This window comes from Prosopis cineraria, unplaced genomic scaffold (genome assembly GCF_029017545.1).
Source record: "Prosopis cineraria cultivar Desert tree isolate PC_DT_omini unplaced genomic scaffold, ASM2901754v1 PC8, whole genome shotgun sequence".
NCBI lineage: Eukaryota > Viridiplantae > Streptophyta > Magnoliopsida > Fabales > Fabaceae > Prosopis > Prosopis cineraria.
This window is the reverse complement of record NW_026555339.1, coordinates 7778153-8066510: the sequence shown is the minus strand read 5'-3', so window position 1 is coordinate 8066510 and position 288358 is coordinate 7778153. Positions and strand designations below refer to the sequence as shown.

Below are 288358 nucleotides of genomic sequence, written 5' to 3'. Positions count from 1 at the left end.
GGTCACCAAATAAGGTAGGATCTGGTCATTATATTAGAGAACTAATCTCTCCGGAGTTGCACATAAAAATACAATTAGAAAACTCATAAAACAGATATGGTTCTTTGATCAAGTCCATTCTTAATGATGAGCATAGTTGATTAGAGAATATACAATAAGTCTTATCCCACTAAATGGAATCGGCAACATTAATAATGATTTGGCACAATATAATCATCAGCTCTAATTGGAAATGACTAGTAGTTATGCTAATAAATTAACCCCAAAGGAAAAGGAAAGATTTGAAATGATTATATACATTGAATCAATGGTGTGACTTCTACAAAAGAGAATTTTTTTAAGGAATCAATTAAAGTGATTTTAACATGACTAGATGATATTTAACCTTATGAAATGATATAGAGTGAGGCTAAAAAAACATTTTAGAAAGTTAAATCAAATGGAATCTAGCAAGATAATATCTTTTGAAAGTAATAATAGAGTCCAACGGTATTATGCGATTCACATATATCAGGTTTCATTTAGTGATGCTTTTCCTTTTATAACTCTGCTTTGTCATCTTAATTAGTTAATTGTGATAACATTTTTTATGATAAGGACATAATGTCCATAACAATAATGTTCTTATGAAAATTAGCTTAACCTTTCTTGTTATTATTTGTCATATTCTTATGTGACATATATATGATTAGACCTTTCTCCTTCATATAATAATTAACCATTAGTCAGTATAAATAGACAAGCAGCTAGGAAGTACTATTATTAGTTATAACTGATGAATCATGAAGACACTTCAACTTAACCAAGAAATTCTATCTGTCTTGCACATCACTTGATGAATATATCTATCTATATATATATATATATATATATGTATGTATGTATGTATATGTATATGAAATAATAGAATTTGGGATCTAATTACCAGAAAAGTGAAGGTGGAGAGAAGTCCAGTCCTGAGATTGGTGTATTGGGAGTGAGGAACAGATTTATGAAGCATGCAAGTGAGAGATTGCCATTGATTCAAACTCAGAGAGTCTCCCACAAACATTACACTCTTCCCTCTCATTCTCTTTAAGAAATCTTCACCACTGAACCTGCTCATCCAAACACAACATTATTAATTCAAAACTTCAATTATTTGTTGACAAACTTTCGGTGGTGTAATTGAATGCGCAATCCAAACACGCCCATACACTATGATGTGCTAAATATTAATCAAATTATATATGTACAAATTTCCATGAGAAACTTCTCGATTTTGGCCTTTAATTAAGTTTTTAATGGATTTGAATCATTGCAATTTGGAAAAAAAATAACTATAATAAAATTTAATTTATTCCACAACAAAGTAGTATCAATATTTTTTTTTCTCTTTTATATTGTAAAAATATGAAAAATGTTACTGTATATTATCTATTGAGATTTGTATATATTATTATAATACTCCTTTCGGACCACAATAAGTCATTTTCTAGAAGCTTTATTTAATTAGTAGGTGCTATATTTTTCCTTTCTATTTACACACTTGCTTTATTAAATAATTAATGAGGGCATGATTGAAAAAATGTGAAAATTTTTAGAAAATTAAGATTTTAGTCAACTTTTTTTGAGAAACTTAAATTAGTTAACAAAAATTGATATTGTGGTCTGGAAGAGTATATTATTTATTGAGCTGTTGATATTTAAAAAATATTTTGTACTTTTTTTATTTCTATTATAAGGCACCTTCGCCAACTACCTATTCATTAATCATTATTAAGATAATATTATATATATATATATATATATATATTATAAGCTTTTCAAATCAATAAAATGGGGTAGGTCTCTTTTTCAGTTTTTCTTCTCTTCTAACTTCTTTTAAAAAAAAAATTACACGAGATTAATACAGCTCAATTGGGTTAGCTCTCGATCTCCTCATTTAACATTTTTCATTCCTATAAAGTTCAAAATCTCAGCCTTGCTTAAAAAAGTGTCTTTTTTTCGACCCAACTATTCGTTAATAATATAATTATAATTTTTAAGAGGATAATTTTTGTTTTATACATGAAAATTTTCCCCAATATTAAAAAAAAAAAAAGCGGAATATATATGTACGTACCTTGGTAATTTGCAGGCTGAGGGATGCCAAGAATACTTCGGATAGAACTTATCAGGACGACCATTCTTAGCACAGTCAAACTGCTTCTCTATGAAATCACAGTCCGATGATTCATACAGCGGATACGATTCATCGTACTCCCAAATCCCATGAAACAAATCACACTGCTTCATCATCTTCCCACAAGATGATTCTGCGTCGTCCTTCGTCCTCTGATCTCCATGAACAGTTGTTAGAGAAGAAGAGAGAGAAAATAACAGAGAAACAAATACCATCACAGATATGGCAAAATCCGCCATTAACATTTCTCAACCAAAAGGGAACACAGTATTCGCCAATATGGATTCTGATAAATAATGGGTTGGCGATGAGAGCTAGTGCGAAGCTCATAAAAATATATATCTGAATGAGAGTGAGGGAGGTGGGAGAGAATATATCTCTCTATTCTTTCATTGTTATAAGATGTTTCGAATATTTTCATGAAAACTTTAAAAAATTGTTAATAGATTTATTTGTCCAAAAAAATTGAGTATTCCAATTGTAGACATCGCTTCATCTTAATTCCCTTCTTCGTGAAAGAGAAAATAAAACTTTGGTTTAATTAGTCACATAAATTATTAAAATTCTAAGGGTGAAAAGGGAAAATTATTTAATATTTTGACACAATATCTTATAAATTGGAACCTTAGCTTTTTTTAAAAAAAAAAAAAAGCATCTTATTCTTCCAGATTTGGTCTTTACTATAAGCTACTTTCTAAAAAAGATAAATATTATATTGGGTATTATGTTTTTTTTTTAATATTGCTCTTATTTAAAGTCATTAAATATGAGAGAGGACATAACGCAAATTCAAAAAATTCTCATTTAAATATAGATAAAATAAAAAATTTATTTCATTTTTAGAAAAGTTAATAACTTAACACATCTTTTTAATTATGGTGAGATTATTTTATGCTTCCTTCGAACCACAATATATGGCATCTTTTAAAAACCTTGACTGATCCAAAATATAAGGTATTTGATAACTTTTATATTTATTTTTTCAACTATACTTTTACTATTAGGGTATTTAATGAGGATATAAATATAAAGATGTGAACATTTTTAAAGATTTAATATTTTAATTAACATTATTTATAAATCATAAATTAATTAGTTATCACTTATATTGTGGCTTGGAGGAAGTAACGAAGACCAGCATTGAAAGGAATATATATTTTTTTCTATTTGTGTTTCGGATGCTATATATTGGTGAAGTTAATGCTATAGATTTTGCCAAAAAAAAAAAATTGATGCTATAAATGAGTGAAAGGGGTATTATGTATAGTAAATGGTAGCTTTCTAAACGGTGAAGGAAGAAGGGAATAAATGTTGCGAAGACAAATTATGAGAGAGAATTAAGAAAATGATGAAGAACGAGATACACAGAAAAAGAGGCTAAACCTCTCAAGATGGTGAATGAAGTTCATATGGGTGAGACTCATGTGTCAATATATATAGGAGTCTCACCTCCATTATGTCTTCCCCCCCCCCCCCCCAAAAAAAATTACCAACTCTGATATTTTTTAAAAAAAATTAATGATAAGAAAATATCACTCATTCTAAAAAGATGTTATTGCCTATTACTTTTAACTTCGATAATGATTTTTTTTTCATACCTAATCTGATTGAATCTGTATTCTAAAAAAAATAGTTATGATCCTGAGTGTTTATAAAATTCAATTATTATACTTAAACCATTCATTGAGAGTGAGTGGATTGAGATCACTCATCGAATTTAAATTTCTCATCATTTCTGTGAACTATATCAGTTGAAGAATAATTTTGAAAAAGTTGTAAATGTTCTCATAAAAATAGTTAGTATGGCGTTATAAAAAAGAGCTAGAAAGAGTATTTCTATTGTCAATATTTTAGTATTTATTTTTTAAATTTTCTATCAGGTTAATTACTGGATCAATCCTGCTCTTGCATTTTTGGAGTTCGTTTTCTTTGACAGGACCATATGTAATTTTCTTATAAGTAGTCCAATTTATCATTTCAGGTGACAAGTCGATTAAGATTAGGTGGGCAAGCAACATTAGGCTAAACTAACACTCTCTCTCTCTCAACCCCCACCCGCAAAACACCCCCCCAAAAAACAAAACAAAACAAAAAAGCATACACACACTGTATATTAATTTAATACAATCTTTTTTTTTTTTCTTTTGGGGTTGGGAAATGCTAGCTATCTTTTTAGTTGCAACCCATTCTGGTTATTTTGGGCATCACAATGTTTCCGTTGTTTAAGCCCATATAGAAGCCCACCATCATCATGGGCCGAGTTCATGAAACCGATCACACTTGTTCATCATCTTCACAGAAGATTTTTTCTTTTTTTTTTTTTTTTTTTTTGACTGTCCAATGTAACCCCACAATCAACAATGGTGAGAGTAATTCCCTAAAGAATCTAAATATTATATAAAAAGTTGTCATCTTTTAAATAATATTTTTTAATACATACTTCTAAGAATCAAACCTTAAAATGATGTTTAAGGGGCTCAGATTGCTATCATCTGTAACACATCTACTTGGTTTTTCACAAAAGATGATTTTGAGTCCTTCCTCTAATATCAATGAACTATTTGAGAAGAGAGAGAAAACAACAAAGAAACAAATGCCATCACAAATATGGCCAAATCTGCCATTACATTTTGTACTAAAAAAATATGAATTTCTAATAAATAATGGGTTGATGAAGAGAGCTAGTGAAGCTCACAATATATGTATATTTACATTTCTTGGAGTTGGAGAAGACTCTTCACTCACATTTGCACATTACACTTTTTTTTATGCGACTATCAAGTCAAATTAGATTCGAGTATTATCAAATTCAACAAAAAATAACCCCCCTAAAATGCAAGTTAGCCCCTATAGTTTGTTTTATTATCAAGCTGAATAAAGATCTTGATTTATTTTCTCTCATTCATTATTTTTTCTAAGCTTTACCGATTGATATTCTCTCAACAATAATAAAATACAGTAAAAATTCAAACGCAACCCTAAATTTTGGGGAATCGGGACTCATTTTGTTTACAATTAACTAATTTGACTAACTTTCTTAATCAATGCAAATTAGTTAAGCAACTCCCACATTTAGCACCGGAACGAGCAATATATTTTTCAACGTAAATTGCATTGCTAGTTTTTCAACTGAATAATTCTATCTATTAAGTCTATTAATATTTGTTTCTTCTCATACCAAAATGCCCACTTCGGCCCAAAAAAAAAAAAACATGACCACACGCCACTATTATTTCTCTTACAACTACAAACAAAACATGGCATATTTGTGACTCTTAAGTCTTAACTGCTAGTTTCATTCAGCTTGGGAAAATCGATGTTTGGTCCCTACATTTTACACTCATTGTCAAGTTTGTCCCTATAGTTTGTTTTTTTTGCAATTGAATCCTCAAACAATAACATCCGTTGCTACGCGGGTCGCTACACTTTGCAAACACGTTTTTATTCATCACCAGAAGACAATTTCTGCTTCTTCCATTTGTAGGCAGCTTCCAATATCTTGAGATTCGTAGTCTGGGCTTCATCCGGGAAAATGTAGTCGATGTATTCTTCGAAACTGCCAAATAAAATTTGTTCAACAAAATGAATTAGAAGAATAAATAAAAGCCTGAACAACCGAGAACAAACTTTAAAAAAATCAACAGCATTTTACAATCAGTGAACTTTTCCAAAACAAAAAAAAACAAAAAAAACAAAACAAAAATAAAAGTAGTGGACTTTGCCAGCTAATTTTTGTTATCCATTGGGATACCACTAAACAGTGTCGCACAAACAATTGGAAACATTAACATACTCAAAGATCAGGAGCTTCACACTTTTTAAATCATGAATCCGATCAGTGTGCTCTGCTGGGTGCTCCACCCATCAAACTCAATTCACCAGCTAGATATTAACAAACCAAATACCCTCACAAAGCGCTAGTTGCAACAGTTATAACTGATATGGGCATCTACCACAACATGGCTTAATACCCAACGCTAGCTAATCTCTTACAAATAAAAGAAGAGGTTTAGTTACATACCCAGCAGGACCATCCTCAGTTACTATTGGCCTTCTCTTCTTCAGCTTCTTGGGCAATTTAGACTGGACTAGGCTAACGTCACCTAGCTCACCAAAAGAACCTTCCATATTGAGCCACTCGTCTAATAGCATCGCCCTTTCTTCTTTCAATTCTGGGGCTGATGATCTGAAGTAGGTGAGAGCTTTCTCAAACACTCCTAAATCAGATGCAAAACAAAAGGAGATTAGACAGAATTAAAATATATTGGTTTCATCCCAAAAAAGGAGTTCAAACACAACTTCATGAGGTGAGTGGGATCACATACTTCTAACATGCTGAATGCATTGCTTCTTTTGCTCACGTTTATAAGATTGGACATCATCATCTGCCAAGTCAGGAATCTGGCCATCCTCACCCATAGCCGATGCCTCAAACTTTGCATAGCTTATCCATACCTTTAAATGCTTTGTTCGATCAAGAAGTCTTTCATAAAGTGCTCTAGTTCTCTCGAATTCACCCTCAGCAATCTCAAAGTCAATGTACGCCTGTTTTGCATGCAAAAATATCTAGTTATATGATGGCCGCTAAAAAGAATGACCAACATAGAGAGAGGAATAGAAAAAGATATTGGAAAGAGAAATGGGGGGGAAACCTAAAACCATGAAAGGTTAACCACAGGTCAGTGATGAAGTGGTGAATCAGTGCGCAAGCAAAAAAATTTAGCAGAAAATATTCGAGTGAAGCATTAGTTACAACATAAAGTTGCCATGTTGCCAACCTTTGCTCTGATTTAGATGTAGAAGAATGAGTTAATGAGAAAAATAATTAACCAAGATCTACAATGAAATGATTAAATATTTAAATGCAACACCTGACATTGACTCGGGAGAAATATATTAATATATACCTTCCATAATAGCTCAGGCATATCCAACGCTGGTTGGGCAATCGCAAGCTCAAAGATTGCTCTAGCCCTATCAGTCTCACATAAGGATCTTTCTAATTCTGCATACTTGCTCCAAGCATAGCAGTTTTCCGGTGACCATTCCAGATACTTCTCGTACAATTTTCTACACCGATCTATATTACCGAGCTGCAGTTCTATCTCTATATACTTCTTAAAAATCTGTTGTCAAACCAACAAAACTGTAAAAAAATGACAAATGATAAATTCTAATTAAAATATATGATTATATTTGCTTCCATCTAAATATTACCTTATCTTTTGGAGCAACACCAATAGCATTTCCCAATATTTTCCGAGCAGCTGAGAGATTCAGCTGACGTATTTCAAACTGGGTTGCTAGAAGCCAAACTTTTGCAAATGAGAATTTTTGGTGAGGAATGAGTTTGAGACACTCCCTATAAAAAAATGAAATCATATGAGATATCAATAGCAGCAATAGGATAAATTTTAAAGCAAATACAATTCATTAGTCAGGGAAAAGAACAACAAAGTAATTCTAAAATCATCAATATACTCTTGGCTGTCCAATTACTCAGCAGATCCCCACTTTAATTCCCAGATGAATCTAAGAATTAATTGAATAAACAAGAACCATTTGTTTATGAGTCAAATCCCACCAGTGTTTAGCATATGCCCTTTCACGGTTACGTTATTACTACTCAAGTTGTAAGGTACAGCTAAAATCCAATGGTTCTATTAATTCCAACACTACATGCTAAAACATACCTGTATACATCTCTTGTTCGCTCCATATCTCCAGCATCAAGCTCTTCATAAAGTGCATAATTAATCCTATGTTACAAATAGATAAATAACAATTATTAGGGAGCAAAGTAAAACAATAAAGAACACATTGGAAAAGGGCATTCAAATCTAACATACCACAAATAGATATATCGTTGCCAGTACCGCTTCTCCTCAGCTGGAGGAATATTGGCGATGGCCCTCTCATATACTTCCCTTATTCTTTCTTTATTCCCCACACTTTCTTCCAATCTTATATAGTCAAACCAGCAATCATAGTTTAAGGGATTTTTTCTCACTTCATCCTCATACTGAAACCTTCTCTTCCCAACAATGGCATCCTCAATCCCTTCCCTGTCCCCATACTGCTTTTCAAAGGCCACAAACTTCTTGTACAAATCTTCAGCCCTTCCCTTGGGAATATGATCAAGGGCAAATTTATAGATACACCTTGCACGCTCTGTTTCTTTACATCTTTCCTCAAACTCAGCAAATGCAACAAAAAGCTGCTCTGCTTCGTCATCATCAGCCAGCTTCTCCACTGCCCTCTCATAAACATTTCTTGCTTTTGCTACCTCTCCATTCTTCATTTCAAACTTGGCAAATCGTATCCAAGCACTAACCTTTGGGTGGCACTGTACAAATCGTTCAAATATCCCTCTAGCCCGCTCAATTTCATTATATCTGAGCTCGAACTTGATGTAGGAGAGCCATCCCTGCTGGTCAGGCATCCAACTCATCCACCTCTCAAAAATCTGCCTTGCACCTGCCACATTGCCAAGCATCTCCTCCATGTGAATATATTTGTACCACAATTGATCAACTCTTGGCAAAAGAGTAACTGCCCGGTCCCAAACATTCCTGGCATGGTTTATGAACTTGTTCTTCATCTCCACCTCGGCATATTTGAGCCATAGTGTGTGGTTCTTGTAATCCACCTCTAGGGCTCTTTCCCAAACAGAACGAGCACGATTGAAGTCCTTTTGTGATTCTTCCCATTGAGCATACTTGATCCAAACACTTATGTTCCATCGAACACGTCTAATTAAGTCCTCAAACTCTTTTCGCTTTCGTAGACGATACTCAGCAAGCTCGGTGTGATCAGTGATCTTTTGCTTAGGAGGACGGATCTCAGCCTCCTGCCGCTCTCGAGCCTCACGAAGAATCTGCTCTGCTGTGATTTGTACAGGAGCTGGGGTTTTGTTCTTAACTCTGGTAGGACGAGGAAGCTTTACCTCAGTGTCTTTCCGAGTCAAGTACCCCAGGGTTGGGTCAGCATCTTTGGCTGAAGACATGGTCACAAGAAAGAACAGATCCTGTTTGGAGAAGAAAATTTTTAGGAAGTGTGAAAGAGAACAACTATAATCACATCATTGAAAGGTTGGGAGATTTATGTTTGTCTTGTATGGAACCCAAGCCTTGAATGCAAGATTCCACCCTCAAATGAAATCTAACCCAACCTGTTTACTATAGCCTTTGTCACTGCTACCTCCCTTGGCACTGGTTCACTCTGTCAAGACTCAAGTCTCAGCTGACAGCAGCATAGCTGCACTGAACTCCCTCACCCGGGCTTTCCCTAGTCGTTCTTGCCCAAAAATTGGCCTTGTCCACCGATTTCCTCCCCTGTGGCAATGATTCCTTCTTCTCTGTTAATTCTCTAACCAACCTAATTCATCTTGTAAAATTAGAGATGATCAGTCCCTCTAAGATATGATAGTGAAAACCAAATGCAGCAGATATGGGTTATTCACTGTTCATATTCCAGAATCATAAGTTTGTGTGGAAAACATATATTGCATATTCGATGCTTCTAGTTGAACGAACACACCTAGAATAATCATAGATTTACCAAAAGAATGAATGGCAGGAACTAGAAGTTTGAAGCAGAAAATGAACGAACAACCTTATTCTGTTGTCCAGTAAATTTTAATTTGCCCCGGAATCAAGTCTTATGTATATATCAGTCAACACCATAGGCGGACCTATACTACACGCCGTGGAGGCTGAAATCTTTGAAATATGCATAGTTGATATAATGTCCTTTTAATTTTTGTCCCAGATACATTGACACAACTCGAGCCAAGTCATTTACAAGATCATACATCACAAGTACCTTGAGAATTTCCAAATTTGATGATACTATAAAAGATTAATAAACAGAATGCCAAAACACAACAAATCCATCATTGCAAAAAAAATAAAAACAGCATACAAAGTCGCTAGTAATCAAAATGAAGAGGGAAGAAGTATAATAGCCAATTACACATCAATCGAGCAAAAACTAGTACGAAAAATAAACTCGATATGTAAATATTCCCAAATCCAAAGGTGTCAATAGTCAACGGTTACACGACCAGATTCAAAGCCAAGTAAAAATGAAAAGTTTAAAACAAGGCAAGAACAGCGGGAACAGATGAAGCGGGGAAATTTCGAATCTAGATTCAAAACACCAGATTGAACAAATCAATCTCACCGGATATTGGGAGTAGAAAAAGCCCCAAGGTTCGAAACTTCTTCACTGCTTGCCCGAGAACAACCACGCACGGCTGACAACGGTGACGTTCGTCGACTAAGAGAACGGGATCCGCTACCCCCGAGCAAGGGTTTTATCATCTTTTATGGGTATCGGGGTTTACAATTAATTTTATGAAGAATTTGGCATACGCCCAAAATTATTAAAATAGCAAAATAAATTAATCTAAATAATAAATTTTAACTGCCTTCTTATTTTGCTTTCATTATAGGGATTTTTTTTCTATCTTAAAAATATATAATTAATCCAATTCACTAACTCTTTTAAAAAAATTTAAAAAAAAATAAAAAATTTACTTTTAAATTAAAATTTATATTACAGAAAATTTAATTTACTAATTTAAACCTCCCACTTAATAAATTCTAAAATATATTGTTTTAACAGTTACATAGTTTCATTGTAAAAAATATGTTTATAAATTTTAAATTTTAAATTTAAATCATTTATATAATTTTTTGAACTTATATATTTTATGTTATGTAATAAATAAAAAATATATTTTTAGCAACTTTTAAAAAATAAATAAATAAGTTTTAATATATTTGATAGAAATTTAAATAATAAAATATTATAATATGATAAAAATCAATAAATTTTAGTGTAATATAAAAAAATTGAAAAATGCATTTATTACAATTTTGTTTAATTGTATGCAACAAATATATTTTAGGCAAATATATATTTTTAGAAATTTCTTATGATAAGAGAGGAATTTTAGTCAAATTAAATGTTTAAAAGTCTAACTTAATGATTAATTAATATTTTTTTATCAAATAATTAATTAATAATTGAATGGATGAAAATAGAATCTTAAATATATAAGTGAGGTTTATGTTACATATATTTTAATTTTAAAAGAAATTTATATATGCTTTCAAAATAAAGAGAATATCTGTATAATTAAGTTATAATAGAAGGATAGTCAATGTATTTTACTTTAAAATTTATTTTATAAATTTATACCTAACTCTTCTATATTAAATAGTATTAAACTTTTGGTAACACTAAATATACTTTTAATTTTTTTGAAATGATTAAAAAGAATCTTAACTTTGTACCATGTTGAATAGAATTAAGGAGATAAATGAAATTGATTAAAAAAATTAAGTTGATAAAAACCATATATTAACGCATAATCTTACCTTGTATTAACATAAACACACCTGAATAGTGAAGATAATAATTAAAAAAATAAAAAAATGAAATGATAAAATAAATATTATTTTACAAATTTTTATATCATATATAAATATATTAAATATTTATTAGTAATAAAATTCAAATCTTGAGTAAAAAACAGTTTATTTTTTATAAATACACAAACATAATAATTATAAAAAATAAAAAAATATTAAAATTTTACACTTTACACTAATATTTATTAAATTATATTAAATTAATTTTAGACTAAATTAAAAATTATTAACTTAAATAAAATGAAATTTAAAAATAAAATAAGGAAATACTAATTGTTATAAATTTAAAAGATTTAAAAAGATTACTTGTTAATTACTAAGAATGCCGCTGGTAACATTTAAAACATACATACATACATATATATATTCATAAATAATACAATTATATTTAAACTTTTATTTAAACTCCTTCTCCATTTTTAATATAATGGGAATGGGAATGTTCATATTTACAAATTTATATATTATTAACTTTTTTAAAAGAATTTTACTGAAAAAATTATCTCCACTGATTTAATAGTCTGAATTAAACCATATCAACACCTAATTAAATATATAAATATAGTTGTCAAATCAACTGAGCAAGGCTAATCAAATTATAAAAAATTTATCAAGTCAATGTATTATAGACAATAGCGGTCTAAACCCCTTAAATATTATTTTAAAATTTGATTTTTAAATATGTGTATAAAAAAATATTACTTTGAAAAGAACAACCTCTTAAATGAGACTTAAATTTCTCAAAGGTTAATCTCACAACTGACGGCTGTGAGAATACCTTGAGTGGAAAAAAAATATTTCTCTGATTATATTTATAAGTCATTTCTATTAATTTTATTAATATCAATATAACAAAAGTATAAGAAATAAAAGTAAATGAAAATTTAAATATAACCCTAAAAAAAAGTAAACAAATAATATAATATTATTTTTTATCTTTCTTTCTCTTACTTGTCAATGATAGTTTAAAAATCTTAATTTAAAATAAAATAATTTAATTAATTAATGACTTATGAAATAAATCAAATTATACTTTTAATGACTAACATACGGCACAAGAGGAAACACACCCCCCCCCCCCCGGGTGGGGGTGGCGCCAACCAGAACGAAGAAGGAGACGCTGAGATATAAAACCGAGAAGGATAAGACGAGCTTTACTATGAGAGGGAGCGTGAAGGGTACAGAGATGACAGTGATAAAAGAAACTTTGCGAGCTTCACTTGAAGGAGAAGACAAGAGAGGCAGAGACGAGAAACCACAGCGAAGATGGAGGAAGGAAGTGTCGAGAACCCAAATGGAAGAGAAATCAAGCAATCAAAGCACGTTTAAGCAAATTAGGGATTGATTTCAGCAGTATGCATGCCGTAAAGTTGGAAATAAAGACAGGGTAAAAAGACTATATTTAAATAAAAGTTTGAATTTTAAAAATTAATTTTTAAAAAAATAATTGATTTTAAGAGCTTGACTTTAATAAATCTTATGAAAAAGGGTTCGGATCCAAACAGTCCTGATAAACCCAATTATTTTATATATATATATATATATATACACATACATATGTATATTTGATTGATAATGATACAATTTGATTAATATTTATTATAAATAATGAAGAAAAAGTTACATAGATAATTGGCATTGAATTTCCATTTACATTTTCAACAAGTGGACCTACATTTGAGGTATTTACTATTTTATTTTTAGATGATGATGAAGAGGATTTAGATTTATATTGATGAAGATTTTAATCTTAATCTTAAATTTAAAATTTTAAATCTTTGTTAAATTTTATGTAAGACTTTGATTTGTTTTATGTTAAATTTTAAAATACTCTGTTTAAATTAAAATGTTGATTTTTTTTTTTTGAGAAAGAGGATTTACGGGCCAACGCTAAGCCCTTTAAATAAGGGCTGAATATAGTTGGGAATACAGATAGGCCTGGCCCTTAAGGCCTAGGCCCTTGAGTCCAGTTCTTCATTTTTAGCCCCTTTTCTGAAGCGCAACTCTTATATAAAGAGCTCAAAGCCAAGCCCAAAAGCCCTATTCTAAAAAATTACAAAAATTAAAATAAAATTAAACATTATAAATTAATTAAAATATTTTGAAATAAAAAAATTAAAATCATCACAATATTTTAAAAATTAAACAGCATATTTAGAAATCTAAACAATACACATTCATCAATCAAAACCCAAATTCACCTTATTCTCATCATCCATAAATAAAATATTAAATCCCTCGAATGTAAGTGCACTTATTAAATATGGAGGTGAAAATTCAATGTCAATTACCTTTACAACTTTTTTTATCACCTACAATAAATATTAATCAAATTGCATTGTGTGTATGAGATAAGCAAGCTTATCAGGGCTTAGAGGATCGCTCAAGCCCGAGCTCTTTTTCACAAGGTTTATCAAGGCCAGATCCTCAAACCAGGTTTTTTTAAAAAAATAATTTTTAAAATTTAAAATTTTATTTAAATAGAGCCTCTAAACCCGACTCTTATTCTCAACTCTAGGGCTGAGCCTTAAAATTAAATTAAATTTAAAATATTAAATTTTAAAGTCTGAACTCTTAAAACTCGAGCTAATTCTCACCTCAAAGTGTGCTAGCGTCCTTGTCGGTTTGCCACTTTCCGTTTAATTTTACAATTTTGCTCTTTTTTAAAATCCAAAACAATGTCGTCAAATGACATGGAGAGATAACATGATAATAAAATAATATAAATATAAAATCAACTCAATCAGCACATTGCATAGAAGTGACTGGCTCATCAATCCGATCCTGTCTTCAATTTCATGGCGAAAAATGGAAAGTCGACAAAAATAAAGATAACATCCATTATCCAATTATTTTTATAATTTTAACGGTTTTCAACTTCAAAGTAAATATATCAATTGATTATTATTTATTATTGTCAATCATCTTTTCGCAAATCAAACCAGCCATGTGTTGGGAAAAAAATCAAACCAACAACAAGAAATTCATATAAAAATTAATTAATACACGTATTTAGGTCAAGATAAAAGGTCAATATTACCAATGTTAAATTTCAAATATATCACTTTTAAATATGAATATTTTATTTTTTGTTAAATAAATATATATTTTAGAGAAAATGAAAATATATACTTTATTTTTACTCTCTTTAATAAATCATTTTCTCAAAATAATATTAATTACTGTTGATAAGGATACTATCAGGAAAAAAAATTACTACTCAACACATATACGTATCAAAATTAAATTTTAGGTGGACCACCGTAATGAAGATAATTGCCTTTTAGATTGAGAAGAAATTAATTTTAAAGCTTTAACTAGTTTTTTGAATTTCAATATCTCATTTAAACAATTATAATTTAAATATTTTGTACATCTCAAATCGGAGGAGATATTATCTAGCGGGATGTAGTCCTTATACTTACAAAAACAAATATTTAAATAAATAATAATTATTAGTTTCATTAATGAGAATTTAGCACATAACTAAGGAGAGTTAGATTTAGGAGAAGGGATTAATCTCTCACAACATGATAAATTAAGTTTCGAATATTCCTTAAGATAAGTGCTCACATTTAGTGCAATCGTATCTTGATCATGACTATCTCCAATAGAAAGATATCTATGAACAATCATTTATAACCATTTTGTATGAGAATAGAACGATCTATAATTCATAAATATAAGAAACTGCATTTTTTATTTTTTTATCAATGCATTTTTCGAGTATTACTTGTTATAAATTTAAATCATCTCTTACATGGCATTTGAACAAAATTATTACATATAGCCTTTGAGAGGGATGCGTCGACCCAGTAGTGTATAGCATTTTTGGGATATGTCATTGTTATATAGCATTTTTTTTACAATTAATATTATATGTATTTGTAAATTCTAACAAGATATATGAATTTGACAATAAGGGTGACTGAGAACAGAAATCATTAAGGGATGCAATCTCTAAAATTAATGAAATTAAACTAAATGTTTGATGCAATTTAGCACAAAAAGCTATATAGTCACAAACAGCATATCCAAACGAGATGCCACATGATATATCTAGGTGAAAAATTATCTTTTGAAACTTTCTAGTCTATCACTTACTTTGTTTGGGTGTGTTTCTCTCCTCTATTTTTTTTTTCAACTATCTCTCAACTGCAAATTTGAACATTTTAAATTAAATTTTTATTTTTAAAAATTATCAAACTTAAATCACTAAATTCAATTTAATAGTTCAGATTTATAGTAATTTTTTCTCTATTCTCCTCTAAAAAGGAGGAAAGTCGATTCCACTTTGCTCACAATGGTAAAAAAAAGTTACTCAATTTTCTATCTCTCCGCATGAATAAATACAGAAGAGAGGATTGAATTCAGAATACATGTTAGATGCAAAATGATCTATAAACTGGAGAGTAAAAACTGAGAAAAGATGGGTGAGATGATGGCCAAAATTAATCTGAGACGTCACCGTTTCTTTGCATATATGGACTTAAAAGGCTTAATTTCAATGGCAACAAGCTTGCTCTTTTCATCTTATAATTTTTTGAGATTGGGAGACATGACCATAGACTGTTACGTATGGGCTTAGAGGGCTCATTGCAAATGGAGATATGCTTCCTCTGTCTATCTTGTAAGTGAGATCAAAATTCAAGACTCGACCATATTTTTTGGAGCATGTATTGAAACTGAAAGGACTCATCGCATAAGGTGACATATTCCCATTTGTCATCTTCAAATTGGAATGTCTTAATTTTTTTGTGCTCGCCATCAATGGTTATTTGTTCCCTTTCTTCATCTTCAAACTTTGTCTTATAATCTAAGACTGATTACTTCTTGTCAATGGTGATTCAAACCCTTTCTTTATCTATAAGCTGCTCTTCAAATCAGGCACATGCTCACATCTTGTTAACGGCAACTCATTACCAATTTTTGTCTTTGACATGCTCTTAGCACTAACGATTTGCCCATGTCTGTTTCTTCTAATCAAACTCAAAGATTTTGTCAATGATGTTGGTGTTGGAATATTTATTTATTTATGGATTAACATTAATTAATAAGCTCAAATAGATTGGTTTTTATGATCTTGTGTGGACCGTGATAGGACAACCACACAAGTGAGCCCAATGGGCAGAGGCCCAACTCACAACCCAGTAGCCGTCAGTTATTCTCTATCTCTTAACTGACTGAGTCAGAGATAATAAAATATATAATTATTTATTATTTAATAAAGTGATTACCGATCTGATCTATATAAGACGATTAGTCGATAATTGCATACACATAACTCATTTCTTCTGCTCTATTATCTCTGAACTCTCTGAAGGCTCTGGGAACTTATAGGTTGTGTACCTGTCTACACTTGAGATAATTGAGATTTTTTAAGCACTCATGAATTCTTCAGGTACGCATACATTACTTCATTCCATCATATTCAATTATATATGAATTAAGATATTTAAAGATAATCTGGCTATCATAAAATTTATGACTTTGTGAATTATTAATGATGCTTAGGATCTTGTAGCATTGATAATGGACATACCCTATAGGTGTGACATCATTAATGTGATTTTGATGGTTGGTTTTGAGGATAGGCTAATAGCACTCATTTAATGTGTTAGATATTTGTTATACCCTATAGGTATGGAAATATTTAATACATTATTTTGTATGGACTTTTGTATGAGCTATATCTTTATGGTATGTAAGCCTTCTTGGTGTATGATTATAGTTGCATAATTGATAATCGCTTGTTGGAAATTCTGTTTTATAATTATGTTGTGCACGCATAATTAATATTTCCCATTTTTTGTTTTGCGATTTTAGTTTCTACTTTTATGCAACTATCCTTTGTGAAGGCTCTCAATGGGACTAACTATGATAACTGAAAAGAGTTTCTGAATATGTATTTGACCATTTCTAAGAAAGATTTAGCTCTGAGAGAGCCCAAGCTTGCAGATCTCTCTTTCGAGTCCAGTGCTTCTAAAATGGCCTTCCATAAATAATGGAGTGAGTTCAATCGAATCTGTCTAGCTATCATTAAGTACACAATTGAAAAGGAAATTAGGGATAGCATTCTTGAAAAGGATACTGCAGTGGAGTACTTGAAAGCTATTAGTAACAAATACAAAAAGCTTGACAAGACTCAAAAGAACTATTATCTGTCACTTCTTGACAATACTCGATATGACAGAGTTTCTGGTGTCAGAGAGCACATTCTGAAGCTTGTTCATTACTATAACAAGCTCAAGTCATATGGGATTGATTTGGGTGAAAGTACCTTGGTTTACCGTGTTCTTCAATCACTGCCATCAGAGTACGCATTCTTGAGGACTTCATACAATTCACAAGAAGCTGAATGGTTTGTTGACCAAATGATATCGATAGTCACTCAAGAAGAGAAAGCTATAAAGAAGAATTTCTCTCACTCAATAAACTATGTTTTTCATGGCTTTAGCAGCAAATTTGGAGGGTCATATAAGAAAAAAGGGGAAGAAGCATTATGCTTTAAAGCCTAATAATCTAACCTTTAAGAAGGATGGTGATAAGAGTGAGAAGTCGAGGAAGAAACCCTTTAAGGGATTATGTAATTATTGCAAGAAACCGGGTCACATTAAAGCTAATTGCTTCAAACTGAAGAATAAATAAGAAAATAAAGGTACAATTCTTCAAATTGTCCCTCTAACTCTAGTTTGTTTTGAATCTAACACTATTAAAACTTCCTTTGACTCATGGTGGTTGGATTCTGGTGCCACTATACATATTATGAATTCTCTACAGGGGCTAAGAAACCAGAAGGTTTCAAGTGAGGCACAGGAGTCAGTCTTTGGCATAGCAAGGAGTAGGGCATCAGTTGAATGCATTGGAACTATTTCTTTGTATTTAAATTCTAGTCATATTTTACATTTGACCAATGTTGTTTATGTACCTTCTGCGAAGAGGAATTTAATTTCAAATTCTGCATTGGATATTTGTGACAATTCATTCTTCCAAGGAAATGAGAAAATTGACATTTGTTTTGATTCCATTAATGTTGGTTTCGCTTCCTTGATATATGGTTTATATCGATTGAATGATTGGTCACTTGAACTTCCTAATCTCCATATCAATGCTACTATTGGGCATAAACGTCAAAGGCCCAACAATAATTCCTATATGTTATGGCATCGTCGGTTGGGTCATATCTCTAGAGAGATATTGGAGCGCATGGCCAAGCAAGGTATCTTACATGACCTTGATTTTTCAAATTTTGAGACTGGCGTTGATTGCATAAAAGGAAAATTCCCTGTTAAAGCTAGAACCAAAGGGACAAAAAGGTTTGAAAACAGTTTAGACCTAATCCACACTGATATCTATGGACCTATCACACCTCCGACTATGGGTAGTTTCAAATATTTTATCACCTTTACAGATGATTACTCTCATCATGGATGGATTGAACTCTTGCAAGAAAAGGGCGAATCTCTTAATGCATTCAAGACCTTTAAAGCAGCAGTCGAATTGAAATCTGGCAAGTTGATCAAATGTATGAGATCTGATAGAGGAGGAGAATTTTATGAGAGATATATTGAGACTGGCAGGAACTCTGGGCCATTTGCTTTATACCTTCAAGAGCATGGCATTGAAGCTCAGTATACTATGTCTGGCACCTCGCAGCACAATGAGGTTGCAGAAAGGCAAAATCATACTCTCATGAATATGGTTAGAAGCATGATCAGTCACTCTTTATTGCCGAAATTCTTGTAGGGTGATGCACTTAAAACCATTGTTTATATTTTGAATCAAGTTCCTAGCAAGTTATTCCAAAAACTCCATACGATTTGTATTTTGAAAGGACTCCTATGCTGAAGCATATGCAAGTTTGAGGTTGTAAAGCACAGGTAAAATCTTACAATCCATAACAAATAAAGCTTAATGCTAAAACTGTTGATGGTTTCTTTATTAGCTATTACATCGGATCTCGTGGGTATAAATTCTATTGTCCAAATCACACTATTAAGGTAATTGAATGTGACCGAGCTTATTTCTTCGAAGATGTCTTAGACAGTGGGAGCTCTGTGCCTAGGCATATTACTTTGCATGACGAAAGTAGCATTTTGCCTATGCCTATCTTGACAACCCCTCATGTTGACAGAAATAATGCCATGGATCAGGATGAAGCTCAAGATGAACCACCTTTAGAGGGTGATAGGGATCTGGTTGTTAAACCAAGACGGTCCTAAAGGGTTCGCAAGTCTGCTATTCCAGATGATTACACGGTGTATTTGCAGGAATTTGATTCAGATGCTATTGATAGTTTAAACCCAATATCTTACTAAAAGGTTATTTCTAGCTCGCATTCTTCTAAATAGTTGGAGGCTATGAGTGAAGAAATTGCCTCTATGTATGGCAATCACGTATGAGAGCTTGTAGAGCTATCAAAGGGTTTTAAACCAGTGGGTTGCAAGTGGGTCTTTAAAACAAAATGAGGAGCTAGAGGTGAAATTGATAGATATAAAGCCAAACTTGTAGCTAAGGGCTACAACTAGAAAGAAGGTATTGATTATATAGAAACTTTCTTTCTGGTATCCATCAAATATGCTTTTAGAGTAGTAATAGCTTTAGTTGCACAACTTGATCTTAATCTTCACCAAATAGATGTCAAGACTGCGTTCTTGAATAACGATTTGTATGAAGAAGTCTACATAACACAACCTGATGGTTTTGTTGAATCTGATAAAGAACATCTAGTGTGTAGATTGAAGAGATCCATCTATAGGCTAAAATAAGCCTCTAGGCAATGGTATCTGAAATTTGATAAAGTTATCACCTCGCTCAGTTTTATTAAAAATGTCTCAGATCAGTGCATCTATTAGAAGTTTGATGGAAACAATTTTACCATTCTTATTTTCTATGTTGATGATATCTTATTAGCCAACAATTCAATAAATTTCCTCAATGAGATAAAGCACCTATTGTCTTGCCATTTTGACATGAAGGATATGGGTGAAACCTTCTTCGTTCTTGGGATACAGATTCATCGTGATAGATCTTGTGGTATTCTTGATTTATCATAGACTACTTATATTGAGCTGGTACTTAAGAGATTCAAAATGGATTCATGTTCTCCCTCGCCTGCTCATGTATAGAAAGGTGAGCTGTTGTCAGAGTTATAGTATTCTAAAGATGATAAGAAGAGGGCTGAAATGAGAAAGATACCATACGCATTCGCTGTCGATAGCCTTATATATGTTCAAGTGTGTACTCAACCAGATATAGCCTTTGCCATTGGAGTGCTGGGTCGATACTTAAATGATCCAGGTTCGGATCATTAAAAGGCTACTAAGAAAGTTATGAGGTATCTTCAAGGTATAAAGAATTATATGTTGACTTACAGAAGGTCAAACTTTCTTGAGGTTGTTGGGTATTATGATTATAACTTTAAGGGATTAGAAGATCTTGAAATTGTTGGCTTTTCAGATTTAGATTTTGCCTCATGTCTGGATGATCGTAAATCCATGATCGGCTATATTTTCATGTTGTCTGGAGGAGCTGTCTCTTGAAAAAATGTGAAACAGACACTTACAGTGTTTCATCTATGAAAACTAAGTATATTGCTTTCTTTGAGACTACACGTCACGCTATATGGCTGAGGAAGTTGATATTTAGCATGCGCCTAGTTGAGTCAATATCACGTCCTCTAACCATTTACTGTGATAACAAATCTGCAGTATACTATGCTAACAACCACATAAATTCCAGTCATACAAAGCATTTTGATATCAAACTTATGTTTGTGAAAGAGAAAATTGCTGAGTCTCAAACCCGTGTGGTGCACGTTCCTGGCACGCAAATGCTTGCAGATCCGCTGACCAAGGGCTTACTCGTAAAATTTTTTCAAAATCATGTAATTTGTATGGGTATTGTGAATTCTTTTGATGCCTTAGTTTAGTGGGAGTTTGAGAACCTTTTATGTTACAATTTCTCTTTAGGCTTTATTTTCTTCTGTGTGTTATGTTCAATTGAGTTAGATGCGTTTATATCATTTGTATCTCCATAGGATTCAATGATTCTGTTGTGGTACGCTATGCATGTCACTTGTTTCCCTATAGGAATCAGTGATTTATGTTGTTATCTTATTAAGCTGTGTTTGGAATAAAATTTTTTTTATTTTATTTAGATTATGAGACATTATATCACTTGTTTTCCTATAGGATCCAGTGATTTTGTGGAATTTCATTTTTTGAATCTTGTTTGTGGCTTGTTTACACAACTTGCTTAATTAATGCAATTCAAGTGGGAGATTGTTGGAATATTTATTTATTTATAGATTAACATTAATTAATAAGCCTAAACAGATTGGTTTTTATGATTGGAAGCACACCAACACCATGCTAAAACTGTAGACAACTACTTTCTCAGAGTACTTGTTGGAATTACACACATTAGTGTTGTGTTCTAGCTCAGTTAGAACTTCAGGGGCATAATACCAAATGAAAGGATAAATCTCCTCTTGAAGGGGATTTTGGCAAGGTAAGGCTTGATTATGGGTAATATTATTATTGATCTTCATGGATGAACCAAAGTCTGTTACTTTTACTTGAAAATAGCCTTCTTGGGAATTCCTAGATTGATCAAGATATTGCAAAGGTCAATATCTCCATGATATAGTTTTTTTAGAGCAAAGGTACTCCATGCCTCTTGCTATTTGAAGCATGATATCTATCATTGTAGATATTCATATTATAAGTCACTTTTTATAAAAGATATTCATCTGATCCTATTTATAGGGTATAGAGAGAAGAAAAAATTTAATTCTATTTATAGGGCACTTGTTAATTTCCAATGCCCCTCTTTACATTTTTGTCCTTATTAAATGCTTTAAATAAAAATATTTGAGATTTAAAAATATCTGTTAGGAGTAAAGGTAAAAATTTAATAAATTTTAAGACAAAGTTAATAAGGTTTAAAGTTTTTCTTGATTTCGATGAAACATGCTGGAGGTAATTTATAAATAAGACTAAAGGAAGTAAGTATTATGAGTCATCTGATGGGTTGTTATTAATTACATTTTTTTAAATATTATTCTTATTTAAAGTCCATATAAGAGATTATATAATGCATATTTAACAATTTTCTCATTTAAATAGAGGTTAAATTGAAAATGATTCTAGTTTTAGATAAAATTAATGATTTAATTATCTTTCTTCAATTATGGTGAGGTGGTTAAATGTGTCTTGTAATAGTGATTGGGATTGAAGGGAATATTTTTCTCATTGTGTTTCGAATGCCATTGATGAATGTAATGCCATAAATTTTGCCCCAAAAAAAATTAATGCTATAAATGATTGAACCGTGTATTATTTATAGTAAATGGTAGCTTTCTAAAATGGAAGGGAATACATGTTGCCAAGTCAAATTACGAGAGACAATTCAAAAAATGAAGAATAGGAGACACAGAAAAAGAGGCTGAACCTCTCAAGATGGTGAATGAAATTCAAATGGGTGAGGCTTGTGTCAATATGCAGGAGTCTCACCTCAATCAATGTATTTTCTATTTTCCTCCTTCTTGTTTTTTTATTATCAATTCTGATATTTAAAAAAAAATCAATGACAGAAAATATCACTCGTTAAAAAATTGTTATTGCCTCTTTTACTTTTGGATAATGGTGTTTTCATCTCTCTCCTAATTGAGTTTGAATACAGTGAGTAGTGCAAATTTGCTTACCTAATGAGTACCCTAATTGGGGCGATAAAAATTATCTATTTAATTGAAACAAATCAAAAAGAGCAACAAGACCTCAAAAGAGGGAGAAATCAAAGATTAGAGAAGAGGAGGATAAGAAAACATAGACCAGATTGAAAGGAGAAAAAAGACATGCCGTTTTAAATTTTTGAAGGGGATAATGTATGTGAAAGGTGTTATAAATCTGATTAACAGTGTTCATCCTTGTCCTCATCCGCATTAACCTCATTACGTTCGATTATGTTGAAATGGGTCTATACTGGTTCAAAAAAAAAAATGATTTGCACAACTAGACAAAAATTTATTTGGGACAGAATGAGACTTAAGATTATTATCGGAACGTCCAACCTGTCCTAAATATATATTATTAATTTTTTTTCTTTTATTAGTAATTAATATTTTAGTTATTCAGATAGAGTATATTTTTTGTTTTCTTCTTAGTTATATGACCATTTGCTTTCAATTGTCATTTGCACCGCACCATAGGCTTTCTCGACTCTTAACTCTCAACCTCCTCTCAATCATTTGTTGGGATTGTGTTCTTTTATTTTAATTTGAAGTTGTTATAACTTGATGATTGAATTTATATTTTGTCAAAAAAAGAAAATGATTGAATTTATGTATTTTATTGTTTTGGTTTATACTTAATTAACAAGTTATGTAATTTAATAAAAATGATTATTCAGGTTTTTCTTTCTCGTATTGTTTGTTTTACAAGAACATCCTAATAAGGTTCTATTACATCTTAATCTCAAACAAGATGAGATATGATATGAAATAAAAATTTAATCTTGTTTATATTTTTGGACAGGAGACGAGATAGGCTGTCACAATCTGTCCTATGAATATCCCTAATTTTAATAGTGAGCTTTGATGAAATCTAATTATTATAATTATGACACTTATTGGATAAGTGAATTTGGACCATCTATGGGTTCCAAATCTCTTAAGATTCCAGGAAACTATATCAAATGGAGAATAATTTTGAAAAACCTGTAAAAAATTTTAACGTTTATTTTACCAAAAAAAAAATTATAACATTTAACTAACTTTCTAGTTCTCATAAAAGTAGTCAACATGGCCTTATGAAAAGAGCTGGAGCGAGTATTTTTATTGTCAATATTTTAGTATTTATTTTTAAGATTTTCTTTTAGGTTAATTACCGGATCAATCCTACTCTTGCATTTTTGGAGTTCGTTTTATTTGACACGACCACAGATTATTTTCTTATAAAAAGTCCAAAACTATTTTTATCATTTCAGGTGACGTATTGTTTGACATTGGGTGAAAAGTATATTCCGTTAAAGCAAGCAACATTGGTTAAAAACACGCACACACACTATAGAGTATATTTAATAAAATAATATATTAATTTAATACAACTTTTCTTTATTTCTTTTTTATGCGTTGGAGAATACCAGCACACTTTTTTGCTGTAACCCATTCTGCTATTTTTTGGGCATCATATTGTTTCCGTCGTTTAAGTCCATATAGAAGCCCACTTGGCACTAGCCATCATCATGGGCCGAGCACAACATGTTAAATGATGCTTTATTATTTATTATTTAAATTCCATTTCTATCCTATATTAACTAGGATTAAAATAAGAGACACGTTGATAAATAAACACAGTAAACAAAGAGACATGATTAGAAACTAAAAAGGGAACTTGATGAGAAAATATGATTTTTTTTTTTTGGCCAAGATGAGAAAATATGATTGAGACATGTGACTTGCAGACAGAGAGCATTGCTGAAGCAAATCAAATAAAATAAATATATAAATGATGGTTCAAACCATAAATAGCTATGAAGCAAGGGGGGAAATCCACCCCTAACACAATGTGAACGGTGTTACTGTTCATTAAAGTTTATAATTTTGATTGAAAAAAAAATAAGTAATTTATGAACTGGCACTAGTTTTAGTGGAAGTGATTATAATCACTTAAGTATAAAATCTTGAATTTGAATTTATTTGAATGGAGAATATACTTTTAAAAAAGCTATTCTTAATTAGATCCATGAATGTTCAAACTTGAATCTGTCAAATAATCATATAAAAAAAATTGTAAGAGATTTTTTTTAAGCCGAAGGAAGAAATAAAAGAGTTAAGTACAGGCCTTACAACAAAGCTTCAAACTTTGAGCATAATACTTCTCAAATGTATCTTATAAGAGGAAAAAAAGATGCAAAAATGCATCTTAGGATTCTTAATTTGATTTGATATATCATTTTAGACCCTTAACTTCACTTAATTTTAATCAAATCTCTCAACTATATCTTATGTTTCATTGTGTCTTTTAATTTTATTTTATTCAAATATGATCCCTAAACTTCATTATGAGCGTCACTTGGCTTAAAAAATTGTGCCATCAATTTCATCTAATGCATTAGTTTTCATCTTCAATTTTATTTTGTTTTCATCTATTCGTTTTTAAATAATAATAATAATATATTCATTTTTAATAGTCTTAAATTAAAATGTTTAACATAAAAATTTTTACATGGCTCATCATTAGTGAAGTAAGATGAATATCAAAATCATTGGTTGAATTAGAATAATTTGGATGACAATAAAATTCAAGAAACAAAAATTTTGTGTTAAAATTAAAGAACTGAGCTATAACTGATAGTTGAATATGGGAATGAAAAGAGTTGTAGTTGAATTAAATTAAGGGTCAAAAATAATATCAAGGGTAAAGATACAAGAGATTACATTAAAATTAAACCAACTTATGCAAGTGTTAAGAAACAAATGAGGAGCTATATTAAATTAAAAAAACGATAACAATGAAACCAACGATAAAATTAACGGGATAAAAGTATATTTTAGACTTAGGAAAAAATATTATCCATGAAGTTAGATTTTTAAAAAAATTATTTTAAAATAAATGAATTATAATTTCTCTCTAAGAAAAAATTATTATTACGCTTTAAATTTCCAAATTTAGAAAATAACTAAAAAAATTATAATTTCAATTGAATTTGATAATAATTTTCCTAGGTTATAGTAATTCTCCTAAGTTACAATAATTTTTCGTTGGCATTTTATATTTTATAATAAGTATAAAAAAATCGACCCCGTGTTATCCTTAAAAAATTTTGCTTATAAGTTTTTTTTAAAGATATTCTAACTGTTCTTTTGAATTTGGGGGCCATGACCAAAATTTGAAGCGTTGAAAAAAAAAAAAAAAATCACGAGGCAGAGAGAAAACCATTCGCTTAAAATAGAAGAAACAATGATTTGGAACATCGAAGGCACACTGATAGATATTCGTTGAGGAAGGTACAGCAGGAGCGGCATCAGCAATATCAGACGATTAAGTCTAATCTAATACCGCTTCTGACTGTATGCTTGCTCACCTAAACTTCGATCCAAAGACACTCCCTTCAGATCTCCCTCCCTCTCTCTCTCTCTCGCCCCCTACTTCACATTTCATTCTCCTTTGCTTCTGTCACACACTCTGTTTCTTAATCATTCTCAGGTGAGTTGTCCTGTGCTTTGACTGTTTGGTATGGTTCATGCTCTGATTTACCTCTATGTGTTGTTGATTGTTCATCGGAAAGATGGTTGGTTCATGCTGGGTCATTTACTTTTGCTTTGGATTGGGGTTTATTTATTATTAAAAAAAAAAGATTCTTTTAATCTTAAGGTTTGAATTTTATTGTGTGTGTTTTCAGATTATGATTTGAATATAAAGATGTACTAATCCGCTGGTTTCTCAGCTAGATATTCTTGTCTATAGACTATAATTGAATATAAACCGAGCTGATTTAGCCATCCCTGTATGAATTCTTCTATTGTACAGGTGAAGTTGCCGTTTCCAGTTTTAATCTGAGCTACTATAGCAGAGTGGCTATCTAGAAGCTTAGGAGAAGATGCTTCTGTTGGTTTAAAAAACGAGTATATAACTGCCTGTTTTGTGTGAGCGTGAAGACGACTATATCTACTAATTTTTTGTTTATTCTGTTGTAATTGGACAACTTTGATTATGGAGAAAGGTCCCTTGCCTGAACTGTGGTTAAGGTGCTAGCTGTGTTATGCACCTTACTGAACTTGTGTTGTCTAGTTTGGCATCTACTGGTGAATCAATTGGTCACCAGCTGGCTCGATTTGCCTAAGAGCACATAAATGGCTATAACTCACTATACAGATCAAAATGGTGCAAGGCAGCTTGGATTCAGAGAAGGTTGATTTGAAGGATTCTGACAACATCGACAATAAAGTCCTAGACTTTGGTATAAATAGAGATCTTTCTTTTTCTGGCTGGTTTGGTGAAGATTCAACGGTCCATTTGGATCAACAATCAGGTAATGCAGATGCTAGCCAAGAGGAAGCCAGAGATTCGGATTTTGAATTACATTTCATTGAAACAGATCAGCTACAAATAAGTTATCAGCACAAGGGTATGCAAATGAATGGTGCTGGCACCATGGGTGATGATTCGGTTTATCTGAATGGTAGTGGATCTGAGAAGTATGTTCCTTTAGACATTGAAAATGGAGATGCAAGGCAAAAAGTTGTTGACTCCACTGTTTCTCTAGCCAGTCATGGATCATTGGGAGAAAGCTCAACAAATCTTGTTTCTGTCGCAGTTATTTTGAAGACATTGTTTTTCATACTTTTATGGTACACTTTCAGCCTGTTTTTGACCTTGTAAGTTCAATCTGTAAGCAAATGATTATTGCATGCACAAATTCATCATTTGATTTTTTTTCTTTCCTATAATTTTCTTATGCTGAACTTGTAAACAGGTACAATAAAAGTCTGTTAGGTGACACTATGGGAAAATTTCCAGCTCCTTTCCTGATGAATACTATCCACTTTGCAATGCAAGCAGTGGTGTCAAACTTTATCACTTGGTTTTGGCCTCATAGATTCCAAACTAGTGTTTCTATGTCTTGGAGGGATTACTTATGGCGAGGTAAATATGTAATTCTGTTATATTTTATTTTATTTTTATTTATTTTCCTCTTTTGCCTTCTTTCTCAAGCATAAATATACGTGATCCAATACTTGGAATATTATTGTCTTAATATGATGACAAGCGTGCTAATTGGAATTGATAACTTGTAGATTTTGAGTGAACGGTAATATTTCTGGTAGAATAAAGTTAACAAACTCTAGTCGAACAACTTTGTATTGGGCATTGACTGGTTCTTTGACACAGCAGACAAAGATTTTCTGTTCAACCCCAATGCCTTGTTTAACCACTACCAAAGAATTGACTGAAATTGGCACATAAATCCTTAATTATCTTCTATCTACTTCTGGACCTATGTTTGATAGTTGATCTCCATGTTTTTGTACTTTCAAAGCTTTGTTGGCTTTACAAAAGTCATTATATTTTTATTGAAAACAACCGGACTAATTATGAATTACAATCCACTGATGTCATTCTTACAGCCCCTACAAGAAGTTTTCAGCCATTCTATGTCATTGCGTTTAATCTTATTCTATTGAGTGTGTCCTATTTTAAATAGAAGTTTTTGTGAAGTTTCTTTTTTATTTTTTATATTGACAACTATTTTCTACAACAATCTTATCTCTATTACAACGCATTTCTGCACTTCTTTGCTAATATCCCAATCATTGGTATGGTATCCTAATCTTATCGCTTTATATATGTGTGTGTTACACACACATATGAATGGATGCTTGTAATTGTTTGATCTTTTGGATTGTCATCCTCTTCATTGAACGCACATGTTTGCTTGTGATATGAAATGATCCAATAATATTTGTTATGGACAATGGTACTGCGTTTTTCTATTTCCCCCCTTCTCCTCATGACAGTACTTGTATTACAAATTTATAACTGCTTACTATATTGACGTTTCTATCAACTAATGCCACAGATGGAATTTGCCTTTCACAGTTGTACCAACTGCTCTCGGGACAGCATTGGATATCAACTTAAGCAATGCGTCTCTTGTTTTCATCTCTGTCACTTTTGCTACAATGGTTGGTGATGTTTCTCTTCTTTTTATACATCATGAGATAAATATCAAATATCTATTTTCTTTTGTATTGTTACTGAAGACTGAATTTCTTTCTTTCTTTCTTTCTTTCTTTTTTGTTCCTGCGGAAGTAACTATCCTTATTCTCTATATTTACCTCTATTTTGTTTTCTTTCTTGCAGTGTAAATCTGCTGCTCCAGTTTTTCTCCTTCTGTTCGCTTTTGCATTTAGGTGAATTTATAGGTTTTTGATCTTTGTAATTGTTCTTTCTGATTTTGTGGCTTCTGTGAGTGCTGGAGATCAAAATTGAACGCTCGGTCATAAGGAATTACGGGTATGTTTGGATTACCCTCTAACTGAGGTTTGGGGAGACTCTGACCTTAGTGGGGGATAAAGAAGCTCATTAGAGGCTTTCTACTCTTGTTTGGATACAAAATTTTTGAAAAGAGCTTTTAAGAGGAACGTGCGTTAAAACTTAAGCTAGGAAAAGGAGGTTATGAAGCAATGCTCATTAGAAAAAGTGAAGTCTGCACTTAGTGTTTTTAAATTTTATGAGGTTTTTCTCTCTCTCATCCTCACCCACTCCGATTAGGCTTGTGACTGGCGTGAAACTTCCCTGATCTCTCATCTCTCATCATAAAATATTCATAATAAAAACACTAATAAATTAATGTGTTAATATCAATAAAATCAATACATTAATATTAATGCATGATAAAAAATAATCATAAATCATAATTTTTATAAGTTAGCAGCAATGTAATTTATTTTTTAAAATCTGGGCAACACATTTATAAAATTTAAGTTTTTTTATTTTAGCAAATTATTTTAAATTTTTTAATTCTACTAAAATAAAATTCTTAAACTACAACTTTGTGTGCAAACTATCAATTATGTAGTACCTAAATGGTTATTGACTCTATAAGCAAGGTAGATTTCTGTTGTGTGGCAGAAGCTGGTAAAATAGATCAAAGATAAGGTAAAATGAGGTGTTTGCAGAGTTTAATGCCTTTCAGAAAGTGTGATAGTGATGAAAACTTTGGTTTTCTAGGATGTCTGTGTTCCAAATTGTAGAGTATGAGATGCTTTAAGGAGTACTTAAATGGGTTAGTTCTCCCACCTTCATGGATTTCCTGTTTCAATTGGGTGCCCTCCCTCGCTCCCTCTCCTCCCTTCCAACCAAACAGGCCCTAAGTGGAAGATGCTTTATGAGACACTTAAATGTGTTGCTTCTATTGCTTCAATAATTAGCTTTTGTGGTGATGTTTCCCACCTCACTTGGGTGCCAATCAAATAACTGGGTTTTTAGTATCCCCTGGAGACTTCAAATTGTAGAAAGCTTCCTTCTGCTGAATTCTTAGTTCTAAAGTAAATTTAAACTTCTGCGTATGCCTATATAGTTTCCAACTGTAAAGTTCCATGAATAAGTGGTTTTCATTCAGGGCTTCAAATTCTAAATTGTTTATCTGGAAAAATACTAGAATCATGTGACGGTGGATGGGGATGATGCTTTGCAGTTTAATTAATTTATTCTGGATCCATCTAAAGTTGAATGGAGGCATAGGTTTCTTAAACTGTCTAGGATTACAGACTGAGTTTTGATAAGTGATTTAAGATGTTTAATGCCCCTAATATTCATAAGTCACATCCTGTAGCTACTTTTGTCAACCACAATGCTGTCAGTCCAACTGTCCAAGCCGTTTTCCTTCAGGGGAGAAAAGGAAACGTTTATGCTGATTCCACAAAAATTAGGCTGGTCTCCTTTAATCTTTTGTTACATGCACTAATACCTGTTTGCAAATTTTGGTTGGAAGGTTGGAGACACCGAGCTTTAAACTGTCAGGCATCATCTTAGTTATCTCCCTTGGTATATTACTAACAGGTATAGATGGCACCTCTAGCTTTCATGCCTTCTGTTTAAGATTTTGATATGCATTACTTGTTATAAAGAAAGCAGAATATAAATGCAACTCTGGCAGTGTACAACCTCAGTAATTATGGAAAAAATAGTGAGAGTGAGATTTTATTCCTTTGAGAGGACTAATGGGTGGGTGGTGTACTAATTTATGATATCTCCAATTTAGTATGCTATTGGATTTCATTTAAAAGATTGTAACAATTACAAACTAGTGGAATCTGAACATAATCACATAACTAATAGTTCATGATATTTAATTTAAAGCAGCCAATCAGTTATTGTTGTTGATATTATTATTATACAGAAAATGAAATTTTATATAAGAAAATAATAGAAATGAAAACGAGGAGGATAAAATGCCCTTAAATGATGTAAAGGAAAAGAAGAAAGCATGAAAAGAAAATGGTAGAGTGAAGCATTCTGATCTCTGCATATCCAGCGACAGAGAAACCCACTTGAAGAAAACCTGAAGGAATACCTAAGGGAGCTAATATAAATTCTGCCCTATCCCTCATGATTGGTAAGCAATGAAACATCCTTGAAAATGTGCGCATTTTGGTCTCAACAAAATACACCACAATACTCCTAAGACCGTACATTGCATGAGTTTTGGCCTGCTTATATTTACCAAACTCTTTATAACCTGTCAAAAGAAAATGCGCAACAAAATACACTACAATACTCCTAAGACCGTACATTGCATGAGTTTTGGCCTGCTTATATTTACCAAACTCTTTATAACCTGTCAAAAGAAACCGTTCCAAGGTTAGGGTGTTCTTGGTCACCTCAACTTGGTTATAAATGTTTTTCGTACGCTGTGAATACTTGGGCAAGTGGTCAAATATGGACAGTGAACTATTTGAAATTCATATGAGGAATGCTTCTATTTTATTCCATCCATCACAAAAGTTATTATTATTTTATACACTTGCACAATGACACAGCTCTTTTTTTTTCCTTCCAGTTACCTATTACATTTTTCAAGCCTTAAGAACTTGTATATTGAGAAATTTCTATGTCCATCTGAAACACGATTCCCTTGAAATGCAGTTGCAAAAGAGACAGAATTTGAATTTTGGGGATTTATACTTGTTATGCTTGCTGCTGTTATGTCTGGGTTTCGTTGGTGCATGACTCAGATTCTTCTGCAGGTTCATATCTTCATTTTGATTTCTCCTTTAATATCTAATTTTCTTATATTTCGCACACATTTTTTCTGCCCTCAAGAATTATTCTTACTCCACTTTGCTGGGCTGACTTGGTTTATGTTCTCTTCATGCAATTTGACACCAAACCAATGCTAAAGAAAGAAGCCTATGGTAAGTGTCCTGAATAGCTCCAAAGTAATTGTTTTTATGGATAACATTTTTGTACATTCATGTGATATTTTTTGATGAGAACTGAGAAGTGTACTTGATCAGAACTATTTTTAACCCATTCAATGAGATATGTTCGGCATTCACATAGACTTGACTTGAATATGCGCCAGTTCAAGTAGTCATTTTTTATATATCAAGGAGTACATAGCAAGAGGATCATTGATTCTCCTAGAGGAGCTAAGAGAAAAAGAAAGTAAAATACAAGAAAAAACAGATCAGCTTAAAAAGTGAAAATCTATCATTTTGTGTATTTTACATAGAAATGCCTGTAAATGCCCTTTAGCTAAAACCCCCCAAGGAACCAGGGAAGCAAAAACCCTGTTGTAATATAAAGATGTGAGGGGAGAAATTTTACGCTAGAAAAGCTTATGCAATTATGCTCCACTGCTCACATCAGATGCCAAGAAAAATAATAAATGACAATTATCCCAAAGCACCTTACTGTCCCTTCGAAGGTGGGCAGACAGGTCCATTGCTCTCTAAATTAGGTAACAATTTTCTTTTTAAATAGGTTTGCAGAAGAATCTGTCTGCCTTTTCTGGAAAAGAAATGATTTTTTTTTTTTTGCATGACTAGATAATGATGTAAAATTGTGGAAACAGAATTTGGCAGAGATGTACCCTAGAATTTGTTAGGATATCAACAATTTCTGAAAATTAATGACCAACATATCTCTTTGTAAACTTGTGGAACCATATGTTGCTCCTTTTATTAGTTATTCCTTGATTACCTTATCTAAATGCTCCCTCTTCTAAATTGAAGTAAATTTTGGTATTCTTAAGTCAAGTTTACTTGGAAAGCCTTATCTTCAATCAGAAATATTGTTTTGGAAGATTGACGTCACTTACAAATCTTGGACTTCTTAAACCAGCCATGGGCTTAAAAAAACTAGATAAACCTTAATTGATTAGAGCCTTAAATCTGAACCTGGTCTTGCAATGGGAAATGATGGGAAGAGGACCAATAAAAAGGTGTAATTTGTTAGTGGAATCCTACAATTTGAGCACAGGGTACTTGAATTGTTAATTGTTGAGGATTATGGATACATTATTATATTTGGGTATGAATTTTTAAATACCCAGCAAGTTATTGATTGAGGTGGCCATGACGTTTTAGAAACATGATTTAGTTGCAGGTTTCTACATTAATGCTCTTGTGATTGAGTCTCAGATTGTTTAATGATGTGAAATATATAATGAGTTTTCTTCAGATAAGCATGAAAGATCAAGCTTCACATATATCAAGTCCTGTAAGCAGACAAGACTGGCTATTCTGGTTTTATTATTTTCCTAATTTTCTTGGAAGATGATGTGGGAACATTGCATGCCTCCATTACCATCTGGGAGGCCTATGCCCCATGGAAACTGTCTATTTGGGACTGCCTCTTAGCTCATAGGTTTTGGCACTAGGTTAGCATTCTAGTTCTTCTAGAGTGGTATGTCATTGATGACTCAAGCCTCATCGGAAGGAGGCCTTTGCCCTCCGCCTAAGTTGTGCTGAAAAGGCCCCAAAGCCACTCCTAGGTAATAGTGAATCTTCATAGGGTCTTTTTGTCTAGGTGCAAATAGTTTGCACCTTTACTAACATGTCTAATTTACTGAGCCTCTCTCTAAGTGCCTAGACCTTACACTTTCCATGTAGGTTGGAATTTACTTGACAAGGAATTTTGCTCCCTTAGGACTGTCATAGTTATGGCTCTCATTCACCGAGGCTTCAGTCACGATATGGATCATCATCCCAAGCAAGTAATAATCAAGAGATTTCTTATAATTACAACAGGCATAAAAAAATATTTGTTCTTGTTGAATGATATTCCCATCAAGAGAAGTTGTTGAATTAGTTGGAAGATTTTTTGATGATAAATTCTCTGATACAACAAGAAGTCTTATTCTACTAGATGGGGTTGGTTACATGAATCAGACTATGTCAATTTGTTTTATCAACAGCCTAGATTTTCAACTTTACCATCTTTTATAACATTGCACCAGTAGGCTTCAATTCCCTATAAAAGTCCAATTTACCATTTTTTTTATCGTTTCTCTATTTTCATCTTCTTTGGATAATGTTTCTTTATTCATGTTTTTCCTTCATCCATGTTCACTTTGCAGTGAGAAATTTAAAAGATATATACTTCTTTCATGAAATATTGATGATAAGTTTTCTAATAATGTTAGGGATGAAAAATCCGCTTACCTTGATGAGCTATGTAACTCCAGTTATGGCGGGGGCAACTGCTCTTCTCTCTCTTGCATTGGATCCATGGGATGAATTCAGACAAAACAAATATTTTAACAGTCCATGGCATATTACTCAGAGTTGTTTACTGATGCTTTTTGGTGGCGCACTTGCATTTCTTATGGTGAGAGTAAATGTTCCCTTTCCAAGGACATTACATTACAATATTTATTGTCCAACTTTCTGCTTCTTTGACAGTCTAGCTTACAATTCTTTCCTCCTGTCAAATCAGTTTTCAAAGGTGGATCTCCTTTTTGCAGGTATTAACAGAGTATGTTCTTGTCTCAGTAACTAGTGCAGTCACAGTTACAATTGCTGGGGTTGTTAAGGAGGCTGTCACCATATTGGTATCCTTTTGTTTCATTTTCTTTGGTTGACATGAACAGGTTTTACTAGACATGTCTTCTCTTAAATATATACAATGCTTTCCAACCACCGTAGGTTTAGATTCTATTCAATATAAAAGAGAGTCAATCAGTGTTTTAGCGTGCACCCTCACAATCTGCGTTGAAAATTTTGATAATTGCATTTGTCTTCAAGGGGTAAACAGATTTTGTTTTACCGTTCAGTAATTAGTAATAGTAATGTTGATGATAATTTGATGGGGATGATGAGGATGCGAGAAACGAACGTTTGATGCTGTTATATGTTGTTCTACTCATTTAAGTGCATTATATATGTAATTAAATTTAACTTTTAAATTTTTTGTTAAATTTAGTCGCTTATATATACATATTGTTAATTTTCATGTTGTCTGTGTAGGTTGCTGTTTTGTACTTTCATGATAAATTTACTTGGTTGAAAGGACTTGGTCTCCTCACTATCATTGTTGGTGTTTGTTTATTCAATTGGTACAAGTAAGTCATAAGCTAATGCACTTCTAAGCGATATATTTTAGTATTTATTTGCTCATGCCTTTCCTCTCTCTTCATTTAGAGCTTCGAACTTAAAGGATGGATTAGGAGCAATCCCTACAGTTAGTAACAGAGAATTGGTATGCAAATAATATGAATAACTTAGAACTCAACCTTGTTTTTTGATTACAGATATTGGAAGCTTCAGAAGGGTGAAGCAGGTGAAGAGGGTGTAGGTGGGATCCTCAAAACAGATTCGGCTACAAAGTATGTTATCCTTGATGAGATGGATGAGCAAGAAGAGAATATCTGATTTCTGAAGTCATTATAAAAAAACACGATTCAACTTCAAAGTAAGTCACGTGATGATTTATTTATATGTTAATGATTGAAATTGCAAACTTTTCTAGCCAACGTTGGTGTCTTCAAAGTAGAACCTGTGCATCATGGAATTCTCAACAAATATAGAGTACTTCATAGTGTCTTGGCATTTGACATTCTGGTATATCAAACAACTCACAACTACGACCAACACTTATTTTTATTAGGAGGGTTTGAATCTTTGTATATATTTTGCACTCTATCCCGCTCTTATCATATGAGCTAAGCTAGGTAGTAGCTAAAAGTTTATTACTTTATTTTTTAAAAAATTAGCTAAAAAGTTAAATATCCAACGGCTGCACTTAATTAAATGTTTCTCATATATTAATTTGATGGAGTATTGTAATTCAAACAAAAGTCGTCATTTGAAATTATCAATTAGGTATACACATTAGGGAACACACCTTTTTACGACATGTGATGAGATGATTGGCGAGCTTAAGTACTCTGTCAAAATTGCTCAACACACTTTCTCTATTTGCAGTGCCTTGTGTGTTGTGCTGTCATGTTCTGAAGCTGATGGCGTGGAGAGAGAGAATACAAATTTCCCACATATAATAATATTGCTACCAACCATATGTATATGTCTTGTATTTCTTTCATTCATTTGACATTCTTTCTTTGGGTTAATTCCATGGAGGGTGTTGTATACTACAAAACAACAGGCTATTTGTGTTAGATCATTTGTCTTAAATTTTGGTTTCATTATGTTGTGCACGAATTGTTTTGCATGTAGAAAATAATGAATCCAACAACTTTTAAATGTCCAACGAATATTTTTCCTCTTCATTAAGTACATATTGTTATTGGCTATTGATTTTTTAATCATGTTTGCGGTAACTACAAATTCTATAAAAAAGTGGTTCAAATCTAACATAATAGTTTACTGTTTTCTTGATTGTTAATTTATTCTTTCACATGCTAATTATAATATGTGAATTGATAATATCTGGTGAATAATTGCCAGAAATGTAATAACGCATGCACACTATTATTTATAATGAAGTTATTTTTCATTTTTTTTCCCATTGTTTTCTGATAAAAATGAGTATGGGTACTATTGGTTTTTTTTTTCCTTGTAGGTAAATAAGATAATCACATATATTGCCAGTTGCCACAATGAAGTAAAGTACAATATAAGAAATCACTGATTAATACAATGTCAAAAAAATTAAAATACATTACAAGTGTTGCAAATATAATAGGAAGTCCACGCAAGCCACACAATTATTATATGTTTAGACAACTCCAACACATCAAGTAAAAAATACATGTAATTTTTACATGCATCTTTTTAGTTTTTCTATAATCTTCAACACGAACCCAAATCCAACGTCTCCACGCCCCAGTTAATAAAATTACTGCAGATTAGATCTAAAGCTCATCATCACTCCTTTATTTTCTAATTTTCTAATTTGATGATCTCCAAGTCTGAAAAAAAAAAACCAATGAATTAGTATCTTAGCTATCACATAAAAATGTTACATAGACAAAATAAAGATTAACGGCCTTGTTTATTCTACTCATGTTTCAATTGTCAGTAAGATAATGCAGAATAATGATTTATGATGATCGGAATGATGTGTTAAAAATGTGTAAATGGAGAAACTTGATTACTTTGGGTTATATAGTTATTGAACGACTAATATTATTGCATCACCAAAACTTTTGGGGACGATTCAAGTTTTTGTAAAAAAAAAAAAAGTGGTGCGTGTGTGTCTGTGTACCAAACTAGAAATTTTTCACGAAAAAAGGACGTTTTATTAGGGGGAGGGTGGGACAATTATTTTAAACAAGCTCCTTTTTTTTTTTGTGGTTCCCAGACTTAAACAAGTAATTTTAAATAGCCATTTTGCTCAATAATAACTACTATGACAAAAAAGGTAATATAGAAATTATGTGTTTGGCAAGACTACAAGATAAAAATGAAATGTGGTATTTGACATAGTGAAAGAAATTGCGATGCACAAAATTATTTTATTGATTAAAAATAATGAAAAATAATTTTAAAGGAAGAGTGCAAATAATATATTTGGGTTGCATATTTAGAAAGAGGGTAGATAACTAAGTACCTGATGAGGAATTGTCTAATGGGATGTTGCATATGCTTGGACAATCCTGTATGCTCATGGTTCCTGATAATTGAGTGAATTCATAACCTTCATAAATCTCTCTCAACTTTGGCAACCCTATGAGATTTAATTTATTCAGTTGAGGGAACAGCTTTTGATGATGATGACCTGTAACTTGCTCACCTTCGTAACCTTGAACAACCCCCTCAGTTTGAGAGCAATCATGTATAGTTATTTTCTTCAATGAAGGACAATGAGATGCTAGAGAATAAGAGAACAACCTTTTAACCTTTGAACAATCAAATATTTCAATTGTCTCAAGTGTTGGGAAGCAAACAGTGGAATTAGCATAAATGTTTTGAAGTGATTTTTCAAAAAATATTCCCTCCCATTCCTTGCAACCTGTCACTTCAATTCTTTTCAACTTTGGAAGACTTGTGACTGTAGCAAGAGTAAAAATACTTCTTAATCTTAGACATTGCTGCAGTGTAACATATTCAAGCCTATGGAGGCTTATAATTTGTGTGGGGCCCTTCCAAATACATTCCAACTCTCCTAGATCTTCTAACCATAATTTCTCCAACTCTGAAATTGAAATAAACACCATCAAATATGTAATAATTAAAATAAAGTTCGAAAAGCCTTTTTTATTCTACACATTTTTCAATTGTCATAAGATAATGTAGATTACATCAGATTTATGATGATGAGAATATAATGTGCTAAAAATGTGTAAATGGGGAAACTTAATTACTTCGGGTTGTATAGTTATTGAATGACTAATATCATATATATTCCAAAGTGCTTCCCGTGGTAGTGTTCATCCAAAACAGTACCATATATATATTTTTCTTTTTTTAATTTAAATTTTGTGTATTAACAGTTTATACAGAACCATAACAAAAATTAAAAAAAAAAGGTGTGGGATCCATAATAAAAAATACTTATAAATATGAGACTCATAAAAAAAATATGTATGAGATTTAACATTTTTTTATAAATGTGAGAGATTTATTATTTGTTGCTTGTATTTTGTATATGTATAAGATAATTAATTTTTTAAATAATAAATTATAAAATAAAATATTTTATTATTTAAATCAATCAACTTATTCATGTTCCCTTTTCTATATAAGAAAATTTTAATCAATTCACATAGTTTAAAAAATTAATTATTTCTAATAATTATGTCTAAAGTTGAAAAGTTTGGATTAAGATGTACATATGATCAATATTTTATTCTTCTCTAATTTAATGGTACTATCATTTAATAAAGAGTAATTAAGAAATTATTTCATAAATACTTTTTGAAAATTATTGTTTTGCATATAAAAAATGACAGCAAACCATAAAAAATTTTGCTTATATTTAAAAATGGAGAAAATTTATAGTAAAATTTTTCAATGGATTAAGGTAGAACTATAATGATTTTGTGAGATACATTATATTTGGATTTAATGATTGAAATAAATTCTATCACTTAATAAACGTCACATGCAATACAATAATAATCTTTTAATTTACTTGAATTGTTATAAGACATTTTGTCAAAAAATACTGTCTACTTTGTTATTGTAAATGTGGTTATAAATGGAAAATGTCAAATGCGTAATAAAAATGGGAAACTTATAGTAAAATAATAAATTAATTGTCACAAATTATAAAATTTTAGGTTTACATCCATTGAAATTTAGATCTACATGCACAAGGTAATACATTATCAAATAAATTTTTTTTATAAAATAAACATCTTATTTTTATGCATGAGACATATTTTTAATTTGTTACTAGACTAGTACAATAAATTTTATAACTAGAATAAGTTGGTGTTCATATGTTTAATATCCATGGGGTAATGAATTTTAGAATAATGAACATTGTTTATTTTTAAAGGGATAAAAATTTTCTTAATTATTGATTTATTTTTTCAAGTTTAATTTTTATCAATTTAATTCCTTACTTTTTTTCTTTGTCACTTTAATCTTTTTTAATTATATAGTTAATTTTTATTATTATAATTATTTATCTATAACCACATATACAATTTTATTTCACACTTTCTATAAACTATTATTTTTATAAAATTATAAAATTATCAAGTTAGTATTTACTCATAACTTAACTTCTATTAACTTTTATAATTTGTTTGGTTAAAAAAAATGGTTGGGAAGTGGGATTTTAAATTTTAGTGACTTCAATTTTAGAAAAATAGAGAATATTGGCTAGAAAGTTTTTAATTGATTTTTTTCTCTTACATCTCTCAGATAAAATTTTATAACATATTGATCCTTTTTTTCTTAAAATAAACTCATTAAAATCTAGTTATTGCAACACCAAAACTTTTGGGATGATTCAAATTTCTGTCAAAAAAAAAAAGGGTGGTGCATGTGTGTGTGTTTACTAAACTAGAAAATTTTCACATAAAAAAAGACGTTTTATTAAGGGGAGGGTGGGACAATTATCTTAAACAAGCTATTTTTTTTGTTGTTGCCAGACTTAAACAAGCAATTTTAAATAGCCATTTTGCTCAATAATAGCTGCTGGTGACAAAAAAGGTAATATAGAAATTCTATGTTTGGCAAGACCACAAGATAAAAATGAAGTATGGTATTTGACATAGTGAAAGAAATTGCGATGCATAGAATTATTTTATTGATTAAAAATAATGAAAAATAATTTCAAAGGAAGAGTGTGCAAATAATATATTTGGGTTGCATATTTAGAAAGAGGGTAGATAATTAAGTACCTGATGAGGAATTGTCTAATGGGATGTTGCATATGCTTGGACAATCCTGTATGCTCATGGTTCCTGATAATTGAATGAATTCATAACCTTCATAAATCTCTCTCAACTTTGGCAACGCTCTGAGATTTAATTTATTCAGTTGAGGGAACAGCTTTTGATGATCATGACCACCGACTTGTTCACCTTTGTAGCCTTGAACAACCCCCTCAATTTGAGAGCAGTAATATATAGTTATTTTCTTCAATGAAGGACAATGAGATGCTAGAGAATAAGAGAACAACCTTTTCACCTTGGGACAATGAGTTACTGTAATTGTCTCAAGTGTTGGGAAGCAAATAGTGGAATCTGCAACATAAATGTTTTGAAGTAATTCTTCACAAAATATTCCCTCCCATTGATCGCATGTTCTTACTTCAAATTCCTTCAACTTTGGAAGACTTGTGACTGTAGCAAGAGTGAAGATACTTCTTAATTTTGGACATTGCCACACTTCAACACGTTCAAGCCTATGGAGGCTTATAATTTGTGTGGGGCCCTTCCAAATACATTCCAATTCTGGTAGACTCTGCAACTCTAAATAACACAATTTTGAAACCACCCTTGCTCTTTCATTCTCATTTTTCTGTAAAGTATAGTATTTAATGATTATATAACAGCCTAAGAGATGCCCAATATATGAATCATATCAAATTGAATGGTACTATAACATTACAAATTAAACCCCATTAATTTCACATATTTTAAAATTGTAACAACATAATATTACTTAGATGAATTTTATTCAATTAGACCTTCAAATATTATCAAGCGCACAACATGAATATATATATATATATATACATATAATTATTTCAAATAAAAACAGTCATGGAAAGTATTATCCACAATAAAGAGTTGGTGCCAAAAACAATAAAAAAATATTTTGTTCACATCTAACCATTATTACTAATACATATGAAAGACATTAAATTTGACCCAAGCCATGCATCAGTGGGAGCGACATTAAATTGATTTTCTTTCCGAATAAGAAGACCGCTTTATAGATGCAAAAACATTAAATAAAAATTGAAATAATTATTGCCTGCAATTGAGGATATATTTTTATTACTAACATATATCATTTGATAGTAAACGAGAATTTTTCAGATAAATTTAAAAAAGTGAACATGCCAATTTTTAACAAGAAAAAAAAGGCAGAGTGAAAAAAAGAAAAAACCTCTTAAAAAATATCCAAACAACAATTTCACCTCCATGACACTCACTAAAAAATAAACCCAATCAATTTCACATATTTTTTATATTGTAATATAACTACTTCATAATTAAATCAATAATAATGTGGGGGGGGGGGAATGTGTAACTAGCAAATATTCTATCTTTTTAGTTGCATGTATGATTATTCAATGTCTCCTATTAACTATATGTCATGAAGTTATTGTGATATATGATTTCATGAAACACATTAATTGTTGCGTATATGGATACTTTATATTTCATGGTAGATATATATATAGCGTGAATAGAAAGCTTTGAAATTTCATAATAAAAGGATTGTTATGTATTCAGGAAACTTGAAATGAAAAAGAAATACTGCATTGATTTTACAAAAGACTTACATGTGTATCATGGGGGTATTTCAACTGGTACTCAAATTCTCCTCCAAAAATGTTTCTCAATTTCGGCAAACTTATTAGAGTTAAATCCTTCATTTTGAGGAGCGATAGTCGATCCCCATGTGCTGCTTCTTCACCAGAGTCTCTATCAACAAGCTTCTCAATTTCAGAGCAATCCTCAATATATAATCTCTCAAGTGAAGGACAATGAGAAGCCAGAGAATATGAGAATAGCCTTTTCACTTTGTTGCAAGCCCTTATGATAATCTCCCAAAGTTTGGGGAAGCAAACATCAGAAGAAAAAGATGAAAGGTTCTTAAGTGATTCTTCACAAAATATTCCCTCCCATTTCTCACAGTAATATACCATAAGTTGCCTCAACTCTGGGAGGCTTGTAAGGATGGTAAGAGAGAAGATACTTTGTAATTTTGGACAATCCCGCAAATCAACTCTTTCAAGTCTATGGAGGTTCATAGTTTGTGTGGGGCCCTTCCAAATATATTCCAGTTCTGCTATTTCGTACAATCTTAACGTACACAACTCAAAATGAGCTTCAAATTAGGATCTTGGGCTTCTACTGTTCCTCTTGTGTGCACTTCAAATATACCTTTCATTCTTTTACAATCTTCAATAAATAGAAATTTCAGACTTTGGAAAGGATGGTGGGCTTTTGATTTTGCAACTGCTTCAAGCTTTTTGAGGTAACCCCTACATTTGCCCTCTCATTCTCATTCCCCTGTTAATGTATTCAAATTCAATTAATTGTGAAACGGATGCTGACAAAATCAATAATACAAAAATTATTTCCTCCATCCCAAAAATACAACATCAAATTAAATATATCAACCTTTGTTTATAAAATAAGAATTACATAATTGAAAAAAATTAAAATATAAATAAAAAAGTAAAAAAATATATGCATTAATTATTTAAGTAATTTGCATGATTTTCAGATAATATTTATATTTAAATAGATGTATTTTAATCTAATACATGTGACTTAATGATCAACTAATAGTTGAGCAGATGAAAATAAAATGATAAAATCTTAAAAATAGAAATAATGTTTGTTTTGTAAGTATTCATACTATGAGATGTCAGTCTAGGTTTCAGAAATAAAAGAAAGATATCTGAAATTAAAGAAAAATAAAATGAAGATAAGAGTATTTTACTTAATTAATTATTTGATAAAAAATAAAATTTCCATCATAAAATTAAGAATTGTGGAAAGAAATAACAAATGCAAATAATATTTTTATATTACAAAAAGAAAATGAAATTTAAGTAGCTTAATCTTTAGTACTTAGTGTAAATACTAAATACAAAGATTTAAAAATAATTGAATAAAAAATGAAATAAATATGGCCTATTGTAGAGAATATTTTTCTTAATACTTATAGTATATATATATATATATATATTTGAAGGCAAACATGAATTTTTAAAACAAAATTAAAATGAACAAGCCAATTTTTTGATGGCATGTCAACGAAAGAAAAAAATTTGTCATAACAATTTAAAATTTTAGTTAACCCATTTGTCAACACTAGTTCCAAATATACTAACCTTTATAAACTTACAACTTTTCACTACAGCAAAAAAAGGAGGCACAGTGAAAAAAGGTGTTTTTATTTTAAATTTAAATAAAAGCATAAAAAATACATTAAAAAAAATTTCACTTCAGGTAATTTATAAATAATACATCAATAAAATTTTTTTTAAAATAAAACGACCTTTAATAACTACTTCGTTTCTTTCAAATATATGACATGTTTTGAGCAGTCTTATATTTCACTCTAGATACCTTTTGAATTTTAAAGAAAATTGATATCTTTTTTCTCTCTCTAAAATATCCTTAAAGATATATTAAAATACCTTACCTCCGTTAGGGAAAAGCTTACAAATATAAAAACAAAAGAAGGAAAAAATTTAAAAACAAATTAATATATTAAAAATTTGATTGATTAGTTCTTTTGATAGATGTACATTGGGTAGATATAAGAAAAACTTATATTTGAAATAAAGTGAGTACTGGGGTGGCAAGGTGAGCATCGATTTATGTGATGGTTTCGGTGTGAAATTTGCCAAAATTGATCTGAATTGAACCAAACTGTATTTATAAATGGAATCACGATCGAATCAAAATAAGATGGTTCGATTTGGTTTCCTAAATTGGTTGTTGCTAAATGTAGATAGAGTGACGGGACACTGGCAAAACAAAGTGAAAATGGAATTGAAAAATGTAAGCAAAATAAGAAAATGGAAGATAAGAGAAGAGGAGAGGAAAAGAAGCAATGATGAGCATCAGACCGGCAAAATTATTACTATTACAGCAAGTGAGAATCAACGCTGCGACAAAAAGTTTGAGCACAAGGGAAAGAGAAGAATTGACACAACATAGGAGAGGGAAAGTGTAGTGACAGCTGTAGAAAATTGAGAAAGTGTGAGGGAGTGCTTGACTGACTGATGGTTAAAGGAGAGAATGGCAATGTGAGGAAGAGAGGTTTGATCGCTTGAGCATACAAGCTGGAGGTTGAGGCATGAGATAGAAGTTGAGAGTCCTTCTCATATCTGAGGCTTAGGGCTAAGTAGATGATTTGGGCTTATGGCTTCTTTTGGGCTTCTAGTTAAGTAGTGTTGAACATTTTAGCTTATGGACTTAAGGTCCTCAATTCATTTAAATATAAATTTAAAACTAAAAATAATATTTATAAAATACAAAAAATAAATATTATTTCTTTAAAAAACAAACATTATTTATTTCAGTTTGTTCGGTCTATATGATTTCTTCCTCTTCAAACAGAACTAAACCATTTAAGTTGAACTTTTTTAAAGAAAAAAATCAAAATGAAGAGTTAAACCCATTAAAACCGAAACAAATAAATCAAACTTAATTTGGTTCGGTTCAGTTTTGCTCACCTTGACTATGATAAAATTTTTAAGTCAGAAAATACATCAAAAAGTCATCTCCTTGACCAAAAATATGAAATAAAACATATCACATGTTTGCATTAAAATGTAATTAAATGAAAAAAATAGTAAGAAACTTAGAAAGCTCAAAAGAAGCTCAAGAAGCAATAATATTTTGCATGAAAATTATTATTTAATATTCTAGTCTATATAAGTACTTTTCACAATGTATTGGGTTAGAAATTGTAACGCACATTTCTTTGACAGGGAAAAAAAAAGTTTAAATAACTAACTAGGGAGAAAAGGAAGAAGGATTGATTATTTGATTTCAGTTCAAAATATGAGAAAAGGACATAAATGTCATGTATCAAAGGAAAAGCAACAAATTCAATTTACAAATAATATTTCCTTCCTTGAAAATTAAATTAAAAGGTAATTTTTTTAGTCGATGCATTAACATGGATTATTATTTCTAATAAGTAATATTATTTAGGTATTTCATATTCAAGAGGGAATTTGTAGATAACACTTACATATAGAGAACCTTGCATATCATAAAGGGTCTCTCCTTGGTATTGTGGTTGATCCTCATGGGATAAGTCTTCATGATTACCCTCTCCACCAATGAGCCTCTCAAGTTTAGAGCAACTCCTTATGATCAATTTCTCTAATGAAGGATAATGGCAAGCAATAGAATAAGGGAATAGCCATTTCACTTTGCCGCAATCACATATCTTAAGTTTCCTCAACTTTGGTAGGCTTGTAATAGTGGCATGGGTGAATACTTGTTCAAGACTACTCATTCCCTTCAAAAATAAAGTAATTAGGCAAGAGAATGCTTGTTTTTTTTGGAGATTGTTGGCATCAAAGTTATCAATGATGAACCTTTTCTCTGGACAGTTTAAAACCACTAAGTGCTTTATCTCTAAATTTAGATCTTTATGATCCCACATACAATTCTCCAACCAAAGGCAATTTGCTCTAAGAATGAGATCTTTCATTGATGAACCAAGAGCATGGATTTTGAAGCCTTGTATACATAAAGCTCTTAAGGCTTCAATACAACCATCAAAATATTCTAGAAAAGGACGTTCAAGTTCATTTAAACTGCATGTGGAGTCATACATAACATACCTCTTCAATCTTGATTGAGGAAAATTTTTTGGAATGGCAGATTTCTTATCCCAAAAGTATAATTCTTCAAGTTTTACATCTTCCAATTACTTCCATAGGACTTTCCACAATTTTACAACCAAACATGTCCAAAGTTTTAACTTTTTCATTTCTATAATTCCAGCAGGTAATTCATTAAATTTAGAACTACGCAAGTCCAAAATCTCCAATCCTTTAAGTTCACCCAAGAAAGAGATGTCACCCAATTTTTTTCCTCTAAAGGATAATGTGTGAAGATTTGTTAATGACACAATTGATTGTGAAATTGAACATTTAGTTATTCTATCCCAAGAATACCTAGGCTTCCATTCAAAGCTAAATGTTATGAGGGCCAAGACTTTTAGTGCTTCTGTCCCTCCAAGATGATCAATGAACCCTTTAGGATGAAGTAGCAGAATCTCAAGTGTTGGAGCATGCAATTGATTATAGAGCTTGAAATTCTCATCCAAATTCCACAATGATAGTACCTTTGTATCTTTCAAACTTTGATGTTTATCCAACATGCTTGAAACAACATCTTTATCGACCAAAACTGCTTGAGAAGTTTTCTTTGCAATCCACAAGGCTACATCTCGGAACCACATCGTGCAATTTTACACAAGCTTTCTTATTGGCAGGCATTAACAAACAATAATCTAACAACCTCTCAATAGCAACTAAAATCTCTTTCCGTGTATCCTCCATTGTATAAACACCGTCATCCAGCTCAAGAGTCCCCTTCCCAAAACGAATTAAATCCTCTACATGGATGTCATGATCCTCAGGAAACATAGAGCACAATAAGAAGAGGGACTTGGCTAGTTTAGTTGGCAAATTGTCATAACTTATTTCAAGCACTGCGTAAAGCCCCTTCTCCAAATCCTTTTCAATATCCGACGATGTGGGATTTCGTAGCCTTCGTAGAGTTGACTCCCACACTTGAAGACTCTTTCCTTTTAACATGCTTCCTAAAGTCACAATTGCTATAGGCAGACCCTTGCACTCTTCAGCAATCTTCTTTCCAATGCCATCAAACTCATCATTCGTCGAGACATTAGCTATATTCGCATGCCTCTTGAACAAATCCCATGCCTCTTCCTCTTTTAAGATAGACAGTTCAATTATACTCTCACAATCCATGGAGTCACATACATCTCGACGGCGAGTAGTTAACAAGACACGACAACCTTCATTCAGTGGAATGCCAATTTCTTCAAGGTTTAGTTTGATCCACACATCATCTAAAATTATAAGAATTTTCATACTTTTCAATCCCATTAATAGCCTCTGTGCAACGGCAGATTGGGTTTCCTCCTTGATTTCCAAACCTGCCAATTCTTTTATCTCCTTTTGGATTTTTGAACATCTAGAGATTGAGAGATAACCACTTTGATCACCTTGTCAAAACGCTTCAATTGTTTAACTGTGTCACCCACCTTGGTTGCCAAGGTGGTTTTACCAGAGCCACCGCTGCCAAACAGTCCAATCTTGTTCTTCCCAACTTCAATGGCCTCTAAAAGATCATTGTATGCTGATTTCCTTGAGTTGAATTCTACAAAGTCCTTGGAAGAGTCAAGCATGCCTGGAAGTTGGATCGGCAGGGAAAATGGCTCCAAGTTATTGGAATCTTGTTTCAGCTCTTTCATCCGGTTAGCCTTATCATCCATTTTTTTGGCTAAAGGATACCTGCGTCGCACGTTAAAACATTTCTTTGCTGCTCCTTCTTCAACCTCATGTTGCAGCTCTTGCACATCCTCAAGGATAGCTTGAACGTCACGCAACCACTCCTTCACGGATGGTATTATTGCTTCAAATTTTCGATCAGCTTCTTCCTTACGCTGTTTAATGTCTCCTAGTTTCACCTCCAGCTCTTTTTTTGAGTTCTCGACATCCCCAATGAATTGGTTGAAGCACAGCAAATAACGAACATGGCGTGAAATTGGAGCAACAAGATATTCAGCAACCTTTGCCCCAATAGCGATCACAATCTCTGTCATCTGATGCAGTAAAACGCAATCACATGGATTTTAGTGGTAATAATCCCCATAATAAATCAATGGTCAACGCTATGATACACACACGCACCATATTTTAAATTCTTTTTTTTTCCTTGGGAAGCTATCTTATATATATTGTTGGATCGTAAACACTAAGTTTTCAAATAAAATGAAAAAGTAAACAAGCTGCATGCCAAATTTCAATTAAAAATGCAAAGGAAAATAGTATATATATATATATATGAATTATGACCTCACACATGAGCGTGCGTAACTTAAGTAAGTCCAGAAGCATGCTTATATATGTGTATAATGGCATTCAAAAGGAGATTTGACTGAAACTTTCTGATTATGAGAGGGTGAGACTACATAGAAATAACGGTGGAAGAAAATTTTACAAAACATATATAATTTAATTTAATATTCTTTGAAGTTTACAAAAAATTTAATTTAATACTTTTCACTAAAATTGGAAAAAATTGTTTTACTAATTTTTTATGAAAATTCTAGATGTATAAAAAAAATTTAGAAGACAAACTAGCTATACAAATTTTTCATTATAGAAATTATGTAATTAATTCTAAAGTCATATAATCATTGAATAAAAATATGAAATTTTTTTAACATTGTTTTTTGAAAGAAAAAATTTAAGGATTTTAACCTTCAAGGATTAAAAAATTTAATTGATCAAACTATAAGAGTTTAGTTAAAACAAAATAAATTATAGGATCTAATTCAAAATTAAATGAAATTGTAAGACCTACAGATATATTTTTCCTAATTATAAATACGTGTCTGAATAAAGCATATTGCCTATGTATGTATATAACATGCATAAATAAATCATATTCTCATACCTGGCCTGTAATTTGAATTGATGATAACTCCCCCCCCCCGCCCCGAGTCACGGAAGAAGTAAACAAATTGTGTGATATAGTCCTGTAAGAAAGAATGAAGTAAACAATGATTCACTAAATTAGGACAATGATATTAAAAGTCAATCATATTTAATAAATAAATATACTTTAAACCCATGCATGAAAAATAAATACGTAACTTAATATTATATTATTAATTAATTACCTAGAATATGAATTAATGATAACTTTAGCGACATTTTTTGAGTCATAGAAGAAAGGATAAAGCTGCAAGAAAAAAAATTAAATAATTAACTGCAAAATAAGTTTCTTTTTTTCCCAATCAAAAAAAAAAAGCGTTGCAGCATTAAAATATTCCTAATTACCACAAGTGCTATGATACATCAACCAATGCAAAGAGATGATAAATTATGAGCATACAAGAAAAAGTAGGAATTATAAAGAAAGAAATAAACAGTGATTCATTAAACTATTAAGGCAATAATATTATGGGTATATATTTATCACAAAAAATATTATGGGTATATATTTTTTAAGGAATTTCAATTTCTATGAAATCATTAATTACTACAAAGTATAAACTTGTTGTAGTGAAAAAAACGCACATTTAGTCTTTTAATTTTATACAGTATTTAATTAAATTTTCTGAATTTTATAATTTTTTTTTTCAATCCATTGATCCTAGCACTATTAATTTTATTAACAAGAAAAATACCAATATTAATTTTTTAATTTTTAAAAGTCGATAAAACATTCTCAAATATTAATATATTAAATTTAATTTTTTATAATAATAATAATTGACACAAAATATCAGCTTTTGAGACTAAAATTAGATCAAAATAAAATCTTGCATAAAATTAGAAGATCAAAGGTGCACTTTTTTCTAGAATTAATTAAGAAAAAACTTAGATGTTTAACTTTATATACTTAAACTACTTGTGTTTAATAAATTAGCATAAATGGATTTAAAAAATAAAAATGAAATTATTAATTACAAAAGTTAGTTTTAATTTAAACAATTAAGTAAGACATAACGTTTACCATAAGATTCATTTAACAATACTATATTAAATTAAGGGTATAATAAAAAGAAAGTCTTTAATATGTATGATAGAGGGTTAAAATTTGACTAGTAAATATTAAAATATTAATATTTTAAGAGGTCAACTTGTTAATTTAAAGGGATGAAAGTATAGGAATTTCACTTCTAAATGAAATTTGAGTTATAATATTCGAGTATTTTTATTTAATAAAATAAAAAATTATTTTCACAAGCCAACATCGATGGTCAACTTCAATAAAAAAAGGGTAGGTTGAAGAGCATTTATTTCACAGTGGAAATTAATTACAATCAAGCCTCAAGGGATCTCAAAGTATTAGTGAATTCAAGAGACTTATTTAAATTTTTTATTGGAGATTTATATGTAATTTTTTCAAATAATGGCAACATTATTTTTTTTATCAGCATTTGAAACAACATATAGGAAGATGATCAAATTGCATGATGATAACTAAGATGAACAAACTGTCAGGCATCATCATCTTAGGTGTCAACTTAAATGATTTTTGGATAACTTAAAAAGTACTCAAAAATTAGACAGGAAAAGAATTCGCCGAAGCGAACCTAGAATCAAATTGCATGATGAACATCTTCCAAAAAAAAAAAAAAACAAACAAACAATGAATCACTGAATTAGGACTATAATATTATGGATTTTAAATTTTCAAGAGTTCAATTTCTACGAATTCATTAATTTGAAATTGAAGTTAATACGAAAGAGCTGGTAAAAAAAATCAAAATAAAAAAATTTTAAATTATTTTAGAGTAAAATATACTAGCCTTCCTTCTATTTTGCTAAAATTACAAAGACCTTCCTCATGCTTTAAAATCTACACTTTAATCTAATTTTGAATGCCACTAAAACTATTTTGTTAAAGATTCTACAAATACTTAATTTTTTTATTTGTAATTATGTTGAAAATTTTAAAATTGTTGATTTTTCCTTAAAATCTAATTTTTCTATTGTCTCCCCCAATTTAAGGAACTTTAAATAATTAAGTATGATAATATTTAAATAAAAAATTTAAAATATCATATTAAAATTATAAAATTTATTGAAAATGAAAATAAATTATATCAAATAATTTATCTCTTATTATATTAAATTCCTATTTTATTAAGTTCTTTTTACATACATGTTTGAAATATTATTAACTAAAAAATTTAAAATATGAATAAACAAGGTACACATATATACTTCAAATTTTTTGGGCTAACTTAAATAATTTTTAGATAATATTAATATTTAAATATGTATATCTTGATCAATTATATGTGATTTAATGGTTAACTAATGGTTGGGTTGATAAAAATAAAATCTTAAAATTAGAAGAGAAGTTTATGTTTAGTGACTACTAATTTTAAGGGAGGATTTTATAGGTTTTAAAAATATAGGAGAATTATATTTATGTTTAGCAACTATTAATTTTAAAGGAAGATTATATAGGTTTTAAAAATAAAAAAGTATATGTATTTAAGATAAAACAGAAGGAGGTCATATTTTATTTTATTTTTTATGGCTCTCTTTCACCAAACTTCAAAATTAAAAAGTTAGAATTAAATTAATTCCTAGAGAGTAAAATTTTCCCCATAGAATTATAACCAGAGTATTATTTATATACTGATTGAATTATGGAAGTCATGAAAATGGAAAAATCATTTATTATTTTTTTTAAAAAATAATGCATTAAAATTTTAATTATTATTAATAAAGCACTTATATAGTGTATTTAATTAGGCTAAAATTGATAAGATGTAAATATTTTTAAAAAATTAAGCTTTCAATTAATATTTTTTATAACTGTAGATTAATTATTAACGTCCTATATTTTGATCCGAGAGAGTAATCATTACTTTCCTCAAATATTGTAATGAAATTAGACGAATAACTCAGAAATGTCCACAACAGTTACTCTCGAATCGAATTGATTTCCAGGTTGCTACGTGAAAATAGTAAACAAAAATTCACCCAATTAATACAAACATATAATGCATATTTATTAGTCTGCATAGAGTTTGAAGTCTTGAAATCCATTATTGTATAATTATTGAGGAATTCGAAAAAAGGGGAAAAATAAAGCTCATGCATGCTTATTTTAATTATTTTTTTGTATTACTTTAATCAAAGTGGATATGAACACTTAAAGAAAAAAAATATTTTAAAAAAAGTCTTATACTAAGAGCCATAACGAAGGTCCTTGTGATAAGAGATCAAGGAGTAACATAGTTTTGTCCAAAATGATCTTTATTCCTGTACAGATAGATGAATATAATTAATCTGATGTCTCATGAACCAATTTTTTGTTACCCCATTTTTTTACCTTAAAGTTTGTAATATGGCAAGAATAGTCATGAAATGAAACATAGCATAAACAAATAAGGAAAAATTTATGTACTTACTTTTATATAGTTAAAGTATGTAGGGTGTTTAATATAAGTAAATATGAAAAGATAGGGTTAGTTAAAAAATAGATAATTATTTTATTAAGAGGTGAGATTTAGTTAAAAATACTTTATATTTTTTAAGGGAGGGAGTATATATTATACCAAAGAGATCGGATCCAATATTTGAACTCTAGAAGTGAAACAGAGATGAATAAATTGTTCAGAGAAAATAAAGTTAAAAGTAATGTGCTTGAAAAATTTTAAAAAAAAGAAGATGAAAATAGTTTTAAGTTGTTTCCAATCTTTTTTTAAAGGCAAAAAATGAGAAGTTTTGAAAATAATAAATTCAAAACATTTATCCAAACATTATTTTTATTTTTATTTTTAAAAACAGAAAACACTTTTTAAATACAGAAACCAATCAAGCTCTTAATTTGATGATTCATGGATCAATTTTTTCTTTCCGGTTTTTCCCTCTTAAAGTCTGTAATATAAAAGAATAGTCATGAGATGAAACGAAACAAAACATGAGCAAATAACACAGAAAAGAAAAGACTGACCTTTATACATACGCAGATGACAGACTATATATTATACCAAAGTCGGACCAACCCATCGAATCCAATATTTGAACTCTGCAAGCGAAACAGAGATGAATAAATTGTTCACCAGTGAAAATAAAGTCAAAGAGCTTCAAAATCCAAAAAATTATAATAAGCCAATATAATCGAAGTCAATGAGAAGAGCTAAACGCATGAAAATTGGACAAACCAAGTGATGGAAGAAGAGCGTTTGGAGAAAAGAAAGAGGGAGAGGAGGAATATATATCAGAGCCAAGTTCTGCTGTAAGGGTAACTCTTATTTTATTTATTTTATTTTTTATTTGAACTTTGGTGTGACCAATAATTAGGATTGAATTATTGAAGGTTGTGAGGTTGAATTTTGTCGGCCACTAAAGCTTAATTTGCATTCATTTAATTTGTCGTTTCCAGAAAGTAAAGAAAACTACTATCACAACGCAAGTATTCCTTTATGGCTTTATCAACAACTTTCCATTCACCTTACCAGCACCACACAAAAAAAGTAGGACTTGTAATTTTCAAGGGACAACATGATGGAACGTAAATTATTTAACTTCTTTTTAGATTTTGTTTTTCATTATTTTTACTATTTAAGTACTATCTTGGATAAATTTTCGGTTGTTTTATCTTCATCTTTTAAATTTAGTTAAACTAGGACTCTGAATTTAAATGGTTATCATTTAATTTTTTTCCCCCCGGCATCTCCTCTCTACTCTCTCTCTCTCTCTCTCTCTCTCTCTCTCTAATTCCTCCTCTTTTTTTCCTTCCCTGTTTCACATCATACAACCTTATTGGTCCACGCCAACTTGACACATGCACTTAAGATTTTAATGTTATAACTATATTACAAAAAGCTCTTTTGATTAAGAGGATAATTTTTGTTTTTTTTTGTTTTATGAAAAAGGGGTTGAACCAAACACAACGTGATCTTGGACCGACCACAAATTAGATTGATCTTAGCACACAGATATATTTAACAGGATTTCTGTCAAAAATTCCTCCAAAAAAAAGAATAAAATTCTGCTAAAAATTTAAATATGTGATATTGTTAAGTGCAGTAGACTCAGAGGTGGAGACAGGGAGGGACCAAGGGCATAGCCCCTTTATTTTTTAAATTTTTTTTAATAAAATATAAGTGTTATATATTTTTAGCCTTTAAATTGGCAAATTACAAAAACTTTGAGGCGTTAGATGAAATTCTCATTTTAATTTATTTTTAAATAATAAAAATATATATTTTGAAATATCATGTGTAGGTAAAAATAGGTCAGGCTTAAGCCAGATTTTAAGCAAAAAGGCTTAGCTTATTTATAGAAATAGGCCTAATTATAAATTTAAATATGATTTTTTTTTGTTAAATAGATCATGTCAAAATTTTAACAAGATAGGTTGTATGTCTCAATAGATCTATTTTCTTATTTTAATATAATCAACTTTTTTGTTAAATAGGCTTAGCTTTGCCTACAGAAACATACAGTCTGTCTAATTTAAATTTTGATCTGGTTTGTTTAACAAAAAGATCGTGCTTAAATTTATAATTAGGCCTATTTATATAAATAGGCTGAGCCTGTTTACTCAAAATTTAGCTTAAGCTTGATCTATTTCTATTTATACGTGATACTTCAAAATATTTTTATATTATTTAAAAATAAATTATTCACATGTATTTTTAATAGCCATTGTATGTGTATTGATCAGATTTTGACCATTTAAGTGGACTTGATTTGGCTGCTGAAGGACGCTGAGAGGATCCAGATGCAAAGAGCTTATGCAAGTATGCTCCACTAAGTCACATTACATGCCAAGAGAAAATGACATATGACAACAATCCCAAAGCACCTTGCTTCAATGCTCTCTAAATTAGCTATCAATTTTTTATTTTACTTTTATGTTTTTAAGTTTGCAGAAGGCTCTATCTGCCTTTTCTGAGAAAAAAATAATTTTTTTCCATAACTAGATGACGATACAAAATTGTGGAAACAGAATTTGACAAAGATATACCTTAGCATTTGTTAGGATATCAACAATTTCTTAGAATTAATGACCACTATATCTCTTTGTAAAATTGTGGAACCATATATTGCCCCTTTTATTTGTTATTCTTTGATTACCTTATTTAAATGCTCCCTACGCTAAATTAAAGTAAATTTAGGTATTTTTATGTCAAATTTACTTGAAAAGGCTTCTCTTCAATTAGAAATATTGTTTTGGAAGATTGACATCACTTACAAATCTTGAACATCTTTTTAAACTAGCCATGTTCTTAAAAAAAAAATATTAATTGATTAGGGCTTTAAATATGAACCACCTGGCCCTTGAAATGGGAAATGATGGGAAGAGGACCAACAAAAAGTAGTTTTTTTAATTCAATCCTACATTTTAAGCACAGGTTCTTGATTTCTTAATTCTTGAGGATTATGGATGGAGGATTATATTTGGGTATGAATTTTCAAATAGTCAGCAAGTTTTTGTTAGTGGTGGCCATGACGTTTTAGGAACAAAATTTAGTTGCAGGTTTCTACATTAATGTTCTTGTGATTGAGTCTCAAAGATTGTTTAATGATGTGAAATATATAATGAGTTTTCTTTAGATAAGCATGAAAGGTAAAGCTTCACAGATACCAAGTCCTCTAAGTAGAAAAGATTGGCCATTCTCGTTTTGTCACTTTCCTAATTCTCTTGGAAGATGATGCGGGACCTTTGCATGCCTCCATTATTGTAACACCCTTAACAATTTTTCACAAACAATTATTCCAATGAATCACGTAGAAAAATATCTACTATAATAAATATAATTATTTTAAAAAAAATTCTTTAACTTGATACATTATCATGATAAAAATATTAGATTATAATTTTATAAAATATTCTACCTTTTAAAATAATTACCATGATAGAAACATGTTTTGCCAAAGTAGAAAGAATTATGCTAAATAAATAAGTATTACCATGGAAAATAAAGTTAAATTCCTTAACTTGTCATTTTCAAAAATTGGGATTCCAAGTATTAAATAAAAATAAATGTGAAATACTCATACAATCCCGTCTTAAAATTTAACACAATAAATAAAATAGAATAGAAAATTAAAAATAGTTATACATTTCAAAAATCTTATAACTATCTAGTAACCTTCTAAATAGTAAAGAATTTTTGTTTCTACTCATACACATATATAATCATAGTTGGATTACAGTTATCTAATACAATTTATATCAATGAAATTAATGAAGAAGTGTCTACTATTTGGCTTGAGTTTGCATAATACAACATCACAAATAAACTTTATCCTCCCACATACCATTAGGCTAAAAACATATTTTTTTTTAACCTTATATTTTCAACAAGTGCAAACCATAAATCAATAATTAAAATAGACACTTCAATTAATTTCCAAAACAAGCCAAACTTGCGACTCCATAATCATGTCATTTCAAACTAGACCTCAAGTTTATAGTCATAAAAAATAAAAATAGTTTGAAGGGTATGATCACATCATTACATTTATAAAATTGTTAATGAACAAAAAGCCTTAACATTGATAATATAATATCATTAATATCATAAATCAATATGCCAAAAGAGAGAGTGGTCCACACCATTAAGTTTCAAGGACTTCTCTACGTGTTACTCGTGGCTCTTCTCTTAAAAATTGTTAACCACACAATGAGATTTAAAAATCTCAGTAACTAATGCTAATTTATGATAATTTATATAAATAGTTATATGTGTACTTGCTAAGTGAAAAACAACAATTATATAATTCAAATAAAAACACAAGAGACATTGTAATGTATGACAAACAACTATCTTTATCTCCCTTCATTAATTTCGAGCCGTAGCACTCACTCAATGCTAGAGTACCCGACCATAGGTAGACAAGCCAAGCCCTTATAAGCCACCTATTGGGCCTCCAATAGGAGCGTACTACATGGCACAAAAATACAACAAGTGTCCCAACACCTCCTAAGAGTCAAGCAATTATAGATCAACAATGAACAAATATACGATATTACAATCTTTATAATTTTCTCATTTTTAATAACATAACATATCACTTGGCAAAAACATTTCAAAATACATATTCACAATTTTTTCATAAACATAACAGAATAATTTCTCAACAAAAATTCAGAAATTTTCTAAATAATCACACAAGCAACAATAAGCAACAATAATAATAAATTAAAGCATGGCAACTTTGTAGCTTTATCAATAAATTACCTTTTATAACTTATTTTCTTCCACAAACTTCACCAATAATACAATCTACATATAATATATTATTTATAAATATTAATTTTAATTATTAAAACTAATAAAACAACTCTAGCAATAGAGTATATTATAACATAATTCCTAATCCCTTTATCAATAATATATTATATGATTAGTACCCACTTTAATTTTTTTTATTTTTTTTAAATTCTCATACTTTAATAAATTATTTTTAAGTTTCAAAACACTCATGATATCAAAATTTCATCGATCTATATTTCAAAAATGTATCAAAAAATAAATTAAAAATTCAAAAATTACCCTCAAGCATCAAACCATCATTCTATATCTTTAAAAATATTTATTCATACTCTAGAATATTTATTATGCTGCCAACAACATCAAAAATCACATTTATTTATCATAAATTTATCCCCTTTTCTGAACCTAGGTTTGCCACTTTCAAGAAATTAGTAACTAAAGAAGAAAAGTAATTAAGAAAAAAATTTTAGAATGCTTATATGATATGAAAAAGTCTGAAATCACATCCAAAATATTCTATTATGGGGCCTAGTTTCAAAACTCTCCTTGTCGTAGCATGAGTCTGGTTTTGATGCTCATCATGTGATGATCTCGATAGTTCACATTTTAAGATTTTATTTTTATATTTTTATTTTATATTTTTATAAAAAATTATAAAATTTTAATAAATTTATTTTATCATTAATTTGAACAATAGAGATTTAATTTGAATGATCTAATTTAATATTAAATTTTTAATAATTTTTTTAAATTAACTATCCAGATATACTTTGGATACTTTGAATTTAAAATTTTTAAGTTGTAACTTTTTTTTTTAAAGTGTCCATTTGAAGATTATCATTATTTTTATTTTTAATATTATATTTAATAAAATAAAAATTCTAAAAAAAAATTATCATTAAATTCAGATGGTCCAAAATACATCTGTATAATTAATTTATAAAAATTTTAATAATATTAAATTAGATTATTTAAATTAAATTTGTATTATATAGATTGATAATAAGATAAATTTATTAAAATTAATAATTTTTATAATAAATATAAAAATAAAATCTTAAAACAGTCCAGAGGGTTATCAAGTAACGAGCACCGACACCAAATGTGTAGGCACTAGCTGATTGTGCGACTCGCTCTGGCTTCCACTTTTCTCTGAACGAGATGAATGTTGGCGAGGGGTTATATTTATTAAAAAAACATGTGGGTCCCACAGTTGCCACCCCAACCCCCTTTTCTTTTTCTTACTTTTCTCCTTTCTTCTTTTTCCTTTCCACCGAAAGGTTGCTCGTCTTCTTCTTCTTATTTAATTATATATATATATATATATATATATTAATGAACATCTCGATGTTAAGCCCAATTTAATTTATAATTAAATATTTAAAAATGTGATTAATTTTAGATAACCTCAAATATAATTTCATTTCTCAATTTAAATATCAAAACAATATAAATTCTTAATTTTAATTTTTATTAAAAATTTAAATTTTACAATTTATTCAGAATTTTACAATTACCATAGAAAATGTCTACCTAAAACTCTCTATTAGCTCAATAGGTCTTGGCATTAGGTTAGGGCTCTCGTTCTTCTAGAAGGGTATATTCCTTATGGCTCGAGCCTCCTTAGAAGGAGGGCTTCTTTGCCCTCCAAGTTTCGTTGGAAATACCCGAAGCCAATCTGAAGGAAAGGTAAAGCTTCACATAGTCTCTTTCGTCTCAAGAGTTGCATGATATACTCTGATCTTGCTGATCCCATTACACTATGATATCCAATCCCACATAAAAGGAATCTGGAGCAATGCTTGTTTAATTGAAAGACTCAAGTCATAAACTATATTGCTGCATTGTTCAAAAGAATCTGATCCCATTAGGGAACGCACGTTTTTACTACATGAGATGAGATGACTGGGGAGCTTAAAGTGCTGAAAATTGCTCAACACTTTATTGCAGTGCCTTGTGTGTATCGCCATTGTGCTGTCATGTTCTGAAGCTGTTTGGGTGGTGAAAGAGATTGCAAATTTCCTAATATAATGATGTTGCTCCAACAATATGTATATTTGTCTTGTGTTTTCCTTCATTAATTTCACATTCTTTCTTTGGCTTAATTCCATCGATGAGGGTGTTGGATACTACAAAACAACAAGCCTTTATATTTGATCATTTGTCTTCCATTTCTTTTCATGTGTGTATGTTATAATCCTGAAATTTTGGTTTTCTTCTGGCCAAAAAAAAAAAATCCTGAAATTTTGGTTATTGTGCCTAAATTGTTTTGCATGGAGAAAATAATAAATCCAACAACTTTTAAATGACCAATGAATACTTTGCCTCTTAATTAAGTTCAGATTGTCATTGGCTATTGATTTTTTTTTAATCATGGTTGGTGTAATTACAAGTTCTATAAAAAAGTAGGTCTAATATAACATAATAGTTTACTGTTTTCTTGATTGTTAATTTATTCTTTCAAATACTAATTTTATATTAATTGATAATATCTTGTGAATAATTGCTAGAAATGCAGTGACGCAGAAGCTATTTTCTCTTTTTCCCCATGGTTTTTTTGATAAAAATGAATAAGCATAGGGGTAATTGGGTACAATTTTTTTTGGGTAGATAATCAAAAGCTATATTGCCACAATGAAATAAAGTTCAATATAAGAAATCAAATTAATACAATGTCTGAAAGACTGAAATCCATCACAAATGTTGCAAATAAAATAAGAAGTCCATGCAAGCTCCACAATTATTATATAATTACACAACTCCAGCACATATCAAGTAAAATAGAACTTCAAGTAAAAATGTATCTAATTTATATACATCTTTTTATTTTTTATTTTTTTAATAATCTTCGGGACACAAATCCAACACATCCTCACATACCACTTACTAAAACACAATTGCAGAAGAAGAATCCATTAGAAGATCCAAAGCTCATCATCACTCTTTTATTTTCTAATTTTCTGATTTGATCTTCAAGTCTGAAAAAAAAATGAATTAGCAGCTTAACTATCACATCAAAACAGTACATAAACAAAATAAAAACTAACAGCCTCATTTATTCTACACATCTTTTTTCAAAATTGCCACAAGATAATGCAGATTAAATTAGAGCTGATGATTTATAATGATGAGAACAATGTGTTAAAAATTTGTAAATAAGGAAACTTAATTACTCTGGGCCATAAGATAATTGGTGTGGCACCCTTCCAAATACATTCCAACTCTTGTTAGATCTTTCAACCATATGGATCTTTCAAAATTAATTCACACAGCTCTAAAATGATCTTCAAATTAGTATGTTGAGCTGCTCCTGTTCCTCTCATTTTCACTTCCATGATCCTTTTTTTTCTTCCACTGCTTTCTATATGTAGAAATTCCAAGCTTAGGGAAAGGGTCAAGGCCATCACATGAACCCCAGCCCCCTCCCATCTCCCATCCTCCGTAAATTTGCATCGGAACTGCAGTGCCATTCAATGCCCAATTAATTTTTTTTATAAGTTAAAATTGTTTTAAAAAAATTAATTTTTAATAATATCAATTAAAAGTAAAATTATATGTTATGTTTTAGATTTTTAAAATTTAAATTGTATTTAAAAATATAAAATATTTTTTGAAAGATTGGATGTTAAAAATGTAAGGTATTTTAAATTTTTTATGATATAATTAATGTATTTTCTTAAAGCATACATAATAAATAAATTACTTTATATTTATTTTAAAATAAAATATCCTATTAAATAAGGGTAATTATATCGTTAGTATGTAGTGTGAATAGAAAGCTTTAAAATTTCATAGTAAAAAGATTGTTGTGTATTTACAAAACCTTAAATAGAAAAGGAATAGTGTATTGATTTTACGTAAGAATTACTTTATCATGAAAGCATTGTAGCTAGTACTCAAATTTCCTCTAAAAATGTGTCTCAATTTTGGCAACTTTGCCAGATTTAATTTATTTAGTTTGAGAAGCAATGGCCAATCCCCATGTTCTGCTTCTTCATCATCATCTTCATCAACTAGCCTCTCAAGTTCAGCGCAATCCATTATAATTATTGTCTCCAATGAAGGACAATGAGAAGCCAGAGAATAAGAGAACAACCTTTTCATCTTGTTGCAATGCCATATCTGAATCTCCCTAAGTTTGGGGAAGCAAATATCAGAAGAAGAAGATGAAAGGTTCTTAAGTGATTCTTCACAAAATGTTCCCTCCCATTCCTCACAGTTACATACTTCAAGTTCCCTCAACTCTGGGAGGCTTGTAAGGATAGCAAGAGAGAAGATATTTTTTAATCTTGGACAACCTCTCCAATTAACACTTTCAAGTCCATGGAGGCTTATAATTTTTGTAGGGCCCTTCTAAATACATTCCAACTCTGGTAGATCCTTCAACCATATAGAACACAATTCTGAATTTACCACCCTTATTCTTTCATTCTCATTTTTCTGTAAAGTATAATATTTAATGATTACATGACAATCGAAGAGATGATCAATATATGAATCACATCAAATTGAATGGTACTGTAACATTACAAATTAAACCCCCTTAATTTCACATATTTTGAAATTGTAACAACATAATATTTACTTAGATGAATTTTATTCAGTTAGACCTTCATATATTATCAAGCGCACAACATGAATATATATATATATATATATATATGATTATTTCAAATAAAAACAGTCATGGAAAAGTATTGTCCACAATAAAGAGTTGGTTCCAAAAACAATAACAAAAAAATATTTTGTTCACATCTAACCTTTATTACTAATACATATGAAAAACATTATAATTGACCCAATCCATGCATCAGTGGGAGCGACAATAAATTTTTGATTTTCTCTCCGAATAAGAAGACCGCTTTGTAGATGCAAAAACATTAAATAAAGATTGAAATAATTGTTTCCTGCAATTGAGGATATATTTTTATTAGTAACATATATTATTTGATAATAAACATGAATTTTTCAAATAAATTTAAAAGAGTATACATGCTAATTTTTAACAAGAAAAAAAGGCAGAGTGAAAAAAAAGGAAAAACCTCTTAAAAATATTCAAACGACAACATGACCTTCGTGACGCTCTCTAGAAAGTAAACCCAATCAATTTCACATATTTCTAATAGTGTAATATAATTAATTCACAATTACATTAATAATAATGTGTGGGGGGATGTGTAACTAGCAAATATTATATCTTTTTAGTTGCATGATTATTCAATGTCTACTATTACAACTATCTGTCATGAAAATATTGTGATATATGATTACATGAAATACATTAATTGTTGCATATTATTGTTAATATATATCTTTTTCTTAAACAAGAGCATGCATACTTTATGTTTCATGGTGTGTCTTTATATTGCGTGAATAGAAGGCTTTGAAATTTCATAATAAAAAGATTGTTATATATTTAGGAAACTTAAAATAGAAAAGAAATACTACATTGATTTCACATAAGACTTGCGTGTGTATCATGGGGGTATTCTGACTGGTACTCAAATTCTCCTCCAAAAATGTCTCTCAATTTCGGCAACCTTTCCAGATATAAATACTTCAGTTTGAGAAGCGATAGCCAATCCCTATGTGGTGCTTCTCCATCACTGTCTCAATCAACAAGCCTCTCAATTTTAGAGCAATTGTGAAAATAATTCCTCTAGTGAAGGACAATGAGAAGCTAGAGAATAAGAGAACAGTCTTTTCACTTTATTGCAACAGTCTATCTCAATCTTTCTAAGTTTGGGGAAGCAAACATCAAAAGAAGAAGATGAAAGGTTCTTAAGTGATTTTTCACAAAATATTCCCTCCCATTCCTTGCATTTAATTACTGCAAGTTATCTCAACTCTGGGAGGCTTGTAAGGATAGTAAGAGAGAAGATACTTTTTAATCTTGGACAATCTCACAAATCAACTCTTTCAAGTCTATGGAGGCTCACAATTTGTGTGGGGCCCTTCCAAATATATTCCAACTCTGCTAGATCTTTCAATGTTAATTCACACAACTTTAAAATGAGCATCGAATTAGGATCTTGTGCTTCTCCAGTTCCACTCACTTGCACTTCAAATATACCTTGCATTCTTTCACAACTCATAATTTGTAGAAATTTTAGACTTTGGAAAAGGGTCAAGGGCTTCTAATTCTGCAACTGCTCGAAGCTTGTTGTAATAACCCCCATATATGCTGTCTCACTTCCATTCCCCTATCAATGTATTCAAATTCAATTCATTAAGAAACGGACGTAGAGAGATTACAAAAATTAAAGATTGATATTCACTGTGCTGTCTCACTCTCATTTCCCTGTCAATATATTATAGATCAATGTATTTTTGTATTATGTGGATAGATTTTTGTATCAACTCCTTTATTTTAATTCACTACTTCCCACACTAACAAAATCAATAATACAAAAATTATCTCCTTCATCCCAAAAATATGACATCAAATATATCAAGCTTTGTTTGTAAATAAAATTAATTAGAGTTAAATACAGTGACCTTCTTCCATTTCGCTAATAAAATTGCAGACATCTCCCCTCTATTTTCAAAACCTACACTTTAATCCAATATTTAACAGTGTTAGGAATATTCTGATAAAGATTCTAAAATACTTAATTTTTTATTTATCTTAAAAATTTTAAAATTATTAATTTGCCCTCATGATCTAATTGTCTACTCTCTCTCCCAATTCAAAAAAAAAAACTTTAAATAATTAAGTATGTCAATATTTAAATAAATAATTTAAAAATTTTGTATTAAAATTAATGAAATTTTAAGAAAATAAACATAAATTATATTGAGTAATTTATTATATTAAATTCCTATTTCATAAATTTTTTAACCACATGTTTGAATATTATTTTAGCTAATTTATATATTTAATTTCCTAAAAAATTACTACATAAACAAATTTACATAATTGAAAAATTTTAAAATATAAATAAAAAAGAAAAAATATATGCATTAATTTATTTAAGTAATTTAAAGGGTTTTCAAATATTTGAAGAGCTGTATTTTGATATAACATATGAAACTTAATGATCAACTAATAGTTAGGTGAGTGAAAATAAAATAATAAAATCTTAAAAATAGAAATGATATCTGTTTTGTAACTATTCGTAGTATGTGAGGTTGTCATAGGTGTCAAAAATAAAAGTGAGATATCTGCAATTAAAAAAAATAAAATGAAGATAAGAGTATTTTACTTAATTAATTATTTGATAAAAATAAAATTTCCCTTATAAAAATAAGAATTGAGGAAAGAAATAAAAAATCTAGTTTGAAAATAATATTTTTATATTACAAAAAGAAAATGAAAATTTAAGTAGTTTAATCTTTAATACTTAGTGTAAATACTATATACAAAGATCCAAAAACTCATTGAATAAAAAATGAAATGACTATGGCCTATTGTGGAGGATATTTTTCTTAATACTTATATATATAAATATATATATATATATATATTATTTGAAGGCAAACATGAATTTTTTAAACAAAATTAAAATGAACAAGCTAATTTCTTTAATAAAAAAAAAGATGGCACGTCAATGAAAAAGAAAAAATTCCCCAAAACATTTGAAAATTTTAGTTAACCCACCTGTCAGCACCAATTCAAAATATACTAACCTCTATAAACTTAGTACAGCAAAAGAAGGAGGCACAGTATAAAAAAAGTGTTTTTATTTCAAATTTAAATAAAAGTCTAAAAAAATACATTAAAAAAACCATTTCAGTTTAAGTATGAGTAATTTATCGATAATACATCAATAGGAATTTTTAAAAAATAAAACAATCTTTAATAACTACTCCATTCCTTTTAAATATAAAACACGTTTTGCACAGTCTTAAAGTTTTACTCTATAAGGTACTTTATGAATTTTAAAGGAAAATTGATATCCTTTTTTTTTCCCTAAAATACTCTTAAAAACATATTAAAATGCCTTACCTCCTTTCATTATCATTACCATTTTTAGGAAAAAATTTACAGACAAAAAAAAAGAAGGGAAAAATTTAAAAACAAATTAAAATCTTAAAAATCTGATAGGTTCGTTCTTTTGATAGATGTGCATTGGGTAGAAATAATTTATATTTGAAATAGAGTGAGTACTAGGGCGTCAGGGTGAGCATCGATTTATACGGTGGTTTCACTATCAAATTTGACAAAACCGATCCAATGCGAACCAAACCAAACTGTATTTATAAACGGAATCGTGACCGAAACAAAATAAGATGGTTCAATTTAGTTTCTTAAATCGATTGTTCCAGAACACAGATAGAGTGACAGGATGCTGGCAGAAGAAAGTAAAAATGGAATTGAAAAATGTAAGCAAATAAGAAAATAGAAGAGGAGAGGAGAGGAAAAGAAGCAGCAATGAGCATAGAAAAATTATTGCTATTACAGCAAGTGAGAATCAATACAGTGACAAAAAACTTGAGCACAAGAGAAAGGGAAGAACAAATACAACATAGGAGAGGGAGAGAGTAGTGACAGCTAGGGAAAACTGAGAAAGTATGAGGGAGTGCCTGACGAACTGATGGTTGAAGGAGAGAATGGCAACATGAGGAAGAGAGGCTTGACCACTTGAGGGTGTGAGTTAGAGGCTAAGGTGTGAGGTAGAAGATGAGAGTCCTTCTCATATTTGAGGCTTAGGGTTAATTAGATGATTTGGGCTAATGGCTCTTTTGGGCTTCTCGTTAAGTAGTATTAAACATTTTAGGCTTATGGGCTTAAGGTCCTCATTTCATTTGAATATAAATTTAAAACTAAAAATAACCTTTGTAAAATACAAAAAATAAATATTATTTTTTAAAAAAATATTTTTTATTTCAATTTGTTCAGCCCGTATGGTTTCTTCCTCCTCAGAACCAAACTAAACTGTTTAAACTAAACTTTTTTTGAGAAAAAACCAAAATGAACATTTAAACCCAACAAAACCGAACCAAATAGATCAAACCTAATTTGGTTCAGTTCAGTTTTGCTCACCTCTAGTGATGGCTATGATAAAAATTTGAAACCAAAAAATATATCAAAAAGTCATCTTCTTGACCAAAAATATAAAATAAAATATATAAAATGCTGCGTTAAAAAGTAATTAAATGAAAAAAATAGTAAGAAACTTGGAAAGCTCAAAAAAAGCTCAAGAAGTAGTAATATTTTGTGTGAAAATTATTATTTAATATACTAGTCCATATAAGTACTTTTCACAATGTATTGGGTTAGAAATTGTAATGATAATTTCTTTGACAAAAAAAAGGTTAAAATAACTAGCTAGAGAGATGAGAGAGAATAATTGATTATTTTATTTCAGTTCAAAAATTGTTAAAAGGATTTAAAAGTCATACATCAAAAGAAAAGCAACAAATTCTATTTACAAATAATATTTTAAAATTTTGTATTAAAATTAATGATTTTTTAAAATAAACATAATTATATTGAGTAATTTATTATATTGAAGTCTTATTTTATAAACTTTTTAACTACATTTTAAATATTATTTTAGCCAATTTATGTATAAATATGTTTACATAATTAAAAATCTTAAATATAAATAAAAAAGTAAAACACATACATGCATTAATTTTTTTTTTAGTAATTTGAATAATTTTTAAACAATACTGATATTTAAATAAGGATATTTCAGTCCAATGAATGTGACTTAACGATCAATTAACAGATAGGTGGATGAAAATAAAATTTTAAAAATAAAGAAAATGTTTGTATTTTGTGACTATTCATGCTAGAGAAAGTTCATATAGGTTTCAAAAATAGAGGAAAGATATTTGTAATTAAGATAACATAGATAGGAGATCATAGCATTTTACTCAATCAATTATTTGATAAAAAAATATAAAAATACGAATTCATATGCGGAAAGAAATAACAAATGCAGTTTGATAAATAATATTTTTATATTACAAAAAGAAAATGAAAACTTAAGAAATAGTTTAATCTTTAATATGTAGTGTAAATACTAAATACAGTAAAATTTCATAATAAGAACAATGTCATATGGTTGAAAATAATTAAATAAAAAAAGTGAAATGACTATTGCCTATTGTCGAGGATATTTTTTTAATACTAATATATATGTAATTTGAAGTCAACCATGATTTTTCAAACAAAATTAAAAAGTGAACATGCCAATTTTTTTTATAAAAAAAGATGCATGGTTGGTCACCACTGAGAGAGGAAAATTCATCAAAATATTTGAAAACTTTAGCTAACCCATCTGTCAACACTAGTTCACAATATATTAGCATCTATGAACTTGCAACTCTTCAAGAGCGGCAGAAAAAAGAGGCACAATGAAAAAGTGTTTTTTTATTTCAAATTCAAATGAGAGCATAGCAAAAATACATTAAAAAAAATCAAGAAAACATTGCACTCAAAGTATGGATAATTCATCGATAATACATCAACACGTATTTTAAAAATAAACAACCTTTAATAATAAGTATGCTACATTCCTTTCAAAGATATGCAAGACACGTTTTGAATAGTCTTACATACTAAAATATAAGACAATTTATGGATTTTAAAGAGAAATTGATGTCTTTTTTTTTTCTAAAATACTTCACTTACCTCCCTTCATTACTATTTCTCATGAATTTAAAGAAAGGAAAAATTAAAAGACAAATTAAAATCTTAATCGCCTAATGGGTTACCTTCTTTTGAAAGATGTGCATTGGGTTAAAAAAAAACTTATATTTGAAATAGGGTGAGTACTAGCCATGATAAAATTTGATGAAAAAAAAAAATCATTACCAAAATACAAAAATAAAATATATAAAGTGTTGCATTAAAAAGTAATGAAATGGAAAAAAATTATTAAGAAACTTAGAAAGCTCAAAAGTTGTTCAAGAAGCAATAGCATTTTGCATGAAATTTTTTTTAACATACTAGTCTATATAAGTGCTTTTCAAAATGTAGTGTTAGAAATTGTAATGCATTTTTTTTTTGGGAGAAAAGTTAAAATAACTAGTCAGCGAGATAAGGAAGAAGAATTGATTATTTGACTTGACTCCAAAATTTGAGAAAAAGGATACAAAGTTCATGTATCAAAAGAAGGGGAAAAAAACAAATTCAATTTACGAGCAATATTTCATTCTTTGAAAATTAAATCAAAAGGCAATTTTTTATACGGTGCATCAATATGGATTATTATTTCTAATAACTAATGTTACAAAGGTACTTCATATTTAAAAGGGATTTTATAGATAGCACTTACGTATGAAAAACCTTGCATATCATAAAAGGACTGCCCTGGGTGTAGTAGTTGATCCTCATATGGTAAGTCTTCATCATCATCTCCACCGATGAGCCTCTCAAGTTCAGAGCAACCTGTATTCTCAATTCCTCTAGTGAAGGACAATGGCAAGCAAGAGAATAAGGGAATAGCCATTTCACTTTGCCGCAATCACATATACGAAGTTCCCTCAACTTTGGTAGGCTTGTAACAGTGGCGTTGGTGAAGATGCAATTTCTCAATTCAAGACAAGTTTCTATACTTAGCTCTTGTAACACTGGGAGAGATTTGATAGATGCATCTTGAAACAACTGTTCAAGATTTCTCATTTCCTTCAACATTAAAGTAATTAGGCAGGAGAATACTTGTTTTGTTTGAAGATGGTTGCCATCAAAGTTATCAACGATAAACCTTTTCTTTGGGTAGTGTAAAACCACTAAGTGCTTTATCTCTAAATTTAGATCTTTATGATCCCACATACAATTCTCCAACCAAAGATAGTTTGCTCTAAGAATGAGGTCTTTCATTGACGAACCTAGAGCATGGACTTTGAAGCCTTATATACATAAAGCTCTTAAGGCTTCAATACAACCATCAAAATATTCTAGAAAAGGACGTTGATATATACTTAAACTACATTTGGAGTCATCAATAACATACCTATTCAATCCTGAAAGAGGGAAACTTGCTAGGATGGTAGATTCATTATCCCAAAAGTATAATTCTTGAAGCTGCTCACATCTTCTAATTAATTCTAAAGAGCATTTCTTGACTTTACAATCAAACACATCTAAAAGTTTTAACTTTTTCATTTGTATAATTCCAGCAGGTAGTTCATCAAATTCAGAACTACACAAGTCAAAAATCTCCAATCTTTTAAGTTCACCTAAGAAAGAAATGTCACCCAATATTTTTCCCCTAAGGGATAATGTGTGAAAATTTGTTAATGACACAATTGATTGTAGAACTGAACATTTAATTTTTTTCCTTCCAAGAATCCTAAGACATCCATTTAAAGCTAAATGTTATAAGGGCTAAGACTTTTAGTGCTTCTGTCCCTCCAAGATGATCAATGAACCCTTGAGGATGAAGTAGCAAAATATCAAGTGTTGGAGAATGCAATTGATTAGAAAGCTTGAAATTCTCATCCAAATTCCACAATGACAATGCCTTTGTATCTTTCAAACTTTGATGTTTATCTAACATGCTTGAAACAATACTTCTATTGACCAGAACTACTTGAGAAGTTTTCTTTGCAATCCATAAGGCTACATCTCAAACTACATTGTGCAATTTTACATGAGCCTGCTGATTGGTAGGCATTAACAAATAAGAATCTAACAACCTCTCAATAATGACTAAAATCTCATTCCTGGCATCCTCCATCATATCAATATTATCACTTAGCTCAAGAGTCTCTATGCCAAAATGAATTAAATCGTCTACATGGATCCTTAGGAAACATAGAGCACAATAAGAAGAAGGACTTGGCTAGTTGACTCGACAAATTGTTATAACTTGGTTCAAGCACTGCATAAAGGCTCCTCAAATCTTCTTCAATATCTAGATATATGGGATGTTGTAGCCTTAGTAGAGTTGACTTCCACACTTGAAGACTCTTTCCTTTTACCATGCTTCCCACAATCACAGTTGCTATAGGCAGAGCCTTACACTCATCAACAATCTTCCTTCCAATGCCATCAAAGTCATCATTCAAGACATTGATTATGTTAGCACAAATCCTGAACAAAGTCCATGCCTCTTCCTCTTTTAAGAGAGGTAGTTTAGTTATACTCTCACAATCCATAAAGACACATACCTCATGAAGGCGAGTGGTTAACAAGACACAACAACCTTCATTAAGTGGAATGCCAATTTCTTCAAGGCTTAGTTTGCTCTAGATGTCATCCAAGATTATTAGAGTCTTCTTATTTTTTAATGCATGAGATAACTTTTCTACTCTTTGAGACTACAGCTGCTCCTTTAATTCTAAACCAATTTACTCTGCTATGTCCTGTCGAATTTTCAGCAGATTGGGAGGTTTTGAAACAACTGCCATGACAACATTGTCAAAAAGCTTTAATTCTGTGATCTTGAGACCTACTTTTTTAGCCAAGGTGGTTTTACCTGAGCCCTCGATTCCATAAAGCCCAACCATCTTGTTCTTGCCATCTTTAATGGCCTCTAGAAGACCATTGTATGCTGATTTCCTTGAGTTGAATTCCACGAAACCCTTGGAAGAAAATTCAGGCATGCCTGAAAGTAGGATCGGCAGGGAAAATGGCTCAAAGTTGGAATGTGTTTCGAGCTCCTTCATCTGTTTAGCCAGATCATCCATTTTTTTAGCTAAAGAATACCTATGTGGCATGTTCAAACACTTGTTTGCTCCTCCTGCTTCAAGCTCATGTTGCAGCTTTTGCACCTGCCTCTAAGATAGCTTGAACGTCATGCAACCACTTCTTCACGGATGGCATTATCTCTTCAATTTTTCGATTAGCTTCTTCCTTACGCTTTTCCATGTCTGCTAGTTTCACCTCCAGGTCTTCTCTTGCTTTCTTAAAATGCCCAATGAATTGGTTGAAGAAGAACAAATAACGAGCACCACATGAAATTGGATACCATAGACACCCTGCAAGCTTGGTCGCAATGCAACTCCTAATCCCTTCCATCTATTAATGCTATCACATATAGCAATTAATTAGTTAATATTGCTGTTAGTAGTGCACATATGATACACAGACATAGACACACACACACACACACAACATTTTTTAAATTCCTTTTTTTGGAAACTAATTAATTTATATTACTGGATAATAAACACTGATTTTTCATCATGGCAATTTTCAATTAAAAAGAAGGAAAATAGTTTATATTTGTATAGATGAATTATAAATATTAAATACTGGCCTATCTTATTAAATAAAGTATGCATATATGTATATATCATCTACAAACAAATCAAATTCTCTCATTAAGTTACCTGTAATGTGAAGTGATGATAACTTTGGCAATATTTTTTGAATCGAACAGAAGAAAGAAGTAAACAAATTGATACTGTCTTGCAAGAAAGAATTAATTGTAATTAACTACAGAATAAGGTTTATTCTTTAAAAAAACTGAGTTGTACTAATTAGTTATTCCTAATTTCTACAATTAAGTGCTATGATATAACGGCCAATGCAGAGAGATGATAACTAAAACTAGATAATGAGAATGCAAGAAAAAGCAGGAATTCTCAAGAAACAAATAAACAATGACTATTTCACTGAACTAACATAATGATGTCATTAAGTGTTCACGTTTGTCCCGAGCCGGCCCGACACTATCCCGTTCATATTGAAACGAGTCTATCTCAGCCCAAAAAAATGAAATGGGGCTTTGCAGGATAGGGCAGGACTCAAGGCTAGCTTAGATGTCCCGTCACAAATATAATATACATAACATTATTTTTCTTAAGGAATTTCAATTTCTACAAAATTATTAATGTAAATTTATTTATCTTATATTCTGTTATTTACCTGTAAACTGATGACTATTTTGGTGTTTTTTTTTTCTTTAGGTGAGGCAAAACAAGAATTAATGGAAGCAAATCAGAAGGATGATGATCATTGGAACTGCTTCTGAAAAAAAAGGAAAAGAAACAATAGTGTAAACTATGAGCCTTTAAATAGAAAAATTATATAAAAAGTACAAAAAACATTATTCTTTACTTGAATCTATATGTAATATAACATGGCTCTTCAAATGTCACTAGATTATACTTATTACAAATCCTCACCGAATTATACCAAAAAAAAAATCATTTTTCGATGTATTTCAATATAAAATCTGCCCACACATTCCGAGGCATTTTTTGTGAGTAAAATTAACCAAAGATAAATATAATTCAAAATACCTCATTATTTTCAAAACTCGTGATTATTAATTAACGCCTCATTTTAAATTTATTTTTCATCATATTTCCAAATCAAGCAATTTTTTGTAATAACTGATATTTACGCAACAGAAAGAGAAATTTCCTGTATAATATGAGAGGGAAAATGCAATCTCATATTATAAATATAAAATCAATCATGTAAAAAATTAAAAAAGTATTCATCCTACTGTTATATTTTTTCACCAAATAATGTATCTAAATAACGACATGAAAATTAACATGCATGTAATTTACTTCTATTCCAATGCTACATGTAAGATAAAGAAATGATATTTTGATAATAAGTAATAGGATTTGATGATAATTTTAATACCTTTTGAGCCAGAAACCAATGCAGAAAGATAATAGCTGAAACTAATTAATTATGAAAGTACGAGAAAAGCAGCAATATTCTCAAGTTCAACCGTATAACGGGAAATCATAAACAACAACGTAAAGTTATCAACACTCTTTAAAAATGATATAAAAAATGGATACTTTTTTTCTTAAACAAAATTGAAATTATTTCCTGTGATTTCCAAAAACTGAGTACTAGAAAGTATATAACTCAGCCCAAAAGCATTGTAAAATTAAGTATTATTCACATAATTATTAAAAAAATTTAAGTGGAAAAATTCTTTGTATATTTATGGATATGATTTTTTTTATAACCAGAAGGCCTAGCAAACAACTAAAATGAAATAAAAAAATATAAAATATTTGTCCATTTAGTTACCTCAAACTCTGCAATCAAATTAGATAGAAAAAGAATTGGCCGAGGTGACCGTGGAATCAAATTGCGTGAGATGACCACCTTCAAGAAAGAAAGAAACAATGAATCACTTAATCTAGACTACAATATTTCATATATGGGTCTTAAATTTTAAAGAGTTCAATATTTACAAATTCATTATTTTGAAATATTCAAAAGAAAGAAACAAAAAAACTCAAAATTTAGGATTCGTTTGTTTTCAGTTTTTAAAAACTGTTTTTTTATTTTGAAAGCAGAAAAATTTAAACGCTTGCTTGGATAAGTGTTTTTGATTTAAATTGTTTTTAAAACTGTTTTTTTCCTTTTTAAAACAAAAAAATAGGAACAATTTCAAATTGTTTTCATTTTATTTTTAAAATACACTACATTTGATTATTAAAAATTACAGTTATCTTAATTAATTTTTATCATAAATCACCACCATTAATTGCCTATAACTATTACTATCAGTTTTTTTCACTTTTAAAAATATTTTTAAATTAATATAACCAAATAAATTTTCATTTTGTTTTGCTTTGAAAAACAATTTTAAAAACTGTATTAAAAAATAATTTTTAAAAATAAAAAATGAAAATAGAAACAAACAGGCCCTTAATTTTTTTATTGTTCTCTTTCACCAAACTTCAAATTAAAAGTTAGCATAAATAACTTTAAATTGATAGATGATAATTACACAATCCAGATTCTTCATTTTCATTATCATCATCCCAATGGCCAAAAATGCTCAAACATCCTTTTCCCCCTCCCAACCATATACTCCCAAAAAAAAAAAAAAAATATAATTGTCAGTCTCTATAATTTTATTAAGTTTTACTTTTAATTCTTATAATTTTTTCAGTATTTTTAATTTTTATCATTTTAAAAAAATTGGTGATGTTTGTTTTTCAAGTCCTTATAGTTTTTATTTTTTTAGTGTTTTTAGTCTTTATAAGAATTAAAAATACTTAAAAAAACTATAGGGACTAAAAGAAAAATTCAATGAAACTATAAGGAACAAAAATTATATTTTCTTGAAAAATAAAATAGATCAAATGTTCTCTTAGCTTGTTAAAGGACATGTAAAGTATCAACATGCAAAACAAACAAATTATATAATTCTGTTATTTACCTTTAATATGAATGGATGATTAGAAGGATGAGGGCTTGATCTTCTTCTGAAAATACAAACAAAAGTGTAAACAAATTTGAGGCTTCAAGTAAATAAACAAAATTTCTTCACTACAAGAAATTATTCTTTGAAAACCAAAAACAAAAAAACAAAAGAATCTCCAGGCTAGCTAATATTTGCCAGTGAGATATACAGGCAACCTTGAAGAACATGATTGATGCTGCCGGTACGTATAGTGACTGAAATGGATTTTGGGAACTTAAAGAAGGCAATGAATTAATGACTTAGGATAAGCATATAAAGGAGAGATGGACGAATGAATATATATATATATATATATATATATATGAGATAAGAATTTGTTCTTTGCTTGAGATCTTGAATGATTGACATACCAGTTCCAAAGTTCAAGTAAGATATATATTCATTTATTAATGTTACTTCAAAAGTTATTCCATGCATTTTGACTGCTTTGGCTTTGCTGTATTGAATATGTTGCTTTCATTTGGTTTATTCTCTGCGTTTATTAGTCTTTCCTTGAGCAAGAAAATGAAAGTGTATGGGCTTGTTTTGTTTTGTTCTATTTTTATTATTTTTAAAAACTATTTTGTAAACAAATTTTTAAAAACTATTTTCTCAAAACAAAACAAAATGAAAATCTAGGCATCTAGCTACTTGATTATGTTAATTTGAAACAAATTAGTTAAAAAATGACTAATAATAATGATTGGCATTAATGGTGATGAACTACGTTAATAATTGATCATAACTTCAGATGTAATATATTTTAAAAATTAAAAAAATGAAAACAACTCTAAGATGTTTTCATTTAAAAAAAGAATAATTTTAAAAATATTTAAATCCAAAACACAAGCTAAAATTTTTTTAAAAAAATAAAAAAGCCTTTGTTTATTTGGGGCCCACAGTAAATGTTAGTTGTTTAGCTCCAATATATAAAAATGAAAAACCAGCAAGTGTTAAGTGTAGTGAAAGTGATTAGTCTCTCACAACATAATGAATTAAAATTTGAATTTCTGTTGAAAGGTGCTCACATTTAGTACCCAATACTATTTTGAATAAGATTATTTTTAGTAGAAAGATACTTGTAAATGAAAAAAAAAAAAGCATATAAAAATGAAGAAAGATGGTGGCAGATGCTTCAGCCAAAACTGGCTTTATGCTCTTTAGATTTTTATTGCACTGTCCCATGCTTTGTAACGTTCTTATTTTATTTTTTTTAATGGAAAGGCAAGCCTGAGGCTTGGTGAAAAGTACAACAAACTAACGTTCTTAATTATTCACACAAGAGTGTTTAGTATTTAAAATTTTTTTGATACAATTTTTCATTTAATTAACAATTAAAAATGGTGCAATATTTCCCTTATATGCATATATTTATTCATCCATTCATTCATTCATCTCTCTTTTATATGACAAGAATTTGCTCTTTGCTTGAGATCTTGAATGATTCAGATACCAATTCCAAAGTTCAAGTAAGATATATATTCATTTATTAATGTTACTTTGAAAGTTATTCCATGCATTTTGACTGCTCTAGGTTTGTTGTGTTGAATATGTTGCTTTCATTTGGTTTATTCTCTGCGTTTATTAGTCTTTCCTTGAGCAAGAAAATGAAAGTTTTTATGGACTTGTTTGATTCTATTCTCATTCTTTTATTTTTTTAAAACTATTTTGTAAACAAATTTTTAAAAACTATTTCTCAAAACAAAACAAAATGAAAATCTAGCTACTTGATTATGTTAATTTGTAAAAAAAAAATTAGTTAAAAAAATGACTGATAATGGTAATTGGCAGTAATTAATAGTGATGAACTATGATAGTGATTGATCATAACTAAAGGTAACTTATCAGATGTAATATACTTTAAAAATTAAAAAAAAATGAAAACAGATAGAAGATGTTTTCATTTTCTTTTTTTTAAAACAAAAAATAGAATAATTGTAAAAATATTTAAATCCAAAATGCTTGCTGAAAAATTTTTATTTAAAAAAACCCTTATTTTTTCTATTTGGGGGCCCGAAATAACAAACGTTAGATGTTTAGCTTCAACATATAAAAATGAAAAACTAACCAATGTTGGACATAGTGGAAGTGGTTAATTTATCATAATATAATGAATTAAGGTTCAAATTTTTGTTAAAAGGTGCCCACATTTAATACCTAATACTGTTTTAAATAAAATTGTTTTTGATAAAAAGATACTTGTGAGTAACTAAAAAAAACATACAAAAATGAAGACAATGATGCTTTAGCCAAAACTGGCTTTATGCCCCTTGGATTTTTATTGTACTGTCCCACACTTTGTGATGTTCTTGATTATTCACACAAATGTGTCTAGTATTTTAAATTCTTTTGATGCAATTTTTCATTCAAAAATTAAAAATAGTACAATTTTATTACTCACCGTTAATAAATATTAAATTTGACCATTTGATCAAAAAAATTATAAAAAAGGACAAATAAATGACAAATAAATATCTAATTAAAAATTAACATTGATCAAGTCTCCTAAATTATTGTTATTTATAATCAATAAAACTTCTGCAAGATTCCAGTTTCATCATCTTGTGGGTTCCCCTTCTTGAGTAGGGTGACTTTTGTCTCAGAAATGTTTGTCATTCGCTTGTTGAAATTTTTTGTAAATTAGTATTAACCAATTGAACATATTTTATTTATATTGTTAATTTATAATTAATAAGCATTATTTTACTTCACCACTTTTTTTTAAAGAAAATCTTCCACCTTCTCGTATGTAAGTTTTGTGGGTGGTGGCGCTCAATTTCTAAGTGTTTGGTTTAATGGAAAGAAGAAGACGCTGAACTGAAATATTTTCAAATTTATTTATAGATTTTGTTTATATGTACAAATAATTGCCTAGTTTCTTGGGATGATGCTCAATTAAAATAGGGTTAAAGGATAAAGTTGTTTTTAAATTATACTCCCTCTATTTTTATATATAAGAGAACAAAACTGTATTACACAGTTTAAGAAAGTTAATTAATTATAATAATTATGTTTAAAAATAAAAAATTAGACTAAAATACTCTATGTTAATCAACATAAGCATGCATTAATTATTTTTTCTTAATATAAATTATGAAAGGTGATTTAAAAAATATAATAAATATTTATTGAAATATGTGATTTTGCTTATATAAAAAAAGCAAAAAGTGATAGTTTCTTTTATAAATAAAAACAGAGTGAGCAGGTTGTTTGAAATTTTAAACTCATTTTTAATGTAATGTTTCTTTTTAACACTTCAAAATGGTACAATATTTCCAATGCTGTCTAGATTTAACCATTCAATGAAGATTTGCTATCATATATTTGGGGGGGAGGGGGAGGGGAGTAAAATCCTAACATAATATTCCAACTTCAAATGATCAAGAGATAAGGTACTCAACTGCTTGTCTAAATTTAGAGCCAATTTGTTTTATGAAAACATTCAATAAAATTACCACATTCAATAAAATTACCAAGTTTTGTTATATCAACACACAAGTTAATTATTCCAAAGCATAAGACCAGTGAAAAATGAATTAACGAAGGGTCATGTGGATTTTCAGAATACCCAGAATAAAAGCAACCTCAATGCTTAGCAAAATCCTATGGAATCCTGGAAGTCAGAGTTATATGAAAAGGAATCTTACAACACAGCCCATGAAAAGAAGCCCACAGATTGAGCCCCTCAACTAGTGGCTGGAGAAATAAACAGTAAAGGCCCACTAAACTTTTGGGTCAACCTTTTTATTTTATTACACTAAGGTACCCTTGTATTAAATGCAACTAGCTTTAACTACCCCATGTAATGCATGAGGAGATTCTAATTAACATTTTATTAAATTATGAAAAAATTATTTTTTAAAGTTATATAAAAATAAGATTTAAAAAACAATAAAACCAAACTTATACACATAAAAAAAAACACGTAGGAAGCATGAGCATAGCAATGATGTATACTTATTATTTGCGTTGACTGACTTGTTAATAAAAAATATGTATATTTAGTAGTCAATGATGTAAACTTGTTATTCACACTGAATGACTTGTCAATTAAAGACATGCACAATTGGCAATCAATTATGCTTAAGATAATTGTTATTTATGTTAAGTGACTTGTCAATAAAAAATATGTATATTTAATAGTCAATAATGTATAAAATACTTGTTATTCATGTTAAGTGACTTGTCAATAAAAATATGCATATTTAATAGTCACTGAATTACAAAGTACTTGTTATTTTCCATTAACAAGTGATCAATATGAATAACAAGTACTTTATATATCAATGACTACTAAATATGAATATTCTTCATTGACAAGTCACGTAACATAAACAACAAGTACCTTATGTATTATTAACTACTAAATGCGCACATTCTTTATTAACAAGTTACTCAACATAAATAACAAGTATCTTAAACATCATTGACTACTAATTATGCATATTTTTTATTAACAAGTCACCCTGTATAAATAACAAGTACCTTATATATTATTGACAATTAATGATGTATATTTTCTGTTGACAAGTCACTTTGCATGAATAAAAAGTATTTTAAACATCATTGACTACTAGATTTTATTTCACCAACATTGTTTCCCCAAGTTTAATATATATGTATGTGTGTGTGTGTAAATTTTTTCATATATATAATAAAAGACTTCAATAGTCTAATGGTTTACATTCCTTTTTGGAATACATGGTCTCGGATTCTAATCCTTCCAATACCACCTTTCTCAAAATAATTTATCTATTAGTACCAAACCTCCAATTGCCAACAAGTGCTTCAGTGGTTAGCCTTCTATCAATAGGGATTGCTCGGAGCTTTGATGAGTGGTGGTTGGCTAGAATTTCAGCGACCAACAATGGGGAACTTGTTTTTAATAAAAAAATAATACAAGGATATTTTAATAATTTAACATAAAATATATTTAAAATAATAAATTTGAAACTTAAGTATATTTTATGCATTTTATGAGACATCTCTGTAATTAGAACCTCTATAAGGGGCCTAGGAGTGATTTTTCCTAAATAAAAATTCCTTGTTTTCACCAAGAGCAAATTGAAAATAGGTTCTTTAAATTTTAAGTCTAAAAGTGTTCAAGATTTTTTTTCCCTTGCAATGGTGTTCTATTCAACATTTGAAAATAGTGCAATGTTATCTTTATTATCAACAAAAGTTAATCTTAATTATTAATTGACTAGATAATCATAAAAAAAATCTTAAAGTTACAAAAAAGACCTAAAAAATTACAAATAAATCCTCTATAAAATTTAACATGAATTAAATTCTCTAAATTACAAATGAATAACAAGAGATAAATATCATTTTTGTTCCATGTGAAAGACCAAAATTATCATATTAACAAGACACTTTGACAAGCTACTAGGTGATTATTGGATCATTATTATTGGCAACAATCAGTAAGTAACTAAAAATATTCTTTATTTAATAATTCCTTATTAAAATATATTATTAAAACAATCATATAATTTTTAATTACTTACTAGTATTATTGTCAATAGTAGTGTTTTGACATAATTACTCGATAACTGTTCAAAATGATTAGTCAAAATGAAATTTTAGTTTTTTCCAATAAAAAAACATTTTTCTCTTGATATTTTTTTGTAAGTTAGATATAATTAAGGTTCTTATTTGTAAATTTTTGAATTCTTTTCTATAAATTTAATGTCATTTTTTATTATTTTTTGTTGAAGTAACCGTTAAAGTTAATGGTAAAGAAACCTTTACACTATTTTTAATTATTGAAAGGAAATATTGTATCAAAAAAATTTAACATCCCAAACGCTTTGGAATTTATAATTTACATGCAAAATTATCCAAAACCCTTGAAAATAATAAAAATACTATGATAAAAAGCAATTGATTAATCTAAAAATCTCAATGGTGAGCCAATCTCCTGCTACCCTGAGGCTCTGAAGCATACTTTGTAGGGTTGAGGATCCTTAAATTTGCTTAGATTGTCTTGGTGTCCATTGCTTACATCTATGATTAAACTTTTTGTAAGGCGTGTTGTGTAATAATTCTTTTTAATTAGGAGATTTGTGAGTTAATTGTGTACTTTTGCTTTGTGTATGTGGCTGTTTTTGATATGTTGTAATCTCTATTACTTTGTTAACGATTTTCAGGAGTCTCTTTTTGCTCTTCTTGTAGGAGCAACTTTAATTTAATTACTGAAATTATATTTGCAGCATTGGCAGGGACCTAATATTAAGAGCTGTAGGTTCATTGGACCAACTCTATGACAGCTTTTTTCTATTGTCGGTCACTTCCATTAGTCATAGTTAAACCGCTTCCCTTCATCACTTTTGATGATCTAGACGGTGTATAATTGATATAAATTTTATATTTTTATTGAATTATTATTTTAATAGATATAAAATTTAAACTAAAGATAATAGCATAATTATCATTTTTAAAAAAATAATTATTTGTATAAAAATTTTAAATTTTAATCATTAAAATCAATTTTGGACAGTTCAGATTTCACTATAGTGATGAGTATAGCATGGTGCACATCATTATGAGGATCAAGATCCCGTGAGAGTCTCAAATTCTTTTATCCAATGAATATTCCATATGACATTATAGAGATCGTCGAATTAATTAAACGGCTGATGGGATGTTCACATGTGATACAAAACACCAAATCACACTGTTTCCTTTTGCCATGCCTTATACTTCATAAAACTATTATTTTACCCATCATTTCATTTATTTTTGTTAAGCATGGATTCTCAATCGTTGATAAAATTTGTAGTTTTAGAGTGAATATTTATTGCTCTTCTAATTTTATTTATAAATCACTTTCAATATATTTTACTAGTATAAAAAAAATCTTAAAACTTATTAACTTTATCTTAAAATTTAATAAATTCTTAATTTTACCCCTATTAAATATACATACTTTAATAATATATTTTTTCTCTTCAACATTCAATAGAGGATAAGAGCAAAAATTTGTAATAAAAATTTAATGACGTGACTTATAAATATGATCAAAAATTTTTTTCTGACACTTAAAAAATCCGGATCCTCACATGACTGAATAGTAAACAAAAACTGAAAGACATTTAAACTGAAGGATATGGGTTTTGGGCTTTTGGCAGTTTGTTTTCTTTTGGCTGTTTTTCGGCTCTGTCATTCATCTTCCGTCGTGTCTGGCCCTGTTCGTTCGTGTTTGTAGTCATTTGCTTCTCTTAAAATAAGTAAATTTTAGTATATTAATAATATTAATAATAAATAATTTATTATAAAATAAATAATTTATAAATAATATACATGTTTTAATTTAATTAAAAATAAATATTTTAAATATATAAGGTTGAGTATATAAATTTTTTTTATATATATTTCTTGGAGGATGGTATTAGCTGTTGTAACATTTTGCTATATAAAATATATATATATAATATTTTGAATGTAAAATGATATATATTTCTTTTGGTGGAAAAAAATAATAGATGTAAATGATATATATCACCTCAATTATGGTGCGTATCACTCCAGATTCCATGATGATTACAGTAAACTTTTTTTGATGGGAGCAATGTCACCTTAAAAGTAGATGTGAATAATATTATCTCAAAAGAAGATGACGGTGTTTTTTTATAAAATATTTTTTTATTTAAAAATATAAAATATTTTAAATTTAATTTAATTTTTAATAAAATAATTATTTATTTTTAAATTAGTTTTATCTTTTTATATTTAACTCTATTAAATATTTTATAATAAATATAAATTTATTTATTAATAAAAATATTTTTAAATAATAATAATAATTATATTTTAAAAAATAAAAAATATTTTATATTTTTAAATATCTGACTTTTTAAAAAATATTTTATAAATATTTTAAATCTTTTAACGAGTAAAAGATAACTCTTTGATGATCTTTCCGGCAAACAAATTAGCTATAGCCTAACAAATTTGCTCGTATCGCATTAGTGAAAAACATCAAGGTCAATCAAAAATCGTAGAACAGGATTTCCTCCCTCATCCTGTTTAACATTTGTTTCAATTATTATTATTTTTTCAGGAGTTTTATTTACATGACCTTTCATGATGCTGGGAGGCATTAGGTCAAAGGGTCAGATCGGTGATAGTTCTCTATATATATGAGTCATCAAGGTCAAGTCTGAGTTCAAAAGCATCATTCCACACCTCTTGGCAGAGATTTCTGATTTTTGGCTCTCGATCACATTTGAGCAAACCATTGAGGGTTTGGTTCAAAGCTTCAGATTTTTGTTTTTACTATTTTACAAATTTTTTGTTCACAATGATTTGCTCTGTGAAACAATCTGCTCTAGGGACCAGAGGTTCTTCTTCTAATGCTATTTTCCGGGAAAAACATACAAGCCCAGTTCAGATATCTTCGTTTTCACCTTCTTTTCCCAGAGTAAAAACCCTGAAATCTCTTGTTTCGGTGAAAAAACCATTGTACCTTTCTCCCACTGGGAAGTTTGGTTCTGGGAAAATTCAACAACAACACAGTTTGATCACATGTAAAGCGTACGAGGCCGAGCGATCAGAGATTGAAACAAGCACACCATCAGAGGCAGCTCAGAAGCTGAAAATTGGGATATACTTTGCAACATGGTGGGCTCTGAATGTGGTTTTTAATATTTATAACAAGAAGGTCCTGAATGCATATCCCTACCCTTGGCTTACTTCCACTCTCTCACTTGCATGTGGGTCTCTTATGATGTTGATCTCTTGGGCCACGAGGATAGCTGAGGCGCCGAAGACTGATCCTGAATTCTGGAAGACTTTGTTTCCTGTAAGTGACAGGGTTTTTGTTTGTTTCCCAAGAAAATTGTCTGGATATAGAGAAAACAATGTTTTGTTTGACAATATGCCGTATTTTTCTCTGGACATTGGTTGAAACCAGAATTATAAAATTGAAAACTTAATCCAATTCAACCATGCAGCTACTGGAGAAGTTTAGTCATATACTTTGTTTCACAAATGATCAAATTGAAAGGGAGGGACTTACTATAGCCTCTCCCTCTATTTGTTGCTAAGTTTAAGATTTGAAAGATATCAAGTAATTCGTGTTTATTATCCTGAATTGATTTATTTTCAAATGAATAGTGATCTGAAGTAGTCTCTCTCTCTCTCTCTCTCTCTCTCTCTCTTTCACATAGGTTGCTGTTGCACATACAATAGGACATGTAGCAGCAACAGTTAGCATGTCAAAAGTTGCAGTTTCATTCACCCACATCATCAAGAGTGGTGAGCCTGCATTCAGTGTGTTGGTTTCAAGGCTTATATTGGGAGAGACCTTCCCGGTGCCGGTCTATCTGTCTTTGATTCCAATTATTGGTGGATGTGCTCTTGCTGCTGTGACTGAGCTAAATTTCAATATGACTGGTAATGAAGTAACTTTGCTTATTGTATTCAGTTTCTTTTTTATGTCACTCAAGAAAGCAATTTCGAGATAGAAATAGTATCATGACAAAAACTGAATTGATCCTTGAATTAAACTGAGAAATGTATGTGTTTGATTCATTATGCTTTGCAAATCCCTGGTGTTTTCCTTTGCTGCAAATTGAATACTGGGCTTTCAAAGCCTGTATGCTTGCTTTAAGTTTGACCACTTAAAAAACAAAAGAAGGGAGTGATTGGCTGTGACTTTTGTGATTAGAGGAGACTGCTTGTAACATTGTAATGATTTTCCACTCTTTTTGTTTAGAGTAGTTCTTTCTTCCCTGACATACTTCTTTCAACTTTTTTCTGCAGGTTTCATGGGTGCTATGATATCAAATTTGGCATTTGTGTTTCGCAATATCTTTTCAAAGAGGGGCATGAAGGGGAAGTCTGTCAGTGGAATGAACTACTACGCTTGTTTGTCAATGTTGTCTCTCTTGATTCTCACACCATTTGCATTTGCTGTGGAGGGACCGCAGATGTGGGCAGCCGGATGGCAAACAGCCCTCTCACAAATTGGACCCCAATTCATTTGGTAATTATTACTGCTGACTTTGATGCTCCCTTTTGTATTTTTACCATGATCACACGTTTCTTAGCCTTTGTGCATGTACTTTCTACATCGCTAATAGATTATGTAAATACGTTGTTTGTCATTTTGAGGAAATATAAGTATTTGATGCTTCCTAATCTCTTCTCCGATTGAATTTTTTTTTTTCCCCCTAGAGACGTTTGAATTCTTCTTGATGGGCACCTATAATGAAGTGACATGCATGAGCGCTAAAGTTTCTACACTCTTATGTTATTGCTTCTTTTTGGCTTCTCATGCCTCATAACTTGTCTGTAAAGAAACATTTGGCCTTGTGATTTAGTTCCTTGTTTTCCATATATCTGTAAATGAAATTAAAGAATAAAACTTCTAAAATATCATTTTGAATACGATATAAAATATTTTGTTAATTACACTTTATTTCAACCACATTATCTCTTCTTGCTGCTTATGAGTTTTGTTGCATTTTCTAACAAATAAAGACCTGAGTTTTCCCCCTCTTTTCGGATTATGTGCCTTTTGTTTGTTCTTATCATTTGGTTCTGAAAGCTTCTGCACTTTCCCATTGACAACTAAAATGTTTGGCTGTATTAATTGAACCCGATAGGTGGATGGCTGCTCAAAGCGTGTTCTATCATCTGTACAACCAGGTCTCATACATGTCTCTAGACCAGATCTCTCCTTTGACATTTAGCATTGGAAACACCATGAAACGCATATCAGTCATAGTCTCTTCAATCATCATCTTCCGCACGCCAGTTCAGCCCATCAATATTTTTGGAGCTTCCATTGCCATCCTTGGAACCTTCTTGTACTCACAGGTATTTTTTAGTCAAGCATTTCATATTACCTTTGTATTATGACATGTCTCATTGCTTCATAACCAGCTGTTTCGCCTTTTAGCTGTATTACATACTAATAAAACAAAATGCTACTCATCAATCATGGTGATCTATGCATGTAACTGAAACAACATATCTGCTCTACTTTTATTATTTTCATAGGAAAAGGGTAAAAAAGTTGTTCATTGTCTGATCATCGGGTTGAACCTCAATACAGTAATTGATAGAAAAGGGCAGGGTGGAAGAATTTTTGTTTTATTAGGTTTATGAAAGGGAAAAATGTGAGGCTTATATTGTAGAGTTAGGTGTCTGTGTTTCAGAATATCATAACTACCCATATGGTGGCCACATTCTGGGATTAGGTGAGCCATTGTTCGGTTTGTTGTGGTTGGACTTTGAATTGCTACCTAACTGTAATTACTTTGAATCCATGGTCTTGTGTTCCAATTTCAAGTCAGTTTCAACTTAAGTTAGCTTGAAAATGGACCACTTTAAATAAATGACTTGAGAATTTGCCTTGGTTCATACCATCACGGGTCGGCGAGGCAGTACTTGTCTGTCACCGTTGTAAATATTTGTTGGGACCTTGGAAAATAAAGCCCTGTCAGAGTGTGAGACGGTAAAATATTAAATAGATTTCGGTGCAGTTAAGTTGTTTGCTATCAATTTCTTTAATAAATTATAAAGTTCAGGTCTTCTCAATCCTTACCACTCAAATGGACCGTACACATATAATAGAGACCCACCACTTAAATGGGCCCCACACATTGTATCCATCTCTCCAAAATTGACAAGAAATTTAGGGGGAAAAATTAGGTGATGCAAGGTCACAAGGTTATTATAAGTGAAGGAATGTTTTAATTAAAAGATAAATTTTCTCATCGTGTCATTTTTGCAGAGGATGATTATTCTGATTTCTCATTCTGTCATTTTTCACAGGCAAAACAATAGGGTGAAGGAATTAATTCAAAGTAAAACCTGGTACATCCTTGTACCCTGATAATCTCAGCCTGGAAGACAAGGAAGCTGATTACAAGAGATTTGTGACTGCTGGGTTTTGTTTTGATGGGGATGATCTGGCTGTGTGATAACCTGTAAATAATGACATTAAACAATAATTCTGCTGAGGAAATTGTATCATTCTATAAAAGGTTAGCTAGTGGTTTGGAAGTTTTCTGTTTCAAATTTCCCAGAAGTTTAAACTTTGGAAAAAATAAATGTTCTTGTTTCACACAGTCTGAGCCTCCTCCGATGATATTCTGGAAACATTTGTTTATTTTATTAGAAAGGTTTAATAATAATCCGAGGACTATTTTCTGTTTGATGCTCTTGTTCTGATGCAGAGATTATATTATTATGATATGACCATCAATGTTTTGTGATGCAACTTGATATTTTATTATCTGCATTTCATAGCAGACCAGAAATTGTGTGTATTTTGACCTTTTGAGGCAATATTGAATGCTTCCCATGTGAACATGTCCATGGAAAAAGTGACCCTTCAGTGATCAAAGGGTTAATAACCCAACATAGTATGTTTATTTGTGGTTTGGGTCTGTCTTAAGGGTATGCTTCAGATAGAGACTTTAACAAGGATCTTACTTTTTGAAGGTTTCAATTGTATGCATTATAGCTGTCATTACCTTCGAAAGCCAAATTATTTGGCATGAATCCTTTTAGCATTTCAAGTCTCAGTACATAACGTTGCATCTACTTGGATTATGGACCACACAGATCAAGATAAAAGCAAATTTTAGAAAGAAAAAAAAAATTGACAAATGACACCAAAAGAGGTGTAATTTATGAAATAACTAGGCTTTTTTTTTTTTGGGTCAAGAGCTAGGAATAAAATATTTTTTAAGAGTTGTATAAATAAGTTGTCGTTTATGTTTTTTTTAAATGTCATTCATACTCCTTGGAATCCTGACTTGATATTCTTGGTGTTAGAAGAGTAATTTGATTTATTACCATTTGATGAAAATAGTAGTTATGCAATGTCTAGAATGCGATCTCGTAACTTTAGTACTTACTCCTATGTTAACAAAACAATGTGCAAAGAAAATAAGGTCAAAAGGTTTAATAGATATTTTTTATTTTAGTTATACTTAAATTCACTATTTATTTTTGCTTTTAAATGTGCTCGAAAGGAAGAGGATAGGTAGAAAAATATAATATTTACTTAATTTACAATAAAAGAAAATAAATAAACAAAAATTTCTCGCCTTTCCTTCTTTTAATTTCCTCAACTCAAATTTATCATCTCAAGTTTAATAGTTTTCTAATGGAAAAAAAAAATAACTTCTAGCATGAATGGAAGATAAGGGAAACCTAATCAAGTGCACACCAACAGAAATAGTTTTGCTTTGGCTTTCATTCAACCGAGAAAAAAAAATACAACATAAATAAAAACAAAAGGCTATTTCATAATGAAGTGGCCACACCTTACTTATCTAAAAAGTGGTAACCTATATGGGAACATGACCTGAGTTTTCTCAGTGGAACAAGAAAGAGAACAAATGAAACAAAGAAAGAATGAATGAGTGTGTTTACATTATTTAAGACACTTGAGCAGAAAGATGTCATTTTAAAGAACAACATATAATACAGCCAAGTGGCCAATCAAAATAGCCTGTTTAAATGTTTTAAAGAGGATTGGACCAAAAAAAAAAAAAAAGCTATGTTCTCTTAGTTTTTGTGTGTGTATGTGTGTACACATATATGGGGAGAGAGGGGGAGGGGGAAGAGAGAGAGACAGGAACCAGTTTCTTGGAGATGCTGATACTGAATACCTGCAAATTGAGACTGAGGATAATGAAGTTGCAGATGCTTCCATGTTACTTGAAGAGCTAATAGAAATGAAGTGAAGATTGATGTAAGTCTTGCAATTTTGGAGATGCAGATTGATGTGGATAATGCTTTTAAGGTTACATTCAAGCTTCCATGAAAAAACAAAACGACACTTTGTGGATAAGATTTTCTTTTCAATGCTTGGAAGAATGAATAGAGACCAGAAATAAATTATCCACCTTGCCAGTCTAAAATAATTATTGTTATGGGTGAATTAAGTGTTTTAAGATATTAAAAGGACCAGTAAGAGGCTAATTGAATATATTATTCCCAAATAATAATAATAATAGTAGTAGTAAATTAATAAATAAATTTAGTTCTGGAATAGAAGTTATTCATGCAGCTTCTGAGTTTCAATTTTGTCATGTTCAAAATTTAATTGTCCTTCATATGTACAAGTATGCACTCCGCTCGCTCATAAAATAGAGAGATGGCACAATTAAAATCACTCGAACAACATAAAATTTAATATCTTTTTCATAACATAAATAATTAAATTGAGTCTTAAAAACTTATCAAGTTAAAAAAACTAGCTTCTCGTTTGGCCAACCTTTTTTTTTTTTTTGGGGTGGGGTGGAATTATGATGTTTCCAAGCACATATACATATGCATGCGTGTGACACACACACACACACTCTCCCTCCTATACAAAAATGCATGCATGCATGCGTGTACATACATACATATAAAAGGACATTTTAACATCTTTTGGACAAACAATCATTTAACTACATTTAGCCTTTAGAATTGGAAGAAGAGCAAGATATAAACATCTCATTACACCTGAATTCACTAAATTTAATTTAAATATTTCAGATATTATTTTTAATTAAATTATAATATTTTCAACATTGAACAAAACAAGATCAGGAAATATCGCTCCTTTAATTGTTAACTTATAATAAATAATTATCTCGCTAAAAAATACCCAAAAAAAAAAATCTTTCACCTTTCAAATCAGTGGTTCAGAAAAATCACCATCAAGTGGCAACTTAAATATTCAAACATCTGAGTTTTCAATTTGTCTTGAGAAAATAACAAGTATTAGACATCTTTTCAACCATCAAACTTACTTCTAACGACCAATAAACAGCTAAACACTACTAAAATATGACAGTATCACTGTAGACACACAAAAGTATCATCACTAAGAGACAAAGTAAATTGCTTTATTAGTGGATTTGAAATCATAGACCTTATTAATAAAACCAGCAAAATGGGATACGAGCATTAAATAACCCATCTAATATGCATAACTCGATCTCAAACACAGAACCTTATATTAAGTAACTAGCTCTCTGGTAGGAAGATGACCCTTCTTCAAACCGTCAAATACTTGATGGCAGTTTGAACATCTTTATCGCCTCGGCCGCTGAAATTAACCACAACCTTGGCTCCGTCCGGAAGGGTTGGGCATAGCTTGTCGAGATAAGCCAAGGCATGAGATGTCTCCAATGCTGGGATTATGCCTTCAAGTCTTGAAACTCTCTGAAAAGCTGCACACAACGCAAAAATACCCAAGAATGAAGCAGAAAAACAAGACCTGATGAGAACAACACCATATCTTACTGCAATTTTTGCACGGAAAATTTACGAATGTACTGAATATCTAAATAGATGCCATGTACAATAGAAATGATCACAGATGGTTCCAGCAGCAATGCCTGTCAGTCTTACTAACTGAAGAAAGGGCCATAACACATGACTTAGTCGTAGCTTTTAGGTCTTTGCCATGAGTTGCCCAAAATAACATGGTGCATGAATATTTCTCATGATCCAGATCCGTACGAAAGAGTTTCTCCAAGGGAACCCAAACAAGAATTCATATCATTCCAGTTACATATTGCAATAATGTAGTTGAAACAAAAATATGATCAATGGGAAACAGAGAAACTGTTGTGCACAATATAAAGATCAAAAGATAATGAAAAAAAGTTAACTCTAAGACTCCAACTCCTAATCCGCTAGGAGTTCCACTTTAACAGTTGTCTCTTCTCAACACAAACAGGCATACACATATCCAGGAGAGAAGGCATCATCGCCTGCTGATCACTTAAAAAACTTCAATGGCCAAGTTCTTCACCATGATAAAGCCATGAAGCCTGATTTTAGTTCACCAAATCATACCAACACAAAGAAACTTAATCTGAATATTTTAAACTACCAGAAGCTAACAAAAAATTTATAACGATTTCATCAATCATACTGTCACAAGTGTCAGCACTATTAACTGACACTAGTTGAAAATACTAATAGAATCAGCCTTTAGAAAAGAAATGTTATTCAACATACCAGATAGGTATAATCTACTCAGAATGAAACAGCCCAGGCGGATTTGAAATTAACCTTCCTTACCAACTCAAGAACAAAAGTCTTAATGATGCGTAAGTATTCTGAATTTGAAAACCACAAATGATACTGTATGATAAAGCAAAGGCAGAAGAAAGAAAACACAATAGCTATATCTCTGTTAGATATAGTGAAAGTCAGGCTAGCCCTACCTTCCAAGGCTTCTTCATCAGTGACACTATGATATTCTGCACGTCCTAAATCTTTTAAATAGCTATGTTCAGGTCCAACTCCAGGGTAATCCAAGCTGCACAATGCACACAATTCTTTTTATAAAACAAGCAGAGTCTACAAGGAAAAAAGTAAATCAACAACGCAAATATCAATCAGGAAAATCACCCTGCACTTATAGAATGAGGCTCAATTATCTGCCCATCATCATCCTGCAGTAGATAGCTCATAGCCCCATGTAAAATCCCAACTTCTCCCTTCATTAATGTTGCAGCATGCTTGCCACTGTCAAGGCCAAATCCTGCTGCTTCCACACCAATCAGCCTAACATCTCTGTCATCAATAAACTCATTGAAAAGTCCCATAGCATTTGAACCTCCACCAACACATGCAACCAGCACATCTGGCTTCCCTCCCCACTTTTCCAAAGCTTGTTTTCTGGTTTCCTTGCCAATCATAGAATGGAACTCTCTTACCATCATAGGATACGGATGTGGGCCTGCAACAGAACCTAAAATATAATGAGTTGTCTCCACATTTGTCACCCAATCCCTTATAGCTTCTGACGTAGCATCCTTCAGAGTTGCTGTGCCAGACTGGACCGCCCTTACCTACATTATTGAATCACTCTATTAGCAAGCCCAATGATCAGACCACATGCATAAAATTGTTATAGTAAGAAGTCACTTAAACTTTAAAGTAAAGTAAGTCTCTGGCAACTAGGTTGCAAGAACAACTTTCTAGAAAGACCACCATCTAATTCAAATTCAATAACCCTAGCTTAATTTTGGATGATAACAACATATATCCATATCCTACAAACATTCTAGAAAATTTTTACTAGGTAAATTGTTAGAGATGAACAACTTCAAATATAGACCATTCCCTTATACATTTCTCTGCTAAAGACAATATAAAGGATGAATTATGCAAACAAAATGATACAAATACTACAACTAACCTACCTCTGCACCAAGAAGACGCATCCTGAAGACATTAAGCGCTTGTCTTTCCATATCCTGTGCGCCCATGTATATGATACATTCTAACCCAAATCTAGCACATACAGTAGCAGTGGCAACTCCATGCTGACCAGCTCCAGTTTCAGCAATAATGCGCTTTTTGCCCAACCGTTTGGCAAGCAAAGCTTGGGCAACAGCATTGTTAATTTTGTGAGCACCAGTGTGATTAAGGTCTTCCCTCTTCAAATAAATGTGAGGTCCTTCACCATTAGGACGCTTGTAATGCTCTGTCAACCTCTCCGCAAAATAAAGAGGATTCTCCCTACCCACATAGTCTTTCAAAATCCCATCAAGTTCTCTCTGCAATTTCAAAGATATACCTCAGAAAGATTTCCACATCTGTTTCAGATAACGAATTACGGATATTTAGGGGTGCAAGTGAGAGAGAGAGAGAGATTCCAACGTAATTTAACGTAATTGTGTTATGGTAATATATACATATACATACACACACACACACACACACATATATATATATATATATATATCTTGAAAAGTAATTTTAAATGAAGAAAATTAGTGCGCTGATCAACCAATTCTTTTCCCAAATAATCTGTTTCGTATCTCTCAGCAATAGCATAGACGAAAGTGAACATCTTTATTTAAAATACCAGAAGTTGATAGTAACACAAGACAGAAGATGGACAGATAGAATGACTTGTCAAAGTGCAATCTAATTTCAAATAAAATGCATCAAGATAGCAATCACCAAAGCGATGCTCAACAATTCATTACTCTACCGCACCGAACTGGTGTGTGAAAAAATGAAAAATCAAACCTATTTGGTGATATTGAATCCAATGATATAGATAGAAAAACCTGAAAATCTTCATCAGCCGAAAGGCAATGAAACGCGTCCTCAAGCTCGCTGAGCGCGTGCATTAGAGTTTCAGGGACGTACTTACCGCCAAATTTACCAAATCGGCCAAACGAATCGGGTCGCTGTAATACCACCGACCCATTGTCGTTCTCTGCCATAACAGACGAAGGCTCTTTGGTGAGCGAGCACGAGACCAAAAGGGTAATTCGAGCAGAAGATGAAGAAGGGTAAGGTGTAAATTTGAGGGAGTTTGAGGACAAATGCGAAGAAGGGAAGATATCCTTTGAAAGCGCCCTTGAAATATCGAGGTGGTTTCTGCAAGTGGCAGAGCTTGCAACGGAATAAGCCATGGTGGTGTGAGCTCTGATTTCAGAAATTTCAACCGAAATGAAGGTTTTATGTGAGAGTAAGAACAAGGGGAGCAAGAAGTGAGGGATCAAATGTCGGATTTTGCTGTTTGTTTATTAAACACTGAGAAAAATTGTGTGGTTTCAACTGGCAACACATCATATGGCAGTTAGTTTCCCGGAACAGAAAAAAGTGGAACTTTTTGGCATATTCTTGAATTTGGACGACAGTGACGGAAACAGATCCTCCGCACTTCACTGAAATGAAATCTGTCTGATTATATTGTTGGTTTGAAAGGAAAAATATCTTTAATCTAAATAAATTTTTACACACAAAAAAAAAAAACAATTGATGAGTTGGCCTGACTCGTTAGACACGTTTTTATATTCAAAAGACATGTTTTTATATCCCAAAAAAAAGAAAAAGAAATACTTACAGATTTTTCGGTAAGAAAATCCTCACGATGAGATTTAATCACATCATCTTATAAGGTGTATGTCAAATACTTTACTAAACTAACTTTCATTAATTAATTTAATTAATTTTAATTATCTGAAAAATCTATAAAATAGAGTTGTAATTTCAATTCTTAATAGTTTTTTTCCTTTTGTTGGGGGAGGATAATAAATAAAAACTTTGTAAAAAAATTAATCTCAAAGCCAAATCAAAACTTTTAGTATTGAGAACATTAATATAAAAAAATTAATTTAATATTAATATTTTTAAAGATCCTTGTGTTCTCTCTTTTTTTTATTTTGGGACAATTTTGTGAGGGAATCAAATCCTACTTTTTACGCAGTGCTATTTCTAGCCGCCTGCCTAACATGATCATCGTAATAATGCAATATCTATCCTTTTTTACTTTAAATTTTTTAACTTTATTTCGAACAAAAAAAAAGCGTGTCATATGACAGAGATATGTGCTGGCAAAAAAAAAAAAAAATTGATAATGATGCGATGCATTTTAACTTTGTCAAAATGTACACGATTATTTTTTATTACATAAATATGGGCAATTAATCTAGAACTAGATATTTAAGTATTTTCAGGTTTAAAAAAGAATAACTCTTTTTGTGTAATTTTTCTAATCAGGAGGTTAAAACCCAACTTTAGTTAGTTGTGCATAATTATTTTGAAAATTCTGTTGTGTAAATAGTTTTTCAAAACTACTATCTAATATTTGACTATATTTTTTAAAAAATTGATAATATTTTCTTTAATTTTTTTTAAAAAGTATGTAGTGGTAATTGATTATCCTTAATTCATTTTTTCTTTAGTTATTTGATATCAATGCTACTAGACTTAGTCAAATTGGAGCATTATCAAAGCTTGATTAAGGGTAGCTATGACATATTGAGATTTACTTGTAAATAATTTATAATTTGAGAAATAAATTGTGCAATTACATGCAAACTAATTTTTTTTTTCCTTTCATCAGGACAATTAGAATTTTTATCCATGGGTTTGAATATAGTAAAAGGGACCAGTCACTTATAATGTAATAAATTAAAGTTCAAGTACTCACAAAAAAGGTGTCATATTTAGTATTCAACCATGATTATTTCCAATACAATAATGTATTTGAGCAATGAAAAAAAAAAATTAGAATTTTTCTAGGGGAAAAATAAAATTTTTAGGGTCATCCGCTATATTTTCTTTTTCTTGTCATGTGGGGCGTATGAATTTCAAGTTATTTATAATAAAAAATTTATAGTTAAGTTAAAAATTAAATTTTAACTAATTAGTTTTTTGAGAAAAAATCATTCAAGAATCGCAAGAGAATTAATATAAAAAAGGACCAAAAGATTTTAAAACACCACTGAAAAAACTAATCCACCTTTAATTGCCGGTGATAATTAAGCAAATTAATATTTTAAGGTGATCAATGGGTTATGGGATGGTGGCCATCAAGCCACAAAGTCCATTTAATAATATATGGTGAAAAATATATATGCCATGACTCAAGTTTTTAAACTATTTTCATGTTATAACATAACAATATTTTATTAATTTTGAATAAGTTATTAAAACTCGAATGAATATTTATTGATGAATGACTAACTGCCTATTTAGATAAGACATAAAATCAATTTTCTGAGCCAAAATTGAGTTTTTAGTTAAATTTCTCCAAACAGTGTAACATCCCAATTTTTAGTCCCTTGATTTACTAAACTTAATTAGAAAAATTAAGTAAATTGTAGTGGTATGTGGCTAGAGAGGTCTAATAATTATATTTAATTGTATTTCAGCCTTAATTGTAGGTCCAGTATCAAATTGGACCACCCGGGCATCAAAAGAAAAAGAAAATGAAAAGGTTAGTGTTGCTATGACACATGCCACGGCATAGAGTGCATTCGCTGTGACACACTGACAGTTTAGATATGAAATAGGGACCTCTTTATGCTATGCACCGTGGCACAATGAGTGTTCACCACAGCGCATGGTCATTTTTTACAATTTATCAATCGCGAAACTAAGATAAAAATAAAGAGATAGGAGAAAAAAAAAGGAGGCATGCCAAGCTCTGTTAGGGTTATTTCTTGGATAATATTGGGAGTATTTTGGAAGCTACAAACATCCAAGGTAAGTATTACACTAATTAATCTCCCTATATCTTTCACATTTTTGAGTTTATGATTAGGGTTTAATGATTTTCGGTCCATATAGGTAATAAATTTGAATCTATTGACTCAAATGGAGTTAATAAAGATATATTAGAGTATCTAAACCTAGGTATAATAAATTTTGATGTCTTGAGTTGTTGGGCTTCATAAATATATGAAAATTGCAGTAATATGGGTTTTCGGAAGAGTGTGATGCCATTAATGAAAATTTAATAACTTATTAATGTTAATAGGGACTAAAGGTAATTAATAAACCTAATAGTTAGGCTCAAACTCATATAAAGTAGGCATTAGGCAATTTAAAAGTAGAGAAATGAGAGTTGAATGCTTCAGTTTGGCAATATTAATGAAGATTAACTTGTTAAATTGTACATTAAGCTCTTAGAGACCTATTTGACTTAGGAATTCAATCTTGGAAGGTATTATATTGAGGGGTGAACCTTTGACCTCTCAAAGGTTTGAGGTAACCGGGAAAGCCTTACTTTAAATAGTTATGTGTTAATTATTATACGGTGTTAATTATGTGTTTCATATGCAAATTATGATTTGTGAATGAGTGCATCAGGCAATGAAACCTTGCATTTTATCTAATTAATTTGATATGCATTAAACATGCTAAAGTGATTGCAAAATGAGTTGTAAGTTGCGTAAGTGATTTTTAAGATGAATTGCATGTTTATAATGTATTTTGAATGAGTAGATGACAATGGACTTGACAAAGAGGAGTAATTGAGATTGAAAATGGTGTGTTTATGTGACATAAAGGGAAATGAAACTTGATACTCACTTAAGTAGTGCACGGTCGTGAGTCTAATGTGATTATTGTGATGATGAATAAATAAAAATGTGAAAATGAGTAAGCATCATTTATGACATGATCAGTGGGCGGGAGTTCGCCTGGGGATTGAAAATAGAGAAAAATCTATATGGTATTTAAACTGCCTCCGATGCACAAGGGTATAGCCTTATCCCATAGTTTATTGAGGGATTGTCCTATAGTTTGTCGAGGGACTAAAATCTAGTTTTCTCCATCAGTTCAATGAGGAGAATAGCTTAGGGTATGAGATACCTAAAAGATTCGAGAGTCGGGGAAGTCATAGTCCAAGAGTGAGTCATGTGATCTTTGGTCAGGTCACACCTCATGATTGGTGAGTTTGGGTAGTCTAGTCACACGGACAAAACTCTATTCAATGTTATAGCCCATAGTTTCAGTTTGAGAAAATAAGAAGGGTATAAAATTAGTTGATCATTGCCTATGTAAACTTATGACATGTCACATGATTGTAATGTAGCAATTCACGTGGTTAACAGTTCATGGTCACACGTTAAATCTATTGTAACAATACACCTAGTATATATGAAATGAAAATAAGTCAAATGCAAAATGATAAGTCTTTATGTGTATGAAAACATGTTTTAAAAATTGAGTTTTATATGCATGTGTTTGATTTACAATTGATATGTAACTGTACACAATAGATTTTATCTTGGTTACTGAGTGGCTAAACTCACACCTCTTTCTTAACATTTCTCAGGCTTTAGCTCTTGTGTTGAGAGGGATAAAGCTGCTGAGCCTAAAAATTGTGTATTCCCTTAGTATGCCTCTTATATCTATTTATTTTATGTAACAAAATATCATTATCAATTTTAGGTTGCATATCATTGTACTTGTACTATTTTATTATTGCAAATATCTTAATTGTATTTTGAGCTTTGAGAATTTATGTATGATAATACGTGTGTGTGTGTGTGTGTGTGTGTTGATAAGGCCAAAATACTAGTGTAATTGTAGAAATGATGTTTTGAATGGTTTTTGATGCAACGCAATAGAAATTCGCCCCTTTTTATTTTTGGTAAAAAGCGTTGAGGAGTGATTTTATACTATATTGATATTTAAATACATGTGACGTGTTATACTGATAACCCTGAGTCTAATGAACATGGTCCAGGTGTTAGAAATAGCTATTGGCACTTATTATCGATTTTGGATACCCTTTTTTATGTGAAAGTTATGAAAAGTGGTCAAAATGTGTTTAGGTATCCAACTTTCTAGCGTGACTTTTTTTAAAGTGAAACTCAAACCATTAGCTATTTTATAAGAAGAGTTTTTCATAGACACTTAGATCATATTATTCGGATGTCGAATAGAGAATCAGGACGCATTTAAAGTTTCCTAATTTTGCTGTCAAATGACAGTAGAATCTGTTGTCATTTAATTGCAACACACCAAGGCGCATAGTGCTTGAGCTATGGTGCGTGGCACAAAGAGTAACATACCGCAACGTAGCGTGCAAGAGCCATGACACATTGCCCTGTCTTATAGCAAACTTGTTGTTTTCCAATTGTTTTCATCTGTTTTCACTCCTCTGAGCTATCTCATATTTTCATAACTTATTTTTGCCCTAATATATGAGTTCATGATTGTTTTAAACTCAATTAGATTATGAAAATTTAAGATCCCTTGATTTTGAATCAAAACTTGATAATCACCTTTATGGGTTAATCCCTTAATTACCATGAGTTTTACTGATTAATTATATTTAGTAGAGTGAGATTTTACAAACAACAATATTTTTAATTAATTGATTATTAGCCAAAAAATCACTTTTTGATATAATCTCATAGAGGCAGCTTCCAAGATTTAAGTAATCAATTATTAGCTAAAAAATTCTACTGTTACAGCATTAATATAATTTAAAATTTTATAATTAATTAGATATATAATTTAAATAATATATTTTACTTTATAAATAAAATTTAACAATATTAGACACGAATCTATCAATAATTTAAGAAAAAATTAATTATTTAATCCCTGTAGTTTTAATTCAATTATAACTCAGTCCTTAAACTTTGACTTGTTATAACTCAGTCTCTGAAGTTTTCACTTAATTTTAAATCAATTCCTAAAATTTTCCTGTTGCAATTTAATTCCTGAAGTTTCAACATCTTAAATATTAGCCTTTATATTTTAAAAAATAAAATTATAAAGATTAAAAATATTTTAACATTTATCACTAATCTCTTAAATTACTAAACCCTATAAATATTAAAAGTTTAAAATATTTTTAATTTTTATAATTTTATTTTTTAAAATATAGGGATCGATATTTAAGATGTTGAAACTTCAAGAATTAAATTGTAAGAGACAAAGTTCAGGGACTGATTTACAACTAAGTTCAATCTTCATGAACTGAATTATAACGAGTTAAAAATCAAGAATTGAGTTACAACTAGGTTAAAATTACAAAGATCAAATGATTAATTTTTCAATAATTTAATTTTAAAAAGAAATATTTTTTATGATAATTTGTACAGCTAAAATTGATTATGACTCAATTATTCAAACATATTTAATTTTGTTAAAATTAATTTTAAAAATATGATATCTAAATAGATTGCGTTATAATATAATCAATTATAATCAAAGTCAATCATATTAATCAATTATGTTCATAATCAATTATATCCAATTGAAATTCAAATAGGCTTTAACACTTGTATAATTAAACTCATCATAAAAGCTTTTCTAATTTGTTAAATTTTATATTGTTATTAATTACAAATGGGTTGTCAAAACTAAAATAGATACTCATTGATGAAGAACTAATACTTGTATAATTAAACTCATCTTATCAGTTTTTATATACTATTAAAGCCCAAATAAATTATTGTTAATTTCAAATGAGTTGCTATGAAATTCCAAATGGATACTTATTGATAAAAGATTAATGGCCCGTTTGAATTTCAAATGTGTATAATTAATTATAAAAAAATTGATTGTTATGATTGATTTTAATTATAATTGATTATATTATAACGTGATCTATTTAGATATTATTTTTTAAAATTAATTTTGACAAAATTGAAGATGTTTGGATGATTCAGTGAGAGTCAATTTTAGATGTAATATTAATAAAGATTCATATGATATTATTAATTTTTCTTTGATTTATTTAACATATAAAATATATATAATAGTCATATATTTAAAACTTATATAATTACTTAACACACATATATATAGTGATTACATATTAAAATTTAAATTGCATTATATTATAATGCAATACTAGTAATTTAATATAAGTTATTAATATTATAATATAATTGAAATCAATCTAGCATGGATATGGGAGGAAGAGGTAGGAGAGTGAAGAGGAGGGGATAGAGAAACACCTTGTTCACGAGACGCACAGGAGAGAGGGACGTTTGACACTTAATCAATGCAACTAATGGTATGATAATTGGAATTGATGAACAGTTCTTGTTTGCTTGCCGCAAAACACAATTAAGGGCAAGATAAATCGATTGGGCAAAAATGAGAGTGTTTGGATATTTGTTTCTAAAGCGTGATTTCCTTGCAGATAATTGTTTCTTGTAGCATATCCAAACTGACACTAACACTTATATAATTAAACTCATCATTTTTTTTAACTTGATAAAATTCAAATGAACTGTTTTTAATTTTGAATGAGCTTTTGTCAAAACTCGAATGGATATTTGTTATTAATGACCAACAACATAGGTTAAATGGAACAGGTATTCACCTTATATAAATAATAAGCCATTCGAGTTTAAATAACAATTCATTCAAAATTAATAACAATACACTCGAGCTTTAATAAGTTAAAAAAATAATAAACTTAATTGTACAAGTATTAGTTTTTCATTAGCAAAAATCCATTTAGAGTTTGACAATAACTCTTTTGAAATTAACAACAATTCATTCAGGCTTTGGCAAGAGAGAAAAACTGATAGAATGTGTTTAATTGTATAAATGTTAATCCTTCATCAATAAGTATTCATTCAGGTTTTAACAACAATTTATTCATAATTAATAACAATACATTTAGATTTTAACAAATTAAAAAAACTTATAGGATATGCTTAATTATACAAGTGTTAGTATTTCATAAATAAGTATTCATTATAATTTTTAACAACTCATTCAAAATTAATAATATTATTATAACATTGAAGTGATTTAGAAGATTGAATTACTCCACACACACATTTGCTACATTTGATTAAATGATTTTAGTGGCTTAGTGGCCATCTAAAAGGCTATGGAATCAAACCTTTCTTAACCACCTTAAAAAATTAATTTGCTTCATTGTCACCATTATTGACAATAAGAGTTCCAACTGCCACTGATAATGTCATAGTGATAATGGGATTTTTGTAAAAGAAAATAATGTAAAGGGTAATTTTATCTTTTAACCATAAATTTTAATTTCATTTTAGTCCTTTAATCTTGCAAATGATATTTTAAAATTTTTTAATTCTTATTTAATATTAAATTTTTTTAATGGTCCTTAAATAATATTTTTCTTATTTTTTTTCACAAGTGGATGCGAAAGTAGTACAATAGATAAATTTGGAATTCAAGGGGTTGCATTATTATTGTTGTTGTCGTCGTCGTCGTCATGCCATTTCAAATATCAATTCTATGTCATTTTCCTAGTTATAGGCAATTTGACTGTAATACTTCCAAAAAATAAAAATATTTTTCCATATACTACATTTTTAAAAATATTTTCTCATATGCTATAAATTTAAAAATTAATTTGATATAAATTAAGTTTTAAAGTTTTTTTACTATAAAAGTATGGAATTCAGTTTCAGCCAAGGTTTCTATACTTTATTTTAAAAAAAAATTAATGTGACAAGCTCACAATATTTTCTCTCATATTTCTTTTGTGTGAATAATTATCACTTTCTCTTTATTTTTTATTTTATTACTTGGTATCTTGAAAATTTTGGAGGTATTGTTACCTCCTGCTTAGACTAATGAAATGCTCCCTATGTGTAATTGTTATTTATACAGATTTGGATATGAATTTTATATTTAAAATATCACATTTTAAATTTGACATTTAAAATTCATTTGTTTGAAATTCTTTATTTGAATAGTTTAAAAAATTTTAAATGAAAAAGAGAAATAAGTTGATATTTAAAACAAAATTGAAAAATTAAAAGTGATGTGTTAACTTCTATTTTTTTTAATTAATGAAAAATAAGAACGAGAGATAAAAAGACATAGATATATCAATAATAAAAATATGAGAAATTTAAATCAATAATAAGAAATAGATAAATTTAAATTTGAAACTTAAATTTTTGAGTACCCAAAAGTGAGATTTGGTCTAATTTAAATTCTCATTAACCTAAACACACTCATTTAAATTCAGAAATCCAAAATAGATAAATTAAATCTTAACTAATTAGTTTTTTTTGAAAAAAAAATATCATTCAAGAATCACAAAGAGATTTAATATAAAAAAGGATAAAAAAATTGAAATATCATTGAAAAAACTACTCCTCACTTTTTTTTTTTTTTAAATCCCATAGTCACTGGCCATCGAAACACCGCCAGCAAAGCCTAAGTTTCTAGCCACCCTCAACTGCCAGTGACAATTAAGCAAATTATTTTTTTAATTTTTTAAGATGATCAATGGGAGGTTTGATCCCATGACACCCCTTGACTATTTGAAAAGATTGGTGGTTACCAAGCCACCGAGTCTATTTACTTACACACGACAAAAAATATATATATTAACCTAAGTTTTTAAATTATTTTATATTATAATATAACGGTGTATTATTAATTTTAAATGAATTGTTAAAATTTGAATGGATATTTAATGATGAAGTATTAACACTTGTACAATTAAATCTAACATATAAGTTATTCTAATTTATTAAAGTCTGATTGTATTTTTATTAATCATATATGAGTTGTTGTTAAAATTTGAATGAATATTTATTGATGGAGGACTAATATTTATCTAATTAAGCTCATCCTATCCTATTAGTTTTTTCATCTTGTTAAAACTTGAATAGATTATAATTAATTTTAAATAAGTTGCTATCAAACTCTAAATAAATACTTATTAATAAAGTACTAAAATTTATATAGTTAAACTTCCCTTGACCACCTTGGAAAATTTATTTGCTTCGTTGCCACTATTGCCAATAGTACGAGCTCCCACAATTGCTAAGGGCTCGACCATCAGTGGTGTTCCAATCACAGTGGAGTTTTTGCCAAATAATAATAATAATAATAATAATAATAATAATAATAATAATAATAATGAAGAAGAAGAAGAAGAATAGTTTTGTCTTTTCATTATAAATTTCGATTATATTTTAATCATATGATCTTATAATGATATTATATAATATTTTGAACTTCATTTTATATTAAATCTTTTTGGTTTTTTTTTTTGCCAAAAAATCTTTTTGATTCTTAAATGATATTTTTCCTAGTTTTTTAACAAGCAGATGCGAAGGTAGCATTATAAATATATTCGGAATTCAAGAGGTTGTATTGTTGTTATGTCATTTCAAATATCAATTGTATGTCATTTTCCCAATTACTGATATTGATTATATAGTTAAAGACGGATGCTATGCAACTTGGCAACGTGTCTCATCCAAGTTAGTGCGATCGCTGTCAGACCACCATCTCTTTTGGCTGCACCATAAGAGATGAACAACATGTGCTCAAATTGGAAAATCAAACATTTTCACTTTATCATTATACTTATATAATTGTATTATAATTACGTATTTTTTTCTGAGGCATCCGGTGTTTGCACCATGTCAAGTGGAAAGAAATTAACGAGAGCCCACATTATTTTAGATTAAACATTACGAGACTCTTTTAGATTGCCCACTTCACCACCGAATTTTAATACCGTTGTACTCCTAACGATTGAATTTGAAATCACTAATTAAATCGGAACAACCTTTTACTCATATCTAAATATTCAATAAAAAGCCATGAAGAATAATAGAGGTGAAGAAGAATTATGTTGCTCATAATTTATAAAACACCCTATAAATTTCATATTCTACAAGATATGATATGCAATTTAAATTCTAAACTATAGGTTTGAATGGTGATTTGAATGATAAACTTTAGTACATTTTGAACTTTAAATAATTAAAATTGAGACAATTTTGCCTCCACCATTAAAAAAGAGGCCTATTGTGTGATTTTCACTAAATTTCACTCTCTATCTCTCTCATATCTTTATTTGAAAAAAATTACATTTCAAGCTCCATTTTTTAAAAAGTAATGAACATTTGTTTTAATTAAATGATAGGAACGAGATTGCATCAAATTTAGTTGTTTAAAATTTTAAATATATTAAATAAGAGTTTAAGGTTTAAATCACACTTAAACTTATGGTTCAAGATTTAAATTACATATTAACCCTATATAATATAATCAAATATCCTTGTCATGCGATCTTTGCCAAGAGAATATAACTCAATTTTGTAACATTTAAATCCTACTAAAATATATTATGAAATATTAACACGGTAAAAATATAATTACCCAGAACCTAATGAGATCTGTAGAGAAATATTAAAATAATAAAATAAAAAACTGAAGAGTATAATAATAATCGCAATATTAATTATTTATAAGCAATGCATCTCCATAAATGTGGATCTTGCTTTTTATCATCATCATTGCTATTGCACAGATACACATTTGAGTTGAACAAGAAAAACTTTTTAAAGATGAAATAGTTGTAAAGAAAATGTAGAAAAACATTTAGATTCTATTTAAAAAATGAGGACAGTTGAAAATGAGGAAAAAGTGTGCCAAAAATACAAAAAACCATAGCCAAAGTCGGTAAAAGTCGATCATTCTTTTCTAACAATGTCGCACACGGACAAAACTTAGATTTAACTTCTTGCCTTGCGTGCGAGGAATTTATTTTTAAGAAAAGCAAAAATTACTATATGTTAAACAAGTGAAATTAATAATGGCATTGTCCTATATTTTAAAAAAAGGGTAATCGCATATCATTAACATTAATAAGCTTTAGCATACACTAAATGTTACAGTTATTATATTTTCTTTCGATATTTTGTAGTATTCTACATAAAAAACAACCAAAATTCAAGTAATATGGGTTACCTCAAGAAAATAAATAAATACAAAAAAGATGAACATCATCAAATAAACTGTTGATGGAGTGTTGCTTTTATCAATTCCAATGAGCAGAAAGGCCAAGATTCCAACAAGACACAGCCCATCATCCAATCGAATTTTCATGTAGCAATACATACTCTCGGCTGCAAAATCATTTGAAATTGAAAAATTATAAGTTGTAATAAACAAGTGATTCTATTCATGTAAACGAACTAGAGCTAAGTAACAAATTCTTGAGGGGGAGAGAGAGAGAGAGAGAGAGAGAAGTGACCAAGAAGTTTTTTTTTTTTTTTTTGGCAAATCAATACTACATGATTGGATGATTTTAAAAATTCCTTATATATATTTTATCAGAAAACTTGATAATGATAAAGCTGAAAACTCTAACAAAGTCTGGCCTTCAGAGAAATTAGGTTATTTTACAGGTTTCTGACACAGCATAATCAGTACAAATGCATCCTGAGTGAGTGGTAGTTAATAGAAAACTTGTTTACTTGAACATGCAACAAATCAGACTACCTCATCTAGCCATCAAAAACTGATCGGTGAAATCCAATCCCTAAGAATAAAATGCCCGAAATCCCAGTATCCCAAAAACCAATTTTCAGATTTATCACTGAACACAAGCTACTTGTTTTGCAGCTTTTGAAGTTATTTAGCTTCAAAGTTCTATAGAGGACACCGACATGTAATTGTAAATAAATAAAGAATAATCAGTTAGTTAGAGAGGAAAACAAAGAGACAAGGAGTGTATCAGGGAAAAAAAAGACACAAGAAGTTCTGAGTAATACTCTGAATTTCACTAAGCATAGCCTTTGATTATAATTAGGATCCCTATATAGGTTCCCAAGTCATCTATTCGTAACAGCAACTAACAGATTATCTTTTATCTATTTACAATTACACGTCAGATACCCTGGGACTTCAACAGTTTCGAAAGATTTCTTTACATTATTAATGGACAATAATTTGACCGCTCAACTAGAGAGTAGCTTGCAGTTAACCCATATCAAAAAATGAGCGTCTGTATTATGAGGAAAAAATAATATATACTGCCTAATATCTTTTAATCAAACAAGACAAACGTAGTCAGGAATCGGAAAAATCTGTTTCTTACCTGCTGTTACCAAATCTAATCGTGTCCTTCTCACGTAGCTCATAATAACGTTGAGGTTCAATGGGGTTATCCTGCAAATAGAGCGGCAATCTTCAGATAGGATCATATAGTATCTCACTTCAGCTTTTCATCTTCACCACGACATATGAACATGCAAAGAACTGATAAATGGCGCTTCAGTTACTACTTACGTTAATAAAAGTTTTATTGGTGCTTCCCAGGTCCATTAAGTAAGGTCTAGTGGAGAGAGACAGAGAATGTCAGGTTTTTCTAAAATTGAAATCACAGCCCCTACATAGGGGAATAGACAAAACTGTTACCTTACTTGCTTTGACATCATTCCATCAGGTTGCTCCTTTTCAACTTGCCTGAAAACACAAGCAGCAAAGAAACTTCAGAAAATTCAGTGAAGGAAACAACTATGTCGGAGACAATTCTTTTGGTCAAGAAAAATAAAAGAGGAAAAATCATTGCACTAACATAAGATTAACTCGAGTTAGGAGTACTTAACGTGAGGGGAGCAATGAAAATTACGCTATTATGCCACTGTTTTAATTCAATTTCTTTTCTTTTATTTAATTTTGTAATTAAGGCTCCTTTGTTTAATTTTTCTTTTTTTTAAGCTTCTATTTGTTTTAGGAGTAGCCTAAGTGACCTCCTTTGATTAGGATAAAGTTCTCCTATTTTAAAAGTTCCCAATCACTCTTCTCTTGCAATGACAGTAAACAAAAGTCAAAGCCAGTCATATGTTGCATTTTCTAGAGTCAAAAGCACGGATGGATTGAGAATGCTTATTCATGACACCAATAAACAGCCCAAAACAACCACTACCAATGTGGTCTTCCATGAGATCTTTCAAAACCTCCAAGCTACAAATGCATATTTTTTTTGTTTTTGAGCTGACTATATAGTAAAGAATGATGTCCTTTTTAAACATTTTTACCAAATACAATAGCTTTTGTTGAGCAATACTTCATCTCCTCCTTGACCACCTGCCACATATTATGGTTATAATTGCCTGAACTATACTATTATTACTTAAATTTACGTCTTTTGAATTGGCCAACCCGTGCAATGCATGGGGTTGTGGCTAGTTATCTTCTACATATGTACTCTAAATAGTTGCATCACAATGAAATTCAAGGGATAATTAAAAAATTTCTTCAAACTAAAAGAACGTCATAAATTGCTTAAATTAATGGAATACCGAAATTGGATAACAGCATGTTGCTTGCTGCAGGACGGATGATCTGTTGGGATATCTGCAACCCTTCTTTCCCTTCCAAAAAGATAACAACTTTGCCGATGTATGTAAAGGGGCTCTGTAAATCATGCATTTTGTAAGCACAAAAAGACATTTTATTTATTTATTTATTTATTTTTTGGGGGGTTCATACTATGTATTTACATTGAGAATACAAAATGGGGATTTCAATAACAATTTTAATACAAGAGGAATTGGGAAAGAGCATATTGAATTACAATAGATAAGTTATAAGAAGAACGGAGGCAACAAAAGTGCAGGCAAGATATCAGCGAAGGAATAAACATACAACTAATAACTATAAAACAATCAGAAACTTTAAGGGCTGCAGTGAACAGAGAGAGTACTCTAGCCAAGAGTAGTCACTCATCTATTGAAATAAAGGAAAAATTAAATGTGCAAAGCACTCACAATTCTGATGATCAAGCAGTTAACTTGTATGAGATTGAGAAAAACTGAGAAGTCAGAAGTCGTATAGACTAACCATTTAGCACTTCCCCACCCTTGAAAACATAAAGCCTCCATTTTATATCAGGTTTTCTAGCCTCTGAAGGTTCATTGAATAACAATGTAACACCTGATAACAATATACTGTTAGTTTACAATTAAATTGAAGAGAGGCAAATCTCAAAACAAAACCGAAAGCTTATGCAGATAAAAGTAAAATACTTCAACCTATCCAGCATTGTCCTGATCCCTTAAAAAAAGCCTCTATTTTGAAAACATACACAAACTTCTCGCAAAAACCTACACAAACCTCCCTTACTTTCCAGATTTTTCACAATTTCCCCGTTAAAGAAATTTTTGTGTAGGTTTCTAAAATAGAGAGGAGATTAAAAAAAATTCAGGCGTGCTTGAAGTATTTTAATCTATAAACAAGTTGATATCTGACCTCTAACTCTATTGGTTTCTGCAGCAAGCTTTCCAGATAACTCGAATGAAGGTTTTTGCTGCAAATGGCAAGGAAGATTAAGAAAAACCAGCAGACATAAAACATTTGAAACCCCCAAATCCTCATTAATACAACATTATTCTGAGACTTTAATTTGCCTAACCATATTGTTATATCATAAAATTTCTCCATGCAACTCAAGTAAATACATATTACATATAATCTGAGCTCACATCACATGCCTAAACATTTACTGCATTAATGCAGGTATAGAAAACAGATATTATTTCATTTTTACTTTTAATGGAACGATTCACATTCCTCTTCTCCAAGGTTTTTAATGCATGCAGTCAAAGACCCTCTAGCTTCAATTTTTACTGAGGCATCCCCTCCATATATAGAATTTAAATTGTTAACAGAGCCTACCTCCTCCCAACATTATAAGATTTCTTCCTCTAAGAAACTCCCAATAGCTTAATTTATTAAGCACAAATCAACAAAAAGCAGTTAATGATTATAAAAATATAACATAAGGATGGTAAGTGTAATATTTTCAGAGTGTGCATGTGCAGGTTTTACAAACCTCAGGGACACAGTACCTAGTATAAATTGAAACAGTGTAGGCTCTAAAAACTTCAAGGCCGATGAGTGTTTTTTTTTTTTTTTTGGGTAATCCGTGAATGAAATTTACTCTTCAACTTTTACACCCTTTCCCTCTTATCATTCTTTTCCAAAGGTGAATGTAATTTACAAAGGACATGCAACAAGCTAAATCATATTGCTTGCAATAACTGGCAGAAACAGGCTATACAGTACCTTCTGTTTTTCTTCCAAAGCCTCCTCAGCAGCCTTCATCTTTGCTACTGAATCATTATCATCATTCCTGCAAAAATGAAAACCTTCAAGAAAATAAAATAAAGAGAAAACCTTCAAGCCAAGTAACATGAAAAATGTCATCAGTCTTACTACTAATCATTTGACGAATTAAAATAGATTCCATGGAGCATGCTCAGATAATTTCATAACTGCAGTTAAAACCACCATTCTTGCCCTTAAAGCACAGTATAATAACATGATTCCTTCTTTAAATTTGAATAGGAAACTATATAAAATCCAGTGCATCAAATGTTATGAGTTGCATGCTATTCTAACAATGTTCAAGCTTCAAATGTCTTTATCAAACAGATAAAGGATGTCTACAGCATGTTCATGGCTGATTGAGACTATTTCTTAATCTCTTATCGTGAAAAAAGTGTGATGGACCAAAGAAAGCAAGAGAAGGAAGTAGATGTAGAAAAAAACAACGAACTTTTATTTAATCAACGGTACTGAACTAAACTGAGCTAGTATAAACTTTTTTCAGTTTTATTCTCTCATTGTTTTCATTCCAATCCGTTTCTTCTTAGTTCTAAGTACTTCTGACCACCCAGAAAAATTAAAATCTTCTTGCATTTGCACTTTGCAGGGTGTTGTTCTGGTTAAAACTATAAATCCTAAAAGATTAAAAACAATCTGAACAGATAAAAAATAAGACAAAGTTTTCACCTTGCTTCAAAAAAAAAAAAGGCATAAAGTACCCTAAACTTGAATGCCTAAGGCCCTGTTTGGTACGTAGGCTTGAATTTAGAGGGATTGGGATTGGAATTGGGAGTGGAATTGGAGCTTTAAAATTATGTTTGGTATGGAGTAGTAATTGCAAGAAAACTTCACTTCCTTTTATTTTACAATTAAACATAAGTTATGAAAAGACTATAGTACCCCTTATAATTAATAAAAAAATTTGCCCTAAAAGGCTAAAATCCATCTTCTCTGTCATGGCTCATGATCAAACCCCACCTCCCTCCCCCTGCCACCGATTACTTGGAACAAACACAGCAAGTTCTGTCATGGACTCGTGATCTGGGAGCAAACGCAGCAACAGAGATTGTTCAATGACTTGGAACCAGCCCTGGAATCTCTCAAACTGAAGACAACGACAGCAGATCTGGGATCAAATGCAGCAGCAGAGATCTTCCGATCACTTGGAACCAAATCTGGAATCTCTCGAACTGAAGACGACAGCGGCAGATCTGGGAGCAAACGCAATGGTGGACCTTATCCAACAACTTGTTCCCAAACCTGGACTAACTGAGGAAGACGATGATGAAATTTGGAGTTTCGAATTGTCACCAACGATGCCGCTGAACTGGGTTCGAAGACAAAGGAAATGGATGAGTTGTCGAACCAGTGAAAGAACATGATGTTGGGTCTGGACACTCTCAACTAATGAAAGAAGAAGATGAAGTGCACGGGAGGTAGGGATAAGGGCATTTTGGTCTTTACAAAAATCAATCCCAGGATTGATTTTGCAATACTAGGAGGTGGTGATACTGAGGGTGGGATTGGGATTGAGATTAAAATCTTCATTCTCACGTACCAAACACAAACTTGGGATTAGTCAGTCCCACTCCCTTATTATTCCATACCAAATATAGCCTAAGTATTTTAGAGTATATGTTTAACAACATCCCATCACTATCCTTGATTTTGCATCTCTTTCTCTTCCCTTTCATAAATTCTTTCTTGTTCTTGTAAAAGAATGCCATGCATGTCTTTAACATATCACTTCAAATATTCCTCATAGCTAACATTTCAATGAGTATACAACTGCAAGGGGATATCTCTATTGTTAATTTTAACTCAGGTTTACTATAGTTAGCCATACATCTAGAAAGCACTGGTTCAAGCCTAGCTCGTGATAAGTCGAGCCGCAGCGCACCCTCTATTTCTTTTATCCTATTTGTTTTCAACCGACTTTCAAAGAATTTGACTTCTACAAGGTATCTCACGCTTCCATATTTGATTTTATTATGATTTAGACTTATTAAAGTTGTATTTGAATTGTTTTTGAAGTGATATACTTGGGATCCCAAATATTGAGGAATTTACATTTTGAGTTTTGTAATGTTTCAAGTTGGTCAACCATGGTTGGGTGATCAGTTTGGGTTAGTCCCGTGATTATTGTGGAGGTTGAGGATAAGTATTGGTTTAGTACAGGCAACCTTACAAGTTTGATGCAGTCTCACAACACCCAAACACCATTTTACTTTAGGATTTGTTCTCAATAATCATTAAGGTTATCACTATCAGCTACTCTATGACAATCCAAATCATTAATCTAGAGTGTAGGACCATCCTTGTTTAACCGTGTAATACACTTTTTAACATCTTGGGCAGAATTTATCATCTTCTGAAATGCAGTTTGAAAAATTAGTTTGTGGCTTGATTAAAAAACAAATCAATTCTACACGAGGCATCCAGATCATCGGAGCAACTAAGTCAAAATATCAGGTGAAAATATATTAATTCAATCAAAAGGTATCATATCTAAAGACATTAGAACTGACCGAACAAAATAGTCAACCAACACTAACCCTGGCACATGCAAACTATAATTATAGCAGCAACTCACCTATGTTCAACTCCTCTTGAATTTGTCATCTGCCAAAGAAAAATTGGTTCGAATAAGTACAAGTTACAAGGAAAACTTCCATGCAGCCAAAGAAAGTAAACAGCAGGAAGAGAAAGAAACCAAAGGAAAAATATCATTCAGAAAGTTTGGAAGGATAAATAAATCAATAATTTGGGTTAAGGGGGGATAGCACCACCGTTCATCATGAATACAAGGTCAGAAATAGATGAATAACATGGTTGTTGGACATATTTTTTAATTAATCAATTTCATCATGCAACTAGAAGACATGAAACAAAGCTGTAATATCTGGGAAGCTAAAAATGAAGAGCAATAATTAGTAATTCCTTTCTCCCTCTAGCCTACAAGGCAAAACATATATTATACAAAAACCTAACGAGAAAAGATAAATTGCATTCATTTGAAAAATATCACTAATGTGCAGATTTATTTTATTATTTATATAATTTCATGCACCCAACATGCAACATCCTGCTTTTAATAGAAACAACAACAACAACAACAACCTTATCCCACTAGGTGAAATCGGCTATATGAATTACATGAACACCACTGTGATCTATCAACAACCAAGCCTTTGTTAAAAAGATATCCAATAACCATCACTACTGCATGACTACAATGATGTCTGATTTTAGTACTTTGTCTCATCCTCCACATTTCTTGCCAGCTTAAGTATTATGTATGGGCTTGAGCTCTATTGGCTTTGCCACAAGCTTAACATGAAATACTAATCTTTGATCAGGAGTAACTGTCAAAACCGGGGGCCAGCAGTAAGTGTTGCAAGACAACACTCTGGCCAGCAATGTACTTCTCTGCAAGTGTTTACCCAATAGCATTTCCAAGGGGCAAGGGGCAAGCTTAAAAAACTATCTTAATAAGTGGCTTCAACTCTCTTTCTTATTATCACTGATATATAAAATAAAAAAAAGGAAGGGAAAATTAATGTCACAGCCCCGTATACCAGTCAACTGAGAGTCTATCAAGGCCCATTACAAGAAGATCTGACCTCTAATCATCACCTTAATTAGTGAACATCACCTTAGTTGCAATATTTAAATTTAACCAATCATGTCAATGCAATTCTCAACTTATGCATTGCATTTCCGAAGTCACATTTAATTTGACTCAAACGCACCAGAATCATAAATCAAGATTTTGCAGGATAGATCTGAAGTCCAAACAGACCAAATAAAATCATGAGTTTAACTTATTTTAGTAGAAGCATGCTTTCAAACTCATGAATCATGATCTAAACATTTAATTTCAAGCAAATGCACATGTTCCTCATTTTTCTTCTAATTTTCCTCTATGGGGCAAATCTCTTTGACAATCGACAATCCTAACCCAAGCTTTATTCCATGCTGAAAATCTCCTAACCACATCCAACACCATAGTCCTTTCCAAGCAAGCTGCTGCCCACTTATACATCAAATTCAAAAGATGCCTTCCTTTCTCTTAAATCAACAAAAGTCTTATCCCTCTGAGGTTGGCCTCGTTGTGCTAAAATATTCGATCATGCTTAGTTCTTTGACCCAGCCAAATATCATCATTCCATCTGTTTAACTGAATACAGAGTATCATCTAACAGCACCTAGATTAGCCATCCAAGTCATACTGATGCTAACACTTGATAAATACTTCCGCACACAAGACACTATAAGAGTGGCATACGAATATATACAAAAATATCAATTTAAATGCTGCCTCTACAATGCATTCCAACATAAAGTCTACACACGTTAGTAAAAATAAATAAAGACTTGTGCTTGAAACTTTTCCATTCAGCAAAATGTTATATATATCTAACTAATGTTTATTGAAAGAATGATGCTGTTCGCTCCGAGTATACATATTGGTTCCCTTCATAACTAGTTCTTTCAAAAAAAAAATATCGTAGTGGTTTGAGCAAACTATAAGTTGCAGCAAAGGTATTAATAGCTGCATTTAAATCGATAGAAAAGAGTATTGAACTATATGAATTATTCATAGGGTTGGATATCACCGGACACCTCATCACGAGCAATCAGCTGCTGAGGAGACGGAGATCTGTGCCTGTTCCTGCCATTGCGATGATGCTCAGGAGAATTAGTAGGCCTCTCATGTCTAGACTTTGAAGACCTGTTTCTGGCGATGTCATTATGGGTATCATCAACTTCATCCCTTCCAGAAGACCTCTTCTCCTTCCGCTCAGTCCCCATATCTCTATCCGAACCCCTTCCTCTGTCTCTGTCCCTATCCCAATCAGTTCCTCTGCCACCCTCGTGATTCTTCTCGCTCCCACGGTCAGCTTGAGCTCTCTTCAACCGCTTTGCTCGCGGGGAAGGAGAGGGAGAGCGAGTAGGAGCTACCGGAGACTCAGAACTCTCCCTGACGAGTTTCGCCGACCCACGACTCGAATGGCGGCGCTTCTCCGGAGGAGGCGGAGAAATGCTCCGGTCTCTCTCCGGAGAAACATCATGCCTGTTGGAATGGGAATGTCTATGCCGGCGAGGAGGTGAACTTTCTCTGTCTTTGCCTCTTTCTCGTTCTCTTTCCTTTCTCTGTTTTTTTCTCGAGTAGGATACTGGGCTTCTCTCCGCGCCCTAGGCGGAGGAGATTCGGAGGGGTGACGACCCATCAGATTCACAATGCTCAGGACATTGAGTTTGTATAGAATACCAAGAGTTGATGAGGAAAATAAAGAAAACGAAGAGACGGTGGAAAGAGGACAGCAGCTTGCGAATTTGTAACCTGAAGACGGTTGTTGCAGAGAAGCTACGCTGTCCAGAGGAGATAGGACAAGGGGGTTAGGGTTTATCAGCTCAGATTTTCTAATCTATTGGACGGATTATTCTTTGAGGCTTTTTCCTCCCCCACCTTTAGGACAAAAAAATCCACAATACAAAAATAACTAAAAAGATTTATGCGCATTTTCATTAAACTAAATAATTTCTCATGCGTTGTACAATTTAAAATTAAAATTAAAAACAAATATTATTGATATTATTGATATCAATATATTAAAAAGACATGAAAAAATACAGAAAATACAAAAAGATAGTTGAATGTAGTTAATATTAGTAATTAATAAAATTTAAAAATGAGACTGCTCTTAAATTAATGTTTTTATAAAAATAAACTAAAAATGCGTGGAAAATAAAAAATAAATTAAATTTTTATTGATTAAAAAAATTGAAAAAACATGAAAAATATAACAAATCCAAAAGAATAGCTTGATGGAGTTCGTACTAACGATCATGAAAATTTAAAAATGAGATTGTTTTTAAATCAATACTTCATGAGAGTAGATTGCAATATATGAAAAATAAGAAATTAAATTAAATCTCATTAATGAAAAAGAACTTTTTTATATTAAAATTAGCCTAAGATCTATTAATCAATGAGAGTCTTTTTAAAAAAAATAGGACTGCTCTTAAATTACTTACTCCTGTGAAACTAAACTAAAAATACATGAAAAAGAAAAGTAACTAATTAAAAGCTTTCATAAAATATACTGAAAATACATAAAAAATAAAAAAATAAATTAAATTTTATTAATGAATTAAGAGAATTTTTATTAACATTAATATGAAATCTATTAACTAATGAGAGTTAATTTTTTTTTTTTTGGCCATGAATAGGAGAAAATGGAGTCAACCAATACTTTCATCCAAGTTGTGAATTACAATTCAAATTTGAAATTAAAATAGGTGAGGCCATGTAAAAAATTAATTAAACAATGGAGAAGAATTAAATTTTAACTAAGATAAAATGACCAATGATAAGGCTCAAAATCTGACTAACAAATGCTATCTACAAGATTTATTAATATATAAATTATTAATTATATGATAAAAAATATGGGAATCTGATTGAAACAAGCAAAAGTAAAGCATCCCATCTAAGCTGTGCAAAGGTTCTTTGTTCCAGTCTGGTTTGATCTAATTCAAGACAAACTCGATCCAATCCGATCCAAATAAAAACTAGTATTTTAAGACCAAAAGACTAAACTCTTTCTTCGGATTGGACCAAGCATTCGGACCACTTGATCGATCCGATCCTATAATTTATTTAACATAATTATAATTAATTTATTAATTATTATTACAGTAAGTCAATTTATAGTAATAATTAGTAATTTTTGTGTTTATACTTGTAAAGTCATAAATATTGAGCAAAATTCTAACATTCCCCAATCTCATTCTTCTTCTTTTATTGATGAATTTTGTTATTAACTTGGTGTAATGAATTTTATATATGTTGAAGGTTTTTTAGTTTGAATAATTTGTATTATAATTGAAATATTTTTTGTTGTTTTTGGAGATTGTTGCATATTTATAATTATTGTTATTGTGATAAATTCTATATGACTATAAGTAATTTTATTATGCCAATTGAGTTTATTGTGTTGAAATAAATGGCTACCTCTCATAAATGAAAAGGAAAAAAAATAAGTTAGATAATGGACAAGATCAATTAACATCCCGAAATTTTAAGACTCGATTTTATAAAAATAAAATAAATAAAATATCTATAATTAAATTAAAATTTAGAATAATTTGATAGAGGTCCAGAGTTTGAATTTTTCTAAGCAAAAGTTTAGTTTTATTTGATTTTTTAACTATGGAAAAAATTCCAAAGTTGACCCGGGCTTTTGTGCAATAATAAAAAATGTTGGGTCATTTCTTGTAATTTTTCCCGAACTTTGGATCAGCTTTTATAAGGAAAAGAGATGCAAAAATGCAAAAAAAAAAAGGAAAGAAAAAAACGCAGAAGAGAGAGAGAGAGAGAGAGAGAGGAAGAAAAAGGAGAAGAGAGGGAGGTAAAGCTCGGATCTAGGAGTCTTTGCGACCGTTGCGAGCTCGGCTACACGATAGGTAAACTCCCTACTTCAATTCTCTTCTCTTTCTCTTGATTTTCTTCAATTTTTGGAGAGGAGATTTTTGAATTTTGATCCCAAAGGCTTTATATTCTGTAAGCTTTTTGTCTTTAAATCCTAGGGAGTATGTTTTGAGTTTCTATATAGTGATCTAATATTTGAGTGGATAATTGGATGAAAAGAGGTGTTTTGGGCACAAAATAAATCCTGAGAAATATCCTAATTTTAGATAAAAAAATTTGCAAAATTTAAGTTTTATTAAAAAAATATAATAATAGGAATTTATATTATTTGAGGTTATTTGAAAATAATAATATGGTTAGAAATTTAATTATGAATTAAAAATTTAGGTTTAAAATTATATAAAAAATATTTTTATTAAGATATAATTTTAAGATTTAAAAATGTGTGTGTGTGTGAGTTAAAAAAAAAAAGAAAAGAAAGTAAAAAACAGAGAGAGAGACTGTAGAAATCTCACATCAGTTAGATGTGGGAAGGGAGAAACGCTCCTCGTGTATAAAGGAGCGATGCGCATCGTGGAGGTGCAGAGCAAAATAAAAAAAACTTTTATAATTTGTGAAAATTGTAATTAATAGCCCAAGATGCAATTTGTAAAAATTGCAAGTAATGGCTCAAAGGTTTGAATAATTAAATTCAAACCTATAGTTTTTTTAATATAATTTTGGAACCCATAATCCCATTTTTATATTATTTTTCTCTCTTCCTCTCACGTTGCTCGGCGTTTTCTCGTAAGGAGGGATTATTTTTTTTTCTTCAGGTATGCTCCAATTTTCCTGTTTAGATTAGCATTTAAAAATTTATTTAAGTATAAAATTAATTTTATAGTTATTTTCTAAATAATATTAGATTTCTAGTGATATGATTATTTTGTAGGATAGAGTAAATATTCTGATTAGGATTTTTCTATAGGATAGTTAATCTAATGATATGATGGATTAAAAATATAAGTTAAAGCTCTTAGGGATATAATAAATTATAGAATATTTTTTTGGAGGTTGAAACTCATATTTAAAAATTTTGAGTTAAAATCTAGATCTATATTGTTAAATTTATGTTGATCTGAGATGTAGGGATGAACGTCTAATTATTAAATAGTTATTTAAGTATGAACAGGTATTTTTGAAATTATAGAAAGGTGATTTGAGACCTCAGGATAATTCTAAAATTTTTAATTTATTTTTGAATAAATTTTTAGAAGATAGATGGATGAAATTGTGATACTAGGAGTGATTTGAGGCTTAAAAATAGTTTATCAGGATATGAGAATTTTAGAAAAGAATTTAGAAAGTTAAATGAGGCATAAATCTTAAATTAGTGTTAATATGAATTTTAGGCCTAAACTTTCTAACTCTTTAATTTAGAGTTATTTATTAATTTTAATGTAAAATTAATACATAGTATTGTGAAATAATTATGTAGATTATATTGACAAAGATAGCGGTGAAAAAGGAGTTGTGGAGGGGAACTTGTTATTCAAGATACAAGATAACCATTATTAACGTGTTGTGATGGTGTGTTTACGAATAGTTATGTGTTGTTTTATTGTTTAGAAAATTATAAATTATTGAAAATAAATACTATATATAATTGTTTGAAATTATTGCCAAGTGGGTTAAAATTTATTTTTGTTTATCATGATGAGATATTATTGTTCAGATATATTTCTGTTTGGATATTTGAATGATACATGACTTGTCAGGGTATTTTAATATATGGTGTTAATGAAATTTTCTATTCGGTTAATTATTATCACGTGGTAAACCCTCATTGGACCCAATGAGTGGCGTGTCGCTTGGTCTAACTCACCTTTGGCCGGGTGATTTAGCGTCCGAGCATGATGAAAGGAGGATATAAGGTGCAGTCATGCAATTAAATACTTGGTCGGTTTGTTTAAAAATATTGTTCAGTTAAATGTTTTGTGTACCCACTTAGCAATCACATGATTAGTTACATCCGCATGCATCATTACATATTAATTTTTGGTTATTGGGACTTTTAAGTCTCATTTCCCGTGGTTAATATTTTTATAGGAAAGAGTCCGACGAGAAAGCACCAGAGGCGTAACTTTGGTGTATGAGACACCAACTTTTACGTTGCCTCTCATTTTGTATTATGCAATGTATCTTGTGCCAACCTAGGACATACCTTATTTTGACAACATGTAAACTCTAATCCTTTTTATTAAATGCATTTATATGACCAAGAGGATTATGTTTATCCCTCTTGGTTCATGACCTGATTTAAATATCATGCCATGAGGATCCTGTCTGCCCCTCATGGTTTTAATTGCTTTTTAAGATATTTTAAAACCTGTGGTATATTGTCTTGGATGTATCATGGTAAAAATTTTTTTACCATGATGAGGGTATGATAAGGGTTCAATAAAAAAAATAATTTTTTGAATTAATAATTTTGCGAAAATTAGTTTGTAAATTTGAGGGTGTTACACCTTAACTCTATCTATGTTTAATCTAATAAAATCATACTCCCTCTGTTAAAAAATGTAAAGCATTTTAATCAAATCTCACCTCTAATAAAGTAGTTACTTACTTTCAAACTAATATATTTATCCCCTATTAAATACCCTATAATAAATATAAATTTATTTATCAATAAGGGCATTTTAAAAAAAAGATAATGATCACACTTCAAAAAATTAAAAATGCATTATATTTTTTAATATCTAACTTTTCAAAAAATGTCTTACATTTTTTAATGGCAGGAATACAATTTAATTAAATAAATTTTATGTGTCCTTATTTTTAGTAATTCTTTTTAAACATAGTACATCTTTAATTTCTTATTTCTTCCATCCATCCCTATCATCATAAATGAGGAGTGAGAGAAAATTCAATATATTAAAATAATTTAAAATGACATAAACAAGAAATAACATATAAAATTAAATGAATTGATATAACATGGATATTATATAAATGAAATCTCTCTTTCTATGTGCTTAATCATTATTTTTTAATTAACGTTCAATTGATTTGGAAAGCATGTCTAGAATACGCAGAGCTTATTCAACAAGACCAGGTTATCTTCTTCCGAAGAAGGTTACTTGATCAAGGGGCCTTTAAAGATGACTTTATTTTCCTGGAAAATCATCAATGAAATTGTCCCTAGCTATTACCAGAATCTTGAGGAGTTATTCTCAGAAACTTTTTTTTTTCAAGAATTTTCGTTCATATTCAACTCCAAAAATACCGCAACAGGTAATCTCAATATATGTAATACTGTTCGAGTAAGATAGTTGGATCCTCCCTTGTCAATTCATTTATCAGAATTAACTGAACAAAGGGTTGTCGAATTATTATGTTTAACAATCAACAACAGGTTCAGGGCTGCGAGTAGAAAATTGAATTGCTTATGGACATGCTTCAAGGGGAATGAAACAAGGAAGTAGGACCAATGTTATCCATAAAATACCCAACCAATTCTTGATTTCTTTTTTTTTTTTAAACCCATTTAGCGCGAAAAATAGAATGAAACAAAGTTGGAAAAAAATGTCAATGGCAAATGTCTCTTTGGTCCAAACAGGAGAAGAAAATTAGTTACAATCACACACACACACGCACACATATTGATTCCTCATAACTAGTCACTATTTATAAATCATGAAAGCGTTGACTCTTTTCAAATTTAAAATACATGAGAAAACAACTTTAATTCAATTTGAAAATCAAAGAACCAAGGAGATCTTTGACCTCAGAAATTATGGCGTTGGGACCTGTTCACATTTGTGAATTTGGTGATAAGGAAATGGGATGCCCACATGATTTCTATGATTGTTGAAGAGGTTAGAAAGGGCACTCAAGCCCAAAATTCTTCTGCCTAGTTTTTTAAATGAATCTTCTTTTTTGGAATTCTAGAGGTACAGGCTCAAGGAGTCTTCCAGGTCTTGTCTGTGAACTTACCAAGAAGCATAATCTGGAGTTTGTCGCCTTACTAGAGACTCGTGTTAGTGGTTCCTAAAGCACAGAGTTTAGCTAGATCTATGGGTTTTAAGAAATTTCATGTCGTTGATGCAAGAGGTTTTAGTGGGGGACTCTGGGTTCTCTGGAATGATATATTGGAATTTTGAAGTCCTGGTCAGTCATCCGCAATTCATTCATCTCAGGTTACTGCATGAGAATGATTATTTCTTTGTTACAGTAGTTTATGCAAGCCCACATATGGTGACTTGCAGGTTGGTGTGGCAAGAACTATAAAAATTTGAGTGTTTCTATTGAAGGGCCTTAGGGTGTAGGTGGTGACCTTCAACGCTGCTCTATTTCAACATGAGAGGTGCTCCTTGCTATGCTCTCACTATTCTATGGATAGAGATTTTATTAGATGGGTTGATGAGATGGGTCTTTCCGATATTGGTTGTTCTGGTCCTTTTTTTATATGGAAGAGGGGTAATTGTGAGAGTCACATTGATCGTATCCTCTTTAATAATCAATGTTTAGAGAAGTTTCAAAATGCTATTGTTTCAAATATTCCTTTTTTTCAAATCCGATCACTGCCTTCTTTTTTTGAAAATGTGTGAGGAAGAGGGACCTCGTAGGTATACTGAGAAACCTTTCGGTTTGTTGCTTCTTGGATTATGCATTGCGATTTTGAGCTATTTATGAGTGAAACCTGGAAGGGAAGTTATGGATGGCAGGAGAACGTTATGCATTTTACTGAAGAAGTAAATAATTGGAAGGACAAGGTGTTCGGACATCTAGGAGAGAAGAGAAGATATTTGTTGAATAGACTTGAGGGACTTTCTAAGGTTGCACGTGACTGTTGCAATCATCAATCCATTGAGGAACTTCAAGCTAAATTATGGACTGAGTTGGAAGATGTATTGAACCAAGAGAGTTTGGTGTGGGTTCAAAAAGCAAAGTGTGAGTGGTATTTACTTGGAGATCGTAATTCCAAACATTTTCATACAAGAGCTAACGCTAGAAGAAAAAGGAAGAGAATTACTTTTTTACAGGATGATGATGGTAATTGGCTTTATGAGTTGGAGAAAACACAAGGTAACGCGTTAGCTTTTTTTTACTGGGCTTTTTGTCTAAAACTAATAGTAGTAGTTTTGACCTTACTATTGAGTCCAAATTTCCTAATATAAATAGCTCTATCTTGGCCTCTTTTGAGAATATTTTCATGATGAAGAGATTAAAAGGGCAATTTTTGATATGAGAGCTCTCAAATCTCCTAATCCAAATGGCCTTTTCTTTCAAAGTCAGTGGAAGTTTGCTGGGGATTCTGTTGGAAAAGTGGTCAAACAGGCTTTCATTTATCCATCTACTATTCAAGAATTAATGATACTTTTCTTGTGCTAATTCCAAAGAAGGATCAACCTGCAACTATTAGGGATTTTCGGCCAATTAATTTTTGTAATGTGATCTACAAGACCATTACAAAAATTATTGCAAACCAAATCAAAAGATTTTTGCCTGACATTATTTCTTTTAACCAAAGCAGTTTCATTCCAAGCAAGCTTGGTGCAAATAATGAACTTGTTGCTTAGGAGGTTATTCATTCTATGAGGAATACGAGAGGAAAAAAAGGGTTTATGGCTATCAAGATTGATCTAGAAAAAGCATATGATCGTCTTAGATGGGATTTCGTGCTTTCTTGTCGTAGAGAAATTCAATTGCCAAATTAAGTGATTGATGTGATTCGCTATTGCTTAACTTCAACAAAAATGCAAATTCTTTGGGAAGGAAGTAAAACAGAGGAGTTCTCCCTGACTCGTGGGCTTCATCAAGGTGACTTTATCTCTCCCTATTTCTTTGTACTTTGCATTGAGAAACTTAATCACTTAATTCAGGATCAAATAAAAGAAGGGCTATTAGCAACCGATTAGACTCAACATAGATGGACCCTCCGTTGTCTCATATTTTCTTTGCTGATGATTTGATGATTTTTCTCTGAAGCGACAGTTGACCAGGTAGAGGTTATAAATAGCTGTATTGAGAAATTCTGCTTAGCGTCTGGCCAAAGGGTTAGTAAGGAGAAAACCGAGTTTTTCTTCTCTACTAACATGCATCACACTAAAGTACAGCAACTTAGTGGGCTTCTGGGTGTTTCTTTTTACTTTGGCCTTGGTAAATATCTTGGAGTGCCATGCACCATATGATGGTTAAGAAAGACACTTGTAAGTATGTGGTAGATAGAATGAAAACTCAGTTGAGTAATTGGAAGGTAGAGAGTATCTCGCTTGTAGGAAGGACAACTCTTGTTTCTTTAGTCTTGTCAACTATACTAATGTACCCTATGCAAACTACCTTACTCCTTATATCTATTGTTGAAGAGTTAGAAAAAAATTCTCGAGTTTTTTGTAGGGGTCAATTGATGAGAAGAAGAGGATTTATGCTGTTGCTTGGGAGACTGTGTGTAGGGACAAGAAGAGAGGGGTTCTTGGTATCCGTAATCTTCAAGCTCAAAACCAAACGTTTATGATGAAAGATGGATGGGGACTTATTCATAACAGAGAGGCTCTTTGGGCAAAAGTAGTGAGAAGTAAATATAAGTGTGGGTCAAACTTAATTCTGACTATCAACCGCGTTTGTTTGGGTTTCACTTATGGATGGAATGAAACAAAAATTGGGATACACTCTTGTCTGGGCTGCAACATTTTACCAATAATGATGGTCATGAGATGGTGAGATGGAATATGAAAAACATGGTAATTTTCTATACAATCGACTTATTCGCTATTGTGTAAGGACGAGACCCCTGTTTCTAAGCTATAAGGAAAATCTGGAAGCTTCACGTGCCACATCGATGCAAAACTTTCATGTAGATGACGCGGCATAGGCGCCTTTGAGTAACCAAATACGAGTTAAATGTAACTTTTGTTGTAATGTAGCTTGTACGTGGTGCAATTTAATAGAGGAAGACACCTCCATGTACTTTGTGATGTGTCTAGGGGTTCGAGAAATCTGGTTATGATTTGTTCGACCTGACATTATTGATAGGTTCTTTAACCTTCCCCTTTGGGATTGGTGCAGACCTAATCTTATGGAAGATTTGGAAGGATTGAAGAAAATTGGAATAGTTGGTTCTCTATGGTTTGCTGGCTTATACGGCATAGAAGGAATGACCGGATATTTCAGAGTAGTGTTATGTCCAATGCTACAATCCGTTCTCATGCCTCTGCTATTCCGCGGTGTATGAGGAAGACGCGAATTAACTGGAGCTCTGTTAATCTTCATTGTCGAAAGGATTTTGTTAAGTCCCAGGTTCTTGTGATGAGGACGCAATTATGCTATTTCTAGATGGGGCGTTCTCAACCCAAACTTAAGGTATCATCTGTGGAGGCATTTTCAAACTTATAATGGAAACAATTTGGGTGCTTTCATGCTTCGACTACAAGACGGAGATTTGCTTAAAGGAGAATAATGGGCATGCCTAATGGGTTTGAGGAATGGTTGGGACAAGGGATTTAGGAAGTTATGTCTGCATTCGGATTTCTGAAACTATCCAACTGATTCAGGGAGGTGATGCTGATCTTCAAGTTTATTACAGTGAGATTATGGAAATTCAGGAACTACTCCAACGAAACTGGAAGACGTGGATGAAGCACATCCCTATGCTAATCCTTTAGCAAAACGTGCTCTCTTGCTTCACACCTGGATTCTACACGTTTGAGTCAAATGACTTGTCTCGGGCTGATTTGTTGAGACCTCCCTAGTGGTCTCTCTTTTCTTGCTTTCTTTTTCGTTCTTTCTTTTTATCTTTTTCTTTTTCCTTTGTATTAAAAAAAAAAGAAGAAGAACCAAGATGGTAAAAGTGAGAATGACAATTGACAATCGTCTTCAGGGGAAAAGAGAAAAGAAAAGCCTTGGTAACAGAATATCAGAAAATTTCCCCACTAGGCATGCCAAGACAGCATCATCTGACAGCTAGGTTGCTCAAGAAAGGAATTTATACATCATCAATCAATATATAATATAAAAATTCCGACTAGCAGTACTTTTCATGGGTCAAACGATACCACTTATATCCTGAACTCTCCAGGACACACCAGGACCTGCACTAGTTTGGGATAAAATAAAGATCAATGTACCCACATTTTTCATCAAAAGACTTCAGGATTGGCTTTCCACTCTACAAAGAGGAGAATGATGACATGGAGATTGAGAGATGACATTCGACAACTAATTAGGCTTCACAGACCCTTCAGTTTCAGAAGATAGTTCTAGAGTCACTATGGTGGAATAACCCCTTGAGATGCTATCTTCTAGATTTCCTGTAATAGTGAGTGTTAGTCTGCAACACTCAAAAATCAGAAAGCATACCTGTGGTACACACACCAACCAACGGCCATTATTCAGGCAAAAGAAGAAAAATGAGCAAAGCTAATGTCATTGAATTCAAGAGGAGATGCTCCGCTTCTATAGCTTGGTGTGGTGAAAGTTGCCCACTCTGTTGCTACGCTGTTAGTCTAATACAATACAAGGCAAATTAAAATTACAAATTTATCGAGATTCCCAATCCTTCAATTTTTTGCTTCCTTTAGGTTTTGACATAGATGCATTCATTGCTGCCATTTTCTCATTGTACTTTGCCCGAAGTGGATCGTTGTATGTCCACCTGCAACATAATTCAACGTTGGCAACAATAACATTAGGGGCCATAATAAGACACCAATTATTTACAGATAGCCTAACTGGGTCATTCACATAATCGAATAACAATTGATTCTATCCAAAAATAAAAATAATAAGCAATTAATTGCAAGGGTAAAATGCTGCTTTAATTTGCAGCTCTATCTTACAGACTTGAAATCAGAGTAGAGACTTTGTAAATGAAGATAGAGAACGGGAATCTTAGATGGGGCGACCATTTCTGTCCCCAAACAAGTCATGAATGAAAACCATTGTTCTCATAAAAGTAATATGTCTGAAAATAAAACAGCAAAAGTGCTGTAAGCAATAACAGCAATGCACTTTCTGAAGAAAAACATGCTGCAAAATAAGTATCAAGCAAAATGGGGCAGAATGAGGTGAAAGAAAATGAATCAAGTCTAGATCGTTCTAATTTGTAAAAGAAAAATGCATTATTTTGATAAATTCCATTTTCTACGTATCCAGGAAAGAAACAAGCCATACTTTGGGAAATAAACGAACTTACTCATTCTCCTTCTCCAATTGAGACAATACGGACTAGTGTGGGCCCCCACCCCACCCCAAAAAAAACAAAGAAGGAAAGAAAGAAAACAACAACACAACAACAACAAAATTGACACTAACAATTTGTTAGGAAATCAAGAGCATCCAAATCCAAAGGCAACACAAGCTCATGGTCATGTACAGATATGAAAGGATGCAAGGTAAAAAGGATTTCTATGACAGCAAAATGTATTAGGTAAACACAGAGCTGTCGATAATTAGTTGATTGTAAAGTTCCATTTAACCTTTCTGTTGTGCCAACGAAAACTACAATCATGAGTTGCTGACCAGAGGGAACAGAAGAGAGAATAGTGCCAAGAAATTACAAAAACTAATGACTTATATAAAGTGGCATCCATTAAATTAGAAAAAGAAACACGGGATGGATAAGAAAACTTGTCAACACAAATCACTAAAAAATAGAGAATCCAATGAACTGTCTTCAAAGTAGATGCATTAACCTCTTAATATCATCAGATTCTTCTTGTCCGTCCCTCCAGAAACCCCCTTCAGAAATACTCTGTCCTTAACCCTATCTCTCCCTCTCTCGCGGCCTCTGCTCTACCTAACAAGGTAGTCACATTGGGTTTCCCTTTCCCTCCCTCTTGACTTTCCTTCATTGTTTGGTCCTCCTTAACTTTCTTCTTGAATAAAATAGGCCTCTTTCAATGCCCGATTGGGACTGTTTTCCTTTCCTAATGCAGACCCTCCCCCAGTGCCGGTCAGTCTCACCACTCACATAATTAAATTCCAAGGTTGTTGAATCCATCCTTTACAGAATTCCTTCTCATTCTTACTCTTGCTAGAATAGAACATTCAGACAACGACAAGATTGGAAGGGTGAAAACCTTAAACTATCTAAGTTTTGATCTGAGCTTCCTCAACTTTATGATGTCCTCCAGAAGGCGTCAGAAGGAGAGTATTACATATCAGTATCATGGCAGAGTAATATTTGGCAGTCAAAACAAGCAGAAAATGTTGGGAAAAAATAGAGAAAAAGAAATAAAAAAGAAACACTATTTCCAAATACAAAATAAATAATCTGGTCGGCTAGAAATAGTTTCAAAAAGATGGAAAATTATATAGAAATGCACTTACGGGTTGTTCCAATCAGTAGTATCCTCATTAACCAAATGGGTCCACTTAGTTCTGCCACTACGGCCAAAGTGCTTGACTTGCATAACTTTGGGTAAAATTGTCTTGTCCATCTTATCTTCTCCGGTTGGGGCAGAGAAATCACGACCATAAATATTATCACTTCCAATTGTTTGCAGATCGATCATCAGGATTGGACTGGAAGAAGGCACCCTTGTGGTAGTATTTCTGCATGAACCTCCACTTCTGCTTCGGTGGTGCAGCTGGTTTTGGATTCTTCCTTTCCCACTCTCTCCTCTCTTCCTCTGTCATGTTTTCTAACTTCTCAATCTCTTCCTCCTTCCATTGCCTCACGATCGTCCCTGTCCCGCAATCTCTCTCACTTTCCAAGCTTCATATTCCTCTGCCTCGTTAATCTCATCATCAGTATCTATGTCAGCAACATTTGCTTCCACGTCCAAATTCTTCTGGATTTCTATATCCTTCCGGATCTCCTCAACAACAATCTGCTTTGTCTCTGTTTTTCCTTCCTCCAATCTCCTTATCCTAGCCTCCTCAAGTGCCCTCTCTTCAGCTTCAAGACGTTCACGCTCAGCTATAGTATCTCTCTCTGATTTAGGAACAAATACAGGCTTCACCATTGCTATTCCACCAAGTTCCTCCTCTGAGTCAGTCTCATACTCAGATTCCTCTTCTTCCTCCTCCTCTTCCTCCTCCTCCTCCTCTTCTTGAGGAAGTGCTTCCTCCTGTTCTCTTTGAAGCAATTTTTCCCTAATTTTTCTTCTTCTTTCCTCCAAAGCTTCCTCATCTTGTTCCTCTAATTCCAACCCTTCCTGTCTCCTGGCTTCCTCTTCAATTGTAGAAACAATTTCAGCTTGCCGAATTCGCCGATGAGCAGCTCTCACTTCCTCACGATTATCTATTCTGCTTTCAGCCAATCGACGGAGCCTAGGATCATCCTTTTTAACAATACCAGAATCTTCTTGACTAGGAAATGCTTTCTTTTCTCCAGCTTCCTTGGCCGTTCTGATATCGCTTTCTTCATTCTCATCATCAGCCCATTCAGGAACTTTACCCGGCCAATACCGCTTAACTTTTGTTTGCCCAATTTTACCCCGGAGCTTATCCCTTATAGCTATTATTGTATCACTAACGCCTGCTGTCACTGACATGGTTTTTTTCTCTGAATGAAAACCGAAATTAATGCTTGCCTCGCCTTCCTTAAGACCCTAATTTTTTTTTAGCCAATAAACAACAATAAGCATCTCGTTTAAAAATGATCAAGTAACAGAAAAAGTATAAGGACTATAAGGAAGGAAAAGGAGAGAGAGAAAGAGGGAGACAAATCCAATATATATTCATGAAAAGAATAACATATCAAGAGATGAAAACCGAAGTCTAAAATAATCAAAATCCAGTCACTCTAATTTGTAACAATAGCAGCAGACCTGATTTAAGGAAAATCTTACCCCCCACCCAAAAGTTCTACATGAGTAGCAAGAAACGAAAGAACACAAACATTAACATTTCTAAAAAATCGAAAAGAAGATAATTAATTTAAAAAAATGAATGTTGTCAACAGCACATTATAGCAAGTTAGCTTTCAAGCCCTAAGTCCAGCATGGAAAAGAAAAAGCCCTAGGATTCCAACCTTCTTCAATAATTGCCGGAGAACAGCCGAGCAGGGCTAACAACGATGGACGGCGTCCGACAGCGATCTAGACCAAGTGTGGAATGCTTGTTCGTCGACGAGGAAGAATGGATCTGCTTCTTCTACCAGTCGAGATTGTGTTTTGTTGAGGTTATAGTTATCGTTGCTCCCTACCCCGGAGCTTATCCCTTATAGCTATTATGTATCACTAACGCCTGCTGTCACTGACATGGTTTTTCTCTGAATGAAAACCGAAATTAATGCTTGCCTCGCCTTCCTTAAGACCCTAATTTTTTTTAGCCAATAAACAACAATAAGCATCTCGTTTAAAAATGATCAAGTAACAGAAAAAGTACAAGGACTATAAGGAAGGAAGAGGAGAGGGAGAAAGAGGGAGACAAATCCAATATATATTCATGAAAAGAATAACATATCAAGAGATGAAAACGAAGTCTAAAAGAATCAAAATCCAGTCACTCTAATTTGTACCAATAGCAGCAGACCTGAATTTAAGGAAAATCTTACCCCCCAAGTTCTACATGAGTAGCAAGAAACGAAAGAACACAAACATTAACATTTCTAAAAATCGAAAAGAAGATAATTAATTTCAAAAAAAAAAATGAATGTTGTCAACAGCATATTATAGCAAGTTAGCTTTCGAGCCCTAAGTCCAGGCATGGAAAAGAAAAAGCCCTAGGATCCCAACCTCTTCAATAATTGCCGGAGAACAGCCGAGCAAGGCTGACAACGACGGACGGCGTCCGACGGCGATCTAGACCAAGTGTGGAATGCTTGTTCGTCGACGAGGAAGAATGGATCCGCTTCTTCAACCAGTCGAGATTGTGTTTTGTTCAGGTTATAATTATCGTTGCTCCCTCCGTCGCCTCTAAAATTAAGCAAATATATATAAAGCAATACTACTCCTCTCCTAAGTCATTTTTACAATCTTATCACTACCAATATAAAAAATATATATAAAACAAAAATATATAAAATTTTAAATATATTTTTATATAATAAATTTAAAAAATAATGTTACATTATCTTTTTTTAAAAAAATATAATTTTAAAAATATTTTTTAAATATTACTTAAAAAATTACACTATAACTTAATTTATAAATTAAATTAAATAAATATTTTAAAATATATTTTTATAAATAAAATAGAAAAAAATATCTCACATTCCTAATTTTTTTTTAAAATATAGAATACAATGTATTTTTTTATATGTATATACATATTTTTGAAAAAACATAAAAATATTAAAAATATAATTTTAATTTAAAAAAAATTAAACTAGTTATATATATAATACTAAACAAAATATAATTATTAATTATATTTTTATTTTATTTATACTCAATTGTCTATTGTTTAATATTTGCTAATAGACTTTACTAAAAGTTTATATGTTAAACAATTATATTTCCACATTTTTATAATAAAAATATATAATTTTTTATTATATTTAAATTTATTTTTTAAAAAAATTAATTTTTAACTTTAAAAGTAAATCACAAAAATATATTAAAAATAAAAAAATTAATATTATAGTATTTAATAAAATTATTTTTTTAAAAATAATCTTAAAGTGCTTGCTTTAAAATATCAACTTATAATTTATAAGTATCTATATATGTTAAAAATTAAAATCTTTTGATTAAAAAAATATAGTATTTTGATATTTTACAGATATGTATTGAAAAAATATCCTCAAATACTAGTACATAATATGATAATAAATATGTGAGCATACCAGCTGATCGTTAATTGTCAAACTCCAAGTTTTTCCTTCCTGCAACCTCGGCCAGTCCTGTCAATGGCGCCTGCTGCTCCTCGATCCGGTGATGCCATATTCGCTAGCATCGAATGCGTGATGAGCACACATCTTTCACTCTTGTTACCCCTTCTTCGCACTCCTTTTGATCACCGAGATAATCATCGAAAAAATAATTTTTAATACATGTATATTGTTCTGGTTCTAATTAAGTTTGTTGATTTTTTTTTTTTGGGTAATCAATTAAGTTTATTAATTTATTTTTGGCTTCTTTTCCTTTATTACGTAGCGTATGAAAATTGTCAAAATTAATTTTGACAGATCCGATTAATAAAAATATTACATGCATACATGTTTTTTGGGATAAAAGATCAAATGCACATTAACGAAATAAAAAGAAAAATAATTACAAGGACATAAAAAGAAAAATAATTACAAGGACATGGTTAATGGAAGAATATTTTTTCGGCCAGAAATAGTGGGATATTAAAAACATGGAAGAATGGGAAAAATCTGGTTAGCAGAGCAATTAATCAATATGCAGCATGTTAAACATACACTCATAATATAATAAAACATGTCAACAAGTTTATTTATAAGTAATTTATTTCATCTCAAAGATCCCTTTGCAGATATACTACTACTCCCTCTGTTCAAAAATATAATGCTTTTTTTTGTAGGGTTTAGATATTTAAAATATATTTTTAATCTTTTAAGGTATAATTATTACTTTTTTTAAAGTGACTTTATTGAATAAATAATTTTATATTTATTTTAGAGCAAAATATTTTATTAAATAAAGATAAATATAAAAATTAAAGATTGCTTTGAAACAAGTAACTATTTTATTAAGAATAAAATTCAGTTAAAAATACATTATGTTTTTTAATGGAGGGAGTAATACTTACAATAAAAATATATTTATCTTGGAAAAATTATGTTTCAATTATTTTTCTTTGGTCTGATTTCATGTCACTATTTTCCTTTTTTTTTCTTTTGGTTGAATATACACATACACACACTTTTTCCAATCTTTAATATAAAATATTTTTGAGTTCTTTTTTTGGCCAGATTTTTCAAGAACTTCGCAAGAATTAAATGATGTATTTAAAAATTCAAATTCCATTGACAAATCATTAAAAATTATTACTTTTAAAAATTGTCTTCCAATTATAATCCACATATATAATTACCTTTTAATTTCTTTTTTTTATATCATATTTCTTTAAATATAATAAACAAAATATTTACAAAAAAATAATTCAATGCTATTAATTTTTTTACAAAATGTCTTATATTTAGGAGTTAGGACTGTAAAAATCTTTTCTTAATGGAAGGAGCATAAATATAATTGAAGATTGTCAAAGCAAAGAAAATTGTTACTAAAGGACACTTAATTAAACAACTCAATAAAGTTAAATTAACTTAAAGTCCCAAGTTCCAGTCAGAATACCAAGCAAAGAAATAACAAAAAAGGAAGAAAAAAAAAAGAAGAAAAGAAAATTGTTAATTTCAATCAAATCATAATTTAAACCTCCATTAATTTCACTGTCTAGAAGACACTATTCTTTGCAGCCCCATCAGTGAGTAGATTAACAACTGTATCTCTCCTCTTTATAATTTTTAGTTTCGCTATTTTCACTAATTACAGTAGCCACTAATGGAGACAGACCTTGCTGTGCCTCTGTGGACAATTTAGGACGCTTGACTGAGACAAAGGCCACCTTAGAAGAAGAAGAAGAAGAAGACTCCCTCTTTAGACCGACCTCACTGGGCGTGTTCAGTGATTTGTTATTCAATTGCAAGCCATCCTTTGGTGGAAGTTCTTTGAAAGATGCTTCTATGGTGATTGGATTCTCTCTTCCTTCTTCATCACAATCTCTCATTTCTTTCTGATTCAACAAATCAATAGTCACACCTTTGACTTGAGAGGGTTCATCATTGACATCAATCCTCCCTGAGACATCATGATCATTTTCAGTTTCTGCAAATCATAAAGTTTCCCACAGTTCGGTCAAAAATCAACAAGTAGGTTATTTGCAGTTTCTGCAGAGCATACAGTTCTTGATGGCTTGCTCAAAAATTTGATACTGGAGAATTCAAGATCAATATTAAACGTATAACATGTGCTCCCTTTTGTCCTTAATATAATACAAACTTCAAAGGCTTTTTTTTGTTCCTTGATATAATGAAAAATTATTGTAATTAATTTTATTTTTCAATTTTACCCTTATTTATTTTTTTTGGCCACCCACGAGTATCCTATTAGAAATAATCTTATTTGAGGCACAATTAGGCACTACATATGCGCACCTCTCCCAGTGGAAACTCAAACCTTGGTTCGTCACGTTATAAGGGACTACCCCCTTCTGCCAAATTCAACCCTCATTGCTTTACCCTTATTTATAAGCAATATAAGGATTCCACCTCGTTATAATATACTCCTCTGGTCTTATTTATAAGGCAAAGAGAGAAGAAAAAAATCAATTCTATTCATAAGGCACTTGCTAATTTTTTAATGCTTCTCTTTACATTCTTGCTCTTATTAAATGCTTTGAACAAAAATATCAGTAATGAAATTTATGAATATTTATTAGTGGTAAAGGTGGATACTTGTTAAATAAAACAAAGTTAATGAGATTTAAAGTTTTCCTTGATTCCGGTGAAACATGCTGTGAGTTATTTATAAAAAAGACCAAAGAGAGTAACTTGTATAAATCAGTAGCTGAGCTATCCATGTTATGAACATTTTTTATTGCCTGAAAACCATTCAACAGAAAAATAAACAGGACATAGCTGGAAGAACACATCAGCAAGTTTCTCACCTCCAAGACAAGATTCAATACTTCTATAGTTGATAGCTGGTGCTTGGGCAGATATGTTTCCTCCAGAATCTTCACTTTTACTTGCATTTTCATTCTTACACTCCTTCTCAAGTAATACAAACTTATCTGATTCCCATACACACTCCAACGCAACAAAATCCTCACTAACTGGGAAGTACTCCCTAAAAACCTGCAAAAATAGTATATATGTTATGAAAGAGTGATTACAATTTGGCTTGAAGAACATGGTTTTCTGTGTCCATTTATTTGTCAAAATATGCAAATATTTAGCATAAACCAACCTCAACTCCCCCCTGTTTTATCTTTATTGACTGCTTCTTTCGAGAGATAGAAGAAACTATGTTGAACAATGTGACAACATCAAGTAATATCTGTAAAACAAGAAACGGTTCAAGATTAAGTTTCTTCTTTTCTTAAAGAGAACAGTTAGTGACGTAACAATCACTTAATAACAACAATCTTATTGGACAGCGTTAACTTACAATCCATAGCCCTCGTCATAACACACAAACTAGAAAAGGATATTGTATAAGCAAAACTTAAATCTGCAGAACATTGGAAACTGTAAACTTACTTGTTGAATTAAAACCCGGAGGCGAGCAAGTGTAACCATGATTATTATAGAAAATCCCGTGAAAAAAGACTGAGCAAACAGAATAGATACCATACTATTGATTCGTCAAGGGAAAAATATGCTGCATTCCAAACAGATAAGTAATATGACAGTCAAAACAACACATACAAATAAAAAGATGGTAACAGTGCATGTGACAACAATTTCTAAGGGTTGAAAAATGTTCTCTTCCTCCAAAATGTAGAGAAAATTTATACGCCAATAAATAATGACTGGCTACAGGGCCAAATTATATGACTATAACCTAGCTGTAAATCAGAATCTGCTATAGGAAGTTCAACAAATCCAAATTTAATCAAATTGAGGAAAGCAAATATGAAATTTCTGATTCAACCAAGATCTAGATCGACCAAAGAAACACTGCAAGGCCATAATGTCAATGACAACAAGTGTAATGAAATTAAATTGAACATAAAAATATCTGCAGTAAAGAAATTAATCAGAGATAACGAAAATAGTGCCAACAAGTACAGTTTTAATCACGAGTAGGGCAGAAAAAGCATAGACAAATTAGCAGCAAAGGAGAACAGAATCCTAAAATCACATTACAGGACATGTTTCAATACAGTATCATTTGATTATTTTAAATTAAATTAGATGTAAGTATGGAAAGAGAGTAAATAAGTGTTTATATGCCTTATGCCAAGACTGAGGCCTGGATAACCAAACCAACGGCGTATGTAATAAACCAGAAAACTGCTAGGAAGTAAAAATAACTAGTTTGCTACCAGAAGGATACGTTGCAGCCTTCAGCATTGGTTCAACCATCTGCATGAAAAAACATAGCACACATTAAAATTAGAGAATAGGTTGCAGTGCTAGTAAGCAGTGCACATAGAAGAAATTGTCATTAGAGCCAGCCGATGAATGCTATGAAATTTCCATGGCATCATAAGCATAGAATAATGAATGGACCAACTCCACTCACAACTACCAACTACAAGGCTTATTGAAGAATTTGGCATATACCATGTAATATCTTTGTTTACTACGTATCTTCCCTCAATATTTTGTTCAAACATGCTTTGACGTTGATGCTATTTACCAATGGCAAGCAGAGTATCTCAACAAGACCCTTTTATCCTCTCCAATATGCTACTAAAATGACACAACTACTGGCTCTAATGAGTAGGTGGCAATTAGTCAGTAAATTAATGTTTAGATGCACACAACTAATCATCTGCCAAAGTAGAAGCACAGTAACTCAATAATGAAGACAGCAAAAGTAAATCTTTAAAATTGACATGCAATTGCACCTTTGCAAGCAGGCGTGCAGCTCCTAAAATTCGCTCCAGAAAATTATATTTTCCACTGTTGCATTTTGTCCTTTTTAAACTACAATGGAACAGGAAAAAAAATTATCATCTTCCTAATGCACAAAATTTTCATGTCAAAATATTCAAATGAATGCTATTATATCATATTTTCATGAGATCTCATGAATTAAGAATTTAAAATATTCCAATCTTTCCCTCACACATCTGATTAAACTAAAAAGTCAAAAACAAATTAACTTGGATTTAAGGAAAATAAATAAACAATTATTCCAGTTGATTCTGAAAAGGCAGGACAAGTTTTTCCAAGAACTATTTGAAATATATTTTTATATAGAATAGAGTTTATTGAACAAAGAGAAGAAAAATATCTTTAACATGCTCATATTGCCATTACAGAACTACCCTTGGTTATGATAGTAACCTGAATCTGTGTTTATATTGGAAGATTTGATTCAAAAGTTAGCCTTCAAATCAGTCTATAACGACACTTGATGTATGATCATGCAAAATTAGACATCCTTTCACTATCAAAGGTTAAATTCCAATCAAATGAATTGAAACATGATTTGCATTAGGCAAACAAGGATCAACAGAAAGAAAGTTGCACCTCTCTAAAAGATGAATCTTCTGCTTAGGTCTATCTCCTTTGATAACAAGGAGGCACGATATGACAAGCTCCTCCAAGTTTACAGATTGTAAAAGTTGTAAATCACTCCTTACCTATATCCGCATCACATGTGTAAATCTAAATGTGAAAATTCAGAATTTAAAGGTGACGCACATGCTATTGAAATTGACAAATGAAAAAAGATTGCCCGAAATCATTTGATCACCAGCACAATTTTATATTCGTGACAACCAAGAATGTACCCCATTTTTGCATATGAAACAAATATGGATCAACTTTGGCTATCTACTAGTAAAGAAGAAACAGAGGAAAGTAAAAAACACGCATCCTATACCTTCAAAAGATACTTGAAATAAGAACAACGCCTATGCTGGTTCTTGTTCTTGTACACCATTCTTTCAAGTATGCCATACTCTGCTTGAAGCTGACCAAACAAAGATTTAAACCTTGTCTCAATAGCTTCGACTTCGGAATCCATAAAATCTCTATACAAATAGACAAAAAGCAGCCAGCTCTGCAAAATTTTCAGAGAATTTTTAATAATGAGAACAGGAAAATCAGAATACTTCACAAAATAACACTAAACGGAAAATCAGAAGCAGAAACCAAACAGGAAATGACAAAGCAGAAAATAAACGCAAGAAAACTAGAAGCACCAAACGCTGGGTTTCGAAGATAGGAGCATATATATTAATTTTCATATATTATTACTTGATTTAATTAAAAACTAGCGCAGGAAAGGCAGACCTAAGAATCTCTCAAAGAATACAAGCTTTCACTAATAGGAGCATAAGCCTAACTTTCATGGCAGGTTAACGATATAGTGGGATCAAGACATTCCATCCATAATGTAATTCTGCCTTCTAATCTGCTGCAGCAAACCGATTTAAAGCCGTATATGAATAACTACACTGAAAAACTTTTTTTTCCTCAAATCCAGCATGCTGCGACAATAACTCCTGTTACTGGCATATAGACATACCAGTATGTTTTTACTCCAGCGCTAAATAGAGACGAAGTCGAAGCAATAATTGATGTTCAATTGGAGATGTTCCTCAAGGTTTTACTCCAATTCTAATTTGCATTATTTGTCACCTATAACATCAGACTGCTAGTTCATCACAGCCTTCGTCCTAACCTCTATTTCGTCGAACCTTGAGACTGTTCCTTCAAACTTCGAAGCTTGTCGCAGGGAAGTTACCGCCGCCCACCACCGCAACGTCCTACGTTCCCACACTACCACACTTTGAAGCTCGAAGGATGGGTGGCCTTTTTGTTACGTAGGAGCTTTGCCAGCCAGGAAACCACATTCAGCCTCTAGAGGCTCGACGAACGGTGACAGCGGCCGTGACTGGCGGGTGACGGCTCAACGAACAGAATGACGCAAAGATAATAACGGGAGAGGGCGAGCAAAGGGTCACTTTAATGTAGGGCGAAGATCACGATCTTATCTATTGAAAAAATGACAATTAAAACTTAAAAATATAAAATATTTTAATTATTTCTCACCTTTTAATAAAATAATAATTATTTTTAAATTAATTATATTTTTTTATGTTTATTTTTACTAAACGCTTTACAATAAATATAAAGTCATTATTAATAAAAATTTAAAAAAAAAACAATACTTATATATTAAAAAATTAAATATAATTTTAAACATCCAACTCATTAAAAAATACCTCATATTTCAAACGAATAAAATATAAGAATATTTATAATAACTACAAATTTTAATAATAAAATATTATCTTTATTTATGATAACTTATTTTTATTAATTAATTGATACTCACAACAGACTTTAATAAATTCTCAATTCTCAATTAATGTTATAAAAATATTCAATTACTTTTTATTATTTTTTAAGTAATATTAAAAAATCACAAGCAATAAATTTATAATTTATAATTCACTTTCATAAATTTTTAACTAACATTATATATAATTTTAAATATATTTAATAGATTTTTTAAGTGAGTTATTTATATATTGTGAGTAAAAATTATTGACTCGTAATTCTTATAAATTTTAATTAATATTATAAATAATTTTAAATATATTTACTTGATTTTTCAAATAATTAATATATATATATATATTAATAGTAAAAAATCATGATTCTCAATTAATTTTTATAAATTTTTAATTAATATTATAAATAATTTTAAGTATAGTTCGTAAATTTTTTTAATTGAATATTTACATTCTTTTTAATTGCAAATAAAGATTGTGATTTTTTATTGAAATTTTAATAATTTAAAATTTGCAGTTGTGATTAATATCATTATAGGGCCCTAATTGTCATTTCTCCTAGCCGCTGGGCCCACGAGTGCCGATCACTGACGGTGTCGAAGAAGAATGAAGGAAAGGAGTGCTAGGCAGCTAGGATTGGGAATTGCGGGTTTGTTGACATGAAGTTCATATTATTTACAATAATGCCATTACAGAAAACAAAGGTGTCGTGCAGAAAATAAAAACAAATTGTGGCCCAAAAAAAAAACATAATGCATAATTCAAATCTCAATCAAACAGCCAAAGCCCCCAAAAAAAAACATGCTACCAAGTAGCTACTTCCAAAAAAAAAAAAATGTCGTCCCCTAAGAAGGAAGAGTTAGCGAGATAAGATTAAATATGTTTTCTTTGATTGAAGCCTAAACCAGGATAAATCTATTCACGAAGCAAAAGTGAGCGCGGAATGAGAAGGCCTAAAGATGCAGACAAGAAGGCCAATCATCAAATAGAACAACAGGTAGAAATAGCTCGAAAGCAAGCATACGACGCATTGCAAACAAGGGCTACTTCTGTGTATGGATATATTATAACCATAGTGCTTACGCAAATCCACTCATCCACTCAATGAACACGATCAAACTGACGAAGATCCATATAAGATGCAGTTAATTGAGGATTGAGAAAAAACGAAAACAAATTATGAAACTAGTAAAGCTTTCAGGTAGTGAACAACGGGAGCAGAGCAAGCAGAATGCTCCATCTAAAACTTCAAAAAAAAAAAAAGATGAAGGAAGCACCAGAGGAGAACGAAGAAGTCAAGCATAAAGGAAGCACCTGGTTCACGAGCACGAAGTCGACGAGCTAGGTTCTCTCAGGCGAAGAAGAATGAAGCAGGTAGTGGCTATCTCAGACGGACGGAACTCGTTCGCACGAACTGGATGAAGCCGTCAAAAGCACGATGAGGAATGGAGGCAGCTAGGGTGGGCAAAAATTGGGTTATTTACGATCTTACCATTGGTAAAAATAGTTGCGTCCCGCGGCTTCCCTGACTCCTCACAACAATTTCCTCCACACCACCATATAAATTATAGGTAATTAATTAATAAATTATAAATAATATTAGTTAAAATTAAAATTTTAAATTTAAAAAAATATTTACATCTTTTTATTTGAATTAAGGTATGCATTTAATCATTTAATTTTATATAATATTTTATTTTAATCTTATTTTATAAAGTGTTTTTTTAGTCCTTTAATCCTGACACTATTAGTTTTATTTTATCAAATTTTTACATTAAAATTTTAAATATTTATAAAATATTTTTAAATATTAATATATTAAGTTTAATTTTTTAAAAATAATAATAATTTACACAAAAAATAATCGTTTAAAACTCACAATATTAAGATTAAAGGATTAAAAAGATACTTTATAAAATTAAATGACTAAATTAAATTTTTTATAAAGTTTGAGGATTAAAAGTATGCTTTAACTTTCATTTATACTTTCATTAAATACATTATATAAAAGCAATTAAAATTTTAATGCATTATTTTTTAAAAAAATAATAAATAAAATAGAGATGTAATTAAAAAATAAATATGCAAATTATCCAGTACCTTTTATTTTAAACGTAGTAAGTTTTATAGAAGATGCCTTATATTGTAATTTAAAAAAGTAATTCAAAAACATCTAAAACATTTTTTATTCTCTAAACTGGAATTTAATTTGTTTGTTTTTAAAATATTTTTTATAAAAACACTTTATCAAACATATTTTTTTTCAAAAGCAAAAATTGTTCTCTTATTATCTCTATATAATAATAATAAATTTAAATTCTTCAACATTGAAAATCATTGGGTTCTATAAATAAAAAGATTCGTTATTTAAAAAAGAGTAGATTTCCTGTTTTATAATAAATAATAAAATAAATAAATATAAAAAATTATATAAATTCATAAATCCCAACTTTAAAAAATTTAAATCATATAATCTTATAATAATACCAAAATATGTAAAAGTTGCTCTAGCATTAATAAAAACACATTACCAAACATGCTTTTTTTTTTTAAAAAGAAAAAAAAAATCTGTTCTCAGGATTTTAAACAAGCTTATAAAATTACCTCCATAAAAAATATATTTTCTTGAAAAATAAATTTAGGATGAAAATTAACATACTTTAAAATTAAAATACTTACAATTATACATAATTTTTTACACAATATTATGTTAAAAACTAAGTTAAATTTTTAAATAAGATTAAAAGGTTGAATTGTTTTAAAAATTTCCATGACAACCTTAAACTGAGTTTGGCCTTCACTTGGTCCTACCTCCAAGACCAACACGACATGCTTGGTAGAAAGGCAATGTAAGATGAGGTCACTCAATAGTTGAATACCTTCATTGCTAACAATACTTAAAATCATGGTATAAAAAAATAAATCGATCTAATTGGTTGAACTTAATAAACCAGTCACCAAATTGATCTAGTTGATGAATTAAATTGAGGAGGATGTGAATCAGATTAACCTAATTAACCCAACTTCAACCCTAAAAACCTTAATCAACTCGAGAAGGTAATGAGTTAACAAGAATTATTTTATTTTTTTCCCTTTTCTTCTCTCTCTTTCCTCTTTTAAATAGTAAGCCTAAATGAAATATGAATCTCTTAATTAATATTTTTAATGTTGTATTTTTCCATTGTCGTAAACTTATAATTAATATTCATACAAGATAAGTATTAGATTTTATGGATAAGTTTTTTATTTACTTGAAAATTAAGGACTTTTCTATTTGAATTTTATTGTTTTTCATAGTTAAATAAGAATTGTTTGTATATTTAAATTAATATATATTATTTTAATCATAAACAATCTTACTCCAGGTTAGCCAATAGTTAGTTCACTAACCTAAATCATTGTTATGACCGTTCTAATGACCAATCTGATTTCCATTCCCATTACCTCGCTTAAAATAAGCATCATAATCCATTATTTATAAATAATGCAACCTATATAAAATTTAATTATATTCAACTTGTCCCACTTCTCCAAATTTTTTAAACTATTCAAACAAAGAATGTTAAATACATAAATTTTAAATATGACGTTTAATATCTAAATTTAAATTCAAATTCAAAAATTCAAAAACTACCAAAGATAATTCTGTCATAAATGATTTTACATTAAGTAATCAATAAAACGTTAACGTCTGATGCCTAGATTACAAAATTGAGAAAATATCAAGCTATGGTACAATGGAGTGAGAGAATATTCATGCTGACATGCTGAAGAGTCAGAAGATACTTGCAGATCCATTCACCATGTCCCCATCAGGTTATATTCACTGTTTCCCACATAGGTCCGCTTGCCTGTCACTATTCTCGCACTCGCACAGCCACAGCTTCATTCATCAGCTCTAATGGTGGAATATGAGTATGGCATACGGATTTAAGTGTCAAAATCCTCCCACAACAATGCGTTCAAGCACCGGCTTTTGAGGTATACATTTGATCAAAATTCACTCTTGCCATAACAAACAAACTACCTGCGCTTATACCTGAAAAATGGAACCGAATAAAACCGAATTTTTCTTGTTTCTCTTAGTCAAAGATCCAAATCTCTACAGTCATAGAATGACCGCATATGTAGTATATGAAGTAAAATAAAGAGAAAAGAGATGATGACAATGTTACTTACTGCTGTCTCCATCCCGAATTATAAGACAATTTTAAAAGTGATTTTATGTCTTAAAATATAAGATAATTTGACAAAAATAAAGTTTCACTAAATATACTTTTTCAATATTACCCTTCCCTCATTATTAATCTCTCTTTTTAATCATTTAAGGTTATATTAAATGAAGGGTATTTTTTTAAAAATTTATATTTTTGTTTCAAAAAAATAAAGTTATAAAGTGTATTTAATGAATTTTATTGGTATACATAATTTTGTCTAAATTTATCTTATAAATTAAGATGGAGGGAGTATTAGATTCATCAATGAGTAACATACTATTAGATTCATCAAGAGAAACAGGTAAGAGTACATACCTTGACTTGCTTTTGAATGAGCTTTTGGACTTCTTCCCTGGTCCACCAATTCTTTTTTGTTTTTTCTCGCTCATATCAGTTTGAAAAAGCTCCCGCATCTCATCTGTCCTTGAAGGAGTCTTTCGTGAAGAATGATTCGATTTCTTTTTACCCTTCTTCACAATTTTGCCAGAATCTAGAGCCTTCTTCACAGCTTTAACTGCTTTTGCCCGTCGGTATGCCACGTCAACGAGTGACATTCCAGTCTTTTCTTTCTTATTTTTCTCATTAGCCTGCGCATTTATGTATTTAAGAATGATGGAAAATAAGTTCAGTCACCAATGCAGTAACTACGTCAATGATCAAATTGGTTATTTTTATGTAACATATCAATATCAGCACTTCAACTTAAATATAACAAGCTATATTTACACATACTTCGGATACTCGTTATATTCACATTAAAAAAATTACTTAAAAAGTGATAATAAAACTCAACTAAAAAGATTCTTTATTGCGGAAAATAAGCAAACGGAAAATGATAGGAGTACATACTTCTGGCTTCTCAAAATGACCTTCATCCTCTAACATCTCTCTAGCAGCTTCCAATTTTCTGCGCTTCTTCCTGGGTAAATTTTTCTAGACCACAGATATTTTCGTTAATACAAAACTATGCACAAAAGCAACGCAAGCCTATATGTACTTTATATATGTATAAAGGTATAAAGAAATCTTTTTCGGGCTTTGGCCCCCTTTCTTACCCAAAAAAAAAAAAAGCATAAATAAATCAGTATCAATAATCAGTAAGTACAAATAAAATGAGAACACTGCTTACTTCTCTCTCTCGCTTCCTCTTTTCCTTCATTCTTAGGGCTTCAGCTTGGTCCGCGCTAATAACTTCCTTTCCAGAGCTCTTTCCCTTTTCATTAGAAGTCTGTTGAAAGTCATTTCGATAGAGCATTAGTATTATCAGCACTGAACTATATTTTTCACGAAGGTTATTTGCAACAATACATCAGGTTTCAAGTAGTCCATGATGGATATATCTTGGACTCAACTAGAATTCTTTAATGTTACAACATGTTGGAAAACCCTTGTAAATTTGATCAAATGAATAAGAACCATATCTGGTTGATCCCATTTAGTGAGATAAGGCTTCTTGTTGTTGTTGTTGTTGAGTAAGAACCATATCTAAAGGATGCAACAAAATCTTACCTTTGCTGCCTTTGCAGCAACCTTCTTCTCCTTCTCTGTCATAAACCAAGTTCTTTTGGGGCGGGAATATATCTCTTCCCTATGCTCAATCATGTTTTCAGCCTGCCAAGGCCATAGAAACGTGATTTATTAACAATAAAAACAAAACTTTCGGAATGACCTAATAGAGGGATCCAATGCGAGAAAACATTTACTACACTATCAAGACAATTCACAATACAATTGTCTAAATGATGCTACTTTAGAATGCTAATTTTAGGACAAGGCTTAACCGATCAATACCTTTGTTGCTTCCATTTCAGCTTTCCTTAGGGCTCTTTCCTCCCTGTGAAAAATTAACTAATCAAATGCAGTATTATGGTGAAATATAAGAATTAGACTTCACTACATAATAGGATCAAAACCTCTCTTCTTCGAGAATTGCAGCAATGTCATCCTCCATTTGCTCAATTGCATGAGACCACTTAACTACAGACTGCTCTGCAACAATACGGCTCTTCAGCTTTGAACCCACCCTCTTTGCCTAATCAATTGAAACCAACATTTAAAAGACATACTACATTCCTTCTTACTATGAAATTCCTTCTCAATGAACCCTTCAATTAAGAATATCTAAATCACCCAAAGAATTAAACATACAGCAGCCCTAAATTTCAGAAAGGGGTGGAGAGCGAAAAAGCATGTTACTTCCTTCCAGACTTGTCAAAAAAAGTAATTATAGAGCATATGTGCATTTTATTCAGAATTAGACAAGTTTCTTCATGCATTTCACAAAATCTTAGGAAAAAGCAACGCTATCTATGATTTATAAATAGTGTGGCGTATTATAAATTTTATTATACATTTTGATAGATATGTTGATTCAAGATCATGCAGACAATAAAATTGGAATATGCAAGACAACTAGTAAAGAATGCTTAAGATTTATTTCTCAGAAGCAAAAAGCAAGGGATTGTCATAGTCATATTCTTTCTATTGCAATGCATGTGAATCTAACTAACCCCCATTCGGGAAAGAAACTAGGAACGGACAGCACATGCCCGGAGTTTGCAAGGTACGGGGTGCATGCTGGCTTTTAGTAAGAGATTCTAAGTTAGCTACGGAAGGGTCAGAGAGAAAAGTTATGATTGAACCCTAGAGTGGTTTTCAGGAAGATAACTAGAATCTCAAAGTCCAGCAGGATAGGCCTATTACTTATTTTCTGCATTTTCTGCTCATTTTTTCCTGTTTCTGGTTTTGATAATATCTGCGATTCTGCGATGCGATGTTAAAAGTTTTCTTTGTTTTTAATCAATTTCCACTGGTCACCCTAAGAATCATCAGAAATGAGAGGATGAGCAGCATGCAGTTAAATGGTGCAGAGCAGTCCAAGCCAGGGCCTGCTGATGCTGGCTATGAATAAGCTTTACTGTTGTCAGCCAATTGAACTCCATATGAAAATGGTTGCAAATTTTTTTCCAAAAGAAACATGGCATGTACACATAAAGTAGGAAATGAATGCATGAGTTAAAGATTTCTATCACACAACAAATGATAGTGGGAGAAAGCCAAGACTAACAAATATATATATATATGGGGGGGTAATGAAGTACAATTGCTATCAAGATATAAAGCTCAGAACAGGCCAAAAACATGCGCAGCATTTATAAGAATGATACTAACAATTGCTTTTAAAAGTGAGCGGTCATTGTCAGTCACAAACGTGACAGCATATCCTTCTCTGCCAGCTCTTGCAGTACGTCCTACTCGATGAACATAACTACAGTTTCAAATAACATTTTTAAGTCACCAGAAGGCCCAGAGAATGAAACACCACGGTATGCATAAGTTACAACAATAGTAGTCAAAAGCGGTGTTGCCATCATGATTTACCTGGTAAGATCCCGTGGACATGCAAAGTTGATGACAGTTTGGACACCAATGATGTCTAGGCCCTATTATATAAGATAGATATAAAACAATGTCGAATTTTAATCCAAACCAGTTAGATTTTTGAAAGTAAATTCATTAAACTCCCCATAATTTAAAGCATTTTCATTGACGTTATGTGTTCCAAGATAAGTCAAAATAGAAAGTATCTAAAATATTAACAAAGTTTCTTTTAAAACAAGGATGAAAAAACAATGCCTACAATGAGAAAAGTAAATAAATAACTTTCAAGAATAGGTTCGTACTCGAGCGGCCACATCAGTAGCAACTAAAAAGTCAACTTGCTGCTTCCTGAACTGCTCTAGAGCCTGTACACAAAGTACCACAAGATTTATCTTAGCACAATCACTTTCAATTTTCAAATAAGCCAATCCTTTCAACGCAGAAAAATAGAAGTACATGAAAAATTAGGAAATTCCAGATAAGCAGTTGTATTTTAGCAGTCACTAAAAAAATTGATTCCTTGACAAAAATATAAAGCGAACTAGGGAACTGAACAAATGATACACAATAATCTAGGCAGCATACTTCAAGACGCTGGGCCTGAGTGAGATTTCCATGAAGTTCAGCAGCTTTCAGACCAACTAGTCCAAATATAATCTTCAACCTATGCGCAGCTTGCTTTGTTCCACTGTAAGTCAAAAGATAAATCATTAAGCAGTTAAAGATGACAAAAAGGGTAGCAGAATAAAGACAGAAAAGGCACAAGTGAGGGAGCAAAGTACATGAGACCTTCAGCTTATTCTATTCACGAAACAGGTTCCTTTTTTCCCCAGAAACCATAAGTGTCAATGCATTGAGTATTTACAGGCCAATAACGTACAAGTGAAACTTTACAATGAACACATACTAGCGGAATCATACCAACAATGAGTTTTTATTCTTTCAGATAAATCAATGAGACATACAACTAATTAGAATGGAACATGAAAAGTCCTACTAGTTTCTTTATTATTCATAGAAGAAAAGAAATTATGACCAATTCATAAAATTAACATCAACAACTTCATGTATCAGTATTTTCCAGGGAGGTACAATGTATGAAATTAAGGAAAACCTGAATATGATCGCTTTAGATGTAAAAGTTTTGGAACAGAGTGTGAGAAGAACCGCTTCCTGATTTACTTCACGCATTCTTCTTATTCTAACCACCCTAAAAAAAAAAGGAAAACAGGGGTAAAACAGAGCTCAAAACTGTATCGAAAGCTTAAATACAACAATTCAGAATTTTAGAGGAACCAGAATTTTCTTTAAAAAATAACAATAACAACTTCGACATGCCTGAACCCTAGTCATTCCTAACAACTTTAGAAATATTGATGGTCTCAATGTTCAGCATCCAAAAAGGCTATTAGCACAAAGACAAAGGAGCGCATAGGAAAAGGTATCAATCAGTGAATTTTGTTTTAGAAGCAATTGTGATTTTTCACTTCTCTAACATACATGATCTACCTGACTTCAACTGCATCAGAAGTCAAACGAAATGAATACTATTATAGGCACTACAAGGAACGAGAAAAAAATGAAGAAATTACTCCTCAGTCAAGGTTGCTGGCCGTTTTGCAGATGGGTCAGCAGACAGACGCAAGGGTTTCGTTAAAGAAAGCTTAATAAGTTCATCAACCTCCTCAGTCATGGTGGCTGAAAAGAGCATGGTCTGCCTTTTCTTGGGACACAAGCGAACCTGTTAGAAATAAACTTGTTGGAATTTCCAAAAACTGGGAGGCAGATAAAATGCCTAGTAGCATTTTTTAGGATTGTGATCCTAGGATTACAAGGCTGGCGGAACTTACAAGTTCATGAATTTCAGCATTAAATCCAAGCTCTAATAGACGATCAGCCTCATCAAGGATTAGCACAGCAAGGTCATCTAAATCCACTGACATGGAATTGCGTAAATGATCTATCATGCGTCCAGGAGTAGCCACAACAATATCTGGCATTGATCTCAAGGCTGCCTCTTGCACCTATGATGAAAATGATCACTTGTAAGTTAATAAGAAAATCATATAAAATGTATCCAGAAGGAAGCAAACCACAAGCGACAACTAATTGCATCAAAGGAAAAGAATTTGAAAAGTACCAAAAGCCTCAATGCATGTCTCTTTATGCATATTCACCTTCGACCTAATAAAGCTTAGCAATAATATGGAATTGTAGATGGTATTTTTCTTGATTATTCGAAAATATCTTCCTTTCTAGAATCTTATTTCCTGGTGATTAATAGTGTTGTCTTGCGTGTTACCTGTGTAAAGCCAAAAGATTCTTTATCTACTATTTTATGAGAAAGTCTATGTCATTACAAGATGCTTTGGTACAGGGATTACATCATCACAAGAAATGAGACTACATCACGTGATATTCAAATCGATTGTTAAAAGCTACAATTAATCTTGCACTATAGATGGAAAAACAATAATCAATACCAAATATATTCTGACTTGCTGAGCCATTCAAAGTCTATCATAAGTAACAGAAAATGGTTCATGACAAGATCAAAATGCATTGGTTGGATATAGATGTAACTATATAAAGACAATATTATTCAACGGAGGAAACCCAAAGGCATAGTGCAAGCATCAGATGAAACATTAGAATCTATTATGACCTAACAACACAACTTAAAGATTAAGCTATAATGAAACTAAACCAGTAGTCATACCTTTGTAGACAAACCCCCAACAACCAGGCAACACCTTATGTCAGTAAACTGAGCAAGCTTCTCTATCATACTGTGAACCCTGTCATAAACAATCAGCTATATTAACCCTATTGATAATAAATATTATAAAACAAAAATTCATTAAAAAAGTGACCTATCAAAAAGTGTTATTTGAATTTAAAGAGAAATGCATGAGCGACTTCATACAAAGAGTATTTGTTTTTAGCAATCACTAATCAACTAAATTGATTTTCAAGGAAGCCTATAATGAACTTGAGCACCTGCAAGTTCGTCTCATCACAGTACATAAATGCTTATAGAAATTGCAAGCTTTTGGAAGCATAGTGCTGAAATTATAGCTGCAAAACCGCAAATAACCCATCCTACTTGGTGCTTATTAGAAAAGCATGCAGCATGCCTAGCAATACAGATAAAGTAAGCGTTCTCCTTCCCCACCTCTAGTCTGGCCAATAGTCCCAAGACTTACTCCATTATTCTCTTAGTAAAACTACAATCTTGAAATGCTTCTATGTAATAAGAGTAACCCAAAAACATCCATGAGAATACTCACTGGACAGCCAGTTCTCTGGTTGGAGTAAGAATGAGGACTCTTATGGCCTGCACATGCTTCGGACGGTACAAAAGCCTCTCCAGAGTAGGCAGTGAGAAGGCAGCTGTCTGTAAGGGAAGACAATCAGAGGATTGGAGGGCATTAAAAGAAATTTACCGCACAAATTTTTCTTTGGGCACAATTTCAGCTTCTGTAACAGCCTATTGATAGTATCATGCAACTATTTAGAGTTATTTATGAAACACCAACACTTCAAATTGTCTCAGTATCCGTATCGGTACGGATACTCACCGATGCTTTTTCAATACATATCCGTAAAGTATCCAAATATCATTCTTTAATTTAAAAAAAATATTTTTTAATACGTATTCAATACTTTAGATTGTGAGTCAATACTTTTGGGAAATTTTTAAGAAATTAAATTTTATCAAAGATTGCGATATTAAACTATTTATTGCTAATATCTTTTTAAATTAGCTTTTAAAGTCAAAGATTAGTTTTCCCTTAAAAAATAAGGTTTAGATGTAATAAAAGAATAAAGATTACATTTTTGTTAATTATAAAAACATGAGAATATAATGTTATGATATATAAAGTTATAAACCCTAAGCAAGTTGCAAGTTGCAAGTTGAACCAACTATAGAAGCTATTCTTTTTTCAAATGATGGTCAAGGAGGAAAAGATATTGATACCATATCTATTAGTAGGACTAGGAGGTAGGCAATAAGGTATGGATAAAATAAAAGTACAATTAATAATTATATTTTGCTTGGTATTACTATAAAGAACAATGTATGTATGCTTGTTTAAATATTTTCTAAATTGAAATTATATTTTTAATGTTTTTTATGCTTTTTCAATAAATAAATATACATACATACATGTATGTATGCAGTATCAAAAACATATCCTATTCTATACTTTTAAAAATTACGATGTATTGTGCATCATAATATAGCAATGATTCTGAGAGGAACTGAGAGACTACCTTCCCCGAACCGGTAATGGCACTACCACATATATCACGACCAGTCAATGCAAGTGGTATACACGCTGCCTACAATCAAATTTCAAAGCCTAAGCACATCCCATGCAAGCAAAGATTAACACAAAGAACTAAAAACAAGTGTTAAAAAATGGCTAAATTAAGGCGGAAACCTGAATTGGTGTCGGTTTAACGTATCCTAAGGCCTCACAAGCCCGGAGCAAAGGACGCGACAAATTAAGCTCCATGAATGAATCAGCATGGAACGAAGCTCCGTCAGATGGCGCGAAGAAAGACTTGCTCTCACTTGCATTGCCACCTTCATCTTCTTCCTCTTCTGATTTGTAGTCCTCCTAAATGAAACAGAAGCAATTTTTTAGAATAAGCACAAGCTTCCATCAGTAATCAGAAAAATCAGTACCAAAAACCGATAAGCCCGTTACTTGTTTGTCGGGTTCGGACTCGGAGCTCTCCTGGTCATCTTCGACGGGCTTTCTGAGCGGGGTGGAACGTTCTTTAATGGCTTTGGCAATTTTCTGATCTACCGAGGTTGTGCTTCGTCGGGCATGTTCCTCCGAGACGGATTCAGAGTACTTCGCGAAGTCCCACGGGGATTGAGATTTCTTGTTCGAAACTCGTGTTCTTCCTTCTGCATCCTCTTCGTCGTCGTCGTCGTCGTTGTCATAATCACTTTGCTCTTCTGCTTCTTCTTCTTGGCTTTGCTCCTGTTCTTCGTCTTCGGAATCAGAGCGCTCGATTTCTTCGTCGCTAGGAGCTTCGAATACGAAACCGATAGCCATTGTTGGAGGCGGAGTTGGGAAAAGGGCCGCTTATTGTTACTCCAGGGCTTAGTAGGGGTTGAGGAAGTCAGGAAGAGTTCCGTTGACCCATGGAGCAATTGTTAACGGGTTGAGTATCTATTTTTTCGGGTCGCGGGTATGGCTTAAAAATTTTATTCAAGAGAGGGGTGAGCGGACAACTCACAAAACCAGTCTGCACCCGTTGAAACGGGCAGGTTTGTACCCACCCATTAAAGGAAAAAAATGGACAGGTTGAAAATACGGGCCAGCCAGTGTTACTTGTAAACGAGCAGCATGGGCTACAAGTAAGCCATCTGCCGTCCCATTTTGAACAATATCAAAATCTTGCATCTGAACTCTGAAGCCTCCTTGCCTTGGCTCCTTGCTCACTATTGTTGTCCACTGGTGGTGCTACCCCTAACATCACTACCTCATTCTGTCTCTCATCTCAATCGTAGTGATAGTGCGGCAATGCCTCACATAGTCACACTCACAAACTCATAAGCAAGCGACAAGTCAATCTTCACACTGTTTGCAATTCACAGTTCGAACGGCCCACACTCGGTCGTTGGCGCTCACTCAGGCTCACCGCTCACAACTACTCATGCTCAGCTCCGACTCCTACTCAAACCCACTCCCACTTGAAGTCGATCTCATCTCTCCTAACATCGCCCTCGTCTCTGCTTCATTAGTTCATCATGCTTGTCCGTCTCTGCCTGACAAGCCAAGGAAGACCAGGTGAGTTAAGTATTAACTCTGTACTTGTAGTGATAATTCTCTAACCCTGCCTCTACTCTGGATTTTAGTGACTGTATGAGTATGAGTATAATTACTTTTGGGCTTGATTACCTCATTAGTCATTACTCTACACACATGCACACGCCACGATAATTTGAGTTTGTACTCTGTATGATTTTTTTGAGTATAAGTATAATTTATAGACTTTGTGGCAATTTAATCTAGCTTGTAAATTTGATTTTATATTCAGCACAATATCAATTTAATAACCCCTATCTTCTAGTTGCTATGAGCTTGTGATTATGACTTGTGCAATGTGGATGAAAGACAACTAAGTATGATATATATTTGATTGTTTGTTTGCTTTGATTAAATTATGTGATTGAACATAAACAATGATGGGAACATGCATAAGTACATTGCCTGGCTGAAAATATGAAATTATGCCTAAATAAAATTATGTGATTTTGTTTGTATTATGATTTATGAAATTGACGGATTGCTTGATTGGAATAATTGTGCCTTCCTAATTTTTTTTTATTGATGTTATGATTTTATTTTTAGAATTTAAAAGGATGAGCAACACTCAAACCCCTAAAGCAAATGTGAAAGAAGGTGATATTGAAACTAAAGCTTCTGCAACGTCACACAGTCTCATTACTCGAGTAGAGAATGCCACAAATAATGAGAGACAAAAACAAGCACCGGCTAGGAAAAGAAAGAAGCAAAGATTTGAAGTTTGGAAGCATTTTACAAGGATGCCACTTGAGCAAATTAAAGGGTAGCACAATGCCAAATGTAACTATCGTTGTATGGATTATGCAAGTCATCCTTCCAACTAAGGGACTAAAGCACTTCGGCGGCATTTTGAAAAGTGCTTACAGAATCCAAATAAATCCAACAAGACAACACAATATTTATTCCCTGTTTCTTATAGCCAAACAATGTCAACACAATTGTTCAATCAAGAGAGGTGCATGAAGGATCTTGCAAAATTTATTATAAAAGATAAGATGCCTTTTTGAGTTGTGAAAGAGGAGAGTTTTAAAGATTTATTGCATGGACTTGAGCCTAAGTTTCAAATTCCTTCACAAAAAATATCATGGATGTCTTACATAGCTTATATGATGAATATTTGAAGGATGTCATTGATGGTAAAGCTTCTCAAACTCAAGCAAGAGCGGAACATGGAATGACAATGTTGGGGGGAATCAAGAGTCAATTCCCGATGATAATGTCTTAAAAGTCATGGATGATAAAACAATAAGACAATTCTATACAATTGCAAGCACTGAATACTAAGAGGAAAAAAATTCGAAGGTGAATGAATATCTTCCCACTGAGTTAGTCGCTTCTCGTGATCTAAAATTTGGTGTTTTAGCTTGGTGGAAAGTGAATACCTTCAAGTATAAGTATTGAATTTGATTGCACATGATGTGTCGATTTCACCTGTCTCTATTGTGTCTTCAGAATCTACCTTTAGTACGAGAGGTTGAGTACTGGATATTTTCAAGAGTTCCCTGTCTGTAAAGATAGTTGAGGCACTCATTTGTGTTCAAGGTTAGCTTTCTCAACCTACTTTCAAATTGAAAGAGCTTGATATTGATAATTTTGATGAGTTAGATAATTTTGTTGTCGGTAATTTCATTAACATCTTTACTTTATATTACTCCACATTGTTCAAAAATGAATATTGTTTTCTTAATTTGTTTTGTGGAGGAAGAATCAAAGGCTCAACATTCAACCATCTCTTGTGGTTCTGAAAACGATGATGATTCAATGCAAGATTAAATATACGGTTGATTGTTTCAAGAACTTTTTTTACTTATTGTTTAGTTGTGTTATTGCCTTGTGACAAAACTATTTGTGTTGGATTGTTAATTGTGCCTTGTGGCAAGACTATTTATCAATTTGTATGGTTGTTTTGATTTGATTAATATTATATTTTGAAGATTGATAATGTTTTTAGCCTTGGATGAATGTAATATGTAACTGCTAATATTGAAGCTTGTTTCCTTTAATGATGGTGATATTTAAACTATTTTCAGGTAGAATTTAAAGAATTTTGAAGTATTAAATTTTTTTTAGCCAAAAGGGGGCTATTTGTACAAAATGGGTTAGCCAGCCTGCCTAAACCTATTTGCAGCCCGCCCAGCCCTTTTTCAAATGAGTTGAAATAGGTATAAGTTAGCCCAGCCCATTTTGGACAAAATGGGATGGGCCACGGGCCAACTCATTTGCCTGTTGCACAACTCTAAATTTCAAGAGCATGACGAGGATAAGCTAATGCCTTAATTTTAATATTAGAGGTTATTTTTTATTTTTAATATTTAATGGATAAATAGGAAAAAAAATTGAGTTGAAGATCAGGAAAGCAGAATCAACTGAATTTAAATAAAATATAATTTAATCTGGATACTATATCCAACAAAATCAGAAAAAATGGATGTTAAAATTGTTATCTAATTATAAAGCGAAATTAAGCGGGCAGAAAGAGTTGGAATTGAAATAAAAGGAAACATGGAATAAAAATTAATCTGAGAGGTATATATTGTATATATATGAAATATTTTTTATATATTATATACTAAATTTAATAGAAAATATAATAATAATTGTATTTTGTTTTTAATTCTTTTAACTTTATTTCGTTCTTCATAATCTTTTGAATTTGATCAGTTTGTAACGTTAATTAATTCCTATGCATTTCAAAAACGCTCCTGGACACCATGATCTGAAATTGACGGAATAAATTTTCCTGTAGCTTTGCTAACTAATTTACTTGATGTGGTAAATATATTTTGGCATGAAAATAAATTCACCAAATATAATTATAAAGAAAAGATAGCAGAAAAAGCTTTACTTTATAGTTGACTTAAACAAAATGAGGGGATGAGACGAGATTAAATACACGTCAACAAAACACTTGACAGGTTTAAAGTACACTTCAGCAAAATTAATGCTGTAGACGCTAACTGATGATTTTTATATACTTTTTAAAAATTATAAAGATTAAATGGGTCAAATTAAAGAACAAAACAAGGTTACATTAAATTAAAAATAAAACATGACCAAAATATTGAGACTTATTATTAAATTTTTTATAAAAAATATAATTATTGATTCCTATAATTTTATCAGATTTTATTTTTACTTTCTATTTTTTTAATATTTTTAATTCTTATAATGACTGAAAACACTTAAACTATGAATTTAAATAATAAATGTCATTCAATTTCATTAAAATTATAGAAATTGAAAATATTATAAAGATTAGAAGTAAAAATTAATAAAATTATAAAAATTGATAATTATATTTTTCCTGATAAGATGGATTCCATTTCCATTTCTCTTTTCCTCTCTATAATTCTAAGATACCAATCACAACCTTAAATATAGAATTTGAAGTCTCGCTTCCCAGCCAAACAATAAAAAAAAAAAAAAGGAATTTAATAGTTATCTAAGCGAGGGGGAGGATTCTAGCTATAAGCCATGAATGTTTGGTTAATCTGTTTTTTTAATAAAAAATAATCTAAGATAAGAGTTGAGAAAAAAGTAGAAATTGACTTTTAATTCAATTCTATGACTTTAAAGTCATTTTCTTACAACATCGTTCTTTTCAACATTTAAAAATAATATAATTTAACTTTTATTATTAATAAAAATTAATTTTAACCATTAATTGCCTAAAAAATGATAAAAAAATCTCAAAATTATAAAAAAATGATCAATAAAATTTTATTTGTTATTTTTTGAATCATTTATTGTAATTTTTTAGGTATTTTTTATATTTTTTATTAATTAATTGTCAAAGTTAACTTTTAATAATGATTAAAAACAAATTATAGTATTTTTAAAAATTGAAGGAAAATATTGCACAAAACATTAAATTTAAGACTTTAGGATTTTAGATGCTCTTAAACTTATAATTTAAGGCCAATTTGCACAAATCATTAGTTGACAATTAGTGTAAATTAACAATTTCTTAAAATTAAGGAATTATTTTTTAACAATAGGACAAATTTTATTGAAGAAAAATAAAAGCGATTGCAACGTAAAAGAGCACAGTAAATCATGAAACTGATTCCCTGAGCCAAAAAACATACATAAATGAAAAACAAAACATTATGGCCCCATTTGATATAACGAAAGAGTTTTTTATAGGATCGAAATCAAAATTAAAATTAAATTGAATTATAAAAATATGTTTGGTATGGGGATGAAATCCTAATATAATTTTAATGAGTAAATGTATTTAAAATTAAAAGGACCAAAGCACCCTTGTAATTTGTTTTAAGAGAAATTTAGCATTAGACTGGCAACCCTAAATCCCCACAACCACGACAGCAACCATCGACAAATTAAAAGCAAAATAAAAAACATCACACAAATACAAAGTCCCATTCACAAATCAAACCACAGATTTGAACAAATATAAGCACGTGCCTTTGATTTCACCTTCCTCTTTGGATTCTTTTTCCTTCAACTCAACCAACATGTGCGGGGGAAGAAGAGGTGAGGGAGACAATAAATAACAGAGACTTTAGAGTTGAGAATGTATAACTGGAGGAGACGATGGAAAGGAAATATACAAGTTTATGTAGTAAGCTTCCTCTCTCAGATTTGGACATCATTGCACCTTAACGTCTCGGGCAATGGTCATCGAAGATGAGGAAAGATGGAAGCATCTTGATGATCATTGTTGAAGATTAGGGGAGATGGAAGAGGGGCAGCGGTTGACGGTTGTGTAGATGAGCTGTGGTAGTGGTCATTAGAGATCGGGGAAGGTGGAGGGGACAATAAAGGGAGGGGGAGGGTAAAATGGAACCAAGCATCGATTATGTGGAATTGAATGGATTCCATGGGTGAAGCTAAGGAATCCAAATTAAGGACTTTTGATGGAACTGGATCCCATGAGAATTATGCTTATGACATATCAAACATGTTCAAAGGAAGAATCCACAGTTGATTCCATTTCTCTCTTCCTGACTCTAGTATACCAAACATATATAGTCTATAAGAGTTACAAAATGAGATTGAACAAATAAAACATTAAGCCCAAGCATTAAAATAAACAGGAAAACACTCATGGCAAACACAACCAAGAAAAAAAAATGAAAAAACAACAAGCACAATAACTCCTCTCAAGTCTTCATGTAGAATTTGAATGTCGATCGGGTTAGTTGAAACTTGAGAAGTTTGCTTCTCAACCTTCATGCATTTGAACTTGTTAAAGAATCGAAGGAGTGTGAGACAAAGAAAGTGTTCTCATGAGAATGGGAAATCCTGTGTTGATGCGACAACAAAAGAAGAGTAGAGAGGGTGTCTTGAAAACATTTGTGCTCATCATAGATTGTGCTAAGACAATCAACTTGATTGCTAGAAGTGATAATCACTCATTACCCATTTATAGAAATTATCAATCAGGCTAGAATTTACTTCAATTTTTTGGGCCAAATCTCTTTTAGGATTGGAACATTCATTTAAATTTAACATTCAAAGAAGCCAACACTTGTGCTCATCTCTTGGCCACTTAGGAGCAGAGTGATTTTATATGTTGTACCACCTTTGATCAATTTTTGTCTTACTATATTAAAGTGATAGATGATGAAAGAAGGTTATCTAACAAACTTAACTAGCTTATAGTCACTTGTGGGCATATTTTCATTAAAAAAAATAACATTCTAACATGACAAGGAGACACCCTGTTACACAAAAAAGAACTGAGACCAACAACATTACAATATGCGTTTTTAAGTGAGTGTTAAGAAACATAAAAACTCCTGTAGTAATCATTAATTTTTGTGATATTTTCTTTATACTATGTTTGGATACATATAAATTTATATTTGAACAAAATTCCTTACTTGGATTTTTAAAAATTTATGGATTCAAGATCTAAATTTTATATTAATTCTTTCATAATTTAAAATTTTTTATAAACTCTTACTATTTCAAATCTCCACGTGCGTCCTGGAAACATTGCCTAACAGTAATTATGTCCATTGTTTAAACTACACAATCAAAAAAATTTAAATAGATGAATTTGAAATATGAAATTTCAAATCTCAAATATAACAATCCAAACACAACATTAACAAAAATATCACGAGGAAGTGTCAATGATCCTTGCCTCTGGGGCCCACATCAACCAGACCCCATACCATCAGCTGCTCCCGACCATCAATTGGCGGCTTTCCTTTTGGATTTTCTTTTGCCTAAAAACTTTGCCCCGGGGGAATTGGGATATACAATTATTTTTTTTTGCCTGAAAAATTGGGATATACAATCCCTGAAAGAAATATGTATTTAAAAATGATTGTTTAATTATTTTAAATATTTTAACCTGTATTTTTTAAAAAATTATTTATCCGTATTCACATTATTTAAAGATGGCAAAAATATTTGAGTGTATAAAAATTATATTTCATTTTTTATATTTGTTATTTTATTTATATATTTTGAAAAAATAATTATGCTATCAAATAATAAGCTATTTTTTATTGTAGTAATGTTTTTTAAAAATTTATGAGATTTTAATAAAATCACATGGACTTTGGTGGACTACAAAAAAATGAATGAACTTTCCCTGTGAAACGTTAAATGGATCAATATTTTTATACTATATAATACCCCAATAGAAGTTTGATTTATGGGAAAGAACACATTAATTGATTTTCTTGTGACAAAATTTTATAAATTTTTTAAACTTTAGTAATTCTCCGATTTATATAATCTTTATTAAAAAAACTAAGAGCATGTATTACTACTTGTTTTCAAAATAGATTTTTTATTTTGAAAAAATATTTTTAAAATGTGTTATCTGTTACTATGGAAAATAAAAATATTAAAAGATATTTTTAAAAAACTCAAAAATAAAATTTTTTATGTTTTATTAATTTTTGTTTTGAAAATTTTGAAAACATAAAATATCATGTTTTTATTAATTGTAATTGTGCTAATAAAGTAAATAATTTTTCTACTGTTTGTTTCACCACTTTTAGATAAATTTATTAAAATGATGATTAATTTTTTAAATTAGATAAATTTATTAAATGATGATTAATTTTTAAATTTTGTCTCAAAAATTCGTTTAAAGAAATTATTTTAAAAATGTAGAAACATATTAAAACAGGATCAAACAAGTTTTAAGTTATTCTCATAAAGTATCGATGGAGATGAGACACACATTTTACATTTTTTATGTGCATGTATACTATATATCTGTAATTTTTTTACATTTTATAAAACCTCATAGTCATTATATATGATTATTAATGACTTATTTGTTTAAAATTAAAAAATAAGTAATTTTTAGATGGTTTAAAAATTTTATAAAAATAAATTTATTTTGTAAAAGTTTTATAAAAAACAGACATTATTATTTTATGTTTAATTAGAATAATAAAAAACTAATTATTAGTTAATTATTTTTAAATTTTATAATATCTTTCTTGATTTTTTTATAAAAATAATTTATTATTATATTATTTTAAAATTTTATGATATTTTCACGTATCCTATTTTTTTAAAATACACTCTCTCATCTCATGCATTAAATTATTTTTAGAATGTACTTAAAATAATTAAAAATCTATTTTTTTTAATTTTGATAATTTTTAAATGTTTAAAAAGTATTATAAAAAATATCTTTTCCAAAAATAAGTAATTTTTTAATGAAATAAATTAAATGTACGGCCCTAAATTAAATTTTTAATTATTTTTTTTATAAACTGTAAATTATATTATTATAAATCAATTTATTGAATTTTGTTCCATTTTAAAACGTCAATTCCCTCCCAACCGAGAAGCAATTTTTTTTTTTTGGTTCCAAAAAAAAGAAGCAGCAAATTTCTTTGACTTCGGTTTCTCTTCTTTTCAAAATCTCCTCATTTTGGCGTCTTCCCTCACTCCTGCTCGCAGATCTGGGGTCCCAGTCGTTCCTTATTTTTATTTTCCCATCATTTTCTCCGCTAAATCCACCAAAGCAAGCTTAGCTTTTACTCCTCTTACCTCAATTCAACCTCCTCTTTCTCTATCTTAAACCGCAATCACCATTCATTACCATTACATTTCAACTTTTTCCCATTTCTGCATTTCCCATTTCGTTCATTCCGCTTTTTTCAACTTCAAAAGACTTGCATTTTCTTAGGTTTCACTGCTAGCTGCTCTATTGAAGCGACAATGAGTTCGCAGACATACAAGCACTCGAAAACCATGAAACCTTCTAATCAACCGTCTTCAACTCCGCCCTCTTCGAGATCTTCCTCATCTTCTCTTTCTTCCCACCTCGCCATGGTCGAACTCAAGGGAAGGATCCTCACCTCTCTCTCGAAGCTTTCTGACAGAGACACTTACCAGATCGCAGTTGAAGACTTGGAAAAAATCATCCAAAGTTTATCCCCAGAGAGCATACCCATGATTCTGAATTGCTTGTATGAAGCGTCCAACGATCCAAAACCAGCTGTCAAGAAAGAGTCCCTTAGGTTGTTCACAGTGGTTTGTGCGTCGCACAGCGATTCTGCGTCGACCCACTTGACCAAAATTATAGCCCACATTGTGAAGAGACTCAAGGACTCCGATTCAGGCGTGAAGGATGCGTGTCGTGACGCTATTGGTGCACTGTCGGCGCAGTACTTGAAAGGTGCAGGCGGGGTTACTGATAATGGAGGTCTTGGTTCTGTGGTTGCATTATTTGTGAAGCCGCTGTTTGAAGCGATGGGTGAGCAAAACAAGGGAGTGCAATCCGGTGCTGCTATATGCATGGCTAAGATGGTGGAGTGCGCTTCAGAACCGCCTATTTCTGCGTTTCAGAAGCTGTGCCCCAGGATATGCAAGTTCCTTAACAATCCCAACTTCTTGGCAAAAGCTTCAGTCTTACCCGTTGTAGCTAGCTTGTCTCAGGTTTGCATTTGTTTGGAATAAGTTAGATCCTTTCATGTTAGAATTGTAACATTTGGAATTTTGCATAGAAATATAATGAAAACGGTGGTGGCAACTACAGATGTATAATGTTAATGTTAATTGCAAATATTTAGGCACATGTACTAGAGCAAAAACTTGTGTGTAATATAATTTTTAACTCAGATACTTTCTGTGGCCTGGCAGGATATGGATGGTTTTATCAGAAAAAGGTTTCTTTACATGTTATATTTTGATTGAAGAACATGCTGCAAATACCTCAAGCTAACTTTTGTTCATCTGTTTACCATTTGGATTCTACTCGTGTGTGTTGTTTGAAATTTGATCTTTTATTTTCATTCATCATATCTATTTTTGGCCTTTGGGTGGCTCCAGTTGGGAGGTAATTGTTATTTCTTGTTTTCCTTACGCAAAACTTACGAGAAATCATCAAAGGAACAGTTTGTGCTAAGACATGAAAGTATAACAGTTAGACGGATTTCTAAGAGGTAATTGAATTGCAGGTTGGAGCAATCACACCACAGAGCATGGAACATTTGCTACCTAGTATCCATGAGTGCCTCACCAGTACTGATTGGGCAACACGCAAGGCGGCTGCTGATGCATTAAGCTCCTTGGCTTTGCATCCAAGCAGCTTGGTTATGGATGGAGCATCATCTACAATGGAAGCACTTGAGGCATGCCGTTTTGATAAGGTAGCATTTGCAATGTGATTTCCTTATCATAGTAGTCAAGCTTGCTTCTAGACATTTTTATTTATTTCTTCTATATACAAGTTTCATGCTCTCTTTCTCAATGGAGGTTACTTGGTCTATCCTCCCAATCCTTGCAATACTTCTTATTTTATTTTTTTGAGGGAAACTGTAAAGAAGAAATAAGATCATAAAGTCCTCCATCCAGTGAAGTAATATGACTTTGTTCCAGGCATTCTGGTGTATCTTATATATAAGCGCAGAAAGATTTCTATATAGAAAATTGAATAGTGCCCCCTTGGATTTTTTTTTTGGCCTCCTTCCTAGGGTATCTTTGGCTCTTGAATTATTCCACATGTGCATGGGAATTCAAGATTTTTTAAAATTAGAATTCAAAAAAAGTTAATATTGTCAATAGATAGTATAAACATTAAAGCAATAGTGCTCAACTATTTTACTTCTGTTTGAAATATTGATTCTGGGTTTATGATTTGGTTGAGGTTGAAGTGTTTAATATATTCAGTGCATGGAAACAGCTTGATTTTTGTGAAGGCCTCTTAAGATAAAGTGACATATATTATGATGGACAACTAATTTCTGGTAAGAACAGCCAGCTTTGATTGGCCATCCATTTCCATAATATTATACAGTGTCCGTTTTTCTCCTTTAGAGGTTCTGCTCTTAAGATAGCAAATTAAAGGGTTTGCTGTCCAAGCATAGAATACTGGTGCTTACTGAAAATTTCATCGTCAAGTTCATTAAAAAAAAAATCATTATAGAGCATCTGGGCAAATAATTACATCGAAGTGCTCATTGACTCCCAAATCAAAAAGGTATTATTGGTTTTCAGATAAAACCTGTCAGAGATAGCATGACAGAAGCACTGCAGTTATGGAAAAAGATTGCAGGAAAAGGAGATGGAGCTACTGATGATTCCAAGCCCTCGACTTGTGGTAGGCATGCTTCTATTGCATAATCTATACATCATGTACAGTGTTGCAGGTTTTTTCACTTCTGTTTTCTCTCCTAATGTTTTGGATGTTGATAAACCAGAACCAGCTGTTTCGTCAGAAACAAGTGACATAAAAAAGGTACATCTCGGAGAAAGTAAGGCTGAGCCATCAGCAAAGGATTTATCAGCTGGTTCTTCTAACTTGGATTCCACTGCCAAAGCCAAACCTGTCAATATTCCAGAGAAGGCAGTTGTAATATTGAAAAAGAAAGCTCCTACCTTAACTGATAAAGAGATAAACCTAGAATTCTTCCAGAAACTTGAAAGAAGGGGTTCAGATGATTTACCTGTAGAAGTAGTTGTTCCTCGTAGATGTATCAATTCTTCAGGCACAATCAATGAAGAAGAATCTGAGGCAAGTTTAAAAAGTTCGAAAGAAAGAATAAATTGCACTGGAAATGTTTCTGCTGAGAATTTTCATGGATCTGTCAACAATAACTATCGCATCTCAGAGAGAAGCAATGATGTGAATTCTAGACAACAAAACCATGAAGATTTTGCCCACGATAGATACTCTGAAAAGAAAGTGAATGGTAAAGAATTAAGAACAAAAGCACATGATACTGATGATAGGATTGACATCAGTCAGAGGGAAAGTTCTGCTAATGTATCAGGTTTTTCTAAAACGGATGGTCAATCGGAAGTCTCCTTCAACAACAGAGGAAATTGGTTGGCTATCCAGAGGCAGTTACTGCAGCTTGAAAGGCAACAAGCTCACCTGATGAACATGGTGCAGGTATGATCATTAAAATATGTCATAAAATTTTGCTCTAATATACACTTTGTCAGTGATGGGTCTGAACTAATTTGCAGGATTTTATGGGTGGATCTCATGATGGCATGGTGACTTTAGAGAATAGAGTACGAGGGCTTGAGAGGGTTGTTGAAGACATGGCACGTGATTTATCTATATCATCAGGTCGCAGAGGTGGTAACTTTTCAGGATTTGAGGGATGTTCTAGTAGACCTGGAAAGTATAACAGTTTTGCTGACTACTCCATTGGCAAGTATGGAAGAAGTGGTGATGGACGTATCCCTTTTGGCGAAAAATTTGGCCAATCTGATGGAAATGCTTTGGGCATGAGGGGTAGAGGGTCATCTTGGAGGTCTGACATGTCTGAAGCATGGGATTTTCCTGGGCATACTACTTCTAGAAATGGCCAGATGCCCTCAAGGAGAACTTTTGGCGGTGGTTCTGTTGATGGAAGATCTCCAAAGTCAGCACACGAGATTGATCAAGGGGTCAGCAGAAGAGCTTGGGAAAAAGTTGCAATGCCCCTTCGGCTGGGTGAGGGGCCTTCTGCCAGAAGCGTATGGCAAGCCTCAAAAGATGAAGCTACCTTAGAAGCAATTAGAGTCGCTGGAGAGGATGGTGGAACATCTCGAGCAACAAGAGTGGCTATCCCTGAAATGACTGCTGAAGCTTTGGCAGATGACAATATTGGGCAAGAGAGGGATGCCATCTGGACTTCTTGGAGTAATGCTATGGATGCTCTTCAAGCGGGTGATATAGATTCAGCCTATGCTGAAGTTTTATCCACAGGTGATGATTTCTTACTAGTGAAGCTAATGGACAGATCAGGGCCTGTAATCTATCAACTTTCAAATGAGGTGGCCTCTGAGGTCTTGCATGCAATTGGACAGTTCTTATTAGAGCAGAATCTATTTGATGTCTGCCTGTCTTGGATTCAACAGGTATGTCGTTACTTCATTAGAATTTACCTTCCATGTATATTGACCAAAAAAAAAAGAAGGGAGAATGACAATAATGTCTCAAAGGATGAATTGATGACAGTTAGGTTCCCGACAGAATTTTCTATAAAATAAATTGTAAATATCAATTCAAGCAATTATAAATAAGAATCCGAATTTCAAACTAATTGTTACATTTAGAATTTAAATATCATATTTGCAATTGAAATTTTTAAATTTGTAATTGTTTGAAACGATATTTACAATTGATTTTTTCAAAAAAAATTTATCGAGAACTTAACTGCTATTAATTTCTTCTTTTGGAACTTAACTATCATTCCCCCACTCCAAAAAAAAAAAAAAAAAACTTCTTTAAGCCAGCGTATTTATTCTCCCATCATATGACTATTTTCTTAAGAAACGAACTGTTGAGTGTTACTTTCTTCCCAAATACAGGGATATATCGTTTGGCTCACTTTCCTTGTTTCTTCTGTTCTTGATTGAAAAACAATACCTTCTTTTGTGGAAACGATTGTGCCTTGTCTACTTTACCGTATTCTTATTTAAGAAGTCATTGGATTAGAATTTCTAGACTACTAAACAACAATTTTGGGAAAACATAATGCCCCTGCTTGGCAGGTAACCCTTAAGTATCATGTGGAGCAATGATGGCACAATCTTTAGCACCCAAAATTATGATCACTGAACTTTTCAGAACTTGTCTGTCTTCTCTGGTTCCTTTGCTTTGCATCTTAGAGGTGCAATCACATGAGACGAGCCTGGATATCCTCATACCAGCAATCATGCCACTTAAGTACCACAAAAATTACTCGTGCAACCCAATGTGTGACATTTTCCTTACTAACATCATCTCAAGTATCGTGCCAATTCGTGACAGACTGTTTTACAGAACAATATAATGTATTGATGCATTTATTGTCTTCAGTATTTAGGTTCTATTTGGAATACTCGTTCAACTTGCTCTTGCTAGTCAACTCTCACACAGGTTCAAAGAACATTGTAATGCTTCAGTTGTTTTGGCTAACTTAATCCCCCATTTTGGTATTCTTGATTCTGTAGACTTTTGACTATGTAGGACAGGATTCTTCCACCATTCAATAGAAGGCTGCTTAAAAAAATCAAATGGGGTCCTTGATTGCTAATCTGATTCTGGCCTGTAAATCATGCAGGAAGCTGTAATATTTGATTCAGGCTAGATATGAAGACTTTTCAGTGAGATTTTTTGTTTCATATTCCTCAAACCCTGTGACAGTTCATTGTGCTTCTCATAACCCTTGACTTGTCTCGATTTTTTTTTTTATAGGAAATCTGGTCCCATAACTGTGAAAAATAAAACACACCTAAGCAGTCTTATAGATGGCCGTTCCAATCTCTTATTTTGATTACTCGATTGTCTCTGATGAACCAATTTCTGTCAAAGGAGTGATTGCTTATATGGCACATTGCTCACTTTTGTTTGTGAGTACATGGTCCAGATTTAAAGCATAGCCTTCTAATAAATTGATCGAGGGGTGGTTTGATTAGCTTAAAGTCATGTTGTAAATTGTAATTAGCTTCTATATTACTGCAGCAGAAAATATGCTATTACTTCAAGTAAGCAGCATTAGATCAATGTGGCTCAGAAAATTCATTTCATGAACATAGTCAACATTAAATTATTTCCATATTTATGACTTGACATCAGGAGTAACAGAGCTTGTCTAGCATTTAGTGCTTCTTGCCTTTCAATACATTGCCGTTTCCCTTCCTTTTGTACCATTTTGTCTTTCATAACTGCTTGGTCATAGAAAGTTTCATATCATGCCAGTGAACTTCAGCTCAAAGCTTAAGCTTGAGTGAAAATTATCGTAATCCCCAGACAGCCATCAAAATAATGGTACATGCATAGTGATGTTGGAAGAGTAGCTTGTCTGGTTGTTTATTTCCAATTCCTATGGTCTATAAGAAATTTGCAGATCATACCAGGATAGATAAACATTCATGAGTGGCTCCATCTACAAATTCCTTGTAGAATGGGAGTTCTACAGAATTAAGCATAGTTTCTCCATTGCATATAGCTTCCAAATAATAATAAGTAGAGACTTGAATTTGATTTCAAAATCTATCATGCTCAGTTGTTGGAGATAGTATTGGAGAATGGACCTGATACCTTTGGGATTCCCATGGAATTGAAGAAGGAAGTCTTGCTGAATCTACATGAAGCTGCTTCTTCAATCGATACAGCTGAGGACTGGGAAGGAGTGCCACCAGACCAACTCTTGTTTCAGTTAGCTTCAGGCTGGGGAATTGATCTGCAACAGAATGACAAGTAGCTTGTAGATTTTATATTGAGGCTATTGGTTGTAAGAATCTGGGGAATTGATCACGTGAAGTGACTTCAAAAGGTCCTGATCAGTAAGAATCCATGGTATGTTTTCAGTTTTGGCTTGGGTTGGTTTCCTTGAAGTCTTTGGATTTTGAATATACGTCAAATAGTAATGTAATTTCTCCCGAAATTTAGGACCATTCAATATTCTGAAAAGAATGTGTATCTTTTATTTACGGTACAAAAATGCAATATATGATAGCTAATTTGCTTTTATTTGGTTTTATTCATTTATTTGTGTATGGCGTTATTTTGAAGAACAAACAGAAATCTAGATCAATAACTGAGAATTTCATGAAAATAATGATTTCATGAAGTGTGTGTCTGTTGGGCATACCTCTTGTGCCCAGAGGAACATAACAGCTAAGGACTAAAGTTGGGAATTCCATGTATTAAAATTTATTCCACAGGCTGGAGTAGTGAGACTATTGTTTACGAAACAAGATGCGTAAGTTGAGCCCCAAAAAAGGCCATACCCATGGATTAAAAAAAAAAAATGGTTCACTAGGTTGCATTGCACATGCATACATTAAAATTCAAAAAATAAAATAAAATAAAATAAAATTCAATTTCCTTGTAATTTTCAGAAATTCAGTAAGACAATGATAATAAGATTGCCGGGACGAAAATTAAATATTTATTAAATAAAAAACACTTTTAATTAGCTTACTTAACCATTCATCGCGAACAATCTCGGTCAGTGTTTATTTTTTCCAGCAATTGAGTGGTGTTACTTTCACAATCTTTTATTTCCCTTTTTGTTTCATTTAATAATCTGCATCATCACGCGCAAGATCAAGACTCTTTTATGTTACTTCCACAGTCTTTTATCCATTTTTCTGGATACTTCCCTTGGCCTTGAGTAATACTGTAAGCTTAAGCAGTACTGTCTTCTTCGTTATGTTCCCAATTTTCTCAAGTTCAGAAGCAATGGGCACTAGTTTTTTCACTTGTTCATAGTCATGCTTTTGCTCCAAATGGATGGGTCGAATCTAATTCACTTTATAGCTATAAGGCCACTAATGTCATTTTATTTTAAGATTTAAGCTTCTAAATTATTTAAGACACAATTATAGTTTACAATATAGTATCATTCATGGATTTGATATAGTATATTTGTTAATTCTACCTGGATGATAATTTTTTTAACATGTTAAAGGGTTTTATGTAGTCAAAATTTTCTTTTAATCAAGTTGCTAAAGCCTGCACTGATGGCTTAGAATTTTTTGGGGACTGAACTTTAAATAAATGCCCAGACCCATGGATACAGAATGTGCAATTGGTAAGAAAATTGAAGTAAGGATCGTTAAATACCTTCTAATATCTAATATAAGACAGGGGACAAAGAGCAAGTCAGATTTATACATATATGCCTCAAAAATTGAGTTCAGAAAGGAAATTTCCTTTCACACATCTAATTGATTCATCATCCTTGCTTTGTGTTTTCTCAATTCTCAATGAAATAAAATACTCAAGTAAAGAAGGAAAAACTAAATCAACCAATAAACTAGTCATACAAAATATAACACCTAGAATGAGATCAAAAAAGGCCATTGGCATGAATTGTTTCCCACCTTGCCACTGAGACAATGAAAAAAGCACCTAAGGAACTGAACTGAAGTCCCGTCAGTTGAATATCAAGTAGGTAGATTGGCAAGAAGCCATCTACCATAGAGATCAACAAAATGGGATCCAAGTTGCTGATCCAAAGGTAAAAAGTATGCCTCAATAGTATAAGAAACGGTGGGACAGAGGAGGACCCAGTAGGAAAACCCTAAAGAGAAGCCTCCGTTGTTGGAATGTCTATGTTGCGCAGCTATGACTCAAAACGCTTTCATGGCTAAAAGAGAAAGGCGATCTTAAGGGCCACGCTTATTCAATAAGCAAATATATCACTAAGTCAAATAAATCAAGACCTTTTCAGCTAAATTCAATAAACACAGTGCTTCAACAAAGAGCAATGAAACGAATAACATAACTGAAAACAAGTTCACAAGGTTGAAGAGATTTCCTCACTATTTGAGAACAACGGATGATAGGTTGAGAGATCTAAACATCCCTCAGATTCCATTTTTCCTCAATAAGATTCAGTCCACTACTTCTAATATTAAAACAAATCATCATGGGGATGAAGCACAAGGAAAACACTTTCCTGAAAGAAACTGCAAATATGTATCACAACACACTGCATTCAAGCAGTCAACCACCCACCTGAATTTCTAATGAACGAGTAAAGAAAAACTGAGACGTGAACGAAAGCAAGCGTTCATTAGGACTCTATAAATTTCGTCCAAAAAAAAATTAGGACTCTATAACTATATTTGAAAACCAAAACAAACGAGTCAAATTGTCAATTTAACATCGTAATCCTCACGAGTCAATCATAATATTCAGATTTGAAATTGGGCAGCACCGCTGCAATAGCAATGAACAAAACTTCGAACCCCAAAATCACGCAAAAAGATAATTACAGAGCTTGCTTATCAGAATTTATACCACTAAAGCAAGTTAAGTTATGCCGGAACAGAAAAATTACATTGACCTAATTAGGTTTGTACCTTTTGGCAGCATTTAAAAAGACAAAAGGTAAAAGAAAAAAAAAAACAGAGACCGCCGAAAACAGAGCGGAAAAATCATTCGGCGGATGAAAACCAACTAAGAGAAGCAGAACCAGATAACAAAAGTTCTAAACATACAGATTTAGAAAGAGCGAAGCTAACAGAACATCTAATACACTTTCTACGAAATCGAACTAAATTTCTCAGCAACCAAACGCAGAGATACCAACTAGGTTTTCCAGAAATGACGGAAAGTTCGGCGCTAGGAAGAAATAAAGGGTTAGGAGGTTATTTATAGGAAGCTGTAAGAGACGAGTTACCGGTTTAGTCCCTAAGTTTTATTTAATTCCGTTTTAGTCCTTGAACGTGTTGGGCTCCATGACCCACGAGTTGGACACAACCGAGCGAGGCGCAAGTGTCTTTACGACCTTCTCTTCCATTGTGCTGTGTCGGTGGGAAATTACCAACCGCTGAAAGAGAAAAGCGTACAAGGAAGTCGTTACGGCACGGGGCGTTTCATTCTGAAGGTAAAAGAAGTCTCAAAGCATGGAAGCTCTGAATCAGAAGAAGCTCAAGATAGGCATAAGTCTTGTTCTGTTGATGTTCTTTGTTCTGGGTGCTTCGGCTTGGACTGGTGAAATCCATGGCCGGGTTGTTTGTGATGTCTGCGGTGATTCTTCTATTGGACCTGAAGACCATATCCTCGAAGGTCCCTTTCTCTCTTTTCCTCTTCAATTGGCACTATCTTTCATTTATATGTTCTTCCGACTAGGTTGTTTGACTAGGTTTCTTGATTTTGTGCCGAAATTTTGTTTGCTTTTCAATTGAACTGCATTGTGTTTTTTCTCAACTGACTGACCTAGCTGATGATACTGCGTTTATGAGCTTCCTGAAGTGTAATTTGGTTATATTTTGACCGTGGCAATAGGTTGGAAGAGATTCTTAGTGTAATTTTACTGTGTGTATATCTAGTGGATTACGTTTTAAGGCCATTGCGTTTATGCTAGCTCTTATTTTCTGGTTTGGACCTAGTTTACCATCTTTTTCATATCAATAATTATTGCAGTTGAAGTTTCAGCCTTTCAATTTGTTCATCCAACTGACTTCATCTTTCGTCACATAATTTATTTGATCTTAAGATTTTGTTGGATGCGTGAGAGACGTTCAATCTTGGCTTTATGTGTAAAATTTGCTAGTAATACTGAAATAGAATCCTTGCCATAAGATGGTTTGGCGCGTGTGACTAAAGTAGTAATACGGTTTTTCTTGCAAGCATTAAGGAAGCATTTTATTGCCTGCTTTAAGCTTGCTGCTTTATTGGGATGACCATAACATTTTTTTAAGCAGTTAAAATTCTGAGAAATCCATTCAAGCTATATTTTAATCATTGGCACAACCACACTTCTTAAAAAGAAAGGGAAAAAATTAGTTTCCTGGCTGATTAAAATCACTTTACCTTTAGCCTAATGTTTAAGTTTGTGATTTCCAAGTAGGACAAGGATTGCTGATTGGAAGAAGATTTGTATTTATGTCATTAGAGACTTTTGAATCATCCTGATGCGATTCTAATAAATTATATTTTACTTTTCATTTTAGTTCTAGTAGAACACACCATTGTCTCTTGAGGTTATTACGATCAAAAACTATAAGCCGTGCATGCAAAACACACCAAAAAAAAAAAAAAACAGTTAGGAAGAGTTAGGTTCAACAATGCTCGAATTCAACCTAGTTAGATAATCAAGTAAATAATAATAATAATAATAATAACCATATGCCATACAGATATTAGTTGGCAATGACATTCATATGAATTAGTAGACAATGTGCTGTTGACGCTAACAAGAAGTGCTAGAGCAATTTCTCTGTATTCTTTTATCTTAAACTTGAACTGCTTAAAGTAAAGCTTGAAAACAGGTTTTTTTAGCATTCTTTCGCAAAATGATTGCTATTTACATGTATGTATCAACAACCAGAATATTTTGGGTCATATTGCTACGGTCTGCATAAGCAAATTCAGGTGGAGAGATATGAAGGTGGTAGACTGTCTTACTGTCCTTACAAGTGACATCATTAGAGAGTTAGCATTGGAGCCATTTGAGTAGTGAATATTTTCAAGACTAAACTTATTGGAACATCCTCTTTTCTAGAGAGGACATGAATCAAGAAAACAGCAAAACTTGATTTTGCAGGCAATAGTTGTGTCATTGGCTAGACTGTACGCTTTTGAAGGGTTTGATTTATTGAAATAACTTCTTTCCCGTTATTCTCTATTCTGGGGCCAAAGTAACTTGAAGTAAATTGTAATCTAACATGATTTTGCCCTTCTGTTTGAAAGATTGGGAAACTAGTGACTCAGATGTTACACACTGTGGGGATTTGATCTAGGCAACTTGCATACTTGATTCTGCGACCAAAACAAAATCTATGTTGTCTCTAGCAGCATGACATGAGATTTCTTTTTAATCTGCAGTATTTTATTTCTGAGGAGCAGTGTTATCACATTTACATTTGATAAACTTGCTTGATACTACTCATCGGTTTGATGGCACAATTTCATAATGTGATTGTCCTCTGGAAGTGGAACTAGTTCCATTCCCCAGCAAAACAAAAAATGAAAATAGAATGCATTTAGATGCTTGATGCAACCTAGGATTCAGTTTAGTCATATTAATCCATCTTATGATTGACTATCAATATTCAGTTATATGTCCTAAAATGTGATTGTTATTGGTCTGAGGCAGGCGCTGAGGTTGCTGTTCTTTGCATCACAAAGTCCGGGGAAGTTCTAAATTACCAGGCATTCACAGATGCTAGGGGGATTTACACAGTAGCAGAGACAATGCCCGAGAGCGATCGTTGGGACGCCTGTCTTGCTCGTCCCATTAGTAGCTTCCACGAGCACTGCACTGACCTCGGCAAGGGTAGCTCCGGGGTGAAGTTCAGCTACAATCACCCGTCAGGTTATTCCCATGCCGTCAGAACTTTTGTTTACCGACCTTCTAGTCTTCCAACCTACTGCATTTGATTTGCTCTGGCCTTGCTACAAACTTATGATGATGACCATGCTTGGTTAAACCACAAGAAAAACTGGATACTAGATGCGCATAATTTATGCTATAGTATGTGCATATACATATACATACTTATATAGTGTTGTCTGATATTTGTTATCACTATCGAGCCTAGTTGAAGTGGAGGTATGAACTATGACCAAAGGTCTTGTGAGTGGCATTGTCATTGAGTGATTGAGATTAGCTCAACAGTGGGGCTCGTGCATTGTAAGAAGTTTATAAAATGAGCTAGACTATTCATAAGTTGTTGTGAATAGTGCTGCTTTTTATAGATATCCTATATATATCTATTTCTATGTTGATATGTTGATGTCATGCAAGTTGTTTTACTAATAACGAATTTGCTTTTCAGCTTACACACACGCGCACACATCAATTTAAAGTAATTTAATTGATTCATCATTGCTCAAACCCAAAGTAAATGTAACGTTTTTATCCTTTTTATATTAGTTCCAATATTCAGCTTAGGATTTGTATAAAAAAATATTTAGTTTAAGATAATCAGTTTGGATTGACAATAAAACCACACACAATTTGAAAAAGAAAATTAGCTGTTTAAAATAAATAAAAACAAATTGGTACTCATGTTGATAAAACAATAAACTAGGGAGATATAATTATTTTACTTTTACCATAAACAAATGAACGTACAGAGAATATTAATTTGATTTAGACTATCTATATTTTTAAATTAAAAATCAACTCGAATTAGAATTAGGTATACAAATTAAACTATTTAATTTAGATAGCTCACATTATATATGCACACATATTCTTTTCGTTAAAAAATATAAAATATTTTTAATTGAATTTTATCTTTAATAAAATATTCCCTCCGTTTAAAAATATAAAGCATTTTTTAAGGAGTTGGATATTAAAAAATGTAAGGCATTTTTAGTCTTTTGAAATGTAATCATTACCTTTTTTTTCAAAAATACCCCTATTGATAATGACTTTATATTTATTATAGGGTGTTTAATAGGGGTAAATATAAAAAAATAGAGTTAGTTTGAAAATAAATAACTAGTTTATTGAGGGTGAGATTTGATTGAAAATGCCTTACATTTTTTAATAGAAAGGGTAGTTATTTATCTTTAAACTAACCTTATTTTTTTATATTTACCTTTATTTAATAGGTGTTTCAACCTAAAATAAACACAAAATGATTTATTCAATAGAAAATTTTTGAAAAAAAAGGCAATAATTATATTTTAAAGACTAAAAATGTTTTAAATTTTTGAATGGAGGAAATATATCTTTTACAAATGGACAGATATTGGCAGATATAGAAAAATTCATACTTTCTCTGTTAAGGCATTTTTTGATAAGTTGAATGTTTAAAAATATAAGGTATTTTTAGTCTTTTGATGTATAATTATTGCTCTATTTTTTTAAAGTGTCCCTATTGATAATAACTTTATATTTATTATAAGGTGGTTAATAGGGGTAAATATAAAAAGATAAGGTTAGTTTGAAAGTAGATAATTACTTTATTGAAGGTAGGATTTAATTAAAAATACCTTACATTTTTTAACGGAGTAAGTATTAAAATACTCACTATGTTTCTTATTTTAAGACATTTTTAATCATTTTACAATTTTAAAAAAATTAAATTTTTTATTGATATAATAAAAAAGTGATATGCACATTCATTTTTACCTTTGACTTTAAAAAATAATATAATTAAAAAAAGTAATTTATTACAAGATGTCCTATATTTTGGATTAAAAATTATTTTTAAAAGATATCTTATAAATAAGATCGGAGGGAGTATGTATTATGGGCAGAATATGGAATAGAAAAATATTAAAATAAAAACAAATGAAATTGGACTTTAAAAAGGTTAAAAAAAAAACAGTTTGGCAAGTAACAAAATATATAAAAATATTCTTAAATAAACCTGGTGCACCATGACACAACGTTATCTATAATATATCTAATAAAAATATAATATTTAGATGATATTAAATATAAATTGATTATGACATTAATAATAATAAAGAAAAAAATACAAATAATTAAATAAATATTTTATTTAATTGAATGGGTGCAATTTTATTAAATACATCATGAATGACTTGGCATAGCAACCCATCTAAGAACTTCTCAACATATAAACTCTTTGCATATTTTTCATATTTTTATAAGTTAAATAAAATAGAAAACACCCGGCCATATTTATTTATTTTTTTGAAAAAATATATCTTTGGAGGAAAAACAAAAACGAAGGCAGAGCTCCATGAAGCGTAGCAACGAAACCACTGAATATTGCCGAGCTTGGGAAGAACCCACCGTCAAACTCCAGAACCCGAACGCTTTTCACAGGTTATAACGGTAGAAAAATTCCCTATTGAGGGAAACGATCCATTTTGATAAACCCATCCTCTTCGACCGAAATAAAGCCAATACTGAAACTGTAGTTATTGCTGGGGAAAGCAAAAGGCTCTGGTGAGGGAGAATATACATAAATGGTTGTTTCCAGCCGGAGGAGAGGATGAATGTGTTGGCGACGCTAAGATTCGTGGTGGTTCCCGTCGCCAGGCAAAGTCTGCGTCCTCAACCTTCTTATTCCACCTTTGAACATCTACCAGTCCGGGCGGAGGCGAAGGGACGACGGTGGACGGAGACGGCTAGCTCGGAGGTAGAAGGGTATCTTGGACGGAGATGGCGGTTGAGAAATTACAAAATTTGGAAGAACAATAGTATCTTGGTAAATACTTCTCATTCTGTTGCATTTTGATGAACATCTTCCCCCTTCCGGTTCAGAACTTAAAAAGGCCTCATTTTATGTATGCATGAAAGGGCAATTTAAACTAGCCCAAAGCAAATGCATGGGCGCTTCTGGTCTTCCGTATCTCAGCCTCTCCGATTTGACCGCCATTTTTCAAAATCCAGTTTCACACTTCTCCACCATTTCTTTGAAATATCGCTTGCAAAAAGGGCACCGAGTGGATCTCAAAGGACAATTTGTCAGCCTTTGTAAGAAAGGATACATCATAGAAGCATTTGATTTCTTTGTGCCTAAGATATGGGAAGAACCCAATCTGTTCTCTCATCTACTCCAAGCATGTATATTGAGAAAGTCCATGCCATTGGGGAAACAACTCCATTCTCTGATAATTACATCAGGGCTTTCCTCGGACAAGTTCATTTCCAATCATCTCCTGAACCTCTACTCAAAGTTGGGAGGACTGAACACAGTTGTGACTATGTTTGATCGTATGCCCAAGAGGAACACAATGTCATGTAACATTATGATTAAAGCGTATCTTCAAAATGGTGACTTTGAGAGTGCTAATAGGTTGTTTAGTGAAATGTCTGAGAGAAATGTTGCAACATGGAATGCCATGGTCACAGGATTGACCCAGTTTGAAATGAATGAGGAGGCTATATTATTGTTTTCAGAAATGAACAACTTGGGTTTCATGCCTGATGAGTACTCCTTAGGTAGCGTACTTAGGGGTTGTGCGCATTTGAGAGCTTTATTAGCAGGAATGCAAGTTCATGCTTATGTTATGAAATGTGGGTTTGAGTTTAATTTGGTTGTAGGAAGCTCTTTAGCTCATATGTATATGAAAGCGGGAAGCATGCAAGAAGGAGACAAAATTATCAAATCCATGCCAATTCATAATGTAGTTGCTTGGAATACACTTATTGCTGGAAAAGCACAAAACGGGTATGCTGAGGAAGTTCTGAATCACTATTGTATGATGAAGATGGCAGGTTTTAGACCTGATAAGATTACTTTTGTGAGTGTGATCAGTGCCTGTTCAGAGTTAGCCACCATTGGCCAAGGGAAGCAAATTCATACTGAAGCAATTAAAGCAGGAGCTAGCTCTGTAGTTGCTGTAGTCTGTTCATTAGTTAGTATGTACTCCAAATGTGGATATCTGGAAGACTCTGTCAAAGCTTTCTCAGAATGTGAGGAACCGGATATTGTATTATGGAGCTCAATGATTGCTGCTTATGGGTTTCATGGGCAAGGACAAGAAGCTATCAAGCTCTTTCATCAAATGGAGCAAGAAAAATTACAGGCAAATGAGGTTACATTCTTGAGTTTGCTATATGCTTGCAGTCATAGTGGACTCAAGGACAGGGGGCTTGAGTTCTTCAATTTGATGGTTGATGTGTATGGACTCAAGCCCTGGTTAGAACATTATACCTGCATGGTTGACCTGCTTGGCAGATCTGGTTGTTTAGAGGATGCTGTGGCAATGATACGAGAAATGCCTGTAAGAGCTGATGCAGTTATATGGAAAACATTGTTATCTGCATGCAAAACCCACAAGAATACTGAAATGGCAAGAAAAATTGCTGAAGAAGTTCTTATGATAGATCCTCAAGACTCAGCCTCTTATGTTCTTCTCTCAAACATTCATGCTGCAGCTAAGAGGTGGCAGGATGTTTCCGAGGTAAGAAAAGCCATGAGAGACCAGAAGGTGAAGAAAGAACCTGGTACTAGTTGGGTGGAACTGAAGAATCAAGTTCACCAGTTCAGTATGGGTGGTAAATCTCACCCAATGTCAGTGGAGATCGATCTGTATCTTGAAGAACTAACTTCAGAAATGAAGTTCCATGGCTATGTGCCTGATACTGCGTCTGTTTTGCATGACATGGATAATGAAGAGAAAGAGTATAACTTGGCACACCATAGTGAAAAATTGGCAATTGCTTTTGCTTTAATGAACACACAAGGGGGAGTGCCTATAAGGGTGATGAAGAACCTGAGGGTTTGCAGTGATTGTCATGTTGCCTTCAAATTCATATCCAAGATAAAGAATCGAGAAATTATAGTGCGTGACTCTAGCAGGTTTCATCATTTCAAAAATGGCACATGCTCTTGTGGAGATTACTGGTAATTGTCTGCTTTTTATTTCTCATGGATGAACTTAAGAAGGACAATGCTGGGTTGATTCTGCTTCAATGACCTGTTTCGTTTGGTTGACTGGGCCAATTGGGCGGCAAGGACATCTCTGGCACTATTATTTATGCACTCACTGAGCTTCCGTTGCTTCTGATGAGGAATTTCAGCTTCTCTGCAATTTCTTTGTTTTTTTTTTTTTCAATAGTTAATCTCTCATTTTTTAAAATATTTTCAATATTCTCTTTCCATCTCATTGTTTCTGTATACAATTTGAAGTAGAAGCTCATTGCCGCATTGCACATTGTTTTACCAACGTGGCATAAGTTAACTCACACCAATTACACTCTGTCCGCATAAAAACCACAAGTTGGGCAAATCTCTCTCTCTCTCTCTCTGAAACTAGGGCTCTTAATTAATGCTTCTTATCTGATTTTTAAGTTAGTGGGTGTGAGTCAGCATCCTATTATGTACCGTGTTAATTTATGGATTTGGACGAGATGAATGACGGTGAGGAGTTTAAATTGAAACAAAATATGTGTTTGATCATAATAAGCTCAACTCTATCTAAGGCTAAATTGAGAGGAGAGGGCACCTGAGGAAGGAAGAGATGACTCTCCTCATAATTCAGTTATCATCTGATTTCTACCATAGAATCTGTAAACCCATGTATGCTTTGGCAATCTGAGGATTTTTTTTTTTTTTTTGGGACAAAAATGTTTGAATTGCAGAAATAGCTGAATGAATTGGATTCTGAGGGACTAAGTTTGATGACATTATTGGGCAAGAGAGGGGTGCCATCTGGACTTCTTGGAGTAATGCTATGGATGTTCTTTAAAATCAAGTGGATCGTCTAGATTCAGCCTATGCTCAAGTTTTATCCACAGGTGATGATTTCTTGCTGGTAAAGCTAATGAACAGATCGTGCCCCGTAATTGATCAACTTTCAAATTAGGTGGATCTTGCATGCAATTGGACAGTTCTTATTAGAGCACAATCCGTTTGATGTCTGAATGCCTTGGATTCGACAGGTATGTCATCACTTCATTAGAATTTACCCTCCTTATATGATTAATTTCTGGAGTAACTAATTGTTGAGTATTACTTTCTTCCCAAATACAGGGATAATATCATTTGACCCCCTTTCCTTGCTTCTTCAATTCTTGATTGAAAAACAGTACCTTGTTTCCTCAGAAATGATTTTGCCTTGTTTACTTTACTGTATTCTTATTTAAGCAGTCATTTTATCAGAATTTCTAGATTAGTAGACATCAATTTTGGGGAAAACATAATGTGGAGGGATGATGGCACAATCTCTACTACCCAAAATTATGATCACTGAACCTCAGAACTTGTCTGTCTTCTCCAGTTCCTTGGCGTTGCATCTTAGAGGTGCAATCACATGAGACAAGCCTGGATATCACCGTAGCAATCTACTCATTCCCTCTGCATTCAAATTCAAGCGTAAACAAATTTTAATCAACTCACTGAAAAAAAAAAAGTCTTTAGGATGTGAAAGAATCGAGTTTGTTTTGTGAAATTAACTTCGATTTTATGGGGAACGATTTAAGAAAAATATGATAAATGATTTTTAAATTTTGTAATTTTGCTTGTAAAAAAATAATGAAATATATGATAGTTTCTTTTAGAGAACTTGATCTCTCAAAATATTATAATTTCACTAAAGTCTTCAGAAATTTCTGTATCAATAAATTTAAAATAAAAAGATCATTTTATTTTTATTGAAAATAAAAAGCTCTCATAACAACTTTTTTTTAATGAGTAAAAGTTTTTATTTTGTGAATTATAAGAGTAAAAAAAAGTTATAATTTATCAAATATAATTTATGTTATTGAAAAATAAACTTCAATTACAACTTTTGCTTTAAAAATAATAAATTTTGTTTTATGAATCGCAAAATTTGAACAAAAAATTATAACTTATTAAATATAATTTTTGTTATTAAAAAATAAGTTATCAAAATAATAAGGTTTAATTATAACTTTTATTTAAAAAAAACAACTTTCATTCAAAACATAGTAAGAATTGAACAAGTAATCTTAATTTAATGGTCTTTTTTATTTAAAATTTATTGATAAAATTTTTTTAAGGATTTAGGTGAAATTATGACATTTTAGGAGGTTAGATTATCATTTATATAATTTTAAAAAAAAATATTATTTTCATTTTTTTTTATAATAAAAAAACTGGAGAGGGTATCACAAGTGTTAGTCGTGCTACCCAACGTGTGACATTTTTCTTTGCTAACATCATCTCAATTCTCTAGTAATACAAGTATTTGAAGATGATAATAAACTTTAAAAATCATTTCGAAGTTCAAACACGACATAAAGCATTCCAACAAGTGACAACAAAACAAAGTTTATTATCATCGACACATTCTCCCTAAATAAATAACAAAGCATTTATATTTGCATATATGGCACACATCATGCTTTCTATGGAAACAAACTAAAAATATATAATGAATATACACTCTACACATCTCTAATAAGGAATCAAAGATTCATAAATTCAAAATGGTATAGAGAATCAACATTTGGCACCCATAGATGATTACATTACATGGGAGGGACTTGAGAGGATTCAAATCTTGTATTTAGTCTAATAATGATTCAGACATGGCTTCTCTTTGTTTAGTTTTTCTCCCCCTTCCCTTCCGTATTTCACATCTCAGGTCTAATAATGATTCAAATCTCAATTATTAGATCAAAATTTGATCTGTCATGAATTAATATTTTTCAAAGTCAATTTTTAAAAAAGTTTTCTTAGTTATACCTCTGAAGTGTTCAAAATAAGTTATATCATTTTGGTTTTAATGTATTTATTTTTTTATAATTTTATATTTTAATAATGATTTTGAAAAATATTAAATCTAGACCATTTTAATATGCGCAAATGGAGAGGAAATGGGGGAAAGCTAAACATAGAGAAGCCTAGATCATTTTATTTATGCACAGTAATTTTTTTTAATTGCACAATGTATTCTCATAAAATAATCGTGTTTAAGATATGGTTGAATATTAAATATAAATTTTCTTAATATGAATTTAGACATTCATTTGTTATGTTAGGATGAACTAATTTTTTTTGTTAAACCTAATCCTTTCAGTCATATATGAGGGGTAAAACTACGAAAATGCTTTTGTATCAAATTTTTTGTCCCCTCATGCCAAAATCGAACTCCATTTTTGAAAAAAAAAAAAGTGCCATAATAGAGTTGAAAATATAAGTTAAATTTATCAAGCTACCCATTTACAAGGTTTTTTTTTTTTTAGGACTTGGGCTTTGTAAATTTTGGGTATTTTGATATAAAAACTTTGTTTGAATCTAACCCATTTAAGCCTAAAATAAGGGGCTTAGAGCTCAGCTACTTGTTTAAACCTGTACTTATTTTAACTGCTGGAAATTAAGATATTTTAAATTTTTAGATTAAATTTAGACGGTAGAATATGTGTTTGTACCTTAAAATTTAAATTTATATTACTTATTTTAAATTTTAAAATATTATAATTTGTATTTTAGAGAATGAATATATAATATATAAATTTAATTTTAAAAAAAGTTTAAAAAGTTTAAAAAAATAAAAATAAGTAACAAGGGTTTATGAGAAAAATGAAACTTGAGAAATGACCAATATTAAAATGACATGACTTTTAAATCGAGCTTGTTCATGAGATTCAGGTCTATTCGACTTTTGAGTCTGTATCATAACTCAAATTTAAGAAAGCGTGCTAATATATAAAAGGCAAAACTCTAAAATAAGAAAACAAACGGGAAAAGAACAAAAGAAAGCCATTACACATGCCACTGAATCTGCTCAATCATTTCAAACCACAACATCAAGCTTTCCAACAAGTGACTACCAAGCAACGAATCTATCATCCACTCATTTACTTTGCAATTCCCTCCTCCCTAAATAAACATAATAAGACAACTTCTCTTTTCCTGCATATGGCGGCACCGACTACTTTTTGTATGCAAACAAAGTAAAAATAATAACGATTGTACATCCTACACATCTCCAACAATGAATCAACTCAAAGTTGATCCCAAAAAAAAAAAAACAAAGAAAAATCAACTCAATCAAAGCATTCATGCACTCATAATCGCCAATCCAATTTCGCACAAGTGACTATTTTTGTTGGCAGTAAATCATCTAGTAGTTTGAAGTTAAAGCCTCAACTAATTTGGATTGAGCAAGTCAAGATCTTTTTGGGCAAAAACTCTACTACCAAATACTATTATATCTCTAGAACTTAAACTCAAGACTTTTAATTAAGTTAGTATGATTCTCTTACCACTTGAATTGAGTAAATATTGCTTACACTAATGGCTCTAATTGTCCATAGCAAGGACAGTGTTCAAGTTCAACAATTTTTTTTTTAAAAAATGTAGCATACTAGTGAGAGTTGAATTTAGCAAAAATAACTAATTTTTTTTACAATTTGATAAATTAAGGTTTAAATTTTTGTTAAGGGAGTTTTTTTTTTTGGGTTAAGAGGGAGGGCCTAAGCCTGAATTATAGAATATTAAACAATTGGGGAATCAAATTCTAGACTTTCTTCATGCACCAGGATCCTCAAGAAAAGAGGGATTGTGTTTTGTTTAGAGAATTGCTCACATTTAATCTTAATTTATATGAGAAAAAATAAAGATAGAGAATATTGAGAGTAAAATTATTTTATTCCCATTTTTCTTTCCATTAAAACAAGCAATGCATGCCATTATAAACATTATAATTCTTTAAAGTAAAAGAATAAAATAAATAAATAAATTAAGAACTAGATTATTTAATATAGTTTAGATATCCACATCAAATACATGCCTTTGTTTAGTGATGTGGGCTAATACCGGGATTTCATAGTGGCACAAAAATTCTTCTCACCTGACATCACTTTCACTAGCCGAGTTTCAGTAAGATGTGCGGATACACGGCTCATGAACTAGAAAAGGGCCTTGGACCTCCGACTGCTCATTTAAACCCTAATAAATTAAATAAAATGGGCCTTGCGATTCAGGAATTGTAAAAGGTAATCGAGCTTCAAAGTGTTGGCTTTAATGGGCCCTAAAAAACAAAAAAACCTGCTTAGGTCCTATTTTATTTTCTTACATCAAAATTTTCGTTAAGGAGCTACATTTGACATTTCTCATTGTTAAAAATACAGTTATGGCAAGTGTTATGTTATGAAATTTTATCTTAGCTAAAAAAAATGTAAAGCCATAAGCCGCCCACGAGCACCCATAGTTCCGCGTTCTTTTTTCTTTTTTCTTTTTTTTTTTGTTTGGTTAAAAAAAAATTAAAAAAAAAAGAAAAAAAAAATAAGCACGCTGTTCTATTTATGTAATTCAATGGCCAAAACCATTTCTGATAGCTCCCATGGCTGCCTCCTACGCAAGCCCTGCAACTGCTTGCAGACTTCACAAAGGCCAAAACCCTTCATCGCATTTTTCTTCTAAATCCCTCAAATTCACCGCTTTCCCTTCTTCTTCCTTCATTGCCAGAACCGTCGCTCGTACTTCCTCTTCTGCCTCTTTCGCGCTAACCAGAGACGCCGCTCCTGTTCTTCTCATGGATAACCTGGAGAAGGAAGATAATGTGTCGGTTCCGATTCAACGACCCGATTCGTTTGGTCGGTTCGGTCAATATGGCGGCAAGTATGTCCCTGAAACTCTTATGTATGCTCTGACTGAACTCGAGGCTGCGTTCCATTCCCTGGCTTCTGATGAAGAATTTCAGGTTTTTAAGCTTGATTGAAACTGTATTTTTGTTGTCAATTGATGAGCATAATTTGGATCTCTTCAAGTTTCTTTTTCTGGGGTCCAATCTCTCCTTCATTTTGGTTTTCCTCTTGATTCAATTATTATCTGACTTCAACCATAGAATCTGTGATCCCGCATATTAGCTGATTTGGTAATCTAAAACAATTTTTTGAGGACAAATTTTGACTTGCAGAAAGAACTGAGTGGGATTCTGAGAGATTATGTTGGTAGGGAGACTCCGCTTTATTTTGCTGAGAGGTTGACAGAGCATTACAAGCATCCTAACGGTGAAGGGCCCCACATATATCTAAAAAGGGAAGATCTTAACCACACTGGGGCTCATAAGATCAACAATGCTGTTGGCCAAGCCTTACTTGCCAAGCGATTGGGCAAGAAACGCATTATTGCTGAAACTGGAGCTGGTCAGCATGGAGTTGCCACTGCCACTGTCTGTGCTAGATTTGGGTTAGAATGCATAATTTATATGGGTGCACAAGACATGGAAAGGCAGGCACTTAATGTCTTCAGGATGCGTCTTCTTGGTGCTGAGGTATGTTAAACGTTATGCTATATTTTGCTGATATAGTCCTTTTTATCAATAATTACTATTCAAGCTTAAGTAAGGGTTGCTGACATTGAATTATGCTCCTTTGCATCTGAAAATTTATGTGGTTTATGCAACCTACTAGTCTAGTTGCCAGATATTGACGTTAAACTTATTTTGTGACAATTTTAAGCACATATTCTATTGGTTGGCCTTGCTAATAGTGTAGTTCTGTAAAATAGGTAAGAGCAGTGCATTCTGGGACTGCTACGCTGAAGGATGCTACATCAGAAGCTATAAGAGATTGGGTGACTAATGTGGAGACAACTCATTATATTTTGGGTTCAGTTGCTGGGCCGCATCCATATCCGATGATGGTAAGGGAGTTTCATGCAGTGATTGGCAAGGAAACTAGAAGACAAGCATTGGAGAAATGGGGAGGGAAACCAGATGTGCTAGTAGCATGTGTTGGGGGAGGTTCAAATGCCATGGGACTTTTCCATGAATTCGTTGATGACAAAGATGTGAAGCTAATTGGAGTGGAAGCTGCTGGTTTGGGTATTGATAGTGGCAAGCATGCTGCAACGTTATCAAAAGGAGAAGTTGGGGTTTTGCATGGAGCTATGAGCTATCTTTTGCAAGATGATGATGGTCAAATTATTGAGCCTCACTCGATCAGTGCAGGGTAATTTTTCAATGCTCCCACATCAGTTTCCTTGTGTCCATGGTGATTTCAATTATTCTAAATCTGCTTTTTATTCCTGTAATGTGTATAGCTTGGACTACCCTGGTGTCGGGCCAGAGCACAGTTTCTTGAAAGATATAGCACGTGCTGAATATTACAATGTTACTGATGAAGAAGCATTGGAAGGTATAAATACTGAGTCTTTCCCCTGTTTTGTCTACTATGTAGTTGTTTCTGATGGAAAATGTCAAAGTGAAAAATTAGAGTGGCTTTTGAATTTTGAATGTCAATGAATATGTTGTTTTCATCCTTCTCATAGTGCTGTCACTTTGTTCTTCATCAATATCTTAATTCTTACAGTATTGAACATCATTAGTAAAAGCACTCTTTAGAAAATCAGAGAGCGATCACTTCAGAGTTTGATCTTGTTAAAGTAAGAAAGAAAATTGTTTGTCATAACTCACTGGTTATTGCTTATACAAAGATGCAATCTTTTTTTTTTTTTAAATACAGCGTCCATGTTTTGTTAGCAAGATGGTTGTGTAGAAAGTAGTAGCTGTTATGATACATTCCAATTCTATACTTGAGATGCCTCTGTAATACTTTAGACTAGTATAGATTTTGAATTAAAACCCACAAAGATTGTTGCAGTTTAAAATGATATCAATCTTAGGTGTTGAAGGAGGAGACATTTTTTGCCCCCACTATTTTGAAGTACATATTCTTGATTATCCTGGAATATTTGAATATCATTGCCGAAGGAAATATTATTTTGGCAATATTAAGTTGTTCTTGGTTACATTTACTTCCCAAAGGCTTCTTTTGTTGAAATTCAAGGGAGCTTACTAACAATCATGTAGAAGTATAACACTGCAATAATCAGTTTTGGTCCTGGGGAGAGTTTCTTGGGTGGCATTAGCATGCGCGCGCATATATTTGCACAATTAACTAAATAAATAAGCAGCCGATGATGTTACTTTAACCTCACACAACCTGAACAGATGACAATAAACTTCCTAAAGATAGCATATCCTTTGCAATTATTCTAAGTTTCTTGGTGGCTTCATTCTCAGTGAAAGCTGCAAACAAAACCCCATATTTGGTAGAATAATCTGAAGCGGCATTATTCATATGCATATAATAATATAAGTTCTTATTCCATTCTGTGATCAGAAATTATTGCTTTTTCACCACCTGTAACTTATTTCTATCTCCTAAAAGAATCACTAGTATTTTGAAACCAAGACACATCCAGATACAACACAACACTCCAAAATCTGCATTGTGTTGTCGTATCCTACAACCTTATTAATATCTATGCCCATTTAGTCTTATTTAATCCATTGCCATCATATTTGCAGCATTCAAGAGAGTGTCCAGACTAGAAGGCATAATTCCAGCGTTGGAGACATCTCATGCTCTAGCTTATCTCGAGAAGCTCTGCCCATCTCTTCCGGATGGAACAAAGGTCGTCGTTAACTGCAGCGGCCGAGGCGACAAGGATGTTCAAACGGCCATCAAGCATCTCAAAGTATGAAGCTGATGGAGAAATTCTTGAGCAGACCTAGTTAATGGAAAATTCTGTGCGCCAAGCTGGTTACAAAGAAACATATAAACATGTCTAAGCTCGATCTCACTTAAAAGCTTGTGTGGCTGCATGTTTATGCGTGTGTTTGTGATTGGGTTGGTCTATATATATTGTTGGTGAGTCAAGTCTACTTTAACAGTTCTTCAAGGCGGTGGTCATGTTGTTTCTCTATGACTAGTCAAGAGTCTGGGTTCAGGAGCAGCATTTGTTTGGGAATGTTATGTGAGAAGTTTTGCAGGTGAAGCTATTTCTTGTTTCTCGTGACATTGGTTATACTTCTGTGTTTTTTTTTTTTTTAATAATTGTTGTTGGCGCTCAATAATGAGACATTGGAAAGTGATGTACTATCTATCAATTTCTCTATTAATGAAAGAAAGAGCAGTTTTGAATAATAAATGAAAAAAATGTATCTCTTCTGTTAATAATAACCTTGTGTGGTTTAATCAACGAAAGTTGATGTTTTATTTTTTTTTAAAGGGATATACTTCTCCAAAAGTGTTAAATAATACAACCTTAATTTAAGTTTTATTCACAAACATGGGAAAATATGTTTTAGTAGACAAAATTCGGATTCATCTTATGCGAACAAAATTTTTTGCAAATTAAAAACAGTACCAGAACCTGTTTTTTAAGACCTTTTTGATGGTCAAAGTTAATGGCCCAGAAAAGAAGAGACTTTTTAATTGAAATCAATGGCCCATTAAATCCACAATTTGTACAACATGTGGCCCAAAAAAATGGAGCATATTGAGGTAAAAAGCTAATAAAAGGACCAAAAAAGAATCATCCTGAGAAAATAGTTCAACAAAAGCAAAAACTTTTGGTTTTTTTTTTTTTTGGGAGGGGGGGGAGCACATGAAATCTATCCTGTCTATCAGAACCCACCTTGCTTTTGCTGTGCCACTCTAATTATTAAAATAATTGTTAGTTTTAATTTCATTTGTTCAAATGTTTCTCTCTATCAAGGCTGTCCAATCATAAGGCCTCTTGTTTTTTTTAAAAAAATTGTTTAATTGGTCAAAATTCAAATGTTCGAACATCTATATGGTAGATGATACGGGATTTTTTATCGTTACGTATTCAAACGTGGATCGTATCATTCGTGCTTTTGAATCATACTATCGGTTTGCGTAACGTGTTGATATTTTCTAATTTTTGGGACCACAATTGATTTGATTTCTGACGCTATTCACTCTTATAACTTGTGTATATATTAGTAATTTATTATTACCTTGGTAATTATTTAATTGATTTATTATCATGTAAATTAATAAACATAAAATTTTCTCCATTAACGTGAAAGAAAAAAATAAGCGTAACGTTAACCACTTTTGCACAGGATTTTAATCACACTTCCACTTTGCGTAAATGTTTAAATTAAAAGAGAATGTACTGTTTTCTCCCCACACAAGCGCACAGAATATACCTGTAACTCTGGAATATTCTGATTCTAATGATCCTTCCTTAGACATTGACTACTTTCATTTTTCCAGATTTAAATGTAGTATTCATATCCACTGATGGGATGAGTATCATAATCACACCCTATTTAAGTTTACTTAAAATAGATCAAACAACATATGCATAAAAACTTATATCCTTTTTAAAAATGTTATATAGATTTTGAAATATGCTATTCTGCTATTTGAAATAAACAATTATCAATGAAAACTCTTCGTTAAAATCTACAGTTGAGGTGGAGTTGATGAATTTACAGGTGATGAGTAGTGTACGTTTAAAGTGTCTTTTCTGTCGCTTTATTTTTTCTAGAAACAAAACAAAATCATTGATTTTTATAGTTTTATCAATTTTTTTATTTTTATAGTTTTTTTTTTCAAATATTTTTCAATCCTTGCAGTTTTAGTAAGATTGAGTGATGTTTTTTTCTTACGTTCTCATAGTTTTAGTGTTTAATTTTTAGTTCCCATAATAATTGAAAACATTAAAAAAATTATAAGAATCAAAAGCATAATAATTGAAGACATTAAAAAAAATTATAAGAATCAAAAGCATAATCTGATAAAAACATAGCAACTAATAATTATATTTTTTTTTTTGAATTACAAGGACCGGTACTTATAAGTTATAATCTAAAATTATAAAAAGGATTGAACCCACAATCATCTCTCACTTACAGGGGAGTTTGAATACTGCTATTAGATTACAAGGCTAACTCTTTAGATTTGCATTTTTTTTATTTTACATTAAAAAATAAAATATACTATTCATAATTTATAAATAATATAATATTATGTAAATTTTAGGGTTAACAAGTAAATATGACCTTGAATTTTGCTTGAAAATCGTCCTGGACCTTGAACTTTTAAAATATGTAAAATAAACCCTAAATTTTTAAATTTATAGTAAAATAAACTTTGACCGTTTAACTTTTTTAACACCATTATTATCAAAGCAGGTCCTGTTCAGGGTTTATTTTTTACAAATTTAACTCTGATTGTAAACAATATGAGGATTTATTTTTTTCATTCTGTTCAAATGCTTCATCAGTCAACTCCTTTTTTTTTTTTCGGTTTAGATAAATTGATGAGATCTAATATTACCTATTAACAATGTTCTACTAAATATTATGAGGTAAGAGTTCAATTCTTACCAATTGTCCTACCGAAAGCTAGTAAGGGAACGTCACTGCAATGTCCCTTATAGTTATTGGAATTCTAACTATCATAAGATCCGCAGAAATACATAAACGATCGTCAAGTCTTAAATTTTTTATTTATTAATGAATTTTATGTATAATTACTAAAACACCCTTCTCCTACTTTTTTTTAAAAAAAAGCAACTCATCTACTGCTAGTAGCTGGAGCTTTAGACAATTCTTGTCGCCATCTATTAGGCACTCGGAGCACCCTCAGTGCTGATTGGATTGATTGAATTTTTTTAAAAAAAAGAATAAGGGTGTTTTAGTAGTTATAACATAAATTTTATTAAAAGTGAAAAAAATTTGAAACTTAAAAGATAATTTGTTTACTTTTTTAAAATTTTATGGTAATTAGAATATTTGTGAGGAACTTTGTAGTGGATTTCTTATTTTTCTCAACCAACGACTTCTCGTGGGGCCAGGGCAACACGGCTTTTGGCTTTTGTAGTTTTGCAATCCTAACTTCATTGTTCCGTACAGTCATGGTTAAGTGGCAAGGGGCATGTGTGTACCAACCCTTCAAAGATAAATAAAAAAAGCAAAAAAGAAAAGGGACAAATTACGTTTGATGACTCAAGATTGTAAAATTTATACAAAATTTAAACTATTATCAAGACTTGAGCAATTTAACTTTTAACAAAAAATATAATGATAATAATTTTTAATTTTATAATAATTTAAACAAAGAAAAATATACTTGCAAGTCCTTACAATATCATTTAATTTTAAATTAGATCCCTACAGTTTATTTTATTTTAATCAAGCTCTTATAATTTCATCTATTATATGTACTGACATTTGAAGGTTAAAATTAATAATAAATTATTAAATTTTACAAAACAAAACTATTCTTAGAGTTGCAAAAAAATTAATTTAATACTTTTAGCTAAAAAAATTGATTTTTATGAAAATTTACATGTATAAAAAATATTTAAAAGACAAATTAATTATATAAATATTGAGTTATAAAAGTAATGTAATTAATTTTGTCATATAATCATTTAATAAAAATATAAAAGTTATTAATTTTCTTTTTAAAGGAGAAATGTTAGGATTCTAACTTTTCGGGATTAAAAAAAGTAATTAGTTAAACCATAAGGGTTTAATCAAAATAAATAAATTGTAGGGACCTAATTTAAAATTGAGTAAAACTATAAGAACATGTAGATATGTGTTTTCTTCAAATTTTTTTTATAAATCCAAGGCTTCATTTGTAGGTTGGTTGAAGGTGACTGCTTGATTGCAGAAATTTGGGCATGCTTGCTGAAACTTAAAACAGCACAGAAAAAATTAATTATTTAATCCTTATAGTTTTAAATAATTTAATTTTTAAATTTTAACTCGTTGTAACTTAGTCTTTATGATTTTAATTCGATTGTAAATCAATCTTTAAATTTTGTCTTATAGTTTCAACCACTTAAACATTAATTCCTATATTTTAAAAAATAAAATTAAAACTATTAAAAATATTTTAAAATTTTAATATTTATAATATTTAGAGTTAAGGTATAATTTTGCCTTTAAACTATTCTTAGAGGAGCAATGTCTCTCCTAAACTATTCATTGTAATAATATTGTCCCTAAACTATTCATTATGTAATGTTGTCCCTAAACAAATTAAATTAAAACAATGTTGCCTTCGTCGTTAAAACGTCTGTTAATGTAGCTAGTGTGACCCACTTTTCATGAGCTAAGGTGTAATTTTACCTTTAAACCATTCTCAAAAGAGCAATGCTGCTATCACTGTTTAAAAATTATAAAATTAAAAAAATAAAATTATAATAGTATTAAATAAAATAATATTAAATGTATATATGTGAATAAAATTATAATAATATTAAACTTATAAATTTTAAATTTCTAATGTTTATTTTATATATAAATTTAAAATTATTTTTATTTAATATTATTATAATTTTATTCATATATATACTTTTAATATTATTATAATTTTATTTTTTAAAATTTTAGAATTTTTAAATAGTGATAGCAACATTGCTTCTCTGAGAATAATTTAAAAGCAAAATTACACCTTAACTCATGAAAGTGAATCCAATTAGCTACAGTAATGAACGTTTTAAATGTAGGGATAACATTGCTCCGATTTGATAAATTTAGGGATAACATTACTACGATAAATAGTTTAGAAGCAACATTACTCCTCTGAGAATAGTTTAAAGGTAAAATTGCACCTTAACCCTAATATTCATAAAGATTAAAAGAGTTTAGTAATTTAAAAATATTAGTAATAAATTTAACATAATTTTGATTTCTATCATTTTAGCTTTTAAATATAAGAACCAATATTTAAGTTGTTAAAATTATAAGGATTGAATTATAATAGTTAAGGTTTAGAGACTGAGTGACAATCGAGTGAAAATGTCACACCCCAAAAATAGGTGTGACCGGCATGAGATATGGGCACAAAACTCACATCCCTTAAGCCGTAATCGGATAAACTCTAAAATTAATATGTTGAATACACTAATAGAGTAATTATAAATTGTTACAATATTAAATCATATATTCAATTTTAAAAGAAATGTGAGGATCCTACCTGTAGTCTATATAAAACACCTGAGGCCAGATGCCAAAGTAGGTATAAAGTTTAAATTTTCATCAAATTAGGATTTGACTAAAATAATTTTTTTGTTTCAATTCAACAATAAAACTCCTTAGTGGATATTTCAAGTCATAAGTTCAACTATACCATCTGAGATCAAAATATTTTTTTTCCGTGAATAATATCCTAACAATAAATAATTGAACATGAATAAAAAAAATTTGAAACAATTATGCAATTCAAAGAGGCAAAGATTTTCATAAAATTTCATAAACTTCAAAAATAATAAAAATTTTATAAAGTTTAAATAAATTCTTGAACTATTAAAATATCATATCAAATATTATTATCATTTGATTACAAGAAAGTAAATAAATAAAATAAATAATTATAAATAATTTTCTAATTTAAAACTGATGGAATGTAAAATCATTAAATAATCAAATTCATATTATAAGGACTTATCAGAATAATTAACAAACGTGGACACACAGTCCACGAGAGTAAATAACCAAACGCGGCTCTTGCTACGAAGACAAACGTGGACATACAGTCCACGAGAGTAAATAACCAAATGCAGCTGAAGTCACGAAACAAACGTGGACACATAGTTCACGGGATAGGTAACCAAATGCAACCAAAGCCATAAAACAACATGAGTACAATGCTCACGAAATAACTATCTCTCCGTTCCATGTGCGTTGGCCATCGCACGGGGCTAGCACCTCCTATAAACACCATTCTAGCTAGGTAAACCATGATGCCCTAAGGGCCAACAGAACTGTCATTAGCAACTAGTGTTCTGTATAAAGTCCCTTTGAAATTCATTTTCAAACTTGTGAGAAAATTATCACTTTCAAAATAAACTTTTCTCTTCTCAATATCAAACTTGCATGAACTGTTTAAAACATGAAGATTCACAACTAACATTCCATAAACTTCTTCACCCATTTTCATGATTGTCTTTATTGAATAAAAGAGTACTAGAATTATAAAAGCATTTCTGTCAATCTTATAAGTATAAATTATAATAACTTCAAGAGTTAAAGAAACTTAATCAACAACATTAATTAATGCTAGAGTGGCATATATTCATGACTATAAATTATTCAAAATAATAATTGATAAAAAAAAATTTTAAATATATAAATTAATTAGGACGTTATCTATTTACCTGAAGGGTTTTAAAGTATAATTTGCTTCCAATTTAATCTTCTGGCAATGATACTTGGCCTTTAATCTCCTAATGCCAAAATAATACTATAATCATTTTCTTATCTACACTTTAGAACCCAAAATCTATAGATCAATTTAATTCAAAAGATAAAGACAGATAAATTTTCACTCCAACATTTTTTTTCACCAATAATTCCATATAAATTCCAAAGACGTACATATTAATAGCAAATTTGCCCACGAATTACCAAGCAAGATGCCTATTCTAAAAATCTTTGGTTTTACCTCAACTTTCATTATAAAAAGTCTTTTATAATATTTGGCTAACAACAAAATAACTATCATCGATATATATTATATATATATATATATATATTTTGCCATTATATTGCCATTATATTGCCATTATGTTAGATTCTTCTAATAAGCATTTCACCAAATGCTTTACAAGCACTATTATTTAAACTATAGTACCAACTTCTCTTCTCTTCCAATCCCCTTATACAATAGGAATTTATTAGGCTCCTTACAATTTCGTTAAACTTCCTTCTAACAATGACAATATAATTGATCCAAATAATTTAAAATTTTCTAAGCATCATCATTTATCACAGTTTTCTCATATGACTTTGACCAAAGCTAAATTATTAAATAATAAAAGATCCCCCTCTCAGACCTTTCAACAAATACCTACCAAACATCAATTCTTAGTTATTTTAAACCCCAGTCAATTGCCCAATAATGTATCAACATCATAATTACATCAAGTTCAAATAAAATTCAAACTGACACCTATCTTCTTCTTCTTCTTCTTCTTTTTCATTTATACTACAAATTTTAATTAAATTAGTTTCCTATTCATACTCCAACGGACACAGCAATGCAAAACAAGAAAATTTCATAGTTTCAACCACTACAGCACACTCACGCACAAGAAGCCAACAATGAAAAATGAAATCAAAGTCCCTCACTTGAAGTAGCCACGACTCGAGCAAAGAAGAAGAACAAGAAGAGGGTTAGGGCTCAGACTAATAATGACGAAAGCTAGAAGAAGGGGTTATTGCCGTTCGAATCAGGTATATAGAGATTGATGTTACTGGATACGTGCGAAGCAGAGAAGATGGAGAAGAAGACTGTAACCATGACCCCTACAGTAGCATACCAACAGAGGAGAGATAAGGGAGGGAAAATCCGATGCATCACGCGAAAAAAGAAGAACAGAGCCAGCAAAATCAAACCAAGAATAAAAAAGAATCATGGATAGCAGCTCAGTTTGGTGTCTTAGCTTTCATGCATCAGCTCCCACGCATCAGCAACGACACAGCCGTGAGTGGAGAAGGTAGATCATTGAGCGAGGAAGACGACTAGGCGACGACAAGCATGCTATTGTCACTGGCTAGAGGATCAGACCACGAAGAGGAAGATGACAGGAAAGGATTTTTCAAATTTAAGGTTCGAAGCTACTGGAATCGGGAAAAAAAAACTCCAACCTCTGGTCCAAAACGTGTGTGCATCGCCGAAAAAGAGAAGAAAGAAGAAGAAAATAGGAAAGACTTGACTGAAGGCAAAATGACAAGAACTCACTGAAAAAAAAATTGAAGAGGAACAGAGGGAGCTAGCATCGGTGAATAGCTGGAGTCGAAGGATCTAGAAATGTTTCATCCTTCTGCGTGCGTCTGATCGATAATTTCCTCTAATAACATCAGAGAAACGGGCACTTCTGTAATTCTTTTTAAAATTTTAAACTAATAAAATTTAACATATTATTTAAAAGAATTTAAATTCTGGACCTTTAAATAAACTATTAGCATAAATTTCACTAAAGCATCACTTTCCATTTATCATAAAAACTAATTTAAATAAAATATAAATTGAGCAAAAAAAAAAATATATATATTTAAAATTTTAAGATCATTATATAAAACTTTAAAAATTAAGTTATAATGAATTAAAATTTAATAATTAAGTTATAATTAAATTAAAATTACAATAATCAAATAATTAATTTTTCTAATGGCATGAGACTCTTGGTTTTAGAAAGATTCTGTTTGAGACTGATTCTATAGATAATCTTAGTTATGTCATGAATCGAATCCTAAACATTATCACCAGGATCTGACCAAGGAAGTCTTGGTCCTCCTTAAAAGAAGGTGGGATGTGCGACTGCAGTTTATTTTGCGGGGAGCAGATCAGGGGAGCTAACTGGTTAGCAAAACAAGGACCTAACGCCGTACCTAGGATGCATCTGGCTCTTCGTCCGTCTGACTCTTGGTCTGGAACAGGCTTGTAATGGTTTTATGTTGGCAGTCTTGTCACTGCCTCTTCATTTATTCAAAAAAAAAAAAAAAAAACAAAACAATAGGAGAAGAAAGAAAGAAAGTTTGATTTGTAACTTTTTTGTTATAAAAGTTAAAAACCATATTATAACAAATTTATAATTTGTTATGAATAATTAATAATGACATAAAAAATCTTTGCAATTCTAAGAAGAAATCTTGGTGTTAACGTTTTAAAACTAAGTGTTTGAGATTTTTCATTTATTCATTGAAAAACTAAAATAACCTTTTGAGTTTTAAATATTATATGAATTTGAATTTAAGAATTTTTCATCATAAATTTTGGAGATTTTTCTGGGGCCAAGTGCATTTTTTTTTCCTAGATTCCTTCATGTTTTATATGCTGCTTCCAATCAGCCGTAACCGTAAACACACTCCACAAGTAGAAGTGAGAATCAGGGTTGGCTCAACCTTAAAGGCTCAAGTTGTAAAGCTCAATTGTTTAAAATTTGATCTAATTGTGAGACTGGATCCTTATTTATAAACTTCAAGCTTTGACCCTTAAGTCCTCTTTTCTAAAAAAAATTCAATATTTTAATTTAAACAAAATATTTTAAAATTCAATATAAAATATATTAAAATTTCACATAAAATTCAATATAAAATTTGGTAAAGATTTAAAATTTAAAATTTAAGATGAAGATTAAAATTTTCATCAATGTAAATCTAAATCCTCCTCATTATTATCTAAAAATAAAATATTAAATCCCTCAAATGTAAGTCCACTTATTATATATGGAGGTAGAGATTTAATTTTAATTATCTTTGTAACTTCTTTTCATCATTTATAATAAATATTAATCAAATTGTGTTATTATTAATCAAATATATGCATTTATGTGTGTGTATAAAATAACTCAGCTTTTTAAGGTTTGAAGGGCCACCCAAACCTTTTTTTATAAGGTTTATTAAGATCAGACCTTTAAATTTAATTATTTTTTAAAAATTAATTTTTAAAATTTAAACTCTCATTTAAATAAGACCTGTAAATTTAACTTTTTAAATTTCACTTTTATTTTTAACTTTAGCTGACGGGCATTTGGTATTCTGTGCCTACCCTTCAACAATAAAAAAAGAAGAAGTACGTTCGGTGGGCCAGTTTATGAAATTTATAATTTTTTTTATGGAGTGACAAGTAAGACCTGAAGATTAATGCAAATCAAGATCTTCTAAAGATTTTGGTGCTGAAGCATAAGGGATGGAGACTGAATTTGGAAACGTTAATTGTAAATGTTCGAGATCTTAAGTTGGTGTTGATATTGTCATGAGATCGTTAATTGTTATTGTCTTTTTTTTTTCATTATAAATTTGGTAAGATTTTTTGGGGACAACACACAGTACACCATTTTTGTAAGATTGGATTCCCTGGTATGATTTATCTTTTTTAACAAAACAACAAATTTCCATGTCCATTTTTGAGTGATGAAAATGCCTCACAATCAGTGCACATCGTATTTCAATTGTCCATTTGACTTATCTGGTTAGCTTTCTCTAGAATGAAGTAGGACTCGAAAACCAGCGAACAAGTCTCTTCCTTTTCCATTCTCTCTCTCTCTCATTCTCATGGCTTCCTCTCCATCTTCTTCTTCGCTTCTCAAGCTAATTTGCATACCCATAATTCTCACATCGCTTTTGAGCCTGCAACTATGGTGCTTCAAATCTCCATTTCACCCACAAGACTTGCTCCCTCTGTTGCCCAGACAGGTCTCATGGCCTATCCTCAACTCCCTCCACAGCGCCGTCGATCTTCTTCCCTCCTTCGTCGGTGCCGTTTCGTCCCCCGATAATGCTCTGGAGTGGAACGGCTCGTGTTTCTCCGAGAACAGGGCTTGGATGGAGTTTCACAACAATAGCGGCACCGAATTCGGTGGCGGAACGCTTCATATCAAGGTTAGCTTCTGAGTTTGCTATCTCACTACTTCAATGTGAACTTCAATCATTCTTCTCAGTTCGGTATTGAGGGTAGTGCTGCAATTGATTATTGCCACACACTCAAACTCAAACTCAAACACACACATATGGTCTAATATTGTGTTAATCGTGGTGAAATGTTAGAGGTAATAAATATCACTTGAGACAGTCTGACAAATTCAATTCTGTGGTAGTGTTAGAATGAGTGTTGTTTCGGTGAAGATTGAATATCAACGATTGTCTAAACTTCATTTTGCTGAATCTAAGGGTTTGAAAGTGAGATATGATTAAACTTCAAATACGTAGGTGGATTCTGAACTTCGTGGTTTTCTAATTACAGGTTCCTTTTAGTGTCCTTGGTATTAAAACTTTCTGGTTTAACTTCCTCCAGTTTTCTATTTTTTTTATGTTTGTTATTCTATTAATATTATTAAGTAGTTTTGTACTTTTGTTGACAAATGGAATAGTTCAGGAATTTGATTTTGCTGGTCAAGTGTATGTCCTTATTTAGATTGCTATTCTATATTTGTATGTCTCTATATATGCAGTTTTCCTATTGACTCTGGCTTTAAAGGAAGCTGCTGAGTATATATGTGCTCATCCAGGTTAGCAAGGCTCATAGTTGGTTATGTATGGATCTTTATGTCTTTGCCACTCCATATCGTGTAACATGGGATTATTATTTCCTGTCTCGGGAGCATAAACTAAATTTTGAAGAATGGGAAGGGAAAGCAGAGTTTGAGTATGTAAGTGGCCTTAATTAGACTTTACTTTCGTTAGGTTTTATGTAATTCTTATTCACTTTTAGGAATCCTTACTCTATGAAATTAGGTAAAAAATCGAGGGGTTTCAATTTTCCTCATGAAAGCTGGAATGCTTGGGACCCTTAGAGCTCTTTGGGATGTTTTCCCCTTATTTACAAATACTGGATGGGGCGAGAAGGCAAATCTTGGATTTTTGAATAAGCACATGGGAGCTTCTTTTGATGCACGCCCTGAGCCATGGGTTACAAATGTCAGTGTTGATGACATTCACTCTGGAGATTTCCTTGCTGTTTCAAAAATTCGAGGCCGCTGGGGTGCATTTGAGACTCTGGAGAAATGGGTCAGTGGAGCATATGCTGGTCATACTGCTGTTTGCCTGAGGGATTCTGATGGGAAATTATGGGTTGGGGAGTCAGGACATGAAAATGAAAAGGTAAATACTTTTCTTGTGTTTGATACCTGATTTATATATTTCATACAGATAGTTAATCCTCGATATGTTCATAAAGGTAGTCTTTGACCAACTTGAATTGTGAGAACGGTTCATTTTATTTGCTTTCATTTTTAATATTTAAAATCAACTGCATTTGTTGTCTTTCAAAATGCCCCTTCCAAAAGAAAACATATTTCTGTGATCCAATATTTTTTTTCCCAGTGTCTTCATGCTTCTTTCTCACCTGGTGGGATAAAACTCCTTGTCATTATTGTTGTTGTTGTCGTCTTTATGCTTATTTCCTCCCTGATCTGCTTCTGCCTTTTATATTATTTTAAACTTCCTCAACTTTGCCTAAAGCTCAAACTTCAGGTTAGTAATCATTTTGGCGAGAGTTGATTTTCCTTTATGATCAATGGCCCGTATTGCTAGTTGGATCATTTGAAGGTATAGTGGCCAGTAAAGCTGTGCAGAAGATACATTTGCAAGTGATTAATTTCCTTCCTTTTCTTGTTTATAGGGAGAAGATATTATTGCTGTATTACCGTGGGAAGAATGGTGGGAATTTGAAGTCAATAAAGATGATTCCAACCCTCATATTGCCCTTCTTCCTTTGCACCCTGACATGCGTGCCAAGTTTAATGAAACTGCTGCATGGGAGTATGCACAAAGCATGGATGGCAAACCATATGGTTACCATAACATGATTTTCAGCTGGATAGACACCATAAGCGGGAACTATCCTCCCCCCTTGGATGCTCATTTGGTATTAGTCTTAACTGATGCTTTAAAATTTTAAGCTTGCTTTGACATTCAATGTGACAATCTTGAGATATTGGCCTTTAAGCCATGAAATCATAGGCTTCTATTATTTCAAGAATAAAATCAAAATAACCATATTTGTGCTCTTGCCACAGTTTCATTATGCTATTAAGCTAGTTGATGAACGTTCAAAAATTTCTGTCTCGAGTATAGCATCATCAAATTGATATGGTTCCATAATTAATTGCTTATTTTTCACTGAAAAAGACTGATAAGAATAACTTTACTCACATGACTGACTGTGATAAAGCTTGCGATTTTTCATTTGTCTTTTGATCAATGGCTGTGTTATCTTGTAGGTTGCTTCTGTTATGACAGTTTGGAATCAGATCCAACCTGAATATGCTGCCAACATGTGGAATGAAGCCTTGAACAAACGACTTGGAACTAAAGTATGCTTCAATATTTACTTATCTCATTTTTGTGCTGAACTTTTTTGACATGTGGATACTGTACAATCAATGCCCTCTAATGTATAGGATGGGTACTTCTCATCCATTGCATAGATAAGTAACACAAATTGGTAATTGGAATTGGAGCCCATCCCTATATATGCATTACCCATTTTTAGGGTGTATAAGATGAGTACATTTGACATGATTGGCATCTGTATCTCTATTCTTGACTGCTTTCTGATTATCTGGGATCTCTCAATTCATTAGAAATGTGTCAATGACATGACTTTTCTGTGGTTCTGTAGGGACTTTCCCTTCCTGAAATCTTGGTAGAAGTTGAAAAGCGAGGATCATCATTTGCTGAGCTGATGACTATTCCAGAACAGGATGACTGGATTTACAGTGATGGGAAGTCTACTTCCTGTGTCGCATTCATTCTAGAAATGTACAAGGAAGCGGGATTGTTTGACCCAATTGCAAGCTCTATTCAGGTGACAGAGTTTACGGTGAGTTTGTGATGGACGATTTGAAAATATTCAAGTTGTATCTTTCTAATAACAAAGCTGTGTTTGGTTGGTTGTTCAGATAAGTACAGATTTGTGCTCTTATAATAACATTCCTACGTGACAGCTGCCCCATCTTGTTCTGACTCCATGCTGGTTTAGCTACCTTTCAGAAGTGTCATAATTAGGTTGTTTGAGTTGTAGAGGACTCTAGTCAAAAGAATTAAGTGAAGGATATGGTCACTAGACTGATAGATTGCTCATTTCATTGCGTTTCAATTTTTGATGCTCCTTCGTATGCGAAAGGATGAGGGTTATTGCTTTGATTCATTGACAATGGTTCGCTGACCTTTTTTATATTGTGTTGTTGTCAAGGGTGAACTATTAATTGTTGATAGGGTCAAATGACATCATACGATGCATATATTTTACCTCATTTAGTAGGATAAAGTTTGTTATTGTCATCATTATTCCTTTCCTATCAAAGCTGTCCTTAGGCTTTGCTTGAGACTATTACTCATCTGGTTTATTCTTTTATCTGTCTGGTATATCTATGATTTTACTCCTTTATTACTTTCCAAAAGGAATTGAATGCTAATTGATGGCCTTACCATAATGACTTAATTGAAGAACTTGTTTGTAGCAGTTGCTGCAAGTGAAACTTATGTTTGTGATCTATAATGGCAGATTAAAGATGCTTACATGCTCAGTTTTTTTGAGAATAATTCAAGTCGCTTGCCGAAATGGTGCAACAGTGAAGACACGGTGAAGCTGCCATATTGTCAAATTAAAGGAAAGTATAGAATGGAGCTGCCTGAATACAACACCCTGAAACCATATCCTCATATGAATGAAAGGTGCTCTTCTCTGCCTCCAAAGTATTTTAGACCAGAGAATTGTTAAGCTGCTTCCCATGCTTTGCTCCTACCTGGTGTTCATTGATTGCCTCACCAGATCTTTGCGTCCTCTTAGATTTTGGGGACTCTTTAGGGGTTGGATTGTCGACATCTTCGACATCTATTGTTCTCATTTCTCATCAATTTCAGAGAGAGAGAGACAGAATATGTTTAACTCACCTAAATAGTGGGTTCTATTTGTATTTGGGGAACTCACTGGTGTGATGAGTTCTATATACTTGCTGTCTGTTTCATTTTGAAATTGAAAGAGTGAAGAAATAGAGTATCCGAGGTCGTAGTTTCTATTTTTACATGCATGATTCTTAAAGTAGGAAGGTTTAGTTGAACAATACACATTATTGTATCAAATCATGCACGTCATTTGGGTTTTCTTTGTAAATATAGGATTTGAAAACTGTGTTATGTGGACAGTTTATTTCATGCCTTGCCTATTCAAATTTATGCTTTGGGTATTCCAGCTTTGGGAGCCATTGAGTAAAGCCCAAAAATTTTTCTTGCCACAACAACATGTGAACAAAAATTTACTGACAATTTTTTGTAGTCTGAAAAAGTTAATCATCGTTTAATAAATGTCCTTTTCCAAATTTTTACGGTTGGACTATTTGGCTTCTTCACTTCGCTTCAACTTGTTGAATCTGAACGTTATATTTTACTTGGCCAAAAAAAAAAGGTTATATTTTACAGGAGTATTAAGAGATTAAATAAAATTTTCACCAAATGTCCAAACCCCAATCCATGATTACAGCAGATTGTCACATAATTGTTAAGAGCTTAAATCAAAATCAATCCGTCTTATATTCAGGTCAACCTCAATGATATTATAACGAGAAAAATGACGATGATAATCTGCTCAAAGGGTCTCTTAAATCTTGTCTAGAAAATCATTAAGGAAAATAATACATAGAAATGCAGAACCATATATGAATCATTTTAATAGGACCCACCTCAAATACTGCAATGTATCTTTTCATAATAGTATCCAATCCACCCATGAATCTAAACACTAGCGAAGGTGTAACCAAGTGAATGAACATCAGTACCAAGTTCTTTTATAAGTGTAAAGACAAGTAGAGCACAACCATCTCAAGTTCCACACTGATACCAACAAGAATGTAAATTATATTCTATAGATCAATAAACAAAGAAAGGCACGTAGATCATCATACATGTGTACACAACAGTCACGGAAAGAATAGATAGGGGTTATTCAGCCTTGGCAGGAAGGTGATTGCCACCAGTCGCAAGTTTGAACAGATAAACCCAGTCATGAGAGCACTGCAATTGGAACAAGAAGTTGTCTTAGTTCCTCAAACTTTACTCACATAATAGCCTAAGAACACTACATTGATAATTGATTACAAATTATCTAAAGATCGTGAATCAAGAATCATATTCAATAATGTAACGCCATAGAATTTGAATTATCAATCAAAAGTCTTTCGCCTCAACACCTAAGGCTGAGTTGTTTGTGCTCCGTGAATCATGAATGGTTGTGAGTTGACTAGTCTTAGAAGCCAAGCATCAAAAACTTCTTCCTAGAGTTGTTTAATCACAAATGAGAAACAAAATGCCTCCCTGCATGAATGCTAGCTTGCAAATATTACCTAAAGAAACTGATTAATGAATAAGCAGTAAGTTCTAACTTAACGCCAAGACTTCAACTCAACCACACAAAAAACTACTCATTTCCATTTTCTCCCTCTTTCTCCTTATGAGAACCCAATAAAACATTAAAACCGACTGTGCGGATAAGTCCACATATAAAAATAAAATTTCTCACAATGTTGAGATGCTTTTATAGACATTTCCTCTCTGGTGTGAAACTAAAGTTATTTGATATCCTCAACAAACATGGTATTGATTGTGCAAACTAAGTGCGGGGATGGACAAATATTACCTTAAGATATAGACATGAAGATCAAATAATAAGTTGTTGGGCTGGATATTAAACTATAACGAGCTTTATAGTTTATACTCATAATTAATCCTCCACTAACCTTATCCCTGCAACAAGACCAGAAGGCATGAACTTCGATGTTTGCAGGTAACGCTGCCCCATAATCCAAGTGAGTATGGCTGCGCAAACTGTTATTCACAACAAAAATTAATTAGAAAGAGTATGTAAATGACAAAAATTGAAACTTATGTACGATATATTGGTAGATTTGTCCATCCCACTCCACTTTCACTTTCCTCTCGATCTTCTACTTCCCGTACCAAGCATACCCTAAATTTTGATCTGTCATAACTATCCTCGATCACAGATGACATGATCTAAGAGTCACAAACACCGACACATATACGAGACACGGCGCAGCACAGACAGGACAAAATACAATTCGAAGCGTGGTATCAGATCAGATATAAGTGTCACTGTTCAGGTACATATTAGCGATTTTCAAATATAGGTTTTTCAAATCATCAGATGAAACCACCAGCTCTTGCTGTTGCCAAAGTCCATTACAAATCATAAAACAATGAACATTAAACCACCAGTTAAAAGACAGTAACACAAAAAAAAAAAGTTTACATAGAGCTCCATCGTTATCTCATCTTCAATCAACGCCCTACTCTCTCTTATTTATTCAATCGTTTAACAAGTTCTTTACTAACTAGTAACTATCCATTTAACACAAGATGAATTTAGATCCTCTTCGAGCCTAGAAGCTTTTGAACCTTCATCGCATTTAGCAGAAACACAAAACAGGGTACAATTGACCACAAGTGCGCAGATGAAGAGAACTTCATTCAGACATAGAATTAAGAACCAGAACCAAGTCAATCACTGAACTGCAAATCAAAGTAAGCATTTCTGAGAAAACAACCATACCCGTCTCAAGAATCAAAGCAAGGTACGAGTTCTTTCTCTTTTCAAAGGCTTTGAGACTCAGATAGCCCGCAATGATGAGCAACAAACCAGAGCCGACGCCTCCACCCAGAGAAGCAATGCTTCCCTTCCTGAGATATCCAAAAAGTCCTCCAACCACCAATATCAACCCATACGGAATCGTGAAGCAGAAATCGTGCATTTTCTTCGGATGGGGTTTTCCAGGAAAATCAGAATCTCGAAATCGGACAGAATGAGACTCCGAGTTTCACAGATCAAATCATCGGAATCTACAACTTCGTCAACTGTGGACCAAGCGGCGTGTGAGTACCATGCGTCAATTTGTATTCCAAGTTTACCCCTGGACTATCTTATAATCTCGATATTGTCCTCCGGCTGGAAAGTATTAAGTAATAAAAACTAAAAAATAAACTTTTACTCCTTCCAGTTAAGGATATAAAATATTTTTAATTAAATTTTATTTTTATAAAATAATTATTTATTTTTAAATTAATTTTATTTTTTTATATTTAACTATATTTAATAAATTATTATATTTTAAAAAATATAAAAATAATTTATTTAATAAAGATACTTAAAAAAAGATAATAATTATAGTTTGAAAGACTCAAAATATTTTATAGTTTTTAACATTCAATTCTTAAAAATAAATTATATTTTTGAATGAAGGAAATAAGTTTTAACCCTCTAATTTTATATGAAATTTTAATTTAATTTTTTTAATTTTTAAAAAAATTCAGTTTTCTAGACCTAACATCATTAATTTTAAATGATTATTTTTAGTATCAATTATTATTATTTTAAAAAAATAAAATTTAATATGTTAATATTTAAAAATGTTCTATCAATATTTAAAATTTTAATATTTAAATTTTTGTGATGAAATTAATAATATTAGAATTAAAGAATGAAAAATATACTTTATAAAATTAAAAAAATTAAAATGTGTAAGCTAAAGAATTAAAGGTATATTTTTGCCTGTGATAAATATAGCAAGAAAAATGACATAAAATCCTCTACAGCATGCAAATAATAATGAAGTCTCTCAAAAATTGTATAATTCTTCTCATCTCTCTAGACATCTTTCTAACATTAATTATTTCTGGATAAATGACTAAAATATCCTAATTTAAAATAAAAAAGTGTCATCTCTAGCTCCAAAATAATAAATATTAATGACTACTTTATTTTAAGCAATAATTATTTTAATGTTTTTTTTGCAATAACTATAATGAAATAAGTAATTATAAATTTTCATATTTAAATTTTTATACATTCAAGTTGCAAGGTGGAATTATTTATTTTATTTTAGTCAATGTAAGAAAAAAAATAATTATTATTTAAATTATAATCATAAATATTTACAATAGTTGAATTTCAGTAAGTTAAAAATTTACATTAAAAGAATTATAATTATTTATTTTATTATAATCATTGCCAGCAGAAAATAATTTAATTAAAATAGTAATTGCTATTTACTTTTGCAGGGGCTAAAGGTGTTACTTTTTTATTTTAAACTAAAAGAATTTTAATTATTTCATTAAAAATTATTAATATTTAAAAAGTCCATAGAAATTTAAAAAAATTATAGCATCATGTGAGACTTCATTATTGTTTGTATATTTTAGAAAAAAAATTTCATCGTTTTGCTTTTATGGTAATATATACCTTCACCTCCACTCCAAGTAATAAACCTTTCCCTACCTTGGAAGCATTCTAATTCTATGTATTCAAATTTGACGTTTGAAAGGTCAAAAAAATTTTATATCTTTGAAATATTCATATTTTACATTTTTATTTTGTTAAAATCATTTTTTGTCAAAATTCATGTGCTTGAAAAAATTGACAATTATATATATATAATTAAAATTGAAATGAAATTCAATTCAAAAAGTTGGATCCAAACTTCAAACATGAAGAGCCTTGAAGAAGAAGAAGATTCTGAATGAACCAAATGAATAATTTTACATGAAATCAAAATGTGTTTTTCTTTTTAAATACAAGACCACGTTAAAACTCTATATAAAAAATAGCTTAAATCATGCCGATATATAAAAGATTGCTACATTTAATTAGTGAGATATCAAAAATTTAAAATTTTATATTGTCAGTTGAGGACTGATAAACTAATTAATTAATGAAATTATAAATTTCGGCGACCATCCAGCTTCTCACGCCAAGTTCAGAGCGAAAGTGGGGTCTCTCCACTTTCTTTTCCTCCATTTTTCTCTATCCCCACCATTCATTAATTTTTTCATTTAAAAAATTATTTAATAAAAAAATTTGAATGATGGAAATGAAAAAGTGGAGGGAACGGAAGGAAAAGAAAGGGAGAGACCCTGGTCCGTACGGAGCATGATGAGTTGAGAATCATTCTGCAGTTTCTGATTATGTGGCACGACATGGACGTTCGATCTACTGGACGGCTAAGATTAAAAACATCACAAGGGTGTAGCCCCGGACCCTGCGGCTGTTCCGGGATGCTCAAGCACGCGCTGCGGTACGCGCTTTTCTCTTCCCAGATAATGGCGCATCCGAACGTCCTGATCCGATCCAACACCCGATTCTCCTACGCCGTCGTCAACCCTTCGCACCAACTGAAACCCTTTCCTCTTCATCGACCCCTAACCATGTCGACATCTCAGGGAAAATCCAAGAGACCCATCTGCCCATCCTGTTCTAAACCCACCCGCACATGCCTTTGCTCTCGGATTCTGACCCCCGGCATCGAAAATTCGGTAAGCGTAACCATTCTGCAACACTCGCTAGAGAGTAAGCACCCTCTTAATTCTACTAGGATTGCCAGACTAGGTCTCAGGAATCTCAATGTAGCGACTGTTTCAGATGTTAATTTCGAAGCTCGGTTCGTAATTCGGTTGATGAAACCTGGTTCTGAGTCGGGTTTGGTTAGAAATGGTTCAGATAGTTTGGTTTTTCATCCATCTTCGGAAATTGGAGAATCCCAGAAATCAGTGGGTGAAAATGTTAGTGCATCCGATTCCAGAAAAGAAAGTGAAACTGGAAACTTATCCTTCAGTGCTGGAAAATGTAGTTTGAAAAATGATATTGAGACCGTGAAAAGCTCTCTTGTTTGTACTTTAGGTGTAACTCATATGGTTGATTCAAAGTTAAGTGCCAATAATTGTGTAGAGATGAATGATAATGCTCAGATAGATGACAATACTGGGGAGCCTGCTATTACTATTGTTATTGGTAAATATGGTGTCATTAATTCTGTGTCTCATATATGGAGGTCTCTAACTCAACGCCAGGAGCCAAGCTTTATTAACATATTGTCTTTTCCTGAAGCTTGTGCAGCACTCTCAAAAGGGTTCTCGGTGAAGAAGTTGCAGAGGAGAAAGTTAGAGGGAAGCATGAATCTGCAAGATGACGAAGAATGTGAATTTGAGCTTGAGGTACCACCTGGATCAGTACTACTATTTCCTTCTGAAAAAGCTGTTGATATCACTGACCTTGATGCCATTGATTTTGAGATAAAGAATTTGATTGTCTTAGATGGAACATGGGCTAAGGCAAAAAGAGTCTACAGTGAAAACCCATGGTTGAACATTTTGCCCCATATAAAGCTGAAGGCGACCAAGATGAGCTTGTATAGTGAAGTAAGGCGTGAGCCTAAAGATGGTTACTTGTCCACCATTGAGAGCATTGTGCATGCGTTGAAGGCATTTGGGGAGAATCATGGGGCCTTGGATAATCTTTTGGAAGCTTTTGAATCCATGGTTGGATATCAGAGGCGGTTTAAAGAGGAGAGGCTCACCAGACAAGATCAAGTTTGAAACCTTTTCTTTCTCAGAAGCACACAGATATATGAGACGACACAAACAAAATATAGTGTCCTGATACAATTTCGAGTGGTATGCCATATTCAATGACTGTTCTGTCAAAACCATCATCTATTTGACTAATAAAACAATTCAGCTCCATATTTTTACATAATGGTGCTTCATAGCTTTCTTCATTTGATCTGACAACCTGACGCAGGCAATGCCAATGCTAGTTTGAGAAACTTTGGCCCTATTTTGTACAGAGAAATGAATATGAGGGATTGGGATTGGAGCTTTAAAAATATGTTTGGTATGAAGTAATATTTAAAGAGAATACTTATATTAATTTTTTTTAATTCATTAGAAATGAGCAAAATACGAAAATGCCCCTTATTATTAATATAAAAAAAAATATACAGTCATGAAGATGAACACCGCACAATTTAGGAGAGGATGCGACAGATCTGGAGCTCTGCACTTCAAATTTGGAGCTTCTTAGAGATGGATGTAGGGGAGTTGGAGGAGAGGGTGGTGGTTGAGGAGGAGGTGGAAGAGAAGGGAAGAAGAAGACGCTCTCGAACGCAAGTCTAATACCAAATGAGATATGAAAATATAAACATTTACACAATTAAGGGAGGAAGAAGATGATCCCGTCACAATCCTTCATCGTTGTTGCTTTTGTTCTTGCTTGCCCATCATCAAATTTGAAAACGAAACAATCTCACACATCACCCAATCTAAAACAAGAAAACAAATCTTGCTTGCCCATCGTCATTGCTTTTGTTTGTGTTTCTGTTCTCTGCTTTGCGATGCCGGCAAAGGAGAAAGTCATCTATGGCAAGAGGAAGTCGTCACCGGAATCATCCATGGTGAATGTGTTTGAGCAAAAATTCCATGAAGAATGGGGGGGTTAGATCTGGGCATTTCTTAGGAGAGCATTTTAGTCATGTTAATTTCAATTCTAAAATTAATTTTGCAACATCAAAGTGGTGGTAGGTTTGAATATTCCACCTAAATGGAACTGAATACTCTTAAATATTAGTGAGCGATTCATACTAAACATATTAAATGTAGGATTACTTAAAATCAATTTCAATCTCAACCTTGCATACCAAACATTTTACATAGTTTCCGTGCTGAGGACTTTAGTATTATTCTCATACTGGCATGTATGTGGGACAACACTTTACATAAAGATGGATATGACATGACATGACAAAATATATAATTTTGCAGATTGGCTTCAGTGAAGAGGAGAAAGGAATAGAATTGAATGATATGTGTTTATGATGTAAAGTTGTAAATAGGAAAAAAACTGCATTTCTATTTATCTGTTTAGTTAAAAAAATTATCGAATAAAATAATTTAAAAGAAAATGATTTCTTGCTAAAAGAGAGAGAGGGGGGGGGGAGAAGAGAAAGTAAGTAAAGGTTAAAATGCCCTTAGGCCTTCATACATAAAATAAATACGGAAGAATAAACGCTTGCTGTAAGCTTCTAAACAATAAAATGAACTTAAGTTGTCATTTTACTTCTTGTCTTTGTAATCAATTTAATTCAATTACTACCTTTGTTTTATAATATCCAATGCATACCAGAACAAAGAAAATTATTTGTTGAATTATTAAAACCTAAAAGACAAGAAGTGGAATGACTTTGGGGAGGTAGAGCAACAAATCGTAGAATAACAGGGGATGAAAACTGGCGGTTAGATTGGAAGATTTGTTCAAGACTTGATAATTATGGGGGCGAAACATAATAGACAATACATTCAAAAACTAGATACAAGACATGATAATTATGCCACAACCACATGATAAAATAAGCAAAATTTAAATATAATTTGAAGTGTATTGTTGAGTATAAATTTAGTCATTAAAAAGATATTTATTAGCATTTAAAAAAATTGAACCAATAACGGGAGTATCATGTTTAAGTCTTTTATATATAATGTAATTAAATATAATAAAATTATTGACAAGTAGGGCTATATACAGTAAAATAAGTTATACTTTTTTTTATTTTAAATTATAAGATATTTTTTTAAAAAATTATTTTAAAATATGAGACACTTTAATTAAATTAAGATTTATTAAATGTATTAATTTTTATATTATTTTTTTATAATTAATTTCAATTCTTTCTTTGTTTTAATATATTAAAGGATAAATTTTTTAAACTTTATATTTTATCTTAAAAAGTTAAAATTATTAAATATATTTAATAAAATTTATTAATATATAAATTTTTTTTTAAATATTTTATAATTTAAGACGAGAAAGTATTATTAATTACTCAATTATTTAATTTGTTGTATATATCATAAAAGATTTACATAAAGGCATAATTTAGTCCGAGTCCCATTCAATCAGCAACAAATTTCAGCCTTAGTATGATTCCTAATTCCGCAAGCCTCGTAGTCCAAGCGCTGTGTCATCGGTGCTGAGTACGGCCACGCACGGTCACCGGCGATCCAAGGAGCTCTTCCCGTCTCTCTTATGCCAAATGCTGAGGCTCTTCTCATTCTCAAGCCGTCGTTTAGCTACCGCATCTCCAACCTTTCCCCTCACTCTCCGTCGTTTCCTGAGTCAATCCATTCACGAGGAGGACATTTACGACCCGCCGTTTTCTCCTGTTCTCAAACCTCCAAAGCTGAAGAAGTCCAAGACCAAAACCTCGAAGGAAGCTCCGAATACCAAGGAAGAGCCCGAGTTTCCTCTGAAATCGGACCTTCCATTCGATTTCAAATACTCTTACTCCGAGATTGACAACTCCGTCAAACCCATAAGTTTCCGAGAATCGCCTAAGTTCTCTCCTTTTGGACCTGGCCGGATCGACCGCAAATGGACGGGAACTTCTGCACCGGTTCAGGAGGAAGTCGACCGGCAGAGCTGGGAGGAGGAGCGGAATTGGGTTCTTGGAGATCCGCTTTCGGAGGAGGAGGTGGCTGAGCTCGTCGAACGTTATCGTCACAGTGATTGTGCTAGGCAGATCAATCTAGGTATGCCTTACTCTGGCAATTTTTTATGCATGAAGTTGTGTGCCCTTTTTGTGATGCAAATATGCAAATGCTTGAAGCCTAGGGCAAAAAACCCTTAAATGAACCAGATTGAGAAATAACCCCATTTTTTCTGTGGAAGTCAGGATTTTGTGGAATTGAATCCTGTTGGCTGCTTATTTGGGTACTATACTGGGCAGAGCTATTAATTATTACTTAATTTAAATAATTCTCGTCACCTATGCTTCTGACCTAAGAAATATGAACATCGGACTTGCACCCAGCAGTATAATAAATTTTGAAATGTCAATTTGTAATTTGAAGAGTTATGTACCCATCAAGACTCATATTTGTTTGTTTTACATAGCTTTTGACCAAATCAATGTGGATGGATTGTACAACTATAGATAGATGAATTCTTAGGTTTTAGCAAATTCTGGGGGCAAGAAGCTAATGCACTTATTTTGTGCTAGGGAAGGGGGGAGTCACTCACAACATGTTGGATGACATCCATAACCATTGGAGAAGGGCTGAAGCTGTGAGAATTAAGTGTTTGGGTGTACCAACTCTTGACATGGACAATGTTTGCTTCCACCTTGAGGTCAATAAATATGCACATTACATGTAGATTTATTTCTGCTGCTTTTTTCTCGAGTTTCAGAAGACTTTTACTGACGATATTGCTGTATCTACAGGACAAGTCTGGTGGAAAAATCATTTATCGTCACATAAACATCCTTCTTTTATACCGAGGACGAAACTATGATCCCAAGAATCGCCCAGTTATTCCTATTATGTTGTGGAAGCCTTATGCGCCAATTTATCCAAGGCTTGTGAAGAATGTAGTTGAGGGTTTGACATATGAAGAAATGAAAAAAATGAGAAACAGGGGTCTGAACTCACCACCTTTGATGAAACTCAGTAAGTGAAGAATATGGGGATTATAAATTTTCAAAATATACTGCTTTGATTTTTCTAATACAGTTCAAGGTAGCACTGGTTCCAATGATATTCTAAACCTACATGCTAAGTTGTTAATTTTGTATGTTCAGCAAGAAATGGAGTTTATGTTTATGTGGTGGATAGAGTGAGGGAGGCCTTCAAGACCGAGGAGGTTGTGAGACTGGACTGTAACCATGTAGGTACAAGTGACTGCAAAAAGATTGGAGTGAAGCTAAGAGTATGCCTTATGAGTCATTGAATTCTAAATTTTCGTCTGTTGCATGAAATCCACCTGTGCATAGGCATCCAACCTCGTGTTTTTTATTTCAGGATCTCGTACCATGTGTTCCCATCTTGTTCAAGGATGAGCAAATAATCCTTTGGAGAGGAAATGCAAATTAATAACCATTCAGACTTAATGTGGAGTATTGAAATTAGCGGATCTGCAATGTTAGCAAGATGGGTTACTTCTGTCCTTTTTTTTTTTTTTTTACAAGGCCACGGATAATCCTGCAAAGAGAAAAGCTATCACATCATGTCAAAACCCATGAGGTTTCTGCACCTAAGGTCGAAGATGTGGCCAGATGTTACTTCTGTCATTTTGATTAAGTATTCAAGTCTAGCATAGTCCATTATACTCTCAGCGTGCTCTGGCAGGAGGACATCTACTTGATAGTAATGCAAAGCTCATCTTCAAGGTAATAATTGGAGTAAATGGTACCATTTTTTTTTTTTTGACGAATGGCTGTGGCATAGATTGAGTTTATCAGTCAGCTTTTGTATTTTTGGAACTAAAAATTAAGGGAAAGAGTTAATTAATTCATTATATGGCATGTTGATCTTTAAGCTTACGCTTATGAGTATTATTATAGCCTTTGTACTTACAAACAAGAAAGGCATACTTTTGAAAAAAAAAAAATGTGCACCAGAAAAGGCAAACAAGAAATGCCTAAATTATTTATTTATTTTACGAGTGAGTAGGGATTAACCCAATTATCAAGTGGAGGGATTGGACACTCTACACAAGTTGAGGGGATTTTAATAGCAATATAAAATATAAAAGGAATAACAGGTTATATAACACACAATTTATGCTTTGGAAAAACATAACTTTTGGTTTTTTTCATTTTGTTTGAGTATTATTATAAGTTTTTGTACTTTTTTTTTTTGGTATTCTAGGTCATTGTATTTTTTTTTTTAATGTTCCAGGTCCCTATAATAATATTTGAGCAAAATGTAGGGATTTAAAATTATGTTTTTTTTTATTTTTATGAGTATAATACACAAGTTATAATAATTTATTTTAAATTATATACCCCCCACAAAATGTTGAAGTTAGATATAAAATTTTGTGGGATACAAATGGTTGGCAAAACTCTTTTACAAGGGCATCATTTTAGCCAGACAGATTTTCAAGCTATCTAATCATAGTTATAAAAACAAAAAACGTAAATTAAATTTAAAAAACTGCATATGGTTAAATGAATTTATTTCAAATAAAAGAGAAGTTAAGATGAAATGGTGGTGAATATGGGTAATGATAATTGAAAATATAGTAACATTTTCCAAAAAATTTTTCCATATGCCCACATCTAGAAAGGAAAATAAAATTGTCTCCACATCCTTGTAGATGCAAAAGTTCAGCATAAGTGAAGTTTAAATTTTTTGAGATGAAAGGGATCTTGTGTGAGAGAGATTCGAGAAGATGGAGGCCTTAAGGGTAAAGTTGGTAATTCAGGCGGGCCAAGTTGATTAGAATTGGGTTCAATTTGAATCAAATTTAAAATATCTCACTCTCTTAAAAAAATTCTCATGGTTAAGCTCGGCTCTAATTTCTTTTTTGTTAAATTCGAGCTAACTCATCAGGCTTGGCTAAAATTACCAAATTTATATATATATAGAGCTATAAATTCCAATGCTAGGGCTTATTTCTCAATTTAGTCAGACTTATTCAGATCAGATTTAAAGTATCACACTTTCTTAAAAAAGCTCATATAGTCAAGTTTAACTCTACTTTTTTCAAAAAGGTTTGAGCTGACCCGTCGAGTTTGGCTTGAATTACCGGCTCTACTTAAACATAAATGAGCCATCTAAAAAAATATAATTATAATTAAGACCGTTAGACTTACCAAATTAATTCAAATTCTATTAGGTCTTCATTGTAATTTTTTTGTTTCTGGGACTCAATTCTCCTTAAATATTTGAATAATTCTTAATTATTTTTTTATTTTAAGATGATGAAGGAAAGCTTGTGATTTTTATTTCTTCTATTATGGATAAAATATTTTATCTAATTTGACTAACATATTTAAATTAAACTTTATATTGGATCTAAAATAAAAAGGTTATTGAACATTCTAAATCCTAAACTATTATGTGATTAGCATCCTAAACTCTGAACTCCTAAAATGTACAAAACTATTCCTTAACTTTTTAAACTCTAAAACACTTAAAACTCCACCCGTTGAGTTAAAAAAAAAAAACTGTTATTTTTAAGGGTCAAGATGAATGATACATCAACATGTGACTGGGCCCCACAATTATAAAAACAATGACTATTTTTTCTAATTTAATAATGAGATTTCAAGTGCTTAGAATTTAAAAGTTGAAGAGATTTTTTATAAATTTTAAAAGTTCATAGTCCAGAATGCTATTCAAGCAATAATTTAAGGTCTAGGGTACTCATTAACCCAAAATAAAAGAACAAAATATGAAGTTGAATAGTTTTATACAAAGGTTTTGGGAAAATGACAATTATAAATCTTATGGAGGCAATAATTGAAGATATTAAATTATTGAAATATCATGGAAAGATTATGATCTTCATTTACAATTTAAAAATTAATAGTTATTAAAATAACCAATAGAATGTAACTCATCAATTTAAATAAAGTTAGTTGTAAATTTAAGTAATATTATTTGGAAATCAATGGAAAGTGAACTAATTTATAATTTTATGAATTTATTTATCATCACTTATGAATTTAAGGATGGTTACTTGCAAATTTTAGAAAGGCCACTAGTTAATTTATGAAAATTCAATTAGGATGAATAGATAATATCATGAATTTTATATATCACCTATGACTTAGGGATAATTAGTCATGAATTTAAAAAATGTGATTTGTAAATATATGGAACGTCAGTTGTGAATAGATATAAATAGTATTAGTTGTAAATTAATGATTTAGAAATATTTTCATATTTTTTACCATTCAATCACAGTTGACTTTCTATGAATTTACAAGTAACTTTTTAGAAATTTACAAGTGATAATGAGTATATACATGAAAATGTTTATCTATTCACAATTGACTTTTCATATATTTACAATTATTTTATCCAATTCAAAATATAAGCAGCTTTCAACAATAATATGCAAATTAATAAAATTTTTATTCTCATAAAAATATATATTATTTATTTTTTTACCCTTAGTCTCAATTTATGATTGGTCATAAATTCTCAATAAATAACAAAATCTTTGTTAATAAATAAATGGGTAAAATGGAAAAAGATTTCTATAAAAAACTAAGTTTCTTATATTTGGATCAATTTTAGTTGAGAAAAAAAAGCTTATATTTTCAATTGAATGGAGTAAGTTTCCTTTTTTTTTTTTAAATTGCTCACAGATATATTTCTATTGAAGATTATTATGTTTGAGGTATGGTCTTAAATGTGAACACCTCTTCTAAGTAAAATTCAAATCTTGATTCACTAGAGAACTAACCACTACTACTAAACCTAACCTTAGTTGGTGTAAACTTGCTTAGATTTAATGAGTGACCTTTTATTGATTATTTCAATAGTTAAAAGTATTTTGATTGCAAATAGAGACTATAGTCTTTTTCTAATATTTTAAAATTTTTAATTGTCATTAATATCTTTACAAGGGCATAATTGTCATTTTTTTCAAAAATTTACTTCATTTTAATTATTTACATTAATAAAATTAATTTGATTCTACAAATCTCAAATTTTATAAAATAAGTAAGTTAAAAAAATTATACATTTAAAATAAGATATATTTTACAAGAATTCAAATTTAATTTAAATACAATTTAATCTCTAAATTAATTATTATATTCAAGATAAATATCAAACTGTATTATTTTTATCCAATATCCTTCAGTATTTTAATTTCAATTTACTTCAGTATTTTTTTTTCAGATATCAACTTTGAAATGTTTGAATAATCGAAAATAAAATTGCTTTTCATTTAAAGACAACGAAATTTAGGTTGTAATTTTCAATTCGCAAAAATTTTATCCAACACTTAAATTAGACTTCATGTAAAATCTTTACATCAATATCAAATTTGCATAAAGTATGTTATGTATAATACAATAGTCTATATTCTATATCATATAACCTTTATAATATTCTAAATATAATATAAATTCAAATATTATATCAAATCTATCATATGATATAATATAGTTTTTGGACCAACCCTAAATAATAATATTCTATTTATCTATCTATCCAAATATCATATGATATATTCCATGCACAACTAATAGTAGTGCCGTTTCGCACAAAACGCAGCACCGATGTGCACGATGTTAGATTCAAATCTAAATTTCTACCTAAGAAATAGGTCACTACATAAGCAATAAGCTTTTACTTACATAGAAAACAACTCTTGTTGGGAGAATGCAAACAAAACCATTACTTACATGAGACAACTATCAGGCCTTGAGTAAATACAAAAGCATTACCATGCAGCAAAGTACTAAAATTCAGAACAGAAACCTAACCCACTCAATTAGCTAGCTAGTGGCAACAAGGTATACATTTTTGTTCCATTATCAACCTCTCTAGTTGAGGGATGCCAGAAACAGACCTTATATTCTAAGGTGTCATGAGCATGTTTCTGAGTTCATATCTCTTCTGTTCAACACATCCTGAGCCAGCCAAAGAGGTTATCCAGATTTCATCAGATTTTACCGCCTCATCATAATCGTTCCGGTGCCAACTCCAGAAGGCGTGAGTGGAATTTACTATCTTGAGCTCACCATGACCAAAACTGGCTTCTCGGAATTCTGACCACTCTGGTTGTGGGTTTATGTACCTGTTAATGAACAGCGATTAGTGACAAAGCATTCTGCAAAATCCGGTGCATGCTTCAGGGAACAAAAATCCATCAAGGTATTTGTACATCACTCAGATGTTGAGTGAGACAATAGAACGAGTTTCAACAATGTTCCAAGTTCATTTTCGTGGGGTAAGATAATTCTGAATAATACAACTGATTATAAGAGCCACAAGGTTTGGCATATATTCACCATAGCTATCTGTTCCGATTATATCAATATAAAGATTAATGGAAAAACACCAGAAGAATATTCAGGTTCCTCTGCCCAATAGGCAGTACTGTTGTGTACTTGAGGTGGATTACCGTAACATAAATTTAGAAGCAGAATTCAAAGATCAATAGTATTGGAAATGGAGCACCATATAAACTTCATTAGCTTCATTCTACAGTCTGCGTTGCCTCCCAGAGAAGAAAATTCAAGGTAGCATGCAAATTAAGTGGGAGTTATGACAATGGTAACTTACCTAGAAGCTAAGCCTTCTCTATTTCCTCCATCACCAATAGTTATATGCACGGGACCACATGGATCTGATCTTCCATTATTCACCCGTTTCTGTCAGCAGGACAAGGAGCAAATTAAATTCCTGAATGACATGTAATCGCAAGGAAGAGAAAGGAAATGTTAAGCCAATTAAGCATACCGAGCGTTCGTAAGCATGTACATGACCAGCAAAGACTAAATCAACATTAGCAGCGTAAAGTAATGGCTCTATAACTGCCATCATATTATCCCCTTCACCCTGATGAGCTGTGTTACTGTTATACCATGGCACATGAAATAACACGATCAACCAAGGTGTACTTTTCCTGTTAACCTTTGACAGATCCATCTGTACATAAAATAGCAAGAATATTAGAGGAATGAAGTTCAGAAGTGATATATATCTATTCATGCAGCAAGTATGGTATAGGATAAAATTAACCCTGCTCAAATGACAACTATGATGTGCAAACCCCAGGGTAATGGATCACTTGTGGCCATCATCAGTAGGAGAATTAATAATATTATGTCTAACGCTATTACATTTAAGGCTGTCAAGTTCAAGTTAAATAAAGAGGTTGAAATCATAATAGTATGTTAGAAAACTTGTTAGTGGAAGTGGAACACCAATAACTCCAAATTTGAAGTTGTCTTTTTATCACAGTTATAGCAATCTCTACATATTACATAAAACAAAATCTCTCATGTAAGATATATTATGACATGCTCTTTGGAAAAAGCCTTGAAAATCAGTGATGGATAAAAACTTTTAACATCTGATTGCAAAGAACTTGACCCCTTCCTCAACCACCCTATACCTATCCAACACCAAAGTAATGATCACTTACTTCCTAGTCCTAGATAATTTAATTTTGCGTATTTTGAACCAATATAATATAATCAGTGCAGCTAACAAGCATAGATATCTAAGGGGAAGCAAAAAAAGGAATCTCTAATAGTGCCTGGATTGCATGGATAGATATTTCAAAGTGGTGATTTTTCTGCATGAAACAGATGAATCATAAGCTAAATCTCAGAACGGCCATCATCAAGGTTTAATTTAATCTTAGGCTTAGCTATATAGATGTTATGTGTCCAACTCCGCCCCCCCCCCCCCCGGGGAACCCAAAAAAAAAAAAAAACTTATGGGATTACATCAATTATACAATTATTCATTATATAATTTAATTTGAGTACTTAATAGCTAATAACAAATTTGGCAACCTGAGGCTAACTTAAGTAATAAGGGTGGGGTAAAGTGTAGGCAGAAATTTAATGTTCAATTTCACTAAAAGAAAAGAAATTTCATGTTCAAATTCTCCTAATGTTAAAAAAAAAATGATTATGCATCTAAATATATAACCCATGATCAATTGGTAAATCAACAAACCTTCAGCCATCTATATTGCTCTGAGTATTTGTAGGAGTCTGCATAGGAGCCAAGCATGATAATATGGGCACCTGCCACTTCAAAAGAATAATAGAGATTTGAGCTTGACCCACTTTCCTCAAATGGCATCTTCCATCTGGCATTATATGATTCAAACCCATCCTTTAGCAATGGTATACTCTCCTTTTCATGGTTCCCTTGTGTCACCATCCATGGCCTCATGCTAGCAAGAGGCTCCACCAGCTTGCCAAATGTGTCCCATCGGTGTTGGATATAATCGGCATATGAAAGGTCTCCTGGAAGCAGGTGTATATCATACTTGCATTGACCAATGTGATCTAATGTTGATTTAGTCCAACCAGTTTGACCCAGATCCCCAGCCACAGCAAAAGTAATCGGTAACTGAGCAGGAGGTGTTTTAAGCTGGAACTCAGGACCTTGTCCACCACACCTATAAAAGTAGTGTTATCCTCCAAGGGCCCAATTACGGTGTGGTGTATCTTTCCAGAGCTATAAAAGAGATAACTATAAGAATTGCTCTCTCCTTCAGCTAAATTGTCATATCTCCGAGGTATTGTCCCATATTCTACCATTGAAGGTGATGAATCATCATCAGTTATCCAGGTAACTCTCATGTGCTTGTCTCCTGCCAATGAAATGTGCACCTGCACCAAACAATCCCGCAACTTGAGTATCATAAACTACAATACTTTATTATGAATGAAATTAGAGTTTGATATGATGACCAAAGAAAGTACTAAGTAAAAGCATAGAAGGCTGGTTCACAGAGAAACTGTCCTATGATTGGCAATAATTTATCCAAAAGGAGGGAAGCAATATAAGCTTTTTACATATCATACTCTCAGAAAGAGTCATCATAATCAAAAAATCAAAATGAAAAGATGGCGATATTGCTCCTTATATGGATAAAAGCAACCAAGTCTTGACTTTGTCTCTGAAATTGCTCTAGATGATGTCAGGTCAATATTGCTAATGGTGCTACAATTGATGCCTGCAAGCCTCTTAACAAAAGACTTCAATGTCTGCATGAGTCATGTGTATAAAGAAGCTAATGTCACAGCAATAGTGGCTCCTATCAAAGAAGTAACACATAATGATTCCATCCATTTAAAACTGCCGTCCTGGGACCTTCTTTATGCCTAAAAAAACAATTTCAGCAGAGTTGTAGATAAATCTAGACTCTTTTCTTTTTCAATGATAACCTGTTTGATTTGAAATTGAAAAATGAATGCAGTAAAGTCTTGAGGTTAGCCAAAGACAAGGGAGGAAAGGGAAATTTTCTGATGAAAAGTCCACAGAGAAAGTCTCTTTTCTCCCTACTGACTTGTAAAGTTCTAGCAGCAGAGATACCCATGCAAGCTGTAATATAATAACAAGAAAATCGAAAAGGCAAACAAAAAGATAAATTCATGAACATATTATCAGAAGCAAGATTCTCAATGTCTTATACATGATATAAAATACTATTTAAATTAGTAATCGTTAATAAACAAACAAGAACAGAGTAGCTTCATCAAACTCAGAGTAATAGATGACACAGACAATAATAAATTGATATTTAGCATGAGAAGCATGGAGACGGAAAAGGAGAATGACAACTTGCAATCCACTACACCAAGACTTCCCAAAAGAGCCCCATCTATATCATCACAAACAATTAAAAGCTGCTGGCAAGTTCTTTCAAATGCAGAGACAAACCATATAAACTAAGCGGGAAAAAGAATACCATTTGCCTATAAAAACTTGCACACTATACCATGTAATCACAAATGGCGCAAAGTCAACCATAAACTCTCGAGCAAACTAGCGCATTTGCTGCACTCTTCAGTTCACATAAGCGTGGAAGACAAAAACAAATCTGAGCAATCATTGCATTGAATCAAGGGCAGATCCGCGACGAAGGATTACATCTTTTACATATCTGTTTGACCAGAAAGCTTACGGGAAAAAAATGAATAAAAAGTGGGAAAGACACTTTCATTTTAAAACTCAGCAGTTTGAATATTTATGGTAAATGCCAGTACATGTAACGATAATTTTAAAAAAATATTCATAATTTTCCATTTGTTGGGCATATCGAATATTCAAATTACTTTATGTATTTCTCATGCATCCATACCTGATCAATCAATAACAAGTCGCAAGCAATGATATACAATAAAGTGGAAAGCGAATGGAAATTTTCTCTCAAAAGAAATACCTGAAACATAATGGAGTAAACACTTCTGTTTGGGGTAAATAAAGGAAGAAACAGATTCAGAACAACCAGAATCAACCAAAAACCAGACCAAAAGAGATCGAAGACTCTAAAATTGATCACAGAGCTGAAAGCCACGGAGTATCACAGAACCAAAGAAAAGCGACATATCACCTGCTGAGGATAGGAGGCGGGCTTCGAATCCCATGGAAACTGAAGGGCTTTGCGAGGCAGAGGGCGAACGTAATCGGCGGCGACGGTTGCAGAAACGACGACGAAGACGACAGTTAGAATCAGTTGGAGTTCCATAATCGGTAGGTAGGTCCTCCGTAAGACGCCGGAAGAGCACGGCAAGAATGTCATGTTGTGGTGTATGAGTCGGCCATTATTGGATCTTCTTTTAACTCTACTGGCTCGTCACTGTCACTCACACTGTTCAGAGATTTTGTCTGCAAATGCCAATAAATATGAATATTAACGGATAGGAAATCATTTCTCTTTTTTTTTCCTTTGGTAATTTATAACCATCATAATTAAAAATTAAAAATTCGCCAATATGAGATCTTAATTCTTAAGCTACTGAGTTTTATTTTTTTTTTCTTTTGCCAGTAAGTAACCATGTTGATTGCAATTATGTTTTGAAATTGAGGTTCAGCAAATTTAATAAATAAGTCTTGGCAAAATAAATCTAATGAATAAAAAAATTTACAATGTAAAAACTTTGTCAAAGCAGAATATTCTTAAAAGTCAAAAGTTTCATCCAGCCAAAACGCAAAATTGTCGCCAGATTGATTTGGGTCGCTTTTTGTTAGAGCCGGTGGCCATATCAAACTTATTTAGATTAAATTTAAAATATTTTATTTAAAAAAAACTTATATAATTAAATTCAGTTCTGACACTTGTGGGTTTATTTAAATTGATTTGAATATCTAAAATTTTTTAATTTTTTTATCTTTTAAATCAATTTTAATTTTTAAATAATTCTAATAAACACAAAATATTATTTAAATTTTAAAAAAATAAAATAAAAAATGATAACTTATTAACTTTATACCTAAGTAGCTTTGTCATTATTTTATTATATTATGTATAATTTATTCATGAATATTTTTTTATTTGTAAATTAATATTTTAATTGTTTAAATATTACTCTTATTATAATTATATATAAATATTTTATAAATTTTAATTATAATCAAGTTAATTTTTTTTTTAATACAAGGCCATGGTTAAAACTGTACAAAAAGACCAAATTTAAGTCAAGTCAAAAGTCATAAGGCTCTTATAATCATTAAGCGGTCTGTCAAATAACATAATATCAAATTGTTCCTTGGAAATCCTATGGGTCAGAAGATCGGGGCATCTATTAACTTTTTTGTAAACATGATTAAGTTGATCTTTATTCAATCATAATTCGACCACTAAATTAAAATCATTACCCTAATTAGTTCAAAGTTTTTAATAGTTTTTAGGTAAATTATACTTTTGGTTTTAAGAATATGAGAAAAATAGCTATCATTATATTATATAAAACAAAATTATTTAATTATAAATAAAATATTATTTTTTAAAATTATTTTTTCTTTAATTTTTTATATATAAAGGATATTTACTCTAGATTATTGTTAATTTTTAACTAAGTCTTATATGGACGATAACCAAATAATTATTAAAGAATATTATTTTTTTATTACATTTATCTAATAGTAGAGCTGATAATTTCTACATGCTCAAATTTTATTTTTAGAATATTCTTAATTTTATTTTTACTTTAAAATTAATTATTTTATTTTATAAAAATATAAAATATATTTTTTGGATACACAAATGATGTATAGGATTCAAAAAATTTTTAAAAAATTGGATCATAAAATAAAAAATTAATATTAAAATATATTCTAAATATTATTTTGAGATATTTATTGATTAAAAATAATAAATATAAAAATATTTTTAATTTTTATAAAAAATAACTATAATAATATATTCAAATATATGATATTTTATTATAAAATAACATAAAACTTAAAGATTAATTAATATTTATTATATTTTATATATTTTTTTTAATTAAATATTCGGGTCAAGCCTAAACCCGATTGAACTTGACCTGAATTTTTTAAGCCTATTCAGGCTGACATTAAAAAAAACATTTTCTTGAGCTCGGTTTTAATTTTTGGACGGGTTCGGGCTATCTTGTCTTGACTCAATTACCGACTCTAATTTTTTGTTTGGTTGTGAGATTCATTATTGTTGTTATTATTATTCATTGCTAGATCTCATTTGAATGAAGAATATTAGATTTCTGTTCCTTTTTTTTTTGGGTGCCAACAGGAAGATTAGTGTTGAAAAAAATAATTCAAGCATACAGATGTCATATTTTGTGCGCGAGTGTCAAAATAATTTTTTTAAGAAAAATTCTCCATTCAACCTAATTTATAAGGTAAATAAAAAATTTCTTTTTCTCATTACATTTTTATTATATTTTTATAAGAGAAAGTATGTTATTAAAATATGTATTATACTTAATAGAGATAAAATTTAAAACTTATTTATTAAAATTTTTAAATATAATTAATGAGTTCTAATCATTTTTATTTTTAATAAAATACATTATAAGTGATTTATAAATAAAATGGATAAAATAAATGTATTTGTGCTTGTCCTGGAAGATTAGTAGTTAATACAATTTCTACCAATTCAGCTACATGTTAGTTGATATAAGTTCAAATTAGTTAAATATTTAAAATATAAAGACCCTATAGAATAAAATCATATTCAATGGGAAAAATCAATCACATAAAAATGTTTCGATAACATTAACAATAATTTTTCACGTGTGAGTTATCACTTGTTTTATAGTATATAAGCATCATATATCCTATCCTTTTTTTTTCTCATAATTAATATTAATATTCATGGACCAACGGTAATCCTAATTAATTCTGCTTTATTTTTAAAACACTATTGTTAAAAGGAAAAATCACATCTAGGTCCCATAGAGCAAATATAAATACAGCCAAGTCTCACTAAAATGAAGAAAATATTCTATAGTCCCTTAGTTCTTTGGTGTGAATAATTCAATAAGTAAAATTACTCATTTGTTCTTACTGAATCAAAAGGAAAGAATGAAGAAAGAGAAACAATTTTGCAAAGTGGAGGTGACAAGCTAAGTTTTCGTGATCGTCTTCAAAAAAGTGAGTCAGGTGAGATCATTTTGTAGCTAAAATGCGAACCCACTATTATCCGCTCATCCTATATTGTTGCATCTTTGATCTTCTAAGTGTGTTCGATGTTTGCAACTGTAGAAGTTCTTCAAGAAAAAAAGGCCTAACTTCGACATTTAGTTTTAGTGTTACTATGACTGTGCCGAACAAGTTGTTAAAAGCCTAAGTTGTCAATATGCTATGAGTTATCAATCAAACTCAAGTTGCACTGCATAACATATTAACAATTTATTGTAACATATTAATAACTTACACTTAAACTATTAATAACACATCTTGCCATTTATCAGCTTAACCTGGACCACACACAACATATTGATAACTATTTATAGTATATTGATAATTTATGTTTAGGCTCTTAACAAACACATCTTGTTATTTTATAACAGATTTATCAATTCAACTTGAATCACACAGAATATATTGACAACTACCTATACCATATTGACAATTTATACTTAAGCTACTAACAACACGTCTTACAATTTGATAATAAATTTGTCAACTCAACCAAGTAGCATTATAATCCTAAATACACCATTACAAATGCAAGGCCTGTGACTACTCACCACAAATATATCGCATAAAGAGAGACCATCCAGACTAATATACTTATAAAAAGATAAAGAGACAACCCATATGACTTTATTCAACCAACAAACAGTAAAAAGCTGAATTAAATGATTGGCAAAGAACACATACAAATTAATCTCATTATTTTTCTTGTTTGGCGTGGTCACAACAACATTTAAAACTGAAGGTCAAAGCTGGGCTTTTCTTTCTTGATGAACTCTTACAATGCAAATATCGAACACACCTAGAAAATCGAAGATGCAGCAATATGGGATGGGATGATAACAATGAGTTCATAGTTTAGCTACAAAATGATCCTACCTAACTCACTTTTTTTAAAACAATAGTGAGAACTCAACTTGTTACCTCCACTATGCCAAAAGGTTTCCCTATCTTTATTCTTTCCTTTGATTTAGTAAAGGCAATGAGTGATTTTATTTATTGAATTATTCATACCAAAGTATTACAGGTATGTAGAATTTTTTTCTATTTGATAGAACTTTGCTGTATTTATATTTGCTCTATAGAATTTAGGTGTAATTATCCCTTGTTAAAAGGCAACATGAAGAAAAGGGCAAGCCGGTAAAGTAACACGCAATAATGCCTTTGTGTGTGACAATAATTGAAGAGAGACTTGTGTCACCTTTGTTGTCATTTCCGTTACTCTTCTTTTTCTCACCTTCAATTCGTACAAATTATAATCTAGGATTTAATACATTTTTAACCTCTTAACTATTTTTTAAACAATATCCAAGTCTTAAATTATTTATCACATAAATTTATTCTTAAAATAATTAAAACATAACATATTTATTCTTAACATTAAATATCTCAATGATGACATATTGGTTAGAACTTAAATTTGATCAAAAATGTCATTGTCATACCAAGTAAATTCAAATTAAATTGCATTTTTGACTTTAAACTATTATTTGAGAAACATCCAATATTTTAGACCATTTGTATCATAGGAATTTTACATCTAAAGTAATTAACGCATAGCAAAAATATATCTTAACTTAAATTTACTTAATATGAGAAGATATTTTATCAAACTTAAGTCCCAATACACATTTTAAAGGTCAACATTAGAATATTTAACTTTAGAACAAATGTTTTACCTTTTAATTATTCTAGAAAAAAAAATTACTATGATAAATAATTTATATAATTAGATATTTTTTGAAGAATAATTCAAAAACAAAATAGATCTTATTTCTATAAATTATGAGGCAATTATTAGTCCCTTCCTTACCATTTTATTCCCATTTTTTTAATATTATATATATGTATGTATGTATGAATACTTTGTTTAGACCAAGTCAGCCAAGTCCCCTCTAGCACTTCCTTCCTACATCCATTGCTAAGAAGTAGAGAAATAGCGCTCTACTTTTCATGAAGCTGCAGTGTAAATCTCTATAATTTCTTTGAACTTGACCCATCGATTCGGTCACACAGCTCAACTCTTTTCCTTCGCAGTTCAGCCAAATCAGTTCTGTATATTCTTTAATCGTTCAATTGAAGCTGAAGAAGCAGGTCGTCTTTAGGAAGAGAAGATCGGGATCGTCACCATCCTTGAGCCTGGAAAATTTTGTTCATTAGGTACAACTCCCTCAAGTTTTACTTTCTTCGTCTACTTATCTTTTTATTTGGTTAGTTAGTTATTTAATTTTGCACGTATAACTATGCTTTGTACTTTGTGTTCTTGTCTTTTGACATCGACGATTCTGAAAGTAAAGTAGTTTTTTGACTCTTCGATTACTTATCTAGCTGTAGTGGTTACCCTTTCGCGGTTTACATACTAGAATTTTGCTTCCTTTAGAACTGAATGACTCTTGATTAATAACCTCTTTTTAATTACTAAACTCAGAAAAGCAAAAAATTTATTAATTCAAACTTTTGATGATGCTATGTTATCATTTTGCAACGTTTGATTAGTTTTCCAATGGTTGCAGTTAGCCTTGCACATTCTACACGCTAAAAATGTAACCTGCCTCTTGATTTGTGTTCTAAGCTTTTAAACTCAGTTCATTGCAGAATAATGTCTTGGAAACATGCATGTCATATTCATCGATTATGAATATGTCGGTTAAAATTGATACCCTTTTTCAGGTTCACTGGATTAAGATGACGGAGATCATTGTTTCCATTGCTGCTAAAGTCTCAGAACATTTGGTGAATTTAACTGTACGTCAAGGACAGTATTTGTTTCGTGTCAACAAAATCATGAAGAATCTTGAAAGTGAGAAGAAGGCACTGGCATCAACTCATGATCATGTACAGAAAAGAGTTGAAGAAGCTACTCATAAAGCGGAAAGAGTCAATCGTGATGTTTCAACGTGGATGAATGAAGTGATGGAACTCATAAAAGAGGTGGAGCAGCTGGAACAAGAAATCCTGGTCCACGGCAGCTGTTTCCAAGGGCAGTTTCCTACCCGGAAGAGATACATTCTGTGCAAACAAATGGAAAATAAAACAGAAGCTATGATTCAGCTGAACAAAAGATGTCAGTTTGGGCCATTTTCCTTCCCTGCCCCAATTCCAGATATAGAGCATTTCGCTTCTGGAAATTTTGAGTATTTTAAATCTACAAGAGTGGCTGCAGATCAACTTTTGCAGGCACTACAAGATGATAGTTTCTATATAATTGGTGTATATGGAATGGGAGGCTCTGGCAAAACAACACTGGTGAAAGAAGTGGGTAAAGAAGCCAAGGAATTAAAGCATTTTGATCATGTTGTATTTGCCACTGTCTCCCAGTCTCCAAATGTCATGAAAATTCAAGATGAAATTGCTGACTTGTTAGGTCTGAAATTGGATGAAAGAAGTGTGAAGCAGGAAGAGCAAGGCGGATATCTGTTAGATTACAAAGTGGAGAACGTATTCTCCTAATTTTGGATGATGTTTGGGCAAAACTTAACCTTGAGGACATAGGGATTCCTGTTGATGGAAATCTCAAAGGTTGCAAGGTGCTCCTAACCACTCGTCGTCAAGAAGTGTGTAATTTAATGGACTGTCTTAAGAGGATTCCACTGGATCTCTTATCTGAAGAGGAAGCTTGGAGTTTATTCCAAAAGCATGCAGGCATAGATGCTGCGTTATCCTCCAACTTGCTGAATGATGTGCAGCAGGAGGTTTGTAAGGAATGTAAAGGACTACCCATTGCAATTGTAACTGTGGGGTCCTCCTTAAAAGGAAAATTGAGTGCAGTTGATGAGTGGAAGGTAGCATTACAAAGTTTGAGAGATTCAAAACCTGTGGATGTGGATGAAGGGGTTGGAGATGCTTTCAATTGTCTTAAATTAAGCTATGATTACTTGAAAAGAGATGAGACCAAGTTGCTCTTCTTGATATGTTCCATGTTTCCAGAAGATCATGAGATCCTTATTGATGACTTGATCAAATACGGAGTGGGGCTAGGTGTCTGTGGCGGATCATTTGATTCAGCAAGTACTCAATTGAGAGTATGCATCAATATACTCCTAGATTCTTGTCTGTTGATGCGTTGTGAGATAAGTAAAGTTGACTGGATCCTTCGCCATAAAAGTCACCATGTAAAAATGCATGACATGGTTCGCCATGTAGCTTTGTGGATAGCTTCAAAAGATCAAGCTATTATAAGTCAATCTTGCCAAAAATCTGAACATATCGATGGACAATGGAGCTATAAAGGATTGTTATGCACTGTCTTCATGGTACAGTAATGGAATAGATAAGTTTCTTAATAGATTGGACGCCCCAAAACTTCAGATCCTGCTACTAAATCTTTTTGCTCACACAATTCCCTTAGGGTTAACAGGTTCCTTGGAATTATCAGATGAATCATTTCAAGGTCTGAAAGAACTTAAGGTTCTGGCTTTGATCAATAAAAATTATCAGAAAGTGGCTATATCATTCCCTCAATCATTGCAAATGTTGACTAATCTTCGAACTCTGCGCTTAGTGGGATGGGATTTGGGTGATATCTCTTTTGTGGTAAGCCTAAAAAGACTTGAGATTCTTGACTTGCAAAATAGTAAATTCAAAGAACTGCCCAATGGGATCACAATGCTGGACAAGTTGAAGTTGCTGGATTTGTCACATTGTAGAATTGAAGGGTCTTGTTTTAAAGTGATAAGAAGATGCTCACAACTAGAAGAGTTATATGCCTTCGACTATGGTGATTGCTCAAGTCCTAGAATTATGGATCCCTATCAATGCTTTGGGGATGATCATGATGTTACTTTCCCGAATTTGCAGAGGTACAAATTATATTTAGGGCCACTTATGAGCCTTCCATCTGAACTGCACTCATCAAGCATGAGACTTCTATATGTGAACGGATTTAATCCATCTGCCTCTGATGCTTTGTTAAGTATCTTCTGCAGAAGACGTGTGATGCTCGTTTGTATGGCCTTCATGGAGGGTGCAAAAATATCTTTCCAGACACAGTCCAAGCCGCTGGATGCATGAATGAGATGACTTATCTCCAGCTTAATTTTTGTTCAGAGTTGGAATGCTTTGTTGATTCTACTTCCAATGGGACACATAAAATCCTGCTAATGCAACGCTCCCTAATCTGGCTGAGTTGAGTCTGACACGTTTGGATAATTTAAAAGAGTTGTGGCGTGGTCCATTGCTGCATTGCTTCTTTGAAAAGTTACAAGTCCTTAGGATAGGCTGTTGCACCAGTTGCACAGAATCTTTCCGCGGCAATGTAACATGCACAATCTTAAGAAGCTCTCGATATTCAGATGTCGGACTTTGACATCCGTCTTCCTGATGTCTGTTGCTAGGACTCTAGTGAAGCTAGAATATCTCAATATCAAAGAGTGCTTAGAATTGAGGTATATAATAAATAATGATGAGCAAGAAGATGGCGCACATACAGAGGAGGTAAGAGGTCATATTCCATGTAATTCTCATGAGATACTCCCTGAACTGAGGGAACTTAACATCAGTTCCTGTCACGAGTTAGAATTTATTCTCCCAAACTCGTGTGTTGAAGGCCTTTTGCAGCTGCGGAAGATGCAGATTTCTCTTTCCCCTAAGCTGAAATATATCTTTGGTCAATGCCACAACGAAGATCAGTTATCTTATCTGAACAGTGCCAAGATGGCGCTTCCTCATCTAGAAGAAATAGAACTTCAAAGTCTCCCAAATCTTCTTGGGATTTTCTCTGGAAACTATCATTTAAGCTGGGAATGTCTTAAGAAACTAACATGGAGAAATTGTCCCAAATTGAGCACAAATTCACTCTCACACAATTTGAATTTTGCTTTGGAACATCAACAGCTGCTTTAAATACGGTATTGATCTTCTCTCCGATGTATTAATTTCAAGAATTTCTTTCTATCAAATAGATGGCATGTAGGTAAAATTTCAAATCTGCATATGATCATGCTACTCATGTAATGCAACTGAATATGTTTGATATGAAAAAAATGGATGAATCCGTAGATATTATTGTGGACAATTTTTTTCCATTCAAAATGACTTTGAAGTATGCAAAAATGAAGTATACCATGCATTATTATTCCTTTTTCTAAAAAGAATATTCATAAAAAGGCAATAATGTATGAAGCATCGATAGCTTATGTCTGTGCCACATACATGCTTGGGTGCATTTACTTTTAATTGGTAATAAGTGATAGTGTATGAATTGGTTCATATCATTCATTGACTCTGAAAAGAATATAAAAGATTTTCCATATAATTATTGTCTCAACTATACATTGAGTCAAATTTCTCATCTCTACCACAGGAAACCTACCTTGGCAAGGAATGCTTGACCTCAAAACTAGAAAATTTGTCCTTACTAAATGTACATGATTTGAGGTTCATATGGACATCTTCCACTCTGACCCAAACTCTGAGGCTTCAACATCTTCGGTATTTGACTGTGAGTGGTGCAGCAGAAAACTAAAATCCATCTTTCCTTCAGTTTCCAAAAGCGCCTGCCAGAGTTGCTGGAACTATATATAGGAAACTGGAAGAGTTGGAAGAAATTGGTGCAGATAATGAAAAATATGATGATGTATTCATTACTCAAGCATGCTTTCCCAAACTTACGAGGATAGAGGTTAGGCGATGCGGCAAGTTGAAAAGCCTTTTCTCTACTGCCATAGCTAGAAATCTTCCCCAACTAAGCAGTCTAATCATAGTCGATGCTCCTCAGTTAAAGGAGATTTTTTAGACACGGTAATGAGAGAGATTCTGTAGATGGAGAGCCACTCATCTTTCAAAACTTGAGAGAGTTAAGACTTGAGGAATTGGGGAGTCTTGTTGATATTGGAATCACGTTACCCCAAGGGAACTTTGCAAAGTCCGCATACTGTGCCCAAATATTAGGAGCAACGTAGTTGATTCTGCTTTTTCAGGTAACAGAGATACTAATTAGATTTCTTCTATTTTTTATTTTTGTTATCATGATATTTGACATTTTTCCATATATAATTCAAGATTGATTTTACTTCTAATATGTTTGCAACGGAGTCAGTTTCTTTAAATTTGCACCATAACATTTCAGCTTATATATCACGGCCTCATAAGCTTATTTAATTTCACTCTTAAAGAATGGCGTTTGAAATTTAGAGGAAAAATGGTTCTTGTTTTTTTCAGTGATGTATTTTCATATTTCACTTACAGGAACCACATATGAGAGCAAAGAATGATGGCCAAGTATTATATCAAATGAAGTCTTAGATCTCCAAGCTGCTCCAAAGTCCAAAAATGAGAGGGCATTTACTTAGAACAATAAAAACAAGCCTTATCTCACTTGGTGAGGTCTCGATTACATAGTTATATGACATCATTGTGCTATATCATTTATTAAGTTTTTGAGAGAGGCATTTACTTATTGTTGACAAAAACCATGTTCTGAAATCTCAACTGTATTTTGATTACATTTGAAGGAGCATTTTACCTCTCCTCACATGTCAGGCCGGGTCACGATAGAGTTATATGTTTGTTTATATATGGTGGACAAAAATGGTCCATGGTATTCTTCTTTAGGCCATCAAAATGGTTCAGAGTCTGGCTTGTTTATCCTTTTAGAAGTACTTTTTTGCAGAGTTATGGAGGTACTGCTTTGGATGGAGAAAAATAAATAATAATAAGGTACAGTTCTATGCATTTGTGGCGAGAGATTCATTGGTTTATTGAACCCGGCTGAGATTTTGAGCTTTACGCATTGCGCTTCATGTGACCAGCAGATATTGGATCAAGTAATAATGTTTCAAGGTCCAAACCTTTACCACATCAGAAGAGAAATTTGACCCGAAATAAAAAAATACATAAATAAAGCTATCAGAAGAAAATAAACTCAACGCAACAATTTCTTTTTTCATGCACAAGTGATCAAAGTAAAGCCTAACTATAATCCGCTTTGAATTCTTCCTTGAGTCCATTTCTGAATACTGCCATACCAATACCCACTTTCAGTATTGGGAAGAAATTGATAAAATCCAGAGAGTAGCCATGCTATCATTATGATAACGTAATTTCAAATGATTTAAGAATAAAAATAAAATTTCAAAGTATAAAACACAAAGTACAGAATGATACCATTCGTGCAATTGGTTTCAATACACAACAAAATTTTTACCTATCAAAGGCCATGTAAGGAAATTAGTTCCCTATCCAGTTTTCTCCACAAACCTGACAAGGCATGCAGGTTTAACCCAAGCCAGTACCTCAAGAATTGAGCACGGATCATTCAATCCCTAAATATTTAAATATACGCTGGTTTGCCTACTTTACAACAATCAATAAACCTGCCGTGGCAATAGCTGATAATGGCAACATTATCAACCAACCAGGCTAAGGAAAGTTTAAAATCGTGAGTTATGCTGGTTGACTGGTTTTTTCATCAACTTCGCCTTTATAAATGCTATCCATCTTGTTTCCAGAATCCAGCTGTTCTATTTGGCGGGGCTGATTCTCAATTCTGTTCTCCTGAAAAACCATATTACATCATAGTGGATTAGTCATAATTACATATGCCACTTGTTCTAGGCAATGAACAGATTATTCAAGGTGAAAGTAAGTACATTTTGCGATGTTTGTTTTACCTGTGGCGGGTCAATCACTTTGCCTGCTTCACCAGTTTCAGAAGGCCTGGAAGCAGGTGCAGAATGCTCCTGAGCAACAGTTTGTACAGCTTGTAAAGGCTTTATCAAAAGTGGCAGGCTGACATCATTAATTTTCTCTTCCTGGAAGCTGCTGGAATCCTTTAAAGATAATTTTCTACTGACTTGCTGTTGTTAGTGTCAATATCTATGGATTCAGATGGAGCTTCGATTCTCCTAGCAGCCTCAGTAACCAGCTTCTCAAAAGGTATGCCAGGCTGTCTCATTGTTTGGCCTCCACTTTGCTTTGAACCTCAGCTGAAGATAGATTACGGGAAGCATCTTCATTTTGCATTGCTCTCGGCAACACATTTTGGCTAGATGGAGTTTGAGAAATCAGCATTTGGTTTCTATCAGCAAGAATTTCTTTGGCAACACTTGGCGTGCTTACTAGTCCAGCTTGAGTCATGACTCGAGATGATTGATTGGAAACCATAACCCCATTCTGCGAATTAACAGGTTGGAGTGTGACAGGGACCACATTACCTCTAGATAGTAGAGAATTAGTTTGTCTTTCCATTGACTGCTGATTCTTGCCATGAGAAGCAACCAAATTACTGGAGCTAACTGCTTCTCTAGATGACTGACTGACAGGTGGTGATCCTTTCATTGTATGACCGATATTTCTATGAATATTGACATGGTGCTTATTTCTTTCTTTTCGGTGAGAGTTCTGAGCATATGTAGAGAATGGAACCTCATTTCTTTGGATCATTGGAACATCCGGTGCCACATCATTTTCAGCCGAAATAGGAGCATAATGTCCAGGCTTTAGGACAAGACCCCTTAAAGTAGTATTGGAGTTACCCACTTTAGCACTGAGCAAATATCCAGCATCAAATACTGCCTCAATACACAAGAAACGACCTGACCAATCATGGGATCATTCAATTCATTTCCTACGTCCCTTCGATGGGGCTGACTTCCATTAGCCCTGTCAAATCCTGGAGGAACACCAGCATTTCCTGCACCAACTGGATTCTGGTTTACACTCTGAACATTTGGGACATGGGAGGAGATGTGGGCATTCCCCTCTGCATATGGTTTCGGGTATTTCCTTGGACGACCACGCTTGCGCTTCAAAGGGATGTCTCCAGAGCTATCAAAATTTTTATTTGGATTAGGCTGGTCCATCTTCGTATTTATGTTACTTCAGTGTCTCCTTCCTCACTCTGAAGGAAGAAAAAATTGTTCATAAGTATAATGATGCAACTGGGATCAAAACTTTCTCAATTTCTTAATACAAGTAAAATAAAGGGTGATTAACTACTATCCATTAATAACAATCCTCCTGGCTGAGAACAGTGAGCGTATCCATAGATGATAGCAGCGTAGCATCAACGGCAAATTGTAGTCAAAATAATTTAATGCAACATAATCTTTTTCTTTTGGCAATAAGTAGTCCTCATCATGAATGCCATCTTTGATAAACTTGTAGCAGTTAAAGCAGCAACGAAGCAGAGCAAACATTCCAGAATAAGTTAATAATTAATCCAATAATTAGACATTCAGAAGAATTTTGAAAAGCAAGACAAGTATGCTTAAGCTTCTATATTAGCCTCAGAAGGGAACAATGCAACACGAAACAGACAGCTGTCGTACATAAGGTTGAACCACTGACTCTATAGCCTGTACCAAAGTACCAATGATTTCCAGATTTCTTTTCTTTCTTTTTTTCTTTTTCATTTTCCTTTGAGTTCAGACTGGCGATTAAATTGGACATAAGATGCCCTACGGTACATAGAGGCATACATCAAACTGAATCATAACGAAAATAAATAGACTCCATACTTCGAAAAAAATTGATAAAGCATCGAAATACATTGAAATGTGGAAGAATGAGAGGTAAAAAAGAAATTAGGAAGCAGACGTAGCCCAAATGACAATCAACTCCGTGTTCCCATGAAGCCATTAAACAGCAAGTAATTTAAACGCATACCAAATGAATTACGAAAAGGAGACAATGAAAGGGAAACCGAAGAAACAGAAGGTTATTGAAGTAGCTCCAGAAAAGGCATCACCCACATAAATAGACAAACTATTCAATCCATAATAAAGTAGCCTTCAGATATTCTAGCCACGAGACCTCTTTCAGCACTGTAAAGTTAGCAGCAATATGAACACTAGCAACAATAAATAAAGACCCATCCTTAAAAATCTTAAATTTCAGCAAAGCATGAAGCGCAAACTAGCACTTATACTCCTCAAAAATCATGCAAGCAGTTTGATTTAAAAAAAAAAATTCCCAGAAATACCACTAAAGAACTAAAATCCAGTAAGTACTCGTACACCGAGGGTAAAGGTTTAACATTTTTGTACGAAAAGTAGAAAACTTCTCTTCTTTTTGCAACCAAACAACGTTTTCCTTCCAAAAAAAATATATATATTCCCAAAATAGAAAATAAAGATCACATGAATCCCCAGTTTGAGTTTTGATTGAATAAAAAAGGGCATGCAAAGGCTCAATAAGCGAATCTTAGAGAGAGAGGTTACAAGAAGCATACCGTATTGGGGTTATATGTTGAGAAATGGAGGATTAAATACAAACTTCAAATAATAAATCGTTTGCGATTGAGAAATTCATAGAGGAGAAGAAGACAACGAATGAAGGTGATGATTGTGTTGGGCTTAATCGATGTGAGCAAGGAGGTGGTGGTGCCCGTATGACTAAGGAGCGCTCAGTTAGTGGTAGGCTATGCTGTGAGGGAAATCTATGACGGCGCAATGAGATCATGCCACGTTTGACCAAGATATGGGCCCCGCAGAACGTTGGACTATATGTGAGCACGTGGCCTTAGATTATTTCGGCAGCACGATCTGTTACAAGCAACTCCCGTGGAGTGAACAAATTTTCAAAATTGCTCCTTTGCGGGGATAACATTTTCTCAAGTTCTTTTGTGCGAATCTGAAAATGTTTGAGGTCAAGTTATTTTTAAAAGTAAAAAAGCAAGTTATTACTCAAAATTTAAATTTAATAATATCATAAATTATAAATTTATTTATTATATAATTATTTTTCTTTCAACCTTTAAAAATGATAGACTCTAATTCTTACAATTAATAAAAGTTAATTTAAATTATTAATTAATCAAAAAATAATAAAAAAGGCTTTAAAAAATTATCGAAAAGACAAAAAAATGACATAAAAGGATCAAATTTATGTAATTTGTGGATCTTTTATTGCAATTTTTGGCCATTTTAATGTAATTTTTGTTATTTTTTTATCATTTTCTGCTCCACTAAAAGTCAAAATTTATTTTTGCTAACTACAAGAGCTAAATTGCAGTGTATTCAAGAAATGGGAGACAATTTGCATAACAAACAAGATTAAAATATGTAATATTATTTGACATAAAGTTTAAAAGTAAAGTAATTTACTTATTTATTCTATTTTAATTAATATTCTTGAAATATTATATTTTATCAGTCATAATTTTTTTTATAATTAATACTTATTCGTAACAATTTTTATTTTTTGATAAAAGTTTCCATCATGAAACAATTTGCAAATTAAGTCAGTTGGCTTGAACATAATAATTCATAATAAAAATATCCCTTTGAGTAAATTCACTCTGCATGCAATGACAATGGTTTAGGGTGTATCTGCTCCATTCTTCTGTGTCGAGATTCCATTTCCTAGGTTTAGCTTCTGTTACATTAAAAAAAAAAAAGATTCAAAAGAAAAAGGTAGAATCTTGCTCTAAAGCTTGTCCCCTTCAACTCCTCGTGTTCATCTGAGTGTCGAACCATCGAATACACTCGTGAGAGTTTTTAGAATTATACTGATGAAGATGGAGATCAACTTCTTCTTTTTTTTCTTTTTTTTTGTTTTTGGTCGAGGAGTTCCAAACTTTCTGTTCATTAGAAATTGATAGTAACGTATGTATCTATATATGTATGTGTGCATATGTATTCCAATCTTTGGCATATTTTTTTTTTTTTGATGATATAATTAGACACCAAATTGTACATCGCATGGGACACAATTAATCCTACATTGCTAGAGTTAAATATTTTATCGTTTATGAATTTATTTTAAAATTGAATATTTTGTAATTTATAAATTTATAACTTCTGATAATTAAAATATTTTGTAATTTATCATTTCATTATGCCTTTTAAAATATAATTAAGATTTTTTATTCATAAGCTATTTTATATTTTAAATCTACTTTTTAAAATTGTAATTTTGTGTAATGAGTGCAATGAATCAGAACATGGCTCTTGGAATAATAATATGCAAACTACAAAACTGTGGGATGTGAAAATGTCATGCCGCACCCAGACACTGGAATTTGACAAACTAGCACCAAAATCCAAGAGATAATCTATAAATATACATATATATGATATAAAAATATACATTTCTAATTTACTATTTTTCAAGTATTTTGAATATTATATTCCTTTTTAATTTCATGCAATATTCAATCCAAAGTAATATATAAATAAAGCATGAACACTCCAATATTATCATTAATATAAACCTTGAACATTATAAAACAAAAGGTAAATGAGTAAACTGTCACTTACATTATAAATTTAAAAGAATTTATATGATAAACTCATCTTTTGTGTTCATATTGTCCTTCAATTATTAAAAATATATAATAATTTAACCTATTAATTTTGAATGTTAGTTGATCATAAAATGATGGAAAAGGACATCAAAATTGAAAACTTGACCAAAATTTTTCTTGATCATTTTCTATAAGTTTTGAAGCCTTTATTGTAATTTTGAGTCTTCTTTTTTTTTGTAATTCTTACCTCCTTTTTTTTTTTTTCTATTCAACTAACGATCAAAATTAATTTTTTATTAACAATAGGGATTAAATTGCACTATCTTCAAAAATTGAAGAGAATATTGCACAAAATATAAGTTTTGGATCGTAAACATTTTTGAACTTATAGTTTACAAATTAATTTGCTCATTTACCCTAAAACAAATTATATTGCTAGGGACTAGGGTCATTTATTATTCGTAACTTCACTCCATCTGTTCAAAACATATAAGATATTTTCTTCTAGCTAAGATATAAATAATTATGAGATTGTTTGAAATTATTTTTATTTTATTATTCTTAAAACTAGCGTTTTGTAAAATATGTTCTAAAATAAAAAAATAATAAAAAATTAGTGTTTTTTTTCATCCTCATTTGTTCTCAAGAATAATAATCTCATAACACCTGAAAGTTGTTTTCATTTTTTTATTCTCCAACATAATATTTTATTTTTTTTTATTTTTTTCTCCAAAACAATATTTTTTATCTCTAAAATATTTTTTAAAAACACATTATTAAACAGTTTTTTTATTCTTTTATTTTAAATAATAGAAAACTGTTTACAAAATAGGTTGCCAAATAGGCCCTGCAGCTCTTATAGTCTCTATGCATTCTTGATTTATTTATTTTTTTTTCTAGACTATAAGTTCTAGCTCATACGCGGTTAATCTAGTATGAAAAAATATTTTGATTATTGATTAATATTTTCATAAAAATTAATTAATAGTTTCTAATGATTCTTGAAAAAATATAATCTATAGTTCTTCAGCAAAATAACATTTATTTTCACTAAATTATAGAGCACTCTTCTATATTTTGACCCATAAATAAATAATCTTGTCATAAGTTTCCTAAACTTTTAATTTTGTGCATATAATTAGCCAAAAAAAAGTTTGTTGCATATAACACCGATATTATTGACCGTTTTTGTTGTTAAGCACAGTATATAATTGGCCAACAAATATCCCCCCCCCTTTGGAATATAACCTCTCAAACTTTGAGTTATGTGTTGATATCTGGATATCCTCACTAAATTTTAGTCATGTAAAAATATACTCATCATATCATATTATTTTAGTAACCAGATTTTTTTTACAAAAAACTTATTTGCATAAATATTAAAGTTTATAGGTTAATTATAAAATTTTAAAAGTAAAAAAAAATCTTTAACCTAATATTCAGGATTTTTACAAAACATCCTTTGATGTTTAACATGATAATATTAAGACACCAGACAACTACTACACTCAAATAAAATAGAGGTTAGGCGTATAAAGAAATACTTAAATAAACTCAGTATATCATATAATTTATGATCTATTCAATTAAAATATTTCAAGTAATTTAAACAAAGTCTTATGTGACATTTTTTAAATTGATTTTCTTATAATAAGATACTCCTTCTGTTCAACAATATAAGGTATTTTTTGAGGAGTTGAATGCTACAAAAAAATGTAAGGCATTCTTAGTTTTTTTGAAGTGTAATCATAAAATTTTTTTCAAAAGTGCGCATATTAATAAATGAATTTATATTTATTGTAAAATATTTAATAAAGATAAATATAAAAATATAAATTTGTTTGAAAGTAGATAACTATTTTTTTGATGTAAGATTCGATTAAAAATGCTTTATATTTTTTAACGGAAGGAATATATATTTAATTTTTTATCTTTTCTTTCTCTGACATTGATATCAAAATTAATTTATATTTAATGCCATTTAAATATTATGTTTTTATTAGATAAATCATAAATGATATGATGTACCTAAACTACTTAAATATTTCTCTAGGTCTACATTTTGCCTTAATTAGAATGTAGCAACCACGTTGGTTAATATAAAAGAAAACACTCTTTTTCCCTTACAACAAAAAACCATTAAATGACATTCATTTTTCAATTATTTTATTTTATTAATGTCTAAAAAGAGACATTTTCATTCTACTTTCACCATCGACAGCAACATAGCCTACCTTATCATTCATGCTTAGGTTGTGTTTGGATATAATTTTTTCCTTTAAAATGTACTTTCAACAATATGTTGTTTGAGCATTTAGTATACTGATCTGAAAGTATGCTTGACATGCAACTAAACTTTTATTTGGCAAATGCAGCTTCAAATAGCTTTTAACTTTTAAATTGTGGATTTAAGCTAATTTCATTTGATTTTCATATTATACAACTTTCAGTTACCCCAAAAAAAATTGAAAAAATATATTCAGACATAAATGAACATGTAACAAAAAGACTTGTAACAAATTAATTTTTGACAAATAAACTTTTAACCAATGGACCTTTGCCAACTGAAAACAAAAATACTCTTCATTATAAAAACACATATGAAGTAATGCAGAGTTGCTCCAAAGAAGCACATTGAATTGGTAACACGAAACAAACTACAAAGTGACAAATTGTCATACAATACTCAGAAACTCTGAAATGGAATTTGACAGCATTAACATTAAAATCAAACGTCAACAATTTACAAGATCAAGGAAAACTACAAGACAATAAAACTTGATCAACTAAAGTTTGCCAAGCTTATTTCAAGATTTACAATCCTTTTGAGAACTCACCAGCCACCGATGGTCATATTGCCTGTTGCAGCAATTGAGGACCACTTTGATCAGAGAGAGGGAACTTTCACTTCAGCCATAGCTTACAAAAATAGGTATCTCAGTTCTGTTTGAATTTTGACCCTATTTCTGAAATCCTTCAGGTCAAAGGTCTCTGATTCTCTGGGAGGTGTTCAGCATACAAGTTATATACCATTTTGACATAGTCATCAATCTTGTCAACTGTCCAATTTTCAGTACTTATCGGAGGAAGGTACTTGACAGCGAGAGGCGGCAGGACGAACATGTAAGCTGCCTTTTCTCCATGCTCGATGAGTGCCTGTCAGGACCATCGGTACAATAGGAAGGCGTGATTGTATCGCCAAATGAACAAAACCCTGCATAATGAAAGTTGAGATGTAATGGGATAAAGCATGGGGAAAAAAGTGGTAGAAGCAAGTGATTCATGATTGAAAACAATTTGATGGCCACAAGGTCATTATCATCTGGGGAGAACTTTTGGGAGTAATATCCCGTGACTCATTCCTGGATTAGATTGGTTCCAAGAGACCCAGAAATAGAAAAAATATTGTCAAATTGATATTTTCAGATCACATGGGTAAATATCAATCGTCCTACAAAGATCTATCTTACTATCTTTGTCTAACGTGATCATGATCCAGAATACCTTTTGGTGGATGATGATAGATTCATAGACGAAAATCATTATCTGCAGTTAGCTCATGGGTGAGAATTAATGATTATATCTAAAGACAGAATGCTTTTGAAGAAGATTGATAGGCAAAGCAAACAAGGTTTAAGTCATCAATCAAATGCTTCCAGCTAGATTAAACCAAGTTTGTAGTCTACTTAATTTATCATGACCCTGATTCTGCAATAAAGAGAGTAATGCATCAACATGATAGGAAAATCACTTTTTTGAAAGGAAGAAGTAGGCCGCCCATTTTTGGACCTTGTGCCCTCTGGAAAAATTATCAGAGACAGCTTTTTTTTCACGACCGCACGAGCTGCCTGAGAATAACAAGGACATGTCTTAGAACCTTACTCAAGTCAATAGCACATGATAATAGCAGGAAAATGTTATGTATACCTCTTTCAGGGACTCAATAGCTACAATTGGGTTTGATCGGTCTATACGAAGATGATTCGCCAAAACATAAAGTTGACCAAATAAAGGATACCATATTATCTGCAAAGAACCAACTTTTCAACAAGTTTCTGAAGTAGTTATGTTTTTGAACTCATTTATATTAGCAAACCAGGTTATCATACATGATTTTGTTCTTTCTTAATGCTGTATAGATGTAAAAAAACAAGCAAGGCATTTCAAGATGCAAATAAAAAGAACAACAACAACAACAACAAGCCTTATCCCACTAGTGGGGTCGGTTACATGGATTGCAAGACACCATTATACTCTATCATTTATCAAGCTTTTAGGAATATTATTAATTAAGAGATTGCGTTTAACAACTTTCAAGAGTGTTCTCTTAGGCCTTCCTCTACCCCTCTTAATGAGACTCAGTTATTTGTTCCACTCTTCTTATTGATGCCTTCCTTGGTCTTCTTTGTACATGCTCAAACCATCTCAACTGATTTTCTACCATTTTTTCCTCAATAGGTGCTACTCTCACTTTTTCGCGTACGTGCTCATTTCGAAATTTATCTTTACGTGTATGTCCGCACATCCATCGTAACATTCTCATCTCTGCTACCAATTTTATGCTCTTGCTGTCCCGTTAGAGCCCAGCATTCACCACTATATAACATTGCCGGTCTGATAGCAGTGCGATAAAACTTTCCTTTAAGTTTGTTAGGCACCTTACGGTTGCAAATAACTCCTTTAACTTTTCTCCAATTAAACCACCCAGCTTGAATCCTATGTAAAATATCTCCACTGATTTCGCCATCATTTTGAATAATGGCTCCCAAATATCTAAACTTTTTCACTTGAGGTATAATTTGATCTCCCAATTTCACTTCCAAATTATTATCGAATAGTCTCTTACCAAATTAACAATATAAATATTCCGTCTTACTCCTACTCAGACGGAAACCTTTCGACTCCAATGTCCTCCTCCATAACTCAAGTTTGCAATTAACCTCTTCTCTTGTCTCTGCTATAAGAACTATATCATCCTCGAAGAGCATACATTTGGAAAATTTCCCCTTCAATATGTTCCGTCAAAACATTTAGGATCAAGTTGAACAGATAAGGACTCAGAGATGATCCCTGATGTAGTTCAATCTTTATAGAAAAATCCTTTGTTTGACCATTGGGCGTTCTTATACTAGTTTTTACCCCCTCATACATATCTTGTATGGCTTTAGATGCTTATTACTAATACTATCATCATGTTCTCCAATAAAATTATAATATATAGGCATTTTTACAACTCTGTATCACATTATTGACTCCTTAAAAAAGATTCTTCCATACGGTAGAGTTCTATTAGAGAACCTCACAGTTTCAAATGAAGAGTTGGACGTCAACTGTGGACTGTCAAATGAACTTAATCCCAAAGAGAAACTATGTGTAGGTAAGGGGTATTTCTTGAATCCTTCTTCCAAAGTTACTTTGCAAAGTACTGCTAAATAAAGCATTACTTAGAACTTTCATTACGCATTCAAAGCGGGGAAAAAAAATCTTGAAGAATTACAACATACCTCCTTCTTCGCAATTCCTACGGTACCAGTTGGGGTTAGCCACATTATAAGAAATATGTCTATTGGAGAAGCATGATTACTGATGTAAATGGCCCTTTTGTTAGAATACTCAGAACCTTCAATCTTTATAGGATTGCCGAGAATCCACATCTGCCATCAATGCAAATATCAATTATAAGTTCATAATTCGCCACAGCAGCCATAAAAGTTGGGATACAAATGAATAAGCATAACAAAACTGAAAACTGAAAGTCAAACTTTTCAGACATGCCTTGCATCATCTGGTGATAATGTTCAGAAAGCTATTATTGATCATAACACACACAAAGCAAAGCATAGATTCTTTATAAGAAATTTGTTCAATAAACTAATAAACTAAAATCCAATATATACTCAAAATGTTGGCCTCTATAAACTAACATTAGGCTTTCATTTCTCTGAAATAGCACAACTGAGAACTACTGATGTATTATTGATATATAAAAGTGATATAACAATACAACCTACAATAAACCACTGATGGAATCCACAGACCAATCAGAACTAGAGCCATTTAGCATGCATTTTGGTGGAACTATCGTGCATACTAGATCAATCATGATGCAACATAAACTTTGTCATTAGTCTCACATAAGTGAATGCCAAAATCTAAAAATCTAACCTTATTATTTTATTTCTTGAGTAACCTCCATGACTAAAGAGTTAGTTTGTTACTTATTTAGAATAAGGCTATCGTTACTAAACATATTGAGTTTAACGCCTTCTTGGAATAACGATAATATTTCAAATGTGTCATTATCCATATGATCAGTTGGAGAAGAAAACCAGAGGATGTCATCAACTAGCTAATGAGCTGAATAATGATGACAGCATAGTTTGTGTCTTTGCAAAACAATGTTGGTTAATGTAAGTCTATAAAGATCATGCTTTATAATAAAACCTGATAGTGAATACTACCAAAGCCATGTGCCTAATTTTCTTTAAATAATAACCAATAAAGGAACAGAAACCAGACAAAAACATTTGTGACAATTTCTTCCAAACTAAGCATATCAAGTAGCTTACCAGCATTCTACCAGTCACATGCCCATAAATGTTTCCTTGCCTAATCCTCTCGTAAGGCCATGGAATAAGAACAAGCATGATCAATGCCCATATGAATGTTGTAACCATCATAGACACAAAACATATGACAATTCTGATCCATGATATGATATTCAACAACCACCCTTCATCATCGTAATTCGAAAATACGTCAGTCTTCAGCCTTCTTTCTTCTGATTCGTCTTTCACTGAAATCTTAGGAGACTCTTCCAACCTTTGACCAGAGATTGTGTTCAGACAGCTCTCCAATCTTCTATGCCTCAAAAAGTCACTGCTTCCAGCATTCTCCATGAACTTGAGCTGTCTCCAATCTGAACAGAACAAAAGCAGAACAAATCATATATATATATATATATATATATTTACCTGAAAGAAAACATTCCCTTTGGTTGCTGAGAAATTTGACGGATAATAACGCAGGAAAATTGAAAGTATCAGTTTAGGAAGACAAACCACGTACGTTTTTCCATTACATACTATCGATGTATTAAAATAAGCAAGTTTGACCAGAAACTTCTAGTCCTTCTTGTCCCTTCATCAGTTTTCGGAAAATGAATGAACTCAAGTTCCTATCACAACGAAACTGAAGACAAGAAAACAAAGCAAAATAGAGTACTTGGAATCGAATTCAATTCAACACCGTTTCATATTCGAGAAAAAGAACTAATAAAACCGCGAGCCATAAATTACCCAGAAAACGAGGATGACCAAACGTCAAAAAGCTTCAAACTTTGAAACAACATCAACGAGATGTTATTTTCCATCTTGTGCAGTTTTCTCAGCAACCAAACAAAACATAGTAAGCATTCCTACCAGTTATATTTTTGCTTTCCCGCTATACCAAAACTGGGTGGGAGAAAATCCTATAAGGCAATCCGAGAGAAAGTGAAAGCAAAAGCGTAGAAGTCAATCTATGAATCCAGAAGAAGAAGAAGCAGAGTCAAGACAAAGGAATGAAATATGTGGTCACAAAAAGAGTAAAATAGGAGAGCCTCCCTTCTCCGTAGCCTCTTCTCTCTTTCTGCAGGGAGTGGTCTCAAAAGTCGTACAGTTCTAAGATGTTCGGATATGCGCGTTGATTCTCTACCTTGGTTCATCTTTCAATCCTCTTTGGGAACAAAATTTGGTATTTTTTATTATTTTTGTCAAGAGGTCCTGTATCAACAAAATTAAGGGGCTATGCATTTACGATCATGGCTATCAAAAGAAATTCTACCTTAATTATTCATATTGTTTTTTTGGTGAAAATAGAATAAATATTTTTAATTTCAATTAGAAACTAAACATTGTGCTGCATAGAGTATGCGTTACAAGGTAAAGAACTACTATGATACGATGATAAGATAGATTTTATTATCCTATTTAAATTTATTTTTTAAGTAATTCACAGTCAGATCATTCATTTATTCATAGCCCAAAAACATTATTCACAAGTCCAATCATATAATTTGACATCCTATCATTTGTGTATTTTATGCCTTGCTATAATATATGTATTCAGTACATAGAAAAAATATGCGAAATTATAGGCATCAAATTCATTTGCATTTGATTGATTTTTTATTTTTTATTTTTGGTTAACCTTGAAGCCTTTGATTGAATTTGATTCTTTAAAAAGCATTTATTCACCTACAAGTTAGCAATCTTTGAAACTTCATTTTTTTTTTTATTTAAAATGTTGAAAGCTCGGTTACAATTATTTTTAACCAACTAAATTTTTTATATTCATTTGTTTAGCATTTCCAACTTGTGTACATTGCTTTTCTAACTTTACTTTAGACAATTTTTAAGAATGAAGAGTGGGTATGAAAAAAAAAATGGGGGGGGGGGGGCATGCTTGATAAAAAGTCGTTCTTATTAAACTTCTTAAATTGCTAATTTAATTTTAGAACTTGTAATTTGTGTGTAAATAAGAGCATTTTGTTTCAGATAAAAAAAAGGAGTATTTTGTTTAAGTAGCCATTTTTAAATGTTAGCAAAGTGCAAACAACTAAAGCTATTAATTTATAGAGAAGACACTTGGTTCAACTAATCAAAAGGAATGAATTAATTTATTTTAAAAGTATCAAATTTAAATCTTGAAAAAATACATTCATATTAAATAGATATATCAAATAATCAGCGAGATACCTATGAAATTGCCATTATTAGTAATAGTCCCATACAGCAGTGATAGAATAAAAAAAATACATTTTTTTGGTGATTAGGAAAGTTTAGCAGAGACGTGTGTGCAGTGTATTCTGCATACTTGAACAGCCAGGATCACTTTTGGAATACGTTAAACAATGCTTTGTCCAAAATTGATACGTTGATGCCGCGGCCCTTTTCTGTGTTTCGTTATATATGGGGGGAAAAACATTTTTTTTTGTATTTTTTTTCTTAAATAATTATTTCTTATAAATTAAGATTATATCTTTAAGTCGTAATCACTTTCTGCATTGGTAAAAACTGTACCTCAAATTACCTCATACTAAGACCTGACAACATATTTTGCAGAGCCGAGGAAAATTATATCAGGGAAAATTACATTAAAGGTTTAAAAGAGATTTAATTAAATTTAAATGAGGATTAAGATATTTGAATATCCAAAATAAGGACCAAGTACCTTTCAACGAGCTGGTCTAAAAATTTGTTACTTTTATTCTATTGTTTGCAACTATTGAAATAAAAATTTGTAAGTCAAATTTATTAATTTGTAAAAAAATTGTTAAAAAATACCACTATTTACAATGATTTAATACTCTCTTATTTGCAACTCTTAAAACATGAATTTGCAAGTAACACTTGTTAATTTGTAAAGAAAAATAATTTTCAAGTAATGATACAAGCGTTTTTTTTAATGAAACATTTATCTAATTTTCATTGGCTAAAATTTTTAATTGGTTTCTACGTTTTTTTAATGAAGTCAAAGGACATTAACGAATTGTGAAGGAGCGGTTAGCATCATGAAGAGGATGTCATAAGATTTGCCAGCTAAATATTCATCAACTTTTTTTTTTTAAAAGCCTTTCACTTCACACTAACAATCAACTAATGATGTTATCATAAGTTATATAAGCTTTTATCATTTGTTAGTCCTATAAATATGATAAACATGATTTTGATATTTGCAGATGATATTGCTCAACCTAATAATCTAGGCAAACATTGCTGTTCGTGATATAACTTAGGAGCAAAAATGTCATGTAATTCTAAATAGAAAAATCACAATCATCAATCTTTATAATTTTATCAAATTTTATTTTTAGTTTCTATAATTTTTTTTAATATTTTTAATTCTTATAATTTTAAAAAGATTAGGAAATATTTGTTTTCCAAATTCTTATAGTTTCAATTTTTTTAATATTCTTAATTCTTATAAAAGCTGAAAAAACTACAAGATTTAAAAATAAATAAGAATAAAATTATAAAAACTGATGATTATATTTTCTCTTTTAAACTATAAAATGTTCAGCGGGATGCACGAGATTAAATTGAAAAATATTGAAAAAAAGTGATAAATGAACAATTGAATTAAAAAAAACAATTGTGGGTCCCATCGTATTGTTAAATTTATTGTTTCATGATCAATCCTTTTTTTAAAAAAAAAATTTACTATAGATAAGATGATGTTATATATTTTGAATAGAAAATAAAATGTCAAAAAAGATTGACGTGATTGTTAAGGAAATCCTAACTGACGAGATAATGCCCGACTCATTGTATCATTATTTACAACTTGTGAGCAATAACATTCTTTCCCCATTTTGATTTTTGTTTTCTGTGGCCCACGCATTTTAATTTTATACTTTATATTTATATATTCCACACGTTTTTTGTTTTGGTTACATTCCCATTTTGCATTTTTTTTTGAATATTGATGACGATGATTTGTTTGTTGACTGATGAATTTTTCGTTGTGGGCCAAGTCCACCTTCAAGCCTGGACCAGGCCTGTCTGTTGATTGGTCAGCCTATCACGTTGACCCTTGTCTACTTACTTTGTCAAAATTGCAGAAGCCCATCTATAGACGGGCCCATCAAATGGGCCCAAGAAGGTGAAATGGAAATGCCTGAGATTCCATCACAATGCTTTGACCTAAGGCCAAAAAAAAAAAGCCTTATTTTAAAATAACTAAATTAAATTAACCCATTTTGACCACCAAAAAAAAAAAACCCATATAAAATCTTCTACCATAAATTAGCTCTACTCTCCATTTTTTCCATTTAAAATAAAATAAAGAGGCTTCACCGTTTATTTATTTATTCTTTTACCAGTAAAGCAGAGTGAAACAGCGAGGGCTGGTATGACTCAAAAGGAATAATCATGGCTATACTCCTGCAATGATGAAGACATGGTTTGTCGCAATTAAATTATATGACTCTTCAGTGAAACATATGAAAAGTTAAATAAATTATTTTAATTCAGTTTGAGCATTGCTGGCAATTATGTACTTTGTATCTTTACACTTGTGAGAGAGTAATGTTGCTTTTCCCAAAGTTACTTTAAAAAATAATACCATAATGGTATTGTTTAACAATTTTGGTAAAAAAAATTATCACTGCACTTTATGAGTTAATAACGTGATAAATAGTCTTTCATTTTAATACTGCAAAATTGATGCTCATTTGTTCACATAATTATGCCAAAAAAAAAGGCTTAAGGGATCTTATAAAATATGCAAAACGTTCACAAAAGCATCACATTTGATTGATTGCTTTTATAAGAAATAATAATAATAAATTGTTAATGTAATTGTAATTCCACGAACATGTTTATTGTTATGATTATTGTTATTTTAAATTGTGAATTACTAAAGAAAGGAAAAAGTAGCAAATTGAATTTGATGGCTTTGGTATCAAATGTGCGGCTTTTGTATCAAATGTAAGAACCCTGAAGAACGGCTTTGTGTTGGTCTGGCTTGGGCGTGCGAAGCGAAGAATTTTTCAACTTTTCATTTACCATCATCGCCTGCATAATGTGAAGTGCAAATTCTTGGATTAATTGTGAAGTGAGAATTCTAAATGATTCTAGATTCGGATATTCGTCATTCTCATCCAAGCAAACCTAACTTAAGCAGGTGTTTTACGTCATCTGCTAATATTCTAGTCTTCAATTTGGGTTCCCCCCCCCCCCCCCGGGTAATTCTTGTTACATTGAAAGCAGCAAGAGTTTTCGTTGCTAGGGATTGAGGGGAATTTATTGATGATGCCTTTTCACTTCTGAGTTTGGTTTAGATTATTAGTTTTTATTTTTCTCTCTCCCTTTTTCCATCACTCTTTCATTTTACGTTTCCCCCTATTTCCTCTCTATTTTCTTCCCTGTAGTCGCGGACAATCAGATGAAGTACTCACGCAAGTGCAGACAGTTCATTCTATTTGTTTTTTTTTAAATGATGTTTTACTTGCAATTGGCAAATACTTGTGTTAATGAATTGTTTCCCCCACTTCTTTTTGTAGGAGGTGAAGGTTTGTTTTCTCAACTTTTGCAGAATTTGGTGGTGTTTCGAGAGTATTGGAAGAAACATACAATAATATAGTAGAGTAGGGGAATTGGATTGAAGTTGTTGTTTGTGTTTTAAATACAACATAAAGTTGGTTACAATGAGCGTGGTGGGGTTTGACATTGGGAATGAAAACTGTGTCATTTCTGTGGTGAAGCAACGTGGGATTGATGTTTTATTGAATGATGAATCCAAACGTGAGACCCCTTCTGTGGTCTGCTTTGCGGAGAAGCAAAGGTTTTTGGGCTCAGCTGGTGCTGCATCTGCTATGATGAACATCAAGTCCACAATATCTCAAGTGAAGAGGCTGATGGGGAGAAAACATGCAGACCCTGATGTGCAAAATGAGCTGGAAACGCTCCCCGTTGAAACTTCTGAAGGCCCAGATGGTGGCATTTTGGTTCACTTGAAATATCTCAAGGAGACTCATACATTTACACCAGTTCAAATTTTAGCAATGCTCCTTGCTCATTTGAAAATTTTAACTGAAAAAGATTTGGAAATGTCAGTTTCGGACTGTGTTATTGGGGTTCCATCATACTTTTCAGACTTGCAGAGACGGGCGTATCTTGATGCAGCAAGAATTGCTGGGTTGAGGCCTTTGAGATTGATTCATGATTGTACTGCAACTGCTCTTGGTTATGGAATTTACAAAGCAGATTTTCCTGGAACAGGCCCAACCTATGTAGCATTTGTGGACATTGGTCACTGTGATACTCAGGTCTCCATTGCAGCATTTGAGCCTGGGAAAATGAAGATACTTTCCCACGCTTTCGATAGTAATTTAGGGGGAAGAGACTTTGATGAGGTTCTTTTTAGTCATTTTGCAGCACAGTTTAAGGAACAGTACAGCATTGACGTGTACTCTAATGTCAAGGCATGTATCAGGCTGCGCGCTGCATGTGAGAAGTTGAAGAAAGTTTTGAGTGCAAATCATGAGGCAGCTTTAAACATTGAGTGCTTGATGGATGAGAAAGATGTCAAGGGCTTCATCAAGAGGGAGGAATATGAGAAACTGGCATCCGGTTTATTAGAGAAGATTTGTGTTCCTTGCCATAAAGCATTAGTTGATGCAAGATTAACTGCTGAAAGGATCCATTCTGTAGAGCTAGTTGGCTCGGGTTCTAGGATTCCTGCTATAGCTAGATTATTAACTTCTCAATTCAGGAGAGAACCCAGCCGAACATTGAATGCAAGTGAATGTGTGGCTCGTGGCTGTGCTCTTCAGTGTGCAATGCTTAGTCCTGTTTTCCGTGTTAGAGAATATGAGGTTTGTATTACAGGACAAAACATTGATTCTTATACTATCTCTATGTTAAATCTTTTTGTATCCATCCAATGTCTACTTTTGCTGCATGAATTGAAAATTCTCACACTTCATATTCTCAAAGATATCCTGTATTATAGGCTTACATCTTTGTTTATGGTATATATTCTTAAGGGATAATAACCATTTTTTTCCAGGTCCTGGATTTAAATCCATTCTCCATTGGATTTTCGTCAGATGATGGCCCAATTACTGCAGTATCAAATGGCATACTTTTCCCAAAGGGTCAATTGATTCCAAGCATTAAAATTCTAACATTTCATCGAAGTAGTTTGTTCCATTTGGAAGCGTTTTATGCTGATCCAAATGAACTACCACCTGGGACATCTCCTAAGATTAGTTGCTTCACGGTATGCACTAGCACTACATTTACTTTAAACATCTTACTAACGTGAAGGAGTTCAGATAATCTTTTTGTGTGTGTGTGTGTGTTTAACTGACTCTCTTTGGCCACTCTGGGCTTGTTTCTCTATGTCCTCTTTATTTATCTATTCTGGGTTTGCCAAAGGCGTGCTATATAGCAATATAACCTCCATGAGCTTGATGATTCTTATAGAACATTCTAATTTCTCAGAAAAAAATTGCATTCAGGTAATGGTAGATTTGTTAGCATGATCACCTCTATAGTTTCCACATTTGAGCTGTAAAGTTATTACAATCAGTAATCTAGTTTAAAATTAGTTGTACATTTTTGTGTACGGATCACCAAGATTTTGGTCTAACCTAGTTTCTTGGATGCATCAAAAACCATCACTTCATGTGGATTTTGAGGTCATAAAAATCAACAAAATCCCCTTATTCCTCGTCAGGGGGATCAAGTTCATTAGTAACTGCTCTACTAAACTTACCCACGTTCTGATTTAAAGGTACAATAGGGACTTAGTTACCGAAAGATTGCTGTCTGAATGAACATTCTCTACATGTGTATGTTTTCATTTGTTGTAGTCATGATGTATTTTGGAGGATCAGGAAGGAAATGGAATGGATGCAACATTATCTCACACAATTATCCAAAATTGATCATGCAATAAAATGGCAAGCTCTAATTTTTGGGTCATCTCTAATATTTATTAAGAGAAAACATCTTTGATAATTGATATTACAGGACCTTGATACTGCCATACCTTTTCATAGTCACCCCGGACGTAGCATGCATTAGTTGTTATCCTACTTCTGCATGCTTGCATCTTGTTGATTTTTTCAGGACTACAGAGTAACAATTCTGACTAAACGCTTCCATCTTTTGTGCCACACTCTAGATGTAGCATGCATTGTTTCTTCTGCATGCCTTCTCCTTTTTATATGCTCATGTATTCATTGGCCACTTCTATTTAGATTGGTCCTTTCCATGGATCCCATGGTAGTAAGACAAGGGTTAAAGTTAGAGTTCAACTAAATCTGCATGGCATTGTCGGTGTTGAATCAGCTACAGTAAGTAAGAAGCCTCATTTTCATCTCTGTCCATTTTATGTTACTCTCAGATCTATTCTAAGGTGCATAAACGTTTTCATGGTTCCAGTTGATTGAAGATCAGGTAGATGATATAAAGGGTAATGATCATTCATATGTTGAATCAATGGATGTTGACCCTAGCACTGATGAGACAATATCAAATGGTGTTGAAGATAGTAAGCATAGAAATGATGAATTTCCTTATAAATCTGTGAGTATTATTGTCATCTCTATGTGTATAGAGAGAGAGAGAGTTAGTTTTTTTTTTTATGAGAATTATACTATTAAACATTTTTGCTTTTTATTCATTTATGATTCTTGTTCTAAGTACTGTCACATCTCTGTTATTGACTGATTTCCACAACTTATATTGATAGCATGTCTATGTTTTTCTCTATTTGGTCACAGATATCATTCATATGGATGTTGGAACTTTGGAGTAAGTGAAAATCTTACTATTGTGCCTTTTCAGGCTGATGCTGCTAGAAGAGATAAAACTACCAAAAGACATGTGCCAGTGAGTGAGAATATCTATGGTGGAATGACCAAGGCTGAGATCTCGGAAGCTCGTGAAAAAGAGCTCCTGTTGGCTCAGCAGGACAGAGCTGTGGAGCGAACCAAAGAAAAGAAGAATAGCTTGGAGTCCTATATTTATGAGATGAGGAATAAGGTACCTTCTTGTATTCATGAGATGTAAAAATATGGCTGGTTTGTTATTCAGGGTACATTATTTATGCAGTCATCCAGTTCATCTCCTGTGATATATAGTTCTGCTTGTCATGTGGTCATTATTACTGAATACTGAGAGGTCAGTCTTTCGTTCTTCTTAACAGTAAGACTTGTAAGTTTGTCAAACAAGACTCTCTGTTGTGTAGTTAGTAAAGAACTGGTTTTTGTGACCGTGTGTAGAGTGCCAAGCTGTGGATGCCATGAGTTGTACACCTATACCTTTCAAACATTTTTGCCTTTTTTTCCACACTAGTCGTATCCAAGCATTTAAAATTTATGCTTCTATTTTCTTGACGGATTTTCATTTAAATGTAATTGCTTATATGGATAGCTCTTTGGCACTTATCGGAGCTTTGCAAGTGAGCAAGAGAGGGAGGGCATATCTAGGAGCCTGCAAGAGACTGAAGAGTGGCTTTATGAGGATGGTGATGATGAAACTGAGGCAGCTTACTCAGAAAAACTAGAAGATATAAAGAAGGTTTAATTTTGCTTCTCCAATGTCGTTGCTTGTCTTGCTATACCCGTGCATTTTTATTTTTTTTTATCATTGTCATAATATATATTGTAATTCCTGTAGCTTGTGGACCCGATTGAGAATCGGTATAAGATGAAGCAGCAAGAGTACAAGCTACAAGAGATCTCTTGAAGTGCATTGCGGATTATCGCATGTCTGCGAGTTCCCTTCTTCCCCAGGATAAAGAATCGGTACACTAAAACACAAGCCATTAGATATTAGAGTGAGTCTGCTCATAAACCCATGTTTCAAGTAACATGACTTTGTTGTTTCAGATCATCAATGAGTGCAACAAGGCAGAGCAGTGGCTGAGAGAGAATTTACAGCAACAAGATTCCTTGCCTAAGGACAACGACCCAATTATATGGTCAAATGATATTATAAGCAAGGCAGAGGATTTGAAATTGTATGATGCTTTATCTCTTTGTTTCCGTGTTTGATATTCACAATTTTCCGGGTGCATGAGTCAAAGGCACAAAAGTAAAATCAATAGGTTGAGGGGTTGAGGGATAAACGGCATTTTGGGTCATTTTTTCATTGTAGCCCAATAAATGCAGGTGCATTAAAGTCATTTCCTCAGACTGCATAGAAAATTTGTGTCAGTGGAAAAATAACCTAAATCTCTTAAACTTAGCGTCTTAAGTAAAATAGTGAAAACTCAATGTTTAGGCTGCTAATCTCCAAGCGATCTAGCTCACCTACATGTGGGCGTGATTTTATTTCAAATTATGATCAATGTTACATTTTTGTGGCTGTCAGGTTGTGCCAACAGGTGCTGGGATCCAAGGGTTCTTCAACAACTCCAGAGGACAAGGGCAGAGATAAGCCAGATGCTTCCATTCACCCTTGATGAATCTCTTACATTGATAAGCAAAGTCATATATTTTCATTACTCTCCTGACTAATTTTTTTCCCCCTTTCTTCTCTGGTTCTTGTCTTTCTTTTCTGGTAAAGTGAATAGGTTCAAGTAGGTGAAGTCACTAGATTATATGGGTCAAATATTTGTTTGTGTTCTTCAACTAATGTTTTCTCATTTCTGTTGGCATATTAGAATTGTTCACTGTAGCTTTTGCTGATGTCCATCCAACTCAAACCAGTAGCGCAAATTCTTGGTGACAAAGTTATCAATAAAATTGTGCTTATACTAAATAATAATTATATGTAGTGAGTACTTGAGGCAAATATTTTTTTTTATTGGGTTACAAGGCCACGGCTAGAGACTCTGCAAAGGAAAACAGAATAGGTCATATTAGAGAGTAGTAATTTTCTATACCTAAATGGTGGGTCTTTTAAGATCCTAATAACTAAATTCTCATGAAAAGTGTGTTGAGCGAGCGAGTCCGCATATTCATTTGCTTTCTTATACACGTAGTTAAAGGAGACTACCCAATTTTGCATGATAAGATTTCGATTGTCTCTGATAGAGCTAATAAGGGGGTGTGATGTTGAGAGTGCTCATTTTTTGAGGGTGAGGTTTCAAGTCACAGTAGAACTTGTGATTTTTTTCCTTTTAGCAAAAATTAGGGCCTTCAAGAATACCTAATAGTTCAGCTGCAATGTTTGGATGGTATTGGAGTTTGAGGTATTTGGTGAAACTTTTTTTATCCAATTTACACGTCTTGTTCTAGATAAGACCACTGCAAGACACAACTTTATTTTGGCGAACAAAGTCATCAACGTCCAGTCTCACTCAAGACAGATTGTGGTGGGCAAATATTATATAATGTATCACACCTTCCTGCTTCGATTGTTCCATAGCAGCCCCATAATGATAGAAATGATTCTCCTTCAAATGTCATGGAATGCTTATCTTCAAAGTTCAGTTTATTTTTGGATTCCACTATCTTTCAAAATTTTTATTTATCAAATAAAATCGTACATGTTGAGGAGCAGATAAGAATTCAATTATACAAATGTTAAATAATTTGAAAATTTTGAGTTTTTTTACAGCGTCGCTCATAATTATACAACCAAATGGAAATCTTTTTCTCTCGTTATGACGGCAATGAATGTCTTGTATCTTCTTTAAAATCCTTAAAGGCCTCATCCTTCATTAAAATGACATGTTCTATAAAATTATCGTTTACATTGACTCCTTGAGTCTCTTATACCCATTTAAAATGAGTTTTCCCATAATTTCTTCTATTAATACAATCAAGAACATCAAAGATCTTCTTGTGCAAAATTGAATTGTCATTTTTGACTATATTTTTAGAGAGATAAAAATGCATTGATTCATTTATTCATTAAGCATGACGTTAGTTTTTTTATATCAATTTTTTTATCCACTTTTTGGGTGTAAAAACTTAAGCTCTAACATAACTAAATTTTGCTTCCTTGCATAGTTCTATGACCTTCAATTCCAAAATAATAAAAAATAAAAAATTGCTGAGTGCTTTCAGAAGAATTGAACTTATTTCATGGGAGGGTTTAAATTCTAGTTTAATCCTTTGTGGACGAATTATTTATTTATTTCGTCATAAATGTATCGTATCGATTTGGCACTTTATGAAAGAATAGGATATTTTTTAATATGATCTCAAACATAAATATCTTATTTTGTTTTTCCAATATTTATAAATGTCTATTAATATCCTAGAAATGACATTAATTGTAAAATGATATAAAGGTATATTGGCAATGAATTTATAAAAAAATTATTGGCAATGTTTATTTGTAGAAGGATAAATTTTAAAAACACATTGATGAGAAAACAATTTGAAAAAAAAAAATCTATGTGAATTGATTATTTCCCTCCCGGTCAAAACATAGCATGCATGCATATAGGTAAGGTCTCCAGCATATCGGTTAACATAGTAAAACAGAATGAACATGATTTTAAAATTAAATTCATATGATTAGTAACTCCCTCTAAGTTATATATAATTCTATATCCAATAAAAAGGGGAAAATATATCTTATAATTTTTCTCAATTTTAAATTAAATTCTTCTAATTTATTTTATTTTAATTGAGTTTTTATAGTTTGATCAATTAAATTTTTTAGCCCCTAAACTAAATCCTTAATTTTTCTTTAAAAAACGAAATTAAAAATTTTTATATTTTTATTTCATGATGATATAACTTTAACATTAATTATATAATTTTTATGACTCAATTTATGTAATTAGATTGTTTTTTAAATATTTTTATGCTTATAAAGTTTTCATAAAAAATAAATGTAAATGCAAATAGTGTATTAAATCTAATTTTATTTTTTCATTTTCACTAAAAGTATTAAATTAGATTTTCTATAAACTCCACAAATATTTTTGTTTGGGAAATTTAATAGTTCATTATTAATTTTAACTTTCAAGGATTGATATATTTAATAAATCAAACTATAAGGAGTTAATTAAAATAAAATAAACTATAGAAACTTGATTCAAAGCTAAAAAAAACTGAAGACTTGTAGATTAATTTTTTCAATAAAAAAAATGTCAATACTGAGAACATGAAAGTAAAGTTCACTAAATGGCCAAAAATAGCGCTCTCAATGACGCTTGTGGCGTGTTAACAATTCTAAAGAATGTTCTACCGAATGAAAACACAACTCTAAACCATATAGGACCTTATATACCTGTGCTTTGAGCTCATACTTCACATTCTAAACTAAATCACAAGTCAAAAACCAAAACCAATTAGATTTACCACCTCTTTGAACACAATTCTACATTCCATACACTCTTGTCGTGGATCAGGATATCATTGCTATTTGGACAAAATCCTATTGATGATCAACTTTCTGGCTCTGATGTCAAATCCTAGCCTGCCTGTTCTTGAATTGCTAAAGAGCAATTAATCTGTGCAAAGAAAATTTGTTATTATCAGGAAATTAAACATCCCAGACGTCCACATCTGGAATTATACTTGCACGTTAAGAAATTTCAGACAATCAAGGGCCTTGGTCCATCTTTGCCGGCCACTGGTGACTTGCAGGACCACACTACAGAATTTACAGAACCACTTGGGTAGCTCTAGAAGAACTTGGCAAATGGAATTTCGTTGACATCAGACAAATGGCCAACGTGACACGGACTTGCTTGTGAGAATTTTATCTCGGTAACTTCATGCAACAAGAGCCCTGAAAGAGTTCCTTAACGTGATGATGATTAACTAGCTCTGTTTTTCAATTTCCTCAACACATGACATAAGAAGAACCCAGTGAGTGGTATTTGAACCAAACCGTGCCATGAGATCTGGGTAACGTACAACAAGACGTGGGAAAGCCAGACAGAACCGACGCCTTTACACCAAGATTCAGGTAGTTTTCTTCTTGCCACTGGTTTTCTTTTTGACTTTTTGAATCCTGATCCACTTTCCTGCAAAATTCAAACTCATTCAGAGACAGATCCACCTCGCATATACAGCAATCACTAGAGGACGCAATCCATACTTACCCTCCGATAATGCCTATAAGCAGCTCGGCCTGTTAACTCCTGCCCATCTTTGGCGACATAGACCTGCAATTGATAGAGGATCAAGATCCCATGTATTGTGCCAAACTACGCTTTGAACTAATAGTCATATATTTAAGCCGTTTACTTCACAAATTTCAATTCATGGTAAGACAAATAACTACAAGACAAATGCAAGTCAGCAGCGTTTGCTTTATCGCTATTATAAGTTGATACAGTGATGACAGTCTAATATACTATACAAGCCTTCAAAATTTAACATTTTAACCTTCATCGAACAAAAAAAATTGACTGTGTTTGGCCCAGAAAAGGGAAAAACTTTCACCGAACAACATCATTTGGACATGGAGAAGTTTGCTGGCAGTAATAAAACATTAAAACCAACAACATGCAGTGAGCATGACTATCAGAGCTAAAACTAGAATAGAAACCCAGCACTGCGTATTCAAGTGCATTGTAATAAAAGTAATATATCATCCTAAATGCAACAAAAGCAGCAAAATCATAGTAACAAATCTAGATGCTCCTAATGACAAAAACGGTAACATAACTAATTAATCATTATATGGATGTTGGCATATACAAAGGTAACTTAAGGGCAATGTATTGTACTAGAAAGTATTTCCAAGGATCAAATCATACAGCAATATTTCCACCAAACAAAAATCATGTGCGATAATCTTACATCTCATTATATCCATTAGTATACTTAACAGCATACAAGAAGACTTTTCTTCACACGGAAATTATAAAGGAACCAATTTTTTTAATCATTCAGTAGACAACATTTATGGCCGGGAAGTGCCATCAGTCAAGCGAATAAGTTCAACTAGTTGAACATATTAAAATGTCAAACAAAATATGAAGGTATGAGTCTATACTCACCTTTCTTCCACCTGATCCTGTAAACCAGTGGCCCACTGATTTACTGTTTGCTTGAACACGTCTTCTGCTTGCATCTTTTGGCATGTTGGCACAGTTCTGTGGTTCCACCCAATTTGCAGAAGCATGCAAGATTTCTGAAGAATTTGGCAAGTTTGCTTTACTTTTTCCTTTTGACATAGTTTTCGCGTTACTTTTTTTTGTTGCTTTCCTCTCAGAAGATTCTCCACCAAAAGAAGAATTAATTTTCGGAGCCACCCAGCCCCCAGAAGCATGGAAAGGTTCTTCAACAGTAACTTCTTTTGGTTTGGTTCTTCCCCTAGTCGAGCTTTTCTCCAAGTAACCATTACAAGCTTCCTTCTTTTTGGAACCTTCATTGTTAAATTGTCCCCTGAAATCAAAATAAACCCATGGTGAATCATAACCTGCAGAAATTATTCTCGTTTTTAAAGCTCATATCAAAAGACGTTGTTGGTCAGATAAAAAGTTAAGAGTTTACATGTAATCAATATGTGATGCATTAGGTTGGTGATTCACTTTGTCAACACCTAGTGGATAAAAATTGAACAGGCGACTGCGAACTAATTTCCTGATTCTTGGATCCTTGTGGAAAAAATATTGATGAGCTGGAGGAAGTGGATAAGCTGAATTCCATATTTGTTCATCCCTTTGACAGCTAGTGGACTCAAACAAGCTCTCATAGTGAATTGCAGATACTGATGTTTCCTTTTCTTTGTCCTTTGCAGAACGGAAGTATTCTTCACAAACCTCATTCAGTGCAGGTGTTGGAATTGAAAAACTCTTCACCGGAGAGAAATCTTTCCATAGATCCTCGCTTTGGTGCATCTGAAATGATGCTTTTCTATCAAAAGAAGTTACAAATTCGTTTGGCTTACATGATGGTTCCTTGAAGCATGGATCAACCTTGCGGCCACCACTAACATCTTCACTTACAGGGTCATCATCATCATCGTCAGAATCAGAATCAAGCAACTGGAATTTGCGAAGTGGACTAGCTGTCAACTTTGGAAACATCAACCCACTCTGGCCCATCTCCAATGTAGCAGATCCTAGGATACCTGAAGTTTTTTTCATTTTTCTTTCTTTGCGGTTGCCAGATGAATGAGTAGTTAAAACTCCAGATCCATTCAATGAAATTTTGGAGCTGCTACACAAAGGCTGATTCCATGTTGGTGGGCGTGCTTGAACTGATACGAAAGAAACAAAGTAAATTTAGTGACAAATAAGGCATACGCAAATCAAAATATGATTTGAAATGTGTATACACAAAAGAGAAATTATAATGCAAGGACTGAAATATGGGATTTATTAAAACAGATCCATTAATAGATGTTTCAGTAGATAGGGTTTGGTATTTGACTGTACAAAAAGGTGATGATAATTTATATGGCTGCATCCCTTGATGACCTCGTTTATTATAAACAACTAGAGAGACCCAATTACTAGAACCAACTAAGTAGTTCTTAAATCATCCATTCTGGTGTCTCAAAACTATCACTCACCTTTTCACCATCTGCTTAATATGATTTTCTTAGTATCCATCTTGCAGTCAGAAATTGTGGCATTGAATCTAAATCCTACCATATCTTAAAAATCTAACCCCTAACCAAAATAATTAAATCCCAAATCAAAGCAAATAGAATTTCCAACCCTCCCCCCCCCCTCTCTTCCTCCTGGGAAGGCTAATAAGTTCAGTCAGAAACAGCTGTTAATTCAGTGAGATTTGTTTTCAATATTTTCTCCTTCCGAGTCTCATGGTACTCCTCCTGACTATCTAATAAGATTGCTAAATGCACAACAAAGTACAAACCCAGTCCAATAAAGGGAACTTCCCTTTTTGAAAAACATTATTACGAAATCCAATATAAGAAGATTAGATAGAGGATGCAAGCTTGTTACACTGAAGGTCTTCCTCATCAGAGAATTCCTCGATATCATCATCGCCGTCACAACCCGATCGTAGCCCTTCCTGCCTCTGGATGGGCGGCGGCGACCCATCACCTGGTCCACGTCGTAGCCGCTTCAGAATCCGAGGTGGTGGGTCTGGAGCCATATCCGGATCGGACTCGACCACATCGGGGCCGAAGCATTCCTTATCCTCCACGTGTGCAGAAGCACGGGGAAGACTGAGCGGAGAGCGAGAGTTTGATTCATCGACATTGTGATCCAAATCAAGACCGAGAGAGAAAGATGGAGCTTCACAATCTGCCATGGTAGCAGAATTCCACGGAATGGGAAGTGAAAGATGAAATGTAAACGAAAGATCTGACGAGCTGGGTTTTGAATTTGAGGGGGAAATGGAGGGAATTGATGAAAGTAAAATTATTTGGCGGGTCGGTGGACGAGGGGTTTGTCCGTTTGAGTGAAAGTAAAACAAGGGTTATCCCTGCCTAGCCACGTCATCCAGATCAGCCAGTCATTGACCAAGTCACCGGCCACATGGCATGACACATCATCACTCAACCCAGTCATTTGCCACATGGATAAACATGCCATCATAAGACCTAGTTGTCATCCAAGTTACCAAATATTCACATCATCCTACAAAATCAGTTATCATCTCAATCACTAACCACGTATTTAAGTATGTCCTGAAGCAGATCCAATCACTTGCGACATGGCTCACCATGCCATCCAACGAACTGAGTCATTGTCCTAGTCACCAGCCACAAGGAAAGCCACACCGTCATGCCCACAATCATTGTCCAAGTCATCGGCCACAAGGCTTGACACGTCATTCAATGGACTAGTCATCATTGTCCCAGTTGTCTGACACATGTCTAGCCACATCATCTAGTGGATCCAATCATTGTCCTAGTCACACCCAACATGGCCCAACACATCATACTACTCACAGTCATTGTCCAAGTCACTTGCCACGTGGCTAAACATGTCATCCCAATAATGGTTTTCTTCCAAGTCACTAGCCATATGGTACAATACATCATCCTACTTACCCAATTAGTGGCCACATCTCTCCAACCTAGTAATTGTCCAAGTCATCAAACACATGCTTGGACATGTCATCCCATAGACCCATTCACCACGCACATGCACAAAAACATCATTTTGTTAACCCAATCATCATCCTAGTCAATTGCCACATGGCCTAACAAGTCATACTTTTGTCTTGTCAGCTACAACATGGCCGCCCAATCATCATCCAAGTCACTGACCACTTGCCTAGCCATGCCACCCAGGTAAAACAGTCATTATCCTAAAGGCACACCATATTTAGCGATATGATCTACGTAATCCAACTTGACTTGGTTAAGCACGAATCCATGAATGTGCCTACGATTAGCCCAATATAAGATCTGTGTTACAAAAAATTGTTGCTTGTTTTGAGAAGGTCACTAATAGATTTGTGGAAGCTCAATCATATAAGTTATATTTATTTCAATCAATAATTTTACTTTGCTCTCTTCATTTTTGTTACTCCCTCTGTTTTAAATTATAACTTATAAGAAACTTTTAGACAAAATATCACATATCAATAAACATCATTAAATACACTTAACAGCCTTATCTTTCCAAAACAAAAATGTAAAGTTTCAAAAATACTAACCATTTAATATATTAAAAAGAGAAGAGACAAAAATTAATTATAAAGAGAGAAAAATAATATTAAAATTGGTACATTTAATAAAATTTTAATCTACTCAAAGTGTCTTATATTTTGAGACTGAAAAACTTCTTCAAAAGTGCCCTATAATTTAAAAAGAGAAAGTATTTAATAATATTAATTCAATCAATAAATTTGAAAAAATAGTAATACTTTTTCCTTATGAAAGAAAATTTATATTTATATTTACGGACCATAATAAAAAATTAAAATTAAGAAAAAAGAATGGAAATTATAATTTAGGAGATAAAAAATATATCTTTTTTCTTATATTGTAAAATGCATTGGGTGATACTGATTGTTGTTTGAACTTTGAAGGTAAATTTATTCCCTAATACCTGGCAACCATATAAAAAAGAATTTAAAAAACGACGAAAATCAAATTAGAATCAAAAGAAAGGGGAAACCACATTAGATCAACCAAAACAAAATACAATAAGAAAAGAAAAATAAAAAAAGAATTTCAATGGCTCAAATTGCAATTAATTTTGCTGCGCCAATTATCAAAATACCCTTGCCCTTTTTTTTAAAAAAAAAAAAAAAGATGCCCTTATCAAGGCCGAAATTCTGGCAACAATGCAGTGGTCAACAACCAATCAAATATGCCAAGGGTCATGGGTGAATTTGAATTCTTGGCCCTTTGATTCCACAAAATGATAAAAAAATCATTGAACCAACAAATACTTTAACATATATAGTGCAAAATTATATATATATATATATATATATATATATGATAACTATCATTTCCAAATATTTTTACCTGTTGTTGCATATCTTGGACATACTGTTGTATACATCTAAACAATTATTTGTATATATTTAAATATAACTTGTTTGTACATAAAAAAAGTTATCAATTTTTTGAAATTAAATTTGTTCATTTAACATTAACAAGTTATAAATATTATGTTAAATAAAAATGTGTGTTATAAATTTATTTTTAAGAATTTTCACAGGTTTTTGTTAATTATAAATATCTTGTTGTGTATATATGAACAATTACTTGCACATATTCGAACACCACTGTTCATACATAAAAGAAAAAGTTGTCAAAACCCAGTTTATTTTATTTTTAACAACTTATTTTTTCAATGTTTACAAGTTATCAATATTATGTTAACTAAAACTATATGTTATGAAACAAAATACAATAAGAAAGAGAAAAAAAGCCACAGATAATGATTTCAAAAATGAAATCAACAGTGAGTATTTTGACAAAAATAAAAATAAAAAATGTAGATGGTAGCATGGCAAATTGACCATCAAGCTATAACAAAAAAATTTATTTACCAAAATACTATATTTTTAAAAATATTCATCAAGATACTACAAACTAAAAATCAATCCAATAGATATCAAGTCTCAAAATTTCTTTTATGTCAGACATAAATTAAACTTAGCTTCCATTACACCGAGCTTTGCACTATTAGGGAGTGTTTGGATGGAGGGGCTCTCCCCTCCCCTCCCCTCATTTGGTTAGGAGGAGGGGAGCCCCTCTCCTCCTCTCTCTTCCAAAACCTCCCTTCCAAATTGGGGGGAGCTCCCTTTCCCCTCCTCCCCTCCCCTCCCCTCCCCTTTTCTCCTCTTGAATCAAACAGGCTCTTAGGGTAACAAATCAAACGTCAATCTCCTCTCCCTTCCCCCAAAACACCCCGCCCTCCAAAAAAACCAACACACACTGTTTCATTTTTTTTTATCTGTTAAATGTTACTCCTTCCCCTCCTCATGTGTATATATGATAAATGTAATATGAATTAGTCAAATAAAAAAATATTTGTTGTGAAAATAGAGATTGAGAAGAGGAAAAAAGAGAAAAACCTACAATAAAAGAATTAAAAGCTTTCTTATTTTTGTATATTGAATACAATTGAGAAACCTTCTATTTATATATATAGATGTAATTGATTAAATGAAATAAAATATACAAAATAATGACAATAACTGAAACATGTTGGAGTAACCAAAAGACATAGACATACAAAAAATCCTCTAATATTCATTAACACTCACTCTTCTATATTGAGATATTATGCTTCATTGAAAATGCCATTCCATGAAGACCATTCCATGAAGAAGCATTGACACAAAGCTCTTTCAATGAGAATTTAACATATTTATATGTTTAGAAATTGAACTCGAGATTAGTAATTAAATTAATATAATCTCTTATCAGTTGAGCTACATGCTCGTTAGTATCATCTTCATTTTTTTCACTTATTGTTTTTAATATATAGATTAAGAAATACAAACTTTGTATTAAAATATTTTCCATTCTGAGTTTTTAAGAATAATTGTCATTTAAAATTTCAATAAATATTAATTATTTTTGTTCAGTTTTACCCTTTAATAATGATAAAAGTAAAAATAAATTAAAGTTTCTTAAACCGTATTTACACACATAACCTTAATGGTGTGTTTAATTTGAGGGAAGGGAAAATCCTGAGATTTTTCACGAGTTTCAAAAAATTGAAGAAGTAGGGTTCAAAGCTTTTAATTAATTTTCATTACTCTTTTGTCTTACACTCACTCTTTATTGTCCATTGAACTTGTTAAAATTTCAAACTCCGTGAAACAAACTAATTTTATAAAATAACCAACCCAATAGCAATTGAACACTATACTTAAGTAAAAGCTTGAAAGTTAATTCTATGAAGTAAATTACTGAAAGACAAACACTAACTCTAAAGTTGTATCATTGCACTTGTTCATTATCCTTATCATCTTCTACAGTCAGTTCAGGCAAAATAATAAGCTAGTCTTGCTCCAGGAAAACCATGATTAGAGCCAGTAATTCAGATGAGCCAGGCTCAATTCGAGATGGTCTGAGTATTCAAAAATTTTTTAAATTAATTTTTTTAAATTAATTTTAATTTTTAAATAATTTGTTCAGTATAAAATATTATTTTAACTTTAAAAGAATAAAATAAAAAATAATAACTTATCAACTTGATACTCAAGTAACTCTGTTATTGTTTTGTTGTATTATATGTAATTTATTTATAAATGTTTTCTTTACTTGTAAATTAATGTCTTAGCCGTTTAAATATTGCTCTTATCATGATCATATATAAATATTTTATATATTGTAATTAAATTATATTTTTTTAATTAACATTAAGTTGATCTCAATTTAATCACAGTTAAATGACTAACTTAAAATTATTATCCTGATTAGTTTAAAGTTTTTAATAACTTTTGGGTAAAATGTACTTTTTGTTTTTAAGAATATGAAAAAAATAATCATCATTATATTATATAAAATAAAATCATTTAATTATGAGTGAAATATTATTTTTTTAATTTTTTTATATTGTTTAACCTTTACATATAAGTAGAGTTGTCAATTAGGCCCGAATCCATTGGGCCAGCCCTTTTAAGCTTGAAAGTAACTAAGGTCGGGCTGTTATTTTGGAAGAAAAAATGGTAATTCAGGCTTAAAAGAGTCAGCTCTTTTAAGCCCGAAAATAAAAGGGCCGGCCCTTTTAAGCCATTTTATTATTTTTTTTAAAAAATTATAATATAAAAAAATAAAAGATTAAATATATAACTCAAAGAAATGAACATATTAAATGCATTCATACATCCCTTATTTATTTATTAAGATTTAGCTGATAATATTAGCTAAGTTTAATTTTTATTGGTATTAACTTTGATGTTGCTATTTGATATCAGACCTAAATATTTTAGTTTTCTTTATTATTGTGGTGTAAATTGATTTAAATTTATTTTTTTAAACTTAATTTTATGTATAATAACTTTTTTATGATTATAAATATATTTTTTATAATTTTAAATTAAAAAAATAAAAAAATAGGGCCGAGGCTCTGAAGGCCAACCCTTTAGCCCTGAGGGCTAGGGCCGAGCCTTGTAAAAGAAAACCTTGAAATATAATTGAGTTTATTAGGGCCAACCTGTTTAGGCCCTGGCCCTTCAAGGGTTGGCCTTAATTGACAGTTCTACATATAAAGAGTTTTTATTATTTTATTCTTATTTTTTAACTAAATTTAGCTTAAAAAATAATCAAATAATTATTTAAAAATATTATATTTATTATATTTATTTAATAGTAGAGTTGAGAATTCATATCTACCCGAATTTTATTTTTAAAATTATTTTTACTTTAAAATTAATTATATTATTTTATAAAAATATAAAATATATTTTTTGGATACGCAAATGATGTATGGGACTCAAAGCTATTGGATCGTAAAAATATAAAAATTAATATTAAAATATATTTTAAATATTTTTTAAGATATTTTATTGATTAAAAATAATAAAAATATAAAAATATAATTTTTTTATTTTTTTTAAAATAATTATTATAATACACTCAAGTGTTTTAGTATAAAATGTTAATTCACAGTTTGGGCTAAATATAACTTACAATAAATTAATTCACAGTTGATTAACAATGTTAATTGAAATCTTAAAGTTCTAAAAATGCCTACATTTTTTCATTTACTCTCTCATCAAATACATTATATAAGGGCCTTAATAATAATTATAAAATTTCAATGCATGATTTTTTTAAAAAAAAAGTAAATAAAGTAGAAGTGTAGTTATAAAAACAAATATAAAAGTTACTTGATGCTCTATATTTTGAAGCAGAAAGCAAAGTTCTTAAAAGATGCTTTATATTGTGATCCAAAAGGAATATGCTACATAATAATCTAATTTCTCATTGATATATTTGTCCTCAGACATAAATTATACACCAAAAGCAACATGCTTCCCTGAAAGATTATGCTAAGATCCTGCACAAAATCAAGACAGATTACAAAACAGGCTATTTCCCAAGACAGATTATTCCATTGTATTGAAGCAATTAGGCACAATGAGATGGGAAAGAATATCAGCTCAGTGCCTAGTATGAGATATATTAAAGAACCAAGACAAGAAGATGACCGCTGTGAAAATGAGTTTACTCATGGTCCTTCATGGCCTGTAGCAGCTTCCAGAACATGCTTGTGCTTTCCACAGTGCTGAATGAAATGAACTGGCTTCCTGCTTCCTGCTTCCTGCTAACCATTCTTCAGTTACAATGGCGAGCAAAATCTGCCTCTGCTTAAATCTATATCTTCTGTTTGAGAACATGGCGTAATTGGAGTTTCTGGCCTTCCATCCGTGCCTCCAAAAGCCTGGCTTTCAGACTATTCTTCTGCGTACTGCGAGGGATGCATCCCTTCATACCTCGATGTCCGTGCGGATTTCCTGACTCAGGAGAACTCAATTGGCATAAAAGATCTCCGGGGCTCATCCCGCCTTTACCGGATCCCTGATCTGGAGACATGAGGCCTCCACAAGATAACCTTCCATTGGAAAGCCTGCCATTCACGCCGTCCACAGAGACTATCTTGTAATCCCCATTGTTTGGGCATGACTTCCAAATCCTTGCTATGGATGAGACCTTCTTTGTCTGCTTGGTTGGTGGAACCGAGCAGACTTCACTGATTTCAGTTACTGGTGTCTCATTGCCGCCGTTTTCTCCCCATTCCAGCACACTTTCTGATACATCACTCTCACGGCAATGCTTGTTCACAGGTGAAACACTCCCTTCTGGTGAATAGCTTGATCCCTGATCGTCAACATGGCTCACAGTTTCCCATCCACTTTCATCCTCGATCTCTCCATTATCATCCAGAAATATATCTGAACGTCTCTGAATAGCATCCTTAGCTATCCCATTGACTTCAGGGCTCACTGTGCGAATCTTCGAGTCATGACTAGCTGGAGAATAAGCCACACAAGGTTCAATCTCCCTTTCAGTGGTTTCACCACCATTTACTTCTTCAAAAATGGCATAAATATCATCTGGATTAGGGGGCTCATATGAAAATCCCTTGATATCTTGTATGTTCACTGCAGCTGCAGCCTGTTGAAGAGACTGTGCCTCTCTCATCTCCTTTGGGTCAAAGTCTGCACATCTTGACTTCAAAAAGTTTTCCAAGTCTGCTACAAGTCTATTCATCTGCGAGTATTTCTCTTCAAGAGCAACTTTTGCATCTTTTAACTTCATTTGAACACGTTCTTCACGCCACACTTCTGCCATCTGTAACATCTTCTTCTCTTCCACTTCTTCTCTAAGTTTCATAGATTCCCTTTTCAATGCCTCAACTTCAGCCTTGTCTTCTCCAATTTCGTTAACAAGCTCACCACATACTTTCTCAATCAATATTCTGTCCCTTCTTTCGTTCTCATAATCCTGCATATAGCGTTTAATAGATAATTTGGCATCTGCCAATTCATTCACCAACCTTGAATTGACAATTTCAGTCCTCTGGCGACTTTTCCGTTCTCGGGTTAATTCTGCTTTTATGTCATCAATGTATACACGAATTTTCTCATGCTCTCTGCATCTCCATGATGCCTTTTCCTCACTTAGTTTCCTCAAGAAATGCTCAAGTTTCTTTTTTGAGGTGTGGTGCTCAGTCTCAAGCTCTTGAATGCGTGCTCGAGCCTGCTCAAGTTCAGCTTCAAGAGCAGAAACAACAGATACAGCCCTCACCTTTTGATCAAGAAGTTTCATTTGGTTGTAGATATGTTGCGCCTCATCAGGTGTTTTCAAGCAGACAGGATCCCACTTTGTTGCCCCCTCCATCGCAGAGTTGGAAAGATGCAAAGATGGCTCAAGCTGAAAAATTGTGGGACTGAGATTAGCAAAATCTCTTACTGTACCCCAAAAAAACCCTCTTATAATTGATATTTTAAATGCTACTTCCAACATGTGAGCTTACACTAGACAAAAAAGTGTGATGACAATCCATGCCCTTCTACCAAAATCATAACACAGCGTACATATCATGAATCTAAGCAACAATCGATTTCCTTAATTTGCTCCAAGGCAGGTCATTTTACCAGATGCTCTTCCATATCATTTCTACTTGTCAATTTAAAGCTTCAACTTAGGGATTGTTGTCATGTCAAATTGTACTTGTGCACATACGCCTGTACACATACATGTGAACAGGTCCTTAATGTATTCTTAATTACAACACTAGCAAACCATCAACTGCACAATGGGGCATTGCTATGATATAATAGTTAGACGCATATCTTAAACCTAATATGATAAGATAGCAACTTTCGCACATAGTGTAAACTAATGATTAAAACTGGTCCTCACATGCTTGGTCAGGCAAGGACATCCCAGTGCAGTATAGAAGAAAATTGTAATTCCACTCTCAACATCTATATGACCTTCACTCAATAATCTTGAAGCATAAGAAACTATTGACACATTCAGTAGTTCAATTAAGAAATAAAAACACTATACCTCACAGAAGTGTCCGCTTTTTGCACCAACAATGGAACGAGGGCTTTGTGATACATTGTTCAGATCAGAACCATTGGTAACACCATTTTGATGGTTGAGAAACGGGTGGCCTCCATGGCCAATTCCATGCTGTTGATGAGTGAAAACGCATTGAGTATGCAAATTTTTACCAATGTTTGCAAATGATGCTAATGACATTGACCAACATGACGCAAGAATAACAAGCAGCAAAGAAAAGATTCTCTATATTAATAGAAATGCTTTGATATCTAAAAACAGATCCTAGTGCATAATTGATGAAGAAAAGGAATCCAAATAAAGTCCTACTTAAATTATAAAATGCATCTAAATAAATCAATTGGTAATGACAACAACTGGAGATAATTAACGTTATGCAATGGCAAAAATGCATTTCATGAAAATCAAGTAAAATATAAGGTAACCCATGTCCACAGATAAACCCTAATTGCATTTTTCAAAATCACAGTAAGGTCGTAAGGAGTTTTTCAGTAGAAATCGAAATCAATGAACTAGATAAAACTTTTCAAGCTCGAAAAGACAGCTGAATATCTTCCTCAGGAAGTCTAATATATGTCAAAACACAAAAAGGAGGCTGGAGAATGATGATAAAGATCCAATCTTAAAAGTCAACCATAGACTTAAACATTAAGCAACAATCAAACCATCAAAAAAAAAGTTCTAGAATATATTTACTCCCAATGATGAGACTATGATACGGATAAATTAGCTCAATGCTGCAAAACAGAAGTTCAATCACAAGCAGCTAATGCAAGAAACTGGGATGTGAATGAATACTACGGATCTATAGTGAACAAAAACAAAAATCCAAAAGCTGGAGCTACCTGGAGTCCCGACCGAGCCAGTGCCATCTCCGGCTGCTGCAACCGCCACAGCCCAGCGGCGAGCTTCCTCACTGACACGCTCGCTTCCTTCTGTTTCTTCCCTTTTGCTCTCCGGCCGCATCCAGCGTCCGACTTCTCATCGTGTTCAAGTGGATCGTTGTTTTTTCCTTTATCATCGGTCTTCCACTTCAGTAAAGGGGTTTCCGGTCGGCTCCGTCGACCCGAAGGAGCACCATTTTTCCTGAACCGGGCCAATGGGGTTCGGGGTTTTCGTCGGTGAGACGCCTTGGGCTGAAGATCTGAGTCCGGTGACGGATTTCGGGTCCTCGAAATAATAGTCTCCGAACATTTTGGTGGGTGTTGAGAATTGCCTGAAACTTTCATCTCTCCAGCGAGTGTGGGCCACTCACATATCGAGATAGAGTACTGCTTCCTGCATAAATGCCCCCAAAGAGAAAGCAAGAAAGATAGGTACAGAGAGAGAAGGAGGAAGAGATAGAACGAAATAGAGCGAGAATCTGTGTGTGTGCTTGTGATGAAGCTTGTGAAGTGTGTGCAAGTGTGTCTGTGAGAACACGAGAAAGTACAGAAAGAGAGAGAAGGAGGGAGAGGGACGCTGTGCCTCTGCGAGAAAGAGAGAGAGATGGCGTTTTTCAGGGATTAGCTGAGAAAACTACGCAACCGGATACAAAATACGTAAGTCTTTCCGTATGTTTATACGGTCAACGTATCTCTCTTACAAGTATTCTTTTCTTTTCTGTGAAATTAGTAATAAATAAATTACTACCATAAAATTTGGTTCACGATCAAAACGACGTCGTGTGATTCACGCTTTCTCCCAAGAAACGTCACACGCGCACGCATATTTTTTCTTTTGGGGCCCCCCTTTTCGCCAGAAGAGACGTTATGATTTGAATCTATTCATCCCCACGCAGGGAATCTACCGAGCTTCAATGACTGTTTTTTGGAAACATATTTTTTTTTTATCCCTGCACATGTATTTTTTTTTATATTTTAAATTTTTATACTTTTATTTTTAATATTTTATATTTATTTAAAATCCTTACATTTTATTCATTTAAAAACTCAAAACATAAAAAAAATATAGAGAATTATAATAAAACACGAATAAAATATAGAGATGAAAATATATGTTTTTTTAAGTGTTTTTTAAATAATTCATTATAATTGAGTCCCTTAATTTCAATTCATTATAGCTCAATTTTTATAAATTTCATTTAATTATAACTTAATTTTTAAATTTTAACTCATACAATTTAATTTTTATAATTTTAATTATTAAAATATGAATTTCTGTATTTTTTTTAAATAAAAGTATAAATATTAAAATTATGTTAAAATTTAAGACTAATATTTTAAATTATTAAATACTTTTAATCTTTATAAAAATTATAAAGATTAAAATCTTAAAATATTTTAATATTTATGATTTTATTTTTTAAAAATAGAGATTAATATTTAAATTGTTAAGAATTAAGTTGTAAAATTTAAAATTCAGAAATTAAATTATAACTTAGTTAAAAATATTTAAGAATTGAGTTTTAATGAGTTAAATTTTAATAATTAAATTATAATTGAGTTAAAATTATAAAAATTAAATGACTAATTTTTTAAATCTTTTTCCTTTTCATAAACTTATTTTTTGGGTTTCTTTGATAAATAATTTCATAATTTATATCCGAGTTCCAATGAGAAACAACAATGGCCTCGTATTCCTTTTACAGTAAATAAAATACTTATAAACATGCTCATGCTGTCAACAATTTAAAAAAAATACAGAAAAAAACTTAAAAATTAAAAAAGAACCTAATGAATAAGTCTTTATCAAACTACTAAAAAAATTACAGTTTATCATTAAACTCTATGCAACCACAACTACACAGATCTATCTAATTAGTTAAAAAATGATAAAAATAAATTTGTCAAGTATGGATTTCAACGAATCTTTTGGTATGTTTACTTCGTAAAGTCTTTGACCTTTTTAAGAATCTGAAGAGGATGGTCAAGCAACCGAGAATTTCAACGCTCAAATTAGCTTATAAAGGTAACACAATGATCATTTCGAAACATGCAATGACATAGGGAACTTTGTTGTGTAGTTCTTATTTGCACAACTGAGGAATTTCCACTTCTCGGTCTAAAGAGAAATTTGCAATTTGAAAACCAAAATATTTATCTATAATTAAAACATCCACCCAAACTTAAGTTAATTAATAATTCTCTTAATTAAGTAATTAATATTAACTAATTAAAATTTCCACAAATTGTTCCTTTGTTTTGCAATGAAATTACATGAAAAAACAAAGGAACGCTTTAGCCTCAAAGAAAACTTATTCCAAAATAAAATACGAATTTTGAATTCATCTTGAATGAATGTCTAACATGGCATAATAATAATTGTTAATTTAATTAAACAACTGTTAGAAATTTTGTTACATGATATTCAAAATGCACCAAATCTCAATTTTAATTTTGAAGGGAACAACATAGGTTAGAGGTTTATTTTGAATTCTTTGAGAAAAATGTTTGTTAATAAATTTTAAAGCTTGATTAGATACAATCACTATAATTGAGATATTTATTGAACGAATAGAGTCAAGTCACTTATTGAATTTAAATTTACAAAACATAATAAAAATAGATATATCTAAATTGTCACATTATGATCCACTTCATCTAAAACAAAATAATGAAATTCTTGTTAGGAGAGCCACTCATATTTAACTTATGATTGTGCTGTGAATAGAATTGCTGTAAGGGCAAGAGTCATATACTTAGCATTATATATTTATATAAATTAAATCATAACACGTGAATCTTTTATATATTAATTTAATTAATAACAAACAATTTATTGTAGAAAAATAATTTATAAAAGATTCACCTTATAAATTGTCTTATTTTCATAAATCATTTTTCTCCACATATAATTTTCCCTATTGTATAAGATAATGCCTTTGGTTTTTTTTTTTAAAGAAAAAAGAAAGGAAGGGCTTGCTTGGATACATGTAGAATTAAGTATGGTCTAAAATCATAATTTTGAGAAATTTTATTCAAACACCCCCAGTTTTCTCACTTCATGTGCTTTTCAAAACTCCACTTGACACGATGCTTACTTGGATAACACCTTGAATTAATTTTAGAGACTAAAATTATAATTTTATAAAAATATATTTAAACATTCACGTTACATGTTAAAATCAATTGTAAATTTAAAACAATATTTTCTTAAAAGTATCCAAACATCTATTGTACATGTTAAATAAATTATGAACATAAAACCATTGATTTTTTTAAAAAATTTTAAACACCTCTTATTATGTCAAAATTAATTATGAACCAAAAAATAAGATTTGTAAAATTATTTATATGATTTATGAATAAATTTTTTAAAAAGGTATAATTGAAAAATTGATTTGAAAAGTAGGTAATAATGGCTTATAAAATAATTATGGTTTTGAGTTTATGATTGATTTTAACATGTATAATAGCTTTGGATATTTAAAAAAAATCATGATTTTGAGTTTATAATTAATTTTGGCATGTATAATGAGTGTTTAATTTTTTTTGAAAATATAATTTTAAATTCATAATTAATTTTGGCATGTAATATGGATGTTCAGATATATTTTCACAAAATCATGATTTTTCCTTATTTTCAATTTTGCTTTTCAATTTTAATTAAAATCAATATTATTAATTAATTTTATAATCAATTATATATCACATAACATAATTAATTATATTTAAAATTAATCATATTAATCAAATTTTTATAATTAATTATATCCAACTGAAATTTAAATACACCCATAAACTATTTTTTTCTCCGTCTAAGAATAAATTCTCAACATTTGAACTTTTTTTCTCTATTTCAGTGTTTATAATTGATCCCAAAGAATTATCCAAATATTTTTAATTATCAAAAATTAATTTAAAAAATATTATTTAAATATCATCACATTTTGTTATAATTTATTTATGACCAATTTTTGTCGATTGAAATCCAAACTCATGCAAGAAGGATCAAACTTCTTGAAGGAAAATTATAAACAATTGGGAACCACGCGCGACAGGAGAGAGTGGTGAAGAGACATAGATTGTCGTGGATATCGTCGAAAACCATTGGGGAAGGAAGGGCTAGAATGAATAATAAGTGTTCTGAGGACGGAGCAGCGTCAGCGTGGCCTGTACACTCATCTATTTGTTCCATTCCATAATTTAGTACCCTCCCTCAAGGTATCCGAGGGACGCTCCACGTGTCTTTCCATCCACACGCCACGTGTCCATGTACGACAAGACCCTCACCCACACCCACATGGGCCTCTAAATTAATTAAGTGCCTCCCCAAACACACCCCCTAATTATTTTAACCAATTAAATATTCATTTTCTTCCATTTTGTTGCTATTAAAAAAGAGTTAGAACTTAGATCTAGTCTTGTTATAATTTAATCTCATTTAAAAGAGGGAGGTAACGGCTATTTTCTCTATCCCAACTTTTAGCTCTCTAAAAGGTAAATTAATTTATTATGTTTTGCGAGTGTGGTTCCATGAAAAGGCAAAAAGGTCTGTGATGAAATTCATAAAATCTCCACAGGAACTGGTGGGCCATGCCCCATCATGGGTCCTATTACTCACTTTCTAGCGGAAGTATGGGAGGCTGGGAGCGGTGTATCTTCCTAAAAATAAAATGATTCAAGAGAGCGCTTCTAATTTAATTTTTGGAGGAGTAGTTATGATTATAAAGTTTTCTCATGAAAATAACTAATCATTTAATACTATAATTTTAATTCAAACTCTTGTAACTCAATACGTAATTACTTATAATTTTAACTAAGCTATGGTTTAATCCTCGAATTTCAAGGCGGGTCCAATTCAATTTTATAATTTTAACTATTTAAAATACTAATCTACATATTTAAAAAAATAAAATTATAAAAATTAAAATTATTTTAAAATTTAGGGACTAATATTTCAAATTACTAAAAATTATAGTCTTTATAAAGATTATAACATTTATTATAATCTCTATAATTTTATTTTTTAAAAAATAAAGAATTAATATTTTAAATTATCAAAATTATAGGGACTGGATTACATTAAATAAAAACTTAGGGCTTAAGTTAAAATCAAATCAAAATTATACAGACTAATTTACAATAAATCAAAATTTAACAACTTAGTTACAAGTATATCAAAAATACGAGATCAAATGATTAATCTTTTCTGTCCTCATTCCATACATATAAATAATCATTAAACTTGGAAAATAAATAGAATGCGAAAAGAAATACTGTCATTTCGAACTTCACATATTGAAAAAAACAGTTGCTGGACTTTTGGGAGACGTAAACCAATAATGCCAACTACTATAAATTCAATTTATTGCTTTGTTCCTTAGGGACTATTCCCTTCTCAAAGTACCACAGTGAATTACAAGAAAGAGTCAGCCTCAATGAACTAATGAAACAGACATAACAACTGACTTGCATTCACACCTCATGCATCTAGACTTCTATCATTTTCAATTCTAAGACTTTTTTCCACCTCATCTCTATTTCTATCACACGCCATTACCAAAAATATTAAAAAGGTTTAAACAACACAGCATTCCAACTCCACTGGCTAAAAAAAAAAAAAAAGACAGATACTTAACATCACAAGCTATAGACATGCAGCACCCAGGAACTGGTACTTTTGCTCCTTATAGTAACATTCACAATCTTAGCCATAGCATCGAATTGGATCGTTGCACCCTTTAGCAGCAGACTGCTTGAAACCGAATCTACCTCCTTTCGCAAGGTATTGCTGATGGTATTCTTCTGCCCGGTAGAACTTCTTGGCGGGAAGAATCTCTGTAACGATCTTCCTGTTCAACTTCTTCTGTTGTCTTTCCACCGACTCTCGGGCTGCCTTCTCTTGTTCAGGCGTGTAATAGTATAATCCAGATCTGTATTGTGTTCCCACATCATTTCCCTGTCACACATCAAGATTAAAATGCCATGAGTGGTTAAGCCACAAGATGCATGTGCACCATCTGACAGCATTTCGTCATCATATATTCGACATACATACGTGAATGGATTTTCTGAGACAAAGGAAAAGGGGAAGCAGAAAAATACTGATATGCAAGAACAGAAGCGACAAGGGGAAAGATGTGACTGAATTTGAAGATTAATAAAAATTGCACAATCCTTGCATTCACCAAGCGCAAACCATACTTACAGTTACTCCATCCAAAATTCCCCCCTCCCACACTTTTTCATTCTAACTTAAATGCAGTTAGGTTTAACGTTGCCTGAGATTTATAAATATAACATAGTGCAGTTATCAATGTTTATCATCACATGTCGAAATAAGGTCAAAATATTAATAATCCCAAGTCAAAATCGACTGTTTCAGGTCCTTTCATACAAATATCAAGAAGTAAGTTCAGCGTAATCTGAGGCTTAAAACATATATGTCAAGGTTGAACTTCATAATTCACAACTACCCAACACAGAAAATGATTTAATTTTTTTTTTTAAAAAAATCAGATACAAGTCAGGCAATATGCGTCAACAACAAACGTAAGATCAAATTCATGTTAACAATTATCATCCCAAAGAGAATAAAGCACAAAGCATTTGAATCAAACCTACTCAGAATGCAAGGGTTGGAAGCCTCAATGAATAACTGGTGAACTATTGCATATCCATAATAGCATTGGTAGAAGGTGAGATACATGATCTTTCCATCTCCCAATATTTCTATCTATACATGTATCAACAATTCAACAACAAACACTCAGCTATTTGTGACAAAAGAACTTCTGGAATTCAAAGATCCAAGAGCTTACTGATAATTCCACGAATATTATCACAAGAAAACATGACCGTGAACCTGAAGGTGATACTTTGAACAGGACAAAACAAAAAAGCACAGAAAATTTTAATTTTAGATCTTGGATGTCAAAGTTGAAACATTCAATGCGAACATAGATCCTTTGAAGTAATTCACCCTAGTGAAGAAGAGAGAGATAGGAAGAGAATGGGAGGTTCTGCTTCTACACAAGTGGAACTCACAAAGTGGAGCCCACATTTTCTTCCTATTTCTCTCTACTTCACCCATGAAGTGCTTTGAGGGATCCAAGTCATTTGAAGCGAGTTGTACTTCAAGATTCAACCAGTTAAATTAAAAAAAAAAAAGCATGTGAAACTGAAAAATTGATTAAAAAAAAAAGATGTAATTTCAAGCACATATCAACAGGAACCATTTGAAAACACACACCGGAGAGCACAACTGCAAACATAGAGGGCTAACTATCTACAGAAACAATCAACATCAAATTACAGCCTTACGCAAGCAAGACATTAAATCAATTTTTTTCAGCATATTAAACCCTAAACATAATAATTTAAAGGGCTCTTTCATACACATCAGCAGAGTCTCGACATCCCACTTGAAATTTAAAGGGCATTTAACTCAATTACAAGGCCAATTCCATCAAGCACATCAAGGTTTATAGAACAAGGCAAGAGCTGCACTATACCTGTCGATTTGGAGTGGTAGGATCGTGCTTATCCCAAAACACATCAAGCAAAGTGTCATAGCTGCATTCTTTGGGGTCATATTGGACCCTGACGACCTCTGAGTGGTTTGTGGTCCCGGTACAAATATCCTCATAGGTTGGGTTGTGCAAATATCCCTGACTGTACCCAACCTCAGTCTTAGTTACCCCAGGCACCCTTTGAAAGGCTAATTCAACACCCCAAAAGCAACCACCACCAAACTGGGCAAACTGCTGGCCTGGTGCAGGTATGTCATCATCTGGACCTTGAGGAATTGAAGAATCCATATTCTCAGAAGCCCTCATACTACCAAACCCAAGTCTGTTCAACAAGTTCATCGAGGGCTTGCAAACAGCAACACGTCGGTGAGTTTGAGGGAAGGAGTAAATACGCTTGGAAGAGAATCTAGAAACTGAAGAGAGGAACTTGGTTTTGGTAGAATTGGAGAATGATGATGAGAGGAAAACCAGAATCGAGCTAGTTGTGGAGGTGCAACTGCTGCTGGTTGCTGCTAAGAGTTTGAACAAGATAAGCTTTCTGTTCTAGAGGATATTATCAAAATTAAAATGCCATTATATAAAAAAAAAAAAAACCCAAAAAGACATAAAGAGCCATAATTGGTTGAGGCAGCGTAACTACCGCTGCTTACTGCTAAAAGCTTGAAGAAACTTAGCTTTCATTCGTAGAATATACAATAAAAAATTATAATACCCTTGTGTCTTTATATAAATAAACCCCAAAAAAGTAACAGAACCACCAGGTGAACATGCGTAGGAAACCAATGATACAGCTTATAAAACATATTTGATTGCATGAAGAGTACTTATGATTAATTTATGTAAGAAAATGAAATACATTGAGAGCCTAGATAATTGAAAAGATTTTATACATCTGAGAAGGAATAGAGCTTTCATGTTTTCACAAAAAATCAATGGAAGGAAGAATAATTGTGAAGCTAAAATTTCACCTCACTAGAGGTGACACGCGCAGTGAATGGGGAAAAAAAATTATCTTCTCCCACATGGTCTTTCATATCAGTACGTAGGCTCTTGTTATCAAAATTAGTACACAAGAAAAAATAAGACTACAAACTGAGGTACAATTTGTTCCACTTCAGATGGAATAAAAATATATTAGCATGACTGTCAAAAAGTTCATAAACCCATAAAGGCAATATGCCAAAAGTAGAGGCCATAATGTTACGACCATTACTCTCTCTCCAAAAGTTAATCGCACCAATTCATAGAACAGGACCCTCTCCAAGTCTCTCTAACGTGAGACGTAACAGCTCTCTTGACTAATCCGTAATGCTCTCATCACGAGTGGCCCAGCAGAAAGGCCACCGACTAAACAAACTAGGATTTGGCTCTAATACCACTTTATTACAATTACTTGCTCCCCCAAAAGGTTAATCCAATAGGATGTGTAGAGCACCTGCTTATATAATCAAGAGCCCCCAAGTCCCTCAGATGCGGGACGTAAGAATAGGCTGATCAATCACACACATTAGGACACCGATTATCCTAGTACCATGGCAGTAATATTAAAAATGATAGCCCATGCAATTTAAAAATTGCTTTCAAGTTCTGCTTTCCCAACCGATTTTTTTTTTTTTTATGATCTCCTTAATTTCAGACAAAAGTTGATATAAAAATAGTGAAACAGAAAAGCAGAACCACAGAACCCGCAAGAACCAGAATAGTTGGCACGAGTAAAGCGAGAAAGTTGAAGAATTAGCTCAGCCAAAGCAATTAATGAAAGGAAATTCCAAAGCAGCGCATACCTGCCGTACAAATATTCATCTTCGACCCTTCAACAAATACAAAGAAAGTGAAAACAACAAAGATAATTGAGCAGAGACGAAGAGAACCCGCAATCGAAATCGCAAATACAAACACGTAATTGCATGAGAGAAAGAGAAGTAGAAATGATATAATACCTAGCCAAGAGTGAGAATCCGACAGGAAAAGAAAAAATAAGGGAAGATTTGGATGGTGATTGAGGAGCGAACGACGATGACGAAGATAAACTACCTGAATAACGTTTCTCTCTCTCTCTCCCTCTGCCCAAGAGCGTTTCTCAGTAAAACGGTGCCGTTTTCTCGGTGGTTCGAAAAATCGAAAGTTAACGAAAGTCCTCAAGCCTGACACGAAATGACCCGCACACCGCACGATCCAAGGGTAGAACCGCCAATTTAAAATCCATTACGTGTCAGTTTCTTGATTTCGCGATGTCGTTAATGAAAAGACGAAAATACCACTAGACGCCGCCGGAGAGAAAGCAGAGTCGTAGCCAAACGCAGTAGCTGCAAGGTCTTTTTATATAGTAAATAGAAATGGGAGAATCGTATCTAAATAAAAATCAAGGAAAATCATAACTTTTGCTTCTTATATTTTATTCACATTTTATTATTAATTTTTATATATTTTTTTAATATTTTTAATATTTTTAATTTTTATTTTTTAAATATCTCTTTAAAAATTATTTTTTAAAATAATAAAATATAATTTTAGATTCTCACACTTCATTTATATTTTATTTTTAATTTTATATTTTTTTAATATTTTATATTTCGATACTTTTTTGTTATTATTTTAGCGCCCTCCGTGAACAAATTCTTTATATATTCCTATCTTCTAGGTAGTTTTTAAAGTCCTAAGTGAAATTGGGCATTGTTCCAGCTGGTTCCAGGGCGAGCATGGACCTTCCCAAATTCCAACAAACTTGTCTTCCCACGCTTCCTCCAGTGGACACATCAAATCACCGCATCATTCAACAATAAATAAATAAGTAAATAAATAAATAACTCCATTTGAACGTATCGTGTTAAAAAATACAAATACTTTAAGTCTTTCAAACAATATTTTACAAATCAGATTTGGATATTGAATATTAAATTAAAAAAATTAATGATTCTCAATTTTTATGATCTAATCTATTAGACCACTTGTGATTCTAAGACATATTTTCAGTAGTTTGCAACTGACATATCTAATTTTACAACTGTCACGAATAATTTACAATTCCTTCTTACAATTTTTTTTGAACGAAATTCCTTTTTGAAATTTTGAGTAGAAAAAACTATTGAATTTTTGAAAAGCTATAATTATAAAACATCACTTCAATAATTTACAATTGAGATATCAAATTTTACAATTTTTTTATGAATAATTTGTAACTTTTTCTCGAAATTTTGAGTGAAAAAGTTATTGAATTCTTGAAAAAGTTATAATTCTAAAACATTGCTCCAGTAATTTGTAATTGACATATTCAAATTTTTAACTGCCTTACTAATTTTTTGCAACTCCTTAAAATTTTGGGTGAAAAAATTATTGAATTCTTGAACATTTACAACTAACATATCTAATTTTCCAACTACTTCACGAATAATTTGCAACCTCTATTCAAAATTTTAAGACGACACACTTTTAGTAATTAAAGAATATATGAACTGTACATATAAGCTACATGTATTAATCATCTAATACATTTGCATATGTCAATTGTCCATATGCATACATAAAAGTATGAACTTGGATTTACTAAAGAGGGATTGCTATGTACCAAAAACATCCCCTAAAACTATTGAATTTTTAAATTTGTAAAACAACTAAGTTTTAAATATAATTAAAAATAATTAGAATCAATTATCTATATGCTAAAAATGTAAACTTCTTTTATCAAAAATACCCTCACTTGTGTAGCTGACTGGTTAGTAATGAATACTTTATTGTTTCAAATAAATACCTTCATCAATGAGAGCCCAAAAAAAATAAAAGGAAGATCTAATAAATGCTCAAAACAAGATATTGTTAATTCTTACAAATTCGATCAAGAACTCTGCCAAAAATTTCCTATAAAAAGGACAAGAGAGAGCAACATGATGCTTCAATTCAACTACTTCAAAGGACAACGCTGTGTCATGACTTCCAAATGACTACTGAGAAGTTGATGAGATGACTAATCAAAACAATTTGATTTTTCAGAGACTGCAATGTCATCTATCAAGAGTGAGAAAGATTTTTTTTTTTACATCTCCATAACTTTATGATCTATCAAGGTTCATGGGAGCTTACAAGAAACTCCACTTCCTGTTTTTTTCTACATTTCATCAGTTCAAAATAGCATTACACTATTGGGTTGCAATGCTACTAGATGATGCTACAGATACAGAACTTGAGTTAATGGGAATTTCACTTCGCCTCTTCACATTTAAAAAAATGATAATTTGCTTCTCATATGAAGGTAATTTTTTGCTTAAGGCAGGAGATATGTCACTCTCAGAAATCTATAGAAGTGCTATAAGACGCTCGAACATTGTTTTGAATATCTTCAGCTTCTGATACTTGTCTAACTCTGCTTGTTGCCGAAGGGAGTCAAACTGATAGAGACAAATTCATGATTGAATACAATTAGATTAATAAATACACACACATATACACATATATACTCTTTGTCTTATTTATAAATCAGTATCATTAGAATTAAAAAAAATCTTAAAGCTCATTAACCCTATTTAAAAATTCAATGAGTTTTTAACGTATTAAATACATATAGTTTAATAATATTCTTTCTCTTACCATCATTTAATAGATGTAAAAGGAGAAACTTGTGATAAAAAAATAAATGACGTTACTTGTAAATAAAACCAAAAATATCCTTCTCTTTCTAGTTTCTGCAAATAGGAGGGAGTATCTACTTTTTAACAATTATTGTTCCAACATTCTTATCACTTTACAATACAAATAAATATTTTTCAGTTTCTGCATTTTATATGCATACATACAAAGGAGGTGATTAACATAGCCCACAATTGCATATCAGAACCACTAAAAGATAATTCTAACTAATGTTTAAAAAATTTACATCGGGATCATTTAAATTAAATTTGGGCGGTCAATATTTCATCTCAGCGATAAGCATGTCGTTACGATAAGTGTTGAATAATATACACCCGCCCCACTTCATTGTATGCTTAACCTTCTAAATGCATCCTTTGACTCAATTGAAACAGCGAGCCTTCTATTTAACTAAGATGTGAGTTCTCGTGTCTCTCTCATTCTAAATATCACTTTGTGAATGGTGAGGATTCAAAAGCAATGGCCAACCAAGTCAAAAGGAGAGTGGGCGATATGGCTTACGTCGCAGAGGAGTAACTGTCCTGCATCTCCTGCACATAGGCCACAAATGTAGTGGACAGGGCATTATTTGCTTTTCTATCCGTTATGTGTTTGGCAATGTGTTTCTCTCTAGTATAAAGGTGTATGATGTATGAGAATGGAAGACTAGAAGTGGTTCATCAATCATCAAAACATTAAGTGTCTTGTGTACTTGCTACTTAGAGTCCTTTTGATTATGAGATTTACAAGCATTCAAGATCTTGCCTTCATTTCTCCAATAAAATCTTTCTTTAAACCTTCATTTCATCATGTTCATTCAGTTCTTATAAAAAAACATAAAGAAAATAATACAATGTGGATTTTATTCATGTAGACATTTACATAGGTTCGGTAAAAACTTAATTTAAATTAGGAAGACATAAGGCAAGATATTTAATTTCATATAGTACGCACACACAAACACATTCTTAACTGATGTATTGAGATGATAACTAAGTTGAAATAAAAATTATTTTAATAACTAACTAAATATCAGATATTCTAACAGCAACAATGAGCTTTCTTTGAGAAATGGAGGCAGTTTCAAACAGTTCAGCACACGCTGCAATGGCAAGACAACTCATGTGTTACTCTAGACTCAAAAGTTAACATTGTTAAGTAAGGGAAAAATTGAAAAAAGATAGCTTCGTCCATTGGTGGTGTTAACATTGTTAACTCCAAAAATGAGAACCTACCAACAGTGGTCCGGTCAAGTTAAAAGGAGGACACAACAAACGGTATGTACTAAGCAAGGTTGATGGTTTGAATCTTGTGATAAAAGAAAAGAAAAGAAAAGAAAAAAAGATACCTACTGGATTCTAGTAGCCAATTTCTCGCACATTTCTTGCAATCCTGGCAAGTACATTTCCTTCAACATTACAATCTGTAAGGTGAAATAAAAAGATCTTCACTACAATTGGATCTTATTGGCTACAGGATATGTCAAGGATCCAAATCAATGGACTTAAAGTTATCATTTGAAAATGTCAGAAATGTTAATTTATGTAATGCCTTCAATTTTCCTCCACCAAAAAGCAATCAAGAGGCTCTTCAATACTTTGGGTTGATTTGACTATTCTCTGTTGTTCTGCCAGCTTTATTGAGAAAATAGAAATGGTAAAAAAATGGCATGTTTACCTTTTTGTATGCCTCTTCTTGCATTTTCCCTAGAACAGATGGTTATGATAATATAAAAAAACATTAGTACATAGTGCTGAAATAAATAAAGTAAAATAGCAGTCATTTTCTAATTTAACAAAGAAAAAAATGAGGTAACTGTCAGAAACTAGTATAAAAGTAATATTCCCTCAATCATCCAAAAAAAAGGCATCTGGTAATATCAGTTGTTCTCACTACAAACTTTCCAAAGACATGGAGTACCCAACAAGTTACTGGCTGAGAATTAAGGGCTCTGTTTTAGTGGAGGGAATAGCCACCACCAACTCAAGTTAAGAACACATTGCATGGGCATAGTTACAAAATTATTGCTTAACAAGCTAGATTCATTTTTATAACTAAAGTCTTTTGAATATTACAATATAAATGCATAAAATTTTGAGTAATTTTTGAATCAATAATATAGAGTGCATGATTGATATAGAGTGAATTGAATGGAAAATCAAGAAAGCGTTAAAAGATTCCATAGATGAAAGTCAAATCCATAACAAAAAAACTAAATATCTTGTCAGCAACAAATAATAACTGCATGAATAAGAAGTGATGGAGTCATTCATTGTCTATTTTAGAAGACTTACAAATAATGAAACCTCAAATAACCAAAAGCTTAAATAGGCTAACAACTAAATTTGATGCCATTGGGTTGCACGTCAATGGAAATAATCTAACTGCAATCAGGAATATAAAGGAAATAATTATAAGGTGATCCAGTAGATGAGGGGGGAAAAAGAGGGCCACTTCATTACATCCTTAGTCAAATCATTTTACACAGCCACAGGTACCTCAAAAGATGATGATAACTTTAAGATCTAAAATATGAGCATACCTGACTTGTTGCACCAGCAGAACTCTTTCGCTTAAAACTTTGAGAAGATTTTTCAAGTTCTTGTAAGCTATCATCATCAAGACTGTGAAATAGCTTCACTGCATTCATTCTACAAAGTCAAGAGAACAGTTCTCTTACATTTTTCAAGATCTGAAATATGAGCATACCTGACTTGTTGCACCAGTAGAACTATGTCGCTCAAAACTTTGAGAAGATTTTTCAAGTTCTTATAGGCTATCATCATCAAGACCGTGAAATAGCTTTACTGCATTCATTCTACAAATTCAAGAGAACAGTTCTCTTACATTTCGTAAGATGAAGAGAGAACCCATTACACAATCCTTAAAATATAAATTTTTAAACAATCAATAACAAGTCTTATCTCACTAGATGAGGTCAACTATATGGATAGCATGATGCCATTATGCTCTATCATCAACCAAGTTTTTAGGAATATTGTTAAATAAGAGGTATGGTTCAACAACTTCTAAAAGTATTTTCTTTGATCTTTCTCTACCCCTCTTTACAAAGCTCAAGATTACCCATTCTACTCTCCCTATCGATACTTCCCACGGCTTTCTCTGTACATGTCCAAACTATCTCAAATGATTTTCTACCATTTTTCACTTAATGAGTGCCACACACATTTTTTTCGTATATGCTCATTTTGGATTTTATCTTTTCGTGTATACATGCACATCCATCTCAACATTCTCATCTCTACTACTCCAACTTTATGCTTTTGTTATCCTTTTAAAGCCTAACATTCACTACCATATAATATGGTAGGTCTTATAAGAGTTTGATAAAATTTCTCTTTAAGTTTAATAGATACCTTTCGATCGCAAATAACTACTTTAGTCTTTTTCCATTTAAACCACCTTACTTGTATCCTATGTAAAACATCTCCATTAATTTCCCCATCATGTTGAATAATCACTTTCAAATATCTAAACATGTTCACTTAAGATATGATTTGATCTCCCAATCTCACTTTCAAATTACTATTGATTGATCTAATCAAAATTGTAATGCAAATATTCCCTCTTCCTCCTACTTAGACGGAAACCCTTCAACCCCAAGGTCCTCCTTTAAAACTTAAGTTTGTAGTAAATCTCTTCTCTTGACTCCACAATAAAAACTATATCATTTGCAAAAAGCATACAATTGGAGATTTTTTTCTTAAATATGCTCGACCAATGCATCTAGAATCAGGTCAAACAGATAAGGGCTCAACTATGATCCTTGATGTAGTCCAATCATTATAGGAAAGTCCTTTATCTCACCGCCAGATGTTATTATATTAATTGTTGCCCCTTCATGCATACTCTTTCTAGTCTTTATTGTAGGATATTTTCAATCATTTCACATATCTTAAAAAAAGTTATTTTTTTTCTTGATATTAAAAAAAATGAAATGTACTTTCATATTTACCCTTAACTTTAAATAATGATACAAGTATATTAAATACTTTCACGCTAATCAAGAAAAGATAACATTGGAAAAAATAATTTAATTATTACAGACGTCCTCTGTTTTGGACGAAAAATTATTTCTTGAAGGTATCCTACGAATAAAACTAGAGGGAGTATCTTGTATAACTTTAACATGGGAAACCCATACTCTTTCTTTTCCAAGACTTTCTAAAGTACTTTTCTTGATACACGATCATAAACTTTTTAGAAATTAATAAAAATCATGTGTAAATCTCTACCTAAATTTTTAACAATCAAAGGCTCCAAAATACTATCACATATAGTGAATAGCATTCTACTCAACAAATTTAAAAATTCCAAATACAATTGATAAATCAATAATCAATAACATATATAAAAAGTAACTCAAGTGTAAAACAAAAAAGAAGTCTCAAAATAATCATCCATAAATCATAATATTAAGTACTCAACTCCAACTACATCAATGTTTAACAAAATTTTTGAGTCTAAGTTTTTATCTTTCAATCTTATTCACCAAACACAACGCCATCATAATGATCATGGATAAGAAATCCTTTAATCTTCTTTTTATTTTTTAAGGTTTCATTTGTTCATCAATCATATCAAGAGCAAAAGAAGAGATTGGCCCCCTTCTTATGCTCTAACTATGATCAATGAAGCCATTCAATATTTGGCTGTCCAAAGATGAGTCACATGAATCTCTAGTTCTCACCTCCACAACATCACATAAATTAGGGCTATTTGCTGCCCTATTTATATGTAATGCCAACTACAGCTACAAAAAGTAGCTTCGTCAGCATAGCTATAAAAGTTCTTGCACAGACCTCAACTACAATATTATGTTCAGCATGGATTATAGATTTGAGGATGAAGAATACTTGCATTTCAGAAGAAATTGAAAAGGTTTGATTATATTTCTGGATTCTAAACTATCATAGTAATAGAGACAATTGAACAAAAGTTTTGCAAGTTCACTAATCATAATCAATGGGCAAGTTGGCCAGTCATACACAATAGCACCTAAAGTATGCTTCGGCTCCTTCACCTATATGTATATTTTATGAACAAATTTAAATTTGTGACAATCAAAGGAAGATTGATGGAAGCCTTTTAATTTTAAAGCAGCTACGGCATCAAAGAAAAAATTATTCAGATCTGAAGTGCAAAAAGAGATTTAGACATACATTTGATAGATAGCTTTTTTACGAGCATGAGGCTGCAATTTTACTCTCCAATCACTTGCATCCATAATTGGTTCTCCACCAAAGTCTCCAGTAATTGGTACCTACCAAATCTAATTTAACACAGGTCACAAAACGAGAACATTTAAATCAAAAGCAGATTTTTCTGGGAAACATAAAAAATAGGTCAATACAAAGGCCAAAAACATAAATTATTATTTTACCCATTACTATAGAATCGAAACAACTATCACAGATCATTAAACATTTTATTATCATTATCTACTGAAACCAATGCACAAAGCTTTGGATGCATTGACATCAACAATGAAAATTTTGTTATTGACAGACAATAGAATATGGCCAATAATTCCATTTGATTAGATAACTTGTTCTCAATGAGAAGGCTCAGGTACCGGACGTTTCTTCCAAAAGAAATTGGCTTCCTTTTTCTTTTTTCTTTTTTCTGGCCCAACTGACAAAACATGCTAGCCTTTTAATTATTCATAATTCATAATTTCAGTTCTTGAAGAAAGTAAAATTTGATAACATCTCTCTATTCAAAGTGAGTGAACCCTACTTTCAATTTTCAAAATCGACTCTTACACGTAAGAGCAATGGAATATTTCAGTTAAAATTGGCGAGCTTATTCAGATAATAAATCGACAGCTCAAAATACTTTCATTCGGGTAAAAAGCCGATGGCGTATGAAAAGATGATCGAAGCAGAGAAAACAAGACGAAGATGCAGCTACCTTTGGGCACGAGGAAAGTGTATGGCCATACCTCATTCCATTACAAGACGGTATTTGAGAAAGCACGAAGTGACGTCACGCCCCTGCCATTACGGTCGAGTGTAAGATTAAAATCCCAGACAAATTCGTCATCATCATAGATTTACCGGGTCCGGTTGGCTTATGTCTTGCAACTGGAATTTTTTTTACCATTTTTAATTTAATTTTATTCTTATTAAATATATACACTTCAATAACATATTTTTTAATATTTAATGAAGGGTAAAAAATAAAATTTATGATAAAAATTTAATAGCATAATTTATAAATGAGATTAAAAAAATTATTTTCTCTCTACTTTGTAAATAAATCTAGAGGGACTATTTTTTAAAAAAATTATTAAAAATTTAAATGTCATTACTTTTTTTAATATTAATTTTACTTCAATTTATTTTAAGATAATGTATCTACCTATATATATTCTATAGAATTAAATTGCAAATTTATCCTCAAAATTTTTTTAAGGTGCAAGTAATATCCTTCAATATTCTTAAGCTCAATATTCCCTAATATAATTAAAACATAGTAACTCTGACCTTACTTAATTGACTAAGCATGGCGATAGTCAAATTGTTTATTTTGATCATTTCTTGATCAGGATTTCCAAGACATCACACCTCTATGAGATCACCACAGTTCTTCTTCTTCAATATGAAGCTCGCCTATGCTTTCTTCTTCTTCTTCCCTATCTCACCTTGTTGCCGCCTCCCTTTCCCTCTTTAAAGCATGCCTCTTCTATAAGTTTAGATTTTGGCAAGGTTAAAGGGATCGTAGGCGATAAGTGACTCTAAATAGGCCTATAATGCCTATCCTATAGCATGTCAATGCTAATGATGTATTGGCAGCTACAAGGCATTTTTGCTTATGATTAGCAACACAAAGGCCCCCACAATTAGAAAGGCAGCCACCATTAGCAACACACCAATTTCAAGTAATGCCAAGAAGGTGGCAATACTAGAGTATGCGAAAGTCACCTACAATTAGAGGTAAGATTGATGAAGGAGGATCAAGTCGAGAACTTGAGACCCATGGAAGAGCTCGAGATTTATTTTTAACACCATTTCTGTATGCTTGTTTGATTGCCATGTTCTTCCCTTTTAGATGGCTGTGAAATACAGATTCTTATGGAAAGTTAATACATATTAGGCCTGATTTATTTTGTATGTTAGCCCGAGTTTTGTTTTAGGCCTTTATTTTCTTAATTTTCTTTTATGTTCGGACTAGATATATCAGTTAGGTAAGTCAAATTGTAATGTATGTTTTGCATTTGTTCAAGCCTAAGTGCTAATAATAAATTATTCAGTTTAGTTATACTCTCTATTATGGTATCAAGAGCAAGGTTCAGGCTTTCACAACCCAATTCATTTTGAGTCATCATACCCAAAAGAGTCTCCTTCGTCCACTTGAAGAAACCTTAAACATAAAAGGAAAACAAAAAAAATCTTTTCAACCTATTCTATTGTTGTTGATCCAAACCACGCCCCTCCACCGCTTCTCTAATTATTTTCATTGCTATTGTTCACAATGTCGTCTAATGAAGAAATTACTACCAAGAAAGGTAAATCTTTTACTCTCAACCTGAATCATCCCCTTTTTCTTCATCTTTTTGAAACCTAAGCTATAACCTTAGTCGCACAACCTCTCATCGAAGTAACAAACTATGCCATCTAGAGCAGAGCAATGAAGATGGCCCTCTGTGCAAGAAGTAAGATAGGCATCATCAATGGCATATGCACTCATGATAAGCAAGAATCGAGTCTCCGTGCCCAATGGGACCGATGTGATGTGGTAGTCCTTCCTTAGTTAATTAACTCTGTCTCAAAAGAAATCTCTGCAAGTATTACTTTCTCTAAAGATGTGAGTTTGGTTTGGCAAAATCTACAAGAACATTTTAATATTACAGATGGA

At 31.8% G+C, this 288358-nt stretch overlaps 28 protein-coding genes and 2 non-coding genes across 56 annotated transcripts in view; 11 read left to right on the top strand and 19 right to left on the bottom strand.

The window, feature by feature from the left end:
- The window catches only part of LOC129318466 (protein trichome birefringence-like 43), a 4805-nt gene extending 2311 nt beyond the window's left edge, over positions 1-2494 (bottom strand). The window contains exons 1-2 of the mRNA XM_054963242.1: positions 2105-2494; positions 926-1097 (exon numbers count right to left, since the gene is read on the bottom strand). Coding sequence (XP_054819217.1) covers positions 926-1097; positions 2105-2409 — 477 coding nt within the window. The 5' untranslated portion in view covers positions 2410-2494. The remainder of the gene's footprint in view (positions 1-925; positions 1098-2104) is intronic.
- A 2872-nt stretch (positions 2495-5366) lies between these two features.
- On the bottom strand, positions 5367-10489 carry LOC129318465 (uncharacterized). The gene is made up of 9 exons (XM_054963241.1): positions 10349-10489; positions 9336-9541; positions 8014-9191; positions 7858-7923; positions 7382-7526; positions 7072-7290; positions 6490-6709; positions 6186-6381; positions 5367-5720 (listed from the first exon to the last, which is right to left on the bottom strand). The coding sequence occupies exons 3-9, from the start codon at positions 9168-9170 to the stop codon at positions 5606-5608; spliced, it is 2118 nt and encodes a 705-aa protein (XP_054819216.1). The 5' UTR covers positions 9171-9191; positions 9336-9541; positions 10349-10489; the 3' UTR covers positions 5367-5605.
- A 16086-nt stretch (positions 10490-26575) lies between these two features.
- On the top strand, positions 26576-36827 carry LOC129318029 (probable sugar phosphate/phosphate translocator At1g06470). 4 transcript variants are annotated; one of them, XM_054962530.1, is made up of 13 exons: positions 26576-26813; positions 27138-27958; positions 28084-28253; positions 29208-29293; positions 29472-29521; positions 31105-31172; positions 32259-32359; positions 32515-32527; positions 34762-34946; positions 35083-35169; positions 35585-35679; positions 35869-36029; positions 36542-36827. In XM_054962530.1, the coding sequence occupies exons 2-12, from the start codon at positions 27489-27491 to the stop codon at positions 35987-35989; spliced, it is 1446 nt and encodes a 481-aa protein (XP_054818505.1). In that variant the 5' UTR covers positions 26576-26813; positions 27138-27488; the 3' UTR covers positions 35990-36029; positions 36542-36827. The 4 variants fall into 4 exon arrangements, with proteins under 4 accessions (XP_054818505.1, XP_054818506.1, XP_054818504.1 ...); XM_054962531.1 differs by having other exon boundaries at positions 27138-27985; positions 34804-34946; XM_054962529.1 differs by having other exon boundaries at positions 26577-26813; positions 27138-27985.
- A 317-nt stretch (positions 36828-37144) lies between these two features.
- On the bottom strand, positions 37145-53661 carry LOC129318028 (F-box/LRR-repeat protein 4-like). Of its 5 annotated transcripts, XM_054962523.1 has the most exons (8): positions 53434-53638; positions 49631-49692; positions 49405-49486; positions 45932-48547; positions 42492-43224; positions 40876-41497; positions 38130-38714; positions 37145-37488 (listed from the first exon to the last, which is right to left on the bottom strand). In XM_054962523.1, the coding sequence occupies exons 5-8, from the start codon at positions 42960-42962 to the stop codon at positions 37460-37462; spliced, it is 1707 nt and encodes a 568-aa protein (XP_054818498.1). In that variant the 5' UTR covers positions 42963-43224; positions 45932-48547; positions 49405-49486; positions 49631-49692; positions 53434-53638; the 3' UTR covers positions 37145-37459. The 5 variants fall into 5 exon arrangements, with proteins under 5 accessions (XP_054818498.1, XP_054818503.1, XP_054818501.1 ...); XM_054962528.1 differs by lacking the exons at positions 49405-49486; positions 49631-49692 and adding an exon at positions 53645-53661 and having other exon boundaries at positions 53434-53508; XM_054962526.1 differs by lacking the exon at positions 49405-49486.
- On the bottom strand, positions 47091-48547 carry LOC129317223 (disease resistance protein At4g27190-like). The gene is made up of 2 exons (XM_054961591.1): positions 47948-48547; positions 47091-47897 (listed from the first exon to the last, which is right to left on the bottom strand). The coding sequence occupies exons 1-2, from the start codon at positions 48545-48547 to the stop codon at positions 47091-47093; spliced, it is 1407 nt and encodes a 468-aa protein (XP_054817566.1).
- A 9750-nt stretch (positions 53662-63411) lies between the features above and the next one.
- Positions 63412-75066, bottom strand: LOC129317855 (uncharacterized). 4 transcript variants are annotated; one of them, XR_008595067.1, is made up of 6 exons: positions 74961-75066; positions 74761-74806; positions 73617-73694; positions 72483-72584; positions 68944-71639; positions 63424-63915 (listed from the first exon to the last, which is right to left on the bottom strand). XR_008595067.1 is itself a non-coding variant. In XM_054962257.1 (2 exons), the coding sequence occupies exons 1-2, from the start codon at positions 69486-69488 to the stop codon at positions 63840-63842; spliced, it is 621 nt and encodes a 206-aa protein (XP_054818232.1). In that variant the 5' UTR covers positions 69489-71937; the 3' UTR covers positions 63412-63839. The 4 variants fall into 4 exon arrangements, 1 of the variants encoding a protein (XP_054818232.1); XR_008595068.1 differs by lacking the exon at positions 72483-72584; XR_008595069.1 differs by lacking the exons at positions 72483-72584; positions 73617-73694; positions 74761-74806; positions 74961-75066 and adding an exon at positions 71945-72476.
- Positions 75067-82895: 7829 nt separating this feature from the next.
- Positions 82896-86954, top strand: LOC129317943 (glucose-6-phosphate/phosphate translocator 1, chloroplastic-like). The gene is made up of 5 exons (XM_054962381.1): positions 82896-83590; positions 83958-84183; positions 84553-84775; positions 85398-85611; positions 86572-86954. The coding sequence occupies exons 1-5, from the start codon at positions 83090-83092 to the stop codon at positions 86581-86583; spliced, it is 1176 nt and encodes a 391-aa protein (XP_054818356.1). The 5' UTR covers positions 82896-83089; the 3' UTR covers positions 86584-86954.
- Positions 85144-93429, bottom strand: LOC129317942 (tryptophan synthase beta chain 1-like). Of its 7 annotated transcripts, none has more exons than XM_054962378.1 (8): positions 92841-93429; positions 91965-92321; positions 91168-91610; positions 90981-91075; positions 88422-89975; positions 86611-86724; positions 86161-86233; positions 85144-85705 (listed from the first exon to the last, which is right to left on the bottom strand). In XM_054962378.1, the coding sequence occupies exons 1-5, from the start codon at positions 93189-93191 to the stop codon at positions 89800-89802; spliced, it is 1422 nt and encodes a 473-aa protein (XP_054818353.1). In that variant the 5' UTR covers positions 93192-93429; the 3' UTR covers positions 85144-85705; positions 86161-86233; positions 86611-86724; positions 88422-89799. The 7 variants fall into 7 exon arrangements, with proteins under 7 accessions (XP_054818353.1, XP_054818348.1, XP_054818350.1 ...); XM_054962373.1 differs by having other exon boundaries at positions 86611-88421; positions 89756-89975; XM_054962375.1 differs by having other exon boundaries at positions 86161-86217; positions 86611-88421; positions 89756-89975.
- Positions 93430-104664: 11235 nt separating this feature from the next.
- LOC129317222 (FHA domain-containing protein DDL) lies at positions 104665-120993 on the bottom strand. The gene is made up of 11 exons (XM_054961590.1): positions 120955-120993; positions 113527-114099; positions 111494-111522; positions 108859-108925; positions 108043-108100; positions 107635-107727; positions 107094-107208; positions 106207-106254; positions 106078-106123; positions 105887-105957; positions 104665-104912 (listed from the first exon to the last, which is right to left on the bottom strand). Exons 1-11 carry the CDS (start codon positions 120991-120993, stop codon positions 104873-104875), a joined length of 1179 nt encoding a protein of 392 aa, XP_054817565.1. The 3' UTR covers positions 104665-104872.
- Positions 120994-124729: 3736 nt separating this feature from the next.
- Positions 124730-128484, bottom strand: LOC129317091 (uncharacterized). The gene is given in 6 exon segments (XM_054961427.1): positions 124730-124973; positions 126650-126819; positions 126821-126989; positions 126991-127017; positions 127019-127875; positions 128298-128484. Coding segments are annotated over 5 exon segments (1281 nt in total). The 5' UTR covers positions 127819-127875; positions 128298-128484; the 3' UTR covers positions 124730-124858.
- A 3081-nt stretch (positions 128485-131565) lies between these two features.
- Positions 131566-138682, bottom strand: LOC129318539 (uncharacterized). Of its 5 annotated transcripts, none has more exons than XM_054963374.1 (9): positions 138530-138682; positions 135796-135975; positions 135441-135553; positions 134813-134891; positions 134296-134324; positions 133497-133590; positions 133204-133293; positions 132902-133091; positions 131566-132060 (listed from the first exon to the last, which is right to left on the bottom strand). In XM_054963374.1, the coding sequence occupies exons 2-9, from the start codon at positions 135937-135939 to the stop codon at positions 131669-131671; spliced, it is 1131 nt and encodes a 376-aa protein (XP_054819349.1). In that variant the 5' UTR covers positions 135940-135975; positions 138530-138682; the 3' UTR covers positions 131566-131668. The 5 variants fall into 5 exon arrangements, with proteins under 5 accessions (XP_054819349.1, XP_054819348.1, XP_054819347.1 ...); XM_054963373.1 differs by lacking the exon at positions 138530-138682 and adding an exon at positions 136444-136870; XM_054963372.1 differs by lacking the exon at positions 138530-138682 and adding an exon at positions 136600-136870.
- Positions 138683-140804: 2122 nt separating this feature from the next.
- Positions 140805-149967, bottom strand: LOC129318515 (DEAD-box ATP-dependent RNA helicase 28). The gene is made up of 19 exons (XM_054963337.1): positions 149532-149967; positions 149262-149441; positions 149092-149160; positions 148104-148210; positions 147533-147611; positions 146664-146837; positions 146406-146554; positions 145928-146023; positions 145399-145501; positions 145116-145178; positions 144814-144875; positions 144604-144700; positions 143346-143464; positions 143224-143266; positions 142942-143043; positions 142562-142660; positions 142282-142365; positions 141748-142019; positions 140805-141254 (listed from the first exon to the last, which is right to left on the bottom strand). The coding sequence occupies exons 1-19, from the start codon at positions 149886-149888 to the stop codon at positions 141239-141241; spliced, it is 2271 nt and encodes a 756-aa protein (XP_054819312.1). The 5' UTR covers positions 149889-149967; the 3' UTR covers positions 140805-141238.
- An 8655-nt stretch (positions 149968-158622) lies between these two features.
- LOC129318859 (microtubule-associated protein TORTIFOLIA1-like) lies at positions 158623-165546 on the top strand. Its single transcript, XM_054963835.1, has 6 exons — positions 158623-159530; positions 160052-160243; positions 161091-161193; positions 161294-161988; positions 162066-162947; positions 165080-165546. The coding sequence occupies exons 1-6, from the start codon at positions 158811-158813 to the stop codon at positions 165275-165277; spliced, it is 2790 nt and encodes a 929-aa protein (XP_054819810.1). The 5' UTR covers positions 158623-158810; the 3' UTR covers positions 165278-165546.
- A 1127-nt stretch (positions 165547-166673) lies between these two features.
- LOC129319130 (small nucleolar RNA Z266) lies at positions 166674-166771 on the bottom strand. Its single transcript, XR_008595440.1, has one exon. It is a non-coding gene; the product is annotated as a small nucleolar RNA Z266 (small nucleolar RNA).
- Positions 166772-167384: 613 nt separating this feature from the next.
- LOC129319131 (small nucleolar RNA R21) lies at positions 167385-167461 on the bottom strand. The gene has a single exon (XR_008595441.1). It is a non-coding gene; the product is annotated as a small nucleolar RNA R21 (small nucleolar RNA).
- An 859-nt stretch (positions 167462-168320) lies between these two features.
- Positions 168321-171261, top strand: LOC129318860 (uncharacterized). The gene is made up of 2 exons (XM_054963836.1): positions 168321-168597; positions 170630-171261. The coding sequence occupies exons 1-2, from the start codon at positions 168435-168437 to the stop codon at positions 170911-170913; spliced, it is 447 nt and encodes a 148-aa protein (XP_054819811.1). The 5' UTR covers positions 168321-168434; the 3' UTR covers positions 170914-171261.
- A 1934-nt stretch (positions 171262-173195) lies between these two features.
- LOC129317165 (pentatricopeptide repeat-containing protein At2g41080) lies at positions 173196-177156 on the top strand. Of its 2 annotated transcripts, XR_008594958.1 has the most exons (3): positions 173196-175814; positions 176552-176851; positions 176943-177156. XR_008594958.1 is itself a non-coding variant. In XM_054961527.1 (1 exon), exon 1 carries the CDS (start codon positions 173755-173757, stop codon positions 175816-175818), a length of 2064 nt encoding a protein of 687 aa, XP_054817502.1. In that variant the 5' UTR covers positions 173196-173754; the 3' UTR covers positions 175819-176132. The 2 variants fall into 2 exon arrangements, 1 of the variants encoding a protein (XP_054817502.1); XM_054961527.1 differs by lacking the exons at positions 176552-176851; positions 176943-177156 and having other exon boundaries at positions 173196-176132.
- A 4049-nt stretch (positions 177157-181205) lies between these two features.
- LOC129317048 (tryptophan synthase beta chain 1) lies at positions 181206-184768 on the top strand. The gene is made up of 5 exons (XM_054961374.1): positions 181206-181581; positions 181798-182154; positions 182391-182833; positions 182925-183019; positions 184195-184768. Exons 1-5 carry the CDS (start codon positions 181222-181224, stop codon positions 184368-184370), a joined length of 1431 nt encoding a protein of 476 aa, XP_054817349.1. The 5' UTR covers positions 181206-181221; the 3' UTR covers positions 184371-184768.
- Positions 184769-194566: 9798 nt separating this feature from the next.
- Positions 194567-199357, top strand: LOC129318318 (uncharacterized). Its single transcript, XM_054963045.1, has 7 exons — positions 194567-195045; positions 195672-195812; positions 195898-196263; positions 196784-197029; positions 197385-197477; positions 197786-197986; positions 198671-199357. Exons 1-7 carry the CDS (start codon positions 194719-194721, stop codon positions 198884-198886), a joined length of 1590 nt encoding a protein of 529 aa, XP_054819020.1. The 5' UTR covers positions 194567-194718; the 3' UTR covers positions 198887-199357.
- A 566-nt stretch (positions 199358-199923) lies between these two features.
- On the bottom strand, positions 199924-202058 carry LOC129318319 (protein FATTY ACID EXPORT 5-like). The gene is given in 4 exon segments (XM_054963046.1): positions 199924-200162; positions 200165-200175; positions 200898-200985; positions 201731-202058. Coding segments are annotated over 4 exon segments (357 nt in total). The 5' UTR covers positions 201930-202058; the 3' UTR covers positions 199924-200103.
- Positions 202059-204106: 2048 nt separating this feature from the next.
- On the top strand, positions 204107-205717 carry LOC129318136 (uncharacterized). Its single transcript, XM_054962739.1, has one exon. It carries the CDS (start codon positions 204139-204141, stop codon positions 205543-205545), a length of 1407 nt encoding a protein of 468 aa, XP_054818714.1. The 5' UTR covers positions 204107-204138; the 3' UTR covers positions 205546-205717.
- A 2173-nt stretch (positions 205718-207890) lies between these two features.
- LOC129318139 (CRS2-associated factor 2, mitochondrial) lies at positions 207891-210321 on the top strand. Of its 3 annotated transcripts, none has more exons than XM_054962742.1 (5): positions 207891-208533; positions 209004-209131; positions 209226-209451; positions 209583-209668; positions 209803-210321. In XM_054962742.1, exons 1-5 carry the CDS (start codon positions 208038-208040, stop codon positions 209872-209874), a joined length of 1008 nt encoding a protein of 335 aa, XP_054818717.1. In that variant the 5' UTR covers positions 207891-208037; the 3' UTR covers positions 209875-210321. The 3 variants fall into 3 exon arrangements, with proteins under 3 accessions (XP_054818717.1, XP_054818716.1, XP_054818718.1); XM_054962741.1 differs by having other exon boundaries at positions 209583-209710; XM_054962743.1 differs by lacking the exon at positions 209583-209668.
- Positions 210322-214003: 3682 nt separating this feature from the next.
- On the bottom strand, positions 214004-219075 carry LOC129318138 (purple acid phosphatase 18-like). Its single transcript, XM_054962740.1, is given in 6 exon segments — positions 214004-214546; positions 215035-215123; positions 215212-215400; positions 216442-216905; positions 216908-217106; positions 218834-219075. Coding segments are annotated over 6 exon segments (1350 nt in total). The 5' UTR covers positions 219023-219075; the 3' UTR covers positions 214004-214326.
- Positions 219076-223805: 4730 nt separating this feature from the next.
- LOC129317221 (probable disease resistance protein At1g61300) lies at positions 223806-229221 on the top strand. Its single transcript, XM_054961589.1, is given in 7 exon segments — positions 223806-224061; positions 224572-225282; positions 225285-226127; positions 226129-226905; positions 227235-227285; positions 228365-228818; positions 229087-229221. Coding segments are annotated over 5 exon segments (2637 nt in total). The 5' UTR covers positions 223806-224061; positions 224572-224586; the 3' UTR covers positions 228635-228818; positions 229087-229221.
- A 729-nt stretch (positions 229222-229950) lies between these two features.
- Positions 229951-232500, bottom strand: LOC129318141 (protein METABOLIC NETWORK MODULATOR 1). Its single transcript, XM_054962744.1, is given in 3 exon segments — positions 229951-230394; positions 230511-231425; positions 231428-232500. Coding segments are annotated over 2 exon segments (909 nt in total). The 5' UTR covers positions 231702-232500; the 3' UTR covers positions 229951-230394; positions 230511-230790.
- Positions 232501-237783: 5283 nt separating this feature from the next.
- LOC129318885 (1-acyl-sn-glycerol-3-phosphate acyltransferase-like) lies at positions 237784-242774 on the bottom strand. Its single transcript, XM_054963874.1, is given in 9 exon segments — positions 237784-238195; positions 238197-238301; positions 238839-238859; positions 238861-238935; positions 239015-239113; positions 240592-240741; positions 241657-242006; positions 242156-242278; positions 242386-242774. Coding segments are annotated over 8 exon segments (942 nt in total). The 5' UTR covers positions 242166-242278; positions 242386-242774; the 3' UTR covers positions 237784-238063.
- Positions 242775-247027: 4253 nt separating this feature from the next.
- On the top strand, positions 247028-252264 carry LOC129319069 (heat shock 70 kDa protein 16-like). Its single transcript, XM_054964101.1, is given in 10 exon segments — positions 247028-248447; positions 248642-248854; positions 249840-249935; positions 250024-250167; positions 250429-250626; positions 251017-251163; positions 251263-251287; positions 251290-251390; positions 251475-251605; positions 251959-252264. Coding segments are annotated over 10 exon segments (2316 nt in total). The 5' UTR covers positions 247028-247277; the 3' UTR covers positions 252050-252264.
- Positions 252265-255085: 2821 nt separating this feature from the next.
- On the bottom strand, positions 255086-258834 carry LOC129317220 (uncharacterized). The gene is made up of 6 exons (XM_054961588.1): positions 258419-258834; positions 256998-257706; positions 256502-256889; positions 255599-255661; positions 255385-255520; positions 255086-255144 (listed from the first exon to the last, which is right to left on the bottom strand). The coding sequence occupies exons 1-6, from the start codon at positions 258729-258731 to the stop codon at positions 255086-255088; spliced, it is 1668 nt and encodes a 555-aa protein (XP_054817563.1). The 5' UTR covers positions 258732-258834.
- A 5972-nt stretch (positions 258835-264806) lies between these two features.
- LOC129317676 (uncharacterized) lies at positions 264807-268925 on the bottom strand. The gene is made up of 3 exons (XM_054962026.1): positions 268287-268925; positions 267424-267552; positions 264807-266781 (listed from the first exon to the last, which is right to left on the bottom strand). The coding sequence occupies exons 1-3, from the start codon at positions 268668-268670 to the stop codon at positions 265222-265224; spliced, it is 2073 nt and encodes a 690-aa protein (XP_054818001.1). The 5' UTR covers positions 268671-268925; the 3' UTR covers positions 264807-265221.
- Positions 268926-273657: 4732 nt separating this feature from the next.
- LOC129318968 (peptide methionine sulfoxide reductase-like) lies at positions 273658-278053 on the bottom strand. Of its 4 annotated transcripts, none has more exons than XM_054963991.1 (4): positions 277798-278053; positions 277642-277668; positions 275840-276369; positions 273658-274284 (listed from the first exon to the last, which is right to left on the bottom strand). In XM_054963991.1, the coding sequence occupies exons 2-4, from the start codon at positions 277658-277660 to the stop codon at positions 274033-274035; spliced, it is 801 nt and encodes a 266-aa protein (XP_054819966.1). In that variant the 5' UTR covers positions 277661-277668; positions 277798-278053; the 3' UTR covers positions 273658-274032. The 4 variants fall into 4 exon arrangements, with proteins under 4 accessions (XP_054819966.1, XP_054819965.1, XP_054819968.1 ...); XM_054963990.1 differs by having other exon boundaries at positions 275840-276366; positions 277798-277933; XM_054963993.1 differs by lacking the exon at positions 277642-277668 and having other exon boundaries at positions 275840-276366; positions 277798-277955.
- Positions 278054-288358: the final 10305 nt, after the last annotated feature.

Bases quoted from the DNA above. Each gene is read 5' to 3' on its own strand.
- LOC129318318 (XM_054963045.1), top strand. From the start codon at position 194,719: ATGGCTTCCTCTCCATCTTCTTCTTCGCTTCTCAAGCTAATTTGCATA. The intron at 196,264-196,783 runs GTAAATACTTTT...TCTTGTTTATAG, and splicing joins CAGGACATGAAAATGAAAAG to GGAGAAGATATTATTGCTGT. The intron at 197,987-198,670 runs GTGAGTTTGTGA...CTATAATGGCAG, and splicing joins TTCAGGTGACAGAGTTTACG to ATTAAAGATGCTTACATGCT.
- LOC129318515 (XM_054963337.1), bottom strand. From the start codon at position 149,888: ATGGCTATCGGTTTCGTATTCGAAGCTCCTAGCGACGAAGAAATCGAG. The intron at 145,502-145,927 runs GTTTTCCTTAAT...TTTGACTTACAG, and splicing joins TCTAAAGCGATCATATTCAG to TGGAACAAAGCAAGCTGCGC. The intron at 145,179-145,398 runs GTATGCTGCCTA...CTTTGTGTACAG, and splicing joins CTCAGGCCCAGCGTCTTGAA to GCTCTAGAGCAGTTCAGGAA.
- LOC129318968 (XM_054963991.1), bottom strand. The intron at 274,285-275,839 runs GTATAGTGCAGC...GATGTGTGACAG, and splicing joins CTACCACTCCAAATCGACAG to GGAAATGATGTGGGAACACA.
- LOC129317165 (XM_054961527.1), top strand. From the start codon at position 173,755: ATGAAAGGGCAATTTAAACTAGCCCAAAGCAAATGCATGGGCGCTTCT.
- LOC129317220 (XM_054961588.1), bottom strand. From the start codon at position 258,731: ATGGCAGATTGTGAAGCTCCATCTTTCTCTCTCGGTCTTGATTTGGAT. The intron at 255,662-256,501 runs GTGAGTATAGAC...TATCAATTGCAG, and splicing joins CAGGATCAGGTGGAAGAAAG to GTCTATGTCGCCAAAGATGG. The intron at 255,145-255,384 runs GTTTGGTTCAAA...TAAATTCTGTAG, and splicing joins TACCCAGATCTCATGGCACG to TGTGGTCCTGCAAGTCACCA.
- LOC129318465 (XM_054963241.1), bottom strand. From the start codon at position 9,170: ATGTCTTCAGCCAAAGATGCTGACCCAACCCTGGGGTACTTGACTCGG. The intron at 7,527-7,857 runs GTATGTTTTAGC...ATTTTTTTATAG, and splicing joins CGAACAAGAGATGTATACAG to GGAGTGTCTCAAACTCATTC. The intron at 5,721-6,185 runs GTATGTAACTAA...TTTATTTGGCAG, and splicing joins ACTGAGGATGGTCCTGCTGG to TTTCGAAGAATACATCGACT.
- LOC129318136 (XM_054962739.1), top strand. From the start codon at position 204,139: ATGTGGCACGACATGGACGTTCGATCTACTGGACGGCTAAGATTAAAA.
- LOC129318860 (XM_054963836.1), top strand. From the start codon at position 168,435: ATGGAAGCTCTGAATCAGAAGAAGCTCAAGATAGGCATAAGTCTTGTT. The intron at 168,598-170,629 runs GTCCCTTTCTCT...GGTCTGAGGCAG, and splicing joins TGAAGACCATATCCTCGAAG to GCGCTGAGGTTGCTGTTCTT.
- LOC129318028 (XM_054962528.1), bottom strand. From the start codon at position 42,962: ATGAACCTCCATAGACTTGAAAGAGTTGATTTGCGGGATTGTCCAAAA. The intron at 41,498-42,491 runs GTAAGTCTTTTG...TATACTTTACAG, and splicing joins AATACCCCCATGATACACAT to AAAAATGAGAATGAAAGAGC. The intron at 38,715-40,875 runs GTACTTAATTAT...TTTCAATTTCAG, and splicing joins ATTAGACAATTCCTCATCAG to AGTTGGAGAAATTATGGTTA.
- LOC129317942 (XM_054962378.1), bottom strand. From the start codon at position 93,191: ATGGCTTATTCCGTTGCAAGCTCTGCCACTTGCAGAAACCACCTCGAT. The intron at 91,611-91,964 runs GTAGGTTAGTTG...TCAATAATGTAG, and splicing joins TGCGTCTTCTTGGTGCAGAG to GTAAGGGCGGTCCAGTCTGG. The intron at 89,976-90,980 runs GTAGGGCTAGCC...CGTTGTGTGCAG, and splicing joins TGATGAAGAAGCCTTGGAAG to CTTTTCAGAGAGTTTCAAGA.
- LOC129317676 (XM_054962026.1), bottom strand. From the start codon at position 268,670: ATGAAAGTTTCAGGCAATTCTCAACACCCACCAAAATGTTCGGAGACT. The intron at 267,553-268,286 runs GTAGCTCCAGCT...ACTCATCAACAG, and splicing joins TGGCTCGGTCGGGACTCCAG to CATGGAATTGGCCATGGAGG. The intron at 266,782-267,423 runs GTATAGTGTTTT...ACAATTTTTCAG, and splicing joins AAAGCGGACACTTCTGTGAG to CTTGAGCCATCTTTGCATCT.
- LOC129318029 (XM_054962529.1), top strand. From the start codon at position 27,489: ATGGTGCAAGGCAGCTTGGATTCAGAGAAGGTTGATTTGAAGGATTCT. The intron at 29,294-29,471 runs GTTGGTGATGTT...TCTTTCTTGCAG, and splicing joins CTGTCACTTTTGCTACAATG to TGTAAATCTGCTGCTCCAGT. The intron at 35,680-35,868 runs GTAAGTCATAAG...TTTTGATTACAG, and splicing joins TGTTTATTCAATTGGTACAA to ATATTGGAAGCTTCAGAAGG.
- LOC129317223 (XM_054961591.1), bottom strand. From the start codon at position 48,547: ATGACAGAGATTGTGATCGCTATTGGGGCAAAGGTTGCTGAATATCTT. The intron at 47,898-47,947 runs GTGATCAAAGTG...AAAATCCAAAAG, and splicing joins AATTGAAGCGTTTTGACAAG to GAGATAAAAGAATTGGCAGG.
- LOC129317222 (XM_054961590.1), bottom strand. From the start codon at position 120,993: ATGCATAATCCAAGAAGCAACAAACCGAAAGGTTTCTCA. The intron at 107,728-108,042 runs GTCAGATATCAA...TATTGTTATCAG, and splicing joins AGAAACCAATAGAGTTAGAG to GTGTTACATTGTTATTCAAT. The intron at 104,913-105,886 runs GTAAGAAACAGA...ATGATTTTGCAG, and splicing joins ATTAGATTTGGTAACAGCAG to CCGAGAGTATGTATTGCTAC.
- LOC129318859 (XM_054963835.1), top strand. From the start codon at position 158,811: ATGAGTTCGCAGACATACAAGCACTCGAAAACCATGAAACCTTCTAAT. The intron at 160,244-161,090 runs GTAGCATTTGCA...ATTGGTTTTCAG, and splicing joins AGGCATGCCGTTTTGATAAG to ATAAAACCTGTCAGAGATAG. The intron at 162,948-165,079 runs GTATGTCGTTAC...TATCATGCTCAG, and splicing joins GCCTGTCTTGGATTCAACAG to TTGTTGGAGATAGTATTGGA.
- LOC129317943 (XM_054962381.1), top strand. From the start codon at position 83,090: ATGATTTGCTCTGTGAAACAATCTGCTCTAGGGACCAGAGGTTCTTCT. The intron at 83,591-83,957 runs GTAAGTGACAGG...TCTTTCACATAG, and splicing joins TCTGGAAGACTTTGTTTCCT to GTTGCTGTTGCACATACAAT. The intron at 84,184-84,552 runs GTAATGAAGTAA...TTTTTTCTGCAG, and splicing joins GCTAAATTTCAATATGACTG to GTTTCATGGGTGCTATGATA.
- LOC129318139 (XM_054962741.1), top strand. From the start codon at position 208,038: ATGCTGAGGCTCTTCTCATTCTCAAGCCGTCGTTTAGCTACCGCATCT. The intron at 208,534-209,003 runs GTATGCCTTACT...ATTTTGTGCTAG, and splicing joins TGCTAGGCAGATCAATCTAG to GGAAGGGGGGAGTCACTCAC. The intron at 209,711-209,802 runs GTATGCCTTATG...TTTTTATTTCAG, and splicing joins AGATTGGAGTGAAGCTAAGA to GATCTCGTACCATGTGTTCC.
- LOC129318539 (XM_054963374.1), bottom strand. From the start codon at position 135,939: ATGGATTCCGAAGTCGAAGCTATTGAGACAAGGTTTAAATCTTTGTTT. The intron at 135,554-135,795 runs GTATAGGATGCG...ATGCGGATATAG, and splicing joins ATTTCAAGTATCTTTTGAAG to GTAAGGAGTGATTTACAACT. The intron at 133,092-133,203 runs GTTGGTTTATGC...CTATTTTTGCAG, and splicing joins TAAAACAGGGGGGAGTTGAG to GTTTTTAGGGAGTACTTCCC.
- LOC129317855 (XM_054962257.1), bottom strand. From the start codon at position 69,488: ATGAAAGACCTCATTCTTAGAGCAAACTATCTTTGGTTGGAGAATTGT. The intron at 63,916-68,943 runs GTAAGTGCTATC...ATACATTGATAG, and splicing joins ATATGCAAGGTTTTTCATAC to GGGAATGGAAGTGAGACAGC.
- LOC129317048 (XM_054961374.1), top strand. From the start codon at position 181,222: ATGGCTGCCTCCTACGCAAGCCCTGCAACTGCTTGCAGACTTCACAAA. The intron at 182,155-182,390 runs GTATGTTAAACG...TCTGTAAAATAG, and splicing joins TGCGTCTTCTTGGTGCTGAG to GTAAGAGCAGTGCATTCTGG. The intron at 183,020-184,194 runs GTATAAATACTG...TCATATTTGCAG, and splicing joins TGATGAAGAAGCATTGGAAG to CATTCAAGAGAGTGTCCAGA.